Source organism: Acartia tonsa, chromosome 12 (genome assembly GCF_053477335.1).
Source record: "Acartia tonsa isolate MP-2025a chromosome 12, ASM5347733v1, whole genome shotgun sequence".
Lineage (NCBI taxonomy): Eukaryota > Metazoa > Arthropoda > Copepoda > Calanoida > Acartiidae > Acartia > Acartia tonsa.
Genome location: NC_137271.1, coordinates 25,513,548 through 25,762,852, shown reverse-complemented (window position 1 = coordinate 25,762,852; position 249,305 = coordinate 25,513,548). Strand labels below are relative to the sequence as shown.

Here is a 249,305-nt window from a genome sequence, read left to right as displayed (position 1 = left end):
ATAAAACTTAATCGAAATATGTAAAATCTAAATTTATTCAATCCCTGAAAATTCCAGCCATTTATCTTGAACAGGAATCGAGAAAATTACAAAAACGTAAAAATCTAGGAATCGATCTAGCACCCCAATTAACAGACAGACGGACAAAACAATGTATAGATTAGATGGGCATATGTCATATGAATCTTCACTAAAAATTTCAGCTGTCTATCTTGAATAGGAGCCGAGAAAATCACGTTTCCCCCATAGCGTTACGGACGGACTGACTGACTGACTGACTGACTGACGGACGGACGGACATAGTGAATTATAGAGTAGCTTCGCTACTAACATAGTGAATTATAGAGTAGCTTCGCTACTAAAAAACAAGATTTTTAATTAAACATATAGTATGACATACATTTTGGAGTGACGAAAAATATGTAGTAGATTTTTTAAAACAAGGACAATTAAATTTAATAGTGCCGCAATAAAAGCCCTTCAATACAGTTTTTCTTTATTCATGGTACGTCTTTCCACAAAAGACAATTCGGATAATTAGTTATAGCATGTTAGGATTGTTCTATCAAGTTCAAACATCACATTTGGGTCAATTTAAGAGCGGGCATGTTGATAATTACAACCACAATCTTTTTTATAATGATTTCCTTCCTTTTACATCGTCGCGTTGTTTAAGTTTAGAAAAAGTCAGATCTATTCTAAAATACTTAATTAATGATCTGCGTTATTCGTTTTAATTGAATTTACAAGTTAACCTACCCTTAAAAAAAATGCTTCGCTTTTGAAATATTTTAAAGATAATAATCACGAAATCTAGGAATTTTATATACTAAAAACAATCACAAAACTTAATCAATTTGATTTACCAAGCGGCTTCGTCCCAGAGGTCATTTCTTTTCATAAATAGACTAAAACCTACCCTGATTCAAAACTAACACCTTAACGACCTAAAGTTTCCGAGATCTTGCTTGGCACAAAAACACGCACAAAAAAGATTACAACCGAAGCTAGTAAAAGTGGCTGACTCAGATTATGACGTCAAAAAAAATAACCAATGAGAGGCCACTATAAATTTTACCATTGGTGAATTACAGTGTATACTTGGCCTCTCGTTGGTTAATTTTTTCTACGTCATAATCTGAGTCAGCCACTTTTATTAGCTTCTTACAACCTTATAATGTAGGTTGGTAAAATCTTAAGGGATAAGACAATGAATAATAATTTGATGTAAAGGGTGCGCCACATAAAACCGGACTTTTTTTAAACGGTCATAGCGTCAAAACCACTTGACCAATCAGGACGTTTGACCCCACTATAAAAAGCTTAGGTAATGAACTTTTAGCACAAAAAAATCTTTGGACTAAGATGGGCTCGTACTCCGAGCTGGCCGCGCTTATGTTCAACAAGGCAGATTCGAAATGCGCTGGTGACATAATCTGGATTCTCGACTAGGGCCCACTAAATCGGACCTCAGCCCATCTGTAGATGAGGTAGAGTTATGTAACTTGCTGGGGATACTGTTAGATACATAAGTAAGACAATAGAAAAGACTAGAGCTCTCTATCTAAAATGGCTTAGCTGTAATACTTCGGCAAAGTGAAACGTGGCAGATTTAGAGATGTCAAAAACGTCAAAAATCGTGTAAAATCGTGAAAATTTCTCGGTTCTTGACGTTAAAGACCCATATGGAACTTAAAAACTCATTTTAGACTATGGATTGCGCTGACAACCTTAGCTGAATCTTCATGTAATTTCCAGAAAGGTATAGAACGTCGTTTTAGCTCAACTGTGGTCCAAATAAAGGCCTCCGTGTCAAAGGGTAGCTTGAAAGTTGGGTGAATTTGGATCCTGCGGTTACTCACAATCCTAAGGAAATGTGGCCTCCCAGCAGCCCGATCTTAATTCAATAGACTTTTGGGCCTGGAGCTACTTTGAAGCATGCACCAATAGACGTGCTCATACCACAAAGACCTCCCTCATTGCCACTATCAAGGAGAACTTCGCCAGCTTGGACAGGTACATTTTGACCTGGCACTGCCGGCGGTTGAGGAGGCGGGTAGAGGCGGTGATTGATGATGGCGGCGATTTTATTCAATGATCTAATAGTCATATACCTAGTTTGCTTCCCAGTTTTTAAAATTTAATAAAATCTTTTAAATTGACTATTTTATGTTAATTTGTTTACAATTTAGAAAAAGTCCGGTTTTATGTGGCGCACCCTACCCTGTACATCCTCAATTACGAAAAACAAATCTTTCCTTATAGAGATTAAAGTTGTTGGTATAATAAATATGACAACAGAGGCGTGCAGAAGGGGGGTGTTGGCAGTTATATCCATCAAACAGCCAAGAGAGGCGCAAGTAAAAAAGTTAATTTAACTATAAGAGGGCGTTTGTTAGACTTTTGAGTTTCTTGATAAGTAGGGGAATGAACATCTTAGGAGGTGTGTCCCACATTAAAAATGACACCAGTCTTGTTGTCTGTTGCAGCCCACTTAAGCTCACACATCCTTCGATTTTGGTTTAAGGGACTGAAAACTATTAGTGGCAAACCCAGTGCACGCCACTGTATGATACTGAAGGTTTCTATAACCTAATCAAGATTTTTAGAAAGTACCCAAAGTCTTTAAAGCGAGCCAATGAGAGAGCGTGTTTATAAAACTTTGGTTACCAGTGTCATTTATTTGTTCCAAGTAAAGCAAAAAGAAAAAAATCTTATCTATAATATATTTATTTACTTTATTAATTCATTTATTTATAATACAAGCTTCTTATTAGTAAATATAATAATCTATAGCTATTCATTATAATTATATTTTAAGGTATTATCTTATATTTCTATGAATATATCATAAGTAGCGGAGCTTCTCTATACTTAGGTTATAGGCTATAGCTGTATATTAGTCTATTTAGGATTTGCTCTTGGCGAAAAAATCACAAAACCTTTTATCAATTTAAATAATCAAAATTCTATAAAAGTATCTATATACTATGGTAATTTGATTTTGCTGCGCTACTAATGGACAAAATTACTCTTTTATTTATTATGTAAATGGCTTTTTTTATCTTATTCTAAAGTATAAATATCACTTTACAGTATATTTCTAATGAGGGGGGGGGGAGGTTATTGCAGGGATATAAAGGGATAAGACAATGGACGATAAAATTATATACTCTTCCAATGATATCAAATGAAATAACCCATTCTGTAAATTAAAATTTTAGGTTATACTAGTTTGGAACCAACCAATCATAATTCAATAAAAGTACCCAAAGTTTTGTACCAAAAAAAGAAAATAAAGTTGTTAAAAAACCTTGGGTAGCTCTGCGATTAAAAGGCCAATGTCTTCTCCCTTCCTGACAATTTTACAGCTATTGGTATTTGCTATTAAACGCTATGATTATATCTAACTGCTGTATTTACATTTTTATCTTAATATATTTTTCTCTATTAGTATTTATATTTATTTTGTAAACTATTGAACTATTGCTTTTTGTCCATTTTTATCCATTTGTAAATTGTCACTTTGGGTAAACTTTTTTTTCACTTTTCTTGTTTTAAATCACTTTTTTGTCCTATTATTTTTGAAAATTCAAATTCAAATTTTACTATTTTTGTGTTTTCAATACTTTACAATTAAAAATCTATTTCATCTATTTGAGCAGTTTTTCTGAGCAGTATTTGAAGTTGGACTATTTTCTATACAATATTATTATTTACATGTGATATATGATTATAAAATATTATTTTTGTGGGTATTTATAGTTTCATTGGATTCTCTAAAACATCAAACTTCCTTCGATCCTTCTAAAAAAATAAAATTATTTATTAATATTCATTCATAATACTTGTTGTTAGTGAAAAAGATTAAGGCAGAATTGATTGTCTTTTTATTGCTGAAAATATGCTTTCATAATTAGAAAAAATATAAAAAAAAGGGGGAAGGGGTCAAATAACTGTATGTCCCCACCCCGTGAACCCTGTGCCGACAAAATGGGTTTGTATATAAGCCAATAGCATCGTAAATATTAACACAGACAAGTCGCTACAATAGAGAAGAACAATATTTGTTAGCAGACGAAAAAGATCCCCGAGACTGGGGCCAGGTAATTGTATGGATCATACATTTAATCTTTCATATATACTCTTGGAAACCTGGCTACTGGAGTACCTTGCAGTACAATTTATATAAAATTTTAATTATCAAGATTTGACATGCGTTTTTTATAATAATCATGGAGTTCTTACATATAAAATTAACTGGTGAAGGACGTATGGACGCACCATAGTTATAGAAAAGCTTTGCTTTGAAAATGATAACAATTTCTCTTAAAAATTTAGGAAATTATGCAACTAAATGATAATAAGACTTGCAATAAACACAAACCAAGGATTCTAATAATGGATATATTATTACTTGGATCTTACACCAGATTTTCATGTCTTATAATATAGTGAAACTTGCAGCTGACTAAAATAATGATATCTACCGCCTTTATTTCATCCCCTCCCCTCCTAATGTATGAACGAACAGCCCAATAAACGAGTTTCATGTTAGCCAGCTGAATTAACGACAATTTTTCCCCTGTCATAATATCCACATATATTCTAAATCAATTATTCTAATAGTGAATTTAATCATATAAATTTTATTAAGCTTCGCTTTATCGAACACAGTCCTTTTTTGTTTCATGGTTAAAAATCTTAGCAGACTTTTTTTGCAAAGTTATTTTGTTGCATTCTGCAATATATTCAATTAAAATCCACTCGAGGCAAACTTGGATTTTTTTTCTAAATAAGCAAAACTTTAATACAATTATGGTCAGTCTGCCCGTCAGTATTTGTCATAGTTTGGAATCCTATCGATTACAAATTTGCATGAATATTCCTGTGATAATTAGGTATAAAATAAAAAGCACGTAACAACTCTATGATCAATTCTAGTGTCAGTATGTCCATATTAATCATGTTGTTTATTGATATCCCTTAAAAGCGGAGGTATTTTACAAGAGTTCGTGTCCTACTGTATCTGGCATGGCCTCGAATCTGATTAATGTAATGTAATTAACTGGATAAGAACCGGTTCTTATGCAAACTGAAAAATCATGTATAATACCTTATTATAGACAATTTTTCACGAATATTAAAATAAAAATCATAAAATCAATACCAGTTTTGTTAGACCTCTCGGACCTACCAAAACTAATCTTAATCTTAAACCGAAGAAAGCTGTCTATAATATGCGATAAATATCTATTCTATAGAACGTAATCGTTCTTCTTATGCCTAAGGTTTTAAATGATATTGTAATGCAGTTTATTTTAGAAATTATACAATAATTACATTTGTAAAACTATTTTTGGTAACTTAATTTCATCATTACGAATTTCTAAAAATATTAGCTTGCCTGTTTAACACAATAACCTCCCCCCCCCCCCCTTATTTTCAAAATAAATTGAAAATAATCAGGGCTAGTTTAAGTTTGATTGTTTATAACTTTAGGTCACGTTTTATTGGTTACTTGGTAGCCCAGCAGGGTTAGAGAGCAACGTAGTTATAGGCCCCACAGTGGAAATACAAACTATTTGCTTGCCCCTTTATTTTCAATGTAATAATATGAAGGATACACTTTGGATAAGTGAATTTACACCAAATAAAAAGTCCCTCTTTTTCAAATAATTTATTACTTTGTAGTTTTAAAAAAGGATGACAACATCTTTAAGTAGTGAAGCACCAAAAATATGGACATACGGACAACTGATTTAACTTTTTAAGGAGTAGACGTTCAAGGGTCATAAATCAGGTATAAAGTTTGATCTAAAAAATCACCAAACCTTTCATAGTCCGGATGCTCTTTGGTATTTAACATTCACAAAATAATATCTCGTTTTACCCTGAACTCAGCTTCCTAACAGACTGGCGTATTGTCGGACATTTTTAATTAAAGAGCGTAAAAAAATCACCTTTAGAATAGATTTTAATTTTCTGCCCTCATGCCCGGAAACGCAATCTACTGACAAGGACCTGAAACAAAAAGATAGTTAGAAAAGTAACAGAATGTGTGTTTTTATGTGTGTTTGCATCAAAAGATCTCGGTGGTGTTATGTACCTCAATATCCCCTCTCCAGGGGAATTCGCCCCTTCCAATTTATGTCGACCCCCCCCCCCCAACTTAAAAATATTTTTTTGCTGTTTAAAATTTACGTGATTTGTGAAAATGAAGATTTAAGTATTGTCGGATCGAAATAACCAGTATTTAAGTCTAAATAAAATAGGTTATAAAATAGAATTTGATAACGATTATAGAGTTCCTATGCTTTCTTACTACTGAAGGAATAACCCTGTATTAAAGTAATATCTATAATAGAAAGTAGAACGATGTCTGTCAGTCTGTCCGTCCGTCCGTCCATCCGTCCGTCTATCCGTCTGTCTCTTAAGATCTCAGTAACCACTGAACCGATCGGATTCTACTCTTCAGGGAATATACCTACTGGTCCTGTGGTGGTGTTAGGCTAATTTCTTGGAGGGTGGGACACCCCCAACCCCCCCCAAAAAATAAAAAATCCAACCCCCCATTTTTTTTCTTGCGTAGGTACCTATTTTTTCCCATTTTTTTCTTATGGGGAAGTTAGTTCATATAAAACTACTGGCGGCAGCACCAATAGTACTTAATTTTTAATTACCTCTTGGGGCAAAGCCCCTAGAGGATAAGACGAAGCCGCTAGTATAAATATAAATCTATTGTACGGAGAGACCGAAACTAATTATAGAAAAGCCCCACTTTAAAAAAAATGTTCCTATATTTTGATGTAAGCATTCATGTTTAAGTTTAAATGACAGCTAGAAATTGAAAATAGCATTACTTTGCAAAAAAATAACATTCTGTACTGTCATAAAAGTGTGCATTAACTTCTGCACATGCATCAATAAGTAATAACTGTCAATAATTACAACAGCACAATCCGCTACTTCATACTAATCGTTTCAATTTAATAATTAATAATTATTCATCGCATCGTATTATAGACAGCTTTCCACGGATATTAAAAGGAATATTTTGATTTTATGATAATTAACTGTTATTTAATGCTATGCATGATTTTTCAGTAAGGCTGAAAACCGGTCCAAATCCAGCAAATATTAATCAGCTTAAAAGCCATACTAGAAAACTCCATCTAATTTATATGACAGTGTGTCCATTTGCGCGAATATGAAACTCTATGCTGATAATATGCGGAGGTGATTGTACACCATGCAAAAATGATATTTTTGTCATTTTTATGCACTATAATAGTGATACTAGTAATCTATAAACAATTGACAGATAAACAAACAAACAATTTTATAATTGCTACTTGGTTGCAGGGAGGAAGGGAACATTGGGCTGTTTATTGCACTTGTTCCCAAAGTTTTATAATAAACTTTCCTTATTCGTTGGCTTAACAACTTTGGGACTTTAATTGAATTTTAATTGATTGGTTCATTAAGTTGAGTGTCCAAACACTAATCTACAGAAGGGGTATCATCATTGAGGACTTATCCCTTAAGATCCCTGACTTGGTTGCTATTCTAGTTTAGTAGTTTAAAACACATAAAGAATGTTCAATAAAGATTCGTTTCCCTAACTTTGAATATATATATACTTGGAAAGTATATTTCCTTCATTTAAACGTTTCTATAAGTGCTAATGATTAATTCTTATATAAAAGTAACAGAATGTATGGCTGTCTGTATTTCTGTATGTGTACTCAAGGATATGGATAACCAATAAAACTTTGTTCTCCCATTCCCCACTTTCTTTTCGCAAATGCCACTAGTGGCATCTTTTTTAGGAGAAAATGATTAGTATATAATGAAAAAATCTAGTATTGGAAAGAAATGGAGACTAGTAAACAACGAGCAAACCTTTTTCTAAAAAAGTATTTGAAATGCTTATTTTAGTTCAGTTTTTACTCCTAGGCTCAAATCTATTTTAGGATTTAGCCTATTATTTGTAAGCTGCGTTTTTACAAATCTTTTCAGCCTTGTTAAACTTGCATTTCTATGACATTTGGAAAATTATATTGCTGCCCTAAATTGACATAAACCTTACTTCACAATCTAACATTTTAGTGTTTATATGAAAAAGCAAATTAAGTCATAAACTGTGTCAAGCTAATTTTGGGTTGCTTAAGTATCTATAATACAAAGTAGAACGATGTATGTCTGTCTGTCTCTTTGTACCGAAGGACCTCGCTAACCTCCATAACATGGTAGCTTCTCATAGGTCCCAGGAAGGTTTATAACTATTTTGAGGAAAAAGAAAAATCACAAAATAATCGGAGAAAAAAATTACGTAGAGACTTGAACACAGCATAGAAAATAATTACATATTTGAAATAAAAACTAACATTTAAAGTGCCAACTAGAGGCCTTCAGGGGCGTAGCCGCTAGTTTAGTAAATAATTGTAGATGATTGACAAACAAACTACTTTAAAACTACTGTAAAACTACTTTAGTTTCATCGCCCCTAGGCCCTAGAGAAGTTTTAGCAAAATCCGTTGGTACAGGCACCTACAAACATCCTACTAATTTTACATAAAGATTTCACAAGTGAGATCGAATAGTAACCCCAAAAAAAGCTTTCTCTTAAAGTGCCTTACAAGCACTGAACTCCTTCCACCATTTTTGAAAAAATAAAAAGAAGCGATGAGTGAGAATTTTTTCCTATAACAAATATCTGAGGGGCCTATGCCTATAATAGCTGAACACTGCGGGACTACCCAGTACCCAAAATTATCTAAAATAACCTAACATAATATAATAAACAAACAAACGAAAAATCCCCCCCCCCCCTATCCATAATAAATATCTTTTGCTAATATTGAATATTGCAGAATTTTACAAACAACCATTTTTCTAATTTTTTGAATTGCATGTTGAGTTGAATTATCTCTGAAAGCTTCAAATTGGTGGAATCCTGCATTTTATATCAGCATTATGGGGATAGGACAATGAACTAAAATCAATCTTCCCTCAATTATTTCTGCTTTGGGTAGCTAGGAATAATGGGAGAAAGATACATTGTAATATGAAGAAAAACATTTTGCTTCAGATGCAATATATCTGTCTATAATTCAAAGGGAGGAAGGGGACCATAATTTATACTGGTACCCAATGTAATCACATAACGTTGGCTTATAAACTTTGGATAATTTACAACTTTTGGTTGGTACAAACAAACATTTACCACCAGCACAATTTAATTTTGTAAAAAATCTCTATTGTCCTATCCCTTAAAACCACTGATAATTCATTTCAAATTATATCAACAAAATTGTTTGTGATTGAGTTCAGACTTAATAGTCAGGGATCTAAAGGATAAGACAATGGCCGATAATACCGATGATAATATACAAAATTACCCCATTATTTGTTTAAACATTTGAACATTCAACTTAATGAACCAACCAATCAAAATACAATAAAAGTTCCCAAAGTTGTTAAGCCAATTTATAATAAAACGTTATTGACCAGCCCAATGTCCCCTGCTTAATAGTACAACCAAGAAACACTTTTAAAAATTATCCTAATTGTTTGATAAACCTACTATCGAAGATTAAGGGCATAAAATAGCATAAAACCATATCAAGACTTTAAATGTGAGAACTCGATCAAATTAGAAGAGATCGAAATCTTAAGGCAAAGACTAAAGAAACAATACTACTTTATATATTAATTAAGAATGACAACATCCATAAGTAGCGAAGCACAAAATATTTTAATACTGTCATCGCAAAAAAAAGATTGAAAATCGGTCCAAAAATACCAAAGATATGGGGAAATATGTAAAACATATAAAAATGGCAAAAAAACCTGCTAAAAGACAGTCTGACCGCCATTATTTCTTTTCTTAAAACGCCAGGAAAATTAATTCTAATATCTATAACTGAATTTTTTTTTTGAAAATCAGACCATAAACACCAAAGATATGGGAAACAATGTGGAATATATAGAAATAGCCTAAAACCTGCTAAAAGGTAGTCCTACCGCCATTGATGTTTTATGGTTAATTGTGTTCCTTAATGATGGGAATGTTGTCTAAAATTTTCAGCCTCTTATCTTTTATAGGAGCCGAGAAAATCACGTTTCCCCCAAACTAAGACATACGGTCATTTCAAATTATAGAGTAGCTTCGCTACTAAAAACAATTTACTGACGACTGTCAATAAAAGAATTTTGACTATATCTTCATTGTTTATTGGAACTTACATCTCAAATCTTATGAAGAAAAATGTTTCTTGTTTTTTAACTTGGGATTTTTATGTTGAAATTTCCCTTTTTTTGTTTTCACTTAAATTTAAATCCTTTTATATAGAGCCCTGGGATGGTTTTTAGCTATTTTTTCTTTAAATTTAAGTCTTTACCCCATAATGCTAGGGGAGCTTCCAATAGTATAATATTATAAAAATTTCCCAATAACCTCTTTGTTAGCCGATTAATGAAGCATTTAAATTTATAGATAGTTCGATAGAAGGATAGAAAATAAGATATAACAATGATGACAACATCTAATAGTAGCGAAGCAAAATATAAAAATTAATAACTGACCTGGGTAGACCTGAGGTAACGCCTCTATGAGTAGCTGATCGGTGTCGGGTTTGAATTGGCCTAAATATTTGTTTTCTTTGATTAACAGGGGCCTTAAGGCCAGGGACAAGATAATAGACGATAATTGTTTTCAGGCATATTAAAATATCAAAAATATAACCAACCCATAAAATAATGTGATTAAAAACGTTGGGTACCAGTGTAATATATAGTCCTTTGTCCCTCTCCCCTAGAAATTCATCATTATTTTGGTTGTCTTATACTTTTGGGGGAGATATAGCGCAAATTTTATTACTTCAGCTAGTTCAAAAGATGGATTTTTATGGGGGCTAATTTAAAAATCTTTAGTATAACCCAGTCCTAAATTAGTTCAAAATGTAAGAAAATTTAAATCTCCTTTAATAATTTTTAATGAAAAAAATATAAAAATTTGAGATGAAAGTTTTACCTTTTAATATTTGATTCAATAACTTGACCTCTTTGGGAGTCCCACATATAAACCCTAAAAAAAGAACGATTAAAGGGTGAGCAAAAAAAATGCGTACCTTTTTAAAATTGAAATTGCGCGACTTGTGTTAATAGTAGAAAAATGTAACGCATATCGTTAGAACCGTTAGGAAGTCTATTTTTTGGAAATATAAAAACGATTCCTATGCTACGTATAGTTTAGGTGCTATGTGGTAAAATGTCCCAACTGGCTTAAAACTTGACTTGCGAGTAAATCATTAATGATTAAATTAAAGGGTATGCAAATAAAAATATGTACATTTTTAAAATTCTAATTGCTCAGCTTGTGTTAATAGTAGAAAAACGTTATGCATACCATTAGAACCGCTATGAAGTATATTTTTTGAAAATATAAAAACGATTCCTGTGCTATGTATAATTTATGAGCTATGTGGTAGAATGTGCCCACTGAATTAAAACTTGACTTGCGAGTAAATCATTAAAGATTAAATTTTTCCACTTTTCTCACATTTATCAATACAGCTCCTAAACTAAAAATAGCACAAAAATCGTACTTATATTTCCAAAAAATAGAGCTTATGACGGTTCTAACGATATACATAGCATTTTTCTACTATTCACACGAGCCGAGCAGTTTGAATTTTAAAAATGTCCGCATTTTTGCACACACTTTTTTTTCTCTTTAATGATTTACTCTCAAGTCAAGTTTTAATTCAGTTGGGACATTCTTCTACGTAGCTTCTAAACTATAAGATGCACAGTAATGGTTCTCATATTTCCAAAAAATAGACTTCATAGTGGTTCTAACGATATGCATAACGTTTTTCTACTATTAACACAAGCCGTGCAATCTCAACTTTAAAAAGGTGCATATTTTTTTGTATGCTTTAATCTTTAATGATTTACTCGCAAGTCAAGTTTTAAGCCAGTTGGGACATTTTACCACATAGCTCCTAAACTATACGTAGCACAGGAATCGTTTTTATATTTCCAAAAAATAGACTTCCTAACGGTTCTAACGATATGCGTTACATTTTTCTACTATTAACACAAGCCGCGCAATTTTAATTTTAAAAAGGTACGCATTTTTTTTTGCTCACCCTTTACATGCATTAGTAGCGCAGAAACATACAACTAAATATTATTTTTTATAGTAGTATTATGCAGGAATCTATTGGGATAAGCTACTTGACGATAAATTGATGTACATCCCCACACAAATTTACAGCTTTTGTAGATTACAATTAGTGGTTGAAACATTTGGACACTTGATGAACCAACAATCAAAATTCAATAAAAGTTACAAAAGTTGGTTAGCCAACGATTAAGAAAACGTTATTATAAAACTTTGAGGACTAGTGTAATTAACAGTCCAAGGTCCGTTCACTCCATGAATATAATGTAAGTGTAAACTAATCATATCATTTTTTCTATCCGCGGATAACTGTCTACAAAGCTATACGTTACAGCTTCAAATATTTGTTCGAGCCGGTTTTAATCCACGGTAAACGAATCGGAATAGAGACTTGATAACAAAAAGTTTACCTGTTATCAACAAAAAGTTTATCATACTGAATGAAACATGTTGCTGAAGGGTTATTCTTCTTTGCTTGCCGTAAATATCTAAAAAAAATGAAACATTTAATTGTAAATACACAAATTACCCCGACCCCGTGGTGACCTATTCTGGAAAGACCTCAACTTTACTTAACCTAACCCTATTCATAAACATATTAAATAAATTTATGGAAACTCATTTTAGTGAAGAGTTAAGAGTTTGTGTATATCTGTCCTTCTGTCTGTTTTTATCATCTATAATACAAAGTAGCTTGATGTCTGTCCGTCTGTCTGTCCCTTAAGATCTCGGTTATCACTGAATAGTTAATAAAGTATAATAGAATATAGATTATTATTATCAGTTGTTGTTTTTTTCTCAGTTATATCTAAAATTTTCGCTACCGATAGACATTATATTCCTTGTTTGAAAACAACTTACTTAGCTAGATGTTGTCGACTCTCTCTGACAGATTTACTTAGGTCCTCAGTTACTTGGATATTCATCTTTCCTATGGTGTCTGCTCTTCTCAGCACTGAGTCTTTATCTCTAGATAGATAGATAGATAGATAGATAGATAGATAGATAGATAGATAGATAGATAGATAGATAGATAGATAGATAGATAGATAGATAGATAGATAGATAGATAGATAGATAGATAGATAGATAGATAGATAGATAGATAGATAGATAGATAGATAGATAGATAGATAGATAGATAGATAGATAGATAGATAGATAGATAGATAGATAGATAGATAGATAGATAGATAGATAGATAGATAGATAGATAGATAGATAGATAGATAGATAGATAGATAGATAGATAGATAGGTAGATAGATAAATAGATAGATAACAAACTAACGTTTTGAAATAAAAGGAAAAATTTTAATAATTTCAAAAATGTACTTCTTCGTGTACTTTGTAAAATATCAATTGATTAGATAATTACTAAACAACAAAAAGATACTGAAATTGGCAATTCTGCAATTAACCACAGAAAGAGAGTGGATTTTGGGCTGTTTATCAAAATAGTCCCCAAAGTTCATAATAACGTTTTTTTAATCGTTGGCTTTACAACTTTTGGGACTTTAGATTGTTTGGTTCATTAAGTTCAGTGTTCAATAGTTTCAACCACTAATTGTAATCTACATCATGTAGATCAGTGTCCAAACGTTTCAACCACTAATTGTAATCTACAGAAGAGGTAATTTTGTTTATAATCTTTGGGGATTACATCAATTTATCGGCCATTGTCTTATCCCTTAGGATAAGTAGGTAGGTAGATGCCTGCATTTAAAGTAAAGAAGAACTATTCTTAAAAACAAATTATGGAGGAGGGAATACACGTCCAAGGGTGGAAGTAAGGGGGTATTTACACCCCTCATACCCCCTCATATTTCCCCCTCATTCTTTTAAAATTCATTAGATTACCCCCCTCAAACCTTAAAAGCCTATTATTTTACCAACCCTCAAAAAAAGCTTTGACGCCCTTGGAACCTGACATTAAGCTACTTCAGAACATTATCAATCGTTGCAATTATCGGTCCAGTCGTTTACGAGATCTTTAGGGACACACACGGGAGAACTTTTATAGAAAGTGAATTTTTATTTTAATGTTATGTCCCTAGTGGTAGAAACTAAATGAAACTTTGCGGAGTTTTCTTTCAAATAAAAAACTTAACTCCTTGCAATTTTAACTGAAGCAAAGCTTTTCCAAACTAATAGTTTCTATATTTGCTTTATAATTAATTTGATAGTCCTAATGATATAAATCTATAATTCGATGCAATACATTATATTTCAGCATAGCTTAGTATGGTTCTTATTTAGCGGATGTTAATCGATAAACCATACTGAAATAAAAACTATTAATATGGTCCTTAAGGTCGTAATTTTAAATTAATAGATCGTTTCCATCATGTAAAAATTGAAAATCACACAAAAAAATATTTGACGCTTACAATAATATACCATGTAGTTAAAGAAATCCCAATAAAGATATTTGATATGTTGATTACAATTACCCAATAAAAATAGAATTAGCTTGTAAATCAAATGTTTTGTTTAAATCTAAACAACATTAATAAACAAATTATGTAATTTTTATTCCTTAATCATTTAACTTCGCTATTTTGGCGGATTTTCTACTTGTTTTTGCAGCTTAGGATGGGGTCGGGTGTAGTTAAAAAGGTAAACAAAATGAGTCATGAAAAAAAGAGCTGGGAGGGGGGGGGGGGCGGGGGTGGTAAGGAATAAGCGGGGATGGGCCTGCAAATTTATTTCAAAATGCAGATACAACTCTTTTAAAAAGGTGTGTTTACGTTTTACAAATGTTTTACCATAGAAAATAGCTAACTGGTTGTATCACCCCACTCCCCCCCCCCCCCCCAAGAAAAATAGTTATAAAACTCCCCGGGACCTATGAGAAGCTACACTGTAAAGGAGAACCGAATTGGTACAGCAATTAGTGAGATCCTTCGGTACACACAGAGACAGACATAGACTCTGTAACTTTATTATAAGGATTTTTTAAAAAGCTTTTTGATAGTAAGCTGAAATATTTTCTTCATTGAAAAAACACTCGCGTTTTTTATTTATATAATTCACTTTGTATCGACCTTGTCAGATAAAAGCAGCCAGTGACAGGTTAACCATTATGCAAGGAAATTATTTTTACAAGCAAGGATTTTCTACAGTTGGGTATGTCAGTTAGTTCCCTTAATTCAAAACTAGCATTTGATTTCATGAAGGGAGGGAGATGAAATTGGACTAAAAATTCTACTGGTACCCCAAGGTTTTGGAACAACGTTATCTAATTCTTTGGCACAAAAAGTTTGGGTACTTTTATTGAATCTTGATAGTTAATTTTCTAATATCTTATTATCTTTGATTTTTATAATGGAAATTCCTAGGACTATAAAGCCTATATTTATGCTTCCTAACTTCACTGTTTAGTGTTATGGAGGTTGTCATCCTTGTTACTTATACAATATTATGCAAAAGCTAAAATATTTAAAGGCCAAAAGAAACACAACAAAGCCTTATGAAAACAAAGGAAGTATTATATTCATACTAGTTGCTACGCCTCTAGAGACCTTTAGGGGCAATTGAGGAAGGGGAGAAGTCATCCCTGTCTACTTTCAATTTATGTTTTTAAAAAGAAAGTTATAAACCTACCACAGATCTATGATAAGATTCATTGTAAAAGAGAACCATATCGGTTCAGCGATTAGCGAGATCATTCTGAACAGACAAACAGATACAAAACCTTTACTTTTATATAAGGTTTAACATCCATAAAGCAAATTGGAAAAGGTCCATTTTGATTATTATACTTTTAATATTTGATATACTTTTAAATATCATATTTATTTTTTTATCTCCATTTTAGGATTTTTAAATCCTGTTAATCTAACCAGTAACGAAAAAACGGATTGACGGACAGACGGATTAAACACAATTCATCTACTCAATTCTGAACAGCAAAATTAGGTTAGGTTTAGTTAGGATAGGAGAGCCCTACATACTGATGATGCATTTTTACACGAACAACTAGATTTTTTCATTCGATGATTTTTTTCTAAATGTTTTAGAGTTAACAGATTTTTTTTCTTTTAATATTTTTGAAACATTGAAAAAAACTAAGGAAACATTGAGAAAAAAAAATATTTTTAAAAAGAAAAGTATTGAAATACACTGAAAAGCATTGAAAAAGGCATTCTAAAAATCATTGAAAGAACTATTGAAAAAATTATTGAAACTATTATCTTCAATGAAATCGCTAAAACTCCCCCCAGCACGTGAAAACGGTAAAATCTCAAAACATTAAGCTGTCAATAATACGTAATCAAATAATTGGTATGATTCAATAACAAAAATAAATATTGCAAGTTATGCTGTTTATTTTTATAAAATATAAATTCAATTATCTAATGCTATATAGTATGGGGTGGGGCAGTTGAAAATACACAGGTCTCCTTAACAAAACCTTAGATTAAAAAAAATCTCGAAAGAAACGGACAATAGGGCCTTCAAATAGGGTACAGTGGTGGTCAGAATCCGTTGGAGATTAAATCTTAGCTGCTCCTTCTTGCCAGATATTGCAATTTGAAGTTTTGTGGTAAAAATGCCTACAATTACAAGAATTCCAAGGATATTTGCATAAGTAAACACCTTAATTCATCAAATAAAAAGGGTGAGTTTAACATTTGAGGAGTTTATATGTCTCTGCATATGTAAACTACACAGTCCCTCCCCATTTAGAAAATTTTGTTTCTTTAAAGAAATTATTTAATGAAAAAGGTACATTGTTCTGTTTACAACTTTAATCTAGAGGCTGTTACCCTGGAACCAGTAAAGAAAACCTCAGTTCTAGTTTACATATAGCTAAAGTTAATATTTAAAATACTCTCAACCTCCCCCCCCCCCCTTCAACCCCCTCTTGGAACCTATAAATTTTAGGGGGGAGGGCAAAGTAATAGTATTATGTTTTACTCAACCTACCTGAAGTATTGAAAGAAAACATTATATTTGTAAGATTCTTAGGCCCAAAGTTTCTGGAAATATTGTTGACTACACCTCCCCCCCCCCCCCCCCCACCCCTAATAAAATCTAATTGGAAGTGGGTAAAGAGGCAGAAGAGTTCTTTAGATAGCACTAAAGATATATATAAGCTTCAGTACTTAAACTTTAGTAGGCATCAAAATCTCTTGCAAATATTGCTGCAACCAACCCACTCCCTCCTTCTTAGACCACAAATTTTTAGGAGGGGGGCAGTGGATATGGAAAATATTCTTGTTTTACTTTGAAATCACTGAATTATATTAAGCAAACTTTGGATTTAAGCTTTTTTGGGATATTAGTTACTTTTACAAATATTGCTGAATTCCCCCCCCCCCTCACCATCTGTTGGAAGAAGTGGCTAGTGGCATAGGTAAATAATATTATTTAGAAACCTCTGGAGATATTCAGAGTTAATCTTTTAACTTATGTAGGCTATATTTAATTTTATAAATATCTATTTCAACTACAACCCTCCTAATCTAGTACAATTATTTTGCTATATAATCTCCTCCAGTCTATTGGACTACAAAAAAAATTATTGTCAACATTGAATAGGTAATATGTATATAAAGCAATTTGAAATAAAAGTTTTATTGCAATGTTTGCTCCTTATTGCTATAGTGGTTTCTGAGTAAAACACAGGTTGTGAGGTAGTAGCTGGAGAGGGAGGGCAAGCAATATTTTAATATTTTTTTTTATGGGGGTGGAGGAAATTGCGCAGCAATATAATTTTTCTGGATGGGGTTGGTTGAGGTTGGGGAAAGGTCAGCAATATTTGTTCAATTATGAAGTAATTATGGACCTACTAAAGTTTAAATCCAAAAGTACTCTATATCTTGAGTAATCTCAAAGTAAATCAGAAGAGTATTGCTATACTCCCTTCTATTACTTATTTGGAGGGAGGGGGGGGGGAGAGATTGTAAAGCAATAGGGAGGGAAAGTGGGCTTGGAAGGAGGTTTCAGCAAGATTTGTTAAAATTACTTTTGATCTACCAAAGCATATTTGCTTTGCTGCTACAATTCTAGTGGTTTTTTAGTAACACACCATAGTAGTAACCTTTCAACTGCAACCCAACCATTCTCTCTTTACAAAATTTTATTTTTGATTTATGAGGGGAGGGGAAGAGGTCAGCAATATATGTAAAAGTGCTTTGGGTCCCACAACAATACAAATCCAAAAGCTTTATGTGTATCTCAAAAATTTTTCTCAAAACACATTGGAATGATCTTCTGCCACCCCCCCCTAGATATACCACACTTTTCTGGGATCTTGCTGAGTCAAGTATCAACTGTTGGGAATATCAAAGGATGACTCCATGCAAAATTTGAGCCGGATCCGGCCAAAACCGGCCGTGAATTTTATGAAAAACCGGTTTTTTCCGGTTTTTAGGGGGTATCTGTAAATCGATTCAGCTGGAGCAAAACCGGTTAGAGGTACAAAAAATTTTACTTCACATGAAATTTAGCCAATGCAATTGCCTACAAAAATGTACTTCATCATCAACTTGATTGGACAACTCTTTCTCCTCCTAAATGTCCATTAAAACCTCGGAAACGGCAAAAATCGCCAAAAATCACGCCTTCGGCGGCAAATAACGGCTAAACGGTCAGCCGGAGGCGAATGAAACATAAATAAAGAAATGTCTGCCTCAAAAAGTTGTTCAACATCAAAGAGATGCTTGAAGTCTCTAAAACGACTCCTTCCCCCCCTTTAAGGGGAAAAACTGAAAAAACGTGATTTTCAAAAGTATGCCCACTTCGTGGGTGTGGGGGGCACTGAACCCGTCACCCAGGGTCACCAAATATAAAGCCTAGGCGGCCCACAATGCTGAATTTTCACCAAGTGAAAGTCTTGTGTCATTATCTCTTATGAGAAAAAAGTTATTAATTAATTAAAATTTCAAATTGTGATTTTTTGATGTATTTCTTTGATGAAATGACAGGCCGGTCAATTTTTAGGTCATTTTTTGCGGTTTTTGGGCCGTCACGCCCAAACGGTTTGAGATAATCTCACGGGACCTTTTGCCCAACCTAAGTCTGGTTATTTGTGAGGTCTAGGAAAAAAAACAGACTTACGCAAAAGATTATAATTATAATCTTTACACAGAAAAATGGCACGAGGTGAGGGTTTGAGGGGGCAAAATGAGCCGACCAGCGATTTTTGACGGCACGCAGCGACGTCGTGCTTCATCCAATCCGGGATTTTTTTTTTCTTATACCTTACAAATAACCAGGCTTAGGTCGGGCAAAAGGTCCCTTGAGATTATCTCAAACCGTTTAGGCGTGGCGGGCCGAAAACAGCAAAAAATGGCCTAAAAATTGACCGGCCTGTCATTTCATCAAAGAAATCCATCAAAAAATCACAATTTGAAATTTTAATTAATTAATAACTTTTTTCTCATAAGAGATAATGACACAAGACTTTCACTTGGTGAAAATTCAGCATTGTGGGCCGCCTAGACTTTATATTTGGTGACCCTGGGGTGACGGGTTCAGTGCCCCCCACACCCACAAAGTGGGCATACTTTTGAAAATCACGTTTTTTCCGTTTTTCCCCTTAAAGGGGGGGAAGGAGTCGTTTTAGAGACTTCAAGCATCTCTTTGATGTTGAACAACTTTTTGAGGCAGACATTTCTTTATTTATGTTTCATTCGCCTCCGGCTGACCGTTTAGCCGTTATTTGCCGCCGAAGGCGTGATTTTTGGCGATTTTTGCCGTTTCTGAGGTTTTAATGGACATTTAGGAGGGGAAAGAGTTGTCCAATCAAGTTGATGATGAAGTACATTTTTGTAGGCAATTGCATTGGCTAAATTTCATGTGAAGTAAAATTTTTTGTACCTCTAACCGGTTTTGCTCCAGCTGAATCGATTTACAGATACCCCCTAAAAACCGGAAAAAACCGGTTTTTCATAAAATTCACGGCCGGTTTTGGCCGGATCCGGCTCAAATTTTGCATGGAGTCATCCTTTGATATTCCCAACAGTTGATACTTGACTCAGCAAGATCCCAGAAAAGTGTGGTATATCTACCCCCCCCCCCCCAATTATGTCAGGACTAGGGGGAGGGGGAGAGAAGGTGGTCAACATAATTTCTACAAAATTTTGGCCTAAAAACCTTACATAATAATTTTTCCCACTATACTTCAATTAGTTTTTGAGAACCACATAATAGTATTACTATGCTCCTCCCCCCCCCCCTCCACCCTAAAGTTTGTAGGTTGTGAGAGTATGGGGGGGAGGGGAAGCAAAATAACTAAAAGTAAATTGGGCCATATGTAAACTTAAACTGAAGTTTTTTCCAGGGAAACAGCCTTTAGGATAAAGTTGTAAATTGGGCAAACCTCTTTAAAGTTAAAAACATCACTTATAGTAGTAAAAATTGTTCTAAATGGGGATGAAGTGTGTAGTTTACAAATGAAGAGATATCTAAACTCCTCAAATGTTAGACTCGCCCTTTTTATTTGATGAATTAAGGTGTTCATTTATGCACATATCCTTGGAATTCTTGTAATTTTAGGCATTTTTACCACAAAACTTCAAATTGCAATATCTGGCAAGAAGGAGCAGCTAAGATTTAATCTTCAATGGATTCTGACCACCACTGTACCCTATTTGAAGGCCCTGTTGTCCGTTTCTTTCGAGATTTTTTTTAATCTAAGGTTTTGCTAAGGAGACCTGTGTAATATGGAATTTCTTAAAACTTTTTAATTTCAATTGTTCTCCAAGACTGCAACTTTTATAACAAAGACCTGAAAAAGTAAGTGCGTCCTTAAACAGTGTCTTGTATTTCAGCAATTTTGCAGCAACTTTATAAAAAAAATTCAACTTGTAAGTAAATATCGTGCTCATTCAGTTGTGAAACTCTACAAGTATTAATGTTCATCTGTCCTACCTACTTTTATGGATGTTGTCACTCTTGTTGAAATATGTATTCCAGTTTTAAGAAAAGAAAACGTATGCAACCCACCCAACTATAACATGGTTGCAAAAATAAATCAAATTTTGTTGTGTAGTGTCTTTTTGCAACTTATTTTGCAAACTTTGAGAGAAGGGGAGGAAATGAGTTAAATTTTTGGCTACACCTTTCTATTAACTATCCACCAGATATCTATCTATCTATCTCACTGTTTATCTATCTATCTTTTTATTAATATATATTTATATGTACATGAAACAATTTGTAATGCAAAAAAACTATTTGTGAGTTGGTAATTAGGTATATATTATTATTAATCCATCTATCTATATATTTAGTTTTTAATCAGTATATCTATCTAGCCATCTATCCAGTCATGAATGTTTATCAAGCATTCTAATTAACTTTTTTATCCATCTATCCATAAATTTATCTACTTCTTGATTAATAATAGTATTAATCTATCTATTTATCTTGTTTTAACAGTCTTATTAACTCCAAATAAAAATACATTTCTGTCGATTAATCTCCCTGTTTATTTATCACCTATCGATCTATCTATTATCTATGGATTATGAAAATAAATGTTAATCTATCTATCTATTTATTTATCAATCTATCCATCAAATGACATATATATGTGTCTAAGTAAAAATCTATGAATCCATAATTTTTTGTGACAAATCTATTTTTATTTCTATTGTCAATCTATTAAAATATTTATCTTTCTATATATCCAAGAATCTATCTATATAATTATCAATTATGTCTGTGTAAATGTAATAATCTATTTGTCAATCTAATTTTCGGTACTTTGTCTATCTACCATATATCAATCTGTACATTTTTCTTCCTGCCTATCCAACTTAGAATTTATTTTTATTTCTTGATAATTTCAATGTAAAAATAACAATCTATGAAATAGTTTTATAAATCAAGTTGCAAATTCAATTTTAAAACTTCACCCACCCTCCCTCTTTTTTGTTTTTATTGCCCTTTCTTCATTTCTAGTGTTTGATGATGTAATTTTGTTTATTGTGCACAACTTTAAAGTTTGTTGGGACAGATATAACTTGCATTATGATGCCATGCTAAATTTTAAATAAAACTTGGATCTTATCCACAAATAAAAATTAAACAGTCGCCGCAAAGTATATCGTTTTCAGCCGCTCCTATCTAGGAAACTGCAAACAACTGACTAGCTCGCGAATAAGATTAAAATGGTTGTGCAATTAAAGAATTCGTTGTCTGTAATATATTTTGTATGCAAGTGCCTTGAAATTTAGTATAAAGCTCAGTCCCTACGTTGTTATCAACCGTCTCAAGAGGTAAGAAACGACTGGCAGCCGATTTACTAACCTACAGCTGCAGCCATTTATTTTTAAAAATTACAGCTACTAATGACCGATAAATTGCTATAAAGAATAGATATCTACCATAATGGTTATCCTATTTTACAAAGTACTAAGGGATTTTTGCCTGAAGTTTAAGATCTCATTGACCACAAAACTTATTTGGTTCTCCATTTTATTAAGTCTCCTATATTTTTATTAGACCCTCACTGTCCCTTTAAATACAGACCCTAGATGATAGGGGCTTAACCGCTAGTTTTAAAAAGTAATTTTGCTTTTAAACCCAATTTAAAACCTATAATATTAAAATTATTTATATGAGGCTAAGGAAATACTTGATAAGGCTTTGCCCAATACTTTGTTCACTTTGTAATTGTACTGTTCTTTTTACTAATTTTTGTGAATCAAGGCCCCCCTGTTGAAAAGAAAGTTATGTAGTATGGAAAAAATTGCATTTTTTTGTTGTGTTTCAAAATAAATATAACAGTCATGTAATTGGTTTGCCAGAAAAAAATGTACCACAATTTTTTTTAAATATAAAGGTTTTTTAAGCTTGATATTTATAAAACTGGTAGATCAAAGGAGTTATGCTTTTTCAGGGTAGCTTTATAGGGTTTTGTGCTAGGTTTTTGAAACAACCCTATGAATAAAAATATTCAAGAAAGTAAAACTTCGTAGCTATCGTCGATTTTAGGTCATACCTAGCTCATCTGAATTTGAATCTTAGAAAGGTAATGTCTGTTCTTTTTTGGAAAAACTTGTTTGACTACGCTTCTAGGATAATCAATGCTATTTTTCTTCTCCGCCTCCTAAAATATAGATCCTCTAGATGTTAGGGGATCAGCCGCTTGATGAATAATGATAAATATTATGTTTAGATTATCTTAGCTTCTTGGCACTTTTTCCTTTTTTCGTGTTTAAACACTTAATATCCGAGTACTGTACTGCTACAGATATAATTTTACTTACTTGAAGTTTTGGAAGGTTGCACAAATAGGCCTGTGTCCACTAACATTAGGTCCAGTATCAGCCCTGAAAATATCCATATATTAGATCCATTTTCTAAATCAGTTTGTCGGTGCTTTCCTTCAAAGTGCCTTGCGAGCACAGAAACTTCCCGCCCTGAAAATAAGATTTGTTTTTGGGGCCCCAACCCTACAGGACATATAACTGCAGTGTTCGAACCCTGCTTGCTACCCTATTCCCAATGTATTCTAGACTAACCTGACCTAATTACAAGAAAAATTACCCTATTTCTAACATATCAATTTATTTTAGTAAAAAGGTTTAAACAGCAGTTTCTTTAATTCATATAAAATTTAGTTTTTAAGGGAATATTAAAATTAGTGGTTGAAACGTTTGAACACTCAACTTAATGAGTCAACCAATTAAAATTCACTAAGTCCCCAAAGTTGTTAAGCCATCGAATAAGAAAACGCGGTTATGTAAATTGTCATTCTTGTATATTATCAAATGATTAGATATCATGTTTGTAAACATTTAGTAAATAATGGCCTTGGACATTCGGTATATAAACTTTACACGCGGACTAACTCAAATACAGTAGATAATTATAGAGTAGCGAATATAATAATGTCTAATATTTTAAACTGAATCATAACAACATTTAAAAGGACTATTTTCCTTATATAAAGTAACAGGATGTCTGTATTTTGTATACAAGGAGCTCGCTAATCTCACTAGTATTACATGCAGTAGAAATTTTTTGCTTGTCTTTTAAGATCTCGCCGAATTGAACTGATTGAGTTCTTCATTTTTGGGCGCAAAAGTTGTCCTTAAAGCTATACTTCTTTTTCTTTATCCCTATAGCTTTATTTGCTATTTTTTATTCTTATTCTGAGTGTAATTGTGTGTGGACACTTAACTTTGTTCACTGCACTGTAACCAGGAATAAGACAATGGCTAATAAATTGATGTACATCCCAATGATGATAAACAAAATAATCCTACTGTAGATTACATGTTTAACTTAATGATCTAACCAATCTAAATATACTTAAGTACCCAAAGTTTTTAACCAATGAAACCAAGGAATAGTTATTTCTTTCATCGTATTATAAACCGCTTTCCGCGGATATAGAATGTACAATTATTAGATAAACCAGTTTTTTTAGACCCGGGATGCCGAAAGCACGGGCTAAGAAAACTGGTTTTAATCTTATGATTGTACATTTTGATATTCGTATAAAATTGGATATAATACGATGCTAGACATAGTTTTTTCGTATGGATGAGAACCGGTTCCTATCCACCGGATTCGAATGAATACGAGAAAACGTTTTGTTAAAATTTTGGGACTAGGGTAACAGCTCAATGTCCCCTAACTTCCTGCACTGTAACACTGTCATTATCAAAAGGATCATGTCTAATTAGGTTAAAAGATCCGTTGGTCGGTTGATTGGTCGGTTTAGTATGCACTAATACTGTTCATTGTTGTGCTTTTTGGCAGATTTAACAAAGTGGAAGTGATGATACACACTTTTTAGGTGTCCTATTTTATTATAAAAAGTAGTAAGGTTTTTGTTTGTCCACTAACATATCGCTAACCACCTAACCGATTGCTCTTCTTTTTGGAGAAGCTTCACATAGGTGCCAGGTGGGATTAAGGCTATTTTCTTTTTAGATATTTTTTTATAGTTTTAGGCTATTTTTCTACTCCATTTAAATATATAGCCCTTTTATACTTGTGGCACAGCCGCTAGTAATTAAAATAACTAGCGAAACAAACAAACCCTTTAAATCAAGATCAAGTTTTTTTTAATCCTTGTTTTTAGGTAAGGTTTGGTGAAATTAGGTTTGAAGTTGTACTTCTACTGGGGGGGGGGGGGGGGGGGGGAGAGAGATTTGTCCGGTCCTTTACAAGAAACTTAATACAGTATTTTTTCCTAAAATGAACATGGCCCGAAAATAGAATAATTACACAATAAATAACACAAAAAGAAGTAAATGTAAGAATGATTTATACGCTTTGTGACAAATAAACTTTTATTCTTACTATCTATAAATCAAATATTAGAATGTCTATCTGTCTGTCTGTCTATAAATTGGTCATTGATCTTTGATAAAGCTTGTTTAAGCGCAAAAGTAGCTGTTCTTAACATCATATTGTACATATATTAACACATCTTATTACTTATGATTTAAAGTTTACCTTTGTACATTTGTGATAAGGATATCTCTCTTGAACCCCATATCTTCTTTTATTATCTGTTCAATTGTTAACATTTCAATATTGTAAACAAGGGTATAAGACAATGGACGATATCCTAGAAGTTTTCAATCTGAATAATTCTGAGCTTGTCAAGTTTTTGTCACTACTATTCAGATTTGGTCAGGTTTTAATCTGAAACTTAAATCCCGCACCTCATCAAAAAACTCTGACTTTTGATTACATTTCGTCAGAGTTTACCATTTTGGTAAGTAAAACTCTGCCGCCAAATCCTAATCTGACCAGGGGTATTTCCGATTATAATATGACGAATCTGACTCAATATCACTAAATGTCATATATGACTTTCAGATTAGGTAATTTCCCTAACTCTGACTCTATGTCACTACATGTCATATATGACTTTTGGTGATATTTTGTTAGATTTGATTGCATTGCCAAAAATGAGAAAATAACCTGACATAATGTCATTAATTTTTAGATTGAAATCTGAATTTTTGTGACTTTATGCCATATTCTGAATTTTGATAACAAAGAGTCATATTGTGACAGATTTAAATCTGAAAACTAGTGACAGTGAATTTTGAATCTGTTCGAAAAGTGGCAGAAACTACTAGGGTATATTTATAAACATCTTAAATTTTGTTAAGAATAACCCTTCATGTAGATTAAATTATTGGTTGGAATGTTTGGTTTTAAACCAACCTATTAAAATCACCCAATTTTTTAAACTCATTTTTGAAAGCACGGCGTACAAAACTTTTTAAAAATCATATGATTTTTCAGTTTGCTAACCGCTGAAAACTGTCTATAACACAATGCTATTCTTGTTTTTTATTGTGTGACTTATGTTAATTAAATTATTGCAAAGTGAAGGTAAAAATAATCAGAAATAACAAAGGATAAGTCAACAAAATAAATAATTTTCATTTGAACAAAATGTATTTTTAGCAAAGCTACGCTATGGGTGACTTTGTTTGTTGATAGTCTATAGTTTAGATGTTTATACAGATAACTACCTCCCTCCCTTTTCCAAGGACCTCTTTCGTCTTCAGTCAAATTATTTTCTGCTACTTTGCGGTGTTATTATTCCCATCACAATTGGTTGATTTTCGAAGACCAAATTGAGAGTCGGCTCCAGGTCATTAGGACGGGGAGTTATTTAACCCCTTCCCCCTCTAGTGTTTTACTTTAATGGTAGTCGACATGTAAGGCTATATTTTCTTGGGAAATACTTTTTTTCTAAAGTTTTCAAGTAAGTTTAGGATTTATCAAAGGTGGGTTTAGGGCTGTTTAAACCCGAGAAACATTATCCTCCCCCCCCCCCACCTACAAAAAAAACCTTTTTTAACCTGAGGTGAATATATTAAATCCATATAAATCCCTAAATCCTAGCTATAATTCCTAGAAATTATAATAATTATATTGGTGTATAATATGTACAACTACAGAAAGTCAATTCATTTTCTACATAAGTTGTAGCTTGCAAACATAGCCACCCTGTGATCATTTTATGTTTTATATCGACCATTAGAAATCTAGTAAAAGTGGTAATTGGTGACATCTTATTTACATTATGTCCTATACTAGCTAACTTGGTTGATGTTTATTGTCAACCATGGCCCATTTCTACATTGAAATTAAAGTTTTAAACTATTTAAGTTGTTTTCCACACGTTCAAAAATATCAAAGCAGTGATCAAAAGTGATAAGACAATGGACGACCAATTGATGTCACACATAAATAATAATAAATAAATATCTCTTTAATAATCAAAATTATTTTGGAGAAATTTTGGACACAATTAGTTTATACAATCCAATCAAATATAGTACAGTTCTATGTTTTATCCCCCCTTAATAAATTGGGGTTCAAATTAATAACATGGAAAATTGAAAACTATGTCTACGATTTGTTCCAATTATTGTAATTCTAAAGTCTGCAAAACTTTTACTTTTTTAGCGAAGCTACTCTATAACTGATGCTGTCTCTCCGTCTGTCCGTCACGCAAAGTTTTTTTTAGTTAAGCCAAGATTCTATAAGAATATATTTATAACCTAGACAACTATCTGGGATCTAATGTTACGGACCTTTTTCATCTGCTAACAAACTGCTTTCTGCTCTTTTGTAGCGACTTTGCTGTGTTATTATTTTCGACGATATTGGCTGATATTCAAAGAACAAATTGAAAGTCAACAGAGGGTGGAGACATACTGTTATTTAAAACTTTCCCCATCTATTGTTTTACTTACATTTTTAGCCATTAATTTGTTAACAATCCTGAGTAATTTTTAGAGCAAGTTCTTCATTTGTTTCTCCCTTGTTCTCTGCTATTCCATAGAATAATAAGTTGTTTCGCTGAAAATAGAATATACATAAGGTATCTCAAGTGATACCCTTAGTCTCTGCTATTTCATAGAAGTAGTTTGCTTTACTATATGAAACTATATGATGTGTTTTATGGGTGGTTAAAAGGTTTTAAAACAAGCAAAATATAAATAAATAAAATTTCTACCTTATTTTTCTCGTATTCATACATTTTCTCATTGATATCTGAAACTCTTTTAGACAAGGAGTCAACCTCGTCTCGCATCAGCTCTATAGACTCAACTATATGGTTCTGATCAGCTGAAATATAATTATAATCAGCTTTATCTGATCAACTAGATTTGTATGTAATGGCTTGATACTACTTGATGTGCTTGTTCTCAAGATCGTCCAAGCTTTTTCATTTTGGGGGGAGGGCGGCCGGGGTAATCCTCATATCATATTGGTAAGGACGTCCAAGCTTTTAAAGTCATTTGGGGGGGGGGGGATCACCCCTTTACACCCTTCCCATTGGACGTCCTTGCTTGACCTTGTCCTATTAAAGTAAAACTTACCACTTTTGTCTGTATCAATTTTTTCAATGATTTGTGTCTTCAAAGCCGCTGTTTTACTCTCTAAATCACATACTCAAGTTATTTACTTAGTAAAAAGTAGAGTAAAATAAAATACATTAACTTCCAAATTGAATTGTCAATAAATCACCATTTATGACATATAACTCATTTATCTAATATTAACCATTTTTAAGTTCTTTGTTTTAAAATGAAAGAACTATGTGCAATGCATCTCGTGCATTTGTACGGAATCCTTATATAAAAGTAACAGGATCTGTGTGTGTCTGTCTGTACTGAAGGATATCCCTAACCGCTGGACTGATATGGTTCTTCTTTACAATTTAGCTTCTAAAGGTCCTGGGAAAGTTTATAACTATTTTGGGGAAGAGAATCACCACCCTCCAAAAATAAACCGCCCCTAGGTTGAAATACCAGAGACTATTTTAAAGTATAAATGGAAAACTGGGGGGAAAAAGATTAATTTATCTTCCATTTCCCTCTCCCTGTAAAAAAAAATATCTCACCCATTCTTTGTTCGATATCGTCACCAAATCTATCAATAGATTTCTGCACATCTTGAAATTTACTTCTGTTGCTTTGTCTCTCTGTTAAAAAGTTTTTGTAGATTTCCTCAAACTTGTCATTAAACTCCTCCTGATAGTAAACAAAGAATAGTTATTTATCCCATCTTATTATAAACAAATTTCCCCTTTGTAGAAAATATAATTAGTGTTTTAAACGTTTGGACACTCAACTTAATGAACCAACAAATCAAAATTCATCAAAAGTCCCTAAAGTTATTATGCAAACGAAGTAGAAAACGTTATTATAAAACTTTGGGGAGTATTGCAATAAACACTAAGCAGCCCAATGTCCCCTCCCTCCCTGATTCTATGTCCATTCCCGTGTACCTGAAAAGCAAGAGAAATATTTTTTGTAACCAGCATCTCGGAGGTAAACTCGCTCCGAAGGTCTGAAATACTCCGAGAGTGTTCTTTGCTGATTTTAGAGCTGATTTCTGCATTCTCACCCATCACTTCGGTCAGCCTTTCTTCCAAAAGTCTAAATAGATAGATAGATAGATAGATAGATAGATAGATAGATAGATAGATAGATAGATAGATATATAGATAGATAGATAGATAGATAGATAGATAGATAGATAGATAGATAGATAGATAGATAGATAAATAGATAGATAGATAGATAGATAGATACATACATAGATAGATACATACATATATACATAGATAGATACATACATATATACATAGATAGATACATACATATATACATAGATAGATACATACATAGATACATAGATAGATAGTAGGACTGCACCTGATAGAGCTTTCATGTCCACGTAATTTAACCATCAAGTTTTCCAATTCTTCTTTATCCACCTAAAATTAACAGAAAAGTAAACACCTAAAGTAACAGAGTGTCAGTCTGTCTGTCTGTGTGTACCAAATGATATCACTTTATCGGCCTAGATGCCTGAAGGGAAGCTCTTCATAGTGGCTATAAAAAATTACCAATGGCCAATACATAGACAAAATTACCAATGACAGGCCAGTATATATATTATAATTGACCAATGGTAGGCCAGTCTGACGTAAGTTTTATAGGCACTGTAATAAGCTTCTCCTAAAGGGGCTAAAAAGTTTCTAGTATTTTTTTCTAACTTACTTTTTCAGGGGCAGTTTCAGCAATCTGTATAACCGGTTTCACCTCCTCCCTCTCAAACCTGGCGAATTCTTTCTCAATGGCAGCTTTCCAGTCAAACAGGGATCTGTCGATGTTCTTCCGCAGGTCGTACTGGTCAACTAAAAAACATCAAGAATAACACGGTGGTTTCCCATTAAATACCTAGTCGAGCAGAGAACCCCCTACCTGTGATTTTTAAATAAGACGCTCTATGTAGTGCCTAAAAAAGGGACTAAATTTTAAAACTTTTGGCCGAAAAATCCCGAATGATGTCATATCAGAATGAAGGACTATTCTAATATGACTTAATTAGGGATATTAGGCCAAAAGTTTTTAAATTTGTCCCATTTTTATAGGCACTATAAAGAGCTTCTTGAAATAAATCAAAATAAGGGGGAGGGGTATTTATTTTATGGTGTTGATTGTTATCTTAGACTAGGTTAGGTTAAATTCATTAAAAGTTAAGAAATGATGGTGTTTTCTGTGTTCGCTAAAAACTGAGAGGGAAAGCATCCAATGTAAATTATATATTCTAAAAATCAAGCATAATTTTTTTTCACAAATAAACACTTAAAGACTATAAGAGTTGCATAATTTATAATGCAATTAATTTTTAATAATTTCTGTGAAAAAAAAACAAGAAATAATATTCAAAATAAGATATTTTTTTTCTAATTTTATGATCTTGCTAACTACTTGGCAGATTGAATTTTACTTTTCAAGAAAATACTTATTGCTAATAGCATTGTTTTAATCAGTTTTCCTTGGTCACAGCCTTTCCATAAATGGTTTCCACCCTCTTTCATCTCAAAAATAACCAGTCGTAATCGCTAAGCTGCTGGCTATGATGACCTTAGCTTTGTTAAAATGTCTTAGTGCCTCAAATAAAATTTTTGATGTGAGTAATAGTTTTCTCAAATCATTATAGTAATTATATATGCAAGCGGCCAAGCTAAGAAGTATTACCTTCAAAATCTTCAATCTGTTTGAATACATCCTCAAGACACTGATGGTTCTCATTGGCAGTTTTTATAATACTCTGCACCAAGTTGTCAATATTCTCCAAGTGCTCGTCTATCTTGCTCTTACCATTTACGCGGGGAGATGTACGGTCCTTTCTAAAAATAAACAAAAAAAATTGTATGTCAATTTTTTTGCAAAACTGCTTAAATACAAGATAATATTTAGGGATATAGATATAGAAATGCTTCGCTTATAACATTTTATTTTGTTGTCTTAGGAATCAGCATTCTAAAAGTCAGACGAACATGATAATTATTTTACATTGGTAAAAAGCTTTGTAAAACAGTTTTTAAAATGGACGTACGGCATTCTGGTAGAGATTATAGAGTAGCTACGCTTGAGTAATCGTACCTAACTATTACAGGAATTTGTTTTAACATCCTTTTTTTACCTGATTTGTCTTGCATATTCTTGTGTTGTTTTCTTAATTAAAGTTGCTTCTGCTTCAGTTAAAGCTAAACCTATAGAAATATATATTTTTGATTCAGGACTTATAATTGTAATTCTATAACTTTTTTTTTTTAAATAGAGGTGGTCATGGTTGATATGTTTTAGACATTTAGTTATTGCAGTAATTAATGTAGTTAGACAGACAAACACCCCCTCCCCCTCCCAAATATCAAGGACCTTTTACCTAGCAGACCCATCCACCCCTTTTACCCTTCCCATCCTACTAGATTAACGAACTGACCAATAAATGGTGTCCATGTCCATATCCATTTATCGCCTGTCATAATATCTTCATTATTATCATTACCTTGGCAAATAGTTTTCAAACTATTTCTGGAATTCTTCTGATACTGATCAAACTGGCGGTCATATTTGTTTAAATAAGTCTCTACAGCACTCATCTTATCATCATTCAACTGTTTGATAGTATCTTCTAGCTCATTTATAATCCTTAACAGAGATAATTAGAGCCATCATCTTATCGTCATTCAACTGTTGGATAGTATCCTATAGCTCATTAATAATCCTTAACAGAGATAATTAGAGTCATCATCTTATCATCATTAAACTGTTTGATAGTATCTTCTAGCTCATTTATAATCCTTAACAGAGATAATTAGAGTCATCATCTTATCGTCATTCAACTGTTGGATAGTATCCTATAGCTCATTAATAATCCTTAACAGAGATAATTAGAGTCATCATCTTATCATCATTAAACTGTTTGATAGTATCTTCTAGCTCATTTATAATCCTTAACAGAGATAATTAGAGTCATCATCTTATCGTCATTCAACTGTTGGATAGTATCCTATAGCTCATTAATAATCCTTAACAGAGATAATTAGAGTCATCATCTTATCATCATTAAACTGTTTGATAGTATCTTCTAGCTCATTTATAATCCTTAACAGAGATAATTAGAGTCATCATCTTATCGTCATTCAACTGTTGGATAGTATCTTCTAGCTCATTAATAATTCTTAAAGGGATGATTATGACCATAAGTTGTGCAGCAATAACAATTGAGGCAAATTATGTAGCCTTTAAGTTAGTATTTTAGTTTAGTATCTTATACCTTATAAAATTTTACGAAGTTTTAAGCAAATGGACTATAAAACGTGTTTCTAAAACTTTGGTTACCAGTATAATTTACAGTACAATGTCTCCTTCCTTCTTGATTTTATTCTTTAAAAAAAAAACATACTTATTAATGGAAGCATCCAGTAAATCTTCATTTTTCTCCATGTCGAACATCATTTTAGCGCTCATGGGCGATTTAGGGGTTCCCATCTCGCTGACACTCTGAATTTTTTTTCATACAATACTTGATTTTGACTTTTACTTGCATTGTAATTTCCCAGCCATAACCCCCCCCCCCCCCCCAAGAAAAAATTATATCCCCGATGTTAACTGTTAACTACATAATAATATCGATATATTATTTTTAATTTTACATTATTTTGTCAAATATTAAAGTCCCCCCCACCCCAACAAACATATTTACAAAAAAATGGAGGTGCCAAATTTGTTTGGGGTGGGGTACAACCCTTTACCATCCTCCCTTAAACTTCCCTGGATTTGAAAGATTTTAATTTCCTTACTTTTATCAACGATGGTATTGTATATTATATCAGCGGATATAATATGCATGGATATTATAACAGGGGAAATTTGTCATCAATTTTGGTTGTTACTTTAGTACTCATTTATTTTTTCAGTATTTTCCTCTAGTAGTAGGGTAGGGGATGGTTGTAAAAGGTTGGGATGGGGGTGTAGTTACATTAGCCAGCAGAAAGAAACATTTTATTGAAAGAGGCGAAAATATGTTGCAACATCCAAGTAATTATATATATATATATCGATTATTATATTGTATGAAACCTTAAGGTTATCTTCGTCTATTCCACCAACAACACTTCCCTTGCCACTGCGTGGAGAACCAGACTCGCTCTTGGCTCTAAATCAATTCAGGTAATTTACCTCAAAGTGCCTTATTGAACACTGAATCCAACCACCCATAACCCACCCTCCAATTTTTCTATAAATTGAAAATACTAGTGTGGGGTATTTTTGTTTGAATGGGTAAGTATCTATCCATCTAACTTTCTATTCATCCATTAATAAATTCATCAGTTTATCCAGCCATCAATATATCCATTAATCTATAAATCTATCTAACTATCTATCTATCTATCCATCCATAATCTATATATCATTATCTATCTATCTATTTATACATTAATCTATCTATCTATCCATTCATCCATTATTCTATTCGTTAATCTATCTATGTAATCGTCCATCATTCTGTCTATATATCCATCCATCAATCTATTTATCTATACATCTATCCATTTATCCATCCATCATTCTACAAATCTATCTATACCTCTATCCATTTATCAATCTATTCATCCATCCATAAATCCAACTATTTATCCATTAATTTACCTGACCCTAGCGCTCTGATTTTTGTTGATCGAATTCTTGCCTACTTTAGGCTGACCGCCACGATAACTACCAGACTCATGCTGTTCACTTTATAAAATAAACGTATAATTATAGATGTATAATCCAGACAACTACCTGTCCCAATTGGTGGAGACCCTTTTCGTATTCAGAAATTGATTTCTGTTCTCTTGTAGGGACTCGGCTGTGTTTATATTTCTAACGCTGTTAGCTGATTTCGAAGACCCAATACAAATTATGACAGCCTTTCGTGGGCAGAGTTACATATAGCTCATGCCCCCTCTATTACTTCACTTTAATCTTTAACAAAACAAGGATGATAACATCATATTAAAGATAGTCAGACAGACAAACAATCCTTATATACAAGTAATAGGATCTCTATCTGTCTGTTTATCTGTCTTTTTGTACCGAAGGATCTCGCTAATTTCTGAACTGATAAGGTTTTTCTTTACATGGTAGCTTTAGAAGCCTCTAGGGGCATAGCGGCTAGTAAGAAAAAAGGGTTTAATTATATTATTTTTAGATTAAAAGGAAAAGAAAAGAAAGGGGGGTAGTTTTGTTTGTTTATTAATTACGTTCATGTTAGGTTAGGTTAGGTTGTATTGAGTACTAGGTACTCTGCAGGGTATTAGGACCAAATAACTAATATTAATAATTTTACCTAGCAAAACTATCTGCAGAGTTAGAACAAGTAGAATAGCCGGTACTTTCTAGAAACAAAATCATAATCATTTAACAATATTATAATGGATACTATGGCTATTGTGAACTAAAATCAAATGTATGAAGAAAGAGATTGTGGCTGCGGCTGAGCTAAGGGTGTTTACGGTTGAGTGTGGTTTCGTCAAAGGTGTTCAGCTTTCTCACAGTTGCATGGATGCAGCCTCTAAAAGCCGATTGGTTTAGAGTAACGGATAAAGGTTGGCTTTGGCTAAGGAGAGCTAAATTTTAATTTCTGAACAAGGTATGCTTAGGCCAAGGCTTTATATTAGATGGCTAATTCAAGCCGAGCGACTGAGACTTCTTTCTATAATAAACCTAGACTAATACATAGCTACCCTGAACATTAACCCTTAACGGTCGGAGGGGGGGGGGCGTTGAACGCCCCCCCATCCGGTTTTTTCTATCTCATTTTCTGTGTGTGAAAGATAAAGAGCCCAAACTGCTTGACTTTTTAAGTATGGGTATGACACACAACTGGGAGTTAGAATTTTTTGAATATCTCCATCCTGGCGGGCACAGGATGCAAGCAAACCTGGCAGGGTCATCCAGGTAAAGAGCAAAAATATTTTTTTGACTAAAACAAAGCATTTTATCATACCAAAATACTAAAAAATCCTCTAGTAGTACATCCTTATATGAAATACAGGTGTTCAAGTCACTTTCAGGTTCCAGGTATGATCCTGCAGGTCCTGATCCTCCAGGTCTCCAGAAATCTTTAAAAGGCTCCTGTGGCCGCAATTTTTGACTTAGAGACTTCAAATTTTAAACTTAAGCTTTTCTTACATGTCTACATAACGTATTAAAATTTCATGAAGATCCGTTGCCGTTTTCCCGCCGACCGCCGACTGCGGCGGCTGGCAGCTGCCAAGTACAGCTGCGGCCGCTGAAATTTATATTTTGATATTTCTAATGTAAAATTTACATAAAAATAAACATTTTCTGGGAAAAAATTTTTCTTCTAGCTTCAAAAATAAGAAAATTACAGCCGTTTGAAATTTTTAAATAAAAAAAGACCTAAAAACAAAGGTTGTTAAATAAAAGGGTGAAGGAAGCGAAAATTGACTTAGACTTATAAAAGGTCGGAAATTCATTATCAAACAGGGGACTTGCACAAAAAAATTTAGCCCTCTAGCTCTAATAGGAACTGAGATAATTAGGGGGGGCGTTGAACGCCCCCCCCCCCGACCGATTAAGGTGCGGCAAGGGGCCCGACTGTAAAGGGTTAAGCAGTTTACGCGATATCACTGGACCTACGTTAAAATGTAAAAGCTTACCAGTAGAGCAACGACGGATGTTGAGTTTAAAAGCAGGATTGTTGCCGTTTTCTGTGTCTAGGTTTTTTAATACAAAAATTGACATTTTTATATTAGAAAAAAAACAATAGAGGGGGAAGAGGTTAAATAACCTAGTATAGAACTTAATGCCGATTTTTAATTGTGTCTTAGAAAATCAAATAATAGCGTCGGGAATCTTAACACAGCCAAGTCGCTACAGGGGTGGGGTTAGTTCAACTTTAAGGAGCGCTGAAATATAAGAAGGAGGGGGGGGGAGGTGAGAAATACCCACCAAAAAATTAATATTTTAGGTCCCAGGGTTGTTTTAGGCTATTTTATTTTTAGATTGTTTTGGGGCTATTTTCCTGTTCTTTTCTACCATTTCAGCTAAAGAGTGCCTAAAGGCTAGGGATGCAACCGCTAGATAATATAGAAAGTAATTATCTCTGTTGTTTTTTAACTTAATGTCATTGTATTTAAAACCTAGAATTTTCTTGTGCACTGCCTCTGGGCTGGGATCAAATCCAGAATCATAACCTGGTCTCAGTTCAGCCTGAGGATATGCATGGTTTTAGCCCATTTTTAATCAGGCAAGGAGGGAGGAGACAATCAATTATAAATAATCCCTAAAATATATATATAGATCTCTCTAAAGTTAAATGACTATAACACGAGTGAATAAATACATCCTATGATATAAAGTAGTAAGTTTTTTGTCAGAAAGTTAAGATTTCAAAAACTACCGAGCTGATTATGTCATACTTGTTTTCTAGATTTAAGCCTTTGGTTGTTTTTACGCAATTTTTCTGCCTCTTCTTACCCCTTTGAAAACGAAACCCCTAGATTTATATATTGTTTTAATCAGATAGAGAGGGGACAATGAGCTGTTTACTTCATTAGTCACCAAAGTTTTGTAATAACGCTTTCTTATTCGTTGGCTTAAAACCTTTGGGGACTTTTCTTGAATTTTTATTGGTTGGTTTCTTAAGTTGAATATTTAAACGTTCAACCACTAATTTTTATCCACAGTGGGTGTAATTTTGTGCATCATCATTAGGGATATACTTCAATATGTTCATGATTAGTATATTAAAATGTAAAACCAAATATTTCCTTATTATTAGCAGCATTATCTGTCAGACTGTCCAAGTGAGATTTTCTTCTGGGGTTGTTGTCAAGGCTGATACTTCTGTTTAGTTTCCTAAACAAATGGATAGAGTATAAGTAAAGGAAAACAATGGATGGGGAAAAACTGTAAGTCCCCACCCCGTGGACACTGTGCCGACTTTCAATTTAAATATCAGCCAATAGCGTCAGAAATATTAACACAGCCAAGTCGCTACAAAAGAGCAGAAAGCAATTTGCTAGTAAAAGAAAATGGTCCCTAACACTTGTTCCATTGTGTAATACTCCAAGTAGTAATAATACATTCATTCTTAAACAAGGACAATTACGTCCATTAACTGCAGAGATTTTTTAGTAAATATGATTGTACACGGTCATAACACAAATTATGAAATGTAAAGTAAAAACGCAAAAAAAGTTACAACATCAAAAAGTAACAAAGTACAAAATAATCATGAATGGACAAACGGACAAAGTGAATAATAGGGCAGATGCTCACTGATAATAAGAATAAAATCTAAATTTATATCTTAAAAAGAATTGAAGAAAATCACATTTTCTCTATAGCATTACGAACGGACTGACGGATAGATATAGCAATTAAATTAAAGAACAGCTTCGCTACAATAAAGATTATGATAACAAGAACGTTACCTATCGTTTCTGGCGGAGATGGGGCGAGTTTTAGGAACTTTGGTCGAGTCGTCGTCTTTGTCAAATTTCATAATACAAATACAATTTTTCTGAAACAATGCAGTATGTAAGAATGTAAGATCTTTAAAAGGGGTAATTATATAAATGTAACTTTTCCTAGGATTTTGAATTAAAATTTAGGATTAACTGCAGTTCAGCTAGCAGCCTTTAATATTCATAGATTTTTGGAAATATTCCTTACTAGGAATATTTTACCGTGAACTGCAGTTGATCCAAAATTTATTTTAGTCTTCAAAGTCCCAATGAAATATTGTGATTATGAAACTGTTAGGGCCAGTATTGATTTGAAGACTTACTGCTTAATCCACCCCCACCCCCCCTCACCCCCAACTTCCCTCGGAAATTCATACGCCGCTGTGATAATTGAAACGCCAAATAGAAGGCTTTAATTGCAATTTTAATTAGATATTGAAATCCTGTAATAATTATGCACAAAAAAAACGTCGGCAGGAAATATGATTATTAATGCAATAATTATTCCAGTTTTCAGAAAAAGGTGAATTCTGATAATTTTCATTGACATTTAACCTTCCCACCCACTGACATTACAATTTTTTACGGATTGTGCATTTTTTGTAGCGAAGCTTTTCTATAATTAAGGTTGGTCTGTACTCCGTAATTAATAATCTGCAGATAAATCACTTTCCTGTATTCTTCTATCTATCTATTACTAGCAGCTACACCCCTAGAGGCCTCTAAGGGCACTTAATGAAAGGGAGGGGGAGTTGGACATTCCATATACAATTTTAGTTTTTTTTAAGTAATTGGAGGGTGATTTTTGTGGGGGGCTATTTCTCTCGGGAGAATTGGAGGTACCCTGTCCCATATCCAGTAAAAAGTTTTATTGTAAAGTAGAATCATATCTGTTTAGTGAGATTCTATGCTACACACAAACAGGCAAACATTCTCTTATTTTTAATAAATATAAAAAAAATTATTTGACTTTTTGTGCTTGTTTTGTTTTCATAGAATGTCAATTTTTGATGCAAAATTTGAATAATTTTTTAGTAGTGCACCTTTCTTATAATTCATATTTTCTTTTGCCATTAAGCTCGTTATAGCATTACCTTTATATTTGCCCATAGTCTTATAGACCAGAGCATGGCCCAAATAGTTGATTTAGGTCCCTCCCTCCCAACATAACACTCTTTGTTTACATAAATAATCAAAATACTTTAAGGGAGGTATCATGTTTTTTCTAGATAAAGGCTTTTTTGGAAGGGGGGATGGCCTCGATTTGGGAAAAAACTTGATTTGATAAAACAATTTTTGACATGGTTCAGTGGTTATTTATGAGATCTTACTAGAAATACACACTCATGTACACAACAAATAGAGAGGAGGGGCAGTCGACCATCAACTTTAAATTTTAGTTTATAAAAAAAATTAGCATTAGGGACGATTTATCTTTTGAGAGTGTAGGTACCCTCCCCCAAATAGTTATAAACCTTCCCTGGAACTATAAGAAGCCATGCTGTAAAGTAGAATCATATTTGTCCAGCAGTTAGTTAGATCTTAACAAAGACACCCTGTTACTTTTATATAATGACAATTGTACGTGTAAAGAAATTAATTAACAGAATATTATCAAGAAAAAAATCTGAGAAAACATTTAATGAGTTTTATTTTATGCATTTAAAAAAAAACATCCTAAAAAGATACAATTATACTTTTTTGTGAAACAAGGATGGTAATTTTAGTAGAGGAAACCTGTATTAGAAAAATGTTGGAAATATGTTATATATAATAATTATCCTAGCGGGGCTATTCTAACCCTTACTAGGACTTCCTGAACCTAAAATAGGATCTACTATTTTATTTATAACAGGACGCCTTTATAAAGAGGATGGGGTGAGAGCAGACTCTTCCCGCTTTCAATTTTAGCTTGAAAAAGAAGTTATACAAAATTTGGAGGGGCTCTTTTTTTAGGGTTGATTTCTCTTTGAAGGGTGTTTGTATCCTTCCCCTATGTAGTTATAAACCTTACAGGGACCTACATTGTAAAGAAGAATCATATTGGTTTATTGGTTAGCAAGATCATTTGTTACTAACCTGTTACTTTTATGTTATGATGATTGTAGAGTTTATTTGCTAATATTCCTTTTACTGAAGGCTTGTTGAAGGTTGCATCAATTATGTGGAATTAATATAACCAATCAAAATACAATTATCTCCCCAACAATTCATACAAAAAGCGTCAAAAATTTCAGGAATAACAGTATTCATTAATCATTTATGAAAGTAATAGAATTTCTATCTGTCTATTTGTAGTGAAGTATCTTGCTAATCCCAGGACCTATATAAAGCTACTAAGAGGTCCAGGGGAGCTATATATCTATTACCAATGTGAAATTGCTTTTGAAAAATATCACCCACTTCCAATTTTTTTTCTTTTTCTTAAAACTTATCCCCTAGAGGCCACTAGGGGTGTATCTGCTTATATTGCATACATATATTGCGAGTCAGATATTTAGTTTACATGAAAAGAGCCAATTTTTTGGAAGACCAAGGATTCCAATCATTGTTAAGGAAAAGTAAGTTGTATCTACATTATTTATAATAAATTACATAAAAGTGGCCATCATGACATAACAACTGCAGTTTTATGTTGACTTAACAAAAATTTAATATAATTAAGTGATACAAATCCATAATATCTTTATTTCTGATAACTCAGAGGTCTAATTATGAAAAAAAAACTTTTTTCTGTGTTTAATTGTTAATTGCAGCAACTTCTAGACGTCCGAAGGGCATTTCATTGCAGACTGTAAAAAATAACTATTAAAAAAACTTTAATGTGTAAGTGTTTTTCACAGAGAATTCTGAATTTTTAGCAGTGTAGCTACATTATAAATAGAAAACGTCTGCAAATACGACGGTCAGATTGTCATTTACAGCATCTCTTAGACCTGTTTCTCTGACAATAAATAATAAGTTGTGCAATTACAAATTTCATTTAATAAATATGTCATTAGTTTGTTTTGGAAATGAATACTATATAATATCATATTGATACCATATAGAGAAAAATATCCAATTATGAATAAATACTTTCCATATTTTTTTTTACAGTGTAGATGGATTTTTCTGTGGTTAGTTATAAGAAGCAAATGCTATTATTATTCACTTCAATTTTTATAAAAAATATTATTATTAAAGATAGAAATAATCATTAAGAGTACATTTTTATTATGTACTTTTAAGAAAAATTCAGTTTTGAATCGTAAACATTAAACAACATATATAAAACTAAAAGTCATGAAAAAAGACGATTGGACAAACTAACATTTTCTATCTATACTTACAGTGTCATCACTGTTGTACTAAAGAAATTTTTTTTAAAGTTTTTTAAGTTCGAAAAAAATTGGGAATGCTTTATGGACCTTTATAAAGACGTCTATGCTTAATTTGCCAATGAATCAAATTAATGGGAAAATTTATTATTTTTAAAAAATAGTGTAAAATAGCAAAAAATGGATTTTTTAAAAATAGATATATGTAATGACTTTGTGCTAAAAACTATAGGGCAGATACGCTTTCAAAAGTGTTCCTTATTGTTACAGGAATTACCAAAGGAAAGTTTGAAGTTATCTTTTCTAACTTTATCCCTTAGATATAATTATCATTAAAAAGACAAAACGAATTCTTTTAACAGCATTAATTAAAATCATTGGTTGAAAAGTTTTAACTTTACCTTTTTGATACCAACCTATAAAAATTTTATATAAGTACCCAAAGTTTTATAAAACTTCTAGTACCAGTGTAATTTACAGTCCAATGTCACATCCCTCCCTGACGTATACAAATCAAAGAATACGTGTTTTTATTGAGAAGCTTCACTGTTAACAACACTACTATAACTAACCCAAAAGAACAAAATAATGCAAAGCAAAGTTTAATAATGACGAAAAAGTAAACACCACCTAAACCCAAACCCCTAGGGGAGGGTGGAATGGGGAGGAAAGGGATGAAAAAAATGATTGATATAGACATGAACCGGACATATTATGATTGACCCACCCAGTATCAACCCCCCCCCCTCCCCCAACCCCTCATGGAATAGATAAACAAAATGGCACAGTCATAATATACTTTGCATTCAAGAATATAGGATACTCAATGAAAAATTAATAAAGATGGCAATGACTTGAAGTTACTAATGACATGTTTGATTTATTCTTAGTATATCAAAATAAAGAGAAGTGTTCATGGCTGATATAATAATCTACATATTGCCATTGTAATGACAAAATTACTACATTTATATGTTGCATAATTAATTGTTAATTGTCAATTTGAAATACTAAAGTGCTTCTAGCTGACATAATAACACAACGCTTTTTAAATTATAAATTGTCTAATATTTATGGATATATTTGACTTCTAAAAACATATAATTACAATGCTATGCTAACCTAACAATGAAATATTAAGTCAAATATCTCGTTTTGGCAAAGCTGCTGTCAATGACACTTTAAAGACCAACAACCAAGGATAACTAATTGGAACCAATCTCTACTTTTCTGTCCAAACACCCAGGGTATAATGTAACATAACAGAATCTAACTCTTTGATTGCACGTCCTTTGTCTGAAAGTCCTTCTTTGCAATGTAATGAGTTGCTTCTGTTTATTGACCTATTAGTATTACGTACCAGACATAGCAATTGGTATAATTTTTAAAGTATCTAGTATGATGCGGTGTTGACCCGAAATCGAACCCATCACCTCCCCGACGACGAGCGAACATGATACAATACTAGAACTTTCAGCATTTGTCCATTATTCGTGGCTATAGCTACAGAGTAAAATATGTTTAAAGTATTTAAATTGAAGGAAATTAAAGAATGATAATCAATGCCGTCACACTGCATGATAGACTCGAAATAAAGTATTACCAAACTTTACCAATAAACTGTAAACAAATATGATAAATATACAAGCAAAATAACAAGTTAATGTTGAGATTCAATTCCTTCTCGTTCCTTCTTAAGCATAAAATGAATTTGAAAATTTTTAACATAAACTTTAATATCCTTATCAGGATGTTGATTTTATATGTCGTCTTTATGACAGGTGAAGATGTTATGAATATATTTCTTAAATTATGTATATAAAAAAATATTGTACGGTAATATCAAATTAAATCAAAAATAATTTATTATTTTTTGTTTTTTTTGTACCAGAATCATCCCTGCAATGAAAGAAGAAAAAAATTTGTTTTGTTTTACATAGCAGACTAAATGTATTATGATAACATACAACGTCTCTTTGTGAGTTCATATTTATAATATTGATTTTTATAAATGAATTAATGAAAAAATATTTGTTTGAAATTTGACTAAATGTCATATTATATAATTTACTTAATTCTTAACAGTCGGGCCCCTTGCCGCATCTTTATCGGTCGGGGGTGAGGTGGTGGTGTTCAACGCCCCCTCCCCTATTATCTGAGCCACTATTAGAGCTAGAGGTCTTAAAATTTCTGTGCATGTCCCCTGTTTGATAATAAATTTCCGACTATAAGTGAGTCAAAGTAAATTTTCGCTTTCTTCATCCTTTTATTTAACAACCTTTGTTTTTAGGTCCTTTTTTACTTAAATATTACTAACGGCTGCCTTTATTTTATTTTTTATTAATATTTTATTTTCTAATGAGAGCTACAATTGAATTTTCATCAGAGCATATTTAAATAAATTTGTATCTACAAATAACTTTCTTCTTTAATTATAGTTAAGTAGTTAAGTGCTGCTACTCTATAATTACAATCTTCTTTAAAAGGACTGTTAATGTTTATGATAATTCATATTAGATTTCAGCAATGTGAAGCTGCTTTGTTTAGGAGTGAGGGGGTGTTTGAGCTAATACTATTCAGAATCTTTAGTGGTGAAGCTACTCTATAATTCACTTTTTCTGTGTGTTAGTTAGTCCGTAACACTAAGGGGAAAATGTAATTTTCTTAGGTCTTATTGGAGACAGCTGAAATATTCAGTGAAGATTCTTTTGACATTTATTCTTTACAATGCCTTTTTGTCTGTCTGTTGGTCATGCTTCAAAAGACATATTACATATTCTCTCCTCTCATTTGTATTTGTTAAGAAAACTTAACATCTGCTCTCACTTTGTGCATTTGACCATTACAAGATTTTTTGTGCTTTGCTACTAATGGTTGTTGTCATAAATGATTTATTTTGACAATGATCAAAGTATAACCCAATAAATTTTAGCATGTTAGTTTGTTTTGAAATTTTTGCAAGGGGGTACTTTCATGAATAAAAATATATCACAAATTCAGTTTGTCAAAAATATTAATAAGAAGAATGTTCATAAAAAAATAATACTAAAATTTTTGTTCTGATCCCACAATATAAGTTTCAAGTTAGTGTGAAACTGCATTTTGATACTCCGTGCATCATTTTACCCACAAACCTGTCGCATAACTCTTTTTTTAATTTGAATCCCAAAAAAGCTTGGGTGTCTTTGATTTTTATCCTTATATAACAGTAACATGATGTCTATTTATCTATTTGTCTCAAAGGATCTCGCTAACTGCTAGACAGATATGGTTTTTCTTTACATTAAAGCTTTTTATACATATGTCCTGGCCATGTTTATAACTATTTTGGGAAAGGGTACCTCCACAATATAAAAATTGCTCCTAACAAAAAATAACCCTCTAAAATGTTTGAAAAACTATGATCTTAAGTGTAGTTGCGACTCTCCAACCCCCCCCCCCCCCCTCCCTCCCCTTCCTATCCCCAAGTGATGGAAATAACGGGATGTATGTATATCTGTCTCTAGCAAAGGAACTCGTTATCCGCTGAACAGATCTGGTCCTTGTTTTTTTTTTGTAAAACTTAAATTAAAAAATAGAGGGGATTAAATTCTAGTGCCCATAATGATTGCTGGGGGCGTAGCGTTTTTAGCATGGCAAGCATCGTTTTAGAATTAAAAAGAAAATAAATGTTTCAGTTAATAACAACCCAACAAATAATGTCTATAGCAATTTGATCAGCTGATTGGTTTTAATACTAGATGTTTTTTTAAGTAGCGCAGCTACTCTAAATCTAGGAAATAAATCTAATTTTGCTTAGAATTTACTTTTAGGTGTTTTAAACGTTGTAAATTGAAGATTTTATTTTGATAATTAAAATTTTACAACAATACCCTCTATAAACTGTGAGGAAGTTTGATAAAATTACGTTTATTTTGCAAGCTTTTTTGAAAATACTTCATTATTTTTATAATTCTGACAAAATAGAATTTCTGTCTAAGTAAATAACATGGCCACAAAAAGGTTTAAGCAGTTATTGAAATATTTTATTACCATTCTTGCTAATTAAATAGTCGTTAACTATGTTTAATTTGCATTTTTTTAAAAGACAAGAAAAATATTCTACTTAAATGCTACTTTTATGAAGTTATCTTAAACCTTTTCCAAAAGTTTGTTTTATAAAAATATTTTATTTTCCATTGGTTTTATTGATTATATAGGTTAAAAATATCAAAAGTATTTTTTAAAGGCTATAGATTAATTTTGATTAATTCCGATTTTTTTTTTTTTTAATTTTTTTCAAATCTGAAAGAATATGCCTGTCTTTTTGAAGAATAGATTATATAAAAAAAACTAAATTAAACATATTCAGGCTATCAAAAAGTTAAAAATATTTTTTTTTACTATTAAATCGCTAATTTTTAAAATCATTAGATTTTAAGCTTATTTTGCATGGAAACACACTTTTTCAGTCATTTCTTCTCAACAATGGATCTTAAATGATTATTACTGAAAACTTTTTTGAAAATGTTATTAACCAAAACTCCAAATAAAGGAAATAATTGCCGTTTGCGAAAATGTGTGCAAAAAGTTGCCAATATCTCGTTAGAAGGGACTTAATGGATTTTAATTTTTACTGCTTACGACTTAGTGGACTATAAACTATTAGAAAAGTATCACTTCAAGGTGGAATTTTAAGGGTCAACTTTTTTTCTTTTAAAATTCGCAGTGGTCATTTCTCAGCGACGCAATCACCTGGCTAATCCTTATAAGCGAAGCTACTTTATACGTCTTAATTATTTGTCTGTCTGTCAGTTGCTTGGATGGTCTCTCTGTGGGTAGTGCAAACGTAACGTTATTTATTTTGTTTTCATTCCCCATTTTTTCCTTTAATAGTTTACAGACAGACTGACAGACCAAATCATGTAGATTAAGATGCTGTTGAGTCAGCGGAATTTTAAATCAACAATTCATATCTAATATAGGCTGAGAAATGACTGTTCCCCATAGGGAGGATTCTCTTGATAGACATACTCACATTTTAAGACATATACGCCTAATCATCCTAATAATCACTATTTCAAAATCAAGTTAATAGTGTACGTTTGATTAAGTGGTCATTTTTTGCATATTTTCTGTAGAGTGCGGTGTAACCTTTTCGTCAACTGCTCTTCTTAAGAACAGTTTGACTTAATAATAGCATTTGAGTAAAAGGTTACACCCGACATATGGGAAAAAAGAATATTCATGTTCCATTACTCTTGGACTTTATGGTCCCTGTTTTAATATCAATACTTAAAAATACTTAAGACATCTTTAATTAGATTTGAATAACAATTCATTAATTATTGCGTACCCTACTTAAAAGTATAAAATATTAAGTTATTGTATAGAGCAATTAATATGCTAAAATATCATAGACAATAACCCACGAATATTAAAATTATATATCATAAAATTAATATTAGTTTTGTTAGCCACAAGGGTCTGAAGGCCTGGGCTAAAAATTCTAAAAAGATTTGATTATATTATCCACAGAAAACTGTCTATAATTCGATACCATGAATATTCTTCTTTAAAATTAGACATAATTTAATGTAGTTTAGACTTTAGCAAAGGCTTTAACTTAAATTCTGTATTATGTAGATCATGGCAGATGGACAGGACACAATATAAATAGTTAATTTTAAAAAGGCGAAGAAGACGAAAATTTTAGTCTCGATGATTTAATACAAGGGCACGAGCAACGACAATTATTCAACAAGCACAGTTTAATCTTAGTAAACTTAACGAAAATAACTGCCTTTTCAAGCTTTTTATTTTGAAGGAGTAAATAAATGTGGATAGCCAAGGTCATTTTCGTTTGTGGGTGGGGGGGAGTGGCTGAAAGTTTTGTTCCGCCCAAAATACTGACGGACATATGTATTTAATTATAGAGTATCTTCGCTACGGTGTATAAAAATACTGACGGACATACATACTTAATTATAGAGTGCCTATGCTATAACAACTTGATGACATAATGCTAGAGACTTTGTAATTAATTTTCTGTGTATAAAAATGCAGCAAATATCAAAGCAACTACAATGAAAGTCTGGTAATAGATAAAGCTTATTAATTATTATTTGGGTGTCTAGTGGTCATAGAATCCTCACCCTATAACTTTTCAAAATAGAGGGAGGGTAGTAGTATTCGATGCCTAACGATAAGGGGCCTATAACTAACGTGCTCTAACCCTGCAGGAATTTCCTTTACACAATATAACCTGACCTAACGTATAAAATAATCACTTCGAATCCCCGTCCCTCTCTTTTTAAAATTTATTTCGTTTTTAGGGTAAGGGTTTACTTCGCTTGACTAGGCACTTTTAGGGAAACCGCTATAATGTTAGTCGCAAATGTAATTTCACTCTGTCTCTTTATATTATGGATATTATACAAAAAAAGCCCCCTGCAGTGGTTAGGCAATTTTGAAAAAACTATAAGATGGTCTAAAATAATTGAGGTTAGGTTTCCTCCGATGTTTGTCACTCCTGCATTTGTTCTAGGATCCTTCAAAAGAATTATCATTTTATTCATCCTTTTCCATATAAAATGCAGCGCTACTTATGGACATAATTGTCCTTGTTCAAATGTACTTTGACATATTTTTGTCATAACCACAGACAAGGACAAGCATTACAATAAATATTATCATAATAAATAATAAAGAAATGGATAGTTATTTATCGCCTCGTATTAAAGATAGCTTTCCGCGGATACTAAAAAAAAAAATTATAAGATTAAAACCAGTTTTGTAGGCCCCGAGGAACCGAAGGCCAAGGCTAACCAAACTAGTATTAACCTAATGATTTTTATGTCAACATTCATTAAAAATTGTCTGTTATACGATGATATACTTGATTTTTCATTATGGCTGAGAACCGGTTCAAATCCTGCGGATATTAATCGGACTCAACGCCATTCTATAAAATGTTGTCTTTGAGATTCAAAATGGTTACATAAAGGGTGCAATGAAAAAAGGATTAGCAACTTCTACAAAATCTGCAGGCAAGACAAATTGACGAAATATTCTTAAAATGACAGGAAGACTTTACATTTTGGAACGTAGATGTAGATATGTTACACTTTTACCATCGTCATAGGATTCAACATTTAAGAAAATTTCATTTCCAAGAAAATATATTTTTTTAAAGTATTCATCTTTTGTATTTTAGAAAACGTGCACTTTTTCCTAAGTTGAGTTGTTTGACATTATTGCTTCACTTTTACAATTATGACTGGAGGAGTTCTTAGCTGAAAATTACCTTAGAAAATCATATTTGGGGTTGGGGGAAGTTCCCATCCAGAGATACTTCATATGAGAAAAAAAATATTTTAGCTTTTATTTTTTTACACTGTTAAAAACTTTCAGATTGAAGCATCAGTAAACGAGATAAATTGGTACAAAATGGAATAAAAAACAAGCAAAGTATTTTAATTTAAAATTAATATGTCATATTTTTAGAAAAAATTTCTAGATTATAGGCAAAATCCTATATAGCCTCTCAGGCCATAAAGCCTTGGAGTTAAGGTTTCCTCATTTGTTTTAGATAATTTGATACTATGTTTCTAATTAAGATTAATAGCATCAACTTGTCTGATATTCACCTCGGTATTTTAACCAATATTCAGATTATTATTTACTTTAAAGCTCCAAAAATTGGGCTATTTTTTACACTGGTCCCCAAAGTCTTATAATAACATTTTCTTATTCGTTGGCTCAACAACTTTGGGGACTAAATTGAATTTTAATTGTGTTGAGTGATCAAACATTCCAACCACTAATTGTAATCTACATAAGGGATAATTTGTTGCATCATAATTGATGATGTACAGAACATCAATTTATCTTCCATTGTCTTATCCCTTAATTATCATTAATAACAGGCTAAAAACTATTTTATTTCAAGTTGTAATTCAAGTTAAAAATGTCAGAGCAGACAAATTTACTTTTTCTCAGAAATTGTTTATTTGTAATTAACCTTAAAAAATTAATGAATTAATAACAAGGATTGATTTCTCCATGATAAGAGAAACATGACATTGGACTGTGATAGGTACCCAAAGTTTTATATAAACTTTATCTCATTTGTTTGCCTGTTATTAAATCTTGATTGGATGTTTCAAACTAAGAGTATCCAAAATTTTGAACCAATAATTTTGTTCAAACTTATGGTTTGGTTTTAGGCTATTTTTAGTTTAAGTTAATAACATAAGTAGAACTGGTAAGGAATAGTTTATATATTGCATCGTATTATAAACAGATTTCCGCGGATATTAAAATAAAAATTTAAAGATAAATTAGTTTGTTAGCCCCGAGATGCCGAAGGCACAGGCTAAATAATTTTCAGGTTCTAATCCAGCGGATATTAATCGGTTTCAAAGCCATACTGGAAAAAAAGTACTAAAGACATTTTTGTTTACGAAGTTCCCAAAGGCTAGGGGTTGGCTTTAAATATTTTCTTTAATTAATCATTATAAAGTAACTTTGCCACTAAAACAAGAGTTTACGTTCGAATAAAAAAAAACTTGCTTTTAATTGGAAAAGTTTTGTTTTGTGTTAATGAGTAAGGAGGAAAATTAACATTGTATAAAAATATAATTAATCAGGGATCTAAAGGGATAAGACAATGGCTGATAAATTTATTTACATCCCAAATGATGATACAAAAAATTACCCCTTCTGTACATTAAACATTAGTGGTTGAAAACTTTAGGGACTAGCGTAATCTCTCTCTCTCTCGTACAGCAATTTTGTATTGCAATAAAAATACTAATTGTTTACAATTAGTTATTATACAATTATATAAGGTAAAAATTGATTAAGAAATATGAAATATAGAAAACTGTCTAGATTTTGTTGATATGTATAATACAAAGTAGAATGATGTCTCTCTGTCTGTCTGTCCGTCCGTCCGTCCGCATGTCCATCCGTCTGTCCCTTAAGATCTCGGTAACCACTGAACCGATCGGATTCTACTCTTCAGGGAATATACTGGTCCTTTGGCGGTTTCAGGCTATTTTCTGGGGGGGTGGGACACCCCCAATCCCCCCCCAAAATGAAAAAATCCTCCCCGATTTTTTTTTAATTATTGAAAATTAGTGGTGGAGTGGGGGCTTCTGCACGGGTACTGAATTTTTTTTCATTAATTAGTTCTTGGGGCAAAGCCCCTAGAGGCTAGGGGCGAAGCCGCTAGTAATGAATATAAAGCAGGGCCCCTAGCCTCGACTAAGCCTAAACTTTAGACCTGTTTGTATGTTTTAAAACATTTTTGTAAGATGATTACCATATTGACGTCATTCGGGATACTTGAGCCAAAAGATTTTTAATTTATCTCTTTTTTGTAGGCACTATAGAGAGCTTATGAGCTTTACTTTTATGGATAATGTCATTCTTGTTTTAATTTTAAAAATAATACTATTACTTTCTAAATGTTGTTTATATTGTCGAATTAAATATCAAACAAATTCTTTCTTATAACGGCATGCCGATTATATGTCAGTCAAGACCATCCTTTGCAATTTGTTTAATTAAAGTAGTAATATTCTGTGACTTACGATATTGATAACTACTAAACCGATTTAGTTCTCTTTTTAGAAAACCTTCACAGAGGTTCCCGGAGGGATCTATGATATTTTAAGTTTTGATTTAATTCTTTGGATGGTTTTAGGATATGTTTTGCCTTTCCCTACCTTCAAATCAGAGCCCCTAGACGCTCGGGACGCAGCCGCTAAAATTTAAAAATATATCACAACAAAATATAGACAAGGCTAGACCGTTATCGATATCTCTTGAGTAACAAACGGACAAACACACCGCCAATTACTTTAGTTGAATTAATAAATTATAGCAGATGACCCCCTAGTATCTGCGAAATTATTTGAAATGGCAGAAAAATAGCAAAAACCATACACAGACTTAAATTAAGAATGAATAGCCCAAAACCTTCTCGGGACCTATAAGAAGCTTCATTTCAAAAGATAATTATATTGGTTCAGCGGTTAGTGAGATCCTTCGCTACAGACAAAAAAGCTTACTACTTTATATATGTAATAATAGCTGCTGCACCTCTTGCATCTAGGGGCTCTGTATTTGATGGGGTAGAGAGGGGTCTAGAAAAAATATCTTAAAACCCTCCCAAAACTTAAATCTGAAAATAGAATAGCCTAAACCATCACAGGTTGTAGGTAAAGTTTACCTAAAATAAAGAACCCAATCAGTACTGTAGTTATTGAGATCTTAAGCTACAGACAAAACAGCTTACTACTTAATAGGAAGTTGAATTAATTAATAATGGTACGAGGTCACGATGTTACTGACTGAATACTTGGGTCTACACAAATAAATATAACTAATCTACCAAAAGAGTTGCTCCACTGTAGGCCTAAGGTTGAAGGGGGAATATCCAGCGATCTAAAGGGATTCCCAATGATGATATACAAAATTACCCTTTTTCTGTAGATTACAATTAGTTGTTGAAACTAAACTAAATGATCCAACCAATCAAAATTCAAGAAAAGTCCCCAAGGTTGTTAAGCCAACAAATAAGAAAACGTTATTATAAAATTTTGGGGACTAGTGTATTAAACAGCCCAATGTCTCCTCCCTCCCTGTTTTAATATCTCTGGGGATTGCCCGCGACTGTGGCGTAACACGTAGCGCATCCCCTCGTTGTCTTTAGAAGGGATAGGTTAGAATCTCGGTTTAACACAGTGTTATACCTTAAGACTTTAACAATAGTGTTGCTATGTCGAAAGCGCAAATCGATATATTATTACTTGGATGTTGCACCAGATTTTCATGACCTCTAATAATGTTATACTCACAGCTGGCTAAAAAAATGATAACCGACATCCACCCCCTTTACCTCATCCCCTCACCAACCAACTGAATTAACTGACCAATAAATAAGATCCATAGTAGCGGACTAATTTGACGACAAGTTTTCTGTTGTCAATATATCCTTGTATTATTCTATATCCATAGGTGCAAGAGCCAAACTGGGTGATACTCTACAATTGTGGGTGAATCAACACAATACTTTAAATTTAAAAAGTTTGGATACCTATTATGATGATTAGTATTCTTCACAGGGAGGAAGGGGACATTGGGCTGTTTATTACACTAATCCCCCAAAGTTTTATTTTCAAATTTCCTTATTCGTTGGTCTAAAGACTTTGATTTTGATTGGTTGGTTCATTAAGTTGAGCATCTGAACGTTTCAACCACTAATCTACAAAGGGGTAATTTTGTGTATCATCATTGAAGATTCATATCTGTTTAAAAGCCATTGTCTTATCCCTGTAGATTCCTGATTTTACAAGTACTCCTGCCAAAATTTCAAACTAGGGGAAAAAGTGATTTTTTCGGAGGACCTTTGCGGTTCTTAGCTGCATCGGAGCTCATTTTGCCGGTGTTATTACGTTGTTACAGATATATGTAATTTTTTCAGCCAGTCATAATAATATAGAATTCTAATATATATATAGAATTTACTACTTTATCTATTAAAATTACATAGTTCTAAAATGCAATATAATATAGAACCAAAAAAATACTAAAACTATATAATAAAGAACCAAAAAAAAACTAAAAATGTCTATCATAGCTATAAGAATGTCAATATTAAACATCATTAGAATTTAATAAATATTTGTTTTCTTCACTATAACTAGCACTGCTAATATTTTTGTTTGTTAAATTGTACAAATACATATCCCGCAACTACTTTACTCTGATTCATGACAACTTGCAGTGCATTGGGGGGAGGGAGTATCCCCCCATCCCCCCCAGGGCCTTGTATAATATTTCATAAACCATGTTTTTTTTCAGGGGGTCGAGATTTTCGGAAATGGTAAGGTGCAATGGAATTTTATCATAAGAGCATTACGTAAAACATTTATATATAATTCTCAGTAGTAAAGCTACTCTTACAATATTTTTTCCGTTAAGGGTTAGTTTGTTGTTCATTTAAATAACTTATATTGCACACAAAAATGATTAAGGAGGGATGTGAATAACTTATTGGGAACATCAAATTTAATAATAAAAGAAAAGATTAAACTATTCGTGTATTATAATCATTGGTATAGTGCTCTTTCTTTTTTAGAAACTTTATTTCGGTACTGAGCAACTTTTTATCTTCTTTAGTTAGGGATAGGTCAAAAGAAATAATTCCCAGAAAATGTTGCCAATCTAAATATATTCGATCTAAAATTTGACTTTGAGTCACCCACATGAAGATGAAGTCCCTCCACAGATTATGACGTCATACGATAGAATAACCAATGAGAGGCCAGCATAAATTTTACCATTGCATTGGTCAATTGCAGAGTATACTGGCCTCTCATTGGCTATTGATATGACGTCATGAATCATACCGACGATTGTCTGATGGAAAACTACTCTTGAGCCAATTTTTAAATAAAAAATATTTAAATAAAAGGTTATACAATACAAACATATTTATCTTGTATAGATAAATAATTTTATCTTTATTTTTTATAGTTAGTTTTTATTATGCAAGGAAGACAACATCAATAAGTAGCGAGAAAAAAAATTATGGTTAATTATACGGATCGACAAAGTGATTTAAAAAGCAGACGATAATAGTTATTTCTCGTATCGTATTATAAACGGCTTTCCGCGGAAATAGATTGTACATTTCTGTATTCGTAGAAAACTGGATATAATACGATGCTAGACATAGTTTTTTCGTATGGATGAGAACCGGTTCCTATCCACCGGATTCGAATGAATACGAGAAAAAAATTATGGTTAATTATACGGATCGACAAAGTGATTTAAAAAGCAGACGATAAAAATAAATAAAAAAAAATCACATTTTCTTTTGTTTTAATATTTTAATTTTTGAATATAAAAATTTTGATTAAAATATGGATGGACAGTACAACATTATAGAAAACATTGAAAAAGGGTGATTTCCTACAAAGTGCCTGTTGAGGAGGATTGAGCCCACCCTTTCACAATAAATTAAAATAATGCAAGGCATTTTTTTCTATGCCTGACCCCTACCTAAAGTAATTTTAAAAATATTTAATAAAATTAGGAGTTTCAAGGTTTTAGGAAGGATAACTAATATATTTCAAGAATTTGAGGGGGGTGACCCCTTTACCTTCGCCCTTGAACGTTCCTGCTATCCCCATACACCTTTATTTCTAAAAAAAATAAAGGAGGGAAATATTGGCACAACAAAGCATTTTTTAGGATAACGCCAATTTAAAGATAAAGTACTAATTGTTGATAAAAAACAGTATACGAGAACAGTTTATTAACAGAAGTGATATAAACAGACAAGAGTTCTTAAAAACAATTATTAAGGCGAAAAAAATTGATATTGTGCCTTTTATTTTTTCCCGTAACGCTATAGGGAAAATATGATTTATCTGATGTCATTCAAGACAGACGGCTTTAAATTTTTTAAAAGATTTTCTATAAAAATGGACACCCAATAGATGATCCGTCAGTCCGTCAGCCATTCCACTAAAATATAAAAAAATTAACATAAAAAGGGCATATGTAAAAGGTTTCGTGATTTTTTCCTATTCCAATTTTTATAACAAAACTGGTATTATTTTTCTCGTATTCATTCGAATCCGGTGGATAGGAACCGGTTCTCATCCATACGAAAAAATGTTTAGCATCGTATTATATCCAGCTTTCTACGAATATAAAAAATGTACAATCAAAAGATTAAAACCAGTTTTTTTCTTTTAATTGTACATTCTATATCCGCGGAAAGCCGTTTATAATACGATGCGAGAAATAACTATTATTTGTCTGTAATACTATATACTATACATGAGTGTTCAGTATGGCTGTGAACTGGTTTTAATCCAGCGGACATTAATCGGTTTCAAAGCTATACTGGAAATTTATTTACTAAAATTAACAAAATTAAATATCAATTTTAGTGATGCATGTGCTTTTAAAAACTTATATATATATATATATTTTCGGTATACTGTCATCTACCAATTAAAGTAAGAGAATAGAGGGAGATAAGATAAATGTAACTCGGCCCAAAGGGCGGGGACCCTAATCCTATCCCGATTTTGTGTTAGGTCTTGAAATCAGCTAATAGCGTCGGAAATATAAACTCAGTCAAGTCCTTACAAAAGGACAGAAAGCAATTTGCTAGCAAACCAAAAGGGTCTCCACCACCCCTTGGGCCAGGTAGTTTTTGGATTATACATCTAAACTCAAACATTTATTATCTATCATCTAAATGTTTTTAATTTTCAGAATACTTGTAAAGTGAAGTAAGATGATGTTCGTAATACTGTTATTGACATTGTTGAGTCACATATCACAAAATGCCGCCACATTTACAGAGGGGGTATGAGTCAATTTTTTTTATTGCACAATACCCATGAATATAGGAAGAAGTATATAATATTGGTAGGGGTGTAATTTAACTCCAAAATTTGATATTAAGGTGTTATTACCTTATTAGAAGTCATGAGAGGGAAAGTGTAATTTTTTTCTTCATTTTATTATTTCCAAATTAAGCCAAGTTGGTTTAAGCTAAGGTTGTTTTAGACATTTCTAACACCAAATGTTTACTTTTAAATCCCAAAACATACAAGAAAATCCTTATAATAAAGTGACAGGATGTTTGTCTGTGTGTACTGAAGGATCTAGCTGAACCGTTTAACTTGCTTTGCATGGTAAATAAAAAAGTGTTGATTTAAAAAAGATAGAAATGTTTACTTATTATTGTTTATTTGATGATGTGTAAACTTTAAAAAATCATTGGTATATTTTTTCTTGTGTCCCAACAGCCAAAAAATAACAAATTTACTTATCTCTTTCTCTCTGTGTGAATGCCACTCTTAATCATATTATTGAAGCTACTTAACTTGTCTTATGACGATTATTTTTATAAAATGGTACACAGTTCGTTCGAAGGTGCTTTGTCTTTTGTGTCAGAACCTAAATTGGAACATAGTGCATTTCATTACCCCAGGTTAGGTAACTTCTTTTCACTTTTCAATAAAATCTAAAATGCAGCCGTTTTTAAGAAAATTAGATTTGAAAATTTCAAGTTCAATTTTCATCCCCTAGGGTTACCGCATCATTATGATAAGAAAAGCAAAGATTATTGATTTAAAATTTTGAACAACTTTGCTTTCATAAAGTCCTTCATAAAACCTCTCTATATATGATTTATTTAAGGCTGAATTTCCGTGACCTTAGCAAAGCCATTGATAAAAATGGCCATGAATCAACTCACTTCAGGAGTGATTTTATGAACAACTTTATAAAAGCAAACTTGTTCAAATTTTTAAATAAATAATCTTTGCTTTTCTTGTCATGATTATGGGGTAACTTCTAGGGGATGAAAATTGAAATTGAAATTTTAAAATTTAATTTTCTCAAAAACGGCTGCATTTTAGATTTTATTGAAAAGTAAAATTAAGTTACCTAACCTAAGGTAATGAAATGCACTATGTCCTAATTTAGGTTCTGACACAAAAGTCAAAGCAGCTTTGAACGCACTGTGGGTAGGGTGGCCTCTTCTTTTAATTCTATCCTTATATTATTTAACATTTTCTTGCTACCAATCCACCTGTAATTTTTTTTCAAGTGAAAAGTTAATGAAAAAGCACTTTTTCAAAAACTTAGAAATGGTTTGGTTGCTATTAGCCAAACGTCTGGATTTCTTGCTTGTTCATTTTTTAAACATGCATTAAAGGGCCAACAAAATCTAAGATCCCCATTGATGATAAACAATATTATCCCTTATCTGTTTAAATTAATGGATGAAACATTTTGTCACTGCTTGTTTTGGTGTAATCAATCAAAAATGTACCGCAAGTTTATCGGCCAACGAATAAGAAAATTTTGTTGTAAAACTTTGAGCACCGGTGTAATTTACAGCCCAATTTCCCAATTATTCTTTAACCAGTTCCATCGGTGTGTGTTCTGCCGTTGGGCCGCTTGTAGCAATATTTTACCGTCAACAGCAGTAGAAGACCCAATAATTAATTTCGCCACAACCCTTAAGGTTACAAAAACCATATGCATTTTTCCGATCAAAATTGGCCACCCGATGCATTTTTATTTATTTATATAAAAATATTATTTTCCTTTTAACTGGAAACCTGTAAGTCAATGAAATCATATTTTCATTAAAGGATTTATTGTAATTGCATTATTTGATTTGCAAGTTTTTAATATGCACAACTTTTTCTATCCTTCTTAAAGTTCCTTACTCTATTACATTGGATTTATTTGACAGTCTTGGTTATATTAGACGCTTCTGCTGCTATGTCAGACGCGTTACATCAATAGTAAGAGTATTGAGTGCCTTGACCCATAAACAGGTCGTGTAAAAAAAAGGGTTAGTTGTCTCTCGGAAAAATGGACGCTTTACACAGCAATAATAAGACGCAGAGTATGTTTAAAGGTGCGTGGAGAGGTCTAGAACCCGAAGCGACACCATGCTCCTTAGATGTCATCATCGACAAAAGGGGCTATTAGCAGACAACACTGATTTCCAAAAGGAATAATGTCTACAAAAAAAAGCAAAAGTTACTCTTTCCTTTCAAGTATCTTGTTGAGAACCCCCCCCCCCCCCTCTAATAGTTTTTAAATCAATTAATATTGGAGGGATATTTTTCATTAATTTGTTGTTTACTTGGCTATATTGGGTAGTTCTGCATGGTTAGGAAACTACAGGTATAGTCCCCGCAGGGTTAGAGCCTTCCGTTAGGATTAAACATTGGGAAAAAACTCCCCCTCGTTACTTTTAATTAATTTCAAGAAATTATGAAAATGAGAAATTTAATACCACGCATTTTTTGAGTGCTATGAATAAATACATATTTGTTTTTTTAACCAATAATGCAAAAATATACATAATCTAATAAGACATTGCTAACCTCTTTCAAAGAATTTAAACACAAAAATAAGTAAGTTGTAATTCTTTTGCAATTAAAAGATATACTTCATTGATTTTATAACTAAAATAAAAATATTAGATTTTTACAAAGTTCATAATAAAATAAAAAAGCCTAAAAACTTCCGTGAAATCTACCATAAAATGGACCCTCAATCGGTTTATTTGTTTGGGATATCTCATTCTCAATAGACAAACGAAAAACCTTATTAACTCACAGGTGTCTAAAATAAAGACACCCCACATCCTACCCCTCAATCTCATTCCCTCCCTCCTACTGGATGAACAAACTGACCAATAAATAGTTAGCTAAATTGACAACAAATTTTCTTCTGTCAATATATATTTTATATCCATTATGATTAAGGACCTGCAATTCACGGCAGCTGTTTATGAATATGATGTTGTTCTAAACTGGGAGTGTATGTCGAGTAATGGCTGTTCCAGGTACAGATAGATAGATACCGATTAATATCCGCTGAATTGCAACTGGTTCTCAGCCATACTGAAAAATTATGATTCGCCTCGTATTATATCTAGTTTTCTACAAATATAAAAATCTACAATTAAAAGATTCAAACAAGTTTTGTCAGCCCTTGCCTGCGGCATCTCGGGTCAAACAAAACTGGTTTTAATTTTACAATGTTACATTTTTATATCCGCAGAAAGCTGTCTATAATACGATGCGATAATTAATAATAATTCATATTTTTATAAAAGAAACAGGATGTCTATATATAGCAAAGGATCTAGATTATCTTTGGTTCTCCATTACAATGAAGATTCTTTTGATTCCAGAGAAGATTTATAGCCATAATGGGGGAGGCTGTCACCACTATCCCCAAAGAAAAATTTCCAATGAGAAGAAATACCCCGTCCCTTCCCTAAAGTGCCCCTAGAATCCACTAGTGGCAAATCCAATGTTGATAATCATATATTAATATGTAAGGCTAAGGAAACCCTAGCCTCTATGCTAGGCTGATATTTTAACAAATATGTTGCCCAATGTTGAATAATATAATTTTCAGGGAAGATGCCTTGTTGACTGTAGAAGAGAATCTAGTGGCTTACAGAAGAACAGCTAGAGTAAGTGGTATGAATCAGGGAACTAAAAGGATAAGACAATGGCCGATAAATTGATGTACATTGTACATTTCCCAAAGATGATATACCAAATTGGCCCTTCTGTAAATTACAATGTGTGGTAGAAACTTTTGGACACTCAGCTTAATGAACCAACAAATCAAATTTCAATAAAAGTCTTTCTTCGAATCCGGTGGATAGGAACCGGTTCTCGTCCATACGAAAAAACTATGTCTAGCATCGTATTATATCCAGCTTTCTACGAAGATAAAAATGTACAATCATAAGATTAAAACCAGTTTTTTTAGTCCGTGCCATCGCCACCTCGGGGCTAAAAAAAATGAAAAAAATAACTATTAAAGTATTTAAGCCTAAGAAAAGAAAAACATTATTATAAAACTTTGGGGGCTATTGAAATAAACAGATCAATGTCCTCTTCCTTCCTGCTCAAATACATCTCTCCTGCGCGCCTTTTATTCGACATTAGATGTTTTTCTAAAAAATGTAATATTGAACTAAGAATTTGCGAGAAAATTTTTTTAAAAAAATTAAGTTTTCTGATAAAAAATCCATCAAAACAATAAAGTAGTAAAATGCCATTTGAACCTCTATATCATTTCTTTTATTTATTTCATTAATCTGCAATATAAAATATTGCAGAATTTTATTTTTATTAAATAAATGTATTTTTCCTACCAAAAAGTGGATAGTCATTGAGTAGATTATTCATAATTTTTCAAAACAAACAGATAAGTTTACTTCTTGGCTAATTTGGTCATTATTATTAGTTCAGTAAGACAATAAGTTAGGATTTTGAAAGATATTATTATTAGGTAAAGTTTATCCATATTTTTGGGTGGTTTAAGGCTATTTTCCTGACCACCAGAAAAATAGACTAAAACCCTCGCAAGGCTTAAATCTAAAAATAAAAGAGCCAAAAACTTTCACAGGACCTTTGTGAAGCTCCCCTGAAAATGAGAACTCAATCAGTTGAGTAGTTATTGTAATCTTTATCTACAGACAAAATTACTACTTTTTATGAAAGGATGAATGAATTAACAAAAAATTTCTTTTTGTACCAAAACATGTACACCTTCTTACCAATAATTTGGTTGGATTGTTCCTATTTTGTTTCCTCATTGTTTCAATTTACTTATCATGGATCTATATTTACTATATCTATTGCAAAGCAAATATTAAAAACAACCAAAATTTGGGTATAGTCCCTTTCGTGACAATTCCTCTTGAGGTTAAGGTTAAGTTAGATTAGGTGATTGCATCGAGGGTTAGGCAATTGGCCCTGCAGGGTTAGAGCCCCCGAAGGCGCTAGAAATAGGAGAAAAGCTACTTTGAAAATGCGACGAAATGCGCCTTAGGAGACGTTGTCACGAAAGGGATTATACCCCAACATTTAAATTTAAACAAGAGAAGAAATTAATTTTATGACTCACCTAAAGACAAACCTCATCAATTTTAAAACAAGGGGGAGGGGGTTCTATACTCGACTAGGCACTTTGAGAAAAACTGCACAACACTTAAAATATTGATCTTGTAAAGCATAACTGCAAGTCTTTCATAATCCTAGGTATAAAAATGATGCATTTAGCCATAAACTTTATTCCAAGAAAGAAAAATAACTTTTCAACAGGAAATCGAATTTGCCATGAAAACTTAAACTTGTGCTATGAGTCAGGAGTTTTACATGAATTAGAGGAAAATTAAATTTGAGATATTTTATGAAGTATTATTTTTTCTACTTTGTCTGCTATTAAAAATAGTCGGATGAAATTTCTGTTTCAATCGACGATAAATTGATATATACCCCCAATAACCCTTTTAGTATATTAAACTTATTGGTGGAAAACTTTATACACTACTAGTTTGGGCTACCCAATCAAGATTAAATGGTAGATCACAAAATTATTACGCCAACTAATGGAGAGATCGTGTTTATAAAACTTTGGGGACCAGTATTTTTTTCATTCTGATGTACGTTCCCTCCCTTCATTGTAGTAAACAGCCTTGTTAATTACCCCTTTCTTTCTCCATGATCTGTGGAACTCAAAACTAAAGTGCGTTTCCTCAAAGTCCCTTTTAGAGCAATGAACTCCCCCCCCCCTTATTTTAAAGACATTTTTTAAAAATGTCTGGGGGGTGTTTCCAGTACCCAGTATACCCTTACCTAACCTGACCTAGAGTATTAAACAACCAATGAAAAACCACCCCCCACCCCTTCCGACCCTATATTTCCATTTATTTTAAAACTAAGAGAGGGGGGGGGATCAGTGCTCAAAAAGTCACTTTGAGGGGAAAACACCAAAACTGAACATGTTGTATAAACCATAATTTTGTTTTCATAACTGAAATTTTGCAACTCTCATATTAATCATAAATTATTTTCAAGTATTTCTAATTTTGAAGATACTCTAAGAATCTTTGTTTGTCAGTCTGTAAATCTGCAAGGAAATTTTTTAAAACATTTAATTAAATATTTTGCATACCATACAATCAAACTTGTAAAACAAATATTGATTTCTTTTTTGACTTTATAAATCCTATAAAATTCCTTCCTAAGCCTTTCATAGATTCAAAGCAATATGTAAAGTTTTGGAAACCTTAATTTCTAAGCTAACCAAATATACGTGGATATTATGACATTGGAAAAATTGTCGTCAATTTAGGTTGCTGTTATGGACATTTTTTATTGGTAAGTACATGCTAATCTGGTTTAAGATCCAAGTTATAATAAATCCATTGCTAGCCTATAGGAAACTTTTAAATCGACATTATGACCAATATTTGAAGTTAATACTAAAAATCTACTGCGTGCTTTATACCAATTATAGCTAGAGAATAAAAAATCATGTATGTTGAAGCACTGGAGAGTGTCATGTGTGACGTCATAAAATAACATCCATCTTTTTTTAGGGGTTTCCTTTCCAACTTCTCCTCTCATACCTCCTTTTTAAACTATTTTAATGACGTCACACATGACATTTTACAGCGCTTCATTTATGTTCTTTTTGTAGGAGGCAAAAGAGCTAGAAGCAGATATCCTGTTATTTCCTGAAGATGGTTTGGGAGGCTTGGCTGGTGACAGGTATAATCTATAATACAAAGTAAGATTTCTGTTTATCTGTTCGTCCGTCTTAAGCTTAAGATCTTGGTAACCCCTGTACCGATTGGGCTATACTCTTTAGTGAATATATCCACTGATCCTGTGGTGGTATTAGCTATTTTTTTATGTGGATGAGACATCCCTAACCTACACTAAAAAGAAAAAATATCAACCCCCCCCCCAAAAAAAAAAAAAAATTGCTTTTCTCTTTTTTAAGCAAAAAGTAACCGCTCAACCGATTTGGCTCTACTCTTATTGGAATATACCTACAGGTCCTCTGTTGGTTAATCTTAACTTTATGATCGAAGCCTTTAAATATATGAATTATTATTGAGACCTCTTTTATATAAGAATGCATTTACAGTTAATTGCATTTTATTACAGTATGTTCAATTGTGAGTATTTTCAATAAATGATGGATGATTAATCATTAAATGCTATGCACAAGTTCAAATTGCATTTAATAGATTAACTTATTTCAAATGATGTTAAAGTAACAGATTGTCGTTATGTCTGTCTGTTGGAAAGGATCTTGCTAACTGCAAAACAGATATGGTTTTTCTGAAGCTTCTTACAGGTTTTAAAGCAGGTTTATAACTATTTCGGAGGAGTGTACTGTACACCTACCTTCTCAAGAGAAATCACACCTAGCGCTTGCAGGTGAACTAAACTTGCGACCGGCTAACCTATCCGATGGAATATAATATCACTAGCGGCTACACCTCTAGAGGCAAACCAATTTTTTGTATTTTGGATTTAAAAAGAAGAAGTAAAAAAATGTCGAAGGAGTTTTTTATAGGGGGGGGGGGGGCTTAGTCGACCATCCCCCTTTTTTATTTTTAGTTTAAAAAAGAAATATTTTTTGTGGGGTGGTTTTTCTCTTCTTTTGGGGGTTGAGGGTGTCCAACACCCAAAGAAAATAGCTTAAATCCATCACAGGACCCGTAGATACATTCCCTGAGGAGTAAAGCCCAATCTGTTTAGTGGTTACTGAGATCTTAAGTTTCTTACAGACAGACAGACATAGTTCTACTTTGTATTATAGGATAACTGAAAATAACCTTAACAAACCAAAACAATATAGAAAGGATTATAACAAGTTTTAGCAATATTAACCTTAAATAAATTTAATTCTGTTCCTATTTCAGTGAAAATGAAATTAAAATTGCCATAAATTTATTATATTTTAATTTTAGAAAAAGTTTGAAATCATTTGCAGAGCCAACATTGGAAAATGGCACAAATCCTTGTCTGTTAGCTCAAAATGGAGAGATTGATGTGTAAGAATTTTTGTAGCGAAGCTATTCTAATAGTCTGTTGGACGTTGGCCTATCAGCTTTCTAATATGAGAAACACATTGATGTGGGTTTTTTAGGTGGTGTACAATTAAATATAGTTTGTAAAAGCGAAGTTTTTCTATAATTAGGGTAGGTCCGTCCATCAGTACGTCCGTTTGTAATGGTTAGCTCTTTTCGTTGATTTAGACGTGTTAGAATTGTCCTATCGATTTCAAACTTTGCATGGTATAACAGTTAGGTACAAATTAGAGAGAAAAGCGGCCTTATATTTATTGTATTGATATTATCATCCTTGTTAAGGTATATATACACAGACAGAATAAGGAGAGCTAAGTATTAAAAAATATAAAATATATGCTGAAAAAAATATTTCTACAAATTATTTTGAAATTATATCATTTTTTGATTCAGTTCATCTTACTATGCAACGATTGAGCTGAGTTGTCTGGCAAGAGAGGTTGGGGTGTATATTTCTGCAAACTATCCAACCAGCTACGACTGTCAGGTGACTATAAATAAACTAATTAGGCTGTCTGCCTGTCTGTCTGTCTGTTTGTCTGTCTGTCCGTCTAAAGCTTTAGATCTCATTAACCACAGAACTGACAAGGTTTTGCCTCTCATGGAATATAGATTAACTTGAATATTGATAAAAATCAGAAGAACCAAAAAAATTAGGAAAAAAAACATTTTTAAAAATGTAAAAAGGTAGGAAATCCTCCCTGCTCCTGTAGTATTAAATTTTTTTCTAAAATACTTTTATTTATTAATATTTGTTTAAGTTATTGTTTAAATATCAATTTCAAAACAATCAAATAATGGATAATTTGTTCAGGAATGTAATTTTGAATATTGTTTGTACAACACACAGGTATTATCAAAATATTATTTAAAATCTGTTTGTCATTTATTGTAATGGTTATTATGACAAATAATTGTGAAGCTTAATTTAATGTTGCTTTGATTTGATTGGTTTAATATTGGTTGAATTTCCATATGTTGATTTAAGTGTCTCAATAATAAGATTTCCCTATTCATTAAAACAATAAATGTAGTAGATCTAGATTAGACTACAGTGAACAATCCGGCCATATTATTGGTTAGAATATGTACACATTTTGTTTTGAAGGGCAATTTATTTTCCAAATATATAGGTCAGGTATAGATAGTTGAATTCCTTAGAGAAGCTTGGAATAGTAAATTGTTAATTTTGTCTCTCATAATATTGGAATGAATCATTAGTTCGTCTGCTGTAAATTTTTTGAGTTTATCGAATTAGTTTTTAGTCCATCTAAGGTTATAAACCTGTTGTTCGAATGCTTATGATATAAAATTGAAGGTTGTATTTGACCCAACAGGATGCATAGTAACATCTTACAGAAAATATAATCTCTGGATTGGTGAAGATCTCACCTACAATGTTGATAAACAACCTCAACTCAAATATTTTGATACCCCTTTTGGCAGGTAAACTTGAATTTAAAATCGTAAAAAAATACTATTAGATATTAGAGTAAAAGAATAGAGGGAGCCTAAGCTATACCAACGGGCTGGGATCAATAAATGCAGAGACTTGGCTGTGTTAATATTTTCTATTGGCTGATATTCAAGGAAAATTGAAAGTCGACACAGGTTCCACAGGGGTGTGGGTAAACAGTTATTTAACCTCTTCCCACTCTATTAATTTACTTAATGTGGGGACCCTGTGCTAACTTTTAATTGGGTCTTTCAATATCAGCCAATAGCGTTGGAAATATTAACACAACCAAGTATCTACAAAAATCCAGAAACAAGTTTGCTATCAGATGAAAAAGGTCCCTACAACTTGTGCCAGTTACTTCTACATTTATCAATTACAAGACTATCATACCATCAGTGAAGAAATAGAATAATGAAACCAATTACATCCTTACTTTTATATTTGATGTAATCGATGGGTGACAAGAATAAAAAAACAGTTAAATAAGATATAATTATTAATCTAATCTTTAAAAGGTTTGGTTTGGCTACCAGTGCTGATTTGTTATGGAAAAGTCCAGTAGTTGAAGTTATTAAAGAGATGAATATAGATGCTAATCAGCCAGATATCTTGCTAGATACCAGATATCTGGTCATATGTATCCGGCCTACCCTAATTGAAATAAGATAACATTTATGGATCTAATAATTCAAAGGTTTGGTTTGGCTACCTGTGCTGATTTACTGTTGGTTGGCCAGAAGATGAAGTTGTAAGACAGATGAATATTGATACTCTTATTTACCGGATATTTATCAGATATCTGGTATGTATTAGGAATTAGATAAATACCGGTATCCAGCCCAATCCTAATTGAAATAAGATAACATTTAATTAATATAATTTGTAAAAGGTTTGGTTTGGCTACCTGTGCTGATTTACTATGGGAAAGTCCAGTAGTTAAAGTTGTTAGAGTGATGAATATTGATAATTATCAGCCAGATTTCCGACTTGATACCAGATATCTGGTATTCGGCCAAATGTGTGTCCGGCCCAACCCTAATTGAAATAAGATAACATTTTATTATTCTAATTTTTATAAAAGGTTTGGTTTGGCCACCTGTGCTGATTTGCTATGGGAAAGTCCAGTAGTTGAAGTTGTTAGAGAAATGAATATTGATACTCTTCTCCTGCCTTTGTATTGGGGTGATTTCTTTCCTCATCAACTTTCTCACAGGTAACTGTTTTCATTTTTCATCTCTAGTTTCTAATACCTCACAAACTTTTAACAATCATTTACAGGGCATTAGGGATAAGATAATGGCCGATAAAATAATGTACTCTCCTATGATACATCAAATTACTCTTTTTGTATATTATTATTAGTAGTTGAACTGTTTTGACACTCAACTTAATTAACCAATCAATCAAAAACTCCCCAATGTTCATAGGGCAACGAATAAGAAAACTTAATGAATAATCTTTGGGGACTAGTGTAATAAACAGCTCATTATCCCCTCCCTCCCTGATTTATTTCAAATTCTTCTTAATTTGTAAAAATGAAATTTTTTTCCCAAGTCAACTTTATTAATTGTAGCTAATTTAGATCCTAGTTAGTAATATTTATGCTTGTCAAATTTAGCTGTTTTAGTTACTATTTCTTTTATTTTCATTGTAATGGAAAGAATATTTTACCTCATCAACTTTCTTAGTAGAAGCTTTGTTGTCTTTATTGTAAAAATTAAATCATATACAGACAATCTAAGTTTCTTACGGAAAAAAGCTTATAATTTTGTTTCTAGGCAACGTAATTTAATATTGAAATTTCTATCATGAGCAATGAAAAACTTTCAAAATTTTCATATATCTAAAATGTCATTTTGATATGCCCATATATTTTTTGTTATTGAAGCTGAAGGCTTTAAATTTGTGGTATTGGGTCTACTTGTGATTGTCTTTCATCAGTTAAAGCGGTGTAGTTCTTGCAGGTTTCCTTTAATTGGATAGGTTCTACAAGTTTGATTTAAAACTAATATCTTTTTAGTTGTGAATCAGGATGGGCACAGGGTCTCCAGGTGAATCTAATGGCAGCCAACATTAGGAGCACTAGTGAATGGAGTTCAGGATCTGGTAAGCTACTATAAATGCTGTTCACTGATTTAGGTAATAGTACAACAGTGCAGTGATTATAATAATATCCTGATATGATTTTACCTTTATTTTATTATTTAATTATATTCTGGGGGTTGGGAGTGTTTTATGCCTCCACAGTTTTATGCTTCTCATTTTAATTGATTCATTAATCCTGGCTGCCACAGGAGTTCTTCAAAATCCAGATAAATCAAAATACAATTTAAGAAATTAACAACTTTGCTTTTTGGGGCATTTTATGCCTCTTCCCCTTGGCATAGGGTTAAGTTATTTAGCTTGCAATGTAATGTCTCTATTGTTTTTGCAGTATTTAAAATTTCATTAATTGCTCAATTATCAAATCTGCAAAATATTTTGATTTAAAAGCAAAATTTTAAGAATCATTTATCAATTTAGGATTGTATCATCCTGATGGAAAACAAAATTATATCCATAAACCTCTTGGTATGTTATTGATTTAGTTGATATGTTTGTTTAAATATAGAATCATAATCCCTAAATTATTGAATTTATTGGGTTTTATTTCATTTTGTAAAATCATTAAATAAAATAAAATAAAGAGGATGTTATAAACCTGAGTAAATGTAAAGCTAGAGTTGTTAAAAAAAATTTCCATACAAAAGACACAAATTTTTTAAAACTCCTTAATTACTAACAAATCTTGGAGCCATTATTATAAATATAATTATGATCTAGAATCTAGTAGTGTTCTGGTGGTTGAAGCCCTTGATGTTCATCCTGCCAAGATGAGTACCAACTGGAATCAATATGCCAACCAACACTCTCAGGATTATGCCAGCTGGTCTGATCAAGTAATTTAGAGTTGACTATATTTTTCTAGCATGGCTTCAAATATTCGCATGATTAGAACTGATTCTTAGCCATACTGAAAAATAATGTATCGTATAATAGCCAGTTTTTACAAATGTTAAATATAAACTATTTAATTAATACCACTTTTTATTGCAATACTGGTTTCAATCTTATAATTTTCCATTTTTATATCCTCGGAAAGTTGTCTATAATACAATCAATAAATAATTTTTACTTGAAGAAAAGAAAGATATTTTGAAAAAAATATGAAATTCATATTCTTTTAAAATTACCGAAGCAGATTAAAATGGCATATATGCATCTATACTGTTGGATTAGAATATTAATTCTTTTTTATAATAATTATAGTAGTTAGACATCATCAGTTGTGCAAAATTAAAATAATATGTAGTGCAACATTTTACTATTTTTAACTAGGACTTTTAGACAAAAGTTGAGCAATCAGTTGCCCTTGGGCTTTGTCATCATAAATATATTGAACCTGCAAAAGGATATAACATTCATAACAGTTATAATGGAAAAAATTGTTTCTGACTTAATTTAGATCTGGCATTTTAAACATTTTTTTTAGGAGTTCACTGAAATTGTTTATGGAGATGAATTCAAGTTTATTCCCATTACTGTGGGTCAAAATAAGGTGAAGGTAAGAACATAATTATATTGAATTTTTGATAGTCAACTTAATAATATAACATACAATGATGCTTATGATGTTAAGCATTATATAAAATAGGAATTGTGGGGATAAAAAATTATGACCTCTAGTGGGCTTGGTGTTGTCGCCTCAGGTTCTAGACCTCTTAAGGCACCCTGAAACATTCGTGTCCTATAATTTGCGGTGTAACACATCTTAACGCATAACGCAGCTTACCCAATAGACAATTCACCCTTTGATTGTACCACCTGATATAGCAGCAGTATGTAGCACTTTTAACTTCTCTAGTAAAGGGTGTGCAAAAAATGCGGACATTTTTAAAATTGAAATTGCGCGGCTTGTCTTAATAGTAGAAAAATCCTACGCATACCATTAGAACAGCTAGGAAGTCTATTTTTAGGAAATATAAAAACGATTCCTGTGCTACACATAGTTTATGAGCTACATGTTGAAATGTCCTAACTGACTTAAAACTTGACTTGCGAGTAAATTTTGGAAAAATTTACCATTTGGCTCCTAGATTATTTGTCGCACAGGAACCGTTCTATATATTTCCAAAAAAAATCAGTTCATAGCGGTTCTAACGGTAGCCGTAAAATTTTTCTACTATTAACACAAGCAGCGCAATTTGAAATTTAAAAATGTAGGCATCTCTTTTTGCAAAATATCTTCTATAATTTTTAGTTATATTTTAAAATTTACTCGCAAGTCAAGTTTTACATAAGTTGGGACATTTTAACACGTAGCTCCGTAACTATACGTAGCAGAGAAATCATTCTTATATTTCCAAAAAATAGACTTCTTAGCAGTTCTAACGGTATGCGTAAAATTTTTCTACTATTAGCACAAGCCGCGCAATTTTAATTTTTTTGCACATCCTTTATGATGTGGTTTGACCCAGACTCGACCTCAATGCCTCCCCAACAGCAAGCCGACACATTACTTATTACAATAATGCCATGGGTTAATCTAAAAATTAAGTTGCTTTAGAAAATTTTACTTTTTAAGGTGTGCACTGATGATAACTTTCTATGTTGTTTGGCAGATTATCAAGTTGATAATCTTGAGGATCAGTTCTCTCTTGGTGTATTTTCTGGATTGCATTCCAAAGGTTGATTAATTTAAGTATTTGTTTCCTAGCTTCTAGAGGCTTTCAGATAAGAAGGGGACAGAAAAAATAGCCTAAAACCATTCAAAGGCTGAGATCTAGATATAAATAGCAACCCAGGACCTATGTGAAGCTTCCCTAATAAGAGAACCCAATCATTTCAGCATTTGTTAAAATCTTAAGATCCAATAGATGGATAGCCATAAGTGTCTTAACATCAATAGCTAACAGTTAGTATACCTGACCTAATAATCACAGAAATGGAAATTCCTTAGTCTTAAAACTCAGGGAGTAAGAAAGGGGACAATGGATCGAATATTCAATTTTTAGGAGTCTCAGACTTTGAGTACTGGCTTAAAGGGAATGTGCAATAATTTAGCAGTTTCTGACTGAGTTTGGGTACAGGCGCAAGAAATGCCGCTACTCGCTGTGTTAGTTTTGAATATAGCAGACAGAGAGTAGTTTAAATGTAAATACACGGCCCCCCTCCCATACTCTATTTCACTCCCTTCTTCCCCACCTCTTTTTTTAAAGCAGACAAGAAAGGAAAATGAAGAAGGGAGGTGGGGGCAAGGAAAAAAACAGGATAAAAAGGGGCAGGAAGGTGTGCAGGTCATATTCTTGCCCAGCCAGCTAGCCGTTACCCTACTCGCCTGCATGTCATATCCCTTGCCCCTATCTCTCTTTTCCCTTTCCCTGTAATCTGGAGAGTTCCAGGGAGATTTTTCTAGTAATCAATTACAGAATGGTTATGTCAGTCTGTAATACTGGTAATCTAATTTTCAAATGATTGTTTTTTTTCTTGGAACTTTTTTGTTAGTTTATTTTTTCTAGATTTAATTAACAGACCCTTACAATTTCCTCCAAATTTTCTAGTATAATCTGGATTTCATAGCCTTTCTTTGAAAACTCTTAAATTAAATTAATTTCCCATTGTCCCCTCCCTTGAACTGCTTAAAACTTCTACCCTCAATCATGCAAAGTTTAATGTTACTATATCACTTAAATAAGTCATAAATTTTTGGTTCAGATACAGTAGTAAGAGATTCATGGTACATGGAAATGTGTTCAGTATTTAAATGTGATCCCAAGGTTTTAATTTTCATAAATTGTTATGGTATTTCAAAATATGATGGATTCATATAATGTTAAGTAGTAATTTTTATGTCTCTAGCATAAGATCTCAAAAATCGCTGGTCTAAATTGGTTCCACATTTTAGGTAAGCTTTATACATATCTTAGGATGGTTTAAGCTACTTTCTCACATCACATCCAGTACGAAACCAGTATAACAGACAAATGATTTATGGAGGGGATTCACAAATAAAACAACAATGCCCCTTTATAATAATTTACAACTCCCCCCCCCCCCTCTTCCATGAAAAAAAATATATTAAATGTTTCATGGGGTTCAAGAGCTTAACTGAATGATTGTAGATGGGTTTATATAAAACTAAACATACCACTCTTAGAGTCTTAGGAGTGTAATAAAAATTACATATCTTTTTTAGCACAGTAAGCATACATGTGCACAGGATTTAAGCTATGATTATGACTTTCTTTCAAGGTAAAATATTCATTTATATTATTTCATTTTTTGGCGGCATCAAAGGCCAGTATACATTTTACCATTGGTCAATATAAATGTATACTTCTTTGGAAACTGATTTTCTCTTGGCAGCTATTTAATATACAAAGCTGATTTTTTTGTACATATTTCCTAATATGATAGAACCCAGTGTAAGATTTACTTGGTCAGTCAGTCTGTCTATTTTTTGGACTAAATATCTGCTCTTGTACTCACTGGCATTTGGTCTATCCACAAATTTTGCTGCTTTGCTTCTAATGGTTGTTGTCATTCTTGTTTTACTTAAAATTTAAAATAATATTTAACCTATTTAACCACTGGACTGATATGGTTCTTCTTTACAGAGAAACTTCTTATAAATCTAGAGTAGTTTTATAGCTATTTTTGGAAGGAAAACTCCATCCTCCATTAATTAACCCACCAAAATTTTTTTTTAATTTATTTTTTAAAACTTAAATTGAAAATGGGGGGAAGGGCTCTTAGGGGCATAGCCACTAGTTATATATTTATATAATATTAAGGTCTGAAACTGTGTTTACATACCTCAACATTTCTGCAACTTTCAGTGATGATACCAATGTTTATCCACAGGTTAGATTTTTTTTTTGGGGGGGTGGGGGTGAGTGGTAATGGTTTGCCCTAAATTCAATTTAAAAAGATCTGGCTGTTTTAAGAGGAGATATATTTACATGGACTCTTCAAAACAGCTTTAGCTTCAATAACCAAAAAGTTACAGGCATTTTTAATGACATTTTAGGAGGATTAAAATTTTTGAAAGTTTTCCAGTTACAGAAATTTCAATATTAAATGACCTCAGCTAGAGGCAAAATTGTGAGCTTATTAAGTTAGGATGCCTTTAGCTAATTACATTTTTACATTAAAAACACCCATTTTCAAAGTCAAAATCTCTATAAAATTTAGATTTATTGTAAAAATATAATTAGTTACTGGCATTCTAACTTTGTGCCTAAAATAAGCTCATAATTATAGCAGTAAGAGTGGTATATTTCCTGCAGGATTCATTTAAAGCCTGTTCCGGATCCTTAAAAAATTTGGTCTAGCTGTTTGTAAGAAATCAATGTACCCTATTCTATAAATATTGATACTGAATATTTTAGAGACAATGTTCGATAAATTGATGTACATCCCTAATGATGATACACAAAATTATTCCTTCTGAAGATTACAATTAATGGTTGAAACGTTTTAACACTAAACTTAATGAACCAACCAATCAAAATTCCATAAAAGTCCCCAAAGTCAACGAATAAGAAAAATATAAAACTTTAGGGACTAGTATAATAAACAGCCCTGGTTTTTGTACATTTATATATTATTTTTAGGTTCTTTTTGATAATGTTGAATTGAAACCAGAGTTTGTTAATATTTCTCCAGATGGTGTTTTAGGTGTTTATTATTATTTAATTTATTTCTTCTTCCTTACATCCTTTTAAAAGATTCCTTTAACAATAAAGTTACTACAAATTTACAGTTTATTTAAACAGCTGAGAGTTCAACGTTACTGACTTACAGACAATATCACTTAATAAATAGAATTGTCACTAAAAGATTTAAACCCCTTTTGGATGCTTTGAAAGAAAAATTTAAAAGGGGAATTGTCATATTTGGGTCAGGATTAGGCATCCAGCTCACTTTTGAAATTGTAAAAGGTTTATATCCCTTACTAGAAAGCGGCTGTCGTGCAGCTGCCGAGCCCTGTTAAAATTAATATTATCATATATTTTTTAGGCATTAGTGGAACAGAAATGCCTGGTTTAATTTCAATGTCTCTGTTTGGAAGACGATATTCTATGGACTCCCCCATCCCAGAACAATTCTGCCCCTCTACTTAAAGTTTCCTTATGACTTAAATGGACTGTACAGCAAAAGCTGAAAAGTTCTCCCACTAATTTTCATATTAAAATGTTTAACCTAATGAATTGACTTATTTTTTATGTTTATTTAAAAGTAAAAGTATTAAAAAAGCAATTAAAATTATAGAGCGCATAAAAATCTTTTAGTTTATTGTCAATTTTGCTTCCTATCAAAAATATTTTCTTTGTTTTGTTTTTGTGGAACTTTGGTTGGTCATTTTGATATCTTGATATGTAATATAGATTTCAATTTTTAGCAAGTTTTAACAATCAACCTGTAAGTACTTAAAGAAAAAAAAATATTTTTTGATAAATCTTTATTAAAATATTTTTATATTACATTAAAATAAATATGGCTAGGTTCATAAAAATGTTATATATTATTACATAAATGTACAACTTAAAATATGATAATAGTTATTTATTGCATTGTATTATAGACAGCTTTCCGCAGATATTAAAATAAAAAATAAGATTAAAACCAGATTTGCTTGCCCTAAAGGAATAGAAGGCTCAGGCTAACAAAATTGATATTGATCTTATGATTATTTATTTTAAAATTCGTCAAAATTGTCTGTAATATGATGTTATACATGATTTTTCAGTATGGCCAAGAACCGGTTTTAATCCAGCGGTTATTAATCAGTTTTCATTTTTTCTTTCCCATAAAATACTTCTCTATTTCTTCCAACTTTTTGCCTAGATTTTTAATTCATTTTGGATTCTTATTTAAAGGTAATAGGATGTCTGTTTGTGTGTATGTATGTCCAAAAAGATCTCGCTAACGTAAATATAAAATCTTTTTGCTCTTTACCTGGATGACCCAGCCAGCCAGGTTTGCTGGCATCCCGCCAGGATGAAGATATTATGAGATAGAATAAATCGGTGGGAATTAATCCAAACCTCCCCCAGCCACTAAGGGATACACTAAAATCAAAACTCCCCCAAGAGGCCTTTAGGGGCAATATTTAATGGTCATCCAGCTGATTTTAAAAGTTATAATTCTTTGAAAATGAATTGAAAAATTCCTTTTGTCTCTGGAAGCAGGAAATAAACACCGATAGATCCCAACACATTCACACAAGCAAACCACCTTAAAAATGATGATATTATTTCAGTTTTTTAGTCTTCCATGTTATATGAAATATTACAAAGATATACAAAATAAATTAAAACTTATGAAATCATATATAATGATAGTTCCTATAAGAAAATGACGTCATAAAATACAAATGACCAATAATCGGCAAATACACAGACTAAAATACCAATGGCATGCCAGTATACCCTAGGTTAGGTAACTTCATTTCACTTTTCAATAAAATCTAAAATGCAGCCGTTTTTGAGAAAATTAGATTTAAAAATTTTAAGTTCAATTTTCATCTACTAGGAATTACCGCATAATCATTACAAGAAAAGCAAAGGTTATTTATTTAAATTTTTGAACAACTTTGCTTTTATAAAGTCTGTCATAAAACCTCTCTATATATGATTTATTTAAGGCTGAATTTCCGTGACCTTAGCAAAGCAACTGATTAAAAAGACATTAATTAACTCAATTCAGGAGTGGTTTTATGAAGAACTTTATAAAATCAAACTTGTTCAAAATTTTAAATAGATAATCTTTGCTTTTCTTGTCATGATTATGCGGTAACTCCTAATGGATGAAAATTGAACTTGAAATTTTCAAATCTAATTTTTTTCAAAAACGGCTGCATTTTAGATTTTATTGAAAAGTGAAATGAAGTTACCTTACCTAGGGTAAAAAAATGCACTATGTCCCAATTTAGGTTCTGACACAAAAGTCAAAGCACCTTCATACGCACTGTGCAATATGGTAGGCTAATATGACATAATTTTTATAGGCACTATAAAAAGCTTCTATAATGTGTAAAGTTACATTTGTTGTAATTCTTATATTAAAGTAAAAGGATGTTTTATTTGTTTGTCTGTTTGTTTGTTTGTCAATTTGTACAGAAGGATCTCTCAAACCGCTAAACCAATATGTTTCTTCTTTTTAGTGTACCTTCTCATATATAACTTTTTGAAGGAGTGCAACCCCCCCCCCCCTCTCCAAAAAAAATTAGGGGGGGATATTACTTTTTCGTTTTGACGCTAAAACTTGGGGGGTCAAATTTAATTAACCACCACCTAAAGTGCTCCTAGAGGCCTCTAGGGGCGTAGCCGCTAGTTTGTTATAAAGTAAGGTACTCACCTGATAAGAGGCGATAGTGGCCAATTGTGTGAAGAATTTGAGGGTAAGAAACAAGTTGAGAAGGTTGAACATGCCTCTAGGGGCATAGGCGTTAGTTTGTTATAAGGAAAGATACTCACCATATAACAGCCTGATAAGAGGTGACAGTGGCCAATTGTGTGAAGAATTTGAGGGTTAGAAACAGGTTGAGAAGATTGAACATGCCTCTAGGGGCATAGGCGCTAGTTTGTTATAAAGTAAGGTACTTACCATATGACAGCCTGATAAGAGGTGACAGTGGCCAATTGTGTGAAGAATTTGAGGGTAAGAAACAGGTTGAGAAGGTTGAACATGGAGCTGATAGAACCACACATGTTTCTATGACTACAACAAAGGATAATGTTAGATAAAAATTTATAAATATAGATGTATAACCGGACAACTACCTGGGTCCAGTGTTGGAGACCTTTTTCGTCTGCTAGCAAATTGTTTCTGCTCTGTTGAATTTATTTGGCTGTGTTAATATTTACAACGCTATTAGCTGATATTTTTTACTGTAGTAGGTTAAATAACCTATTTTATGTTAAAAATGAAAAAAATAAACAAAATTTTTGGTACTTGCTTACATGTGGTAGACTGGAGCACCGAAACCCCCCCCCCCCCGCTTAGTTTTGACAAAAATCAAAAATAAGGGGGGGGTAGTTTTTTAATGTCTGGAAAATGGCAAGGAGGAAAAGTGCAGGGAAAGGCAAAGACTTTTTGTTCAAAACCCCCCCCTTAATTTTGAAGAAAATCAAAAATAAGGGGGGGGTAGTTTTTTCACTGTACATTACGCCAGAAAGTTGAGTGAGGTAAATCAAGTAAATCTAGTATACCAGAGGGAACCTTATTACAGGGATATTAAGGTTTCCCCTCTGGTATACTGGATTTACTTGATTTACCTCACTCAACTTTCTGGCGTGTTGTACAGTGAAAAAACTACCCCCCCCTTATTTTTGATTTTCTTCAAAATTAAGGGGGGGGTTAAAAACTACCCCCCCACCCCTTATTTTTGATTTTTGTCAAAACTAAGCGGGGGGTTAAAAACTACCCCCCCCCCTTATTTTTGATTTTTGTCAAAACTAAGCGGGGGGGGGGGGTTTTCGGTGCTCCGGTCTTCACATGTAAGCAAGCACCAAATTTTTTTCAAATGATGGGATTAATAACTAAGATAATGTTTAATTTAGAAGGCGATGGGGAACCCTCCCAATAAAAGAGTTTGAGTAAATCATAGAAAATTTAGTTGTATATGAAAATATAGAAATGTGCGAAAACTTTCTAGATATCCAATTTTATATATATGCTGTAATAAATACCTTGCAGGGAAAAGTTCCCCAATGACCAGATAAGGTATCCCGGCATAGCCAAGTGAAAAACCTAAAATAAATTTTTAAGTTATATTTCTCTTTTTATGTTGAAGTTTTTAAAATTACTGGAACGATTCGGTCAAATGTTCTACAATAATTTAAGGGTGTCCCATAGTGTAGTGGTTAGCGCACTACGCTGTGGTTGGGAGAAACCGAGTTCAAGTCCCCACATAGACTTTGCACTTGGTTGACAAATGCTGTCGCAATTTGTCAGATTATGATCACGCAACCTTCCCTAAGATGCCCTAGGGTTGTAAGGGGGGGAGATTTGTAGGAAGTTAGGATTCTACAAATCTAGCAGCTCTAACCATGCTTTCCCTCATCCATGCTCCTCATGTGAGAGTGCCATTAATTAGGGTGGCTTAATATGGAACACCTGCCAAAACTTTAGGCCAGGGTGATGTAATAATTGAGTAGCTTCCACGAGAATCGCGGGTCAGCTTGTAATGTAACATAGAATACAATCAGCTAAGCGCGAAGCTTACCAATCTAAGATTGGCCAAAGGATTCTCACTTCCAGTCTCCGTGTGCATCTGAGTTCTAACTTCGGAGAATCATGGCTACAACAACAACAACAATAATTTATTTTCTGAGTGGTTAAAAAAAACTCTGTCAATAAGAATCACCAAGCTTAAAATATTAATCTATTAGTTTAAGTATTTCCATTACTAAATTACCTATAAAAGCAGTGATAACCGCAGCCAAAGGAAGCCATCCACAATTTTCACTCAACTTTTCTTTTCCTGAATTTTAAGACAAGATGAAATTTCACAAACACTGAGATTATATTTCCTCTACAGGTAGAAAAAAATATGATACTGATACGCTCATGGCTGCGATTTTTTTAGATTTTGTTTTTTCAATGTTTTTTAGTATTTTTCAATGTTTCCCTAGGTTTTCTTCTAAGCTTTCAAAAACATTGAGAAAAATATTCAATGAAAACATCCAATAATATTAAAGTGCAAGGCCCCAAACTCATCATAAGCTGGTTGAGCTCTCTGGTCGAAATTTCAGTCCTTACTCGTCATGGGGTAATAGAGCAATAGGTAGGGTGTTGGCCTGGTAATCTACGGGTTACTGATTCAAGCCCAGCCATGTGCAAAATTAATGAATTGAGCCATACTGATGAGCCCTAAAATTGTGAAACACTGTGTCTATGGATAAGATAATCTTTAAGTGATCCATGTTTAAATGTTTTTTTGTATTTAATGCCTAATGGAGAATTAATATAACATGCATAGAGACTCATATTATTCAACCATCTGTTCTTTACATTGTTTGAATAGACGTACATAATATAGATATAGAGAAACTATGCATTAATTATGTATGTGTATATCTAACCTATATAGAAGCAAGCTCCTAGTATAGCCATCGCAACCGCCATCAAAGAACTGAAAAATACATATTTTTAAACTTGGTACAAAGATGGAAGGTATTTGAAAAAAAAGAAAACTTTAAAGTGTGTGTTATAAGATCTCGTAAACTGATGGACTAATATTTTTTTAATTAGAATTATAAATTTCCATGTCTTTTGCTATTTGGTTGAACAAGGGAAGGGTGTAACTTACCCCTAGCTATTCTTACTATTTGTGTGACTCACCTATAGTTATCATAGAAAGATTTACCTGGAAATAATAAGAAGTGGTTTTCTACCAGCCATATCAACCAGGGGGATTGAAACTTTAAAAATAAAAATTGATAATTATAACAATGCCAAAACTGCTGTGGCAACAAATATAGATAGATACTTGTTGTTCCCACTAGCTGAACAACAAACATAGATACTTGCTGTTGCCGCAAGCTGAACAATAAAAACAACTGCTGTGGCAACAAAAATAGATAGATATATACCTGTTGTTGCCACTAGCTGAATAATACTAAAAACTGTTGGGGCAAAAAATAAAGATAAATAGATATTTGATGTTGCCACTAGTTGAACAATACCAACAACTGCTGTGGCAACAAATATAGATAGATAGATGGATATCTACTGTTGCCACTAGTTGAACAAAAACAACAACTGCTGTGGCAACAAATAGTACAAATAGATAGATACCTGCTGTTGAAACTAGCTGAATAATACCAACAACTGCTGTGGAAACAAATATAGATATATAGACACTTGCTGTTGCCACTAGTTGAACAAAAAAAAACTGCTGTGGCAACGAATATAGATAGATATCTGCTGTTGCCACTAGTTGAACAAAATTGACAACTGCTGTGGCAACAAATATAGATAGATACCTGCTGTTAAAACTAGCTGAATAATACCTACAACTTCTGTGGATACAAATATAGATAGATGTTCCCACTAGTTGAACAAAAACAACAACTGCTTTGGCAACAAATATAGCTAAATATATACTTGCTGTTGCTACTAGTTGAATGATACCAAAAACTGATGTGGCAACAAATATAAATAGATAGATTGCCACTATGCCACTAGTTAGTTAAACAATACCAGCAACTGATGTTTTAACAAATATAGATAGATAGATACTTGCTGTTGCCACTAGGTAAACTATACCAACATCTGCTGTGGCAACAAATATAGATAGATAGATACCTGCTGTAACCACAAGCTGAACAATACCAACAACTCCCGTGGCAAAAATTATAGATAGATAGATACCTGCTGTTGCTACTATATAAACATTAGCAACAGCTACTGTGGCAACAAATATAGATAGATAGATATCTGCTGTTGCCACTAGCTTAACAATACGAACACAGTAATAGTGTCTGACTAATTATGACGTAACAAAAAAAATTGGCCAATGAGAGGCCGTTATTGACCAATGGTAAAATTTATAGTGGCCTCTCATTGGCTAATTTTTTTTTGTTACGTCATAATCAGTCAGACACTATTACTGTGTTCTAACAATACCAACAACTGCTGTGGCAACAAATATAGATAGATAGATACCTGCTGTTGCAACTATTTGAACAATAACTACAACTGCTGTGGAAACAAATATAAATAGATAGATTGCCACTATGCCACTAGTTAGTTAAACAATACCAGCAAATGATGTTTTAACAAATATAGATAGATAGATACTTGCTGTTGCCACAAAAATAAACAATACCAACAATTACTGTGGCAACAAATATAAATAGTTAGATATTTCCTGTTGCCACTAGTTGAACAATACCAACAACTACTGTGGCAACAATTATAGTTATATAGATACCTGCTGTTGCCACAAGCTGAACAATGCCAACAACTGCTGTGGCAACAAATGGTTCAACAATACTCCCAGCAGCAGAAAATATTTCAACTGTCTAAAAGAAGGGAGAAAGATTATCAAAACCTATTATCATTAAGTATTAAATTTACCCTAAAGTTCAAGTTATTATTGTTTATTTGTCTGATTTATGGCTTGTTAGTCTTCGCTTAGAATATGTTCATAAATATTGTTATCCTTGTTAAAAAACAACACAATCTTTTTCCATTAAGGTTTTGAATCAGAATTATCTAAGGTAGATAAAATATTTCGATTGTATTATACACAGTTTTCCGCGGATAAAAAATGAAAAATTATTCAATTAATTCCTTCATGTCCTGAGGTGGTTATAGGCTATAGGCTGACATCCCCGCCTTCCCTGGCTAATGGTGAAGCAACTAGTTATAAGATATAATACATAGAGTTTCAGTTTAAATCCAGCAGAACTAAATCTGATTCGGTTCCATACTTTTTATCTTAAATATTTACCTTAAAAATGAGAACATTAACCCCTGACCAAATTTGAACAAATTGGAGCATAAGTGAGAGAAGAAGGGGCTGTAGCACATGTCGACTCAAAATACTTCAAAACAATTCTCATGTTCATAAATTTGTTAACAAAAAAAAACAGTTTTTTTTTAATTAAAAGTTATTTGTGAATTGTTTGATTACAATTGTTGTTATCAACCTTGTTGATTCTTCCCCCCCAAGTGTCTAGTAAGCACAGTGGTGGGGGGGACTACCACCTTTCAAAGAGAAATCGCCCCTAAAAGAATTATAAATTTCTAGACATTCCTTCACAAGGGTTCAAAATCTTTTTTCATTATAACAATACTATTTAAAGTGTGTGGTAGACTTCTTTCACCCCCACCTCAATCAAGTGCACCTAAAGGCCTCTAGGGGGCGTAGCTGCTATTAAATCTTGTAAAGAAACAATGGTTTTAAAAACATAAAATAAACATGATAAGCTCCTTGTTTTAGCAGCTTCTTCTTCATTTTCAGACTTTTCTTGGGTACCATTGCCAGCACAGATAGTATCTTTAGTTCCTAATAATTTTCCTAATGGTTAAAACAAAATTATTTATCAAGAATTCTGCATTGTCTTATCCTTGTTAGTAGATAGGTTCAATTGATGTTTTGTTGATAAATTGTCATTAATGATCACTTTTATTTGATTCTATATAGTCAATATGAATAATTGTAATTGAACGTCGATTTAATACTGTCATGTTCGACAGTAGAAAATCTGTCTCTCTGTCTCTTTTCCAGTTTGTATTTTTGTAGACTGAGAATTGTTTGCAAATACTAGGGCAAATAACCACTAGTATACTTCTTCTAAAAAGTTAAAATAAAATTTGATTTAAAAATCACTTGGTTTTTATCACATTCTGTTGACAGTGCTTTCCAAATAAATTTGTAAAACTAAAGAAAAACACACAACGTAATGAACAAAATTAGACCCTTAAATATTTAGGGGCTAGAATGTTTTAATTAAAATAAGGGGTGGGTTTTGTTCGTACAAAAATAGGTTTGGGAGAAAACACCATTAAACATGATGTAATCCTTTCCATTCCATCTTTGTTTCAAATTAGACAAAACAAGGTTGACAACATCCTTAAAAGGAATGACAAATAACCAATAACTCTTGTAGAGAGTCAGAATTAATAAGCAGAACATTAAATCGTAAGTCTAAACAAATTTATACACACATTTGTAGCAAAATTACATAAATAGAGGATACTGACATACTTCCATTTTTAGGATTTGGTTATAAAAGTACTTTACTTATAATATCGTACATTGTTGTCCTAGGAATCATTATTCCAAAAATCAGATGAATAGGATAGTTATATAATACAAAAAAATTTACATTTTTAAAATCAGCACGTTTTAAATGGACGTGCGGACTTTCTTGTAATGATTATAGAGTTGCTATGCTACCTAAATCTTACCTAATTATTACGGAAACGGACCGACTCTAAATATAGAAAAGCTTCACCTTTAAAAACTTCTCTACCTGATTCAAGTTTGTCCTTGTTATCAATGGTTAGGTGGAGCCAAGTTGAAGCCTGCAGGGAGGCCACATGTTTACCCTTACTATTCAACCACACGGGACTCTCAGGAATCAGGATACATCCTGCAATCAGGGATTTTAGGGTATTAGACATTGACAATGTACGACATCTTGACGTTTAACTTAAATATGACTATAAAAAAAAGTACAAATCAATGAACCTAGTAATAGTGTCTAACTTTTTATCTTTGTGACGTAACAAAAATCGAAGGATGAGAGGGGAGGTGGGAAAGGAAATCCTAAAAAGAGATGGATTTTTGTTACGTCACAAAGATAAAAAGTTAGACACTATTACTAGGTTCAAATCAATCAATTTTTAAAAATAAGGACAACTGTATAAACCTTCCCACAAAAATCAGCTGTTTACTTCAAAAAGCAGTAAATCATATCTTTTTCTCAAAACACTGCTTAGAGACGGACCAATGTACATTTTAAGTACAGAGTAGCTTTGCTGCTAAAATCCAGGGAGGGAGGGGACATTGGACTGTTCATTTTCACTAGTCCCAAAAATTTAATAATCACATTTTTAATTTGATGGATTAAAAACTTTAGGGACTGTATTGAATTTTGATTGGTTTGTCATAAAGTTAAGTGTCCCAAGGTTTTAACCACAAATTGTAATCTACAGCAAGAGTAATTTTGTGTATCATCGGTGCAGATATTAATCACTATATCAACCAATGTCTTATCCCTTTAGATCCCTGAAATTTAATACTAAATACACTACCTATTATAAGTATGACTGGTGGAATAAGACTGAAGCATGTGACCAACTTCCAGGATATGGCCGCTCCAATGATGTAACCAATCAGAATACCTATACAATAAGGTCAGTTAATATTTTCTTTTTTTGGGGTTATATTGGAGTAACTTTATTAAAGATAGTTATATGATAGTTCATAATTAAAAAATTATTTATTACATAAATTTTATAGGAATTGCACTTTTCTTTTCATCTTTTCTTCTCCAATTAAGAAAGTCTTATACAAGTTATGAAGGAAAACATTACAGTTTTTGTCTGCTAGTGTTTACAAACAATGAAATAAAATATAAAATCACCAGAAATAAATGTATGAAGAAAAAGGACTAAAATATATTTATGTAAAATTACAATATTTGAGGAAAGCTAATTCATACTGTCAAATCATTAAAGTAAAAAAATTTAAGATTTACCTTAGCCTTTATTATTGATTCATTTATAATTAATGAAATTATTTATTTATTTTTTTTTATTTAAATATTTTTTTTGTTTAAATATTTTTATCTTTATTGGTGACAATATCTGTTGAGACATGAACTTTTATTCAGAAACCTTTTTTCCTGTGTTATGTCTTTAAAATGTAGATTTTAAAAAGTTTTTTGACATTTGTATTCTAATAAGACTTATTACAAAATTTATTATTTGAATAGGATAGCGGTGCCACTAAACAAAATGACGTTATACAATAAAGTTGACCAATGAGAGGCCATTATACACTGTAATTGACAAATGATAAAATTGTTCCTGGCCTCTCATTGGTTATTTTATTGTATGACGTCATTTTTTTGGTGCCACTTTACGCTGTCTCGTACCTAGGGCCATCTGTAAGGTGACGCTATATACAACATATACCTAGGGCCATCTGTAGGGCAGGTACACATCCTAGTGTTCCTCTCAGGGACGGGCTAGTTGTCTCAGATATGTAGATCACAGTTGCAGGACATGAAAAACCTAAATTGAACACACGTGAAAATCATTAGAGTAAAAAACTAGAGGGGGTTAAATAACTGTATGTCCCCAACCCAAGGACCTAGTGACGACTCTCAATGGTTTCTTCTAAAATTAACCTATAGTGTCGGGAATATTAACACAACCATGAAGCAGAAAACAATTTGCTATCAGACAAAAAAGGTCATTGGAAAAGGGGGGCAGGTAGTTATCTGTATATAAATCTATACTGTAAATCTGTTTTAAAAACAATGATGACAACATTCATAAAAGCAGAGCCCCAAATCCAGATAGTAAGACAAATGAGCATATAAATTTGTAAGTCAAAACAAAATTGTATGTAAATTAGTTGCAAAAATGCTAGAATACAGATTAAATTTTAGGAACATATTTATATTTTCATCAATTAATAATAAGATCATAAAAAAGTTAAAAGATACCTTTTTTAACGATTATAGAGTTGCTCACAGGAGTCATCATGCCAAGTTTTAAATCAATACAACAACTTTAACATGTTTACATTTAATAGCTATCTGTTACTGACACAAGTGGATCAGTAAAGATGGACTACAAAATACTTTAACTTGACAAAACAATGCTAAAACCTCTCCCCATATTTTTTAAGGGGTTGGGAGAAATAAGAAGTTTCAAAGTTTTAAGGGGGTAAACACCCCCTTTATCCCCACCCTTTGTCATAAATTAGAAGGCGCACAACAGCTATATAAGAAGCTAAAAACTGACATACCTACAGAGAGACCTAGGATGACCCTGCCAGCTAGAAGCAGCCCAACACCTGTATCTTAATTCTAAAAACTGACATACCTACATAGAGACCCAGGATGACCCTGCCAGCTAGAAGCAGCCCAACAGTTGTTTCTTAATCTAATGTTAATGTTAATGTCGTGTGGGTGAGTTGCACCTGGACTCAAGGCCAGACTCTTGGTCCTTCACCTCATACCCGTGGTACAATACATTACAGACAACCAACCCTTTGATTGCACGATCCTTGTCTGGAGATCCTAACTGTGCATGGTAGTGAGTTGCGCCTGTTTGGGGCCAAGGCATTCCCCCTACTAAACTCTTTGATGTCCTGTGCCGAACAGAGCAGGTAGGTACCATTTTTAACGTCTTTGGTATGACGCGGATTCAAGTTTGCATCCTTTCCATCATTTCTCTTGACACTTTAATTAGGGCTTGTGGGTAATTTACACTTCAACCTTATGGATGGTGAGTTAAGGTTTCGTGATTTTTGTCATGATATTATTGCGACTTTTAATGCAACCAAGGCACAGGACGTAGCGCTGTTATGACAACGACACAATGAAGTCACATCAAATCCTAGGGACTTTTCAGTCAACCTAGTATTCAAGGATGACTCCCAGTAGATGAACTAACAAACGCCACTAACACACTAGCTAGCTACTGCAAAATGCTAGTCCACAGGGACTTTTCAGTCAACCTATGACTGAGCAAAGTTTTTCGATCACTAGTGTAACATGCCAAGGACCACCCATGCATACCTGATTTAGGACAAAGGCTTCCCCCCTACTCTTACTTCAAATCTCTAACGCCTGAAAGAGCAGCAGTAGGTACTAATTTTTACATCTTTAGTATTGATGCGGTCTGGGGACTCGAACCCGACATCTCCCCAACAGATAAGCGGACGCTAAACCACTGAGCCAAATCTGAGGGTTGTATCTTAATCTAAAAACTGACATACCTAGAGAGAGCCCAGAATGACCCTGCCAGCTAGAAGCAGCCCAACAGCTATATCAGAAGCTAAAAACTGACATACCTACAGAGAGACCCAGGATGACCCTGCCAGCTAGAAGCAGCCCAACAGCTGTATCGGCAGCTGCCCAGCCCCCACTAGCAATCAACCCATTTCCTGTCAGAAATGCTGTTCCTGTAAAAAAAAATAGTTCATCTATTATTCTATTTTTAGGAGAGAAATACAACTCTCCAAAATTAAAATTCAAAGGAAAAAGTTACACTCTAATCGATATATTATTACTCAGAAATTTCATCAAATTTTAATGTATTATGATAAAGTGATGCTTGCTGCTAGCTAAAATATTTATACAGCACCTTTACCCTAAAGCCTCCCCTCTTACTGAATGAAAGAACTAACCCATAAATGAGGTCCTTATTAGAAGCTAAATTACGATTTTTTCTATTCCCCCTGTCATAGTATCCATTTATATTCTACATCCATTACCTGCAATGATTAGTGTAGCCTTGCGTCCAAACAATCTCAAGGGAAATGAGACTAGGGTAGAACCGATGATAGCTCCAATTGGCGGCCCAGAAACTAAAATTGAATATAAAAAATGTTAGAGCAACATCAACGCAACCTTGCCATTTTCAAGAAAAAGAAAAGATAATTAGAAACTTTAGTAATTAGACGATAAACAAACTTTTATGGAGAACATAATATATTTTGTTCCTATTTTAGATCAGGCAATGTTTAGGAAAGATTATTGAACCAAGCAGGGATGGTTCCCCGTAGGAATACAGCCCAGCTGGGTTTCAGACTCTGTTAAAAAAGTTTTTCATAAAAAAAATAAGTTTCGTAAACCAGAAATTGGTTTGAGTGAAAAAACCGTAATTGACGGTTGGATGGTTATATGAGGCCGAAAAGTTGAACATTCCTTAGTTATATGTAGAATAGCTGTGCTTTTCATAATTTAAAATATTGTTTGTCCCTATCTTTTTCACATGATATGAAATTGAGTGTCTCTTATAGCTCAACCATAGACTGATGGAGACATTACTCATATGTTGCTGGTTCGAACCCACCCGAGAGGGGGGATGTTTTTAATTGTTGAAAATTGGAAGTTTCTGTGTAGTAAAAGTTGTCGTAAATATAGGTATTAAAAAGGTTTACCTATCCATGAAATAATATCAATGTCAAGGGGAGCATTCTCCAAAGCATCAGGGTTCACGGTTCCATTATTTATTTCTTAACAAAAATTAAACACATTGCTTAACATGCAATTCTATTCTGAAAATATTGGGTGTGTTCCCTTAAAGTGGATGTTGAGCACTGCAACCCATAAAAAAATTTAATTGAAATAAGCAAAGGGTAGTTTTTTAGTTTTTTGTTTGTTTGTTTATTATTTTAGCGCAGTTTAGGTTAGGTTACAATAGGTAGCCTCACAGTGGTTAGGGCATTCTATAGGTTAGTAGATAAACTAACACTCCATCCCCCTATCATTTTGATTTATCTTCTTTAAAAAGGGAAGGAGGGAATTTTCAGTACTCAACAGGCATTTTGTGGGAAAACCCTCAAAACTATTTTAATGTGAGAAATTAAATAATGTTATAGCAATAGTTTTATTATATGTAAAGACACAAATTTTTTCAAACTATTTTTTTGTACAGATGATTAAATTTGTAAATTTAGTTGTTTACCTTTTAAATTAAATGAAGGTACAGAAGTGGAAGCCCATGACCTAAATTAAATATTGTTTACTAGTTGCTTCGCCCCTAGTTTCTAGGGAGGGGGAAATCAGGAAAATAGACTAAAACCGTGGTATGGTTAGTACAGATATTCCTAAAAAAGAGGAGTCAAATTGGTCCATCGTCGGTTAGAGGGACAGATAGAACCCATTCCACTGTGTCTCAAGAAATCTTCCTAAACTCACGACGTTTGTAAGACAAGGGAATACTAGTCTTACTGACATAAAAATTTATAGAGTAGCTTAAATTCTAAAAATATTTGGTTTACTGACCTAACAAGACCAATGCACAGATATGACAATGAAACAATACAAGTTGATAAAATCTAAAACAAAATTTGTAATTTAGAAAATTTAAATAATGCACTTGAAAAAAGTATAAAAATAACAAACTAACTAAACTGTAAATAAACAAGGATGACATCATCCATGAAAGCTAAGCTCTGATACAATAGGACAAACGAACATTAGAAAGTCAGAACTGAAAAAGCCGAATATAAATGTATAAGTATGAACTAAATTGTAAGTAAATTTGTTGCAAAAGTGTTTAAAAACAGGATACTGTTGCATTTTAGGACTTTATTATAGAGACGCTTCGCTTATAACATTGTACCTTGTTGTAATAGGAATCAGTATTCCAAAAATCAGATAAATAGTATAATTCTATCACACACAAAAATTGTTGTTAATTAACATGTTTTAATGTACGTACGGATTTTCTGGTAACGATTATAGAGTTGCTACGGTTTCTAAATTGTACCTAACTGTTAAGGGAATCACCCTGCAAAGTTTGAAATCGATAGGACAATTCTAACATGTCTAAATCAACGAAAAGAGCTAACAGTTATGGACGTACGGAAAGATAGACCGACCCTAATTATATAAAAAGCTTTGCTTTTAAAATTGTGTTTTATGAACTACTAATAAAAAGCAAAAGGCAAAATGATTTGAAAATATATAATATTAAGATTTTTTCTCGTATTCCTTCGAATCCGGTGGATAGGAACCGGTTCTCATCCATACGAAAAAACTATGTCTAGCATCGTTTTATATCCAGCTTTCTACGAATATAAAAATGAACAATTATAAGATTAAAGCCATTTTATTAGCCCGTGCCTTCTGCACCTCGGGGCTAAAAAAAAAATTGGTTTTAATATTATAATTGTACATTCTATATCCGCGGAAACCTGTTTATAATACGATGCGAGAAATACCTATTCTAACATAATTATTTTCATTTGAAAGAAGTAATTTTTCCAAATTGAAAATAAGGGGGGAGTAGTTTTTATTCTTTGGCCTTAGCCCTGAAGGGCTTAAACCTGCAATATAAGACTCCTCCCCCTAACCTAATTTTCAATTTATACAAAATAATAGGTTTCTGTCAGGAATAAGGTATAACCAGCAAGCGAAAAAAAATCTAAAATAATATTTGGGGGGCAAATGGAGAGGTCGTCAATTTTACGATGTGTTGCCCCCCAACGACAGCTGAAAAACACGTTTAGGTTTCGTGATTTTTTTCCGAATTAATTTCGTTATTGGTAGGGGCTGGGTTTCTGTGCTCGATTAGGCACTTTGAATGATTTTTAGTAGCAAAACTATTTATAATTCACTTTCTCTGTCCGACAGTCCGTCCGTAATGCTATGAGAAAATAAGATTTTCTCGGCTGTTATTTAAGATAGAAGGCTTAGACTTCATGTCAATATTCATAATAAAATATAAAACATTCATTGCATTCGGACAGCTTTTTGCAGGTTTTAGGCTATTTTTATATTTTTCACATTTTCCCCCATGCTTCGCTACTTATGGATGTTGTCATTCTTGTTTAAATAATGAAATATATTTTACCTGGGGCCAAAAATGAATTATTTGTCTGAACTTACCAATCATTTTCTTAATTCAACCTAAACAGAAAAATAGCTCAAAACCTTGTACAAGGCTTTACTAAAAATGTTGACTAAAGTTGGTTTCCAAAATCTTAAAGGACATAAAACACAGAATAGATTTCTTTAGTAATTTTTTATTTAATTTCACTTTATGCCAACTCTATTAATATGTACATTCTGAGAGCTTGCAGGCTTTGTAAATCAAATTTTCTACATACATAGAAAATACAATAACCTTATCTCAGTATTGACTGACAGACAGAAGGACAGACAGACAAAGTAAATTACAGAATATTTGATCATGAGTGAGGGAAATTTCAGAAGATATAGAGAGATATATCAGCTAATTAAATTATATTTTAAAATAGAAATTCTATTTTACCACAGGTTCCTATTTTTTTTCTATAAAAAAAACATTTCGAATTTAAAAAATTAGCTTTGCTTGGAGTAATAAATTTTGAAAAGCGAAGCTTTTCTATAACTACGAACGTTCCGTCCGTCCGTAACGGTTAGGTAACTGTTAGCTCTTATCGTTAATTTAGACATTTTAGAATTGTCCTATCGATTTCAAACTTTTATGGATGTTGTCGTCCTTGTTTTTCTGTATTTATTATTTGTGTTGCTTTTAACTTTTGAACTTTAATATTTGAAAATGAATGATAAACTAAGTTTTTTTTAATGTATTCACGACAGTAGTAAAAAAATTACTGACAACCAAACGCAGAAATTAAAAAATGAAAAAAATTGGGCTGGGCGCTTTCAGCATATATGTATAATATATATTACGAATAGATATAGAATACGTGGATTTAATGACAAAGGAAAATTTGTCGGTTGCTAATATGACCTCATTATTGGTCAGTTCGACCATCCAGTAAGGGGAGGAATGGGGTAAAGGGGGTGGATGGGGTATTACGTTACTCGACTGGGAGTATAATGTTATAGAGTACATGAAAATCTGGTGCAGCATCCAAGGAATTATATATCGATTATAATACTATGCTGAGAGACATTTCAGCGCGCAATCACACAAAGTTCAAGTTGAGCACTCATAACCCACCCCCCCCCCCCCCCATCCACATTCTAACCCTACCTGACCTTAATTAATATACAAACAACAAATGGTACACCATGGTACAAAGGAATTTATTATTACTTGAATCTTGCTCCAGAAGTGAATTCTTTAAAAAAACTTTTGCCTCACTAAAAATTTTTGTGAGGCAAAATTATCCACTCTAAATTTTTAGAGAGCCTCACTGATTTTAGTGAGGCAGATTTTTTAAAGAATTCACCTCAGATTTTCATGTTCTCTAAAAAAGTGAAACTTGTGGTGGGCTGAAATAACGATTCTTCCCTTCCACCACATCCACTCCATTCCCTCCCCTCCTAATGAATGAACAAACTGACCAATAAAAGATTCTACATCAATTATAATTTGATGACCTAACTGTCCTAAGTTGAGAAAAAAAAGAATTTGTTATCTTAATCAAAAAAAAACTTTATTCATCGCAACACAGTTTTCCGCGGATATTAAAATGAATAATTATAAGGTTATAACAAGTTTTTTTTAACCCCATTGGGATCGAAGATCCAGGCTAACTAAACTAAACACTTGTATTAATTTTATCATTTTTATTCATTATTTGTGGAAAATTGGCTGTAACACAATATAATATGTTTATGATTTTTCAGTATGGCTTGGAACCAGTTATAATCTAACGGATATTAATCGGTTTCGAAGCCATATTCGAAAAACTTTTCGGTAAAGAAGAGCAATATTGATCCTGTTGTTTGTGAGATCTTTCGTTACAGACAAACATACATACTGTTACTTTTATTTTAAGTTAGTTCCTTTATAATTTAAAATATACCATTTTTTATATTAAAAATCCGTGAATCTTTGGCTACGATGGCATTTCATTTTGAGCTTTCTTCTTCAATTCATATTCAGCATAGGGGTATGGATATATATTCTGATAAATAAAGAGTAGTATTTTCATTGTTTGTACTCAAAGATCTTGGAAACCGATATGATTCTTAAACAAATTTTCTTAAACAAATTTTTTTATCTTGTAAAAAAATATGTATTCTAGAACGACTTACACAATAAAATGAATTGAGTAAATGTATATTACAGTGTCTATTGAGAACCCATACATCTTTAATTTTAAATATATACATGCGGTGCCCTAGCCCTATTGGGCTACAAAGTACTCAATATAACCTGACCTTAAGTAAAATAATCTACTCATCCCTCCCCCCTTCATATCTAATTTATTTCAAAATAAAGGGGAAGATTTCTGTGCTCGACTAGGCACTTTAAAGGAAACTGCCAAGGATTATTTTCCTAATGTTGGTCCCCAATCTTTGTCGTGAGGACTCCTTTGAGAGCCACCAGCAAAGGTTAAAAAAGATATCAGATTTATTATTAATTGGATGTTACACCAGATTTTCATGTTCTCTTATAAAGTGAAACCACCTTTACCCCAGCTACTCCCCTCCTACTGGATGAACGAACTAATCAACAAATGAGTTCCATGTTAGCAACTTAAATTGACGACAATTTTTCTCTGTCATAATATCCACGTATTTTCTATATGCTTTAAATTGATACAATTGATAATTTTTCAACCAAGAACGATTACATCCAAAAACCCTTTTTCCCATTTACTAGCGGCTGCTACACTAGCAGCTCTAGGGCTCTATATTCGAACTTGTAGAGAATTACAGAAAAATAGCCTAAAACCATCCTAAGACTTCATTTTAAAATTGAAATAGCCAATGCCCCCCCCCCCCCCGGGACCTAAGACTATGAAGCTTCCCTAAGACGGAGTACTCGAGTATTTTTTAAAATCTTAAGCTACAGACAAAAAAAAATACTTCGTTATGTAATAGGATGTTTGTAATACGCAGAGTAATAAAAGGCTTAAAATCACAATAACCAAAAACTATTGGTGCAGATATATCCTTATAATAAAGTAACAGGATGTGTGTTTGTCTGTATGTTTGTGTGTATTTTTGCACAGAAGGATCTCGCTAACACCTGAACCGATCGGGTTCTCCTTAACAAGGTAGCCCCTCATAGGTCCCAGGAAGGTTTATAACTATTTGGGGGAGGGTACCACCCTCCTCCCAAGAGAAATCACAAAAAAATCGAGAAAAAAATTTACGTACAGGCAAAATAGATAATAATTACATATTTGAAATAAAAAAAAAATTAAAGTGCCACTAGAGGACTCTATGGGCGTATAGCTACTTTGTATAAAAGTTACATGATGTCTCTCTGCCTGTGTGTCTCTATTCTACATCAAAAGATCTTGCTAACCGTTGGACCAATATGGCTATCCTTTGCAGTTAGGCTTCTTATAGGTGTAGAAAAGATTTTCATCTATATATTCTTGGAAAATTGTCTGCACGATTCTATACATGATTCTTTAGTATGGTTGAGAACCGGTTGTAATCCAGCGGATATTAATCGGTTTCGAAGGCATAGTGGAAAATAATTTCTCCTTTTTGTTAGACCAACTTATTCCCCCTCCTTGACTAAAAAGAAATGCCGTGCGCTCTATATAGATTTCTATTTATGCTCATTAACCCTTTATTGATGAGAAATAAAAAATAATATTGTATAAAAGTAACAGGATATCTGTTTGTACCGAAGGATCTCGTAAATCGAAAACTTATATCGCTCTCCTTTACAAATAGCTTTTCATAAGTCCTAGGCAGGTTTATAATTATTTTGTAAACAAAAACCAGTTATTGGAACATGGGGCGAAGCCACCATGAATCCCGCACCCCCCAAAAAAAATTTTTTGAAAATTTTAATTTTTATGTATGCGGACAACCTAGGTTTAATTTTTACGAATTGAAATTTTTGTGTATACGGCAAACAACCTGGGTTTAATTTTTACGAATTGAAATGTTTGTGCTTACAGCGCACAACCTGGGTTAGAGTAATTAAACAAAGAATAACTTTTTTTAATATTTCTATTTAGGAGGGTTGAATTCCCATTACTTCATAGGGCAAAGCCCCTAGAGGCTAGGGGCGAAACCGCTAGTAATTAATATTTCAGTATGTCTTTCAAATCGATTAATATCCGCTGAATTAGAAATGGTTCTCAGTCATAATGAAAAATCATGTATAGCATCGCATTACAGACAATTTTCTACGAATAATAAAATAAAAATCATAAAATAAATACCAGTTTTTTTAGCCCGGGACTTCGGCTCCTCGGAGCCAACAAAACTGGTTCTAACCTTATAATTTTTCATTTTAGCTATTAAAACCTTTTTCATGAGATTTAAACCCAATATTTCTAAAAGCAAATTTACCAGAAATATATTTGCCGTGCTCAAAGGGCTAAATCTCATCGCACGGTTTGACATTTAAAGCGCATAATATAGGCACAGCTAAAAAAAATATTGCTTGAAACATTTTGTCTGGTAATAAATAAAAAATTTTTAAAAAGTAGGTATAAGTTAAGTACTACTCAATAATTTGGGTTAGTCAGTAAGTCCCATCATCTCCTATCGAGTTCAAAAAAGTCGCAGTCTTAAGAATTACGGCGTATTACTTATAATATTCCACGAATATAAAAATAAAAATCATGAAATCTTTATAAGTTTAGTTAGCTAGGATCTAACTAAAACTGGTTGTAATCTTATAATTTTCATATCGATATCCATGGAAAGCTGTCTATAATACGATGTGCGATAAATAACAAAGAATTTATTCTTGGGTGGTAAACAGCCCCCCCGGCCCCCCCCCCCCTCCCTATTCTCGAAAAATAAAGTTTCTGTTTTATGTTCTTCTAACAGCTTTTGGTTTTAAAATTATTAACCTTTCCAAAACCTAAAAGAAGCTTTACTCTAAAGGAGAACTATAACGGTTTAGCAGTTATTAGCAGATACACATCCTGTTACTTTTCTAAAAGGATTATTTACTGATAATTTTTTTCTTGTTGCCCCTAAATGCATGAGACGAAGCCACTTGCATAACCATCACGAGATAATTTTTGGGTGATCTTTGAAAGTAATAAAAACGACAATTTAACACTTTTCAAGCATATTAAATTAGGATATTTATAAAATACAAAAAAAATTACCAAAAAAATAAGAGCTAATCGTATGATATAAAGTAAAAAGTTTTTTTGTCTGTAGCTTAAGATTTCGATAACTACTGAACATAGGTCCCCGGATAGTTTTTGGCTATTTATTTTTTAGATTAGAGTCTTTGGGTGGTTTTAGGCCAGACCATTTTCTACGAATATTTAAATTAAAATCATAAAATTAATACAAGTTTTTAACCCGGGACTTCGGCTCGATGGGCTACCAAAACTGATTGTATTCTTATACTTTAATATTTGTAGTAAGCTGTCTATATTACGATGCGATAAAGAACTATTATTTACAGTTGGTTTACTGCTCCATGCAAGTATTAACCATCCCCCCCCCATAAAAAAATGTGAATGGTGTTTACACCACTACCCCCCAGGTGCACGCCCTTGCACCCTTGTCAAGTATAGATAAGAATCCAGGTAGAATATTTGACCTACATAATACTGGCCTCAATAAAAACCGAGGGTAATGCTCTCATGGCTTTTAATAAAGTTACAAAATTGATGAAAATGTAATATGTACTGATAGATCATATATTCTTCTTTGATTTAAAGGCCTTGGTTGTAGGCAATCTATCATTTTGGGTTAATATAACCATATACATTTAACTCAGCTCATACCAATAACGAAATTAATTCGGAAGAAAATCACGAAACCTATACGTGTTTTTCAGCTGTCGTTGGGGGGCAACACATCGTTAAATTGACGACCTCTCCATTTGCCCCCCAAATATTTTTTTAGATTTATTTTGCTTGTTGGTTATACCTTATTCCTGCATTTAACTATTAAAGATATTATATCCGTTATACATAAAAAAAGTTCAAATTTTTATAAATCAATCGAAGTTTTAAGTTTTATCAAGAGAATTTTTTTTTTATAACTTTTAGTCATTTTTGAAAATGTTTTTTTTCTATCTGGTTTCTTAAGAAATAAGTTGATGTACAGTCCTAAATATGACAAATAAAAATACACCTGTTTTTTTTTAAATCATTAGGTGAAAATTATTAATTCTGCTGGTTTTAATACCGAATCAAGGTTAAATAAAAGTCCCAAAAGTCAAGTTAAAGAGTTAATTTTTGGGACCAGTATAACTTAGAGTCCAAAGTCACTATGTTAATGATGTTTTCATTTCTGATTCCTCTTTATTCTATGATTTTTACTTTACAACCATTACCGTTACTTCTCAGACAAGTCAGAAATTTGAACAATTTTTAATAGAAAAATTTACCATGAAAGAAAAAGTGTTTAACATTTCGAAGCTAATTAATATCCGCAGGATTATATAAGATTCTCAGCCTTATCGAAAAATCATGCATAGCAAAGTTTCATTTATTCTTATCATGATATTTGTCTGTCCTATTCTACTATTGGATATAGAATACGTGGATACATTGACAGGGCTAATTTTGTCGTCAATATTAGGTTGTTAATATGGTGCTTATTTATTGGTCAGTTCGTTCATTCGGTATGGGGATGGGGTAAAATGTGTTTATGGGACAGGTATCGTTATTTTATCCAGCTGCGAATTACATTATCAGAGTACATGAAAATCTGGTGCAACATCCATGTAATACTACATCGATTGTTCTACTATTTGTTTTTCTTAATTGATATCACATACTCTTGAAAAGTGAGTAATCCTTTTTTGTGTTGCTATCACTGTGCTATCACATGCACAATTCACATTTTGCCAATTTTGTTTGATGTATTATTTTTACAAAAGGGACCATTCTATTACATAAATTAGTAAGGTTTTTTGTTTATATTTTAAAATTTAGATAACTACTGAACCGATTAAGTTCTCCATTTTATGGAAGTTTTTCATATGTCACTCGATTGTGTGAGGCTTATTGCTAATTAATTTTTGTATCTAAGATTGGTTTTAGGCTATATTCATACATTTCTTATATACAGAGCTCTTAGATGCTAAGAGTGCAGCCTCTTGTAGCAAATAATTTATTATGAAAGGGAATCATGGGAGGTACTATTTAGATAAAAGGCAGCTGCGTCCATAGCAAGGTATTTCTATTCGAAAGAGTAAGAAAGACAGCAAAAAATAGCCTAAATCCATCCTAAAGACTTATACTTAAAAATAACATAGCCTAAAACCATTACGTGAACTCTGTAAATGTTCTAAAATATAACCAAGTAAATCAGCGGTTAGCAAGGACAAAAACCTGGTTCTGAATATTTGAAACAAATTTTATTTTGCGGAAAAGAATGCACACCGCTTGACTTTGAGTTTCTTGCAGAAATATCTGGTTAAATTTTATACACTACTTTACATTTAAGGGTGCAATCCAAGGATCTAAAGGGATAAGGCAATGGCCGATTAATTAATGTACATTTCCAATTAAACAAAATTACCATTTCTTTAGATTTCAATTAGTGGTTGAAACGTTTGGACACTCAACTTGATGAAGAAATTCATCAAATTCAATAAAAGTCCCCAAATTTGAAAAACCAACGAATAAGAAAATGTTATTTGAAAACTTTGAGGACAAGTGTTTAAACACTCCATTGTCGTCTCCCTCCCTTGTCGATGGGGTAAAGGGGGTGGATGGGACGGAGTATCGTTATTTTAGCCCGCTGTGAGTTTTACTTTATAAGGTCCAAGTAATAACATATCCATATATGTAAATTATTCTCCACTAGTTATAACCCTATTTTTAGAATTTCTAAAGGGATAAGACAATGGCCGAAAAATGAATATACATCCCAAATGATGAGACACAAAATTACCCCTTCTGTAGATTACAATTAGTGATTGAAACGTTTTAACACTCAACATAATGTCCAACCAATCAAAATTAAGAAAAATCCCCAAAGTTGTTAAGCCAACAAATAAAAAAACGTTAATTATAAAACTTTGTAATAATGTCCTCTCCCTCCCTGGAATACTGGCTTGAGTTGGCTTGGACCGTAATAATCCTTTTATTTAGTCCCTTCATACACTAAGCTAGTCTCTATTTCATACTTTCTTCTTATCAAAAATGAAGTCTATTCCTTTTCTATTGATTGACTTAAAAAATATATTCAATAATCTAAACAATCCCAGGACCTTTGTGAAGTTTTTAGAATAAAAAAATGAAAAGCTATATTTGTATATTTGTTGTAAGCGGAAAAACAAACTATCTTACAATTTATAAATAGTCTAGCGGATACGTCACCAGAGGCCTCTAGGGTCACATGAGAGAAGGGGGTGGGTGGAAGTAAAACCTCTATTTAATTTTTTTAAATTGTACAGCTTCACTGTAAAGGAGAACCATATTGGTTCAGCGTTTAGCAAGATCCTTCCCTACACACACACACACACACAAATAGACATCCTTTTACTTTTACATATCTATCTATTTGTCTATATTTTTTCTCCTTCCATCACTCTTCCTCTTTCTTTCTCTCTCGCTCTCTCACTCTCTCTCTCTTCATCTCTCTCTTTATCTTTTTCTCTGTCTTTCACTTTTTATATCTTTTAATTACTCTTATTACATCTATGTATATATATATTCAACCATCTTTTGACGTGTTTATTCTTGTTAGATGATATTTAGGTTTTAATTTCTTCTCATTCAAGGAGATAAAAGAGAAACAAAATAGATTACAATTTTTCGGTAATAAAAGTAATCTATATAAAAAAATTAGCTTAAAAATGGTAAGAAACGCGAACATTAACACTTGTAGAGTGTCAGAACTGAATAAGCAAAATATAAATGTGTAAGCATAAACAAATTGTAAGTAAATTTGTGGCCAAACTTCTTTTTACCGAGTACTATTAAAAGACATACTTGCCTTTTTAGGACTTGATTGAGAAGCTTCGCTTAAACATTGTGCTATGTTGTCCTTGGAATCAGTATTCCAAAAAGCAGATAAATAGGATAATTATATCACATTAAACATTTTTGTCAAAAAAGTAAAAAACAACATGTTTTAAATTGACGTAGGCATTCTGAAACTTTTAATGGAGTTGCTGCGCTTTCTAAATCACACTTAACTACTACAGGAATCACCATGCCAGTTTAAAATCGATAGGACAACTCTATTTTTATTTAAAACGTAGACATAAACATATAAGTAGAATCTTATTAAATCATGAGTTTTTTAGAATACAAGCCTGTAAAAAAAAACACAACCAACGCACGAATAAAACAACCAAAAGTTACAATATCAAAACTGAAACTTTCTACTTTAAAAAAGGTCTAAAGTCACTCCCTTCTCCCTAGCCACTAGGGGATCCAAGTAAAATTAAAAGAAGACCAAACAAGAAAGCGAGTTGTTTTGTTGCCTCGTTTTTTGTTTAGTATTAATTTTATGATTTTTATTTTCATATTCGTAGGAAATCAACTATAATACGTTACAAGATTTCCAATCCAGCCGATGTAATCGGTTTCAAATCCATAGAGGAAATTCTCTCAGAAGGTTGGACGTACCCCCTCTCAAAATAGTTATAACCTAATTTTAACCTGTAAGAAGCCTAGCTGTAAACAATCATATTGGTCAACAAAGTCCTTTGCTACACACACACAATATTGTACTAAAGAACATACCTGTATTTTAGCTATTATAATATTTGAGCTGTACTATAGGAACACTAAACCTGAACTAAATTCACTATAACCGCGCGACCCACAGTTTATTTCACCAAGTCACATGTAATACTAAATTCAACATTTTTTTTCTTGATTGACCAAATCTATAGATCCAAACACACACACACACACACTTAAGATCTCTGATGGCGAGTTGAAAGGTAGTCCCCACAGTTTTAGAAAAACGACGTTTTCTTATTTGTTGGTTCAACAACTTTGGGGACATTTATTGAAATTTGATTGGTTGGTTCATTAAGTTTGGTGTCCAAACGTTTCATCCACTAATTGTAATCTACAGAAGGGGTAATTGTGTGTATCATCATTGGGGATATAAATACATTTATCGGCCATTGTCTTATCCCTTCAGAACCCTGGATACTAATGTTTTAATGGTTTTTGTTTATTGGGGGGAAAGATTGTGTCAAATTTTTAGTGGTGAATCTTTTGGAAGGATATATTCTCTGAATAAAATAGTAATGTTCTATTGGGAAAAGACAATAAACGATAAACTGATATATATATTAATATGTACCGGTGTTATTAATAGTCCAGTGTCCCCTCCCTCCCTGATTTGTCTCAAACTTTTCCGCTTGCCAAAAATAACAACTTTTAAAGTATTTTTTTGTTACTTTGGAATGAACCAAAAATTTCGAGAAAAAAAAATTTTCTATATTAAATATTCCTTTCCCTTATCCAATCTTATTAAATACATTTTCGTTGACACACGAACAAGAGTAAAACTAAAGATTATTATTGGAACCTAAACAAAGCTTCCCATAAAAGACACACACACACACATATGCGCTTTGCTATCTTTGGATGTTGAATTCTGAAAGTAAAAGAATAGAGGTGACATGAGCCATTTGTGACTCTGCCCACAGGACCCCTTGCCGATTTTGTATTGGGTCTTTGGAAAGCTTTGGAAATATAAGCACAACCGAGTCCCTACAAAAGAACAGAAAGCAATTTTCTAGCAGACGAAAATGGTCTCCATCATTTTTTGCCGGGTAGTTGTCTAGATTATACATCTAAAGTTATACATTTATTGTATCCTCGACCAAATAATAAAAACATTGGATAATACTAAAATTAAAGCATACCATTTTTAAACACGTTACAATCATATGATTTCAAATCATTTCTTCCTATATTTATTTACTAACACATTTTTCTTGAATGTAGCTTCTCTATAGATCATTCTGTCCACAGTCAATACAAATTATTCCAATAATTAAGCTAGTATTTCTCAATTTAAACTTTTGGTTAATTGGTACAGTATCCGTAAAATAAAGTTTAGCAATCAGCAAAGGATCTCGCAAACCGCTGCACCGAAATGGTTCCTCTTTACAGGGAAGGTTTACAACTATTTTGGGGGAGAGTACCTCCACTTTTCTATGAAAAATCACCCCTAGAAAAAAAACTTCAATTTAATGTTTTCGTGTATGGCTTCGAAGCCGATTAATATCCGCGCTCATAAAATCATGTATAGTATTGTATATCAGACAGTTTTTCACGACTATATGAGTACAAATTACAATATTAATACAAGTTTTGTGATCCCGGACCTTAGATAATTAAGTATTCGTAACTTTTTGCTTATCAAAACTAAAACAAAAGTGGATGGTCGACCCTTCCCTCTCCCTTTCTCTCAAGAACCTCTAGATGCAAATAGGGGTTGTCAACCCAAACCCGCTAAAAACCTATGCACGCCACTAACTAACATATTCTTCCTTGTATTATTGTTATTTATGCGGTGTGCCATAATTTCCGTCAAAATGTAAAGTGTTCCATTTATTTAACTAAGAAGATAAAATAGCAACAAAAAATCCATAGAGAAAGCTTTACTAATGTTAGGTTTTGATATATGGAAGTAAATGGAAGAAACAGTTTATGCTGTAGTAATAATTATCAGAACTGACGGCTTCTGCAAAAAAAATGATTTTATGGGGTAGTGATTCTTAGCTCAATTTTTGCGGACAATTCTTGTAAAAACAAGGACGTAATTCTTAAAATAAATGAAGCTGTTTGAAATTACAAACCATACCTATATATGAATAAACATTTAGAGAAAGAAAGCGAAAATTGCGAATCTTCATCCTAAGATTTTTTTGTCTGACTGAAGCTTAGGATTTGATTTCAATAACTACTGGACTCATTAAGCTCTCCTTTGCAGGGAATCATCAATAGGGTCCCAAGCTGGTTTCGTTTATTTAATTTTTTGATTACAGAGCCCCTGGATGCTAGGGCGTAGCTGCTAGTTATTGTTAAATGACAGACAAATCTAGGCTGCAATTGTGTACAGTACATATTCTTTACATATAGATTTTGTCATGTTTAACAAATATTTTTTAATTTGATGTTTTAATATTATTTAAGTTTTAGGAACTAAACTAAGTATAACAGACAGACAGACATAAAGACTTGGCAAGTAGCTGCGTAACTTAGGCCAAGAATATCTTTTTTCTGCTGTACAAAGAAAAGGAGATTAAATATTTGATAAAATATTTTCATTTTAAAGCAGTCTTTGTGTTTAATTTACGAGTAGCTTAGTCCCTAGCCTCTCTGGTATTTTCAGTGGTGTCCACAGGGTTTTGCAAATCCCCTTAAGACAGTCGACACCCCCATTTAACCAAAATCTAGGGAAGTGCGGGGGAAATTAAGTTTTAGGGGAGTAAAGAATCAAGAGATGTGTTACTTTTTTTCGTAAGAGACGTGTTAGTTGGCATTAGAGTGTAAAAAGTTAATGGATATATTATTACTAAGTTCTCTAATAAAATGAAACTTGCAGCAGGGTAAAATAACGAGACCCTTCTTCACCCTCTACCCTCTTCTGGGTATATGAACTGGCCAAGCTACATTGAAGATAATTTTTCCCCTATAATAATATTCACGAATATTCTATATTCATTACAAAGTCGGACATCTAAAAAAATGTTAGCAAAATAAATTTTAATAATAAGCACATAATGCTAGGGGCATAACCTCTAGTATTCACAGAAAAAAATGTCTCTAAATATGTATATAGATAAAATATTAAAACGTAATAAGATTGAGACAAATTGTACTTTTTAATTTCTACAAGCCCCAAAAAAGATTAATTCTAAAGATATAACAAACTAGTTTATTTATGCCATATAGTCTCAGGAATGAAGGAATAGGTCAATGATAAAACAATGGCCGATATATGATACACAAAATTACCCAAACTGTAGATTACAGTTAGTGGTTGAACTATTTGAACACTCAACTTAATAAACCAACCAATCAAAATTTAATAAAAGTCCCCAAAGTTGTTAAGTCTACGGATAAGAAAACGGTATTATAAAACTTTGGCACCTAGTGTAATAAACATCCAATTGTCCCCTCTCTTGTTTTTTAAAAAAAATTACATATTTTTAAGCTTAAGCTTAAGCTTATCGATGGAAAACTAATCATAACAGACAGACAGATGGACATAAAAGGTTGTAGAGTGGGTGGTAAGGTCATATGAGTCTTCTTTGGTCATCTATCTTAAATAAAATAAGAGAAATTCACTTTCCCTATTACCGCAGCTGACAGACAGACGGTCATTTAGAATTATATATTAGCTTTGATTCTAAAGATGTACAATTAGACTGCAAACAGGCCATTGTTAAAGCTTGATTGACTGGTTTAATCTAGCAACTGTCAATATTTTTAATATGCAGTAGGGGTATAAATATAATAGAATGTTTACCATACATTTATTTATTGTCCATTGTCTTATCTCATAGTATCCCTGTTTGTAATTGTATTTCAACACAATGCTTACTAAAATTTGTGCAATTACCTATCCCTGTATACCTGAATTTCCCAGACATCTTACAAGTCTTACAAGTTTACTAAACTGTCCTCAGAATGGATATATTATTACTTGGTTCTTGCACCAGACTTTCATGTTCTCTAATAAAGTGAAACAGTTTTTTACTGATATCCACATATTTTTGGTGTTTAGTACAATTTTCAACAAAAAATTGAGTAATAGCAATTTAAACTTCCCGTCATTCTAAGGGATTTTTGTGCTCATATGTGAGAAGCTTTTTTTTATTTTTCATACATTTTCGATTTTCTCTACTGCTATGTAAGATACTAGCGGCTTCTCCCCTAGCCTTTAGGGGCTTTGCACCAAGAGGTAATTTTAAAAATGTAGTACATGTGGTGCAGCACCAAATAGTTGGTATCACCTGCATCATCAAAAAAAAATATGGGGAATTTTTTTATTTTGGAGGGGTTTGGGGTGTCCCCCCCCCCCTCCCCAAGAAAATAGCCTAAAACCACCAAAGGACCAGTAGGTATGTTCCCTGAAGAGTAGAATCCAATCGGTTCATTGGTTACCGAGATCTTAAGGGACGGACAGACATCAAGCTACTTTGTATTATAGATATTTTTTGAGGATACCTTATCCGGAAAAGCATCCAATATACAACTTCAGTCAAGCAAAAGAGATATATGAAAAATTATCTGAAGGTTTCGTGATTTTTATCATTCCTAATATCTATAATTATTAATTATCCTTCTTTCTCTCATTTTTTTTACTGAACATTTAATTGTTAACTACTTTGTGTCAATCCATGATTTTTTTGTGTTTCGCTTTATTTGTCATCCTTGTTCTACTGTCAAATCAGTATATAAAAAAAAAAAATTTAAACTACATGATAAAATATATATTTCATAAAAGTTCTTATAATGGCCCTGGGAGTGTTCACAATACAACTAATATAAAATACTTTAATTATAGTAATTATAAAGTGTTGCAGCTGTCTAAAGTGCCTTAGCAAAATTGGGATAGTTGTCACTACTTTTGGCCTACATATTCTATTGACGTCATTTATCTCTTTTTTAGGGGGTTTCTTTCCACCTTCCATTTCTCTTTTCCTCTACTATGACGTCAATAGATGGGTAGGCCAAAAGCTGTAACATCTATCCCCATTTTCCTAGGGCACTAAACACAGCTTCTTATAGCAACTATGAAGTGATCATAATACAACTAATAAACATACTTATATTAAAACAATATGAATTAATAGTTATTTGTCGCATCGTAGTATAGACAGTTTACCACGGATATTAAAATTAAAAAGATTAAATACAGATTTGTTAGCCCTAAGGGACTGAAGTCCCAGGCTAAGAAACTGGTTTTAATTTCATGATTTTTATTTATATATTCGTGGAAAATTTCTGCATTTCGATGTTATACATTATTTTTCAATATGGCTTAGAACCGGTTCTAATCCAACGGATACTTATTGGTTCGAAGCCATACTGGAACATAGGTTACATAGTGATTCGCAATAAATCATTTCTTCAAATTTTCATAATAATATCATTCTTTTTAAATTTTAGCTTAAAAAAGATTTAAAGTGAAAAATATTTTCAACGGCTATTTATACTTTGGAGAAATAAAAAATACTTTTTAAAATCACATTCTACACTAGATTATTTAAAAACGGTTTGAAGCTTTAAATGTTAAGCAGAAAAAATCTGTTATAAAATCAAAATTCGAACCATATATGTTTTATATATTCCGATTAATATTAAAGTTTTTTTTATTACAAAAATTCCAAATAAAAATTCACCAAACCTCATAATAATTCTAATTTTAGACTTTAAAGTAAAATTTAATTTCATAACCTAAGATTTGGCACTAAAAAAACAAATACAAACAAAGTTACAGTGACTAAATTATTATCATATTTTTAAAATGCTTAATAATAAGTAAAATTTCTTTAATACTGTACTTTACATTATTAATATGATATGTAAAAATAACTATAATATTTATTTATCGCATCGTATTATAGACAGCTTTCCACAGATATTAAAATGAAAAGTTACAAAATCAAAACCAGTTTTGTTTTTAATATTCGTGGGAAATTGTCTGTATTACTATGCTATACATGATTTTTCAGTATGGCTGAGTTTTAATTCGTGGGAAATTAATCGGTTTCCTTAGCCATACTGGAATATGGTATACATATATTTATTGGGTTTAAGATAGGTATTTTTTTAAGTTTTTATTTTGGTATAGATCTGTATTAGGGTGGGTCGATTTTAGAATTTCACATTAGTAGACATTGGCAAGGGTTACTGGGCCAATATAAAACCCTGTGAAACTTGAAAGAGGTTTTTTAATCCAAAAACAACGGGCGCGCGGGGGGTATAAAATGTGCCCTTCCCCTTATAAAACCAAAAATTGAAATTCATTCAAACACAGGCATGTTGCATATCAAAATGACCGCATTGAAATGCTGATTACAGATCTGAAAACCGTTTTGAAAAATATTGTTTCAGTCTGAAATGATTTTCAAATAATACCAAAATAAACAATTTTGACTAAATCAGCTGTTTTTAGGTACTTAATGAGATCTTATTCCAACTAGGAGCAATATTTTTCAAAACGGTTTTCAGATTTGTAATCAGCATTTCAAAGCGGTCATTTTGATTTGCAACATGCCTGTGTTTTAAGGCATTTAAATTTTTGTTTTTATAAGGGGGCGGGCACTTTTTATACCCCCCGCGCGCCCGTTGTTTTTGGAATAAAAAACCCCTTTCAAGTTTCACAGGGTTTTATTTTGGCCCAGTAACCCCTGCCAATGTCTACTAATGTGAAAATCCAAAAAAGATTGCAAATCGACCCGATCTAATCTGTATACTTTACTTTATAAAAAAAATAAAACTTATCTTAATCCTAAGTTGAACTTAAAACTAAGTAGGTATATATATTTTCCATTACGGATCAGTATCAGCTTGATTTCCGCTGGATACAAACCGGTTCTGACCCACAATGATATTTTATTTTATTTTTAATTGGTATGAAAATAGTTAACAAATTCCTTTCCAGAAGCAAAGCGCCGCTCTTTCCTGAAAAAAAAATAAGAATTTTGGGTGCTTTCCCAAAAACTGCCTATCGACCACTGATACCCCATTTTCAGATTAGGCCACTTTTAGTTTGTACAACCCAATAATAGTTTGTACAACCCATTGTAATGATAAGAAAAAATGAGAAATAAAAGAGACAAGTAAGAACGAGAGAGACAGACAGTCATGTTAAATCATAGAGAAGCTTTGCTACTAATAAGATTGATCTTTTACCCAGGAATTTTAACGACAAGACAATGGTCGATAAACAAGTATAAATCCCCAATCATAATAAACAAAATTACCCCTTCTCTAGATCAAAACAATTGGTTAAAAACCCTTATAGTTTAAAACGAACCAATAAATTAAAGTATCCAAAATTTTATAGTAATAAAACTTTGAGTACCAGTGTATTTACCTTTAGCTCTTTATAGCTCTCACTTTCTGTTGTCGTTGTCGTCCTTCTAAACATTATACATCTATATAGTTGCTACGCTATTTTTACAAAAAGAACAAGAACAATAAAATAAGAATTGCTTTCCCTTGGGTCCCTTCAGGCCTCTAGGGGCGTAGCCGCTAGTCCTTAAAATCAGGGGCTACTATTCAGCCAATTAATTCGATTTGAAATTGCCGAAAATCATATATTTTGTTGGAGCAATAAGGGACGTGGGTTGTGGGGATATTTTTACTCAGAATTGTTTGTCAGAATCACTTTTCCCTGCTTATAATAAAGTAACAGGATCTCTTTGTATCTGCGTGGGTGTTTGTCTGTCTGTCTGTGTGTACCGAAAGATCTCGCTAACTGCTGAACTAATACGGTTCTCCTTTACTATGTAGCTTCCAATAGGTTCTGGGCAGGTGTATAACTATTTTGCGAAGGATACCAACACTTCCTCCCCCCCCCCCCTCCCAAGAGAAATCGCCTAGAAATCATGTTCTACGAAACTAGCGCCGCTTATCAGCTTTTTTTTGTATTTCTTGTTAATAGCTGATCTTAAAATTAATTTAAAAGATAACTTTTTGCGTCCCGCTAGAGACCTCTAGGGGCGTATCCACTAATTTTAGGGGGGTAAACAAACATCCCTTTACCCCCTCAAACTTTGTCGTTTTTGGTAGCGTAGCTTCTCTTCTACATATATAGTTATACCTTGTAGTTGTAGTAGTTATCAAAATAGGTTCCTCATCTATCCGCGGCTGTCGAACCAAACTAAAAATATATTCATTTCCGCTGGATATAACCAGTTATAAACCTTGAATAATAATTATTGATCGCATCGTTTTATAGACAGCTTTTCGAGGACATACAAAATTAAAATTATAAGAATTAAACCAGTTTTGCTATTTTATATTTTTGCTATATTCGTGGGAAATTGTCTGTAATACGATGCTAACAGATTTTTCAGTTTGTCTAAGTGGAAAAACATTTTGATAAATAGAAATTCTTTCAAATTCAGTTATTTCGCTTTATTATAATAAACAAGATTACCCCTTCAGTCAAATAAATTTATTGGTTGAAATGTTTGGACACAACTAGTTTGAAACTAAAAATTCAAAATCTAATAAAAGTATCAAAAGTTTTTATGCCAGCGAAGAATATAACGTGGTTATAAAACTTTGGGTACCAGGGTGATTTTAAGTCTATTTATTATTTCATTTTTAAGATTAGGCCTTTTGTATAATTAGTACTTTGTAGGATCAGGTCTTTTATAGGATTAGGTCTTTTGTAGGATTAGGTATTTTGTAGGATAAGGTCTTTTGTAGCATCAGGTCTTTTATAGGATTAGGTCTTTTGTAGGATCAGGTCTTTTATAGGATTAGGTCTTTTGTAGGATCAGGTCTTTTTTAGGTTTAGGTGTATTGTTTAAGGTCCTTTATAATTGGGTCTTTTGTAGGATTGGGTCTTTTGATTTGGGTCTTGAATAGGATTGGGTATTTTGTAGGATTAGATCTTTTGTATTAAGTCTTTTGTTATTGTGTCTTTTAGGTCTTATGTAGCAACGCCATATTATTTTGTCCTTGATAAATATACCTTTCTCCTTGCTTTCTCTCTTCTAGCTCTGTAAATCATATTTAAAAATTATATGTAATGCTGATTTTTAACTTTTTTTGACAACATGTTTTTGAATGATATCTCTTTCCTATTAATCTGATTTTTGGAATATTGACATACAGAACAACAAGGTACAATATTAAAAGCATCTCCATAATCAAGTCCTAAAATGTAAGTATGTCCTAATGTATGATCATTTCATCACATTTACAAAGAATTTTGTTTGTACCTAAAAATAAATATTCAGCTTTTTAGGTATTGACACTAGATTAGACTGTATGTTCGTTTTCCATAACGTCTAATTTAAGAGCTTTGCTTTTATTGATGTTGTCATCCTTGTTTGTATCATAGCTCATAGGCATCCAAGGGGGGGGGGGGTAATGGGGCGATTACCTCCCCCAAACGAATTTGGGGGTGCCGTAGGCACCCCCAAAATTTTTTTCATTTTACCCCCCCCCCATTTAAAATTTACCCCTACCCTGGGGGTGCCGTAGGCACCCATAACCATTTAGGAGGGGGTATTTACCCCCCCCAAACAATTTTGGGGGGGTAAATACTCCCCCCATAATAGAAAATCTCTAACAAAAAAAAATTTTTAATACTAAATTTTTGATAAAATTTAAATTACCCCCCCCAAAAATTTTACCCCGGGGGTAAATTTTGGAGGGGGTAAACAAATTTTACCCCTGGCAACAGATTTCAGGGGGGGTAATTACCCCCCCCCCCAAGCAAATTTTACCCCCGGGGTAAAAATTTTGGGGGGGGTAAAAAAAATTTGCGGCGCGCTTCGCGCGCCATTTTACCCCCCCCAAAACCGAATTACCCCCCCCTTAAAAAAATTTTACCCCCCCCAAAAATAAAAAGCTTGGACGCCCCTGTCATAGCTTCTATAAGAAATTTGAAGGATTCAATCCATTTTTAGTAATGAAGAAAATTTTACATATTGGACTGAATTATTATGCTTGTTAACAGTAGACTGTTCTAAAATTAGGGTCAGTCCGTCCGTCGATCCGTCCGCTAGGCACCTATATGATCAACTCATAAATATGAAAGTATGTCCTTTTACTGTATCCTGTATTTACGCAATAATGAAACAAAATTATATACAATTTTGTTTAAAAATCAATGATTTTCTTGCTTTCTAAATTAAAAGAGTTTGTCCTTCCTTCCGATAATAGAGCGTCGTCGCGTTCATGGATGTTTTCAATTTTGTTTTATTTATATTTTATGATTTTCTCCTGCAAATTGTTCTTCATCACAAATAGAATATGTGAAACATAATCTCACTTTCTCCTCCGCACCTAAGAATAAAGTTTTTAAATCAAATAGATTTATTACTTTAGATGGGGTTTCGGACACAATAATTTGTACAGGGCGTTTCAAGAGAAATGTCTTTTTTAAATCTTATTTATGCATAGAAAAAAATACAATTACATGAAATATAACATTTATTTTTCAAATATTTAAATATTACTATTTCAACAAATTATGCCTTACAAACGGTTGTTTCAAAGTGTCTTATTGTTGAAGATTAATTTAAAGGATGTGCAAAAATGCAAATATTTTAAAAATTCAAACTGCGCGGCTTGTGCTAATAGTAGAAAAAAGGTTTTGCATACCGCTAAAAACAATATAATAGAGATAATAGAGACACACTCTTTAAATCAGCCAATAAGAACACTCGAGACATGTCATTGGTTAAATTGTGTACAGATTTTGGTAGGAAAGGACCTATTTTTTTCATTTAGTTCGCATAATGAGTCAGCTATATATAATTGCATTTTCAAACAAATCTTTTCTTGGGTATATTTTACTGTGTATTTACTAGTCTAGCTTGAGGCACATGAAAAAAAAAACCTATAATGAGTTAGCTATGAATAGTTGAATTCTTTGGGATAAAGTTTGCTTTCTAGAAATTATACCCTCGGCGTGTATAACTCTAATGCACAAAACTACCGCCACCCATTTCATATTTATTTAAAATAAAGTGGGGAGAGGGGTTCTGTGGTCGAGAAAACAATTTGACAAAATTGATTTAAAATCTTACTTAATCCAGAATTATCCGCGGCTTTGGTTGTTGTTCTTCTTGTTGTGGTTGTAGTTGTACTCAGTGTTGTAGGCCGTGCTTAACATGGAAACAAGGATTACAACATTCATAAAAGCAAAGCTCTAAAATTTTAGGACAAACGAACATACACACTTGTAGAGTGTCAGAACTGAATAAGCTGAATATGAATGTATAAGTCGAAACAAAATTGTAAGTAAATTTGTTGTAAACCTGCTAAATCGTGTTTAAGGACATACTTAAATTTTCAGACTTGATTATAGATATACTTTGCTTATAACATTGTAACTTGTCATAAATTGTTGTCAAAAAGGTTAAAAATTAAAATGTTTTGAATGGACGTACTGACATTCTGGTAACGATTATAGAGATACTTATTTTTCTAAATCGTAGCTAACTGTTATAGGAATCATCATGCAAGGTTTGAAATTGATAGGGCAATTCTAACATGTCTGAATAAACTAAAAGAGCTAACCGTATATAAACGCTACGCTTTATAAAAGAGTTATTCGCTAAAACCAAATTAGGCATAAATAAGTTTTTTACTGAAACTTAATTAAGCATAAAAGTGATATTTACTGTAGCTAAATTTAGAATAAATGAGTAATTTACTAAAACTAAATTATCATAAATAAGACAGGGACAATGTTTCGTCTATTTAGGTTGTCAATACGGACCTCATTTATTGGTCAGTTTGTTCATTTTTAGGAGGGAATATGATGGGATATAAGAGTGTATTGTGGGTTTTATCATTTTGGCCAGCTGCGAGTATGACCATATTAGATTACATGAAAATCAGGTGCAACAACCAAGTAATAATATATCGATTTGTGCATTGTTTAAGGATAAGGCCTGTTTCTAGGCCAAGGCATCTTCATTTACCTGTCATTGCTTCCTCATAATCAAAATCACATCCAATATTGTTCAAGAAACATAACTGAAATAAAATCATGGAATAGTTATTTTACGCATTGATTTCCGCGGATAGTAAAAAAAAAACGACTTAGCTATATAATCATGGAGAGAGAGGAGATAGTAGACTGTAAAATACAATGGTATACAAAGTTTTATAAACACGCTGGCTTGAAAACTTTGGGTACTTTTATTAAATTTTTTTTTCAACCACTAATTGCAATCTACAGAAGAGGTAATTTTTTGTACCATCATTGGGTATGTACAAAAATTTATCAATCATTGTCTTATCCCTTTAGATCCCGGAGAAGTATACCTTTAACAGATCGCCGGCAGTCAACTTCTTCCGCTCTGGCTTAGCTTCCGTTGATCTGTCAGTACTTGCTACTGTAGACGTACTTGTAGTAGTAGTAGTTGATGATATTGTAGTCAGTTCTATTGATAACAAATCCTCCAAAAACTCATCTAAATCATAATATTATTGGGTAGATGTATTTATTGCCCTATGAAAATGGGGATAGATGTCTCAGCTTTTGGCCTATCAATTTTATTGACGTCAACGCAAAGGCACAGAGAAAGAGAAGAGAAAAAAACTCCCTAGAAAAGAGATGGGGTATAGGGTTTTTCCTGACGTCAATAGAGTAGGTAAGCAGTGACATCTATCCCCAATTTGCTAGGGCACTATAGACAGCTACTATCATTGGGAAATTGAAAGCTAAACAAAGATAACAACACCCATAAGAAGCAAAGCACAAAAAATCATGGATAAGAATATGGACAAAGAGATTTAAAGAGCATATGATAAAATAAAGAATATATTTATTAGAAAAAAATCATGAAACCTCTCTCACGTATCTTTATAGTTTTTAATATTTATATTTTGTATGATACTGACAGAATGACCGTCAAAGTAAAATACATACTGGATGCTCAGACCAAAATATATTAGTTTTGATATTATTTACAAAAATTTAGCTTGACTGACTGACGGACAGATATAGCGAATTATAGAGTAGATTCGCTACTAAAAATATCATTTTGAGACGAAGTGAATTTTGTTCTTAATTTTATCAAAATAATTATAATAATGTCATATTTAAAAACGAAATGCTACGAAAGAAAACTAACACTAATTATAGATTGATATTCCAGTATGGCTTTCAAACCGATAACTATTCCCTGAATTAGAACCGGTTCTCAGCCATACTGAAAAATCATGTATAGCATAGTATTACAGACAATATTCAACGCATATTGGTATAAAAAAATACCAGTTATTTTAGCCAGCGCCTTCGGCGTCTCGGGGCTAACAAAAATAGTTTAAATCTTTAATTTTTAATTTTAATATCCGCAAAAAGCTGTCTATAATACGATGCGATAAATAACAATTATTCAGGACGCACGGAGTCCAGAAAAATCCGCCTTAAAGAAGGCTCTGTCGGGTATTGAACTTCTGCTGAAAAATTTCTTACTGTCACTGTCGCCAGAATCATTCAGGTTGTCCGGGTTGACCGACAGCGGACTGAGAGGTTGGGTGTCTTTTTAGAGTTTGTTGTATAATGTATTTTATGACTAATGAATGGTGTCATCCTTTTTAATTAACATATATTCCAGTATAGCTTTTGAGCCATACTGAAAAATCATCTATAGTATCGTATTATAGACAATTTACTAATGTTATATGTTTTCATTTTATTTTCCGCAGAAAGCTATAATACGATGCGATAAATAGGGGAATAGTCCCTTCCGTGGCAACGCCCCTCAAAGGGCGATTCGTCGTATTTTAAAACGGCTTTTGATATGTTATTTTAGGTTAGGTTAGGTTATATTGGGTTAGGTGATTGCCCCACAGGGTTAGGCAATTGGCCCCGCAGGATTAGAGCCCCCAGCAGGGGCTAGAAGTAGGTAAAAGCTACCGTGAAAAAAAAACGAAGAATCGCCCCTTAAGAAGCGTTGCCACGAAAGGGACTATACCCCATTTTTTTTATCCAGTCTTAACCTTTTGAAAATAAATTATATTACCCCTTAAAAGTCGGACCCCTTTTCGCACCTTAATAGATAAAAATTTTAAACGGCTATAATGTTCCTCTTTTTTTAGCTAGATGAACATTTTTTCAGAAATCCCAATAACTTTACATGATTGTCTTTGAAATTTTAGATAATTGTATTTTTCAATTTGATTTCTAAAATAAGACATCCCTTGCAGCAACCAAAGTTGTAAGTAAAATAGAATCTAAAACAAAATAAAATTCAAATTAGTTTTTTTGTAGACTAAAATTGTGGTTATAGCACTCTATACTTTATAGGCATTCCAAAAATTGGTGTGGGTTAATAACTTAATAATAATATTCTTATTTTTCACTCTGCAGTATGATTCTACAGAGTATAGTTTTAATAGTTATTTCTCGCATCGTATTATAAACGGCTTTCCGCGGATATAAAATGTACAATTAAAAGATTAAAACTAGTTTTTTTAGCCACGAGGTGCCGAAGGCACTGGCTAAAAAAACTGGTTTTAATCTTTTGATTGTATATTTTAATATTCGTAGAAAGTTGGATATAATACGATGCTAGACATAGTTTTTTCGTATGGATGAGAACCGGTTCCTGTCCACCGGATTCGAATGAATACGAGAAATACGATTATAAGATTAAAACCTAGTTTTGTTAGCCCCAAGATGCCAAAGGAACTGGCTAAAGAAACTGGTTTTAATATTTTGATTGTACATTTTTATACTCATAAAAAAATGGATATAATACGATCATGATTTTTTAGTATGGCTTAGAACCGGTTCTAATCCAGTGGATATTAATTGGTTTCGAAGCCAAACTGGAAAATAAATTCAAGCAGTACCTGTGCTTCCTATTTCTGTAGTTGTAGATCTTGCAGTTGTAGTAGTAGTTGTTGTAGTAGTAGTTGTAGTTGTAGTTGTAGGTGTAGTCATAGTTGGAAGTTGAGATGAGGTTTTCTATTTAAAATATACGCCTATAGTTGGTTTCTTAACACCGGACCGCCCCCTATCGCCCCTTAAAGGGGCGAAAACATTTCCTCATGTCATAAGGGGCATTCATCGCCCCTTGAGAGCCAGTGTTACTAAACCGACTATAGATAAAATAATGATAATTTAATTTTAATATTTTATGGAAGCTAAATGAATTTATTTTTAAACCAGATTATCATGTACTCTAATAAAGTGAAACTTTGTTTTCCTACATGTTTTTTCAGTATGGCTTCAAAACCGATTAACATTTGAAAGCATCGTATTACAGACAATTTGCCACGAATATTAAAATAAAATCATAAAAGTGACACCAGTTTTGTCCGCCCTTGCCTTGGGTCACTCGGAGCCAACAAAACTGGTTTTAAACTTATAAATTTTCATTTTTATATCCGCAGAAAACTGTCTATAAAACGATGCGATAAATAACTATGAAATACTTACAGAATTAAAAATGAATGTAGGCTGTTGGTATCTTTGTGTGGTAATGGCGGGAGATGATAACTCATTTCTATCTCGATCATTTAAAACCTTAAATAGAAAATTTGGTGCTTTCCATAAAATTACCTATAGAGCACATAAACCACCTATGCTATGTCCTCACCAACCCTGCGGGGCCACCTAGTACCCAATATATAGCCTAACCTAACATGATATAAAGCAAGAAAATTACAAATCCACCCACCTTTTATTTACAATCTGTTTTGAAGTAAAAGGGAGGGGGGGTGGGCTGTTGGTTCTGTGCTTAAAACTTAGAAATTCAAAATCAATTTGGGGAGAGGGGATAATCACCCCTATACCCTCCCCCCCCCTCTTGGACGTCCCTGCTCTAGATTATCTCTATTTACCTGGAATAATGGATCAAAATAAACATTATCACCCGACTGTTGTCTGTCAAGCATATCTTCAAGACTATTTCCACTGACAAATAAATTATTCAGAAAAAAACTGCGTTTCATAATTCCTCAGGGAAAGAGGGGATGACGTAAAAAATATTAGCCAATGAGAGGCCACTATAAATTTTACCATTGGTCAATTACAGTGTATACTGGCCTCTCATTGGCTATTTTTTTTTACGTCATAATCAGAGTCAGACACTTTTACTAGGTACAGAGGGGATATTGTTCTGTTTATTACACTTGTCTCCAAAGTTTTATAATAACATTTATTATTCATTGGCTTAGCCACTTTGGGGACTTTTATTGATTTATTATTGGTTCATAAAGTCGGGTGTCCAAACCTTTCAACCATTAATTAGAATCTAAAGAAGGTGTAATTTCATTGGGGTCATACATCAATTTAACGTTCATTGTCTTTTCCCTCAAGATCCCTGAGTTTTAATAAAAAAAGATGTTTTATGCAGTTTTTATTATTAATTTACCCTGTATTAGATGTATCAAAAGTTTCAATAGCTGCTGTATTATATTCAACTGCTTCTGTTAAAAAAATCTTATACTTAATAACAGGGCTCTGCAGCCGCGCGTCAGCAAATTTCAACCTGTTTAGAAGCTTTGAACATTTTTTTGAAAAGAGGTTTTGCCATATTTTGGTCAGGTATAGACTTCCAGTTAATTTTAAAAATTGTAATAGGTTAATTTCCTGCAAGGCTTACAAGCGGCTGAAGCTCGGCGGCCGAGCCCTAAATAGGATTGTTTCTATTTTGGGAGAGAGTACCAGCAACCTGCCAAGAGAAATTGTCATTATAAAAAATGACCCTCCACCCCCCCTCAAAGAAATGGCCTCTAGGGGCGTAGCCTCTAGTTTCTATAAAAATTGTAATTTCTTTATTGTTCCCCTACATTTAAGTATAATTTCCTTGGTTATTAAAATCATCAGAATTGTAGGGAAGGTCCAGAATTTTATACGTTTCTTGGTCGCTGGACAGTAATGGTTTCGTGCTTGGTCTGACCAATATTTATTTCAGGGATAAGACAATGGCAGATAAATTGATGTAAATCAATAGGGACGGACAGACAGACAGACAAAGTATATTATAAAGTAGCTTCGCAACCAGAGCAGTGCATATCTTCCTGAGCAAGTTTAAGGGAGTGTATTATCCACTAAAAAGACATATTTTTCAGATACTTACATTATATCTAATATTATCCTAAGTCTCACCCCTAACCCCCCCCTCCCTGGTCTTAAAATTACACCCTTCCTGTTATCTCTTTATTGTGATCTAAGGAGTATCAACAACATAGGGGGTGAAATCTTTTCAGGTGTGCCCCGCACACACCCCTTTGTATGCCACTGTTTGCAACTAAAAACTAAAAATAAATATTCCTAAATGTTGATGCTGCAGAAGGTTTATGCTCCAATGCTTTGGGTTGTTCTTGTTCTGTGAAATCATATTTGACACTCACGTTCACAGATATATGCTCTCCGTCATGAATCATCTCCTAAACAAGAACAGTTTTCATGAAAAATGATGCCTTTTTTAACTGCAATAATAAGGTTTTTGTCTTTTTAAGCATGACTAAATTTACCCCTGCCAACAGATTTCAGGGGGGGTAATTACCCCCCCCCCCCCAAGCAAATTTTACCCCCGGGGTAAAAATTTTGGGGGGGGTAAAAAAAATTTGCGGCGCGCTTCGCGTGCCATTTTACCCCCCCCCCCCCCCAAGACGAATTACCCCCCCTTAAAATATTTTTACCCCCCCCCAAAAAAAAGCTTGGACGCCCCTGGTCTATCTTCAACAGCAACTGATTTTTGGTTACGAACAAATTCTTCATAACAAATTAAGATACGTACACTAAGATATATAAGTTCTCCGGAATTTTAAAGTTAGGGGGAGATTTGAAATCTGCATCAAATTTTTGAGGATTTTTTATAAAATTCGTTTTTTCTATAATTCTTTATCTAAAAGCGGAAATGCAATTTAAGTTAATTAATTTTGGCATCTGTGATTGGTGGATTTAAAAAATCTGCGCTCTGATTGGATGGCGTACATCATTCAACCAATTAGAGAACAGGTAGTTTAAAATCCACCTATCTTATACAAAAAATGAATTTTATAAAAAATCCTTAAAATTTGATGCAGATTTCAAATCTCCCCCTAACATTAAAATTCCGGAAAACTTATATATCTTAACGTACACACACTCTGACAATCTTTTTGGGTCCCTATACATATATAAGTCCCCAAGGCCATAAAAATGACGAGAAGGCATTGCATTTTTTTTTGAATTAGCGGAATAAGTGAACACTAGATGCCTTTTTGAAAAAAACATAAAAAAACAAGGAAGACAGCATGAATAAGTAGCGAAGCACAAACTGTAAAAGAAATCAAAAATAGCATATAGAGTAGATGGTTATAAATCAGAGGAATCTTAGATAATTTCAAAGGTTTCAGAAAAGATACAATGTAAAGGAGAACCATATTGGTTTAGTGGTTAGCGAGATCCTCCAGTACACACAGACATCCTGTTACTTTCAAAAAAGGATATATAAAACCTGAACAATTTCGAACTCTTTCCCTTGGTGATTTTCAGTAAACGATCTAAATAAATAGGCACTATAAACAGTAAACAGCTTCCCAAAAGTGATGCTTTTTATAGTGTCTGTAAAAAATTACGTCATACTGGCCTACCATTGGTCAATAAAAATCTATACTGGACTACAATTGATAATTTAGTGACGAAGCCTAAAATACACAACTTTTGCACCACGTCTTCTTGTGACGTCATAAAATGAGGGAGATGAGAGAAGTGGGAACGAAAATCCCTAAAAAAGAGATGGAGAATATGACGTCACAGGAAGACGACGTGGTGCAAAAGTTATGTATTTTGGGTTTCGTCAATTTAGTTTGTGTATTAGCCTATCATTGGTCATTGGTATTGTATGGCGTAATTTTTTTACTGGCACTATAAACAGCTTTATAAAATTAATTTAGTTATATTAGATTTTAAAAATGAAATACTTTTCAGCAGCAAAGTTACTCTATAATTCACTTGGTATATCCGTCTGTAAAGTTTTTTTGGGGGGGAAATGTGATTGGCTGGTATCTAAGATAGACATCTGAAATTTTACGTGATGATTCTCTGTACTAATGAGCATCCATCATATAATTTACTTGGTCTGTCTGTCTGTCTGTATTGCTTCTATAGACACCTTTTTTTTAGAAATCATCGTGGTTTTTATATGAACATCTGATGATTATTTTTGTGTTTCCTTGTCGAAAAAGAAGATTAACTTACTTTGGTGTGGAAATGATGATGACCGTATCGTTTGTGACATCCCCCACTTCTATGTCTCTGAAAGTAATTTTATTTTATTATTTTCATTTCCACCATCATACTTTGAACTAAATCGAAATAAAGTGGTACCTTGTCAATTACCTCATAAGGGCGAGCCTGCTGTCCATAACACTTAAACTCTTTTCTGTCATAACACCAGGGGTATTAGGTTGAGTAAAACCTATCAGACAACCAACTCTTTGATTGTTCGACCTTCGTCAGGAAGTCCTAACTGTGCATCTGTTTTGAGCCAAGGCATTCCCCATACGCCTAACTTTTAAAGTCGCGAGTCTGACATAGTAGCAGAAGGAACTATTTTTAACCGACTTTAGTTATGACTAGATTTGAACTTATCACCTCCCAGACCAAGGGCGGCTGCGCTAAGTGTTTGTTTAAAATTTAAATAATACTTTAGGTCAGGTAACTTTAGGTCAAAATATATCCTTTCACATGCACAACCATATGTTATTGAATAGCCCTTTAGAACTGTAATTTATTTAAAACTTACTTTAAAGTGTTAAGAATGAGATTATTGACAGGACCTAAAGATTTGGAATACAGGGCAGCAAAATCAGCCTACAAAAAAATAATTTTCATTTTCTATGCATTTATCTGAAACTAGTGGCTACGCTCCTAGAGGCCTCTAGCAGCATGTTTTATTTTTAATCTATGTTAAGATCGGCTGTTTACCAAAAAATATCTAAAATGCCGCTTATATATCTTTTTGATTTAGAAGAGTGGTGCTACCCTCCACAAAAACAGTTAAAATGAGAAACTACACTGTAAAGGGGAACCATATCGGTTTAGTGGTTAACAAGAACCTTTGGTACAGACCGACACACACAGACATCCTGTTACTTTATTTTTAGGATAAAAAAAAGTTAAATTTCCCATATTTAATGCATTTTTTAGGTTAAGTACAGGTTAGAAGTGCCCCGCAGGGATAGTATCCCAATGGGATAATACATTTTTAATTTTGTTCTATGTATATCATTTGTATGATTTTAAACCTTAAACGTACAGGTACAACAAATGTTATGAATGAAAATTTTTTTATCATGTACTTATACTGTGTAAATTCAATCCTTTCGTAACAAACAAGGATTACAACATCCATAAGCAGCGAAGCACAAAAAATTATGGAATAGACAAACAGACAAAGTGAGTTATATATCAGATGTTCCATTCTCAAAAAAGAGAAAGAATATACAAAAATTCAACGAAAAGCATGAAACCTTTAAAACGTAATGTAGTATGTCTTATAATACGACACACAGAAAACTGTCCCGAATTTGTATTAATTTTGAGGAACAAGACTCCAGTAACGTCATATTTTTCTTTCCCGAAAAAGGGAAGGAGGGAAGAAAATCTCTTCAAAGAGATGGGGAAAACCCCCTTTTCTCCCATCTCTTTTTTCTTCCCCCCTTCCCTTTTTTTTCTTCCCCCCCTTCCCTTTTTTCTTTCCCCCTTCCCTTTTTCGGGAAAGAAAAATATGACGTAACTGGAGTCTTGTTCCTCAAAATTAATACAAATTCGGGACAGTTTTCTGTGTGTCTTATAATACATGACAGACAGACAGACAGACGAACAAAGCAATGCAAAGGTTAGATGCGCATATGTCACAGTAATCTTCACTTTAAATTTCAGCTGTCAATCTTGAATATCAGCCGATAAAAGCTCATTTCCCCCATTCAGAACGACGAACTGACAGCTAACGTTATTTAAAGAGTAGCTTCCTACTAAATGTTTTATGCATGCTTTACACACAGCTTATACCAACAAAGAAATTAATTTGGGAAAAAATCACGAAACATTAACGTGATTTTCAGCTGTAGTTGGAGGGCAACACATAGTAGAATTGACGACCTTTTCATCTGCCCCTCAAAATATTATTTTAGATATATTTCGCTTGTTGGCTATACCTTATTCCTGATTTACATTAAATTGTTGGAGACAGACATACATACTGACAAACAATGAGAGGGTTCCTATGATTTATAGAAAACACCTTGTGTTTTAAAAAAAAATTAAAAGAAGGTTTGTACAATGTACAGTGCCTATAAAAATGACGTCATACTAGCCTACCATTGGTCAATTAAAACTTATATTGGCCTGCAATTGGATATTTGGTCTGTGTTATTGGCCTATCATTAGTCATTTATATAGTATGAAGTCATATTTTATAGGCACTGTAAAAGGTTCGGATTAAAATTAAAATTACCATAATTTCTTGTTTATCTGGACTAGTTGGGATGGGGAGCATCAAGTCTAAATAGATCATAATGTTAGTTTTCCATGTAACTGGACAACATGTCTCAAAAATCATCCATGTGACGTCATAAAAATGAGGGATTATCCATCCACCCATGTGACGTCATAAAAATGAGGGATTATCCATCTCTTTTTTAGGGGTTTTCTTTTCCATTTATCCTCTCATCTTCCTCATTTTTATGACGTCACATGGCTGATTTTTAAAGACGCTTTGTCCAGTTAAGTTTTCCAATCTTTTACGTGCACAAATCGATATATTATTACTTGGATGTTGCACCAGATTTTCATGTACTCTAATAAAACGATACTCTCAGCTGGCTGAAAAAAAAGATACATCCCATCCACCTCCGTAACCCCTACATCTCCTCTCCTACTGGATGAACGAATTGACCTATAGGAACTTTGAAGCAATCTAAATTGACGACAAATTTTCTTCTGTCGATGTAATTTATAGAGTAGCTGCACTAATAACAAGCTTAGGACTTCTAGTCCTTACATAAAGAAAATGTTCAAGACATATTTAAAATTAGGGTTCTTAAATTTGGAGGGGGAAATTTTTCGCAGGTTTAAATGAAGGTTTTCAAACTTTGAGGGGATTAAACAATTACCCCCACCCTTGAACGTCTATGAGGCCTACCTTTAGAGTGTGTATCTTCGTAAGAACAAAGTTTGGTCCAAGCTAACGGAAATTCATTTCTAAACAATATTTAAAGATTGTTATTTTAATAATCACTTACGACTACACCCTTAGAGACCTCTAGGGGCCTTGAGGGAAGGGGGGAAGAGGGAAGTCGACCACCTCCTCAAAGCACGTAGATAAGGTTTCGTCACCCTTGTAAGGTAAGTCCAGTAAATTATACAGTGGCGCCGCATATTAGCAATTTCTTTTCACCAAATATTTATAAACCTTCCCTGGACCTATAAGGAGCTTCACCGTAAAGGAAAACCATATCGGTTTAGCGGTTAGCAAGATCCTTTGCTACTAGGGAAGTGAGGGCAGTAGAAATCTTAAAACCATCCTGAGCTGGATCTTTAAATCATTTCAATGGTGCGCCAAATCGGGGTGAGCCAACTTTTCACCAATGAGAGCACAGCATTTTACGAAATGCCGCGCTGTGATTGGCTTAAATTCGGCTCACCCTGATTTGGCGCACAATTGAATTGATTTAAAGATCCAGCTCTGGAACCTATATGAATCTTTAATAAAACTTTTTCCAATATGGCTTTAAAACCGGTTTATATCCATTAGTTTAGAACCAGTTATCCGCCATACTGGAAGATCACTAATAGCATCGTATTACAGACAATTTTCCACAACTATCAAAATAAATGATAAATTTTGTAAGCCCTTAGGGCTAACAAACTGATTTTAATCTAATATGCTTTTATTTTGATATCCACGGAAAGCTGTTTATAATACGATGTCATAAATAAATATTACCTACAGTCTTCTCGGAGAATCTCTTCACATGTTCCTCTATCCTGTTTTAAAAATATTAATGATTTTTTTTTAAATATTGGATTTTTAAATATCTGTCTATTTAACAAGGAAAAATGTAAAAAGCAGGTATTTATTCAATAATCTCCAAAAAAAAATAATGTTTTGTATGATATGTCACATTTTAATGCACAAGCCTTATGAGACCTTTCTTACAATACTTAACCTAACCTAAGCTAAATTAGTACAACAAAGAGAATTGTATGGAAGTATACAATCAATTATAGGCAGAATATTATGATTTTGCAGTGCAGTTTCATATTAGAGACATGAAATGGAATTTATTAAGAACTTCTGGGATTGGAATGTAATATAAATTATTGGGTCGTGATTTTCCCCCAATAATTGGTTGATTGAAGGTCGAAACATCGTGAATAAGAAGATCTGACCTGTTGAATGTGAGCAGTACACAGTGTACAAGTTCTGAAAACAATCAAAATCAAATATTTCACTCAACATATTAAAACATATTTTCGTATGGATGAGAACCGGTTCCTATCCACCGGATTCGAATGAATATGAGAAAACATATTCTTATTTTTATTTTAGGAGAAAATTGACTGTAATACGATGCTATACATGAATTTTCAGTATGGCTGAGCAGAGGTTCTAAATCAATGGAATATGTTTATTTAAACTTTACAATATCGGATCAACTGCAGTTCATGGTAAAATATTCCTGGTAACGAATATTTCCAAAAATCTATTAATTATAAAGGCTGCTAGCTGCAAAACGGCTTAACGTACAGATCATGCCCGCACACTGTTTTAAGTGGCATAAAAAGGCCTACAAATAATCTGGAATAGCCATAATTCAATAATGCATAATTATCTCGCAGTGCAGAGTAATGCGCGAAAAAGACCTATTTTACGCGTTTTTTCTTCAATGAAGCTTTCCCAGTACATCATTGGATCTTGGCTATTTCAGATTATTTGTAGGCCTTCTCATGCCGCTTAAAATGGTGTGCGGGTATGATCTGTACAGTCAGCCGTTTGGCAGCTAGCAGCCTTTAAAATTCATAGGTTTTTGGAAATATTCGTTACCAGGAATATTTTACCGTGAACTGCAGTTGATCCAAAATATCTAACCTTGTTTTAAGATCAACAATTTTCGTATCATTTTGTACAATGCAGTCTTCCGGAGATTCTATAAACCTTAAAATATAAAATAGGAAAATTGTTTACTTTAGCCTAACTACTCTATAAAAAGAGTCTGTCAGTACAGCTGTAATCGACATTAATGAATTCTACACACGTGTCGCAAATTTTATCTAACATAGCTATTTGAAATAATTAGGACAAAAAAATCAGGAAGTTATTCGAAAAGGGTCTCCACCACTTGGACCAGGTAGTTGACTGAATTATACATCTATCCTTATACATTCATTGTTTAAATTGTGTGTTAGTTTTATGCCTATTTATTGAATGACCCTCTAACATCTAGAGAATGGGAAGATAATAGCGTTATACATTATATTGCCCAAAACTAAAATTTGGTAAATAAAGGTTATTTATCATATTTTCGTTATATAGATAAATTCTGGAAGGCTTTTAACAACATTGTTTTAATTAGTTTAGATCACATGATTTTCTAACCTTTGTTCCTTTGTTCGGGTTGAAGACCTGTAGAACAGCCATGCTGATGAATAACAGTCCAACTTTTAATTAGATATGTGTATTTACAAGAAGTGCACAAATAACTTACTTTACAAATATACATAATTTAGATATAAAAACAGATAGTTACATATATAGGTCATAAAATAATCTACATACAAGCTTAAAGGAACTATGCAAGAAATATACCGCTTTAACTGCTGAAAGACTGCCACGAGTAGACCCAATACCCAAAATTTGAAGCCTTTAGCTATGATTTTACGCCTTCAAACGCAATTTAAACCGAATTTTTAAAAAGACATTTTGACTATAAAAAGGGGTGTTTTTATTGTAAAAATGTTATCAGTTACTGGCAGTCTAAGTTTCTGACATAAATAAACTTTTAATTTTGCTACAATGAAAATCTCTTTTTCAAAATTTTCATTGTACTAAAAGAATCATTTCGAAATGTCTGTAACTTTTTTGTTATTGAAGCTGGAGGCTTCAAATTTTGGGTATTAGGTCTACTCATGGCAGGCTTTAAGCAGTTAAAGCAGGGTATTTCTCGCAGGGTTCCTTTAAATGGTTGCTGGCCATGCACCTCCTTATTTTGGGGTAAGAAGGGTTCCTTACACCCCCAGACTGTGGTGGGGAAACCCTAATAAACACCCCTCCATATAATATATTTGGGTATGGAGAGAAAATGCACATTAACTTTAATGGTCAAACAATAAAAACTTTTATTACACGCAAAACAACATAAATTGGCAATAAGAGAGTGCGTCTATTCTACAAATACTTGCTACAATATAACCAAAAGTAACACTCTCTTTATTTGCCCCAAAAGGCCGAAGAAGGTAGAAAATTCTAGTTATATCATGCAAAATAACTTTTTTTTAATTTCTTGTATGTGCCTTATTATTTAAATATGATACTTAATTTTGTAGTATTTCTAATCTTTTTTTTTAATACAAAAAGTCTATCTAAATAATAAGGGTTTGATCATTATATTATTCTATACTTATATGAGCGACAACTTTTTATATGTTTTACTTTATGAAATATTTTCGACTGATTTTTATAAAACGGCTTGATTTATTGCTTCAGGATCCATGACAGATCTATATAGGAAATAAACGTCTATAAATGAGCTTGAGTGTTCCAATAGTAGAGAATTTAATACTCATAGTGCTCTAATAATCCTAATTTAACTCTCATTGACCAAAGCAATAGTTTATGGAATTAATTAAGTTTTTCAATTCATGTTGATATTTGAATTACATTGAAGTATTTAATCTTGATTTAATAAACAAAAATATGCGTTCATAATATAGTAAATTTAAGAAAACTCTGTTTTAATAGAATTCAATTGTGACGACACTTTCTTTGTGTGTTCAAATATTAAAACTAAAATTTTAATCATATTAACCCTTTGAAGATGGTAATGTAAAAAAAATATAATTGAAAAAATCTTTCTAAAATCATTTAAATTAACAAATATTTACTTCTTTCTTTTAGATAGTAATGGTGGGGGATGAAAATTGATTTATTGATAAATACATATGTACTTATAAAAAACTAGCCAATAGCGAGATAGTTATATTGAGCCAACTCTAGATTTGTAATATAGAGTAGTATTAATGTGTTTATTAAAACTGTGCTGCAAGCTGTTTGGGACCTATCTTCATTTAAAGATGTGTTGTCAAAACAATGACCTTATAATTTGATCACACTGTATTGAAAAATTTGAAAAATATTATCAACTTTATCAAATTTAATGTTCATAAAATCATAGTTCTGTCTAACTTAGGCCAAACCATTGGATTATTTTTCTGACACTGTATGTATAAATCTGTTTTGAATTATACACCCAATACACAACAATACTAGAGGTGATGAATTCTTTGATGTAGAAATTGATCCACCAATAGGATGCAGAAACAGTCGAAATAATGAGGACTATTATCATGAAAATTAGGATTACACAAATAAACCAATTAGTTTCAAGAATGTAAGGTTTTTGATACTTTGAGTTGGATATCAGCTCATCTTCATTCCTATTTCAAAATTAAACTCTACATTTCTCTATGATTTCAAGAGATAATTTACTCAGGACATCTATTGAAGTATAACATTTTAAAACTAATTTTCAATATGGCTCCAAACCTTATTTATTTCCACTGGATTATAATTGCTTTTAATCTAATTGATAAATCAAGTATTGTTTTATATTAAAAAGAATTTTCCATGCATAAAAAAAGAAAAAAAACATAAAATTAATCTCTGTTTTGTTGGGTTAGGCCTTCAGCAACTTGGTGTCAACAAAATTAGAAATAATTTTTTCATTACTATCTGATGAAATTGATCTATAATACAAAAACTATTAACCTAACAATTTACTTGTAAGCTAAAAGTTAAATTGATGTCTCTATAGGTCTGTAGAGTTTACCTTTGCTTATGGGGGGGTTGCCTTTGATAATCAAGAGATTCTAGAATACTGTGAATTTCTAGTGTTTCTTGAAAATTATTTGATACAACAGAGGTAACTGGTGTATTCCTAAATTCAAGAAGTGGAAGTTCACTTGTTACTTGTAAAGAGGAATTTATTCCAATACTTGAGGATTCCTCAGTTTCTCTGAAAGCAGGATTATCATGTTGGTGAACATCAGCTGTATCTACATTGTCTAGGTTATCAATACAAACATCATTCAAGATCACTCTATTAGACCTTGGCATAAAACGTCTTGTAAATGTTCTGGGCTTTAGTGATATTTTTGTATTATGTTGTGATACAGGCTTTTTTCTTTGTAAATTAATAAACAAATTGACTAGTTTAGGAACAGCAGCTAATGATATTGACAGAAATATTAGGGAGAAGAAAGTCATGACAGGTATATCAATCTTTGCACCAAGTTGGCCTTCTAAGATTGTCAGGTCACCTTTTGAACACAATGTCCCATGCTTATAGAAAAGAAAAGATAATTCTGTACATATAATCACAAAATTAATCAGTAGTGATAAGAGTCTTGCTTTCTCATGATTTAAACTCAGATAGGTACTTGGATGGAATTTAGAAAATACTTGGAACAAGTTGATGGTTGTTATAATGTTGAGACTGAATATTGGATAGGGGTTGTTACCAAGGGGAACACAGATCAGTGTAGGATAAGCCTTTTTTTATTAAGAGTCAACACTTTGATTACTGAATTCCATTACCCCTAAAGTGCTTCATTACAAAGAAGGTGTCCTAACTTTTGTGATATTTTTTAAAACAGATAGTCGGTGCTTTCAGTGCTTAGTAGATGTAAAATGATCCATAGAATTAAGATATGCAACCGTTTTTTTTGTAGACCTCTTATTTTTCAAGTAATTTAAGTTTTTTTTAATTAAGTTGGTTTTAAGGTACTAAAACGCAACAAAGAAAGAATCCAATTGCCATTATGAACAAAAATAGTAAGATCTTTATTATTTATCTTTGACACCTTACTTTTTAAATTCTGTTGGGTAATCATTGAAAAAATCGAATCCATTTTAAGCAAAATTGAAAAAAAAGTAATAAAACTATAATAAAAAAAAGTTTTTTTTAAAGAATTGTAACTAGCCAATCAATAATCACCAAAAATTGACAAATAGGGAAGCTTATCATTAAAATGAGCATTAATTTGAATACTAGTCTATATGTATAGTCCCCCAAATTCTTACTTGGTGATTTGCAATGGTAATTTCTTAATTAAGTGTATGGTTGACTCATTTCCTTTATTACAGTAGCAATTGATGATGCAAATACTGTAACAGCCATAGCTTTCACAAAGTGAATGAACCTCCCAAGAGCAATACAGATGAGGAAATCTTTCAACAGATATGTCATCACTGTCATGCGTGTTGTTGGTAGCGATGAGTAATATTTCCAAATCAAGAAAGTAAGCCCAAGTAAAATTAGACAGCTTATAGTGTCAGTAACTGCCATAATGGACCAATGAAAAACTGGTATTCTAAGAAAAACATAAATAATTGTTATTTACATTTTTCAATTCTATTGAAACATATTGAAAGCTACAGAAAATTAAGGTAATTATTTTATTTCATTTTTAATTAGCGGCTACGCTCCAAGAGGCCTTGGGGGGGGGGAGTCACCTTACTTAGTCTTTCAACTGTAGTATTAAAAAGAAAAAGTTTTGGCAGCCTTGTAGGAAAGGAAAAACCAGTCTGTCCTACCAGAACTTTAGAAATTATATTTTGGTATTTTTGACAGTTTCTCTGAGGAGGGTGGTGGTGCCCCCCCCTAAAAAAGCTGTAAACCTTCCCAGGACCTATGAAAAGCTAAACTATAAAGGAAAAATCAAATCGGTTTAATGATTATTTGGTACAGACAGACAAACACACAGACAGAGAAACTTTTACTTTATAATAAGGATAAATAAATAATACTTTCAACTATATACATTTGTCAGCAAAAATATGAGTAAAATTGTAAAATATTAACCTGAACAAGAAAATAACACAAAATTATATGGTAACTTATTGAATAACATCTGTAATTTCTCTTGAGTCATCTTTGGCAAAAATGTATTTTTCAGTGATTTCATTGTCTGAGTTATATTAGTTTTTTACTATCTTAAACTATGGTTTGTTTGTTTTTCTCAATGTTTATGCGAATGTTTGGTAATTAAAAGAAAATAATGTTTATTTTAACTATTCTTATATATATGTTTTCCAATTCAGTGATAATCTTATATAATTTAAATCTTTAACCTTTCAAAGAGCACTTATGTCAAAATTAAACTGGAATCGTTTCGAAAAGATGGAACTAAATTATTGATTATTTTTTCTGACAATTAAGAGAAATAATATAAATTTAGATACATCTTATTGTTTACGTAAGTTCCAAAAAAATATCATAAAATGGAATTAATAATATTAAAACAAGGATGACATCAATAAACAGCGAAGCACAAAACAATTATAGATAAGAATACGGAATAGAAGATTTAAATAGCTTTTATTGATATCAATAGTTGATTTTTGGAGATTTTTTTAGTTCTTATATTTATATTTTGCTTGATGAATCATAGACTGACGGTGAGAGTATAGTACGCACTGGATGCTCAAAACAGAGGTGGATTCTTAAAAATAATTATCTCTGAATCGGAAATGGAAGCCCAATCACAAAATTTAGTTTTGAACAAAGAGAGAAGTAACGTTTGTGCTTGTATTGCGTAAAATCCGCGAGTTATCTTATCAGTTAAAAGCAATTAAGAAGTCTAATTGTTATTAAATATGCGTTAAATTATACTATGCGTTTTGTCAATATTAAGAACAGTTAGACTTAATAATCTCTTTCGGGAATAGTCCCTTTCGTGGCAACGCCCCTTAAGGGGCGTTTCGTCGTATTTTTAAAATTGCTTTTAATAGGTTAGGTTATATTGGGTTAGGTGATTGCCCCAAAGGGTTAGGCAATTGGCCCCGCAGGGGCTAAAACTAGGAGAAAAGCTCCTGTGAAAAATTCGAAGAATCGCCCCTTAAGGTGCGTTGCCACGAAAGGGACTAAACCCCCCTATAGACTGAAGCTAACTCACGGATTTTACGCAATACAAGCACAAACTACTACTCCCTTTGTCTATAAAGAAGGTGTATCAACTTTTTTTTTATAGCTAGCCGGTTCTTTTAGTAAGTAGTAGATGTAAATTTTTTCATAGAATTCAGATATGCAATCGGTTTTTTTGTAGACCTCTTATTTTTTAAGTAATTTAAGTTTTTTAAAAAAATAATTAAGTCGGTTTTAAGGTACTAAAACGCAACAAAATAAAAGAAGAAAATGGCCAGTAAGAACAAAAAAAGTAAGATCTTTAATTTGACACCTTACTTTTAAAATTCTGTTGAGTAATTATTGAAAAAATCTATTTTTTTAACCTCGGTTTAATAAAAACTTTAGACCTAAATATTTTCTCAAACAGACATAAAAAACATGGGTTCATATATACCTTTAGAATCAGAAAAATATTACGAATCCATTGTAAGCAAAATTGAAAAAAAGTAAAAAAATAAAAAAATAAAAAAAATGGCCAATTGTATTTTTTGTTCTGGCAACACTATCGTCTTCCCTTTTTTACCCCCTCTTTACCCCCTCTATACCCCCTTCCCATTTTTATACTCAATTCAAAAGTTAAGACGTTGCCTGTACAATATAATATGATATTTTCATATAATTCCTTTTATTGTAGTTTATATACTATATTGTAAACTTTTTTTTTCAATTTTGCTTACAATGGATTCGTAATATTTTTCTGATTCTAAAGGTATATATGAACCCATATTTTTTTACTTGTGAAATGATAAAATTGAGTTCAAAGTTTTTATTCTCGTGGGTTTAAAAAAATCGATTTTTTCAATAATTACCTGACAGAATTGAAAAAATAAGGTGTCAAATTAAAGATCTTACTATTTTTGTTCATAATGGCCATTTTCTTTCTTTTTTTTGTTGCATTTTAGTACCTTAAAATCGACTTAATTTTTTTTTTTTTAAACTTAAATTACTTAAAAAATAAGAGGTCTACAAAAAAAACCGATTGCATATCTGAATTCTATGAAAAATTTTACATCTACTACTTACTAAAAGGACCGGCTAGCTATAAAAAAAAAAAGTTGATACAACTTCTTTAAAGAAAAGTGTTCTAAAATCATAGAAGGATTATTAACATAAAATTTGAATAATTAATAATAGCCGGATCAGCAGTATTTTTTTTAAGAATCCACCTCAGTTTAAAGAAAAAAATATATTGTTTTTATTAAACGTATTTGGAATAAACAATAGGAATCAATTCTATTAAAATCTATAGAACTGTTTTTTAATATTTTATTTTACTTGAAATGGGGTTTTTCCATGGAGGGAGGGAACATTGGACATTTATAGCTCTGGTACCCAAGTCTTATGAGCATGTTGTTATCTTATTTGGATGCCCAAAAATTTTGGGTACTTTTATTGAATTTGATTTATTGGTTACAAACTAGTAGTTTTCAAATTTTTCATACACTAGTCTTAACCTACAAGAAGGAAAATTTTGTTTATTGTCATTGGGAATGCATATAAATTTTTCCCTGTATTTTCTGTAGAAGTATTTTTTATCTATATATTAAACTAAAAGAAATTTTCTTCTATGTAAATTTTATATTAGATTTCTGAAAATATAGATTAAAGCAGCGGCAATTGCCGCCGCAGTTTATAATTGGAGGGAATTCGGCGGCGGATTTTCATCAAATTTAAATATGTCATGTATACAATATACATATTAGATAAGCATAAATATAAAATTTGAAGTCTCAAGCCCAAAAATGGCGGTCACAGGAGCAATTTAAAGATTGATACCCCAAATTACACCTTGTGTAAATTACAATTAGTGGTTGAAACGTTTGGACAACCAATTAAGTCTGCAAGGTTGTTAAGCCAACGAATAAGAAAACGTTATTATGAGACTTTTGGAAATAGAGTAATAACCAGACCCATGTCTCAGGGGGGGGGGGGGGGCAACGGGTTATTTATTATACTAGTCTCCAAAGTTTTATAATGATGTTTTCTTATTTGTTGGCTTAACAACTTTATGGACTTTTATTGAATTTCAACTACTAATTGTAAGGGTAATTTGGAGTATTATCATTAGTGATGTACATCAATTTATCAGTCATTGTGTTATCCCTTTAGATCTCTTCCATTGTCTCCTCCCTCCCCTTGGTTACCTGCAGTTATTAGGGGCACAGACATCAGCAATCTTGTTCTGAGAACAGGAGTACAAACTCTCAGCCTAGTGTCCCCTCCCTCCCCCTGGTTACCTGCAGTTATTAGGAGCACAGACATCAGCAACCTTGTTCTGAGAACAGGAGTACAAACTCTCAGCCTAGTGTCCCCTCACTCCCCCTGGTTACCTGCAGTTATTAGGAGCACAGACATCAGCAATCTTGTTCTGAGAACAGGAGTACAACTTTCAGCCTAGTGTCCCCTCCCTCCCCCTTGGTTACCTGCAGTTATTAGGATCACAGACATCAGCAATCTTGTTCTGAGAGCAGGAGTACAAACTCTCAGCCTAGTGTCTCCTCCCTCCCCATGGTTACCTGCAGTTATTAGGAGCACAGACATCAGCAATCTTGTTCTGAGAGCAGGAGTACAAACTCTAAGCCTAGTGTCCCCTCCCCCCCCCCTGGTTACCTGCAGTTATTAGGATCACAGACATCAGCAATCTTGTTCTGAGAGCAGGAGTACAAACTCTCAGCCTAGTGTCTCCTCCCTCCATCTGGTTACCTGCAGTTATTAGGAGCACAGACATCAGCAATCTTGTTCTGAGAACAGGAGTACAAACTCTCAGCCTAGTGTCCCCTCCCTCCCCCTGGTTACCTGCAGTTATTAGGAGCACAGACATCAGCAATCTTGTTCTGGGAACAGGAGTACAAACTCTTAGCCTAGTATCCCCTCCCTCCCCCTGGTTACCTGCAGTTATTAGGAGCACAGACATCAGCAATCTTGTTCTGGGAACAGGAGTACAAACTCTTAGCCTAGTATCCCCTCCCTCCCCCTGGTTACCTGCAGTTATTAGGAGCACAGACATCAGCAATCTTGTTCTGAGAGCAGGAGTACAAACTCTCAGCCTAGTGTCCCCTCCCTCCCCCTGGTTACCTGCAGTTATTAGGAGCACAGACATCAGCAATCTTGTTCTGGGAACAGGAGTACAAACTCTTAGCCTAGTATCCCCTCCCTCCCCCTGGTTACCTGCAGTTATTAGGAGCACAGACATCAGCAATCTTGTTCTGTGAGCAGGAGTACAAACTCTCCAAATATTCTTTCTCTGTGTAGAGGTCAACTCCATTTATACTAAATCAAAATTTTATAAAAGGATTAGGGACTGCGGAAAGTGTCATGTGTGACGTCATAAAAATACGTCTGAAAGGGAAGGAAAAGAGGAGAAGTGGGCAAGGAATCCCCGAGAAAAAGAGATGGATAACAGGCGTCCAAAGGTAAGAGTAAAGGTGTGTTTACACTTCCCTCAATTTTTGAAACCCCTCATTTTATCTTCCTAAATTTTTTTAAAATGTCGCTCTTCATTTTACCCCCCCCTTAAAACAAAAGGATTGCCCTTAACTATTTTGAAATATATTCAAAATAAGGGGGGGGGGGTGGTTTTTTTTTGCTTGTTGTTAATTAATATTAATCGTTTTCGATGCCATACTGGGGAGATTTTACCTGATAATGTTAACAGCATTTTTGACTTCTTGATTTCTCCAACAGGTTTTCTCAAATTGGGGCCTTAAATCGATAAAAACATAAAAATCTAGGAATCGATCTATCACCGCAATTAATAGACAAATCTGTGCTGGATCTTTAAATCATTTTAGTGGTGAGCCAGATCGGGGTGAGCCGAATTTCAGCCAATCACAGCGCGGCATTTCATAAAATGCTGTGCTCTCATTGGTGGAAAGTTGGCTCACCCCAATCTGGCTCACCACTAAAATGATTTAGAGATCCAGCTCTGAATGAAAATTTGTGAAAATTGTAAAAATAAGTGGTGTAAGTTGTGCTCGCTAGGCACTTTAATGGAAAGCACCGATATTCAATTTGTTAAGCTTTGCTTTCAAGAAATTTGTCAGCCTTGTTGATAAATTACTACCATGCACTTTAAAACTAAAAAGATGCACTTTAAAACTAAAAAGATGCACTTTAAAACTAAAAAGATGCACTTTAAAACTAAAAAGTCGTCTGCTTTTTAATCAATCAATTTAAAATCTCGTTTAATCATGTTATCGAGATTTTTGTTTCAAAAAAGGCAACTCTTTATAATTTTACAGAGAGTGAGGGGACAATGGGTTGTTAATTAAACCAGTCCCCAAAGTTTTTTTCGTTAGCTTAACAACTTTGGGGACTTTTAATAAATTTTGATTGGTATCTTTATTATTTTGAGTGTCCATACGTGCCAACCACTAATTGAAATCTACAGAAGGGGTAATTTAGCGTATTAATAATGGGGATGTACATCAATTTATCGGCAATTGTCTTATCCCTTTAGATCCCTGGTATAATTGTTATCTTACTTGCAACTTTCTGGGCAGTTATAACATGGGCCTTGGCATTCTCGCGTCCACCTTTAAAAATAAAAAAATAGTTATTTATCGCATCTTATTATAGACAGCTTTCCGCGTATATTAATTTTAAATTACTAGATTTTGTTTGAGGGGCCGAAGGCATAGTCTAACAAAACTGGTATTAATTTTATGATTTTCATTTTAACATACGTGAAAATGTATGGTTTTTCAGTATGGCTGAGAACAGGTTCTTATACAGAGGATACTAATCAGGTTCGAAGCCATAATGGAAAGATTTTTAATTTCAGTAGAGAAGGGAGTGTAAAAAAAACTATATGATATCAGGGAGGGATGGGACATTGGGTTATTTATTACACTAGTCCCCACAGTTTTATAATAACGTCTTCTTATTTGTTAGCTTAACAACTTTGGGGACTTTTATTGAATTCTTATTGGTAAGTTCTTTAAGTTTGAGTGCCAAACGTTTCAACCACTAATTGTAATCAACAGAAGAAGTAATTTCATGTATCATTGACTTAATTTAATGGCCATTGTCTTATCCCTATAGATCCCTGATGTGATATAGATCCTAAAATACTCACTTTAACCCACAGATGGAGACTGTATTTTCAGCAGAAGCAATATCATTCTGAACCTAATAAGATTAATGAATTTATTATTAATTAGATCTAACACCAGATTATCATATAGTATAATAAAGTGAAACTCGTAGCTGGCTGAAATAACGATACCCCCAATTAACCCACTTTACCCAATCCCATCCCCTCATACTGGATAAATGAAGTGACTATCAGTAATGTCCATATTAGCAACCTAAATTGACGAAAACTGTCATAATTTCCACGTATAATTTACATCCATGCATAGATATGTTCCTTTTTAACATCTTGAATCTTTCTCTAATTGTAGCTGAGAAATTCACGTTTCGCCCCACAAATTAAACAATTTTTACAGCAGGACGTACAATGTACATTTGGAAATATGAAGTATCTTCGCTACAAAAATTGATTACCTTGCAGTTTTTAACTTTTCGACCATTCAGAATGGAACATTCAGGATCATAGATCTCAACACTTCTTTGAGCTCTAGATAGAAACAAGAATTAAAACGGTTAATTTTAGCGAAGCTATTAGAAATAAATTGTATAATTTACAGCCTAGTTTCTCTTCCTTTTTTGATCTATTCATTTTTTTCCAGTATGGTTTCAAAAACGATTTATATCGGCTGGATTCAGCCAGCTCTCAGCCATTCTTAAAAATCATGTATAACATCGTATTACACACAATTTTCCACGAATATTAAAATAAAAATCATAAAATTTATACCAGTTTTGTTAGCCCTGGCCTTTTATAATACGATGCGACAAAATATTATTACAAGATATTTGTCTAAGAAGTTTTCAGGCTATTTTGCAGCCTATCAAAAATATAGCCTGATAGATACAAAAATCAATCCCCTTTTTTATTTTAACTTCTGACATTCTAAAATTGTTAATGTTCGTTTGTTCCCCCTTTTCAAAGCTTCGCTTTTATGGATGTTGTCATTTGTATCTGGTTATCATTTAAAAGAATAGCTCTAAACCTGCAATTCATTTGTTTCCATCTTGTACATCCAGTAGTACTAGCCACTATTAAACATCTAAAATAGAAACAGATATAATACAAAGTACAATAATGTCTGTCTGTCCGCCTGAAGCTTAATATCGTGGTAACCGCTGTACAGATTGGGCTCTACTCTTTAGGGTGGTGGTTTTAAGATATGTTCTAGGGGGTTGTGACACCTCTTCTCCCCCACAAAAAGAAAATTACCCTCCCAAGTTTTTATTTTTTTAATATTCCTGGGAAGTTGTCTACAAAACAATACGAGACATGCTTTTTCAGTATGACTCGGAACAGGTACTAATCCAGCGGATATTAATCGGTTTGGAAAATTACATCACATATTTTCTTATTCCTCAATACCTGGCTTTTTTTTATTTCCGGAAGAAAAAATACGTCATAAATTTCGCAGAAATATTTTTGCTGCTTCTTTGGTCTACTTGCGCAAAAAATAAACTTCTATAGATATGTATTTAGATTGATTATTAATGACCAAACAAATATTACAAAAATTGTAGGAATGGATTTTATGATAGGTAGATATAGGTCAAAATTGACTTTAACAAGGTTAGATCTGTGACTTTTGAAATTATTGAAATATGGTAAAATTATATTTTTCTTCAAATCATTTATTCATTATATGGTAACGCGGCTACTCTATAATTTTCTTCTTGTAGGTTTGTTCTTCAGATCCTCGATCAGCAATATGGCTCTAATTAGAATTGTGTCCTATTTGCCAGAATAAATAGGAATAAGATTTACTAAATATGCCTTAAGATTATCTATATTATTACTGGATGACAGTTTATTGTTTTAAATCACACAGTTTATTTGAAGCTAGTAGTAATTTATAAAGTAAGAATGTTGCTAAATAATTGAAATTCATTTCAATATATCTTTGCCAAAAAGTAGTAAAATTTTGCAAAAAAAAGTTAGTTTTGTAATTTCTATACGAGCTTCGTCTTTGAGTGGTCCATCATTACAGCCGGAATATTAATATCGCAAATTCACATAACCGACAAAATCAGGAGAAAAAATAAATAATGATATTTTTACAAAAAAAAATAATATATCCTAAAATGTTAAAAATCGTTATAGTATATGAGAGTACAAGCGGACGCGCCAGTTGCATATAAGGAGTTAAAAAGAAGGGGGTAAAATAATAGCCTAAAACCACCCCAAGGCCTAAAATAATAAAATTTAATGTCTAAAACCATCTCGGCACTTATGTAAATCTTTCTTAAAATGGAAAACTGTTGAATAGAGAGTTTCTAAATAACAGACAAAAACCTTTTTACTGTACATAAAAGGGTGGATGTCTGGCTTTTTATATTTTGGCTATATAATTGCGGAAGTGTATACACACCTCGAATTTTTATTACTCACGGTTTCTCCCTTTTTAAAAGCTAAGCTTTTCTATAATTGGGGTTGGTCTGTCCATACGTCCGTCCGTCAGTCCGTGCGTAACGAATGGTTCTTATCGTTAATTTAGGCATGTTAAAATTGACCAATCGATTTTTATACTTGGCATTTGGGTTTCTATACTAGCTAGGTACGATTTAGAAAGCGTAGCATCTCAAGGGACGATTTTGCTGCTTAGCTGCTTAGCTGATGAGTTCCTAGTATCTAGGAGCTCTGTGTTCGAAGGAAATAAGAAAAATAGCCTAAAAAAAAAAAAAAAATATATATATATAGCCTAAAAACAATCCAGGAAGCTTCTAGTTCTCTAGTTATCAAAATCTTAAGCTTTAGACAAAAAAAAACTCACTACTTTATATTATAGAATATGAAATATTTTGGCTGTATAACACAAGTATTTGTGACGCAACAAAACTTGAGAAGGGTTCTAAAAAAGCCTAATACAGTAAAAACAGATAAAATTACAGTCTGGGCAATTACTAATAGAGTTACTGTGCAATCAATCATAACCAATTTTATTAAAGGATCCAAAGAGATAAGACAATGGCCGATAAATTGATAAACATCTCCAATGATGATACACAAAATAAGCCCTTATGTAGATTACAATTCATGGTTAAAACGTTTGGACACTCAACATAATAAACCAAACAATCAAAATTGAATAAAAGTCCCCAAGGTTGATAAGCCAATAAAGAGAATCCTCTACCCAAATAATATTTTTTCATTCTAAAACTTGAACTAAAAATGGGTGCGGAATTCCAAAATTAAGACAGAGCATTGTGACACAACTGTATAAAAAGACTGTAAAACCGGTACTTCAAAAATGCACCCTTCAAGATATATTTACACAAACTAACAAAAAAATTCAAATCAGAAAATTACTTTTGAGCAAATAAATGTTTGAAAATTTTTTCAAATTTATTTCTTTTTTTGAATAATTAGCATGTTTTAAATGTACCTATGAACTTCCTAGTGACAATTATAGTGTGGCTGCGCTTTCAAAAACGTACCCAACTATTACAGGAATAACCATGCAAAGTTTGTAGTCGATAGGAAAATTCTAACATGCTTAAATAAAGACTAACCGATACGGACGTAAGGACGCACAAACCTTAGTTATAGAAAAAAGCTTAGCTTTTAATAATGCGATACAATGTTCGCACACCAGGACATCAAGTATACTGCGAATAAATGAAATAGTCAGCCACACCTTTAAAACCAGGGAGGGAGGGGACATTGGGCTGTTTATTACACTAGTCTCCAGAGTCTTTCAATAATGTTTTTTTAATTCACTAGCTTAACAACCTTGAGGACGTTGAATTTTGATTGGTTAGTTCATTTAGTTGAGTGTCCAAACGTTTCAACCACTAATTGTAATCTACAGAAAGGGTAATTTTGTGTATCATCATTGGGGATATATATTAATTTATCGGCCATTGTCTTGTCCCTTTAGAACCTTGCCTTTAAACTATTTGGTGTTCAATCATTACCTCATTTTATATAAAAAAAAGTAGGGTTGGGCACAGTGACGCCCAAGCTTTTTATTTTGAGGGGTTACAAAGGTTTGGAGGGGGGAAGGGTTGAAGGAAAAATGCAATGTAATTTTTAAAATTTTAAGGGGGGTAAAATGTAGGGTTTCAATGTTAGAGAGAGGTAAACACTCCTTTACACTAACCCATGGACATCTAAGTAAAGTAAATTTTTAAAAGCGAAGTTTTTCTATAATTAGGATCAGTTCGTTTTTACTTCTGGAACGGTAAGCTCTTTTCGTTAATTTGAATACATGTTAGAATTGTCATATCGATTTCAGACTTTACATGATGATTCCTAAGACAGTAAGGATGATTCAGGAAGCTTAGCAACTCTACAACAGTTTCCAGAAAGTCCGTTCTTCCATTAAAACATGCTGATTTAACTTTAAACACTTTATACTTTTTATGATATAATTATTTATGCTTTTTAATAATGATTCCTAGGACAACAAAGTACAATATTATAAGCGCGCATATCTATAATCAAATCCTAAAATTGAAAGTATTCCCTTTTACTCTATCCTGTTGTTTAAATATTTATACTCATTCATTTCTGACAATCTAAAGTGTTAATGTTCGTTTGTCCTACCGTTATAGATCTTTGTTTTTAAGGATGTTGTCATTCTTTTACAAATTTTTTTCAAAAATAAACAAACAGTAAAGGAAATAAGGCAATATCCTAAGTTTTGTTTAAAAAGATTAAAAACAAATCAATACAAAAAAACATTTTGTTATAGTAATGGATTTATTATAAGTTGGATATTACACAATTTATCATGTACTCTAATATAGTGATACTCCCAGCTGGCTAAAATAACGATATTCCCCATCCACCCTCTTTACCCCATCCATTCTTCCTACTGGTCCTACTGGATGAACTAACTAACCAATAAATGATATCCATGTTAGCTATCTAAATTAACGACAATTTTTCCCCGGTCAAAATATCCACGTATATTGTACATACATCCATTGTTGTTACAGTTTCAAAGATAGAAAATTAAGAAAAATAGAAATTCGTCCCCTATCACTTTAGAGGAGAGCTGCCAACCTCCAGTTTTCTGGATGTAGTTAAATAGCTTTAAGAGATAATGATTAGCCCAATAAGTTAAACAAAAAGGTTTTATATGATATATATGCTTTAAAAATTAATATTAAAATCTAATTTTGGGTCCATTTTTTATACTTGTAGCAGCCTCCAGTAAAAAGAAGTAACAAAGAATATAATCATCTTTTAAGAAATACAATATTAACTTATGAATTCAAGAATTTACTTATCATGATTGTATATTTAGGGATTTCTCTTGATTGGAGGCTGCTACAAATACAAAAAGTAGTTCTCTTTCTTTGAAATACCATTAATATCTACCTAAAATAGATATGAATAAAATCCATTTAATAAATATAAATAAATCCCTTTAAAATAAGTTTATTGAACAGAATCAAACTAGATAATCAGAAAAAAGTTTTAAAAAGTGATTTTTCTATTGATTTTATGGTTCTCATACATATAAAAACTTACACCCAATTTTGCTTATTTTTTAGTATATTCATTAGATTTCCATGACATAGAAAGATTATTCAAAACTGATTACCTACTTGGACTTACAAATTAACAGTTTCAGTATCTTGCGTCAAAAAAAAGATCTGTTTTTGACAGAGTTTTGGCCAAATACTTGTAATGTTATGATCGAACAAATAAAAAACTTACAGACTTAGTGCTCCGTGTAAAATGTTAAGTTAGTTGTCTATCACATATAACAGCCAATTCAATTATAATTCCGACTCAAGACGGACAGACATGTGAATTATAGAATAGCTTCGCCCCTAAAAAGGGAATTTTGCATTTTAATTGTTATATCATGGTTGAACAAACAAACAATGTTGCTTCATTGCCAAAATTAAAATATAAACACTTCAAAACAATGTTTTCATGCACAGCGAAGTTTTCTGCACTTTCTGTTTGTCTGTCTGTCTATCTAAATGTGCAAAACAACTAGATTAATCGAATATTTTGACTGACTCGTAAAAGGGTTAGATTTATATTAAAACTAATATTCATTTTATTATTCTTATTTGTTTTTCGTAGAAAAATGTCTATAATACGATATTAAACAAGATTTTTTAGTATGTCCGAAAACCGGTTCTAATCCAGCGGATGTTAATCGGTTTCTAAGCCATGCTATAATTTATATTAGTTGCAAACTTTACAAATATTATTAGTTTTGCTAAGCTTTGTTTTAATTAAGTTATCATCCTTGTTATTTTATTTCCAAATAAAGAATAGAATACAAATAAATGATTTGTTATTAGTTGATTGTGTCATTTAATCAGGGAGGGAGGGGACAGTGGATATTGAAGTAAAATACTACGGAGTGGGGACCCAGTGCCGACTTTCAATTGGGTCTTTGAATATCAGCAAATAGCGTCGGAAACACAACACAGACAAGTCGTGAAAGGGAGCAAAAAACAATTTGCTAGCAGACAAAAAAGGTCCCAGCAACTTTAACGAAATACATTATACATTTTTTCAATTGACTGTAAATTATACTGCTACCCAAAGTTTATTGATTGTTTGGTACAAACCTTCAGCAGTGTCCAAACTTTTCCACCAACAATTTTAATAGAAATAAAGGCTGATCTTGTTATCGTATTATGTGTGTTAATCGAATTATCGTCCATTGTCTTATTTATCTAAATCCCTGTATTTCTTCAAGTCCATTTCTTATTCATTCTTTTATATATGAAAGCATAGACGTCCAAAGGGGGGGGCGGGGGGTTATGGGGTGATTACCCCCCCCCCCAAATAAAAAAAATGCCTCTATGAAATAAAGATTACCCCCCCCCCAAAAAAAAAAAAATATATTTTATTTTCAAAATTTTACCCCCCCCCCCCCCCAAATAAAAAAGCTTGGACGCCCCTGTATGAAAGTAACAGGATCTGTGTCTGTCTGTATGTATCTCGCAAACCACTGAACCGATTTGGTACTCTGGTTGGAAAGGTGCACAACTAAACTAGGGGAGGGTTAACCACCCTTCCTAGAAAAAATAACCTCCAGAAAATTTAGCTTTTTAAAAATTTAAAGTCTGGGGGCAAAAGTTGCCTCCCCCTCCCCCAACTTAAGTCTGTTTGCTGTTCTTTAGGCGATTTCTCTTAGGAGGGTGGTGGTAACCTCTCCAAAATAATTATGATATGTTAGACTATAAAGGAGAATCATATCGGTTCAGCGGTTAGCTAAATCCTTTGCTACACACACACACAAACACATCCAATTACTTTTAAGTGTGTTCAAAAGGGACGTAAGGATATACATAAACTATAATGTAGCTACGTTACCTGAAAATAATTATTTGTCGCATCATTTTATAGACAGCTTCCCACGGACATTAAAAAGAAAAATTCTAAGATAAGAAGGCCTGGGCTAACAAAACTAGCATTAATTTTATGATTTTTTTAATAATCGTGAAAATTGTCTGTAAAACGATGCTATACATGATTTTTCAGTATGGCCTATAACCGGTTCTAATCCAGTGGATAATAATCGGTTTCGAAGCCATACTTGAATTACCTTTTATTAGACGGAGATGTGAATGAAATATTTCTTAAATTTCTGCTTCTCACTATTTCAATATCTTCTGAATTTAATAATTCTTCCCTGAATAACAAATTGATATATTATCACTTGGATCTTTACACCAGATTTTCATGTTCTCTATTAAAGTGAAACTTGCAGCAGGCTAAAATGATGATTCCCCCCTTACATCCTCTTTACCCCACCCCCTCCCCTAATGGATGAATGAACTGACCAATAAACGAGACCCATGTTAGCAAGCTAATTTGATGGCAGTTTTTCCCCTGTCGTATTTTATTTAAAGGTTTTAAATGAAATAGTAAAAAAAAAATATATAAAAAATGTTTCTGGGGCGTGATTTGTCTAGTGAGGGTGAAACTACCACCACCATACAATAGTAATAAACCTTCCCAGGACCTACAAGAAGCTACTTTGGAGAACCTTATCGGTTGGACAGTTAGCAAGATTCTTCGGTACACACAGACAGACAAACATCCTGCTACTTTATTATAATGATTACTTTATTATAAAGATTACCTTAAATTAGCCTCCAAAGCATGGATGAATGTAGCAGGCCCCATCCACAAAATAATACTCACAAAACTAATAGAAATTAAATTATTATTTTTTTAAAGCGAAGATTTCTATAATTTCTATAGTTCCGCCGGCCTTCTAGTCTGTAGTAACGCTATAAATGATTCTAAGACGAAGCATCTCTATAATAAAGTTCTAAAAAAGTGGAGAATGTTGTGTTTATTAACATAACCTACCAGAAATTTATTTTGGGCGCTAATCCTTTAGTTTTGTAGATAATTGGGTTAAATCTTTTTGGATGTGTCAATTACCCCAACTTTGGTATCTTTCATAAAATAGTGTATTTTGTAGGGTTGGGCCGGATACTTTTTTGGCCGGATACCAAATCCGGCTGATTTCTAATGCCGGATATACGGTTCCGGCCGGATATCTGGCCAACGTTAGATATCCGGCAAATTACCGGATAACCGGATATCCGGCGTCAAAAATCAGCCAGATATCCTGTAACCGGATAGTTTTAATATCCGGTATCCGGCCGGATATTGAAAATGGCTTGATAACCGGCCAAACCGGATATCCGGCCCAACCCTAGTATTTTGTTTGGGACACTAGACTGCATATAATCCTAATAACACTTTCTGTCATTCGTTGGCCAAAAGAACTTTTGTATTGATATCTGATTCATAGTACAAATTTGTCTACTTATGCGGAAAAAATACACCTTCCTTTCAATTAATTATCATTGATGATAATCATTTCTGTGCTCCTTATGGATATAATTGTCCCTGTTTTTTATGCACGTCCAAAACCGTGCTTAGTTTGATCGTTGAGTGCGCTTTATTACAAAGAAGAAATTAATATTTAAGCCTAAATACTATTTTTCAGGGATAAGACAAAGGATGATAAAGTGACATACATACATTCGTAGATTAGAATTATTGGTTTAAAAGTTTTGACACTGCTAGTTTGGAACTAATCAAAATTAAACTAAAGTATCCAAAGTTTTTTGAGCTACCAATTAAGATTAATTGGTTTAAAACTTTGGGTACCAATGTAATTTACAGTCCAGTGTTCCCCCACTCCCTGCATTTCTCAGAGCCAAGCTTTTATAGCAACTTGGGATCGGCTCATCCACAACATTGAGCTCTGTAAATAAATTTCGATATTTTCGAACCGTCCCATCGATTCCGAGATCAGTAAAATGAGTCTTGTTTTTTTTTAATGTCTTTACTTTTGACGTGGTTTGATCCGAGACTCAAACTCGATCTAGAAAAATAACAACTTACCAGAATTTTAACATGTTAACTATTTTCACAATAATATATTACTTTAAAAAAATATGTTTTTTCTCACAATTCAAAATTTTTTCACATACGTTCAAACACTTTTAAAATGATAAGTTTAATGATGTAGAATACTATTATAAAAAATTAGTAAAGTTATTGGGAATAGTCCCTTTCATGGCAACGCCCCTTAAGGGGCGATTCGTCGTATTTTTAAAATGGCTTTTTATATGTTATTTTAGGTTAGGTTATATTGGGTTAGGTGATTGCCCCACAGGGTTAGGCAATTGGTCCCGCAGGTCTTAAGCTTAAGGTCTCCATAATAATGAAAGGATTGAGATGTTCTTTTAGGAGAAGGTTCACATATGTAGGTCCCTTGATGGTTTTGTACTATTTTAATTCAGATTCAAGTCTTGGCATAGTTGAAGATATTTTTTCAACCCCTTGGAATACAGAGTCTCTAGAAGCAAGGGCCGCAACCACTAGTTAAGAAAAAGATTTTCAAGTAATAATCAATTAATTTATTGATTTATGTCAATTTTTCCCAATGCCCTAACCCTGCGGGACTTATAGCTAGGATATTCAAACTATGCCCTGTTACCCTGTATCCAATATGACCTAACCTAACCAGATCTAAAGAAATGAACAAACCCTCCCACTCCCCTTATCATCATTTCATTAAAAAACGAGTGTGGGGGAGGTTTCTGTTGTAGTTTATGCACTTTGTGGGAAACTGTGCTGTTTTGTTAAAAATTTAATCCGAATGGCATTTGGCAAGGAATCTAAAGTGAAAAGACAATGGCCGGCCGATAAATTGATGTACATCCCCAAAGATTACCCTATCTGTAGATTAAAATTATTGGTTGGAACGTTTGAACACCCAACTAAATTAAACAAACAATAATGTCCCCAAAGTTGTAAGGCCATCGAATAAGAAAACGTTACAATAAAATATTGAGAATAGTGTAAAAAAAGCCCATTTCCCCCATTCTCTATTGCCAATGGATGGATGGGGGTGTGGTATTCTGCAGAGCTCGGCAACTGCAAAACATCAAATTATTAAAATATTTCGCAAACTAGAAAGTCAATTCTTGTAAAATATCCATTTTTTATGAAAGCAGCTCTGTATAGTTACAAACTACTCTGCTCATTAACTAAATTTTAAGTATGACTTTGAAACCGATAATATCCACTTGATTAAAACAGTTTATCAGGCAAAATAAAAAATCATGTATAACATCGTTAACAGACAATATGCCACAAAAATAAAAATCTTAAATTATTACCAATTTTATAAGCCTGGGCCTGTGGACTCTATGGCTAACTTAAACTGGTTTTAATTCTATAATTTTTCATCTTATATCCGCGGAAAGTTGTCTATCATAACATGCGATTTTTAACTATTGCTGAACTTTTTAAGAGCCAACTTTTCTTTATATATTTGTATGTCCTCTGCTACTTTAAATTGATGGTGCAAACATTCAGTCCAATTTTCTTGGAAACAATTTTATCATTGCTTTTGGAATTTAGACATTTATTCATAAATGGATTAAATATAAGTGGATAAATGCAATGGAAAGTTGTTTACAATTTAAGTTGCTAACAGTTCGTTTATACTTTGAGGCAACAAAACTGGTTTCAATCTTTAAATTGTTTGTTTCATTAAACCTTGGAAAGCTGTCTATAATACGATGCGATAAATAACTATTCTACTCAATTTATAATTCAGAATACCTACTTGTTTCTGATGTATAAATGACGTCACACCTTTTTAAGGAGTGACAAAGTGAAAGAGTTATTATCTAACAATGGATATAGATCACGTGGATATATTGACAGGGGAAAATTTGACGTTAATAAAGGTTCCTACTTTGGACCTCATTTATTGGTAAATTTGTCCATCCAGTAGAACCCAAAGTTTTATAATATCGTTGTACTATTTGTTGGCTTAACATTTTTGCGGACTAATGGTTGGTTTGTTCGTATAGTTTCAACCACTAACTTTAATCTACGGAAGAGGTAATTTTGTATATCATTATTGAGGATGTATCGGATAAATTTATCAGCCATTGTCTTATCCCTTTAGATCCTTAAAGTTTTGACAGGTTTTTTTTCTAGGGGTGGGTTTCTACTTCATGTACTTCAATTTATCGGTCTTCGTTTCACAGATTTTAAGTAACAAACATCATATTGTTTTCTCAGGGATCTAAAGGGATAAGACAATGGCCGATAAATTGATTTACATCCCTATTGATGATACACAAAGTTCCCTCTTCTGTAGATTGCAACTATTGGTTGAAACGTTTGGACACTCAACTTGATGAATCAAAGTTCATGAAAAATCTTTAAAGTTACAAAGCCAATGAATAACAAAACGTTATTAAAAACTTTGGGGACTAGTGTAATAAACAGCCCATTGTCCCCTTTCTTCCTATTGTAATCTACATCATTAAACACCTATATCACTCATTCACCAAACAAAAGTGTTATTTTTATATAAATGTAGTTTATATAACTTTTTGAACCAAGAATTGGTATCCAAAGTTTGTCTAAAGGTGTGTCCACTCCCAGGGCCGGAGTTTGACTGAAGAATTCCTTGCATTAAATTGCAACAATAGTTCGATACTTAAATCGCAAATAAATAGGTAATTAAACATAAATTTTTATCTAAAAATAAGATGCATATTTAGATAATCATAAAATAGTTTTAGACTTGAACATTATTTTTACTTTATGCTTTAAAACTGATAAAATATTATTTATTTATTGACGAAGCTACTCTAAAAGCAACATACTTCCGTTATTCCAATTCCTTAAGCCATCTGTTGGATATTAAAGGACAAACTATCATTTCTAAATAATGTTTTCAATTAAGTTAATTTCTTAAATATAAATTGAAAAAAAACTTGTGTTAATACAAATTACCAAGATAAATATTTTAAGTATTGAACCCTATGCGCAAATTACATAGTTAGAAGTATTCTAACAAAACCGCAAAATAGTTATTTAATTTATCGCATTGTGTAATAGCAGATTTCCGCGGATATATATTATACTAGAGTTGGCTCGATATAATTATCTCCCTATTGGCTAGTTTTCTATATGCATATCTATTTCTCAATAAATCTATTTTCCTCACCCGGCATTACTATCTAAAAGAAAGTAAATATTTAATAATCTAAATGATTTTAAAAAGATTTTTTAAATTATATTTTTTCTTTACATTACCATCACCAAAGGGTTAATGATGATGATTACAATTTTAGTTTAATATTTGAACACGCAAAGTGTCGCCACAATCGAATTCTTTTAAAACAGAGTTTTCTTAAATTTATTATTTTATAAATTTAAATTTTCTTTTTTATGATTAGAAATTAAATACATTGATATAAGGTAAATAGCAACATGAAATTAAAAAAAGGAATTTATTTTTGATAAAGTAAAATAATGGGTCTTATCGTTCTGGGCAATGAGAGTTTATTATGGATTATTGGAGCACTATGAGTTTTAAACAAATATTCCTTGGAAAACTTGAGCTCGTTTATAGACATTTATTTCCTAAATAGATCTGACATGGATCTTGAAGCGATTAAGCAGGCCGTTTTGTACATGTTAAAAATTAGAAGATTTCATTAAATAAAAGTTATCGCAAATATACTTAGTAAATAAATGAAAAATTATAAAATGAACCAGTTTTTCTGAGGGGCCGAAGTCCCGGGCTAACAAAACTAGTTGGTATTAATTTCATTCCATATTCGTGGAAAATTGTCTGTAATACAATGCTATACATGATTTTTCAGTATGGATGAGAACTGTTGATTTGCTGCTGCAGAAATACATTGGATATATTACTTGGACATTGCACCAAATAACGTTTTCCCCCATGCCCTCCTCTTTCACTAAATAAACCAACTGACAAATAAATGGGTCTATAATAGTAACTTTACTATAAGAATAGCTTAAAACCAACCCGAGATTTAAAACTAAAATAACCTAAACCATGACAGGACCTATATCTGTCATACCTTAAATAGAATCGGTCGATCAAAAAGCCTACTACTTTATTTAACACTAGCGGCTTCGCCCCTAGCCTCTCTATGCCCCTAGAGATGTAATTACCTACCCTGCGGAAAAAAATGTGATGGATAGCAAATTTTCGCGAATTCACAAAATTCGTAAAAAAATGGGGATGTTTCATTTTTGGGGGGGTTGGGGGTGTCCCAACCCCCAAGAAATTAGCCTAAAAACACCACAGGACCAGTAAGTATATTCCCTGAAGAGTAGAATCCCGATCGGTTCAGTAGTTAGTAGTTACCGAGATCTTAAGGTACGGACGGACAGACAGACGAACAGACATCAAGCTACTTTGTATTACAGAGGATATGAAAAACCAAACATATTTTTTTTATCAATAGACACAAATAAATAGCATTAATAGAAATTAAATTTAAGAGATAGAACAAAACACAAATTTCTCAAATATTATCGTTTATTTAGTACAAAATAGCTGAATGTATATAAATTGTACATTAAGCAAGAAAAATTAATTTAGTAAGATGTCCAGTAAATAAGTTGGCTTCAAGATTGAAAAAATATATATTTCTATTAGAAGAAGTATGTTTTTTCAAATTATACAAAAAAAAACTATTTAGAGAGAAAAGACAAATAAATTTGCTGTTCAAAATTAACATTTTTTTGTGGAAAACTTTTAATTCTACATTTATTATTTTATTTTTAATTATATTATAAAAATTTTAAGCAAGGAATCTAAGGGATGAGACAATAGCCGAACAATTGATATAAAACCCCTATTTGAAATCTGCATCAAATTTTGAGGATTTTTTATAAAATTCGTTTTTTCTATAATTTTATATCTAAAAGCGGAAATGCAATTTAAGTTAATTAATTTTGGCATCTGTGATTGGTGGATTTAAAAAATCTGCGCTCTGATTAGATGGCGTACATCATTCAACCAATTAGAGCGCAGGTAGTTTAAAATCCACCTATCCTATTGGTCAAAATTAATTAACTTAAAATGCATTTCCGCTTTTAGATAAAGAATTATACAAAAAACGAATTTTATAAAAAAATCCTTAAAATTTTATGCAGATTTCAAATCTCCCCCTAACATTAAAATTCCGGAAAACTTATATATCTTACTGGACACTTTACAAAAAATAATGAAACAGGGCTCGTCAGCATAGGCCTAAAATTTATACACACTTGTGTACAAAAAAAATCCGAAAAGAAACAGTTTACACATCAAACTGAATTTTGATATCGATTTCTCTGAGGCTTACAAGCGGCTACCGAGCCCTGCCATACAATATAAAAATTAAAGTCTTGGTATTTGCTTCTGCCTGTGCTCCTCAATCCATCTACCCAACATAGCATCAGGGTCAAACTTCTCCTGAAATTATTTAAAACATTAAATATATATGTATAATCCAGACAACTACCTGGACAAGTTATGGAGACCCTTTTCGTCTGCTAGCGAATTGTTTTTAGCTTTTTGTAAGGACTCCCTTGTGTTTATATTTCTGAAGATTTCATTTGATTTCAAAGACCCAATAAATAATGGGGACAGAATTTCCACCCTTTGGGAAGAGTTACATAAAGCTGAGGAATCTCAGGTGATTAGACAATAACCGATAATAAATGTACATCCACACCACAATGACAATACAAAATTATTACAATGAAAGTTTAAAATGTTGGACACTCAATTTAATAAATCAGCCAATAAAAAGTCTCCAAAGTTATTAATTCAATGAATAAGAATTTTTTTAATTCAACGAATAAGAATTTTTTTTTAGAAAATTTTATGTACCAGTATAATAAACAGCCAAATGTCCACTCACTCTCTGGAGGAATCCCCCCTGGAGGCTGCAATGTTATAACTCAATATGACGATTTTAAATTGCTTAAATTAACGTCCTTCATCGCTAGAGACAGACCCTAAATATAGAAAAGCTTCGCGTCGCTTTAAATGCAGAGAGAGAGGGGACAATGGGCTATTAATTAAAAAGTTTTATAATAGCGTTTTCTCAATTGTTGGCTTTACAACTTTGGGGACTTCGGTAAATTATGATTGGTTGGATCATTAAGTTGAGTGTTCAAACGTTTCAACCATTAATTGTAATCTACAGAAGGGGTAATTGTATGTATAATCTTTGGGAATGTACATCAATTTATCAGTCATTGTTTTATCCCTTTAGATTCCCTGAATATAATAATGCTTTGCGTCGCTTTAAATGCATGCATACCTTGTCGTAAAACTGTTTGGGTGGGGCACCCTCCTCTAATTTGAGAAAGAAATGAATATATTTGTATTCTATGCGTCCAAATCTACCGCGGGCATGCCTTCGTAGGCCTTTCACCACTTGAGCCTAAACAATTAAAATCATATTCACAAAAAGAAAAAAAGTAGAAAAAAACGAAGTAGCGGGTTTCGTCGTATTTTCAAAAAAGCTTTTGAAATGTTTTTTGGGGTTAGGTTGGGTAAATGTTAATGACTGCCTCGCTGGGTTAGAACCCCCCAAAAGGGCTAGAAATAGGAGAAGAGCTACTGTGAAAATACGACGAAACCCGTTACTTCGTTTTCTTTCCATGATTCCCTTATTGTTTACAGTAATGGGTAAGATTTTTTAATTGTTAGTAGATATCATTAACCATTTTAGAGATGCCAAAATGTTCGGAGATGGTTTTAGACTAAACTAGATTTTAGAACAATTGTCGTAATATATTACAGCTTAATACCTATCTTAGAAATTAAACGCTTAAAACAGAATTACGGGTTTTTGGTTAAGTTTTTACAATTGCTGCGCTTTCTAAAGTGTAACTAGCCGTTCAAGAAATATCATGCGAAGTTTGCAATCGATAGAACATTTCTAACAGGGTGTCGGAGCCGTTTAATTTTGATGCGGCTCCGGCTCCGTGGAGTCGTATCTGGAAATACGGCTCCGGCTCCTACCTTAAAAGGGGGGGGGCGAAAGTGACACTTTTTGAAACCAAAACTAAGAGTCAACAAAGGAACTCAACTAAAAAAAGGGTTACAGGTCTGAGATTTTGCATGGCAGTTGCTTTATAGGGGTACAATATGGAACTGTGAAGAAACGGCGGCGCAACCGCCGAAAACCGCCGTTTCCCGCCGTAATTTTTGTTGCCTTTTCTCGGCGGTTTTCGGCGGTTGCGCCGCCGTTTCTTCACAGTTCCATATTGTTCCCCTATAAAGCAACTGCCATGCAAAATGTCAGACCTGTAACTCTTTTTTTAGTTGAGTTCCTTTGACTTTTAGTTTTGGTTTCAAAAAGTGTCACTTTCGCCCCCCCCCTTAATATATAAATTTTTGTTTATGATTGAATTTTATAAAATTAAAATAAATAATATAAAATATTTTGCTTTTATTTGATTAAAGCTATATAAAAGTAGAAGGATGTGTGTCTATTTGGTAAGTAACAATAGTTTTTCAGTTTATTATATGGAAATAGACCGTTGCCAAATTATACTATTACTTTTAAAAATCATTTTTAGCTAATCTGGAGCCGGAGCCGTTTTTAACGGAAAAATACAGCTTCAGATATGGCTCCGGCTCCACAAAAAATGTTGCTGTTCCCGGCTCCCGGCTCCGGCACACTGATTTCTAACATTCCTAAATTAACTATCAAAGCTATCCAGTACGGAATGACGAACGGCCCGATCATTACCTTTCTGGCAAAAGCTTCTGCGATCCAAAGATTTGATCTGAATTCTACACAATGGTCTTTCACTGCCAATTCAACAGCTTCTTCCAAAACCTAACAATATTTTTTTAATATCAAAGATACTATTCTCTAATTCATTTTGTCTGTCCTTCCATAAAAGTATGCAGTGCAGAATATTGAAGTATTTCAGCAGTCTATCTTGAATAATGAATAGGCGTTGAAAAATCATGAAAACTTAAAAATGTAGGAATCGATCTAGCACCTCAATTAATTGACGAATCTTAATGAAACTTGGTGAAAATATGAAGAATGTTGACATATATGATCCATGAAAATTTCAGAAGTCTATCTTAAAAAGGGGCCGAGAAACTTACGTTTCCCCCCACCTTGGACGAATATTTAGAATTATAGAGTAGCTTCGCTACTAATAAAATTCCAATTTTGTTTTATATTTACCTCTTTAGCAATGATTGCTCCTTTTCCTTTTATAAACGATAATTGTTTTAGAGCTTCATCAACAGATAAGCCCTGCATGAATTGAGCCACGTACCACATCTTTTTCTAAAAAAAGGCACAAGAATAAGGGATATGCTCTCGAGGCATCTCAGTCAATTAAGTCAACCCTTTAAATTTTAGTTTGAAGATAAATCTTAAAAAATTCTATGGGGGATTTTCTTTGGTGGGTGGAGGTAAAGGGTTATGAATGGAAACATTTGGACAATCCTGTAATAAAAAGTAGTAAGGTTTTTGATCTGTCGGTTAAAGATTTTCAAGAATAAGAGGGTTTCAAGTTCAATGCTTGATAATTTCTTTGAGAAAAAAAAGGATATAATTTCCAAACAAAGGATCAAATGACAAAAAAAGTTTTCCAGTATGGCTTCGAAACCGATTAATATCCGCTAGATAATGACAGGCTCTCAGCTACACTGAAAAATGTAGAGCCTTGTATTACAGACAATTTTCCGTTAAAAGGGGGACGTAACTGAAGCTTTTTTGATGCAGGGGGGGGGGGGTTCTCTGGAACCACTTGATGAACCGTGTAAATTTTTTGGACTTAAGCTTTTATGGGTATGAACATCTTATGGTTTCAAAGTCTACCCCCTACCCCCAACCCCTAGCCCCCCGGGACTCAAAAACCCCCTAAAAATGAACCTAACCTTAATTTTCTCAGAAACCATTTGACCAGTAGGGATGATTTCTTAAACTTAAGCTTTTATGGTTATAAACTAACTTCTAGTTTAAAAGTTACTCCCATGCCGACAACCCCTAGCCCTCCGGGGCTCAAAAAAACCCTATAAATGAACCTAACCTTAATTTTCTCAGAAACCATTTGACCAATAGAGATGATTTCTTAAACTTAAGCTTTCATGGTTATAAACTAAATTTTGGTTTAAAAGTCACCCCCCTGCCGCCAACCCTTAGCCCTCCGGGGCTCCAAAAAACCCTAAAAATGAACCTAACCTTAATTTTCTCAGAATCCATTCGACTAATAGAGATGATTTCCTAAGCTTAAACTTTTATGGTTATAAACTAAATTTTGGTTTAGAAATTACCCCCCTGCCGCCTACCCGTAGCCCTCTGGGGATCAAAAAAACCATAAAAATGAACCTAACCTTTATTTACTCAGAAACCATTTGACAAATAGAGATGATTTCTTAAACCTAAGCTTTTAGAAATTACCCCCCTGCCGCCTACCCCTAGCCCTCCGGGGCTCAAAAAAACCCTATAAATGAACCTAACCTTAATTTTCTCAGAAACCATTCGACCAATAGAGATGATTTCTTAAACCTAAGCTTTTATGATTATGAACTAAATTTTGGTTTAAAAGTCACCCCCCTGCCGCCAACCCTTAGCCCTCCGGGGCTCCAAAAAACCCTAAAAATGAACCTAACCTTAATTTTCTCAGAATCCATTCGACTAATAGAGATGATTTCCTAAGCTTAAACTTTTATGGTTATAAACTAAATTTTGGTTTAGAAATTACCCCCCTGCCGCCTACCCGTAGCCCTCTGGGGATCAAAAAAACCATAAAAATGAACCTAACCTTTATTTACTCAGAAACCATTTGACAAATAGAGATGATTTCTTAAACCTAAGCTTTTATGGTTATAAACTAACTTCTAGTTTAGAAGTCACCCCCCTGCTGCCAACCCCTAGCCCTCCGGGGCTCCAAAAAACCCTAAAAATGAACCTAACCTTTATTTTCTCAAAAACCATTCGACCAATAGAGATGATTTCTTAAACTAAAGCTTTTATGATTATAAACTAACTTCTAGTTTAGAAGATACTCCCCTGCCGCCAACCCCTAGCCCTCAGGGATAAAAAAAAACCATTAAAATGAACCTAACCTTTATTTTCTCAGAAACCATTTGACCAATAGAGATGATTTCTTAAACTTAAGCTTTCATGGTTATAAACTAACTTCTAGTTTAGAAGTTACTCCCCTGCCGCCAACCCCTAGCCCTCCGGGGCTCCAAAAATTCTAAAATGAACCTAACCTTTATTTTCTCAGAAACCATTCGACCAATAGAGCTGATTTCTTATACTTGAGCTTTTACGCTTATAAACTAACTTCAGTTTTGTAGTTACCCCCCTGCCGCCAACCACTAGGCCTCCCGGGCTCAAAAAAGTTAGTTTATAAGCATAAAAGCTTAAGTTTAAGAAATCATCTTACTTGATTAAACAATAGAGATGTTTTCTTAAACTTATGCTTTTATGATTATAAACTTACTTTTAGTTTAGAAGTCACCCCCCTGCCGCCAACCATCAACCCTCCGGGGCTCAAAAATCCTAAAAATGAACCTAACTTTAATTTTCTCAGAAACTGTTTAATCAAGGGAGATGATTTCTTAAACTTAAGCTTTTATGCTTATAAACTAACTTATAGTTAAGAAGTCACCCTCTGCCGCAAACCCCTAGCCCTCAGGGGCTTAAAAAAACTTCTAAACTAAAAGTTAATTTATAAGCATAAAAGCTTAAGTTTAGGAAATCATATCTATTGATAAAATGGTTTCTGAGAAAATTAAGGTTAGGTTCATTTTTAGGGTTTTTGAGCCCTGGAGGGCATTAAAGCTTAAGTTTAAGAAATCATCTCTATTGATCAAATAGTTTCTGAGAAAATAAAGGTTAGGTTCATTTTATGTTTTTTGGAGCCTCGGAGGGCTAGGGGTTGGCGGCAGGGGGGTGACTTCTAGACCAAAAGCTAGTTTATAACCATAAAAGCTTAAGTTAAAGAAATCATCTCTATTGGTCAAATAGTTTCTGAGAAAATTAAGGTTAGGTTCATTTGGAGGGTTATTTGAGCCCCGGAGTGCTAGGGGTTTGCGGCAGGGGAGTGACTTCTAAACTAGAAGTTAGTTAATAAGCATAAAAGCTTAAGTTTAAGAAATCATCTCTATTGGTCGAATGGTTTCTGAGAAAATTAGGGTTAGGTTCATTTTTAGGTTTTTTGGAGCCCCGGAGGGCTAGGGGTTGGCGGCAGGGGAGTATCTTCTAAACTAGAAGTTAGTTTATAACCATAAAAGCTTAAGTTTAAGAAATCATCCCCATTAGTCAAATGGTTTCTGAGAAAATTAAGGTTAGGTTCATTTTTAGAGGGTTTTAATCAAAAAAGCTTCAGTTACGTCCCCCTTAAACAAAAATCTTGAACTAAAACCAGTTTTGTTAGCTTGAGCCTTCGTCCCCTTAGGATTATAGAATTGATTTCAATCTTGTAATTTTTTATTTTAATTTTCGCGGAAAGCTGTCTATAATTCGATGCGATAAATAAGGCTTTGAGATAATGAAAAAATGCTACTTACTGGTGAATATTTAATATTATCTCTAACGTGGCAAATATAAGCTGGTCTGTATTCCCCTAAAAATAGCAAAAAATAATTCATCATCATCATCAGGCGCATCTCTCTTTTTGACTGTGAAGTCCAGAGAATACGGACACCTTGTTCCTCCATGAATTCCTTTTTTTGGCAAGTGCTTCAGCTTCTCCCCATGTCAATTCTAATTTAATTAGGTCTTTTTCAGTGCTCTGCCTCCAGGTCATTTTTGGTCGTCCCTGTTTGCGTTTACCAGTGGTGGGGTTCCATTTTAAGCACTTTTTTGGAAACCTATTTTGTTCCATTCTAAGCACATGTCCTTGCCACCTTAGTCTTTTAAATTTCACTTCTGCTTCAATACTATTGCACTTGGTCTTAGCGTACAGCTCAATGTTTGATATTTTGTTTGGCCAGGATATTTTGCAAATTCTTCTTAGGCAGCTATTGTGAAATGCATTAAGTTGGTTTGTTTCAGTTTTCACAGTTCTCCAGCATTCAGCTCCATAAAGAAGAACTGATTTCACATTACTGTTGTAAAGTCTGATTTTTGTTTTCAGAGCAAGTCTCTTTGAATTTCAAACGTTGTGTAGACTGTTGAAAGCAACCCTAGCCTTATCAATCCTGGTCTTAATATCAGCTTTTGAGCCATTTTCGCTGCTGATAACACTCCCCAGATAGGTGAATTTGTTGCTTTGTTTCAATTGTTCACCATTTATTGTTATATTTTGATCAGGGTTTGTAGGTATATTCATAATTTCGGTCTTTTTGACATTAACAAAGAGCCCGACTTGTCCTGCATATTTGACTAGTCTATCTGTTTTAGCTTGTAGATGTTTGATTGTTTCTGAAATCAGTGCTAGGTCATCAGCAAAGTCCAGATCCTCTAGGTGTCCTAGTATGCCCAGCTGGAGACCACGTTTTTTGTCCTCTGTGGTTTTCTTCATCACCCAGTCAATGACCAATATAAATAGAATAGGTGATAAAATGCAACCCTGTCTAACTCCAGTGCTTATTCTAAAGAAATCAGATGTCTTATTGTTTCCAACTGAAACACAGGCTTGGAAGTTGTCATAGAATTTAGTTATCATAATTATCATCTTTTCAGGTATACCATAACTTCTTAGTATTTTCCAGAGTGTTTGTCTGTGTATGGAGTCAAAGGCCTTAGAGAAATCAACAAAATTTACATGGAGTGGCTTTAACTGTTAAATTCAACACATTGTTCAATAACCGTCCTAAGGGTGAAAATTTGGTCAACAAAGCCCCTTCCAGCACGGAATCCAGCTTGTTCTTCTCTTAGTTTATTGTCAATTTTCTCATCAATTCTGTTTAAAATAACTTGGGATAGAAAGCAGCATAATTCCTCTCCAATTATCGCAATTGTTCAAATCTCCCTTCTTAGGAAGTTTTATGATTATACCTTTAGACCAGTCCGTTGGTATCTTTTCTTGCCTCCAAATTTTATCAAAGAGATCAGTTAGAGTCCTAGCAGAAAGATCTATGTCTGCCTTAAGCATTTCGGCAGTTATCAAGTCAGGTCCAGGTGCTTTGTCATTCTTTAGACTATGTATAGCAGCTTTAACTTCTTGAATAGTTGGTGGTCTTGTGTCTATGTCTATTTCATGTCCTGGTTCTGGTTCAGCAGTAATTTCTGGTTCAGGTCTGTTCAACACTTCTTCAAAATGGGATTTCCACCTTTCAGCAATTTCTTTTTCTGTAGTGAGTAATTTACCATCTTTAGCCTTGATAGTTTCACCAACCTTTTTGTTATATTTGCCACTTAGTTGCCTGGTTATGTTGTATACTGTTTTCATGTTACCGAAGTCAGCTGCTCTTTGGGCCTTTTCAGCCAGATTGTCAATGTAATCTCTCTTGTCTTTCCTTGTGCACTTTTTGACCTCTTTGTCTTTAGCAGTATATTCAGCTCTTAAATTGCTCATGTCAGCCAAATGTTGAGCATTATGAATTATAAATAATTATAAATTAAAAACATTGTCTGGAAAGTTTAGACACAGTGTATAAAATTACTACCTAGGTATATTAATGTAAGTTGAAAAATATCAGAAAAACGCAAAGTTTGTTAATCTGACATCAAGTATACACAATTTCTTATTGTGATTTGAAAAGAAAAGCTATTTTTTGGAGATAAAATGTTCATCTTAAGTTTTAAAATGAAGTTATTTCTACAATAATTTGACTAAAATGTTCTTAAAGTGTTTATCAAGGGGGGGGGGGGGGGGGGAAGTTTGTACAGTTATAGGAAATGAAAATTCAGTATCAAATTTTGCCCTGGCCGTTTGGGCTTTTTTTTATAGCTATCAACCTAACTCTTTTTGTAAACTCTCTTATATGATTGGATCTACCTGTAAAACTTTAAAAATTGAATTTTAGGACTTTCCCTCTAGGGGCTAGTGGGGCTAGTGTTTGGGGGGGTCTTTTGCACCACTAGCCCCTAGAGGGAAAGTCTCAAAATTCAATTTTCAAAGTTTTACAGGTAGATTCAATCATATAAGAGAGTTTACAAAAAGAATTAGGTTGATAACTATAAAAACAAGCCCAAATGGCCAAGCCAAAATTTGATCCTGAATTTTCATTTCCTATAACTGTACAAACTTCCCCCCCCCCCCTAATTTATACTGATCCCTAAAGAAAATTACTCAAATGAATTCAAAATTTAGTGGAAAATAATGGAAAAAAAGATTTATAAAAAAAAACTGTTTTTTAGAAGTTTCACCTTTACGCCCGGAATTACCCTCCCCCCCCCCCCCCCCTAAAAAAAATGTAAAACCCTACTACTAATATTTACCTGTGGGGGGATGAATTCTTTCATTATATGCTGGCCACGCCAACGGTTTAGTTCCTCCAGGCACCTAAAACAAAAAAAATTTCTTATAGTTGTACGGAAATAGCTTTTTAAAATAAAAAGTAGAGGGTTGATTTCCTCCACCCCCCCCCCCCCCCCCCTCCCTCAAATATCTTCTAGGGACGTAGCCGCTAGTATCGAGATAGATAAAAGTAATTTATTTATCGCATCGTATTATGGACAGCTTTCCGCAGATATTATAATGATAAGTTATACGATTGAAACCAATTTTGTTAGCCCCAAGGGTACGAAAGCCCTGGCTGACAAAAACTGGTGCCTAGTAGTTTTTTAATTTTTGTTCCAGGAAAATACGATGCTATACATACATGATGGCTAAAAACTGGTTCTAATCCATTGGATATTAATCGGTTTCGATGCCATGCTGGAAGTAAATTATCTTACCACTAATTTTTTATCCCAGTCTCCAAAGCCAGTCGGATGTTCAGCACACAATATGTTATTGTTACCATGGAAATTTCTCACTAAAGTTTTAAATTGCAATTACTTTAAATAAGCCTATGTGAATTTCTAACATAAATGGCCTAAGAGTTTGATTTTTCCACTTTTGAGTGAAGTTTCAGTTTCAATTAAGATAAACAGCTGAATTTTTCAAACTCCTATGTCTGCGCGTCTAGTCTTTTTTTGTCCGCCTGCAAAACGTTCATGCTTAATTGTTATCAAAATTTCGTGATTTGATTTTTGTTCTTTTTATATTATCTCTTATTTCCTTTGCCTTTTTTTGTGACAACTGAACACCTACCCTATAACTAACTCACTTTGTCAGTTACCTTACACATTTTTGTGTGCTTTGCTTCTTATGGATGTTGTCATCCTTGTTTCGTTATACAATTTTAAAGGTGTCAAACTATCAATCTTGTACCTACCAATCGATATATCATTACATGGATGTTGCATCAGATTTTCATGTACTCTGATAAAGTAATACTCGCGGCTGGCTGCAATAACTATACTCCCACCCACCAACTGAATCCCCCCCCCCCTCTTACTAAAAGAATAATCTGACCAATAAGTGACGTCCATATTAGCAAGGCAAATTGAAGACAAATTTTACCCTGTCAATATATCCACGTAGATCCTATGTCCATTGCCATACCTGGAAAATGATTGTTAACCGAGGAGTTATTGGCACCATTTATTGTTAGACATTTCAACCCATCCAATAAAAATTTAGATTCAGGCCGCAGTAACTTTAGCACGCTCATCTTAGTATTAATAATTAAATCTGAAAGAAATAATGTGAAATAATATTACAACTTTAAAATTACAAAAACTGCTAACATTAATAATAATAATAATAATATACAAAAATATACAAAACTAGATGTCTCTAAAATTTACACAATTATTTAGTAATATTAAGTTTGAAAAAAAATTAAATTTTATTGATGAAACTTTTAATTTGCTTTTACAGTTTACAATATAAAGATTTTTTTTTTGAAAGAACTTAATAAGGAATATCTTGTAAGAGCTTTAATTATCATAAAAATGTACAAAAAAATATCTATAACTTTTAAAGATATAGTGCATTTGTTAATATGTAATTGAAAATAAGATTCAAAATGTGCTAGATATATATACAAATTTACATAATTGTAAATTAATAATCACAAATAAGAAATAAGTACCTGGGGATAGAATGAGGATAAATAAATCTTACCCAAATAGATATTGTTACCTTTGACATATGGTAGATAATGGGGGGGGGGGGGAGGGGAGGTGAATCTTACTATAATTTCTCTATTTTCAAGCGATAACAAATTAAGCTGGTACCTACAAAGATTCTTCACTACTTTGCACATATTTGTACTGGTTTACAACATAAGACTTGATACAGTGTATTTTTAACAATTAAAACTTTTGGCTAATTTAGCCCACTTACCCCTGTCAGAAATTATTCATAAATATCTTATTTATTGACATTATGAAAATAATACTTTATGGATTTAAACAAATCTGGCTTAAATTTTTTTTTCAAGATGCTTTAATAATAATTTTTGACAGGGGTAAGTGGGTTAAATCAGCCGATACATTTAAGAGGAGGGGAAGTTTTGACACATTTGCGTAAACAGTGAGTATAGGCTTTATCTTTGGACTTAGAGAATAGGTTATTAGGGATAAAATCATTCTTATATGATAAATTTTTCCAAGTTTTAAGATTTTTTTGATATGCCTCCAGGTTCAGGAGCTGCAGGCCTCCATGTGGTCTCTGGACAGGCAAATATCCAAATAATTTTTTTTAAAAGTTACATAGAGGTCATTTTATATAACAAAATATGCATATTTTTAAATGTTATTTACATATATAAAGAAAAAAGATGCATATTTTGTTAATGAGTCGACCTCTATCTCTTCAGAAAAAATTTAATTTTTATTTTTATCTGTCCAGAGACCAACTGGAGGCCTGTAGCTCTTGACCTGGAGGCCTGCAGCTCCTGAACCTGGAGGCCTATCTGACAAATCTTAAAACTTGGGGAAATCATATTTGAATGAGTATTTCTTTTATGACCTATCCTCTCAGTCCAAAGATAAAGCCTATATTCACTTTTAACGCAATTGTGTCAAAACTTCCCCCCCTATTTAATAAAAACACACTATTATTGTAACAAAAAGCATACGAAAAATACTAATAATTTATTATTATCATTAAACATTGGCATACATACAATTAAGACTTTCTAAACGGTTTTAAAGTGAGCCTTTATATATTATATTTGAAATATTGTATTAAGAATTATTTTAAATTGGCCGCTTATACATATAAGGCTTTTTATTACCTATGCAACATATTAATTTCAATTTTTAGAAAATGCAAACTGCAGATTATTATTTCGTTCGTAGGTTTTCAATATACTCTAATTCAAGGGCCGTTCCAGAACCGGTTCTGATCCAGCGAATATCAACCGGATTTGAATGCTGAGAACCGGTTCTAATAATCCAGGGAATATTACCCGGAATTAATATTCCTCTTCGTCGTCTTCATCTGAGCTAGGTTCAGCGTAGGTTGCTTCCTGGGTAGCCCGGCGGGGCCTGAAATATCAACATAATCATTAATTCACAGAGAGGGATTAGGGACAATGGGCTGTTTATTACACTAGGTGACTAGTCCCTAAAGTTTTATAATAACGTTTTATTATTTGTTGACTTTACTTACAACTTTGGGGACTTTGGTGTATTTTGATTGATTGGATCATTAAGTTGAGTGGTCAACCGTTTCAACTTTAATATACATAAGTGGTATTTGTGTATATTTTCATTGGGGTTAAACATGATTTCATTTGTCATTGTCTTATCCCTTCAGATCCCTGATTAATTCATTATTAAAAGTAACAGGATCTCTATAGGTTTGTACAGAAGGATCTCATAAACCACTTAGCTTATATGGTTCTCCATTACAATGTAGATTCTTATAGTTCCTGGAAAAGTTTATAACTATTTTTAAGAGAGGATACTCGCCCTCCTCCAGCCACCCTCCCTCCTCCTTATTGAAAATGAAATGAAATATTAGAGCTCCATTCAGGAGTTAGGCATAGGAATAATAATCAACACCTCCCATAAATTCAATCTATTTCAAATATAATAGAGGGGCAAATATAGAAGAGGGAGGGGGGGTGTCATTGATCGATAGGCACTTTTGAGGGAAAGTATCAGCTTTGTTACTAATAAAAAAACATATCTTACCTTTTATCAGATCCTTTACCGGAAGCTGAGGCTTTTCCTTTTCCCTTCTTGGGCCGCCCTCTTTTTCCTTTGGTTGTTGTTGTACCTGACCCGGAAGCTACATCCTTGTCCTTACTCTTGGCTGGCGATTTTGTTGACTCTCCACCTCCTAGGATATATTTAAATTACGAAATGATTTACAGAGTAAGAGAGAGGGGGGGATGGCTGTTTATTACACTAGTCTCCAAAGTTTATAATGTTTTTATTATTCGCTGACTTAACAAATTTGGGGACTTTCAATAAAATTTGATTCGTTGGTTTATTAAGTGTCCAAACGTTTCAATCACTAATTGTAAGCTACAGAGAGGTAATTTTGTCGGAGATACACACGAAAATACCCACGAGCATAATACTTACTCTGTTCGTCCGTCCGTCCGTTATTCTGATAAAATGTGATATGGATTCGCTACTATAAATAATTTAAATTTACCTTTAGCAGGCGAGCTTTTCTTTCCCTTGCCACGTCTCTCCTTGTTATTTTCTTCGTAGATGAAAGTTTCTGTAACCTTTTTGATGGTCACCTTTGTACGGGGACGTTTTCTCTTATCTTTGCCTTTGGTAGACACTGGCTTTCTTCTATAATTAAATAGTTAAATGGTGAAAAAAAAAATTATTATCTTTTGCTTCCTATGTACTTGTGGTTACGCCCCTAGAGGCCTTTTTAGGGGATTTTTAAAAAGATTGGTGGTACTTTCCCCCAAAATTGCTATAAAATTTGCCAGGACCTATAAGAAGCTACACTGTAAAAAAGAGAACCGAATCTCATACCCCCTCTCTATTCGTTTACTTTAATTTTTCAACAACAAAAAAAACAGCTCAGCTCATAGAATCTGGAAGGTTCCCGGTGTTTTGCCTGTATTAAAGACAGTTTTCTGCGGATGTCAGAATGAAAAATTGCAAGATTAAACCAGTTTTGCTACCCCCGATTACTTGTGTCAAAAAAAACGATGCGATACATTATTATTTAGAACCGGTTCTGATCCAACGGATATTAATCGATTTCTAAGCCATACTGGAAAAGCTATTTACCTGACAACTGGTTCCTGTTCCTCATCACTGTCAGAATCTGAGGCGAAAAATTGGAGCTGATTCCTTTTTCTTTTTCTGCGTCCAGGCTGAAATTAATATTAGGCTATAAAATTTTCGGGAGGCAGGCAGGAATCGAAAGGAATAGGACAATGGACGATAAATTGATGTACATCATATTTCCAATGATGATACACAAAGACAATCGCCGCTAAGTTGTACACATCCGAAGATGGGGTTTATTTATTTTATCGTCACTGGGTGCGTACAAGTCAAAGGGAGATACTTTTTATTTATAGACAATTCTCATAGAAAGATGGAGTTACCTTCCAAAAAATAGATTAAATCCCCGCAAAGAATTAAAAGTGGTTTGCAAGATTATTTTATACAAAAAGACAAAGACAGGATGACATCCTAAATCTTTATATATGGATTATTTTTAGCTTGTTTTTAACATATTTATTTCTGCATTAAAGTCATAAAAGCAAAAATATAAGAAACACATACACATACAATTACTTTTACTATAACAATGAACAACCAAAATTCTAATAAGTTCTGCCTGGTTAACCATGAATAGATCACTACTTTGCCCAAAATAAATTAAACAAAGGTATTCTGGGTCTCTTTCAACTTATAGGCACATCTTTCTTGACAAAAAATGTCTGCCCTACAAGTAGAAAACAAAAGTTCTAGAAATTTATATCAAGATTAAATTCTGAAATTTTCAAAATATTTTAACGAGGGTTTTTTGAGAAAATTAGATTTGAAAATTTCAAGTTCTATTTTCACCCCCTGGGAGTTACCGCATAATCATGACAAGAAAAGCAAAGATTATTTATTTAAAATTTTGAAAAAGTTTGCTTTTACAAAGTTCTTCATAAAACCACTCCTGAATGGAGTTAATTAATGGCCATTTTTATCAGTTGCTTTGCTAAGGTCACGGAAATTCAGCCTTAAATAAATCATATATAGAGAGGTTTAATGAAAGACTTCATAAAAGCAAAAATTGTTCAAAATTTTAAATAAATAATCTTTGCTTTTCTTGTCATGATTATGCTGTAACTCCTAGTGGATAAAAATTAAACTTGAAATTTTCAAATCTAATATTCTCAAAAAATCCTCGTTAGAATATTTTGAAAATTTCAGGATTTAATCTTGATATAAATGTATAAACTTTTGTTTTCTTCTTGTAGAGCAGACATTTTTTGTTTTCCATTTACACTTTAAGAAAGATGTGTAGGACCAATCACATGGAAGAATATTCTGCACAAGATTCATTTTTTTCCGGCTGCAAAATATTTCATTACCCCCCCCCCCCCATAGTTTTTCCCCTCAAGGAAGGGGAAAAATGGAAAAATGTTTTCAGTACTCTTTATTTTTTCCCCTTTCCCTCCAATCCACATTCCCCGCCTCCCAACCTCTTTAACAGGGGATCCCACCCCTGACAGATCAATTGACGAAATCATCTTCACCTTGGATGTAGATGGTTGATTTTCTGTATCATCTAGTTCAACTTCTCCTATTTCCTCATCCACAATATCATCATCAGATTCCTTAACAATTCAATTAGTCAGCAGCGATAATGAAGTACTCAACAAATTTCAATTCTTATTACATAATTTACTATATAATTTAGACGCAATAAAAAGACGTCACCTTTCTATAGACACCTTAACCAGGTTATTAACACAATTTAGTTTAGCCAATCTGGCATAAAAAAAAAGAAACATGTCAAACATCAAGAACCAAAAATCTACAGAGATGTTATGATGTTTGATAGGTTTATCTTTTTTTAAATTGGCAAAATTGTTTAGAAACCTGTTAAGGTGTCTATAGAAAGGTCTTTACACGCCCCATCAAAAACTATAAACATCACTTAAATACTTATTGCAATTTAAATTGTAAGCGATTAGGCAAGGCCCAGGCCAGTAATACAAAAAGTGCTCTATAATACAATATGGTACAAGATTTTAATTTAGCGCAGAACCGGTTTTAAACTAAATCCAGCGGATGCGAATCGGATTCGGAGTCAAACTGGAAACTAACTTTATCAGCCAAAGGATCTATTACAGGATCATCATCTCCTTTCTCTTCTCCCTCTTTATCTTCTTGATTATCACTTTCTCCTTCTTCATTATCATCTTTCTCTTTTTCAGGACTTGTTGTTTCTTCATTCTCTGTCATTTCATATTTATCATTCTTATATAAAAGTAACAGGAGAATGTCTGTGTGTGTGTGTAGCGAAGGATCTCGCTAACCGCTTTAACAATATGGTCCTCCTTTGTGGTAAAGCGTCTCATAAGATTAGGAAAGGTTTCAACTATGTTGGGGAAAGGTATCACAACTCAGAAAAATTACCGCCCCTCTCCCCCCGGCCCCCCCCCCACCCCCCGGAAAAAAACTTTTTAGTTTTTCCTTTAAAACGAGACACTTACTAAATTAAAGCCCTACTCTTCTTAAGATAAATAAAAATAAATTCCTTGTGTGGATTCTTTGTCTTTTGGTGTATCTGTTTGTTCCTGCGGTTGCGAGTTCGAATCTTCTGCTATTGCTGTGTCCACGTCAATTGCCTGTAAAATAATACATAGGAGTATTGTATTTTCATTTTTTTACTTTATATTAAACCATTGAGGAAGGGGGGACAGACATTGTGCTCTTTATTACATTAGTCCCCAAAGTTTTCTTATTCGTCTAATTATAATTAAAAAGAAGGGATAATTTTGTGTATCAGTATGGGGATGTACACCAATTTATCAGCCATTTTAAAATTTATTTGGATCCTTGAATTAAACGAACTATTTTGAAAAATTAGACTTTCTAGTTGTTGTATCCTGGCATATAAAACAATAATAAAAATAGAAAAACAATAGACGAAAATACTATCTAATGCATTGGACTGGAACCCAATAATAGTTTTATATTAATGTTTTCTTATTAGTTGGTTTAAAAACGTAGGGCAAGGTTATTAATCAACGAATAAGAAAACAATATTATAAAACTTTGGGGACTAATGTGATAAACAGCTAAATGTCCCCTACCCCTCTGCTTTATATCCCTGTTAATGCCTTGTTCCAATTAAGTAGTGTCCACACTTATTAACCAATGATTTACCTGAGATGTGGGAGTAGGACCACTGTTTGTAGAGCCTGTACTAGAGCTGCTCTCCATAGAGGGTAGGCTGGTATCACTACTACTTGAACTTACAGAACTTAATTTTTAAAAAAATTATATATTAAGGCCATTAATAGTTATTTATCGCATCGATATTTTAGACGGCTTTCCACGGAAATTAAAGTGAAAAAGATAAAACCAGTTTTGTTATCCCTTAGCGGCCGATGGCCTAGGCTAATAAAACTGGTTCTTATTAACTTTATGATTTTTCATTTTAATATTCGTGGGAAAATGTGTGTAATACGATGCTACACATTATTTTTTAGTATGGCTGAGAAACAGTTCTTCTCCAGAGAAGATATTAATCGGTTTCGAAGCCATACTGGAAAGAATATTAAGCAGTTTGTTTCAGAGGCAAGTATGTCCGTTTGTACAGTACTTAGCTTTGGGTTCCAGTTTAGAAGCAACTCTAAAATTATTAACTAAATCCATTATAATCAAGACGGTTTTTAAACTTTTGTTGGTAGTTTTTTTCTAACAATATATCATATCTATTTGATGTTTTAATAAGTCCTTAGACGATTAGGAATACTTTTTAAAGTATATCTACATTACTTCTTAGAAATACGAAAATAAGTTAATATAAAATAATAAGAGCGATGTCAATCACTATCTACTGTTGTTAATCTTATCTTTTAAATAAGTTATTCACTCGATTTATAGTAACGTGGCAACAATTTTTTAATAATGAGAAAGATAACCTCACCTTTGATTCTCATTATTTGATTCCTGTTGATTTTGTTCCTCATGTTCTTTCTGCTTGTCAGATTCTTCCACATTTTCAGATGATTCTTTTCCCTAAGATATTCAAACAATAAGGACTAGTAGTGCCTGCACCCTTAACATCTACAGGCTCTGATTTCAAAGAGGGCAAGAAAACAGCAGCAAACCACCCCAAGACTTTAATTATAAACTGCAAAAAAACAATTGAGGTAACTTTATGTGGCCTCCCTAAAATTGAGAACTCAATCGGTTAAGTGATTAGCGAGATCTAATGGACAAATTACCAAGGATCTAAAGGGATAGGACAATGGCCGACAAATTTATATACATCCCCAAGGATTATACACCTATTTGTCGCATCTGTAGATTACAATTTGGAGTTGAAATGTAAGGATGCTTAAGTTTATATACCAAAATATAACCAAAATTAACTAAAAGTCCCCAAAATTATTATGCCAACGAATAGGGAAACGTTATTACAATACTTTGGGGACTAGTGCAATAACCAGCCCAATGTCTCCTCTCTCCCTATCTCTGACAAACAAAAAACACTAAAAATGTGCAATGAAAGTAACTTGTTGTTTACCTTATCTTTGTCATCTTTATCTTCCTCTATGAGTTCAATATCTTCAATAATACTGTCATTGCTATCACTATCTCCGCCTCCAGCTTTCTTCTTCTCGGCCTAAACAGTATTAATACAAAACATGCAAAGAGCTTAAACAAAATTAATGCAAAATATGCAAAGGGCCTATAACTTTAAGATACGAAGAGTACAACAAATTAAATAATACGATAAAGCTTCTAGCATCTTTCTCTCGGCCTAAAAAATATAAAACAAAACATACAAAGAGCTTATAACTTTAAATGCAAAGAGCGCAACATATTAGATTAAAGCTACTGTTATTACTATCACAATGTAAGCCCGTAATTCTAAAAAAAAATGATCTAGGACAACAATGAGATGAATAAAACAAACCTTTTTTTTTCTTTTTTCAACTTCTTTTTCTTTCTTAACTCTAGCCTCCTCTTCTCTCTCTTCTTGTAGCTTCTCTATGTGTTCTTTCACATCTCTATAAAGTTCAAACATTACTTTGTTATTCGATAAATTGTTTCTTCATTGATAAACTTCTAGCTACACCCCCTACAGGCATCTAGGGGCACTTGAGGTATTGGAGGAATTGAAATTTGAGCTCTCCCCGAAAAAATCCGACGAATAGGACAATTAAATCATACAAAAAACGGTTATAAAAACAAGTTTAAGAATTCAACATTTTTTATATGGACGTGAGGACTTTCTGGTAACGATTATAGAATTGCTTCGCTTTCCAAATAGGAATTAACAGTTACTTGAATCATCATCAACAGTTATAATCGATAGGACAACTTTAACATGCCTAAATTTACGAAGTGCTAACAGTGACATAAAGACGTACAAAACCTAATTATAAAAAAGCTTCGCTTGATAGTTTTGTACTTAAAAATTACGAATTAAGACTTTTACAAATTCCGTTAATTTCTATCTCTTTTAATAGCGTTCAAGAGCTTTTATCTTCTTCATCAAGAGGGCGTAATTGTTATTTATTGTTTAATATACACAAGGCTATCATCTTTCAAAAATTACACATTTTACCTGTCCTTTAGAAGATCCTTTTTGGTAAAGTCTTTCTGGTTACATCCCATGTACGGACATTTTACTGATTTGCTTTGAGACCTTAAATAGGTAAATAAATTAAAATCCATGACTAAAAACTAATAGATTGTTAATTGTATAATTGTGTGGGATACAAAATCTTTTAGTTGGTTAATACAACTAGCGGCTTGTGATGAGGGGTTACGCCCAGGGAACTAAAGGGATAAGACAATGGCCGATAAATTGTTGTACAACCCCAATTAAAATACACAAAATTACCAATTCTGTAGATTACACTGAGTGGTTGAAACGTTTGAACACTCAACTTAATGAACAAATCAATCAAAATTCCCTGAAATTCCCAACGTTATTAAGCCAACGAATAAGAAAACTTTATTATAAAACGTTGGGGACTAGTGTAATAAACAGCCCAATGTACCCTCCCATCCTGAATAAAACGATGTTACCTTGCCAGATCAATCATGGAGTAAATGGAGAACTTCTCATAAACATGGCCACATAGCTTGTTCTTCACTGGCTCAACTACAAATTTTAAAAAATATTAAAAATTAAAGATGTTTTTGATAACGGCTTTGCCCCTAGAGGCCTTAATGAGCACTTGGGGAATGGGCGGGGTTGATTTTTTTTTTTTTTGGGGTGGGGGAGGGTAATTTGTTCTAGGGACGATTTCTCTTGGAACAAAACCCCAAAATAGTATAAACCACACCAGGACCTATGAGAAGCTACGCTGTAAAGCAAAAACATATCTGTTCAGTGGTTAGCAATATCTTGAAGCTTACCTAACTTTTACCCAAAGTTAATAGAAATGACAAGCTGAACTGCTTGATTAACCTCCAAAAGAGGTGCGTTACATACCTATTTCCTTCTTAGTTATAGGATCGACAGTATTGTATTTAGTGGTACCCACAATTAGATCATCTTTAAGCTTACCTAACTCTTACTCAAAGATTATGATAATAGACATAACAAGCTGAAATGCTTGATTAACCTCCAAAAGAAGTGTATAACATAACTATTTCTTTCTTAGTTATAGTAATATTGACCGTATTATAAGCAGTTTTACTAAAATTAGATCATCTTTAAGTTTACTTAACTCTTACTCAAAGATTATGATATTATACATAACAAGCTGAAAAGGTGCGTTACATACCTATTTCCTTCTTAGTGATAGGATCGACAGTATTGTATTCAGTGTTACCCACAAGTAGATCATCTTTAAGCTTACCTAACTCTTACTCAAAGATATTACAGATAACAAGCTGAAATGCTTGACTAACCTCCAAAAGAGGTGTATAACATACCTATTTCCTTCTTAGTGATAGGATCGACAGTATTGTATTCAGTCTTGACCACAATTAAGTCATCTTCACTGGACTCAGGTTCTGGGGTAGCTGCCTTCTTTCTGTTCTTGCCCCGTCCCTTCTTCTTTGGACCCATGTTGTCGTAGTTTGTAGGCTCAAGTGTTGCACTAAAAAACATATCATTTTATTGAAAAAACTTTCTGTTTGTACTCTGATCAAGTCTAAGTACTGACTTAATATTGTTGTTTAACAATTTGTTTTATAGATAAATATGTTTTAAGTTGTGAACTTTATTCTATTAGGTATTATTTTATATTTCAAATTTATGCTTACTAGGGTCTAGGATTTACCTTAAATTTTAATTAGAGATAGGGTAAAATGAGCACTTGTCCTTAATGATTAAAGATTACAAATACCAAATAACGATCCTTTTCATAGATGCATTCGCCACTTTTTCAACCAGATTTGACGTATTTATCATGTACCTGTGATTTTGAAATAAAATATAATTTTAAAAATGTGGAGTAAGCACAAGTTTTTTTCTTCAATAGGCGGATGAAGTGAAAAGTAGATGCCTTTTTTCATAAAGGCATTGAAAATGATGTTTTGATAAATAAAACTGTACCTGGTATAAGCGTTCATTCCCCAGGAATTATCCCAATACGCGTTCTGTTCATAAGACTAAAAAGTATAAATATCATCAGGGATCCAAAGGGATAAGACAATGAACGATAAATTGATGTATATCCCCAATGATGCCACACCAAAATACCTCTTCTGTAAATTACGATTAATGGTTGAAACGTTAAGACACTCAACAAATCTAAATTCAATAAAGGTCCCCAAGGTAAGCCAACGAATATGAAATAGTTTTTAAAAATCTTTGGGGACTACTGTAATAAACAATCCAATGGCCACACCCCTAGCTGGGATGAATCAAATAATAAATGAGATCCATATTAGCAAGTCAAAATATCCACGTATATGCTATATTCATTATTTTACGTAAATGCACAAACAAAATACTTACAGAAAGAATATCTCTTGGTGGGCTGGTAATCTGATAATTTCCAATTCCAACTGATTCATTATCTGATCCTAAAGCAACAAAATATAAAGAAAACTATTTTGCTTCCAGATTTTCCGCCATTTTAACAGAATAGATACAGAGTAACTTTAACCCTGTATTTGATAAAAAATATATATTTAATTTTCAAGTTTTTCATTTTCATGTATGCAGTACACATTTCTAAAAAATTCACCTAAGTTAAGGAAACATACAAAAAACGGACTTACGGACACACCTTGGTTATAAATCATAAAAAGTAGAACGATGTCTGTTTGTCTGTCTGATATAGTTCACCTTTACGTAAGCTTCTCATAGGTCCAGGAAAGGTTTATAATTATTTTGTAGAAGCCCCTCATCTCAAAACATTTTGTTCTTTTTAAAACTAAAAATTAGAGGATGGGCTCTCTTCTTGACCAAGTGCCCCTTAAGGCCACTAGAAACGTATAAACGGTAATGAAAAGAAGATTTCCATACCTGAACTAATTTCAATGCATTCCCCACCACCAGGCTCGGCATAGCTGGACCGACCTCCACGGGACTGCCTTGGCCCACTACTAAAGCTTCCTGCAAAAAAAATTATGTTATTTTTTAATGTTATTGTTCATTTTAGAATGTAAAAAAATAACCACTTCTGTGGATTAAAATTGACCAACAGATCAAAATTCAATAAAAGTCCCAAAAGTTTTTAAACTAATGTTTAATGGAACGACAATGTTTTTATTTTGAGGTTTTACAGAGTAAATTTTGGTAGAAGGTAAGTTCTAGGCTATTTGAAATAAGGGTTTTGCACTCCCATTACAAAAGACCCCCATAAAATATTTATTTATTCTGAAATCAAAAATGAAGATACACAACGAAGTTTTGTGCAAATCCATAGATTTCTGCTGTGGAAAAAAAATGACTTCGAACCAACTAACAGAGGCGTCTTTCTTATATTTATTAGGGAGAAGATTATTCATCACCAATTATATAATATTCTGATTGATTGATTGATTAGCCATAGTTTCTTAGGGTTTGGACCTAAGTAGTCATGGAGTAGGCTGAGACACTTTTGTATAGCCACTAGGGCTATCAAGCTCCACGTTCAAGCACATTATGACTTGACCCGCTATCTCATGAGAGCTACTCATTATTACCTCACCCTGGCCGAGTATGGCAGGTGTCCCAAATTAAGTCACCGTAGTGAATGACGCTCTCCGCAGAGGAGCTTGGGATAAGGGTAGTACTGATATTATGTACTTGACTATTAAGTATCCAAACTTACTCAATAATCCCCTTCTTACACAACCAGGGGAAGTTGCGTGAATGTATTCAACTGAGAAATTCGAGTTGCCACATGGGGACTAGAACTCGAACTCTCATCACCGTAACTCAGTGCGTTACCACTGAGCTACGACGCCCCTTTATATAATATTCTCAATAAATGTATTAGATAAATAATCCAGATAAATGCCTTGATCCAATGCTGGGGACCTTTTTCGTCTGATAGCAAATTGCTTGGCTTATATCCAATGACCCAATTGAAAGTCGGCACAGGGTCCAAGGAGTGGGGACATACAGTTATTTAACCCCTTCCCCCTCTATTATTTAACTAAATTAATCTACAATCTTTTTTCTCTTAGCATATACCAACCATCAGAACAAGGCATTTTTTTACCAATAAAACTTTATTTCACATTATCCTATCCCTGTATCCCTGATTATTGTACCTTCTCTGATGACAGTGGCAGGTTCCTCTGGGGCGGGGACAACTGCTTCATCCTCAGAATCGGAGAGTTCCACAATTTCTGGTTCCTAAAAAAAAGGGGAGTGGTTATAACGCTGGCTTTTACTATTATGTGGCTAGAATATGCCCAAGAGGGTAAATCATTTTTTTTTATTCATACGTGCGAGGCTGCTGACAATGACACTTTAACGTCATGTCCAACAACCTAGGATTACTAAGGGAAACCAGATATCTCCTTTTCTTTCTAAACACCCGTGATAATAGGTTAAGTGACAACAAACAAAATCTAGGTTGCACGACATGTGTCTATTAGGGTCGCGCATCTGACATAGCAGCAGTAGGAATTATTTTTAACGTCATTAGTTATGACGCGTTGAGCGTTACTTGACTAAACTACAAACCTTGCTTTTCTTCTGTCTGTGTTGGACCTCATCCACAATTGCAAGTTCATCCTAAAACAATTATGATGGGTAGAAATATTCTTTTAAACAGAAATACCACTATACGATTGAACGCTCAATTTAATGAATTAACCAATCAAAATTCACTAAAGTCCCCAAAGTTGTTAAGTAATGAATAGAAAACGTTATTATTTTACCTAAAACTTTGGGGACTTGTGTAATAAAGATCCCAATGAATCCTCCCTTCCTGACTATTACCTCTGATGATTCTGAGAGTGTGGTGTTGGCTGGTTGGACCGGAGGTAGCGGCATCGGGGTAACATCTACAGTTCCTGCGGAGGACTCTGTAATTGGCTCCGGTAGTCCTGTTCTCTCTGACAGACTGTAGCCTATAATGATGAATCTCAACTTAATGAACCAACCAATCAAGAATTCAATGAAGGTCCTCAAAGTTCTTCAGCTAACGAATCAGAAAACGTTATAAAACTTTGGGAAATAGCGTAAAAAACAGCTAAATGTCCCCTCACTCACTTGGGGGGGGGGGGGGGGAGAGGGTGCTAGCTACCAATTTTGTGTGTTAGATTCTGTAGGGGTAGATGTCTAATAATTTAATCCAGAGCGTTCCAACTTTGCCTTAATGTCTTTTGTAGCATGACCGTCGGACAGACGGACCAAGTAACCTGTATGCTCTTTGGTGTGAATTAACACTAACAGTATAAATTATATAGCATTCGAGAAAATCTATCTATCTATGATAACCTGGGGGAATTGATCTAACAGGATTCTGGACAGGATTTTCCTCATCACTTGAGTCAAGAGTTGGTTGTCTCATGGGATATTCTGAAATTGACAAAATTTTAAATAGGTAAATTAAATTATAATTTACTTTATCTATAATACAAAGTAGCTTGGTGTCTGTCCGTTTGTCTGTCCGTCTGAAGCTTAAGATCTCCGTAACTGCTGAACCGATTAGGCTCTACTCTTCAGGGAATATACCTACTGGTCCTGTGATGGTTTTAAGCTATTTTCCTGGGGGGTGGGACACCCCCAATCCCCAAAAAACTAAAAAAAAACCACCCCCTAAAAAAATTTATTTACAATTTTTGTAAAATCTCAGTAACCGCTGAACCGATTGGGCTCTACTCTTCAGGGAATATACCTACTGGTCCTCTGGTGGTTTTAAGCTATTTTCTTGGGGGGTGGGACACCCCAACCCCCCATAATACAAAAAAAATTCCAACTTCAAAAATTTGAATTTTTTTATTTTTGTAAACGAAAACCAGTAATTGGGGTGGGAGAACCCCACTACACCATGGGGTGAAGCCCCCATGAATCCCCCACCCCCCAAAAAAAATTATAATTTTTTACAAATTTTAATTTTTGTGTATGCGAACAACCTGGGTTTAATTTTTACAAATTGAAATTTTTGTGTATATGGCAAACAACCTGGTAATTAAACGAAGAATAACTTTTTTTAATATTTCTATTTCAATTGACTTCCCATTACTTCATAGGGCGAAGCCCCTAGAGGCTAGGGGCGAAGCCGCTAGTACCTAATAAACTAAAAATCTAGTAAAGGAAGATCGAATTTTTTATAACAATTTGAAGTTTCAACCCTATTATAACATTTGGCGTTTTCCCTGAAATTGAATATGGAACGCAAACTTTTTAAAGAAAAAAAATAATATTTCTACCTGTATTCAAAGTAGTAGGAGACCAGAACTAGTACCTAACAGGGCTATATTTCTACCTGTATTCAAAGTTGTAGGAGGTCAGAACTAGTACCTGACAGGGCTATATTTCTACCTGTATTTGTAAGTTGTAGGAGGCCAGAACTAGTACCTGACAGGGCTATATTTCTACCTGTATTTGTAAGTTGTAGGAGGCCAGAACTGGTACCCGGCAGGCTTCTCAGGCTGAGGTCTATAGGGGTTCCAACATCTATAACCTCATCATCATTTCTCCGTTTATCCTTAAATAATTAAAATTCTATTTTTACAGTGATCTTAAGGGATAAGACAATGGACAATAAATCGATTTACATCCCATAATGAATTACCCCTTCTGTAGATAAGAATTATTCGTAGAAAATTTAGGACAGTCAAGGTTTGCACAAATCAATCAAGATTTTAAAAAGTACCCAAAGTTTTTATTAAACCTTATTGTCCGCTACATTCTTAACAGATAAATGTTTTGCTTGTGGCTTCTACTGTATCAAGGATTGTTCTTACCTTATTCTTATTATTAGGTGGACTACATAGCTCTATAGTTACATCTGGATCCTGACGGTTCCTGTTGGCTGCCTGCAGTCTGGCCGCTCCAGCAAGTAAACTCAATGCAGCACTTTAATATATTGATTAGGTTTACTTTTCACCCTCAGATGTAAAAACTTTATTTTAGTGTTTGGCCAAAATGACTTAGCAATTGTATCTGTAAGTACGTCTAATAACACCCTTTGCTATTTTTAAAATCCTAGAAAATTTTTTTTGCAAGAAAATTGCATAAATTCGCAACCTTTTTTAGCACCACTACTTAACTCGAGTTTTAAAACTTTTTATATAAAATCCTTTTTACAAAAAATATCAATAATTACTTAAAATTAAACCTGAAAGAAAAAAATTCTCATTACACGTGTTAATTTTCATGTTTTAGGTCTTTTTTTGAGGAAAACATAACTTCTCCTTTTTTTGACAATAATATATTTTTTTTAACAATTCAAAGTAAAATATAATAAAACTTTAACGATTTTTCTTGAATTATCAGTTGAAAATTTCATCAAACATGCAATTTAAGCGATGAAAATTTAATAAAATAATTTTTTTAATGTTTAGAATTACCAATTTTCTACATTTAAAACAAAATGTTAACAAAATTTAAAAACATTCTAACATATAACAAAAATCAATAACATTTTATAAAAAGATGTTTCAAAAAATAAATCATTAAAAGGTATTAAAATGCATTTGAAATTACTTAAAATTAAAACGAGAACATCTTTTTACACTGTATTCTGTGTAATAGAGTTTAAATGACATGATTAGTGAATGAAATATTTCCTAAACTCATTAAGCCTTTTTGTGACTATATTAAAAATAATTTATTTTATTTTATATTGTTTTTTTATTCAAATATTTGACACAATTTTCCCTACGTCAATAAAATAAAGTCAGTTTTTTACTGTTTCCAGGTTTTTCTTTATAATTATAACAATTAAATATAATATAAATCTTCATTATCTTTTATTTGAATTATCATACACATTAAAATGTGAAGTATAAGCTAGAATAGCACTTTTTTCAACGAATATTTTAATGACATTATATAAAAATAATTCCTCTTAAATATCACACAACATATGATTGGGAAGTATACCCATTTCTTGGAGGTATAATATTTACAAAAATACCAATAATTCTGTTTTCATCAGAAGTTAAAAAAATTGAACAATTCTAAAACAATGGTTGGCTGTCTAGATATTGAGTACACTAAGACTACGGCTCTGTTCTATTGAAATAACGTTGCAAAAAGAGGGGTTCTGAAAGTAATCTACCTAATTTTTTTTAAAGAACCAACAAGTACTGTCAGTATCTTTTTTCTTGTAATCTAGCAGACATCAAATCATAACACAATTTTTATGATAAAATATTCAGGTTTCTACTTCACATTTTAAAAAATATACTGATCAATAAAATGTTCAAAATTTTACTTTGTACTAATTGAAAAAATATGTTGTAATTTTTATTTTAAAGTTACATTTTTATCCCTGACAAAATCATAGACGACTTTTAAAGGCATCTTATCTAAACTTTTTGAAGAAAAACTTAAAAACGTTAATTAAGTATGAAAACTATTTTCTTCGATTTTTCTGAAGTTATTATCGCATTCTATGGTTTTTTTTATTATCATTTACTTATATCGAAAGTGCAAAACATTGTACCCCAACTTATTCATTTAATAAAAAACGAAGCGTTTTTTAGAAAGGTTATAGAAAGGAGATATAGAGTAGATGTCTTAGTATGATATGGAAACATTTATTTCTTGGTAAATCCACTTACCTAAGAGATAGAAAGATAGAAATTGAGTATACTTTAATGAATTAAAGTAGCAGCTAAGATCTATATTACTTTTTTTTAGATAGCAAGAAGATATCATAGTTTGTGAAAAGATAGAAAATATCTTTACCTTGGTGAATCCACGTAGCTGCTAAGATCAATGGTAGTTATGGGGGGTGGTGGGGAGAGGTTAACCAGCACAGATGTTGGCACTCCTGGTGCACAGGATTAAATGATATAAAAATTTTAAAAAAAGCAAAATTTAGTTACATAAAAAAGCTAAGAATGTCTCTGTGTCTGTATGATTTTGCTAAATGTAAGACTAATATGGTTTTCCTTAACAGTAAAGCTTATACAAGGCAAGGGAAATTTAATTTTGAGGATAATTATTTTTTTTTTATTTATAAATATAAAAGGGGGGGGGGGGCGAAAGTGACACTTTTTGAAACCAAAACTAAAAGTCAACAAAGGAACTCAACTAAAAAAAGAGTTACAGGTCTGAGATTTTGCATGGCAGTTGCTTTATAGGGGTACAATATAGTACTGTGAAGAAACGGTGGCGCAACCGCCGAAAACCGCCGTTTCCCGCCGAATTTTTTTTTGCCTTTTCTCGGCGGTTTTCGGCGGTTGCGCCGCCGTTTCTTCACAGTTCCATATTGTATCCCTGTAAAGCAACTGCCATGCAAAATGTCAGACCTGTAACTCTTTTTTTAGTTGAGTTCCTTTGACTTTTAGTTTTGGTTTCAAAAAGTGTCACTTTCGCCCCCCCCCCCCCCCCCTTTAAAGTTAAGGGGCGACATAACTATAACCCCCTTCCCTCAAGCACTCCTAGCGGCCTCTATGGGCAAAGCCTCTAGTTTGTACTAAAAGTGGTAAATTTAGAAGAAGAAAAAGAGACAACCATTCAAAAATAAAAGCAAATACACCAACGAGGTTATTTTATTTCTATAGCAGCAAATAATCGTTCCTCGTGCTGAACCATATCTTAATGAAATATATGCATTAAAATACATTAGAGGTGGAAGGGGTCAAATATCACGGCATTTCGTGCCAAGTATCACAAATTTAACATAAAAAACTTCGAGGCTTCAAACAAATTCATTTAATCCTCCTGCCTTGTCTCCCACTGGATGTAGCCACGTCACCGTCATCCAAAAGATGAGGAAAATTTCTTTCAAGATCCTGAATATACAAAATATATATTATTTACAAAACCCGCGACCGTGGCTCGTCGTCGGGGGGAGATTAGTTCGAATCTAGGCTTAACACCTCGTCATAAATAAAGACGTTGAAAATCAGGGTTCCGGAGCCGGAGCCGGGAGCAGCAACATTTTTGGTGGATCCGGAGCCGGATCCGGAGCCGGATCCGGAGCCGTATTTTTCGTTAAAAACGGCTCCGGCTCCGGATTAGCTAAAAATGATTTTTTAAAGTTATATTATAATTTGGCAACGGTCTATTTCCATGTAATAAACTGAAAAACTAATACTTAACAAATAGACACACATCCTTCTACTTTTATATAGCTTTAATCAAATAAAAGCAAAATATTTTATATTATTGTTTTATTTTATCAAATTCAATAATGAAAAAAAATTGATATATTAATTTTAAGGTAGGAGCCGGAGCCGGAGCTGGAGCCGGAGCCGTATTTCCAGATAAGGCTCCGCGGAGCCGGAGTTGGAGCCGCATCAAAATTAAACGGCTCCGACACCCTGTTGAAAATGGTTCCTACTGTTGGTATGTCAGGTGCGCGAAATTAATAGATAGAGTAGGGGTATGCCTTGTACAAAAACAGGCGCAACTCTTTATCATACACAATTAGGAATTCCAGAAAAAGGGGGTGCAATCAAAGAGTTGTTTGTTTGATAGGTGTTACTTAACTTAATATCCCGGGTGTTTGGAATAGTCAAAGAGATATTTGGATCTGACGTTAGAGTCTCTTGGACAGCAGGCTTGAGATAAATGATAATAATATTTCAATGAATAACATTAACAAGGGTGACACCATTCATAAGTAATGAAGCACAAATGTGTATGGAAAAACGGACAGAATAGATTATAGAGAAAATGTTCATTGTTGTTCAGTGGGACCACATAAACAGAGTGAGAAATAAAGAGAGATATCGGGATGATGATGTCTTATTAAACAAATAATCACAAAACCTAACAAAATCAGCCACTTATCTTAAACTGAGAAAATCACTTTGGCGCTAACCTGTTTCATATTGGCATTTGTAATTATAGGATAGATTCGCTACAACAATCAGTAACAACTTATATAGAACCATTAAGTATTATTGAGATATATGTATATGTCTTTATTAGCATGACCGACAGTACAACGGACCAAGTAAGCCTACTATAGTAGATGGACACTACCATGAGGAATTTTCACCAAAAAAAATAGACATCTAACTTTTAAAGAAATCATGTGTCAAGTGTTAATCAAAATGGTGGACAGAGTGGACAGACAGACGGATATTTGAAATTGTAGAGCAGCTTCGCTAACAAAAATAAGAAAGACATATCCACAATAAACAAGTCACAATAAAACCAAAAGGTAAAATGAATATATTACATTTTTTTGTAAATTATAAATCATACCACTTTCTATCATTCAACAGCATTAAAACTTTTGGTGCTTATAATAAATCTCAATTTTCATTTACCATTTGATAAGGTCTCAAGTATGACGCAACGCAGTTCGAATATTATTACCTGTTGGTATCTAAGATATCTCGAGGGTTTAGAACTTTTTCTTTTGCTCTTTTCTTTCTTTTTCTCTTCGGGTTTTTTACTTTCTTCAGATGGTGTAGATGGTATAGTTACCACTTCAGTACTAAATAATACAGAGTTTTCTATTTGAAATTCATATCAAATAGGGAAATGTGATATTCTACTTTAGTTAATAAATAGCGGCTACGCCCCTAGAGGCCTCTAGGGGCACTTGAGGAGAAGAGAGTCGAAATTAATAACCCAATTTCTTTTTTTAGATTTTAAAAGAAAAAATTAAAAAAAAATTTTTTTTGGGGGGGGGATTTTTCATTTTTGGGGGGGGTTGGGGGTGTCCCACCCCCCAAGAAAATAGTTATAAACTTTCCCGGGACCTATGAGAAGCTACCCTGTAAAGGAGAACCCGATCGGTTCAGCGGTTAGCGAGATCCTTCGCTACAAACAGACACACAAACATCGTTCTATTTTGTATTATAGATAGTAGTAGTTGGCTATAAAAAGATCATAGTTTTTATTCAGAGTTGAATAATAGATAGGCATAATATATCTGGAATGGATATTCCATCTGACACATTTTTCGTCAAATTGAACAAGAGATTTTTGCAGACAAAAACTGTTGTTTACATTTTGTTATACCTATACAAGATACGGTTGACGAAATTTGAGATGTATTTTATGGACGATATAATATTATCCTTATGGCTGATTTTGACAATATATAAAATTTATATTTATATATCATGACAGGACAATTCTAACATGTCTAAATTTATGAAGAGCTAACAATTACGGACGTACGTAAGGACTGACCCTAATTAAAAAAAATGCTTCGCTTATAAAAAAAAAAATTTTTGTTAGTCAACTGTGTTAAAAAGAAAATGGTATTTTACACATTGTGCCCGTTGAATACTTAAAACCCAACCATTATTTTGAAATAGATTGAAAATATGGGAGGGGATTGGGGGGATTTTTCTTCACCTTACCTGACGTAAGTTAAGAAACAAAAATCTAGGTACCACTTTCTTATTTTCAATTTATTTAAAAAAATAAGGGAGGGGGAAGATTATTAATGCTCAACATAGTATTTTGTGTGAAATCACCAAGAAAAGATTTACACACTTCACTGCAGACTGCAGGTAATGTATATAAATCCTACCTTTGGGTAGAAGAAGCACTAGAAGCAACTGTTTTAGTCCAAAGTTCCTTTAAATTTTTTAGCATTTGCGCCCCCTGGTTTAAAAATGCCTCCTCTCTATAAATTATATTTAATTTAATTGTGATATTTTTCTATTTTTTTAGGTAGTTTCCCTCATTTGATTTAACAAATGGACCACAACAAATGCATTTTACAGCTTAATGGTTACCATAGGGCTAGGGGATTCTCACAGGAAGATAACCACGTGAAGCCCAATTTAGGGTTAGAAACTTATTTTTTTTTGCTAAATTCTAAAAATGAGGTTTCCTTAATCCATTTATAAATATGAGTGAAAGCACAAACATTTATTTTTGGTAGCTAGGCTATTTCATTTTGAGTGTTGTCCGAACGTACGTCCATCAATCGGTAAGTGTATTTTCAATGTTTTACACATTTAACTGTGAATTCTGTTCACACACACTCGAGGCACCCAATTTCGCACACGCTAACTTTCTATCATATGCTTAACTACAACTCGATTGATAATAATTTTATTAAGGGTTTGTTCTTATCTAGTTTTCATAACTTGCAGTTTACATATACTATGAAAAAATGTGGATAAAGGAGGTTTCTAAAATGTTTTGAATTTATAATATTTTTTTTGGGCAAGGTTACTTGAAAGTTTAATAGTTTCATATTAGGAAGGGATATTACGCGAAAAGAAAAACTACATCGCCCAACAATTTTGGACAGTTCAAAAAAAGCCATAAAAGGGGGATGTGGAAAATAACCATTTGGGCAGGGGGGGGGGGGTTTACTCGAGAACCCTTAGAGCTAGAGGGAGCTAATTTTGGATATAAGCTTCTATGGGGCCAAAGTTACTTTTAAAATTATCGTCGACCCCCCACCCCCCCCAAATTTTTTTTTTTTTGGGGGGGGCGGGTGGATTATACTAAATGATGTTTCTCATAAACGACTTGAGATAAATGGAGCAAACCTTGGGATACAAGTTTTGTAGGCCTATATTTGATTTTAGAATTATCGTTGACCACCAACCCACCCCAAAACCCCTAATTTGGGGGGGGGAGGGCGGGTGAATTATACTATAGGGTGTTTCTCATAAACGACTTGAGATAAATGGAGCAAACCTTAGGATACAAGTTTTGTAGGCCTATATTTGATTTTAGATCTATCGTTGACCACCCACCCACCCCAAAACCCCTAATTTGGGGGGGGGGGGGCGGGTGAATTATACTATAGGGTGTTTCTCATAAACGACTTGAGATAAATGGAGCAAACCTTAGGATACAAGTTTTGTAGGCCTATATTTGATTTTATAATTATCGTTGACCACCCACTCACCCCAAAACCCCTAATTTTTTTTGGGGGGGGGGGGGGGGGGGGCGGGTGGATTATACTATAGGGTTTTTCTCATAAACGACTTGCAGCAATTTGGCGAGAAATGCAATAAAAAAAATTTTTTTTGGTGGCGGCTGTAAACGGCGGCGGGAGGCGGGAGCGGCGGTCCTGCCGCCGTTTTTTTAAAAAGATACCAATAGTTGGGGTAATTAGTGACCCTGTCATGTACGCTAATGTATGTACACTTTCAGGCCACCAAATTTGGAGAAGAACAGAGGCTGCCTGCGGCTCACTGCGGCAGACATCATAATTTCGCGGTTGCAAATAGCAAATTAAGGATTTTCATTTTTCAGACCGCTTAATTATAATGTCTGCCGGCTCTTTGGAAAACTAAGCTGTCCAGAATTAACATCCAGGTACAGCTTAGTTCTTCAAATTATTAACCTTTCCACCTTTCCCTATTAACAAATAATGTAATTGGGGGGAGGATAGGACAATAGCTTAGGCCGGGTGAAGTTTAGGTTTCCACCAAATTTCCCAAAATATAACTCTATTTGTTTAGGCCTAAACATCAACACTTCCACAAATTACAGACCATCCATAAATGCACCAAGGCCCATCTGGAGATCCCAACAGTCCCCCCCATCTGGCCCCGCGCATCCTCTGGATTCTTGTGGTAATTTGATCCTTCCCTGCATTGCAGTCACAGGTAGAACATTTTGCTAAAGCTGCTCTATAACTACCCTGTCTGTAAGTCTTAAGCCTCAAGGGGGATACAGCATCCTTCCCGCACATTGATGTTTACAGACTGTTAATTCTGTACAGCTGCTGAGGTGCTTTACAACTAAGTGCCACCCACCCATAGGACAACTCCTTGTCCTCTTATTTAACAATAACTGTTAAGTAATCCGAACCTGTTTTTCTCCCTACCCATAGGACAACTCCTTGTCCTCTTATTTAACAATATAGCTGTTAAATAATCTGAACCTGTTTTCCCCCCTACCCCTTTTCATCTCCCTGATAGCTTGCGGTCCCTGCCATACTGCGCCATATTAAAGACAACAGAAATTCGGTGAAGGTTCCCCCCTCATCATTTATTTGTTGTAAAAACACAAAAATATAAAAACACCAAATAAAAATATAAGCTAAAGAGAGGTTATAATTTAAATAAATAAATTAACAACAGCATTCAGTGGTCAATGAAGGAGATTTTCCTCACTAAACCGCCCGGAGCAATTACACGCTCAAGGCATAACACCCTCTATCATCCATCTAACTCACACCCCACCCCTTCTCACACCAAACGTTCACAATCCGACTCTGCGACTGTTGCGAGTCGTCGGCCTAAAACCGTCAGAGTTTTAGCCAAAAAACATAAACTCAACACCCCGTTTGAATTACGTGCCAAAAAACTCCTTAAAACAAAAAAAGCGCTACTTCAACGGCAAAAACCGGTTGACCGCAACTCTAGGCCCGTCGTTTCCTCACGCAGGCCCAGCGTTAGTCGCACCCCCCCAGGCCAAAACAGCCACCACCGTAGCCCATCCCCGTCACCTATCCGAGGATTCCCTACACCCCCTGCAGCTCCCCAACTACTTGCAGCCCCTCACTTACCCTCCTCACCTGTTGATCCACTGGTAACTTTTCCCGTTATACATCCGTATAACGGCCTTTCACCACAAACCCCCACAACCTCTACAGATACTGAAGAGTTTGAGCTAGCCCCACAGCAACTAGATTGGGATAATTATTCCCCCATACCATCCTTCCAAAAATCAGCTTCAATTCTTGAAGAAGCTTTGGAACAACTCTATTCTGAAGATTTACAGAAAGAGGTTCAGGACGAGGTTTTTTATAACCCTGAACAGTTCCCGTTACACGACCACCTCCCAGGCTCCGCTTCTAACGCTTCCACATCGACACACAATATTAGTGTCGATCTATCTGCGCTTGTTACAGCACAAACCCCAACCATGACTGATGAGGCAACCAAACTCATCATCGAATGCGATGAGTGCATGATGATAGACGAAGACTGTCAGAGCATCATAAATAACCCTGACAGGTTTAGCATTGAAAAGCTAGACAATAGTCTATCATTGTTGGAAGAAAAAGCCTCGTCAATTCGCCACATCATAGCTTTCTTTCGCAACAGCCCAGACCCAAGGGTCACCGAAGCTGACATGAACAAAGCGTTACAGCTACGTATAGCCATGCGCTCAAAAATCGAGTTCATTCATGAACATCGTACATCACGTTTGAAAGCTCAACCGATTACGACGACTGCTGCTCCAGCAGTACCTCTCTCTACTTGCTCTGACGACTCGACTACCACTTCAGCAGTCGGATCCGAGGCAGGTACCTTACCATGTGATGGCCAAGTAATTGTGCCTCCAGCAGTTACGACTCAGGCCACAGCTGTTCCTGCTGCAACTATGCTCCAGCAAACAGCTCCCATCCCCAACCGCATAAATCCTACGACATACGCGGTAAAACAAGCAAGGGTAAAACAAAAAAGGGACCCCTTGCTTGTTGAGCTCGACGATCTCTGCGAAAAGTTCGGCGACCTTAAAACGACCGAAGTTAAGCAGTTAGGTCAGTTCAATAAACTTAATGCTCAATTCAAAGACCTACTCGAAAAGGCACAGCGTTCCTTACATAAAGCCAAAACGCTTTGTGAGGACGCGATGCTTACGGACATGAAGGAAGATGCGACAGCATTGGATGCCCAGTCCACCACGCTCGAAACTGAAATATCCAGCGTGGAATCATACGTTGAACGCTTGAGGGACCGTTTCGGAGTGCCTATCTCAGGACACTCTTTCAATCAGCGTTCCTCCAACATTCCTATCCCTCACTTTTCTGGGGCCAAAACAGATAAACTTGACCTCTTTACATTCCAAAAGAAGTTCCAGATTTACATCGACTCAATGCCTTCCATAGCAGAAGTCGAAGCATTGGAGATACTGAAAGAGAAATGTCTCCAAGGCAATGCACAGATGTTATGCTCTGCCGAAAAATCCATTAAGGCCTGTATGAAGCAGCTGTCGTTCCACTACGGCAGCAAAACCAGCATCATAGCTAAACGCAAGGCCAAAATCATGGAACTTGGACCATGCCCTAAATACAACTGGGAACAGCAGATCACATGGATGGTAAAACTCCGTTCACTGCTTGCTGACACCCAAGAATTTGCAAAAGAAAATGACGCGGAGCAAACCTTGTATCACGGCAAAACAGATATTGCCAACTCCGTGTTGAATCTTCTTAAAGGCGACTACTTTAAGGAGATGTCTAGAAAATTCATGTTGAGTGCAGATGAGCACGGGGAAGAAGACGGCCAGTATTGCTATGAACAACTTCTCCTCTTTCTTGACTCTGAGCTCCGCCAGCTACAGTATCAGCTCAATCAACATGAAGGGGCATCCCTCCACACTGGCACCGCAACTTCTATCGGCAACAATGCCAACACAAACAGCGGCAGCTCCAGTAACAAACAGTCCAATCATGCTGGTAACAACCCGGGTCATAAAAACTCGAACCGGAGTAAACCAGCCTCCCAAACCTACACAGCCTCCACCTTTTCGGCCTCGGAGGACCCAAAACATCGCCAAAAAGGCAGGTTAGCCGACAAGTCGACTAAGACGCCCACTCCGCTCTTAGCATACACAGGTGCTGCTTCTAAGCCTGTATCGACTGATTGCGCGCTTTGTCAGAACAAACACACATATTTGTTCCAATGCCAGGTGTACATCAATACACCACACAAGGAGAAACGCCAACTCCACGGCAAGACAAAAGCCTGTCATAGGTGCCTCAGAATGGACGCCAACGTCAATTTCGACAATATTGACGAATGGTGGAACAATCACAAAAACGATTGTCGCACCACCTTTTACTGCCAAGCTGACAATTGCCAGTACGCATCCTCACACCGCGTGCAAAAACACATCCTCGCCTGCTCAATTCATGTGGAGCAGAATAAAAAGAGGTTAGGCGATTTCAGCAAATCACTGCCCAAGGATGTCCCTATAACATCTGGCAACCTTCTGTTCATGGATAACATAACCATGAACCTCCAAACCGCTGACACCACACCCGACGTTTCCGACCCCAACACTTTCCCCGATGTTGCTGCTCCCGGCATCTTCATGTGCCAAAACGTCCCTGATCTCTCCGGCAACCCGTTGTTTGTATTCTATGACAGCGGTTGTGGTACAGCCGCAGTTTCAGCTTCTGCAGCGGCTAGACTAAATGCCACAGAACACAGACCTGGACCCACCCTCATGAACGTAGCAGGTGGCAAAGTCGTCCATCTTCCCTATGGCAGTGACAAGTTCACACTGCCATTAGTCGACAGTGCCATGTCCGCAACTATAATTGCTGCAAAAATGGACACGCTGACGGCTCCATTTCCTCGTTGGGACCTCAAGGAGCCTCATGGTGACCTTGCAAATCATTACAAAGGCCACGAGCTCCTCCCTACCGTACCAGATGTCATTGGCGGAGGCCAAGTCGACATAATCCTGGGAATCAAGTACAATTACTTGTTCCCAATGCGCATCTGCTCATTGCCCTGTGGTTTATCTTTATACAGAAGCCCACTTAAGGGTATCGACGGCCACACAGGTGTACTTGGTGGCCCCCACAAGGCTTGGGCTAAAGCAGCCGAGACTGTAAACTTTGTTGGTGCTGCTCTCTTCTTCACCAACGAGCTGTCTGCCTACCGCTATACCACTGAAACACTTCTGAACAGTGGCAGGAATTGGTGCGCGGATGACTCCAAAACCGACACCTTTCCGTATCTCCGTCCAATCACTGTTGAGGAAACAACAGACGAGGACGCTTCGCTGGATGTTCATACATACAGCACCAATATTCAACACGTCAAACGACATGAACGCAAGTATCTTGAGAGTGAAGACATAGGCACTCAAGCACCTTACCGTTGCATAGCATGCCGTGGCTGCAATGACTGCAAAAACGGAGACATTCTGGAGGCAACTTCTCTGAAAGAAGAGGCCGAACAACTCCTAATAAAAAAGTCCGTCAAGTTCTTACCTGACGAACGCCGGATCGTAGCATCTCTTCCCTTCATTGCTGATCCGGTTAAGGAGTTACAACCAAACAAAAACAGGGCCCTCAAAGTTCTGGAGTCCCAGCTGCGAAAATTGCAGAAGGATCCAGAGGCCAAACTACAAGTTATGGCGTCACATGACAAACTAGCATTGAATGGCTATTCATGTGACATTGATGACCTATCCCCTGAGGAACGCGCCCTTGTAGACAATCTGCCAGGAGAATACTACCTCCCTTGGCGATTCGTCACTAAAGAAAACTCTCTTTCCACTCCAGTCAGGGTTGTATTTGATGCTTCTGCGACAACCTCGTCAGGTAAAAGTCTGAACGACGTCCTAGCAAAGGGCACAAACAGACTTGAAAAAATCTTAGCTCTGGACATCAATTTCAGAGCAGGCCCACATGCTTTCGCATGCGACATACGGATGGCATACAATCAGATTAAGTTGGATCCATCTGATTTCCGCTGGCACAAGTACTTGTGGGTTGATAGCCTTGCCCCTGGTGGCACCATCAGAACGCGCATCATGCGCACCATCATTTATGGGGTTAAACCTTCTGGCAACCAAACGGCAGAAGGTCTTGAACAGGTAGCTCAGTATGTCATGGACAACCATCCTGAACATACTGCAGGTGCCCAGGTTCTCAAAACCAAAACTTATGTTGATGATACTTCTGATTCAACAGACTCCGCAATTGAACTAGACAAAATCATTGCGGGAGTCAAATTCACTCTTGACTTAGCAGGCATGAGCGTCAAAAGCTTTGTCAAATCTTCAGCTGTACCTGAAGACACTGTGTCGAATGATGGCACACATGTTAGCTACCTCGGCTATCGATGGGCTCCACTTGCTGACACTCTCAGTCTGGACGTCAAACCTCTCTCGTTCGGTAAAACAAAACGAGGTAAAAGACCTCCACCAGTAGAAGGAAGTCTTGAAGAGGCTCTTCTACACAATTTCACAAAAAGAACAATCTTGTCGCAAGTTGCCTCTAACTTCGACCTCCTCGGACTCTGCACCCCCGTGACTGCTAAATTCAAAGCAGACTATCACGACCTCCTTTCTTACGCCACTGGTTGGGACGACGGTCTCCCAACCAAGTTGCTTCCCACATGGGTGACTAACATTGAAACGATGCAACAACTTGCGTCAGTTTCGTGCCCACGGTCCGTAATTCCGGCAAATTCTGAGCCCAAAGTTGATCTGTTAGTATCTGTTGATGCTAGTCAAAACATGGCAATCGTATGCGTGCATGTTAGGTCAAGGTCTCTCACAGGCGAGGTCACTGTCCGACTAGCTGCTGCCAAATCAAAGATTGTAACTGGTAGCACAATTCCTCGAGCAGAGCTCAGGGCAGCTGTTGTAGGCACCATTCTCGCAACAACCGTTGCCAAAAATCTCAAAAACAAGGTAGAAAAAGTCACCTACTTCACAGACTCTTCCGTTGTGCTATCTTGGCTTCATCAAGATGCACGCCCTCTTTCTCTTGGCGTACGCAGCTGCGTCATCGAAATTCGCCGATTCTCTTCCCCAGACCAATGGCGACATGTTGAATCTGAAAACAACATAGCCGACTTGGGTACTCGTTTCCTCGCCACTATCAAGGATATCGATGCTAATTCTGAATGGCAAAACGGCAAACCCTGGATGTATCTTGATTACCAGGACATGCCAGCCCAATCCTTCCAAGATCTTAAACTATCAATGGAAGCGAAGCAGGCCGCTGCCCAAGAGGTCAGAATCCTCCATGGTGATACGAAATCACCTCAGGAAAGAACGGCAGAGATAACCAAGTTCTCGAATTATCTCTACGACCCGTGCAAACGGTCATGGCCCAAGTCTCTCCGTGTCATGGCCATTGTTCGAAAATTCTGCTTTTTCGACTTCAAATCGTACCGTAATTTGAAGGCCCCCCCTCATCCAAATCCTCAGGTCGTCCAACTTTCGGACGAAGAAATCCACAAGGCGGAGAATTACTACTTTAGACTCGCTGCTAAAGAAGTGCTTAAGTTCTCCAACTCAAAGGCCCACGGCAACAATGTCGTCACTGACGATGGCATTATCAAATACAATGGTCGTATTGTCGAGGGCACTAACATAGAAGACGTTGACAATATCATGCCTGATTTGTCTCCCCTCCACTTCGTTAGACCGATAGTCGATCGGTATAGCTTAATAGCATACTCTGTTATGCTATACGCCCATCAAGAGCTTGCACTACACAGAAATGTAAACGCAACACTCTTAGAATCCAGGCACATTGCCTACATTCTTAATGGCAGAGATCTCTCCAAAGAGATCAGAGCGGCTTGCCCACATTGTCGTAGGTTCAAGGCCAAGCTTCTAGAAGCTGAAATGGGACCAATCCATCAAAACAGACTGACCATTGCTCCCCCGTTCTACTACTGCCAACTTGACCTAATGGGTCCGTTCTTAGCTCACTGTGAACATAACCACAGATCCACAGTCAAGGTTTGGGGTCTAGTATGTAGAGACCCAGCCTCATCCGCAACGGCTTGCTATGCTATGACGAAGTATAACACTGACGCTTTTCTTCAAGCTTTCCAACGATTCGTTCATCGTTATTGCTACCCTAAAAAGGTCTTCATCGACCCAGGTGCACAGCTCATCAAGGGCGTAGCAAAATCAGAGTTTTCCATGGCTGACATCACTAAAACGCTCAATGGAAAAAGCTGCAGCATAGAGTACGAGATCGGTCCCACTGCTGCCCACAATTATCAAGGTTGCGTGGAACGCTCAATCAAAGAGATCAAAACTTTGTTCCATGCAACATTCAACGGTCTCAAGCTGGACGTCATGTCTTTTGAGACCGCCTTTTCATACATTGCCAATGAAATAAACAACATGCCAATCTGTACGGTATCCAGAACGGAGGATATAGGTCACGCAGACCTTATCACGCCTAACCGTCTGATACACGGCAGGAATAACAGGCGTGCACCCACTGGACCAATGAGGGTAGAGCAACCATCCCGCCTATTGGAACAGATGGAACGCCTCTATCAATCATGGTGGCAGATCTGGCTGTATGAACGCCTTCCAGATTACATTCCAAGACCAAAGAAATTTGGCAAAACAGGTCCACAACCAAAAGAAATGGATATCGTTGTTTTCCTCCGGTCCCCAGATGAGTTGATTGGCGATCAACTCTGGCGCCTTGGCCAGGTCCTACACCTCATCACTTCTGATGATGGTATCGTCCGTCAGGTAATTATCCGTTGGCGGAAACACTGGAAGGAAGAGTTTCATGAAACCAGAAGAAGTGTCCGGCACTGCACAAGATAGACGTCACCGACAACCAGGGTGGAAACTTCCTACCTAGCGAAGAAGAATACGTTCAAATCCCGGCTTGGACTCTAAAAGGCACCCACTGTTCAAGTACCCGCCAGGTCAGGGAAGAGGCTCAGAAGCGAGCCCGCCTCGAGATATTATACAAACAAAAATTTCCCGAGGAGCCCAAACCCCCCCCGTGTAACATGGACAGTGAATTGACAAAGAGTATTGATAATCTCTATCAAACATTCCATGCTAGCCCAATGCCCACCTTTTTCGACAGATGGCACCAACTTGATCTGATACATGAGCTGCTTGGAAAGGATGATGTATCCGCCCCCAGATTCCAAAAAATGTACTCCCTTTACGTACAGGCGGAATACCTCAGAGGCAAGGAAGCAGCGATGGAAACCACACTCGCCCGTTTAGAGTTCCACCGTGAACAGAAGTTCTATGAATACAGAAAAAAGACTTCTGACAACATGCAAAATTCCATCAGCCAGATTCCAAAGCATAATAGTAAAATGCTCTACTGCAGAAATCAAGCTTGCCCTGACTGTAGGCATACCACCAAACCTTCTTTGAAAACCCACGGTCTCCAGAATTCTGGTTCAAGAAGGAAAAATCAAAAAGTTTCCCAGGTCAAACAGCAGGAACCCTCCACCTCAAGACAGCGCTCACGCTCCCGCTCGTCTCCAAAACGGCGCTCGCCATCTAGGCGCCGTTATTCTACACGACACTATTCCCCAAAACGCCGTTCTTATTCCAGAAGGCGTTCTCCCCCGAGACAACGTTCACCTACACGACAACGGTCACCATCACCTGCTGTACGTCAAGACTACCGCCGACCAGCAGACTATGATGATAGATATGCACACAATCATGTCAACACACCACAGGGTAGATACGTCCGTCACTTCCAAAGTGAGAGTCATCATGATAACACCTATGACCCCTCACGCCAGGACGGTTACGGCTATATACCTGTAACAGACCGTCTCTATTAAGTCTCTATTAAAATTTTTCTATTAAAGAAAAAATGTGTCGATAAAAAAAAAAAAAAAATTATTATTTCTTCTCATCCTGTTTGTGCCGCTACAAGTTTCATTTTATCCATTTTTATCTAATTTTAATGCTTTCAGATAAAATCCAAGATCCCAGAAAAAAAAAATGAGCACGCCATATCATCTCAGAGCCTGCCTCAACGAACCCTACAACCACGGTAGGTTTTTAATGGGGGAGATAAGGGATACACAGGGAATGCTGGAATCCATCCGTCGTGGGATCGAAAACCACGCCCGGCACTTCCCTAATGATACCACAAATGCACGCTACCTCAACAGTTACGCCCGCCGGATCTCCCGTTTAGAGGAAGAGGTTGACAGCTGGAGTCATTGGGCTTTCCAGCTGCCAGAGAAGGAAGCCAGGTCCAGGATGGAGACTCTCCGGAATAAGGTCTTCCGGATTGCAACGGAAATGGGCCCGGCCGCAGAGGCTCACTATTGGTCGATTGCTCCGGCCTGGAACCGCCCCAAGACCGTAACACCCTGGCGCATGATCTCAGAGTCCAGGCTGAAAAAGTTATTTGAAGAACTGAAGGAGGCCAAGGACCAACTGAGGGGCAGGTGCACAGAGGTAATGTACCTCAATATGATTCGCCACTCTAACCAACAGCTGGAGCTTTTGAACCTCAGGACTAGAGAGGTTCAGGTCCTAAAACACCAGCTCCAGCAGACCACAGAAAAAAAAGATGCGGCTGTGGTCCGTGCTCGCATAGCAGAGCACCAGGCCGCCCAGGATGAGGAATGGTATGAGGAGCAGTTGGCAGCTGCCAATTTGGCTCAAGAGCAGGCCGCTGCAGCTACCATGCGGGTCTGCCAGGAGAAGCTACAGCTCCAGCAGCGCCAGGCAGAATTGGAGTTGATAAAGGGGACTATACACGAACGAGAGCAAGTGATTCTAAGCACCTTCCAGCATTGATATATAGTATGTTTTCAGTGAATAATCTAGGGTTATGTTTAATATTTGGTTTATCTACTAAAAAGGTAGGTTTCACCATGGTTTTATGTGAAAAAACTTTGAAATGTTAAACATTATTTAGTGCAATATTATCAAATGTTTTGAAGAGTTCAAACTGTTGTTTAAAACCTTAATCTAAAAGTAAATTATTTTCTTTAAAAATGTATATTTAAATAAAGTGTTGGTATCTTGTAATATTGTAAACAGTTTAATTAATGTACTTTTGCAATTTACAGCAATTTTGATTTTTTTCTGCCGTGTTTTTTTATTTTGTCCTTTGAACTCAACAAAGCGTTTGTCGATATTGCATCAAAAAATGCTTTACATTTCAAAGTTTATTTCATATAAAACAATGATGAAACTTAACTTTTAGTGGAAAAGCCAAGTATTAAACATAAACCTATTATATTTACTAAAAAAATACTATGGATCAATGCTGGAAGGTGTTTAGAATCATTAGCTCTCGTTCGTGGATAGTTCCCTTTCTGTCTCCTCCTCCAAAACCTAACCATATAAACATTTTTTCCAGCTGTTTTCACAATTTTTTTCCTTTCATTTTTTGTTCAAATCTAAAACCAATGTCTTTCAGAAAAGACATAATAATTCCAAAAAAAAAATGTGATGACCAGCCACTCCGAATGCCACTTCCATTTTTTAAAGGTCCAGCGGTGACGGCTTCGGGGGTGTATTGTCATGTATTCTTTTTTTCTCCACTATATATTGTACATTGCAGTGATCAGCCCGCAGCCCTATGTTCTTCTTTTTCTTGCCGGGAGTGTCATGTACGCTAATGTATGTACACTTTCAGGCCACCAAATTTGGAGAAGAACAGAGGCTGCCTGCGGCTCACTGCGGCAGACATCATAATTTCGCGGTTGCAAATAGCAAATTAAGGATTTTCATTTTTCAGACCGCTTAATTATAATGTCTGCCGGCTCTTTGGAAAACTAAGCTGTCCAGAATTAACATCCAGGTACAGCTTAGTTCTTCAAATTATTAACCTTTCCACCTTTCCCTATTAACAAATAATGTAATTGGGGGGAGGATAGGACAATAGCTTAGGCCGGGTGAAGTTTAGGTTTCCACCAAATTTCCCAAAATATAACTCTATTTGTTTAGGCCTAAACATCAACACTTCCACAAATTACAGACCATCCATAAATGCACCAAGGCCCATCTGGAGATCCCAACAGTCCCCCCCGTCTGGCCCCGCGCATCCTCTGGATACCTCTGGATTCTTGTGGTAATTTGATCCTTCCCTGCATTGCAGTCACAGGTAGAACATTTTGCTAAAGCTGCTCTATAACTACCCTGTCTGTAAGTCTTAAGCCTCAAGGGGGATACAGCATCCTTCCCGCACAGACCCAGCCCAAAAGATTTCATCCAATTATCTCTAAAACTAAGGGAGTAGCACCCAAAATAAAAGTCTAAACAAAATTGTAAGTAAAGGGGGGGGGGGGGAAATGTGGTGACTCGTCACACGACATACCAGCAATTTTATTTTGGGTTGCTTGTAAGGCGAAAAATTTTTGAAAAAAATAACATGGTCTCAAATGATTCCAATTTGCCTAATTCGGCGAGAAATGCAATAAAAAAATTTTTTTTGGTGGCGGCGGTAAACGGCGGCGGGAGCGGCGGTCTCGCAGCCGTTTTTTTAAAGATACCAATAGTTGGGGTAATTAGTGACCCAGCCCAAAAAATTTCATCCAATTATCTCTAAAAATAAGGGAGTAGCACCCAAAATAAAATTGCTGGTATGTCGTGTGACGAGTCATCACATTTCCGCCCCCCCCCCTTTACTTAAAATTTTGTTTAGACTTTTATTTTGGGTGCTACTCCCTTAGTTTTAGAGATAATTGGATGAAAAATTTTGGGCTGGGTCACTAATTACCCCAACTTTTGGTATCTTTTAAAAGAAACGTCGGCGGGATTGCCGCTCCCGCCGCCCGCCGCCGTTTACCGCAGCCACCAAAATAATTTTTTTTATTGCATTTCTCGCCGAATTAGGCAATTTGGAATCATTTGAGACCATGTTATTTTTTTCAAAAGTTTTTCGCCTTACAAGCAACCCTGCGGGGGATTTAGTCATTTTTTTCAAAATCTCGAAAAAAATAACATAGTCTCAAATGATTCCAAATTGCCTAATTCGGCGAGAAATGCAATAAAAAAAATTTTTTTTGGTGGCGGCTGTAAACGGCGGCGGGAGGCGGGAGCGGCGGTCCTGCCGCCGTTTTTTTAAAAAGATACCAATAGTTGGGGTAATTAGTGACCCAGCCCAAAAGATTTCATCCAATTATCTCTAAAACTAAGGGAGTAGCACCCAAAATAAAAGTCGAAACAAAATTGTAAGTAAAGGGGGGGGGGGGGGGGGAAATGTGGTGACTCGTCACACGACATACCAGCAATTTTATTTTGGGTTGCTTGTAAGGCGAAAAATTTTTGAAAAAAATAACATGGTCTCAAATGATTCCAATTTGCCTAATTCGGCGAGAAATGCAATAAAAAAATTTTTTTTGGTGGCGGCGGTAAACGGCGGCGGGAGCGGCGGTCTCGCAGCCGTTTTTTTAAAGATACCAATAGTTGGGGTAATTAGTGACCCAGCCCAAAAAATTTCATCCAATTATCTCTAAAAATAAGGGAGTAGCACCCAAAATAAAATTGCTGGTATGTCGTGTGACGAGTCATCACATTTCCGCCCCCCCCCCTTTACTTAAAATTTTGTTTAGACTTTTATTTTGGGTGCTACTCCCTTAGTTTTAGAGATAATTGGATGAAAAATTTTGGGCTGGGTCACTAATTACCCCAACTTTTGGTATCTTTTAAAAGAAACGTCGGCGGGATTGCCGCTCCCGCCGCCTGCCGCCGTTTACCGCAGCCACCAAAATAATTTTTTTTATTGCATTTCTCGCCGAATTAGGCAATTTGGAATCATTTGAGACCATGTTATTTTTTTCAGGAATTTGAAAAAAATGACTAAATCCCCGCAGGGTTGCTTGTAAGGCGAAAAATTTTTGAAAAAAATAACATGGTCTCAAATGATTCCAAATTACCTTATTCGGCGAGAAATGCAATAAAAAATTTTTTTTGGTGGCGGCGGTATAAGGCGGCGGGCGGCGGGAGCGGCGGTCTCGCAGCCGTTTTTTTTAAAAGATACCAATAGTTGGGGTAATTAGTGACCCAGCCCAAAAGATTTCATCCAATTATCTCTTAAACTAAGGTCGTAGCACCCAAAATAAAATTGCTGGTATGTCGTGTGACAAGTCACCACATTTCCCCCCCCCCTCTTTACTTACAATTTTGTTTCGACTTTTATTTTGGGTGCTACTCTCTTAGTTTTAGAGATAATTGGATGAAATCTTTTGGGCTGGGTCACTAATTACCCCAACTATTGGTATCTTTTATAAAAAAAACGGCGGCGGGACCGCCGCTCCCGCCGCCCGCCGCCGTTTACAGCCGCCACGACAAGTCACCACATTTCCCCCCCCCCTTTACTTACAATTTTGTTTCGACTTTTATTTTGGGTGCTACTCCCTTAGTTTTAGAGACATGCGAGAAATGCAATAAAAAAAAAAATTTTGGTGGCGGCGGTAAATGGCGGCGGGAGCGGCGGTCTTGCAGCCGTTTTTTTTAAAGATACCAATAGTTGGGGTAATTAGTGACCCAGCCCAAAAGATTTCATCCAATTATCCCTAAAACTAAGGGAGTAGCACCCAAAATAAAATTGCTGCAAGTCGTTTAAAAAAAACGGCCTCCCGCCGCCGTTTAAAATTTTGGTGGCGGCGGTAAATGGTGGCGGGAGCGGCGGTCTCGCAGCCGTTTTTTTTAAAGATACCAATAGTTGGGGTAATTAGTGACCCAGCCCAAAAGATTTCATCCAATTATCTCTAAAACTAAGGGAGTTGCACCCAAAATAAAATTGCTGGTATGTCGTTTGACGAGTCACCACATTTCCCCCCCTTTACTTACAATTTTGTTTCGACTTTTATTTTGGGTGCTACTCCCTTAGTTTTAGAGACAATTGGATGAAATCTTTTGGGCTGGGTCACTAATTACCCCAACTATTGGTATCTTTTAAAAAAAACGGCGGCAGGACCGCCGCTCCCGCCGCTGTTTAAAATTTTGGTGGCGGCGGTAAATGGTGGCGGGAGCGGCGGTCTCACAGCCGTTTTTTTTAAAGATACCAATAGTTGGGGTAATTAGTGGCCCAGCCCAAAAGATTTCATCCAATTATCTCTTAAACTAAGGTCGTAGCACCCAAAATAAAATTGCTGGTATGTCGTGTGACGAGTCACCACATTTCCCCCCCCCCTTTACTTACAATTTTGTTTCGACTTTTATTTTGGGTGCTACTCTTTTAGTTTTAGAGATAATTGGATGAAATCTTTTGGGCTGGGTCACTAATTACCCCAACTATTGGTATCTTTAAAAAAAAAACGGCGGCAGGACCGCCGCTCCCGCCGCCGTTTACAGCCGCCACCAAAAAAAAAAATTTTTATTGCATTTCTCGCCGAATTAGGCAATTTGGAATCATTTGAGACCATGTTATTTTTTTTGAGAATTTAAAAAAAAAATGACAATCCCCCGAAGGGTTGCTTGTAAGGCGAAAAATTTTTGAAAAAAATAACATGGTCTCAAATGATTCCAAATTGCCTAATTCGGCGAGAAATGCAATAAAAAAAAAAATTTTGGTGGCGGCGGTAAATGGCGGCGGGAGCGGCGGTCTTGCAGCCGTTTTTTTTAAAGATACCAATAGTTGGGGTAATTAGTGACCCAGCCCAAAAGATTTCATCCAATTATCTCTAAAACTAAGGGAGTAGCACCCAAAATAAAATTGCTGCAAGTCGTTTATGAGAAAAACCCTATAGTATAATCCACCCGCCGCCCCCCTCAAAAAAAAATTAGGGGTTTTGGGGTGAGTGGGTGGTCAACGATAATTATAAAATCAAATATAGGCCTACAAAACTTGTATCCTAAGGTTTGCTCCATTTATCTCAAGTCGTTTATGAGAAACACCCTATAGTATAATTCACCCCCCCCCCCCAATTAGGGGTTTTGGGGTGGGTGGGTGGTCAACGTTAATTCTAAAATCAAATATAGGCCTACAAAACTTGTATCCTAAGGTTTGCTCCATTTATCTCAAGTCGTTTATGAGAAACACCCTATAGTATAATTCACCCGCCCCCTCCCCCCCAAATTAGGGGTTTTGGGGTGGGTGGGTGGTCAACGATAATTCTAAAATCAAATATAGGCCTACAAAACTTGTATCCCAAGGTTTGCTTCATTTATCTCAAGTCGTTTATGAGAAACATCATATAGTATAATCCACCCGCCCCCCCCCCAAAAAAAATAAAAATTGGGGGGGGGGGGGGGGGTCGACGATAATTTCAAAAGTAACTTTGGCCCCATAGAAGCTTATATCCAAAATTAGCTCCCTCTAGCTCTAAGGGTTCTCGAGTAAACCCCCCCCCCCCTGCCCAAATGGTTATTTTCCACATCCCCCTTAGCTATAAAAATCGACGCTTTTATTAAGGAAAAAATATTTTTTATATTCTAGACATATGTTACTGACTTTTTATAATACATCAAGTAATCGTGACTACAAAACCATTTAAATCGTTCTTTTGGGAACCATACTGTAATTCAAAGGAAATTATCTTCTTGTTTGGCAAAAATAATAGAGGTAAACTAATATTTCTTGGTGTTAAACATCCCTGCCCTGCTAAGGTTGTATGAATTAAATATATTCCTGTCTATTCTGGCGGCTTCGGCATTCAGTCTCATTCCTTCTTCCGCGCTGGCGCTTAATCGTGGAAACACCTGAAAACAATCAGAATGGATATAGAATATACGACATACGTGGATATTCTGACAGGAGCAAACTTGTCATCAATTGAGGTTGATAACATTGACATCACTTATTGATCAGTTCATCTAGAAGGAGGGAGGGGATGGGGTGGAGGGGGGTGGATCGGAGAGATCGTTTTTTTGGCCAGCTATAATTTTAACCTTATTAAAGTATTAAAGATTATTATCTAGTGTTGTGTAAGATCCAAGTAATAATAAATCCATTCAATTTCGATGAATAGGACAGTTAAGGACAAATATGTCTCTAAATAGCGCGCAGCAATAAAAATTTTACAAATTTTGGATAGCTACAATGAAAGATTAGTTATTTATCGCATCGTATCTTAGACAGCTTTCCGCGGATATTAAAATAAAATGAGTGGATACAAAACCGCGACAAACAAAACCGCGACAGGGACAAAACCGCGACATAACAAAACCGCGACAGTGACATTACAAAAAAATCTATAATAAAAAAAATCTTAATGCTAGAAGGTCATGGCCGCAGAGCTCGGCCCCCTGGCATGCCTAGCCGCGGGCGCTCGGCTCCTTGCCTATAACCTAACCTAACCTAACCTATATGTTTGAATGTTTAATGTACATTAACTTATTTATAATTTAGAATTTCGTGGATTTTACAAAAAGTGGTTGGTAGATTTTTTTCAATTTTTAATATTTTTTTACAATATTTAGGTTAGGTTAGGTTATGGGCAAGGGGGCCGAGCGCCCGCGGCTAGGCAGGCCAGGGGGCCGAGAGCTGCGGCCATGTATTTCTACAAAAAAATCCTACATAGTTATATTTCTGTTATTGTCGCGGTTTTGTCACTGTCGCGGTTTTGTCACTGTCGCAGTTTTGTTATGTCGCGGTTTTGTATCCACTCCAAATAAAATAATCAACTCTAAAACCAGTTTTGATATCATGATTTCTCGTTATACTATTCGTAAAAAATTAATACGATGCTGTACATAATTTTTCTGTATGGCTGAGAACCGATTCTAATCCACCGGATATTAATCGATTTCTAAGAGATACTGGAAAATAAATCATCCTACAGTTATATTGAGATCAAAAATATGTTTTTAAAGCTTTAAAAATTAGGGTAAAGATGTATCTTAAAGTAATTTTAAGAACAAGACTTACCAGTAAAGAATCCAGCCCACTGGTAGTTGACGCACTGCTGGAAGTGACTGGTAGCGGTAACAAGGACGGGACTGATGTGCTAGACGCCGAGCTCACTGCTGTAGAGGAACTGGCTGGAAATGGTCTCAAAGGATCTATCGTTGACATTCATTATATTAGCTTGTAAATTATCCATTAAAGATTTATTAATATGGCAATAAGTTTATTATGAATTTAAAGTTTTCTTAAATCAAAAAAAAACTAGGGGCAAAATAGCCTAATACCCTGGACTGTTTATTACACTAGTCCCCAAAGTCTTAAATAAACGTTTTATTATTCTTTGGCTTAACAACCGTACTTAATTTGTTGCATTTTGATTGGTTGGTTCATTAAGTTGAGTGTCCTAATGTTTTAACCACTAAATGTAATCTACAGAAGGGGTAATTTATTGTATCATCATTGGGGATGTACATCAATTCTTCGGCTATTGTTTTATTCCTTTAGATCCCTGGATGTTACAAAAGACTATGAACATTAATAGCATTTAGAATTAAAATATAGTTTATTGATTGATTGATTATCCATAGTTTCTTAGGGTTTGGACCTAAGTCGTAATGGAGTAGATTGAGACACTTTGTATAGCCACTCTAGGGCCAGCTCAAGCTGCATGTCAAAGCACATTATGGAAAATATAATGGTTAGTCCCTGCTGGAGTTGTTGAACTGCTACCAGGTTTACTGGTGGCTGAGTTTCCAGGTTTACTTGAACTTCCCCCACTACTCACACTAACACTACGCCTAAACATTAAAAACAATTTATTTTTTAGTGGCAAAGCTACTCTCTTTAAGTGTCTTTGTCTGTCATTACGTCTGTCCTTCTGTAATGTTGAATTAGGTGGTTGTTTATTTTTAGAAGTGTAGGTTGGTAATTCGATTTCACTGTTTTCTTCATTACTTAACTTTCCCTTTCCTTCCCCTCCCCATTTTATTTCTTACCTTTACAAAATGGCGCAACTTTTAAATTTTCTGAATTTTTAATACCTAATATTTATTTTTTTCAATTTCAGAGTTTAAATTTCTTCTTAAATATCTTTCGTCTGCTTCTAAATTATTTTCTGCTACTTGGCTGTGTTAATATAAGCGACACCATTGGTGGATTTTCAATGACACAATAGGAAGGTTGCAGAGGACGGTTGCGATGGGGAGGTACAGTTAATTAACCCTTTGGGCCTTTCTCCCTCTAGTGTTTTACTCTAATATTTAACTCTCAATGGTTGATCGTATATTTCAATAATATAATTTCAACCAACATCGCTACAGTTGAAACTAATCGTTCTTGTTCATCTTTATTTTTATTTTTTATCTAAGGAGGCAAATAATGCCCACAACTGTTTTGTTGCCCGAACCCTCAATAAAAAGAAATGATCCTATTTTTTTACGTAGATAAGTGTCTATTGCGATACGGTATGTGTTTTGAGGAGCCCAAAACGGTTTTTATCCGGCAGAAATAGAAATTAACTTGATAGATAACATCAAAAAAAATTATAATATTTTTGGAGGGTAATATCGCTCCCCCCCCCCCCCCCCTCCATAGACGTCCCTGAGGCAAGAAACATTTTTGATGACTCACCTATTAAATGGAAAACCAAATGCATCGCAGGACCTATCAACAACAGAAGCCGAGCTCCCAGAAGTTGCGGCCCTGACAAAGTAAGGCATTTCAGTATTTTGCTAGGTTTCAAACCTTTAACTTCCAGTTAATATATTTTGTAAATTTATTATGGAAAAAGTTGTATTCATAGCAATAAAAAGATAAAATTAATTTCAGATATTTTTATCTAACACCTACTTTAAAAATACCTTAAAATATGAATAAATGATCTGAAACAAGAAACGCACGTATAAACAAATCATATATAAAAATCTTACCTGGAATCTGAATCTTTACGGCTGCTATGAGAATTTGACCTTCTCTCCTCCCTGTCATCACCATTACGCCCGTCTTTATCTCTTTCCCTAGGAATTCAGATGGTCAAAGGTATAGTTGCATGAAGTGCATTTAAAAAGTTTGGGCACTTGGAGTAGTTCAACAATATAAACAACTTAAATTATGCGCCACTAAAAAAGTCGACTCGTCATGTTGTTGTTGTGAAAATAAGACAGTCATACCTATAGGTTGCATATATCACAAGAATATGAATTTCATGTCTTGATATTTTAAAAACTATGTGGTAGAAAATTAAAATTCTTTCCAATATACCTATGCCCCATAGATGTACTTAACCCATTAAACAGGAAAAAATATATGGTTCACTAAATAAACACCAAAAGAAAAAGTTTACGATTAATAACTTATGTGAAAGTTATTTCAAAAGCATTAATATTTTTTTTAAGTTAATAATATAGGTAAAAATATATTTAATTCAATTCTACAAACCTTTATTTCCCATAAATAAAGGGGGGGGGGGGGAGTTTTGACACATTTGCGTAAACAGGGAGCATAGGCTTTATCTTTGGACTGAGAGGATAGGTCCATCATCATCATCATCAGACGCATCTCTCTTTTTGACTGTGAAGGCCAGAGAATACGGACACCTTGCTCCTCCATGAATTCCTGCTGTCTTTGGCAAGTTTCTCAGCTTCTCCCCATGTTAATTCCAAATTAAAGAGGTCCTTTTCAGTGCTCCGCCTCCAGGTCATTTTTGGTTGTCCCCGATTACGTTTACCAGTAGTGGGGTTCCATTTTAAGCACTTTTTTGGAAACCTATTTTGTTCCATTCTGAGCACATGTCCTAGCCACCTTAGTCTTTTATATTTCACTTCTGCTTCAATACTATTGCACTTGGTCTTAGCATATTGTTGCACTTGTCCAGGTCCTCTCTGTACAGGTAAAAATTAAAAAAATAAATTTTTTTGAAGAGTTAGAAGTCAACTTATAAAACAAAATTTGCATTTTTTTCTTTAAATATGTGAATAACATTCAAAAATATGCATATTTTGTTTCATAGGTTAACTTCTAACTCTTAAAAAAAATTTATTTTTTTAATTTTTACCTGTACAGAGAGGACCTGGAGGCCTGGAGCTCCGGAACCTGGAGGCCTATCCAAAAAATCTTAAAACTTTGGAAAATTCATCATATAAGAATGATTTTATCCCTAATAACCTATCCTCTCAGTCTAAAGATAAAGCCTATGCTCCCTGTTTACGCAAATGTGTCAAAACTTCCCCCCCCCCCTTAGCTAGGAACAAGGTAGAATTTAAACAAAAAGGAAAATTAATCTATTGTCCTTTGTCCTAACTAACCATGATGATTTGGAAATCTTTAACCTTAACGGATTCTGAAGATTACAAAGTTCAAATATTTGTTTGATTCATGAAGTCCCTGTCCTCAGAAAAGGGAGGGGACATTGGACAATAAATAAGGACTAGAATATAGTTTTCCAAACATGATCCCACAATAGTTGGCCTAAAAGCTACAAGTATTTGGATTTGATTGGTTTGTACAAACCTTCAGTTTCTAAACTTTTTGAATAATCATTTTACTCTTTTATATAATGATCGTCCTTTGTCTTATCCCTTAGGATCCCTGGTATGCTCTGTTCCTACCTTTCTCTAGAAGACCGACGCTCTCGTCGATCTTTTGATGATTTTCGCCCATCTCGGGACGAATGACGGTCTTTGGAGGAACGCCTAAAAATAAGTATTTATATACAGGGATCTTAAGGGATAAGACAATTGATGATTAATATTTTAAAAAGTTCACAACGTTTATTAACAAAATAACCTGTCTTTGTGTGAAGATTTATGTCTGTCAGATGAACTATGACCAGAACCACTGCGTGGCCTCTCACTATCTCGATTACCTAAAAATAAATAGATTATTCAATGAAAAATAAGATTAGGTAAATCGATAGATAAGATAGCATTCTCTACTGTTTTTTTAGATCTATATCACATATATCCTAATTTTATACATTACTACATTAATTTAAACAAATCAAATTAGATTTACTAAATTTTCTATAAATGTACTTTGTGCAACTATCCCTTTAAACACAACGTTATAGAGCAGTGGTCATAAAAAATAAGAAATGAAATAACATATCGAGTTAGTTGTATGATGATTCGATAAGGGATGTCTTCAAAACAACCTAAAAATTACATTTCCATAGCTTAACAGACTGACAAAATAAACTAAAACTATCTACAAATAAAACACTTACGTCCTTCTAGCCTATCACGTTGTCTCTCCCGCCATCGGCGCCATTCATCTCGCTTCTTCCGATCTCTATCACTTCTGTACTGGCGGTCCAGCCGTTCTGCAGATCTGGCCCGCCGACGGTCTAGAGAACCGGATCTTCGTTCACGGTGGCGAGATCTTAATAAAAAAGTTTTTTTATCAAGAATAACTATCTTTATAGTGCAGTGCAATGATATAGGTAAAATATAAATGGGAACTGGCAGTTCCACCGCCGTTTCTTCGATGTTCATAACGCACAGGGGCTGCTATCCAGCCAATAATTCCATTTGAAATTGCCGGAAATTATAAATTTTGTTGGCGTAGAGTTGACGTTAAATTTGTTTTTTTGGTGTAGCTGAAGGGAAGTGGATAAGAAGGGGGGGGGGGGGTAATAATATTGTTTGTCTAAATCACATTGCCTAGTCCCTGGGTTTTACCCCCTCCTCCCCCCCCCCCAAAAAAAAAGCATAAACTCTTACCTATGTCTACTTGATGAGGATCCCCTCTCGTCAGAATTAAGAACTTGTAGAGAAGATTGGATAACATTAAATGCGCGAACATCATCAGAAAATCTGTGACGGTTACTGTTCTCAGCACGACTAAATTATAACAAGAATGACAACATCCATAAAAGTGAACATCATACAGACAAACAAATATTAACATAGAGGCAGAGCGATTAAAATTTGAAATCTGAGATAAAGGGGACTATGCAAGTGATGTTAAGCAACTTTAAGCAATGTTGTAGTGCATTTTTAGAAACGCCCCTTAAGAGGCGATGTCACGAAACCGAAAATACCCAACAAAAAACTTGGGAGTCTAACATAAATAGTAGTCGAGAAAATCACATTCTCCTATCGCAACACGAACAAGTTAATTATAGAGTAGCTTCGCTATAAAAAAGGAATTTACCTTAAATCATTCGATGATCCCTCAGGTTCAGAATCTGATCCACTTGATACAACCTGGCAAAATAAAATTTTCAATTATGAAAAATTGAGTACAGTCTTAGGTCTATACAATTACAGGGTCCTTGATTCAGCAAATTAATCCCGTTTGAAATTGCTGAAAATTTGGTTATTTTAGTGGAGTAATGTTGGCGTTAAACTCGATTTGTGCTGTCACTAAAGGAAAGTAGGTAATAAGGGCGGGGAGAAGTGTGCTGGCTAAGCCACAAACCTAAATGTTTCAATGTTAAGGAAAGAAAACGAGCACCCCTCCTGGTCAACTATTCATCTGTACCTGTAATCCTGCCTGTACCATGAAGATGTTATAGTAAAATTATTTAATATATTTTCTTTCTTTCTGTTTAAATTACAAAAAATATTAGCCAAATTTTAAAACTTATCAAACCATTTCAGAAAGATAATTCAATTTTTAACTCCGTGTAGCCACCTCATGTTCCATAGCTGGCTCAAGATCAAGGAGGAAAATGAAAAGTAAGCTTTCTTAAAAAAAAAATTGTAATACAAAATTTCCTTAATTTTTAATTCAATTGATCAATTATCAAATTTTGTTATTAATTTAGAATGTGACTGCCATATGAAAGATTGCGCAGCTGCATTAAATTAATCTATCTTATTGCAAGAAGTGCTTGGTTGCATAAGAATCAAGGTAACTACCTATAGTACCTACCTAAAAGAACATTTATAAACTTTTTAATAATTTGTTACTGTGTCCTTAAAAAGAAATCAATATTTAGACTACAAGCTGTGTACCTGAAAAGCTGGTCAAATAATTGTTAACTGTGTACCTATTAGGTAATAATCAAATAAAAATGTATTTTTTATCATTAATTTTATATCATTAAAATCTTAAGCCTAAACATATTATTCAATTTAGATGTTTGTTGTGCTGTACCTGATATTTTATGTTGGCATAGCAGCCTTCTTACCCTTCTCTGGTAAATATTTAATAAAGAAAAATTCAAATTCAAATACCCAGAGATAGTTAAATTTTAATAAAAAAGAAAAGAAAAAAATATTTAATTTTTTTAAAAAATTCTTTTTTTTAATAACTGCATGCTCTTTTCCTTTTTAGTCATTACGAGCGCAGTGTGTTTGAGTAAAATTACCAACCCAGGCAACTTAATATACCCCCAGAGGTAAAAATATTATTGTATATGTATTTTATGTTTTAAGCTCCAAGTTTATTCCATAGTGTAATACTTTACAAATTTATTTTATCATCTATTCTTTTAAATTTTTATATTTTAATTTTTATATTATCCTTTTACAAAACATAAATTCTTTTTTAGTTTTGTGAAAGCATAGCTGAGATGTTCTTCTATTTCAAAGTTAAAATGCTGTCCACAGACAATGTTAACCATGCCTGTTCCTTGTCCACCGGAGCTGCCTGCTGAAGCAGGGCGGATGCAACCCTCCTACAAATTCCCAGGTTGCACAAGAAGAAAATGGGAATATTTTAACATAGAATTATTTGTCAGAATCCTGGTCTTTGCCCCTGAGTCTATAGAATATGAAGTTTTTTTCAAATGGTCTTGTTCAAGCTCATGCTTTACTTATATATTATGAGATAAACTTGACAACAACTTAATACATTATAGAGTGAATAATGTCAAATTTTCAGGCTCTATATAATATAGTAGCTACACAACTCAAAATCTTACCTGGGCCGCTGGGAGTTGCCTTGGCTGATATTCAGCATTCTGATCATACCCCACCATATCATAAGTTGACCGGGCATAGTTGAAAAATTCATGCTAAAAACAATTCATTTCATTTATATTTCATGATTCAAAACATTAACAATAATACATAGCATCTTGTCGTCGGGGAGATCTACATCGCGTCATAACAAAAGACGTTAAAAATGGTTCCTACTGCTGCTATGTCAGGTGCGCGACATTAATAGTTTGAGTAAGGGGGAATGCCTTGGCCCAAAACAGGCGCAACTCATTACCATGTACAGTTTGGACTTCTCAGACAAAGGTCGTGCAATCAAATAGTTGGTTGTCTGGTGGGTGTTACTTAACCTAATACCCCGGGTGTTTGGACGGAAAATTAGAGGTTTGGCTCCCCTTAGCTATCCTGGGTTGCTGGACCTGACGTTAAAGTGTCTTGGACAGCAGCCCCGCCCGTATGAGGTAATCCATAGCATCTTGGTGCATAAAATGGAAATTATTTAAGAATTTAATTATAAAGAGATGTAATGTTCCTGGAAATGTTCAGTACGAATGCCAAGGTATGGCAGCAAGTTGTCTCGCATCTCTGGGCTCTGGATTTCATACCTAAATAAAAATAAGTACAAAATTTTGTTGATTTAGGGTTAATGCATATAATGATAAGCATTTTCCACATGAATCTAAAATGGTCGATAAATTGATGTACACCCCTTAATGATAATACACAAAGTAATCCCTTTTGTAGGTAACAATTAGTGGTTGGACGTTTGGACACTCAACTTAATAAACCAACCCCCAAAGTTGTTAAGCCAACGAATAAGAAAACGATATTATAAAACTTCTATTTTTAACATTTCTTGTTTTGTTTGTTTAATATTGAAAAAAAAACTTTTACAGCCTAAAAGCACAAAGTAAAATTCGCAATGAGAAAATTATAATAAACAAAATTATTCCTTCTGTACCTTAAATTATGGGTGAAAGTGAAGACACTGCTTTTTGTACAATCAATTGAAGATTTTATAAAAGGACCCACAGATTATAAACCAACCAGTGTTTAGTACCATAAATTAAGTCCAATGACCACTCCCTCCCTGCTTATTTGCTATCCTGTTCTCACCTCGTAACCCATTCTGAAATTTGTTGGACCAGATGGCTGAGCTGTGCCTCATGAGGCCCGCCTTGTAACAGTGCCAGCAACTCTCGATTCAAGAATGGTATCAATCTAAATATTCAGTTAACATTAGAGTAAAACAATAGAAGGGTAGGGGTTTAAACAACTGTGTGTCCCCACGCCAAGGACCCTGTGCCAACTTTCAATTTGATCTTTGAAAATCAACCAATAGCGTGAGGAATATCAATAAATCCAAGTCGCTATAAAACAGCATAAATCAAGATGTTAGCAGACGAAAAAGGTCCTCAAAAGGTGGATCCAGGTAGTTGCCTGGTTATACATCTATGTTCATAGATTTATTAAGATATAAACATTAAACAAATGTCTTCAAAAATACTCTATAATTCACTGTGTTTGTCTGTCCGTAACGCTATTGGGGAAATGGAATTTTCTCAGCTGCTATTCAATATACCTACACGGCTGAATATTTTTGTGAAGATCACATATCAATGTCAATAAGCATCCAGTTTAATTGGTCTGTCAGTCTCAGTCATGGTATCTATAGAAACACAAGTAAAATGTTTTCGAATAATCTATTAATCTATCCTGTTCATTTATGATCTGACCACTAGACATCTGCACTTAAATCACCATGCCCGTATTAACATTTTTTGTCCTTCACTACTTATGGATGTTGTCATCCTTGTTAAGTTCATAATTCGTGGCAAATTGTCTATAATAGATGCTTTACATGATTTTTCAGTATGGCTGAGAACCAGTTCTAATCAAGTGGTTTCGAGGCCATACTAGAAATTGAGTTAACCTGTGGATTTGAGCTTCATTTGTCCTGTACCACTCGGGAGAACAGTTTCTGTACCGTCCTGCAAACAAATGGATATTGGATATATGGACAGGGGAAAATTTTACATCACTTTAGCTTGCTAGTATGGACCTCATTTATTGGTAGGTTCGTTCATCCAGTAGGAGGGGAGGGTGATGGGGTAAAGGAAATAGATGGGGGGTATAGATATTTTAGCCAGCTACAAGTTTCACTTTACTAAAGTAGAGTACATGATAATCTGGTGTAAGATCCAAGTAATAATAAATCCATTCTTATGATATTAACTAAAAATATTAGTCACCTGTAATATCAGCCATAGGCTCCACCCAGAGGTCTTCCTGGTAGATTTGACGACGGAAATCTGAAGCTCCTGGTCCCCTTCTGAAATTAGTAGATGGTCCTTAAAGATTATATCATTTATATCTTTGTGAAAATGATTTCAAACCGAATGTGATAGAATAAAGAGAGAGAGGGAACTATTGGCTGTTTATTATACTAGTTCCCAAAGTTTTAAAATAACGTTTTTTTATTCGAAAGTTTAGCATCTTTGGGGACTTTAGTTAATTTTGGTTGGTTGATTCATTTAATAAGTGTTCAAACGTTTTAACTACTAATTTCACTATACAGGAGGGGTAATTTTATGTATCATCTTTGGAGATGTACATTGTATATCAATTTATCTCCCCTTGTCTTATCCCTTTAGGTCTCTGGATACAAAAGCACTATTTTTTTTCAAAAAGTGTAGCCCCCTGTTTAACAAGATTTGATGTTAAAGATTACTTGAGATTACTTGAATTGAAATACCCCCTAATACGTTTTCCAGCATGGCTTCGATACCGATTAATATCAGCTGGATTAGATACGGTTCTCAGCCATACTGAAAAATCATGTTGGCATCGTATTACAGACAGACAGTTTTCCATGAATATTAAAGTAAAAAACATAAAATTAATACCAGTTTAGTTAGCCTGGTCCTTCACCCAATCTGGGCTAACAAAAAATAGTAATTATGTGCGTACAGTGTCAAAAGACACTCGTTTTAATCTTAATATCCGCGGAAAGCCGTCTGTAATATGATGCGATAAATAACTATTAACTAACCCATGCCAGGAGTGTACCTGGAAGACCCATAAACAGTATACCTTCTCCTGAAATGTGACCGGCCCGATGAACCAAAGAATGGTGGTGACCGGGACCGGGGTAGTGGGGGGAAACTTGGCAGGAAGTGATTACTGATCTGATCTTCAATTATAGACCTGAAATAATAGTTATTAATTGCATCGTATGATTGACACCATTCCACGGATATTAAAATTAAAAAATATATAATTAAAACCAGTTAAGTTAGTTCCGAGGGTCCTAAGGTCTAACAAAATTACCCCTTCAGTTTATAACAACAACGGTAAAAGATTGTAACTGTTTAAACTAAGTATTGAGAGAACTCGGTGCATAGTCCCTTTCGTAACATCGCACCTTAAGGGGCGATTCTTCGTATTTTTCACAGTAGCTTTTCTCCTATTTCTAGCCCATGCGGGGGGCTTTAACCCTGCGGAGTCTATGATAAATATTAAAATATTTATTGCAAGGGGCAAATCATTTGGAACTTAGATTATTTTCTAAAATAGTTTATTCATAAGTGAGTTATAGATAATGATATGTCCCAAAATTATGCAACAAAGAGATTCAACAAGAATAATAGTTGAAATAATCGACGAAGAAAACATTTGAACCATTGAACATCCTATTATTTTAATCCCCACTAGCGGGTTCGCACCTTGAAGCCAAGAGGGGCACTTGAGGGTGGTGGTTTTGAATTCTTCAACCTATTTATTTTTTATTTTAGTACTTATGAGAGGCTACACTGTAAAGAACCATATCGGTTCAGCGGTACTCGAGATCCTTTGATACAGACAGACATGATCTTGATACTTTATTATAAAGATAAATTTTCATTACCTTCCCCTTCTCCTCCTGTTCAGCTGGTCAGCATGCCTGGTGGAATGATAACTGAAAGGGATAGTTGCATGAGGTGCATTTAACGAGTTTGATAGCAAGCATAAGTTACAAGAATACCATCTAACCTATATAATTTTGTATTACAATAAATTAATAACAATCAATTAGGCACCACCAAAATAGTAATCTTTCTGTTTTTTTGTGAAAACAGGACAGCCATGGAAGTTGCCAAAAACTAAAAAATATGATTTTCAGGTCTTTATATATTTTAAAACTACCTGGTAGAAAATTATAATTCATTGAAATATATGCCCTATAAATGTTGTTTAGACCATTGCGCAGGAAAAATAAGCAGTTCACTAAATTCAACTTGAAATGCACTTTGTGCAACTACCCCTTTCAAAGACTTTTCAAACATAAAATAAATCGGATCATGGAAAGAATACAAAGTAGCCGGTTTCGTCGTATTTTTACAGTAGTTTTCTCATAATTCTAACCCTGCGGGGCAGTAATAAGCATTTACATTAACTTACCTAACCTAAAATAACCTATCAAAAGCTATTGTGAAAAGACGACGAAACCCCTACTTCGTTTTCTTTCCAAGATTCAATGAATTTAATTTAAAATTAAGATATGATTTAACTTCAACATATTTAAAAAAAAAAAAAATCCTTTTCTTAATACATAGTTTTGCTTCTGATAAAACTCCACCATAAAATTTTGCGGGAGACGGCGGTTTTTTGCGGGAGCGGTGCTGCTGCCGCCGTTTTTTCACAGTCTCACATTGTACCTCGTTAAAGCAACTGCCATGCCAAACCCCTTGTGTTCTATGCAGTGATTTAAAGGGATAAGACAATGGCCGATATATTATTGTACATACTTCCCCAATGATATAGAAAATTACCCCTTAAGTAGATTAAAATTAGTGGTTGAAACTTTTAAACACTCAACTTAATGTTAATGTTAAAGTCCTAATAAGAAAACGTTATTATAAAACGTGTAATAAATAGCCAATAGTCCCCTCTCTTACTGGTTTTATGTCTGGTTACAAAATAACTGCACAAAAAACCGACGCGCCCACCCTTAAAAATTAAAAATCACCTGAAAAATCTTCTGTTGTGAAAGAAGAAGTTGTTAATGTTAACCGCACTGATGTCTATTTCTTCCCTGGTCGCTTCTGGAGGTAAATCATACCTGCAAATTACAAAAACAATTTAACATTAATTGTACTTTGTTCCATTTTTTTCAAAAGAAATAGTTATTTCTCGTATTCATTTAAATCCGGTGGATAGGAACCGGTTCTCATCCATACAAAAAAACTCTGTCTAGCATCGAATTATATCCAGCTTTCTACGAATATAGAAATGTACAATCATAAGATTAAAACCAGTTTTTTTAGCCCCGAGGTGCCGAAGGGGCTATAAAAACTGGTTTTAATTTTATAATTGTACATTCTATATCCGCGGAAAGCTGTTTATAATACGATGCAAGAAATAACTATTATCGCATCGTATTATAAACAGCTTTACGCTGGTATTAAATTGAAAAATTATAAGATTAAGAATAGTTTTTTAGCCCCGCTGGTATTTATTCTACAATTTTTATCTACGTAAATATTATTGGAAAATAGTATGTAATCTGATGCTACACATGATTTTTCAGTATGTGACTGGGAATCGGTACTATTCCAGCGGATATTAATCGGTTTTGAAGCTCTAATTGAAAAATTAATAGATTTTTATTTACTTGCCTAGAATATTCCGTGTCAGATATGATGTTGTGAATGACATGGCTAAATTTACTCTTGCATAATGGACAAACCGGTTTCACCTTAATAAAAAACTATCATATGTTATATGTTTATTAGGTACCTACTTTCCACTGGCTTATTTTCTTTACAATTTCATCTAACTTGATTTTCTACTTATCTATTCTCCTCACGTAATTTAAAGATTCAGTCCACAACTTTTTGGCCTCGCAGTAAGATGCGAAGATAATCGAAGAAGCGTTTTTAAATTTTATGTACTTCCATCTGTCTGTCATAATTCAAAGGGCATAAACCTTGTTTTTTAAGGTTTTGTGATTTGCTTTTAGTTTTGCATACCTAATCTAATTTTTTATCTTTATCGCAAATGAACATCTTCTCTAGGTATACATCACTTTATACTTTGGCATTAACATTATTTTTGTGCTGCGCTACTTATAAATGTTGTCATCCTTGTTTTAAAATATAAAAGTTTTACCTTTGACCACTCGACGAGACAAGTGAAACAGAACTCATGGAAACAAGAATCTGTTTTTGCCTTTAATAATCATATCATTTATGGAACATTCAGAAAGATTTTCAGTGAGGGAGGGGACAATGGAGTGTAAATAATACACTGCACTGGTAATCAAAGTTTTATAATCTTGTTATCTTATTCGTTAGCGCAAAACCTTTTTTTAGGTAAATTTTGGTTGATTTCTTCTTAATACGTAGTTTTCAAACTTTTCAACCAATAAATTTAATGTAAAAGGGTAATTTTGTTTACCATTATTAAAATTGGAGTAAGATTAACTTTTCTTTCATTTACATATTATTAATAAAATCTAAAATGAAAGACTGTTCCATAAAGATATCCATTCCTTATTTTGAATTTTCCCCAAGCAAATTGCGCAAATATCCCCCTCGGGGCCGGGTGACCCCCCCGGGGACTCACTGCTCCGGGAGGGGGAGGTGTTACGGTCCAGAGAACGGGCACGGCGTTTGTGGCGTTTGGAGGTGGATTTGCGCCGCTCCCCTTGTTTACTCGTACCTTAAATAAATACAAGAATGATACCTAGCTCTTGCAAATTTAATCACGGCCCTTGAATGTAATAAAAAAGTTTGATCATTGAATGGAAACGAAGTAGCGGGTTTCGTCGTATTTTCACAGTAGTTTTTTATAGGTTATTTTAGGTTATGTAATGGTAATGATTGTCCCACAGGATTAGTAAATGAACCCCACAAGGGCTAGAAATAGGGAGAAAAGCTACTGTGAAAATACGACGAAACCCGCTACTTCGTTATCTTTCCATGATCCAAAAAGGGTAACAGATTCATAAAACAATTTACCTGGAGGTGGGGTTGTGGAGCCTGGGGGCATCCTCTCAGGGGTTGCTGGGTAGTCTATGTCAACATCTAGAAGATGTACAAAATTATCAAAGCCAGGGATCTGAAGGGATATAAGACAATGTATGATAAAGGGATGTTATGTATTATACATCCCCAATGATGATAAACCAAGCTACCACTTCTGCAGATTCAATTTATTAGTTGAAAAGTTTGACCATTGACAATCATTCAAAATTGAATACCTAACGTGAAAAGTTTTGAATAGATTTTAAAACTGATTAATAGCATCAGGAATTGATTAGAAATTACTTCGGAGCCGTAAAGAAAAACAATCTAAAACGTATTGCTTTATAAAAACGGATCTCCATAAATATGCCCAGACGTAAGGCGATAGGGGCCAACATTTAAAATAAACCCTCGATTATTTTATTTTTGTATCCGCGGAGAACTATGTATGTGCATGACCCTAAAGTAAATATATAATGAAACTGGTACCTGATCCATTATCTACTTTTTTGGAGGATGATGGTTTGGAATCTGAAATATTAAAAGGTTTTCAAGATATCTAATCCTAATAAGTGACAATAACAAATTAAAAGGATCTCTGTCTGTTTGTCTCTACCGAAGGATCTCACTAACTCGCAGAACTGATTCTCCTGAATCGTTTACAGAGTAGCCTGCTTCTCTTAGGTTCTGGGAAGGTTTATAACTATTTTGGAGGAGGGTACCTCCACCCTCCCAAGAGAAATCGCCAAAGATAAAAAAAAATATAACTAGCGCCGCCTAAGAGCAGTTTAGCTATTTTTGGTATACAGCTGATCTTAACATTGAAAAGGAAACATTTACGTGCCCATACAGGTCTCTACGGGTGTAACCGCTAGTATAAATATTTTACGTTTAGAAATCAAAACATAAAAACCAGCAAAAATCATTCATGGAGATAATAACTCATAATGACAAATTATTATTGGTGGATAAGTTAAACGCATAAAATAAACTAAAATTACCTTTCTCTTTTTCTCCCCTTTCCTCCGTTTCAGCTTCTTCCATTTTTTATTTTATTTTCTGAAATCAGTTCAAAAAATGTTTAAACATAATTTTATTGAATTATACTTTCTTTTTAGTCAAGAATTCAAAGTTACTTTTATTAAAAAATGCTTTTTTTAACAATTAGCATAAATATTAACATCTAATTCTTAATTGATTTTCACTTTTTAAAAGTCCATATATGATCCGCAAAAGTATCACGTTACGTATTTGTTTTGTGAGCCCCAAAAAATGCTATCAATGAGTTTTGTCTTACAACTACATAACCAGTAATATAACATAGGTAGATATTTGTTTCTTTTAGTAAACTATAAAACTTGGTAACGGCCTTTGTTAATATGATGGATTGCGCTGGTCTGTAGTTTCAATAATTCCTCTTTCAATAACCGAGTTATCTCAACCTTGGCCTGTAAAAACATTTCCAACAATCATAAATAATCATTATATTAAAGTAACAGGATCTCTGAGTGTCAGTCTGTCTGTACCAATGGATCTCGCCAACCGCAGAACCCATACGTTTCCCCTGTACAATGGAGCTTCTCATAGGTTCAGGGCAGGTTTATAACTATTTCAGGGGAGGGTACCACCACCCTCCTCTCAAGAGAAATCGCAAAAAATAAAATAAAAAATATAACTAACCCCATGAAGCGGCCGACAACAATGATTCATCTCCAAAACACACTTATTATATACCAACGGAAAAATTTCTTACATAGGAATTTAGAACCTTATTATTACACACTGCATAGTACACAGCCTAATGTCCCCTCCCTTCCTGCATAAAAAAAAAGAGAATGAGTGTAGGTAAGATTGTTGAAAATCCTGCCTTTTGAACCGCCAGCTCTGACGTGCTTTCAATGGCCAGGAACAGTTTTCTTTCTCCTTCTGGCGGCGTCTTGCCAGGTCCATAGTACTGGCCTCTCACTGTTATACCAGCCTCAGAATATTCGGATATCTGGGACATGGCCTCTTTGGAGGTCACCTTCCATCTAAAATACAAAAAAAGTTAGCTGTACTTCATTCTCAATCTAAAAAATATAGAAACTACTGAAAAAAAGTTCTTTATTTTAGAGAAGCTTCAGCTATAAAACGTCCCAAGATTGTTTTATACTATTTCACAGCCTCATCTCCCCCAGATGCCAGGGGTGCAGTCGGCATTAAAATTATCTATAATACAAAGTAGAACGATGTCTGTCTGTCTGTTTGTCTGTATGAATTGAAGGATCTCGCTAACCGCTGAACCGATCGGGTTGTCCTTTACTACAGGGTAGCTTCTCATAGGTCCCGGGAAGGTGATTTTTCAGCATGTCTAAGAACCAGTTCTTATCCAGCGGATAATAATCGGTTTGGAAGCGCTGACGTACTGTAAAATGCGAGTACCTGGCTTGTTGTGGGAAATCGTTGATTTCTAGTTCCTCCTCGAATTTCTGGAAGATACCACCCTCCTCTGGTTTAATCTAAACAATTTCCAGTGTTATATGATATCGTACACGAGGATCAATCAGGGATCTTAAGGGAAAAGACAATGGATGACAGATTTATATACATTCTCAATGGTGATAAACAAATTTTACTTTCTGTAAATAAAATTATTAGCTGAAAAGTTCAGACCCAAAAGTATAAAGTTTTAAAATCATCCAATAAGAGATCGTGTTTATAAAATAGTAAGTTACAGTTAATTTACATTTCACGGTCCTCTCCCTCCCAATGCATCTTGTTTTCCTACTTACCGGTTCGTCCGACGGCGTGTAGTTGAGCTTGGCGTTGATTTTAGCCGCCAAATGGTCGGCAACTGACTTGGCTGAGATCTGGTTACCACCTTCACCTAAAACAATGGATATAGAATATCTATACGTGGATAATATGATATTATGACGGGGGGGAAATTGTCGTCAATTTGGGTTGCTAACGTGGACATCACTTTATGGTCAGTTCGTTTATCTAATAATAGGGGAAGGGATGGGGTAAAGGGGGAGGGTGGTCGGATCGTTATTTTAGCCAGATAATCTGGTGTAAGATTTGAGTAAAAATAAATCCATTCCTTTAACGAGTTTAGGACAAGAAAAAAGGTAGGATTTAATTTTCTAATACTTTTAGACGATAATCATTCGAATATCCGATGAAAATTGGTTATGATGTGGCAAAAAGGCAGGGTACATTTAAATAAGAGGACCAGGACACTGTAAAAGTGTTACATATACATACACACACACAGCAAGACTTTTAGAGACCCTGTTGTGGAGGCTCGTAAGGCCATACAAATGATAAAGCATTAAATAGGCGGAAAAAGTAAAAACGATGTGCCCTAAAAAGGACATAAAAACATCTGTCTAACCTTTGTTAAGGAAGTTTTCAGCCGCCTGTTGAGTTTCATCCTTCTGTTTCATTTGGATCTTCATGGCTAATTTCTTGGCCAGCTCAAGCTTGTCTGATACGGCTGCGTTGCCAGTTCCTTAATAATAATATATTTCATAGCAGGGAGGGAATGGACATTGAGCTGTAAACTTTGGGTACTTGAATTGATTGAATTGAGATTGGTTGGTTACTAACTCTTAGTGACCAGATTATTCAAAAAAATCATGTCGAAAAGATGCCGGAGACCCGGGCTAAAAAAACTGGTATTAATTTTATGATTATTTTAATATTCGTAAAAAATTGTCTGTTATACAACACGATACATGATTTTTTCAGTATAGCTGAGAACCGGTTCTAATCCAGCGGATATTAATCGGTTTCGAAGCCATACCGGAAAAAAAAAACTATTACCTGCAGGCGAGTCCGGCTTCTTATTGGCCGGATTCATCATGTTGGCGGCACTGGCAGCATCAATGTTCCTGACCGTTCGTTTGGCGGACAACAGCTGCTCAATCTGCGCGTCAATCTCCTCTTCAACATCCTCGTCATCGGAATCCTGCAAAAAATTATCTGGAGTCAGAAAGAGAGAGGGGACAATGGGATATTTATTACGCTAGTCCATAAAGTTTTCAATTAGTGTTTTCTTATTTTATGGCTTGCCAACTTTGAGGACTTTTAATGAATTTTGATTGGTTGGTTTATTAAGTTGAGTGTCCAAACGTTTCAACCACTAAGTGTAATCTACAGAAGGAGTTATTGTAAATTTGTAATTTGTAAATTGTGTGTTTTCAAAGTTTTGGGGATGCCTGCATCACCCTAAAACTGGGGGGGGGGGAAGGGGTAACATCCATCCCCACTTTTTGTGACTTTAAAACAAAGATTATGTTAAAATTACCTGTAGCCCAAGAGCTGCCTTCTGATATTTCTTCTTCTCAGTTGTGTACTGAGCCTCAGCCTCGTCAAACTTAAACCCTGGCCACATACAAAACTATAAATGCGGGAACAGGTAGCCATTTTTGCCTCATATTATTCAGGAATAAGGTAAAGCCGACAAACGAAAAAATGTGCCCCCCTTCCCCAACGACAGGCCTCTAGGATCAAATAGACAGTTAATAAATAGTTTTCTATTCCTGTGCCGCTGAAGCCACCACCCGTCCTCACTTTCTTGCCCTCTGCCTCCATACGAGTTTTGTACGCTGTGAACATGTCTCGCAATTCCTACAAATCATATTAGAATTTAAAATTAGGATTTTGTCCAATTATTGGGAACTCTTATAGAATTTAAAGACAATAAAGAAACATACTATGAAAACAATATTATTACTTATTGCTTTCTTAATGCGCGTTTTACTTTTGGTTTCAAAAAGTGGCACATCCGCCTCCCCCCTTTCAAGCGTTTGACTTTGAGGAACATTATTGGAAAATACAAATTAATAATTGTGCTTAAATATTAACTCTTATTTTATATAATCGTCTTTAATGTGCCTTAATATTGACAACCAAAAGCTTTTTATTTTGTCTGTAGCTAAGAATCTCACTAACCACTGAATCGATATATTTATCCTTTACAGTGAAGCTTCTTTTCGGTCATGCGATGGTTTTAGACTATTCTATTTTTATAGATAAGTATTGGGATGGTTTTAAGCTATTATTCTATATATATTTGTCCCTTCAAATAAAGAGCCTCTAGATGCTACGGGCGCTGCCGCTAGTGTTAATAAAAAGCAAACCTGTGTAACCAAAGAATCTGAAAGTTCTAGAGCCTTGATAATATCCGCAGAGTACCAGTCTTGCTCAGGAGTTATGAAAGTAAACGCAGTTCCTTTGTTTCCAGCGCGTCCTTTAAAATTTACAAATTTTAGCCAATTTTGAAATCAGAATCCGGAATCCGTTTTTAATAGCGGATTCGGATTCTTAATTGGTAGGCTTATTAGCGTCTAAAGTTTTTTCTTTCAACTCCGTTTTTTTTAAGGCAAAGATTATTATCATTATATATAATATCTTTTAAAATTTGGTTCGATTCTCGGAAGTGAATTATAGAGAACACCAAGAACATTAACTTTTAGGAAATATTAAGCACTTATTTTTTTTAATTTAAAAATAAGCCTTTTAAATAATATTGCTAGAATCCGGAATCCGCCAAAAATGAGAATACCGAATCCGCCTTTTTTGGACGGATTCTTGTAGGAATCCGAATCCGGTCCAAAAATTTGACGAATTGACATCCCTAGTTAAAATATATAGAATTCTCGGCTAAAAGGGAGAGGAAAAATAAGTTGATTGGGAAAAATTGAAAAATAAAGGTTACTGAATACATTTTTTCATATTCTCTCATAATATATGTAAGGGAGGGGGGGGGGGGATAGAGAAAAAGTGAGTAACATACTAGTATTTTGTGCAGAATATACACCCCTTTAATTTTAGAATATTCTAAAACGCGAAGCTCATAGGGTCAGTCCTTCAGTCTGTACGTCACACCGTAGGAGATTCAGATAGCTTTAATCGTTAATTTAGTCATGTAAGAAATGTCTCAATGATTTCAAAATTGTCATGATCATTCCTGAACAGTAAGGTATAGAAAGCATAGCAACTCAGCTGTATTCTATTAATCATTACCAGAAAGTCTGTTCAAAACATGTTTATTTTAAATTTTTTGATATCTAATTTAAAATGATATTATATACCTAATTATTCTCTTCGTCTGATTTTTAAAATAATGATTCCTAGGGCAAAATGGTAAAATTCTATGCGAGCTGCTACTCTACAAGTGTCAATATTCTCACCTGTACGGCCACAACGATGTACATAGTCTTCATAATGGTTGGGACAGTCATAGTTTACAACAAGAATAAGATTCTTCACATCTAACCCTCTGTGTTATAGTAACAACTTAAGAATTTTGCATGATAATATTCTAAATAAAACTGAAATTGAGTAACTTAATACACATGAAAATTAACAGGATGTCGATGTTTCAATGTGTGTTTCTGTCTATGTGTATTTGTATCGAAGGATCTCGCTAACCGCTTAGCTGATATTGTTCTCATTAAAAGTAAAGTTTTCTTGTCTAGGGAAGGTTTATAACTATTTTGGGTGAGAGTACCATCCACAACCCTCCCAAGAGAATTCGATCCAAGAAAAAAATCACCAAACCATAAAACTTGCCCTTTGAAAAAAAACTAAAATTGAAAATTGGTGGATATTGACATCCACTTTAAGAGCCCCTATAGACCTCTAGGAACGTATTCGCTGGTGCACATAAAAATTAAACAACGCTTTTTATTTATGTACAAAATAGCAATCTTTTAAGATTGACATTTTCAAAGAATGTCGTCTTTAAAGTTGTTGACCCTGCCTGGCACAAACACTGGTTGCCACAAGAATCTGGACTCTGCCCTGTTTAAAGTTTGTAATTGTACTGTCCCTGTAAATTTGACACGTTTATAATCTTACTAATAAATGTTTTAATATATTTACTAAAAGCTTTGTTATACTCCTTAAATTTTGTTTAAGCTTTCAAATTAATATACCTTCTTGTTAAGCTTAAAACGTTGAAAGATTATGTTTTCAAGACAATAAAGGAAAGATTTTCGTGTTTAAGATTTAAGAGAGAATATCTAATCTTAAAAACCATATTACCCAGTGTTCTTGCGGATAAGATAATGAACAACACATTGATAAGACAATCCCAATTCTGATAAACAAAATGACATACTCTATACCAATTAAAATTTAATATAAATGCGAAATTTTCTTTGTAAACAAATAAAACGTTGTTATTACTTCGGGTACCAGTGTAATTTACAGTCCAATGTCCTATTCCTATCTTTTTTAATTTGATTATAAAAACGTATTTTCCTGTCATATTGATCTATTCCTCCATGAAGGGAAGCACATGAGCTGTAGCTGGCATTCATCAAGTCTTTTAATAATCCATCTGCATGTTCCTAGATAGATAGATACATAGATAAATGGATGGATAGATGGATAGACAAACATTTATATAGACATATAAAAACTGCTGTATTTCTTGATCTATAGATTGTAATCATCAAGTTTTTAAATAATCCATCTGCATGTTTCAAAATAGATATTACCTATATATAGATGGATAGACAGACATTTAGATAGATGGACATATGAATACATAGATGAACAGCTGTTTTCGTTAATCTATAGCTTACATACATCAAGTCTCTGTAAAATCCATTCACATGTTCCAAGATAGATCAGACAGATAAAATTAATGAATGCATATTATATATAGATAAGACATACATTTGGATAGATAGACATATGATATATAAAGGTATTAAGATTCCTTTTCATGATATTAGCAATCAGGGTTAAAATTGTCTGAAACCCTTATAACCATTCTGAACGTCTTTATTATTATGACACAGTTTAAGCCGTACTTACAACAAAAGGCTGACGCGTGTTAATAAGAATAATAATAATTGTTATTACCTGTTTATCAACAAAAATAATGATAGATCCTTTGTCCGCATGTTCTCCCAATATTTCTAGAAGCTTCAAAAACTTACTGTCTTCCTCTGAGAACAAACATCTCATAAAATCAGATTTCCAGGGATTGAGTAATAAAACATAATTTTTTTTTAAAATCCACCAATTAAAGCTGTGAAAAATTTTGTTTTTTAAAGCGACGCTTTTCTATAGGGTAGTGCGGGGTTAATGCGGTAGGGGGGTCTAATTCCGGTCACTCGAGCAACTTTTTTAAAACCGTTTTTTAACGGTGTTCTAAACGTTTGCGAGAGATCTTCAGAAAAGCAAAGTTGTAGTATATTGCCTATACTTTCATTTCTTACTTTAGCAAATTTTTGTCAGATCACTCCTTCTATGATTTTTTAGCCCTCAAAAAGTTGCAAAAAATTTGCAAAAAAAAATTTCAAAATAGGCCATGTTCAATCTAAAATTGTGAAAAAATGGTAAGTCCTATTGACCCCCGGGTTTTTGTAAAATGAAAGATATGGCATTCATTTATCGTTTGCAATTGGAGGCGTTGTTCTAACTTGATTTTTTCATAATCTTTTTTTCGTCTCAAAAAAAGGATCTATTCCGGTCACTTTTTTTACTTTTTTTTATTACTGTATTTATAAATTTATAATACCCTAATTTTTTTTTCAGGTGATCTGGAAGCATGAACAACCCAAATGCATGACCTAAGCTTTAATCATTGCCTTGCCTGTTGTGTGATGTACATTACTAGTCATTTTACTGCTTGTATTATGTCATGTTTTGTTGCCTAAGATTTTCAATTTGTAAAGACATTAAAAATTTTTCAGACACATTTTTATAGTAATGGGAAGAGTATATCACCCAAAGGAATGCCTTAAATATTTGCCTGAAGATGTATCAGCTGCATTGGCTCATGTAAGAAGGGGTATGTCTATTAGAAAGACCGCTCGAAGATTTAAAATTCCATATGAAACCCTTGCATCTTTTTCGTATAAGAGGGTGTTCGCGATTTTTGCGCGGTTTGGATTTTTTATGTCAAATCGGCTAGGATTAAGCTAGAAAGGTGTTTAAGGTGTCTATAGAAAGCTCTTTGCATGTCCTAACAAAAACTCCCCGGGATATGGGTTCTATCTCCAAGATTTAGAGTACATATTCAAGATTTTGTAATTTCAAAATTCCTGTTGCATAAAATGTGTTGAAATATTAGAGTTAGACCCCATATCATTTGGAGTTAATTGTCAGGCATGTAATTATGCATCTTTAGACACCTTAACCACCCTTGTAGGTCAATCCTAGCCAATTTGAGACAAGAAAAAATGTATCAAAAACTGCTGTCAAAACTGGCAGGATTTTTAAAGTTAAAAATTTTTTGGGAAAAAATCACTTTTTTCAAGAAATTCCAAGACTTGCGAATCAGAAATTGCCTCTAATTTAAGTATAAAGCTTAAAAAAACCTAATCATATAATAAAAAGTATGATTTTTTTTTTAAAGTTTGCATGAAAAAAATCGATGTTTTTTTTGCGATTTTACCGACTTTTTTAAAATGGGCAAAATGTGGTCAAAAAATTTTCTGATCTGCATGCGACTAGTACCGTTAGAAAGCTAATGACCTCAGCTTTCTACTCATAGTTTAAATTGTTAAAAAAAAGTATTTTAAGGGGGTGTTCCACCCCCCCAAAGTCAACTGACCGAAATAGCCCCATCGGTGGGGTTATTCCGGTATAGGCCAACCGCCGCTCTTAAAACCGATTTTTGACCGACTTCTAGTTGCGAGATCTTAACGGGACAAAGACAGGCTTCTTCGTTATTGCCATATCTTTCATTTGCACTCTTAAAAACCGGTAAAAGTTTTTGGGAAGTATGTTTTTTTTTAAGTTAAAGCAAAAAATTGACCGGAAAAACCCCGCACTACCCTAATCAGGGTTGGTTGGTCCGTCCGTGCGTACGTCTATAATGGATAGCCCTTGTCGTTAATTTTAAAATGTGTTAGAATTATCCTATCGATTTCAAACTTTGCAAGTATGCCCTTAAACAGTATCCTGAATGTAAGCAGTTTTTCAACAAAATTACATACAATTCTTTTCGAATTATACATTCAAGTTCAAATTTTTTTTTCTGACACTCTACAAGTGCTAATGTTCGTTTGCCCTACCGTTTCAGAGCTTCGCTTTTATAGATGTTGTCATCCTTGTTGTTATGATTGATTGATTCCATTAATCTCTGCTATTTTACTTATTTTTGGCCACATCCAATTAGCAGCTTTTCCTAAACGTTGTTAACATTGACCATTTGATTTCAATATCCTATTTATAATACATTTAAAGTATGGCCTCGAAACCGCTAATTATCCGCAGGATTAGAACCGATTTAAACTGAAAAATCATGTATCGCATAGTATCTTTCGACAACTTTCTACGAACAATAAAATAAAAATAGGGGCCTTCGGCACCTCGGGGATAACAGATCTAGAATTAATCTTACAATTTTAAATATCCGTGGAAAGCTGTCTATAGTATAATGCGATATAATTATACTAGTGGCTTCGCCCCTAGCCTCTAGGGGCTTCGCCCCATAAGGTAATGGAAAGTCAACCCTCCAGAATAATTTTATAGTTATATTTTCAAAAAAGTTATTCTTTGCCGAATTACTGGTATAATTAAACCCAGGTTGTGCGCCGTATGCACAAAAATTTCAATTCGCAAAAATTAAACCCAGGTTGTTCACCGTATATCTCGTACGGGGTGAGCATAAGCGAGTACCCTGTATGCGGCGCAAGCTCTGATAGTCCCACTGATTGATATACACAAAAATTTTGAAAACTCTCCTCTGTAAATTTTATTTAATACCTATAATTGCAACAACTTTTTAAAGATGTCAATTTTTAAAAGTTACAAAAAGCCCAAAAAAAATTTTTGGTGAAATTTTTTTTTTTTTTTGGGGGGGGGGTTCATGGGGACTTCGCCCCATGGTGCAGTGGGGTTTCCCCAACCCAATTACTGGTTTTTGTTTACAAAAATAAAAAAAAATAAAAAAATTTGAATTAGAGATTTTTTTATTTTTAGAGGGGTTGGGGTGTCCCACCCTCCTAGAAAATAGCCTAAAACCACCAGAGGACCAGTAGGTATATTCCCAGAAGAGTAGAGCCTAATTTGTTCAGCAGTTACTGAGATTTTACAAAAAATGTAAAAAAAAATATTTTGGGGGGGTGGTTTTTTTTAGTTTTTTGGGGGGTTGGAGGTGTCCAACCCCCCAGGAAAATAGCTTAAAACCATCACAGGACCAGTAGGTATAATCCCTGAAGAGTAGAGCCCAATCGGTGCAGCGGTTACTGAGATCTTAAGCTTCAGACGGACAGACAGACGGACAGACGGACGGACGGACAGACATCAAGCTACTTTGTATTGTGGATAACCATTAAATATAAAATCATATCTATTTTCTTTTGTTAGTTAGATTATATTAGAAGTTAACCTATAACAAGAACATGCTGTGTTACTTCTTTGGCTACCACACTACGTCCTCCAACCTAAATTAAAAGATTATCTTTATAAGCGAAGCTACTTCCCAATTTAATTTGTTTGTCCGTCTTCTCGTCAGTCCTAAACACTATGGCTGTTTAAGATTAACGGTAGAGAGTGTATGTCAAGATTCTAGCATCCATCCATTTATAATTTATCAGTCTATTGTTAACAACATAAGATTCCAGAAATTTTATGGAAATGTAATTTACTTAGCTGCTGATAAAGCTAGAAAAATGAAATCTAAAGATTACTCTTTAAATTCAATACAAAACTTTTATGGTATGTATATCTGAGACATAAAATATGCCATAGATATACTTCGTTTGCATGTTAACTTGTTAAGTAATGTATTTCGTAAGGCCATTTTATATAGGAGTTGTCCTTAAAAGCTAAAAGAATGCTCTAAAGCATTATTTATCTTTTCCTAATATTGAAGATCCTACAAGCTTCTGAAGATGTTCAAATAAACACACAGACAAGCACACTAACATCCAACTACTAAGTTTAATGTTAAAAGGTATCCAATCCATGTTTTAAAATCACTCAACCTCACCTGAACTTCAATAGGTTTATCCAGAATCTTCCTGGCGAGTCCCTCCATCTGGCGGGGAAATGTTGCGCTGAACATGACGGTCTGGCGGTCGGGTCGGCAGTTGTCCACCACTCGCATCACCTGAGGTTCGAATCCCATGTCAAACATTCTATCTGCCTCGTCTAGCACGAGATAGGTCACACGACGCAGATTTGTTACTTTCCCTAAGATAGAATCAGAAATGAATACGTTGATATCACAAAATAAATCCTTCCAGTTACCTTAAAATCATCACCGCGTCATAACTAAAGACGTTAAAAATGGTTTCTACTACTGATATGTTAGGTGCGCGACATAAATAGTTAGAGTAGGATAAGTAGAATGCCTTGGTCCATATTCAAGAGCAACTCATTACCTACCATGCATAGTTAGGAATTCTCAAACAAATACCGTGCAATCAAAGGGTTTGTTGTCTGTTGGATGCTACTTAATCAAATATCCAATAGTGGGTTCTCTAGTTTATCATTTTGAATCGAAGGAGATTTTTGTCCCAAACCTCTCTAGAAAAAAAGGAACACGTCCAGGTTTTATTTATGTGCACAGGGACCAAACTTTACCTAATAAAGTATAGATCATGTGACTTCCAGAAAACAAAATTTTACAAATATCACTAATTTCAAGAATTTATTTTAAAACGTCGTTAGTAATAGCGACAGTAGTAATAGCATTGTATTATAGATAGCTTTTAGCAGACATGACTGAGAACCGGTTTTAATCCAGCGGATAAAAAAACGGTTTCGAAGCCATACTTGAAAGGGTATTATTCTCCCTATCATTTTGAATATCTAGGGCGCGCTTGGTCAGAGCAGAACTCGAACTCGACACTAACCTGATAACTTTCTTACCTCACTTGGACGAAATTCATCTTCGATTTTTAAGTGATCATATAGAGAATCCAGAGCATTATCCTTTTTAATATGATGAGATACTCTAATACCCGAGGATATTAGATTAAGTAACATCCAACAGACAACCAACCCTTTGATTGCAAGCCTGTGTATGTCATGGTAATGAGTTGCGCCTGTTTATGGGCTAAGGCATTCCTCCTACTCTAACTATCTATGACGCGCACCGGACATAGCAGCAGTAGGAACCATTTTTAACGTCTTTAGTCATGACGCGGTGTCGGACCGAGATTCGAACCAATCACCTCCCCAAAGACGAACAGATGCGCTACATGTTGAACCAGGATCGCGGGTTTACCTGATAACTAGCAAAACAAACCTGAGTTAGCCGCTAACATATCTATCATTCTGCCAGGCGTGCACACGATTATCTCCGCCCCTCTTTTCAACTCAGCAATCTGATTATTATGTCAGATAATATTAAGTATATTTTGTACAAGAATGGATTCATTATTACTTGGATCTTACAGCAGAATTCATTGTAGTGAATCTTATGGGTGGCTATAAAAACGATCACCCCCCTTTATCCCATCCCCTCTCCCCCTCCTGGACGAACGAACTATACAAGAAATGTTTTCCATGTTAGCTACATAAATTGAAGACAATTTTTCCCCTGTCATAATATCCACATATGTTCAACTACTTCCATTTGTACAAGATTCCATTTTATTAAAATACTTTTGAAAAAAGGACATACTTCTTGCTGGTTTGCCGTAAACGTATGTGTTCTAAGACTTTAAAACAGTAGTATAACGCTAAAGTTTGGCATGGCAGTTGGAAATTATCAGGGATCTTTAGATGGACAGACATACTAAAAGTCAAAGCAGCGCAGCTACACTACACTATACCTACTATACTATATTATCATTCCTGTTCTGAAATGCCAGTACCACCGTACACACAAACGGCTCGCGCATTTATGGCCTTTGCGAATTTTTTGCACTCCTTGCCAATTTGTAGGCAAAGTTCACGGGTAGGGGTCATGATTATAGCTATGGGTCCGTCTCCTTCCTCCAAGGGGTCCTTAAATAGTAAGGATTAATCAGCACGTTTAAGTGAAGCAAACAATCCAATATTTAATCTGTCGAAAAATATTTTTATTAGCGAGGATATTTAGTATTTAACTTTGACAATCCGTTCGTTGAGGGGAAATGTTATTTTCTCAGCTGCTATTTTAGATAGACTGCTGAAATTTAATGTACCAATGGGCATCCAGTGTTTAATTTACGTTGCCCGTCGGTCAATTGGTCAATGTTCTATCTGTCTATCAGTAAATAAGTCTATGTATTAGTTATTTATCGCATCATATTACAGACAGCTTTCCGCGGATATTAAATAAAAATTTTAAGATTGAAACCAGTTTTGTTAGCGCTGAGGGGCCGAAGGTACGGGGTAACAAAACCGGTATTAATTTTACGATTTTTATTTTAATATTCGTGGAAAATTGACTGTAGTACAATGATATACATGATTTTTTTGGTCAAAGAACCAGTTCTAATCCAGTGGATATCAAATGGTTTCGAAGCCATACTGGAAAAATCTATCTGTAATGAATCACCTGATCGGCAATGTGTCTAAACATAGGAAGGAGGAAAGCCAATGTCTTGCCACTGCCAGTTTTGGCAATACCCATCATATCTCTACCACTCATACACACCGGGATAGCTTGTGCCTGTCCTCACCAAGAAACATATTTAATAAAATACAGGAATCTTAATTATTGGTTGAAATATTTGGACACTTCTGGTTTTTTACCAACCAATCAAGATTCAAAAAAGCATATAAAGCTTTTGAGCCAATGTATAAGTTTACGCAAATATAAAACTTTGGGTACCAGTGTAATTTACATTCCAATGGGATAATCATATGGCAAATATTTTATCTAAATAACCTAATAAGCCAAATGTAAATCTTATGGTCAAAAAATAATCATTTTCCAAATTTGCCTGGATGGTTTTCGACTATTTCCCCCTTCTCTCCATTTATATACTTATCTCCTAGTTGATAGGGGTGCCCGGTGCAGCCGCTAGTATTTAAATATGTTTCCTGTATGGGAGTTGGTTTTTCATATTGAAATTTCTTGAGGAGTGTAAGAATTCTGGAACTGACCCCACACTGGGACCAATTCTTTACAGGACGCGGGGCATTCTTACCCTTTACCTAATAAATCAAAAACATATTAGTTAAATGGAATTATTATTACTTGGATCTTACACCCAATTATCATGTACTCTAATAAAGTGAAACTTATCAGTTAGCTAAAGTAACAATTCACCACCAACCTAAATTGAAGAAAATTTTTCCCTTGTCATAATGTCCACGGATATTATTATTCATTATCCATTATTAGTTCATATGATATTAGGTTATTATTTAAAAAGCCTTTCTGTTTAACAATTCTATTTTTAAAAACAATTAATCCGTATGTTTGTCCGACCCGGATTGCTCTTATTTTCAATGTTAAAATTGTCCAACCGATTTAAAACTTGGAATGATGATTACTATGTCATTAAGAAATTTAGAAGGCGTAGCAACTCATTAACGATTAACAGAAAGTCCGTATGTCCATTTTAAACATAATGATTTTTAGCTTGGAAATATTATTATTGTTTTTATCATATTCACTTGATTTTGTTATCTGGATTCCAAGGACCATTAGGCATCTTGATTTTGTTATCTGGATTCCAAGGACCATTAGGCATAATAAATTTCCAAATTTATGTCTTAAACTGGAGGTATGTAAATATTGAGCATCCTATCAGGTAGTTTTGAGATAATAGATTTGCAATTTTTTTCAAACTTCTAATTATGTTCAATGAGTTGTCACTTTTTATTATGTGCGTTTGTCTGTCCGTCTTATTTACTGAGCTTCGCTTCATGGATGTTGTCATCCTTGTTTAACTAGAAATTAGTGATGGAAATCCGTATCCGGAATCCGCCCAATTTTTGGCCAATTTTGGAATCCGAATCCGGAATCCGTTTTTTATAGCGGATTCCGGATTCTAAATTGGTAGGCTAAAATTACCGTCTTGAGTTTTTTCTTGCAACTCCCTCTTTTTGAAGGGAAAGATCACCCCCCCCCCCCCCCAACACCCCCCCCCCCAACACACCACCCCCATTTCTTCCCACATAAACCACGAAGTTGATATACCAGCTGGTAACACAGAGCTCTCATTGTCAGGCCAGCGATCACGTGATGAGCTATTCAATTCCAAGAGCTCAGATTGGACAGCCAACGATCACGCTATGAAGTGTAATCCACTCACCATCAACTAAGCCCTCTAATACCAAGCACTTTTTTAGGACATACGTAGCACTTAAATTTTTTTCTACATAACAAATTTTAATAAGGGGGGATTTTAATGCAACCATCTCGTAATCAGTGAGCAAATGACACTTAGAATTCGAATTTTGATCAGAACTTTTGCATAAGTGATCCTTGGTAGGTCTATTTTCCCTAAATCGAACAAAAAGTTGAAAAAGTAACGGCTAGCGGCTCAGCCGTTCAGCCGTTTTTTGCCTATTTTCAGGGTAAATCCATCATCAATTACGTAGGAATCGACTTTTTAAAACATACTTTTGGTTTAATTCATGTTAAATGATAGCAATAACCAATTTTAAAACTTCTAGTACCAACAGCTACCGTCTAGAACCGTTTGATAGCGTTTTGGAGTAGAAAAGAGTATTATGTTGAGGGAGGTTTCGTGACTAATTTGCAGTATAAATATAAAAAAAATGGCAAAATAGCTGAGCCGCCAGCCGTTAGCCGTTACTTTTCCAACTTTTTGTTCGATTTAGGGAAAATAGACCTACCAAGGATTACTCATGCAAAATTATAGATGGAAATTCGAATTCTAAGTGCCATTTGCTACTGATTACGAGATGGTTACATTAAACCCCCCCCCCCCCCCCCTTACTAATGTGATGTAAATGTTTTAGTTATGCTGGAAGTCAATACTTTAAACAAATCAAGGCTTCAACCAAGTAACATAGTAATAAATTAACGAAAAAAGCTATCCCTCTGTGACGGACGGCCTTTTAAAATACTGCTAGAATCCGGAATCCGAATCCGGAATCCGCCAAAAATAGGAATCTGGAATCCGCAAGAATCCGTCACTTTTTTTGACGGATTCCTTAAGAATCCGGAATCCGAATCCAGCCCAAAAATTCAACGGATTTCCATCCCTACTAGAAATGTATTTTAATGCACTCACCTTTATACCCTCCATTTCTGTTCTGTAATCTTCTACCTCCGCATCTGTCATTCTGGAAATTTCAGGAACCTTAAAAACAGATTAAAGAAGATTAAATTCACTTGTAAATATAATGAACAAAACTAGTTTTGATGAAAACTGATGCCTTTTTGAAAATGTTACTGTCCTTTCATGTAAAGACAAACCTTGAAAATCTAGAAAAAATTTCAGAAACTTACATTCTACTAAATTTAGCAACCTTGCACTCTAAGATGACCCTCGTCAGGGCTAACAAAACTGGTATTAATATTATGATTTTTTTTATTTTATTTTTCGAAGAAATTGTCTATTATACGATACTATACATGATTTTTCAGTATGGCTCAGAACCGGTTCTAATCCATCGGATATTAACCGGTTTCTAAGACATTATTGGAATAAAAATTACCTCAATATAAAACTCTTTTCTGAATGGCGCATACTTGATATCCGAGTGATCAATCTTGACAAGATCTTTCTTACCACGCTCCTTCAGCTTATTTAGATCGTCTGGAAACAACATTGGGATTTCATCTCATGTCATAAAGTCATAACAGACAAAAAGGTGCTTTCCCTCACAGTGTCAAGCAAGTACAGAAACTCATCACACTTCCCCTTAATTTTGAAAAAAGTTTAAATAAGGGAGATGGTTATACCTAACCCCGGAGGATTGAGAGCCAAAGTTCAAAGTTGTTTAAACCTGAAAATTTCTTTTCTACATATAATATTACGTTGATATAATGAACTAAGATTTGTCATATATACATAATAGAGATCTAAAGGGCTAATTCAATTAACGATAAATTCAAATACATTATATACCCAATCCAAAGTTTGGACTCGGATAGTTTAAAAGTTAGAACCCCGAAATTCGATAATACTTAACAGGGTTTTTGATTCAACATCTAAGATGATTGGCAACCTGATGTCCCCTCCCTTTCTGTATTTCAGACATTTCTCAAGTATTCAAGAGATCAGATGCGCTACTGATTGATAAATCCTATCAATGTTCCTTTGATATCTCCGCTATTTTTCCTGGATTCATCTTCACTGGAATACTCTAGGGCGTCCTGATTTTGTTCTATAACCTCTGGCTTGCGGATGTGCAGGTCTGGCTTCTTCTTGGCAACACCCATCATAATAACCATACCCTTCATTCACAGTTATTTTCATTTCATTCGATATATTAAAAGCAATAACTTAAATCTTTAAAAAAAAAAGTAGAGATAAGATTTGTTTAGGCAAGGTTATAGTTTGTTAAACTTAAAAGAGTCCCACAGGGTTGGGTTTACACAAAATTAAAGCAGGGGCTAGGTAAATACATTTTATAAAAAAAACAATAGAAATGTAGTTATATGTATAAATAATGAAGGACTGCATAATTTATTAATATGCCAAAGTCATTGAGGGGTCTGTAGTTCAGTAAGTGAGTAGTTTAAAAACTTGCATGGTTATTTAGAACACAAAATTACACTTTTAGCCCAAATAAACATAGAGAAAAAAACATGTTATCAATTTGCTAAAAAATTGGGAAATCTGAAAATAAAAGAATAAAATGAAAATACTGTTCCTTCTTCTTTTCAGGTTCTGCGGATCCATTACTAGTCCCGTTCTCTTTCTTTCCCTTGGTTATGATTCCTTTATTCTGAAAAGGGATTAATTTTAATAACGTATCAGGCAATACCTAAAGATTTATTTTTTGTAGGAGGGGGAATGTTATTAACCCGCCAAACAAATTTCTGAAATACAAAAAAATTTGCCGCTTCGCGCCTTGATTCAATGCCCTTTAATTTAAAACCAGATAAATGTTTTAATGTGGTTTTTTTCATTTAAATATTAACAGTTTTCATTACTAGACAAAAGTTTATGCTTTCTGGCTGTGCATACTTGAAACAATTTCAACAAGGAAAACAATTCGTAAAAGATAATGGTAAGAAAAATAGTGTAATTAACTACAGGTGCCATATCCCTGCCAATAAAAGTTTTATATACAAAAATAAATACCTACCCTAAACATATTTCCTTTTAGTTTCTTAACTTCTTTAGAAACTTCAGACATGAAAGCATCTAAAGGATCAGGTTCATCATCTGCCTCGTTACCTGGATTTTAAGTTTTTTTTACGTGAATTCAATGGCAGAAGATAAAAATTCTATACCTTTTATAAAGATATCAATTTTAGATATAAATGCAAATATACCTATACCTACCTACCAAGGTAGTATTTTCTTGATATTTCATTAGAAAATAAGAAAGAAAGCATTAGCTAAGCCATATTTTTTTAAGTAAAATTAAAATCAGCTTTCAAATGATGGCAGATATTAAAAAGTTTCGAAGCCATACTGGAAAAAAACTGTACAACTTTAGGATGAATTGTAGAAAAATCAATCAATCTAGAATTGTAAATAAAATTCCTTTGTCGGGAGCTGCAGAGTTAGCAGTTTCGGCGGCAGCCGACTCTTCTTCCTGAAAAAAGTATTTAAAAGTGAGGATTTGTTTAATATTAGGTTCCATATATAAGTATGGATTTAAGTAGGATGCCTGTCTTACTTTTACTCAGGCTAGTAATAATTAAGTAATGTATGAGCTTCAGAAAATAATTCAGGTTTAACACAAACTTTTTATTGCCGTTTTTTTTCTTTAAGTGCCTTATTGAAAACTAAACCCTTATTTTTGTGACAACTTTTTACAACACAACACAAGACTGACCTTTTTAGGTTCATCTTCCTCCTCTTCGCTAGTTTCATCCTCAAGGCTCCATTTCTTCTGTCCAGCCGGAGTCGGCTCTGGCTCCTTCACTTCAGGTACAACCTCACCAGCCTTAAAAGGGTGATAGATTGATAGTTACATACAAACAATAGATAGTGGATATAATGACAGGGTAAAAAATAAAAATTGTCGTCAATTTAGCTTGCTAATATGGAACTAATTTATTGGTCAGTTTGTTCATCCAGTAGAGGCAGTGTGTTTCACTTTATTCGAAGACATGAAAATCTGGTGTAAGATCCAAGTATAAAATATCCATTAATAAAGATGGTTTTTATTGATGTCAGACCAGTGATAAAATTATAGTTAAAGAGAGGGGGGAGAGGTGCCTTAACTATAAAACAAGTACATTGGGACCTAGTTTAGAGGCCAACTGTTAAAAGTAGGTGGGAATTTCTTACCATCTTTGTTCGTTATACACACGTGATTAAAGACACATCGAAACAAATCATTTACTGTAAAATACCTATTAGCAGAATAGCTACCTAGATTATCTTTAATCTTATTAATGGTTATAGTTTTGTACAAAAAAAACAATACACCTAATTGTCAATTAAAATAAAAAAAATTCTAGTTACCTTTACGGCCTTTTTCTTTTTCTCTTCTCTCCACCTCTCAATTCTTTCTCTCCTCCTTTGCATTTCCAGCTCTAGTTTTGCCTGCTCCTTCTCTTTATCCAGGCTTCCACCACCACTACCAAGAGTTGCCTCATGCTCTTGACTAAAACAATGAGTTATTTTCATGGAAAATTAGCAAGATGTCAGTCTGGTCTATATCGAAAAATCTTGCGAACTGATGGACCGAAATTGGTTAGACTTGCCAGTAAAGCTTCTGATAGGTTAAGGGAAGGTTTTTAACTATTTCTTCCATCCTCCCAAAAAATCTAATCACTAATCACTAGTCAAACTATTTTGGTTTATCCTTCAAGAATGATTTAAGAATGATCGATTTTAGGAAAGCTTATCTTTTTAAGTTAATAAGGATATTATTCAGCTTGTCATCCGATCTACTACGAATGCAGAGCGCTAAGATGTTAGACACTAGTACTACGCATAGTTGCTAAAAAGCAATATATTCTGTGACGCCAAAAACAGGATTTTTTAGAGTTCTTTTCATTCAACTTTAACCAAAATTATTTGAAAATTAAAACAAGCACAAAATTACCTCTTTTAGATTAGACAAATAAGTAAGGCTCGTATAAAAGATTCACTTATAAAATATAAAGAAGAAAATCTTTATAATAATCAGTTAAAAGAGTGAAATACCGCACGTTGTTATAATGTTGTATTTTCATATTACCTATAAGATTAAATTATGCAACCAAAATATTTAAAGTATTCTTACCTTGCACGACCAAGGGAAGAACGATCTTTTGACCTCGACTTTCTTGACTTTTTCCTATCACGGGATCGACTCCTCGACTTTTTCCGGTCCTTGGACCGGCTGCGTGACCGCTTGCTGCTTTTGCGGTCCTTGGATCTTGACCGCTTTCTGTCCCTGCTCCTACTTCTATGTTTTTTCTCCTTCTTCCTTTCTCTGGATCTTTTTCTCTCTCGTGATCTAAAATCGGGTATGTTATTAAGTTAATATCTAGCATATCACATTTAATAAAAGTTTGAAAAAAACTACACTATTAAAAAGGTTGTACCAGTGGCAACGACGATTTATCATGCCCTCCCTTTTCTATTTTGAAACAAAAAATTGTTGTGTGTGGGAGGGGGGGGGGGGACTTACTTTGGGAGGATAGCTTGTAATGGCTATTCCTGGAAGAAGAAAAAAACCTAACTACGTCTGTTCAGTTAGAGGTTACAACCTACTACTTTGTATTATTGTTCTGGACTAAAATGTAAAAGATCCTATGCAAAACAAATTGTGATTATTAGCAATGTTATGTAGTGAAATTTACCTATTTCAATACGAAAAATTTACCTATTATTCATTACGATATATCTATAATAATATAATTTAATTCACATGCAATAGAACTTAAGAAACAAAAATGAATCTAATACCTGTCTCTTTTTCTAACAGGGCTATCATCTGATTCTGAAGAATTGCGTCTTTTCTTGTCTTTACCCATATTTATTTATGTTTTAGATTATCTAGGTAATAACTTTTTATTAATCAAAACATCTGAAATAAAATTGTTAACATAAAAACAGGAAAAAACAAAGGTGACAACATATATCCATAAAAACGAAGCACTGAAATCAGAAGGAGGGACAAACGAACAATAACTCTTAATTGAAGAGTGTTAGCACTTAGTAAGTCGAATATTAATTTGCAAGTCTTACCAAATTGTACATAAATTTGTAGCAAAATTGCGTAAATACAGGTTACTCTGTAAAAAAGGACATGCTTTTATTTTTTTAATTCGATTATTGAGATACCTTGCTTATACTGTTTTACATGCATGTTGTTGTTAGGAATCATTATTCCAAAAATCGTAAATGTTAAATGTTATTAAACACAGCGCGTTTTATATGGCTGTACGGACGGACGTACTTTCTGGTCACGATTAAGAGCTCCTTTACCTAATAGGTAAATATTTTCTTATTATTAAAATGAATACATAATCATGCAAAATTTGAAATCTCTAGGACAATTCATACATGTATAAATTTATGAAAAGAGCTATCGTTACGGACGGACCTACCCAAAATACAGAAAACGCTTCGCTTCTAAAAATAATAGAAATTATACTTAATTCTTTTCGTAAGAAATACCCTTTTTGTAATTCTAATTGTAAAATGATGGTCTGATTTAAGAGTAACATATTAACGGCTGTCATTTGAGCTTAGAATTATGAAGAACAGTCAAAATACATGTAAAATGTTTGTGTAAAATCAAATTTTCTGAAAATATCGGCGACAAAATATTGTTGAGCTCAAAATGCCAATTAATGCCGCGGAAACAATTTTTTGCGATGATGTCGTCTTCTATATAATCGAATAAGGAAAAATGGCCATTTGCGAAATAAGAACATTAGTAATGGGGCTTCAATTCTTTAGAAGTGGATTGGGAGGGGGAATTAAACACAACATGTTTTCTTATTTTTCAAACTAGTTGCCTCGCCCCTAACCTATAAAGAAGGCCAGGAATGTCAACAAAATATCCCAAAGCCAGCTCAAGACATTCAAAAAGATTCCTTGAAAATTTTATCAAATTCGGACCAGAATTTTCCTATGCCGTTAGATAAAGACAAAAACACTCTTTTACATTATATTATAATTTCTTCTAAAGTGTAATTCTTAGAAGTTGCTTCGTTATTTCTTCTTTATCGGTCAGGCTGTTTACGATAACTAATTGTACACGCTATAATGTAAATCCAGCTATTATAAAATACTAGCATAACTGGTAATATCTAAAGTAAAGCAACTAAATAAGAAATTGTGTAGAATAAAGTATTGTAAATAAATTGAAAAGTCACGAAAACTTGAAAGCTAACGTACATGTACGTTATAGGCTATAGCATACAGACATGCGAACGGACAAGCCCTCAATATACAAGTAGCTGCGCTCTAAAAAATTATGTTTGTTACAGTTTTATTTTAAAATTGATTCATATGTACAATAAATATAAGTTTTAATAGTAACAATAAGATCTTTAATTATCTTCTTTGCAAGGTTTAGTTGTGTTTATACGGGTCAGATTGCCATTTACACTCGCTCTGAAATATCAAGATTAGGTTAGGTTAAATAATTATAAAATATCTAATACTACCGACTATAATACTAGAGGCCTTTAGGGACAAATGAGGGAGGAGGGAGGGAGTTAAGTCTAGCCTCAATTTTTCCATTTTTAGCTTTAAATAGAAATGCAAAAAGTAAACATTTTTTTAGGGGGGATTATTTTTTTGGATTGATTTACTTGGGAGGGTGGAGGAACCCTCCTTCCAAAATAGTTATGAACTTTCTTTGGAAACTTTATTGTAAAGAATATCCATCTCAGTTGAGTGGTTAGCGAGATCCTTTGCAACAGACGGACACATATACATCCCGTTACTTTTATCTATTAGGATACATATTACATTTAAGTACAAATCTATTTAATCATTTCACATGGTGGCCATACCCCAAATTAATTTACAAAACCTACTCTCAAAATATCAATATTGAAGGGTCTGTAGAAACCCTCGACCCCACTAATGAATTTTCTAGGGGGGGGGGGGGGTAGCATTACTTTTAAATGTCAATAACAAAAAATTCACCTGAGAACACTTTTCAAGTTCTGGTTCAGCAACACTTGGCTTGTACAAGACTGTAGTTTCTACTGGCATCAGAGCTGGTTCCTTAAATATAAATAATATATTATCACACATGTGTTGTACATAACTGTAGTTTCTACAATAGAACTGGTTCCTAAAATACAAATAACACATTTGGGTTAAACATGACTCTGGTTTCGACTTTCATTAAAGTAGGTTACTAACAACATTTATCTATGGTATATAATTGTCCCTTCAAGTTTTAAAGACATAAAATTAATAATTAAGTAATCAAATTGCAATCTATAAATATAATTTAGAAAATATTATATGGCACCTTAACATTAGTAAAGCATTTGACGGGGGAAAAGTGTCAAATTCTTTCATTATGATTTGCAAGGAATTGATAATTTGAGGTATATTATTGATTACTATTTAACTAGCGGGTACGACTCGAGAGCAATTTCTAAGTCATTCGAAGGAAAAGAGGGTTGGGGGGAGTGGGGATAAGTCTACCCTCTACTTTCCATTTAAGAAAAGAAAAATCTAAAAAAATATATATATTTATGATGGTATTTTTTTCCATAGACGATTTGTTTTAGAATGGTTTGACCCCTAAATAGTTATAAAACTTCACTGGACCTATAAGAAGCTTCCCTGGTAAAGGAGAATTATTCTGTTACTTTTAAATAATGAAAGTTATTGTACCTGTAAATATTTAAGAACAGAGCAATCCTCTTGGCCCATCACATACTTTATAAAGGTTGAAATCTCACCAGATAAATGTCTACAAATAAAAAGTTTGAACACAGTAATAGTGTCTGACTGATTATGACGTAACAAAAAAAAATTAGCCAATGAGAGGCCGTTATTGACCAATGGTAAAATTTATAGTGGCCTCTCATTGGCTAATTTTTTTTGTTACGTCATAATCAGTCAGACACTATTACTGTGTTCAAAAAGTTTGATTATCGTAGCTGTATTTAGTGCCCTAGAAAATGGGGATAGATTTCACAGCTTTTGGCCTACCTATTCTTTAGACGTCATATATTGTAGAGGAAAAGAGAAAAGGAAGGGGGAAAGAATCCCCCTAGAAAAGAGATGGGTTATAGGGTAATTTCAGACGTCTGATGGAAAGACATAAAATATTGTTGTAATCAGTAACTAACAAGGTTGACAACATCCATAACAGCAAAGCTCTGAAATGGAAGGACAACGAACATTAATACTTGTAGATTGTCAGAACTGAATTAGCAGAATATTTAAGCATCAGTACAAACAATATTGTAAGTAAATTTGTTGCAAAACTGCACAAATAGATGATACTGTTTAAGGACATACTTACAATTTTGGGACTTGTTTAAAGAGATGCTTCGCTTATAACATTGTACCTTGTTGTAATAGGAATCAGTTTTTAAAAAATCAGAAGAATCGGATTATTTTAACATACAAAAGTTTGCTGTCAAAAAGTTAAAAATCGACATATTTAAAATAGAATTACGGACATTCTGGTATTGATTACAGAGTTGCTACGCTTTCTAAATTGTACCTAACTACTACAAAGTTTCATGCAAAGTTTGGATTCGATAGGACAATTCTAACCTGTATAAATTAATGAAAAGAGCTAACTGTGAGGTACGGACGGACGGACGGACCGACCCTAATTATAGAAAAGCTTCGCTTTTAAAAAGCGAGAAACATTAAATTCAAATTAATTCAAAATTAAAGAAAGCTATACTGAACTAACCTTCTATATTCCTCTAAACTATGATCCTCACTGGCAGCTGCGCAAAAATGTACCCACTGAAAAAATGAACCTAGTAATAGTGTCTAACTTTATATCTTTGTGACGTAACAAAAATCGAAGGATGAGAGGGGAGGTGGGAAAGGAAACCCCTAAAAAGGAGATAGATTTTTGTTACGTCACAAAGATAAAAAGTTAGACACTATTACTAGGTTCTGAAAAAATTTGTAAAAATTTAAATTTCATATTTTAAACTAAAACTTAGATTAAGATACTTAGGAAAATACTTATAGTGAACAAGAAAAATTATTTTTTAAAAGTTGAAAGTTTTAAGTTTGATTTATTAATACATACATGGATATATAAACAATATTTATTAATGTGCTCTATTGTCATAAAATTAGCATTGCAAAAGGGTAAAATGAACGTCATAAAAAATATTAAAGACCGTGTCCTAACTATTGTGATATTTTTTTAAAACAGCTAGTCGGTCCTTTCAGTGATTAGTAGATGTAAAATAATACATAGAATTTAGATATGCAATCGGTTTTTTTTGTAGACCTCTTAATTTTGAAGTAATTTAAGTTTTTAAAAAAATAAGTTGGTTTTAAAGTACTAAAATGCAACAAAAAAAAAGAAAATTGCCATTAGGAACAAAAATAGTAAGATCTTTAATTATTGAAAAAAATTATTTTGTTCGACCACGGTGAATCAAAACTTTGAACTTAAATATAGAGATGTTAAGAAGATTAGCTTTTGAAAATACAAATAGGAATCTATTGTGGATATTCAACTACCATTGGGGAAAAGTATATATATTCAACTACTCTAGGGAAATATGCGTGGATATTCAATTACTATTGAGCCTTGATTTATTTACTAGTGACCTATTCCTAAACTATACCTGAACAGTATCTGCCCAGTAGTCATCCAGGGCATCACCATGTCCATAATAAGTGGCATTTACAAGCCAGGTTTGACCGGCCATTGCATCATAAAACCTAAACAAAGCAGGGATTTAAAGAGATAAGAAAATTTTCGATAAATTGATGCACATTCCTGATGTTGATACACAAAATTGCCACTTCTGTAGATTATAATTAGTGGTTAAAATGTTTGACATCTAACCTAATAAATCAACCAATCAAAATTCGACAAGGTATCCAAAATTGTTAAGGCAACAAATAGGTTTTTTTTTGTGGGAGGTGGGATCATTATTTTAGCCAACTACAAGTTTCACTTTATTAGAGTACATGATTATCTGGTGTAAGATCCAATTAATAATAAATACATTAGTGCAACATATAGAGATGCATTGCACACAAATATTACCTCTTATTGCTCATATCATTCGGAGCACAAGCAGGCATAATTGCTCCAGCTCCATCTATTCCTTTCACATTATCCAATCCAGCTACCAACACTGAAAAAAAGATTTTATGATTTAGCTTTGCAAGCTAAAGGAAATTTTGGGATTTGTTGAAAATATATATCCTATTTTATAAGTAGTAAGGTTTTTTTGTCCAAATGAGTTGTCCCTTATAGAGAAGTTTTACAAAAGTTTAGGCTAGATTTAAGTTTTGAGATAGTTCAAACCAATTATTTGATCCTTCTTCATCCATTTGAAAACAAATCCTCTAGATGCTAAAATATTTGACATGTAGAAATGTTTGTATTTTGAATGCCTACCTAATGATGGGATAGCATAATTCAAGTATTGGCCAGGAGTGATTGCTTCAATGTCAATAAGACCATAAGGATCAAATCCATCAACAGGAGAGATAAGGATGCTTCCTTTGGCTTTTCCACAATGATGCTAAAATATAAAAAAAACATTCTGTATATTAAAAAAGATAGGATATATAACTTTGAAACCAGAAACATTTTTTGAATTAATAAACCAATGGACCAACAAATTTAACTAACAATGCTGTACATTTTATTCTTTACAAAGAATCCTGTGTCTTCAACTTTGTTAGGTGCCAACTCAAGATACTCTACAGTAACATATCTTAATAGAGTATACCTTATTGAATACAGAATCATGATTAAGTATGTCATGGGTACCAAACTAAAGATACTCTACAACAAAATGTTCTCATATTAAAAGGGAATCATGATCAAGAATATCTTGTTCAATAACCTTAAGATACTCTACAGCAACATGTCCTCCTGCAGAGTGTCCCATATTGAATCATAATCTAGTATGTCATGGGTACTAACCTTAAGATACTCTACAGCAACATGTCCTCCAGCAGAGTGTCTCATATTGAAAAGGGAATTATGATCAAGTATGTCAAGAGTACTAACTTTATGATACTCTACAGCAACATGTCCTCCAGCAGAGTGTCCCATAATGAAAAGGGAATCATAATCTAGTATGTCATGGGTACTAACCTTAAAATACTCTACAGCAACATGTCCTCCAGCAGAGTGTCTCATATTGAAAAGGGAATCATGATCAAGTATGTCAAGAGTACTAACTTTATGATACTCTACAGCAACATGTCCTCCAGCAGAGTGTCCCATAATGAAAAGGGTATCATAATCTAGTATGTAATGGGTACTAACCTTAAAATACTCTACAGCAACATGTCCTCCAGCAGAGTGTCTAATATTGAAAAGGGAATCATGATCAAGTATGTCAAGAGTACTAACTTTATGATACTCTACAGCATCAGGTCCTCCAGCAGAGTGTCCCATAATGAAAAGGGAATCATAATCTAGTATGTCATGGGTACTAACCTTAAGATACTCTACAGCAACATGTCCCCCGGCTGAGTGTCCCATGATGAAAAGAGAATCATGATCTAGAACCAAACCTTCTTTTAAACCTAAATAGGCATTCTGTTGATAAACTAGAAAAAGTTAACACTAATTTACAATTGTTTAAATCTAATTTTGATATTTAAAATGTGTAAACTTAATTTTAGTAGGTTTATTTAATTTTTTAATATATAAAAGTTTAAAGTTATGATTATCTATGATAAAACAAAATTTAAAAAATAAATATTTAAGTTACAATTAAAATTATTGAAAAATGAAACCCTCTTAGCTTATTTTTACTTGGACCCAATAGAGAAATGCAATTTGTTTATTGCAGATTAAATTTTTCCTTAAAAACATGAGAAACATATGAATAAGTTTACAATTACTCATACCTGCATTTGATAATTCTTTTCTTAAATGAGTTTCAGCCCACTCCATAATATCATCCATCCAGATACCCTATATAAGATCATTGATAGTAAGGTTAAGAGGTATAAAAAAGATATTTGATTTAATTTCATAATTTATAGTAAAAACTGTTTACTTTGATTTTGAAACCTATTTTTTATCTTTTTCAATAAATAAATGTAATTGTAATATAATGATAGTTAGATAAATAATATTTTTAAAGCTACTCTATATATCCTAATGTTGGTCTGTTCTTTGACGAAGCGAAAATACATAACTTTTGCACCACTTTTGACGTCATATTCTCCATCTCTTTTTTAGGGGTTTTCTTTCTCACTTCTCCTCTCATCTTCCTCATTATATGACGTCACAGGAATCAAAAGTGACACAAAAGTTATGTATTTTGGTCTTCGTCTATTCTTTTATTATTTTCCATATAATTTGTAAATTAAGCCCTAAATTTGTACCTGATAATTACTGACAGGATCATTTCCTAACATTGAAGGCTCTACAATAGTTACTCCATGGCTGGCCACCCTTAAATTGGACGGTGATAAAAAAGCATAAAGTTAATTTTTATATTTGTAGTTTGTCTAAACAAAATCAAACTAAAACAAGTTAAGGAGATAACATAGAAACATAAAGTAATTTTTCTTTGGGTATTCTAACTATTTTTTTGTTATGGTGCATGTTTAATTCCTTTATATATATCATATAGGCTTAATATGATTGTTGAAATTAAAAAACTTCCATCAGCTACGCCCCAAGCATCTAGGATCTGATATCGAAGGGACTAGAAAAATAGCTTAAAAACCTTCCCAAGACTAAAATCTGAAAACAAAATAGCCTAAAACTATCACATGACCTATGGGACGCCTTCCTAAAATAGAGAACCTTATCGGTTCAGTAGTTATTGAGATCTTACAAGAAAAAACCTTACTACTTTATATAATCTGATTGTAAACTTACTTAGTGAAAAGATCCTTGTAGCACTCTCCTGGCATGATACCTCCAAATGCACTGATAAAGTAAACTATGGGTGTGTTGACTACTTCTGCTGAGTCAGGCGCCCACACATTCAGTATGTGGTCCAGTCCAGAGGTTAGGATAGGATAAAAGGTCCTGAATAACAAAAGAAACATATTCTAAGACAGTAACAGTTAATTATTGCATCGTTCTTTGTCTAGGGCAAGTCAAAGAGCAGCGGATATTGAAATAAAAAATTAAAAGTTTATTTATGATATTAGTGGAAGCTTTACATGATTTTTCAGTATGGCTAAAAAACGGTTTTAATCCAGCGGATATTAGTCGGTTTCAAAGCCATACTGGAAATATATTTAAACTCTATTCTGTATCCTATATATCACTAGCGGTTACTAAAGTGAAGTTTTGAAAAGAAAGAGTTCCTGGACCTATGAGCATAGACGTCCAAGGGGGGGAAGGTAATCGCCCCTTTACCCCAAAATGAATTTGGGAGTGCCGTAGGCACCCCCAAAATTTTGGATTTTCAATTCTTACCCCCCCCCCCCTAATAAAAAAAATGCCTCTATGAAATAAAGATTACCCCCCCCCCCCCCAAATAAAAAAGCTTGGACGCCCCTGCCTATGAGAAGCTACGGATAAAGAAGAAACCTATCGGATCAGCAGATCCTTCGTAGAAACAGACTCAGAGACATCATGTTACTGTTATATAAAGATTAGAGATAGAATATCAATGAGGCTTTCTGTCCGTCTGTCCCAGAATATTTTAGGAAAACTTGATTTACATGGCTCTCCTTTCCTAAAGAGATAAAGACCGTTGGTCCATATACATTTCTAACGGACTGACATACAGACATATGAAATTAAAGAGTAGCTTCGCTACTAAAAAAGTAAATAACTTACTTATGCATTGTTTCATATGGTCCATTTTGAAATGGATCAAAGTCTTGTGCGGTGGAGACAGCTAATAAACACAAAACTATTAATTTACAAGATTTTAAATAAAGTCATTTTATTTAAAAATTAATGACAATTTCAAGTATTATAATTAAAAATGCAAAATTAAATAATTTTTCAACAAATTTGAAAAAGTAATTGAAATTTGATGGGTCTGTAAACATTAAAAGTTAAATAAATTACTTTTGTACTGTAAAGATTAATAACACAAATATAAGTATTACAAATATCATAAAGTGCAAGATAAAAAATCTTAAAAACATTTATAACAAAAAAATGCAAATTGTTGATATAATCTTCAAGCTTAAAAAAAGAAATTTAGCAGTTTAGAATATTAAATGATTCTTTATAATTTACTGGTTGCTTCGCCACTAGCCTCTAGAGGGAGGCGAAAGAGGTCTAAAAATAGCATAAAACCATTCCATGACATTTGTAAAGCTTTCCTGATTAGTACTTATTCGGACCAGCAATTTTCAAGATCTTAAGCTTCAGACAAAAAACCTTACAGTTCTGTATATAATAGGAGGTTTATTACTAAAAATTTTCAGCATTTATATTATTTATAATCTTTTCCTTGAGTTATTAAAGCAAGTAGCTTCATATTTGAGTTTTCTTTGAAGATCTGTTTATCTGTAAGACCTGTCAATACAAAGACTGTATGTAGACTGCAGTTGTCTAAACAAAACTTTTTCCTTTTATACTAAAATTTAAGATAAGAAAATGTAAACACATGTTTTCATCAGGTGGGGATATGCGACAAAACAAGGATTACAACCAGGGATCTAAAGGGATAAGATAATGGCCGATAAGTTGATGTACACCCCCAATGATTATACACAAAATTTACTTCTTCTGTTGATTATAATTATATAGTGGTTGAAAACGTTTGGACACTCACTTAATGAACCAAGCAATGAAACTTCAATAAAAGACCCCAAAGTTGTCAAGTCAACGAGTAAGAAATTACAAGACTTTGGAGACTAGTGTAATAAACAGCCCAGTGTCCTCTCCCTCCCTGGATTACAAATATAGCAGATGTCCAGTGTCATTAAAAAGGAAATATTACATAGAAAGTAAAAAATCACGAAAGCTTTTCCTATAAAAAAGTGTATTTGTCTTTTATGTATAATGACCGACTGACCAATAAACATAAAAAAATATACGCTGGATGCTTATAAGTACCGGGAATCTACACAAAAATTTGAGAATCTATCTTCAACAGAAGGAGAGCAATTCACGTTTTTCCATTGCGTGTCTTAGACGGACATTAGAGATTTGCTGCTAATAAAAATTCTTGTTGGCCCAAAACTTTATTAATAATTTTTTGTTAACAAGGTTTTTCTTATTTAGGGTCTGTTTGTAGCAGTCAGGTACGATTTAGAAAGCGTAGCAACTCTATAATCGTTAACATAATGTCTGTAAGTCGATAGATTTTTAACCTTTTTAACAACAATTTTTATGTCATGTAATTATTCTTTTCATCTTATTTTTGGGATACTGATTGGAATTACAACAAGGTACAATGTTATAAGCGAAGCATCTCTATAATCAAATATTAAAAATATCAGTATGTCAACAGATCTATAGTATAGATGTATATACAGACAACTACCTCCTTTCCATTTTCAAAGACCTCTTTCGTTTGTTTCTACATTATTTTCTGCTACTTGGCTGTTTTAATATAAGCGACACCATTGGTTGATTTTCAATGATCCCCAATAGAAGAGTTGCACAAGGCGGTTGCGATGGGGCGATACAGTTATTTTACCCTTTCTCCCTCTAGTGTTTTACTCTAATAGTATGTCCTTAAGCAGTATTCTGTACTTACAATTTTGTTTAGACATATTCTCATTTATATTATGCTCATTCATTTTAGACAATCTACAAGTTTTAATGTTTGTTTGTCCTACCATTTCAGAGCTTCGCTTTTATGGATAATTATCATACTTATCAACAAATTCATAAATCCTTCTTTGTAGTTAGGTTGTACAGTAAATTCAAGTAGATATTCCCGCAGGTTTAAAGCCCTGTAATGAAAACTTATAGAGTCACTTCGCTACTAAAATAACAAAATTCAATAATAAAGGTAGACTCTAACTCTTTCATGTATTGTGCTCCATAATCTTTATTTATAAATTGTAAGATAAGGAAACACATGTATTGGCATGTTTCTAATATCAGGTGTTAAGGCACATGTAACAATTAAGGTATAAATTTAGAGGTTTTTATTACCCTGTATTAAGTCCGTAAAGATGTTTTTAGAAGACACCCAAATATGCTAATTTTTACCCCCACACGTCGTCGGGTAGGTGATAGGATCGAGTCGCGGCATTATCAAATTCGTAAAAAAATGATTCCTACTGCTGCTATGTCAGATGCACGACATCCATAGTTGAGAAGTCGGAATGCCTTGGTCCAAAACAGCCGCAACTCATTACCATGCACAGTTAAAACTTACAAAGGTCGTGCAATCAAAGTGTTAGTTGTCTGTTGGGCATTACCTTACTTAATACCCTGGGGAATTGATCGCGTTACACTGCAACCACTTAGTTTCCAAGGTCATCATAAGTTAAGAATAATACTTATATCGCTCTTTTTCAGTATTTTTTTTTCAGATTATCCTTTCAAAGGGCTTTACTTGTAATTTTCATATTTTGTATATATTTATTTACTGTCTTGTTTTGAAAATAAATTGAAAAAAAAATGTTGTATTTTTTAACGCCACATAAGCATGCAAACAAACAAATAAAAAGACATTCTCTGATTTATAATTAACAAGAAATTTCAATTTTTATTTTCAAAATACAGGTGCTTTCACTTTAAGTAACCTAGATATCACTGAAAATCCCCCTACCTTATTTTGACATAAAACAAAAATAAATGATGGGGTAGGGGGTACTTTTTCATTTGTTTGTCTATTACTTTAGGTCAGGCCAGGTTAGGTTATATTTGGGTACTGGGTAGCCCCACAGTGTTAAGGCAACACAGATATAGTGCCTGTTCTTCTGATTATCCATGCTCAACCAGTACTTTGTGTGATAGCATCCAAAAACATGTTCATTAAAACACACTTTCTTCAACAATACCATAACAAAAGCACTGGCATACTTAAAGAGTTTTAAGCTGTGTTCTTATTGTTTTTTAGGGAAAAATAGATCCTAAAATGTTTTAGAAATTTTTTTCTTAAAACGCTTTCTTCAGAGGCTAAAGGAGCAGCTGGTAGTCTAAGAGGCTTTTCCTTTTTGGTAAAGCTTCATATTAATCTATCGAGGATAGTTCTTGGTAAAGTATCTGAAGGTAAAGATCTCGGAAATTTTAAAAACTAAAATTGATAGTGGAGCGTCGACTTCCCCATCAGGGCTGGGGGTACTACCATTAATTTAATTAAAGACAAATTAGAAAACCATCTAGAACATACATCATAGTTGATAATGTATTTAATAATACTTATTATTTGCAAAGGATATAAAATTTTTTTACTAATAAAATATATATTTTATCCAAATTGCATTTGTGTTTGCGTCAACATCTTATGAATAATAATGTAGGCGTAATAACATTTTTGTAGCAAATCTAAGCAACAATTTAATTGGTCTGTTAGGCGATCATGTTCTTAAGAAGCCATTCCGTGTTTTCCATGGAACTAATTGGATAACAATAGACGATGAACTAATGTATCCATCTCCGAACTATCATGAACAAAAATTTCCTACCATGAAGTAGATTAGTTATTTCTTTCATCGTATTATAAACCGCTTTCCGCTGATATAGAATGTACAATTATAAGATTAAAACTAGTTTTAATCTTATGATTGTATATTTCTATATTCGTAGAAAACTGGATGCTAGACCAGAGGCTTCCAAGCTTTTTATTTTGGGGGGGGGGGGTAAAATTTTTTTAAGGGGGGGGTAATTCGTTTTTTGGGGGGGTAAAATGGCGCGCATAGCGCGCCGCAAATTTTTTTTACTCCCCCCCAAAATTTTTACCCCGGGGGTAAAATTTGCTTGGGGGGGGGTAATTACCCCCCCTGAAATCTGTTGGCAGGGGTAAATTTAGTTTACCCCCCCCAAAATTTACCCCCGGGGTAAAATTTTTGGGGGGGGTAATTTAAATTTTATTAAATATATAGTATTAAAAATGCGCGCGAAGCGCGCAAAATTTTTTTTTATTAGAGATTTTTTATTTTGGGGGGGGTATTTACCCCCCCAAAACCCTCCTAAATAGTTGGTGGTGCCTACGGCACCCCCAGGGTAGGGGTAAATTTTAAATGGGGGGGGGGGGGTGTAATCGCCCCATTACCCCCCCCCTTGGACGTCTATGTGCTAGACATATTTTTTTCGTATGGATTAGAACCGGTTCCTATCCACCGGATTCGAATGAATACGAGAAAAAAGTTTCTGGTTTAAAAGCTAATTTGATTAATGCAATCAAGATTAATTAAAAACAAGGATGACAACATCCACAAAAGCGAAGCCTTGAAACGTTAGGACAATCGGACATTAACACTTGTATAGTGTCAGAACTGAATAATCAAAATATAAATGTATAAGAGTCGAGGCAAAATTGTAATTAAATTTGTTAAATACTGCTTGATACAGGATAATGTTTATGGACATACTTACATTTTTATTTCTCTTTTAACATTATACTTTGTTGTCCCAGGAATCAATATACCAAAAATCAGGTCATTCATATAATTAGATCACATAAAAATTTGTTGTTAAAAAAGTAAAAAAATAACTTGTTTCTAATTGACGTACGGACATTCTGGTAATCAGGAATCACTATGCAAAGTTTGAAATCGATAGGACAATTCTAACATGCCTAAATTAACGAAAAAAGCTATCTGTCTCAGACGTACGGACGGACGGACCCTAATTATAGAAAAGCTTCGCTTTTAAAAATTATAAGCCTACAAATAAAAGAAACAGTTAAAACTTTAGCGGCCAGTATAACTTAATGTTTAATGCTGGAATTACTCATTCTGTAAGTTATAATTATTGGTGGTAAAGTTTGGATACTTTTAGTT

At 34.0% G+C, this 249,305-nt stretch overlaps 10 protein-coding genes and 3 long non-coding RNA genes across 31 annotated transcripts; 5 read left to right on the top strand and 8 right to left on the bottom strand.

Annotated features, from left to right (window-relative positions):
- Nucleotides 1–3,626: 3,626 nt before the first annotated feature.
- LOC145333854 (uncharacterized) lies at nt 3,627–25,687 on the bottom strand. Its single transcript, XM_080179113.1, has 8 exons — nt 25,624–25,687; nt 23,421–23,483; nt 13,055–13,162; nt 12,604–12,681; nt 11,039–11,092; nt 10,591–10,650; nt 5,964–6,024; nt 3,627–3,807 (listed from the first exon to the last, which is right to left on the bottom strand). Exons 1-8 carry the CDS (start codon nt 25,662–25,664, stop codon nt 3,760–3,762), a joined length of 513 nt encoding a protein of 170 aa, XP_080035239.1. The 5' UTR covers nt 25,665–25,687; the 3' UTR covers nt 3,627–3,759.
- Nucleotides 25,688–27,912: 2,225 nt separating this feature from the next.
- On the bottom strand, nt 27,913–36,260 carry LOC145333276 (uncharacterized). The gene is made up of 15 exons (XM_080178407.1): nt 36,176–36,260; nt 34,840–34,888; nt 34,158–34,244; nt 33,588–33,663; nt 32,911–33,008; nt 32,011–32,153; nt 31,645–31,714; nt 31,197–31,348; nt 30,213–30,349; nt 29,865–29,926; nt 29,435–29,585; nt 29,048–29,177; nt 28,524–28,583; nt 28,157–28,269; nt 27,913–27,999 (listed from the first exon to the last, which is right to left on the bottom strand). Exons 1-15 carry the CDS (start codon nt 36,258–36,260, stop codon nt 27,913–27,915), a joined length of 1,500 nt encoding a protein of 499 aa, XP_080034533.1.
- A 19,331-nt stretch (nt 36,261–55,591) lies between these two features.
- Nucleotides 55,592–74,098, top strand: LOC145334675 (pantetheinase-like). Its single transcript, XM_080180233.1, has 19 exons — nt 55,592–55,687; nt 58,620–58,699; nt 59,281–59,338; nt 62,365–62,435; nt 63,650–63,733; nt 64,163–64,256; nt 64,584–64,619; nt 65,088–65,215; nt 66,310–66,441; nt 67,249–67,334; nt 67,752–67,799; nt 68,052–68,167; nt 68,761–68,832; nt 69,853–69,955; nt 70,983–71,044; nt 71,464–71,519; nt 72,062–72,131; nt 72,884–72,947; nt 73,290–74,098. Exons 1-19 carry the CDS (start codon nt 55,616–55,618, stop codon nt 73,391–73,393), a joined length of 1,536 nt encoding a protein of 511 aa, XP_080036359.1. The 5' UTR covers nt 55,592–55,615; the 3' UTR covers nt 73,394–74,098.
- On the bottom strand, nt 73,920–99,154 carry LOC145334676 (trehalose transporter 1-like protein). 5 transcript variants are annotated; one of them, XM_080180234.1, is made up of 20 exons: nt 99,034–99,154; nt 89,334–89,389; nt 87,761–87,813; nt 87,441–87,481; nt 86,914–86,988; nt 86,245–86,337; nt 85,822–85,932; nt 83,931–84,029; nt 83,046–83,135; nt 82,262–82,381; nt 81,219–81,303; nt 80,734–80,830; nt 80,212–80,302; nt 78,643–78,697; nt 78,359–78,408; nt 77,692–77,757; nt 76,964–77,024; nt 75,879–75,992; nt 74,445–74,507; nt 73,920–74,115 (listed from the first exon to the last, which is right to left on the bottom strand). In XM_080180234.1, exons 2-20 carry the CDS (start codon nt 89,373–89,375, stop codon nt 74,064–74,066), a joined length of 1,458 nt encoding a protein of 485 aa, XP_080036360.1. In that variant the 5' UTR covers nt 89,376–89,389; nt 99,034–99,154; the 3' UTR covers nt 73,920–74,063. The 5 variants fall into 5 exon arrangements, with proteins under 5 accessions (XP_080036360.1, XP_080036364.1, XP_080036362.1 ...); XM_080180238.1 differs by having other exon boundaries at nt 81,219–81,291; XM_080180236.1 differs by having other exon boundaries at nt 99,084–99,104.
- Nucleotides 99,155–103,742: 4,588 nt separating this feature from the next.
- LOC145334786 (uncharacterized) lies at nt 103,743–146,188 on the bottom strand. 3 transcript variants are annotated; one of them, XM_080180390.1, is made up of 34 exons: nt 146,060–146,188; nt 143,606–143,703; nt 142,323–142,388; nt 141,783–141,869; nt 135,243–135,299; nt 134,674–134,746; nt 134,243–134,295; nt 133,650–133,700; nt 132,805–132,867; nt 132,334–132,435; nt 123,072–123,137; nt 122,372–122,405; nt 121,926–121,966; nt 121,122–121,180; nt 120,435–120,481; nt 118,722–118,789; nt 118,175–118,231; nt 117,432–117,477; nt 116,263–116,376; nt 115,795–115,883; nt 115,359–115,415; nt 114,826–114,898; nt 114,422–114,508; nt 113,833–113,947; nt 113,180–113,211; nt 112,382–112,502; nt 111,295–111,443; nt 110,949–111,003; nt 110,049–110,126; nt 109,243–109,302; nt 107,981–108,011; nt 107,099–107,158; nt 106,370–106,415; nt 103,743–105,954 (listed from the first exon to the last, which is right to left on the bottom strand). In XM_080180390.1, exons 2-34 carry the CDS (start codon nt 143,617–143,619, stop codon nt 105,916–105,918), a joined length of 2,190 nt encoding a protein of 729 aa, XP_080036516.1. In that variant the 5' UTR covers nt 143,620–143,703; nt 146,060–146,188; the 3' UTR covers nt 103,743–105,915. The 3 variants fall into 3 exon arrangements, with proteins under 3 accessions (XP_080036516.1, XP_080036517.1, XP_080036518.1); XM_080180391.1 differs by having other exon boundaries at nt 112,451–112,502; XM_080180392.1 differs by lacking the exons at nt 112,382–112,502; nt 113,180–113,211.
- Nucleotides 146,189–148,073: 1,885 nt separating this feature from the next.
- mRpL22 (mitochondrial ribosomal protein L22) lies at nt 148,074–159,224 on the bottom strand. 2 transcript variants are annotated; one of them, XR_013884911.1, is made up of 9 exons: nt 159,095–159,224; nt 158,383–158,462; nt 157,924–157,987; nt 155,106–155,161; nt 151,762–151,866; nt 151,309–151,398; nt 149,869–149,991; nt 148,763–149,012; nt 148,074–148,178 (listed from the first exon to the last, which is right to left on the bottom strand). XR_013884911.1 is itself a non-coding variant. In XM_080180231.1 (8 exons), the coding sequence occupies exons 1-8, from the start codon at nt 159,201–159,203 to the stop codon at nt 148,938–148,940; spliced, it is 702 nt and encodes a 233-aa protein (XP_080036357.1). In that variant the 5' UTR covers nt 159,204–159,224; the 3' UTR covers nt 148,699–148,937. The 2 variants fall into 2 exon arrangements, 1 of the variants encoding a protein (XP_080036357.1); XM_080180231.1 differs by lacking the exon at nt 148,074–148,178 and having other exon boundaries at nt 148,699–149,012.
- Nucleotides 159,223–214,437, bottom strand: Topors (Topoisomerase I-interacting protein). Of its 12 annotated transcripts, none has more exons than XR_013884906.1 (52): nt 214,323–214,437; nt 213,811–213,852; nt 213,316–213,381; nt 212,850–213,016; nt 212,465–212,527; nt 211,972–212,051; nt 211,323–211,415; nt 210,222–210,272; nt 209,384–209,521; nt 208,567–208,646; nt 208,248–208,305; nt 207,431–207,535; nt 206,849–206,919; nt 206,299–206,393; nt 204,582–204,634; nt 204,149–204,268; nt 203,653–203,807; nt 203,214–203,292; nt 203,036–203,119; nt 201,359–201,445; nt 201,060–201,131; nt 200,138–200,227; nt 199,452–199,587; nt 198,215–198,283; nt 180,735–180,832; nt 179,564–179,684; nt 177,960–178,026; nt 176,975–177,059; nt 175,024–175,135; nt 174,656–174,764; nt 173,552–173,632; nt 173,051–173,181; nt 172,793–172,843; nt 172,375–172,459; nt 171,140–171,229; nt 170,627–170,694; nt 170,222–170,277; nt 169,597–169,763; nt 168,742–168,817; nt 168,275–168,355; nt 167,621–167,714; nt 167,228–167,326; nt 166,625–166,716; nt 165,859–165,955; nt 165,229–165,317; nt 164,794–164,926; nt 164,220–164,300; nt 162,748–162,833; nt 162,149–162,294; nt 161,680–161,827; nt 160,001–161,028; nt 159,223–159,882 (listed from the first exon to the last, which is right to left on the bottom strand). XR_013884906.1 is itself a non-coding variant. In XM_080180220.1 (51 exons), the coding sequence occupies exons 1-51, from the start codon at nt 214,363–214,365 to the stop codon at nt 160,956–160,958; spliced, it is 4,713 nt and encodes a 1,570-aa protein (XP_080036346.1). In that variant the 5' UTR covers nt 214,366–214,437; the 3' UTR covers nt 159,223–160,955. The 12 variants fall into 12 exon arrangements, 7 of the variants coding, with proteins under 7 accessions (XP_080036346.1, XP_080036349.1, XP_080036348.1 ...); XR_013884907.1 differs by having other exon boundaries at nt 159,223–159,862; XR_013884910.1 differs by having other exon boundaries at nt 159,223–159,825; nt 160,594–161,028.
- LOC145334715 (uncharacterized) lies at nt 182,301–182,664 on the top strand. The gene is made up of 2 exons (XR_013884917.1): nt 182,301–182,488; nt 182,635–182,664. It is a non-coding gene; the product is annotated as an uncharacterized LOC145334715 (long non-coding RNA).
- Nucleotides 190,649–191,462, top strand: LOC145334094 (uncharacterized). Its single transcript, XM_080179377.1, has one exon. It carries the CDS (start codon nt 190,651–190,653, stop codon nt 191,452–191,454), a length of 804 nt encoding a protein of 267 aa, XP_080035503.1. The 5' UTR covers nt 190,649–190,650; the 3' UTR covers nt 191,455–191,462.
- Nucleotides 193,252–193,615, top strand: LOC145333740 (uncharacterized). The gene is made up of 2 exons (XR_013884591.1): nt 193,252–193,439; nt 193,586–193,615. It is a non-coding gene; the product is annotated as an uncharacterized LOC145333740 (long non-coding RNA).
- Nucleotides 205,226–206,074, top strand: LOC145333782 (uncharacterized). Its single transcript, XR_013884598.1, has 5 exons — nt 205,226–205,283; nt 205,372–205,429; nt 205,512–205,572; nt 205,710–205,773; nt 205,927–206,074. It is a non-coding gene; the product is annotated as an uncharacterized LOC145333782 (long non-coding RNA).
- Nucleotides 214,438–214,511: 74 nt separating the features above from the next.
- On the bottom strand, nt 214,512–235,343 carry Prp5 (pre-mRNA processing factor 5). Its single transcript, XM_080180228.1, has 29 exons — nt 235,221–235,343; nt 234,553–234,768; nt 233,787–233,928; nt 233,152–233,262; nt 232,859–232,908; nt 232,453–232,546; nt 232,019–232,089; nt 231,459–231,599; nt 230,854–230,956; nt 230,427–230,495; nt 228,263–228,372; nt 227,771–227,888; nt 227,086–227,235; nt 226,532–226,613; nt 225,269–225,471; nt 224,666–224,720; nt 221,185–221,270; nt 220,580–220,664; nt 220,073–220,145; nt 219,501–219,589; nt 218,448–218,557; nt 217,851–217,935; nt 217,613–217,692; nt 217,129–217,273; nt 216,698–216,814; nt 216,093–216,187; nt 215,743–215,819; nt 215,189–215,351; nt 214,512–214,769 (listed from the first exon to the last, which is right to left on the bottom strand). The coding sequence occupies exons 1-29, from the start codon at nt 235,286–235,288 to the stop codon at nt 214,671–214,673; spliced, it is 3,087 nt and encodes a 1,028-aa protein (XP_080036354.1). The 5' UTR covers nt 235,289–235,343; the 3' UTR covers nt 214,512–214,670.
- Nucleotides 235,344–236,740: 1,397 nt separating this feature from the next.
- LOC145333929 (uncharacterized) lies at nt 236,741–244,934 on the bottom strand. The gene is made up of 13 exons (XM_080179184.1): nt 244,851–244,934; nt 244,222–244,299; nt 243,307–243,459; nt 242,805–242,874; nt 242,322–242,388; nt 241,906–241,994; nt 240,850–240,976; nt 240,493–240,583; nt 240,065–240,161; nt 239,164–239,219; nt 238,125–238,203; nt 237,420–237,500; nt 236,741–236,879 (listed from the first exon to the last, which is right to left on the bottom strand). Exons 1-13 carry the CDS (start codon nt 244,874–244,876, stop codon nt 236,838–236,840), a joined length of 1,056 nt encoding a protein of 351 aa, XP_080035310.1. The 5' UTR covers nt 244,877–244,934; the 3' UTR covers nt 236,741–236,837.
- Nucleotides 244,935–249,305: the final 4,371 nt, after the last annotated feature.

Excerpts from the sequence above, each read along its gene's own strand:
- LOC145333929 (XM_080179184.1), bottom strand. The coding sequence starts at position 244,876 with ATGAAGCTACTTGCTTTAATAACTCA. Across the intron at positions 244,300-244,850 it reads CTACTTGCTTTAATAACTCA|AGTTTTGTGTTTATTAGCTG; the intron begins AGGAAAAGATTA and ends TTGTAAATTAAT. Across the intron at positions 242,875-243,306 it reads TACAAGGATCTTTTCACTAA|GGTGGCCAGCCATGGAGTAA; the intron begins GTAAGTTTACAA and ends GTCCAATTTAAG.
- LOC145333276 (XM_080178407.1), bottom strand. The coding sequence starts at position 36,260 with ATGTCAATTTTTGTATTAAAAAACCTAGACACAGAAAACGGCAACAAT. Across the intron at positions 30,350-31,196 it reads ACAGATTGAAGATTTTGAAG|TTGACCAGTACGACCTGCGG; the intron begins GTAATACTTCTT and ends GATGTTTTTTAG. Across the intron at positions 29,586-29,864 it reads GGACATGAAAGCTCTATCAG|ACTTTTGGAAGAAAGGCTGA; the intron begins GTGCAGTCCTAC and ends CTATCTATTTAG.
- LOC145333854 (XM_080179113.1), bottom strand. The coding sequence starts at position 25,664 with ATGGGGTTCAAGAGAGATATCCTTATCACAAATGTACAAAG. Across the intron at positions 10,651-11,038 it reads ATTGAATCAAATATTAAAAG|GCCAATTCAAACCCGACACC; the intron begins GTAAAACTTTCA and ends ACAAATATTTAG. Across the intron at positions 6,025-10,590 it reads GTTACCTCAGGTCTACCCAG|GTCCTTGTCAGTAGATTGCG; the intron begins GTCAGTTATTAA and ends TTTTTGTTTCAG.
- LOC145334676 (XM_080180234.1), bottom strand. The coding sequence starts at position 89,375 with ATGATTGGTAAGTTCAGACAAATAATTCATTTTTGGCCCCAG. Across the intron at positions 87,482-87,760 it reads CTGTGCATTGGTCTTGTTAG|GTCATGGGCTTCCACTTCTG; the intron begins GTCAGTAAACCA and ends TATTTAATTTAG. Across the intron at positions 81,304-82,261 it reads CAAGGACAAACTTGAATCAG|GAAAATTATTAGGAACTAAA; the intron begins GTAGAGAAGTTT and ends TTTAACCATTAG.
- mRpL22 (XM_080180231.1), bottom strand. The coding sequence starts at position 159,203 with ATGAGCGTGCTAAAGTTACTGCGGCCTGAATCTAAATTTTTATTGGAT. Across the intron at positions 151,399-151,761 it reads GAGCAATCATTGCTAAAGAG|GTTTTGGAAGAAGCTGTTGA; the intron begins GTAAATATAAAA and ends AAATATTGTTAG. Across the intron at positions 149,992-151,308 it reads CAGAAGCTTTTGCCAGAAAG|GCTCAAGTGGTGAAAGGCCT; the intron begins GTAATGATCGGG and ends TTAATTGTTTAG.
- Prp5 (XM_080180228.1), bottom strand. The coding sequence starts at position 235,288 with ATGGGTAAAGACAAGAAAAGACGCAATTCTTCAGAATCAGATGATAGC. Across the intron at positions 219,590-220,072 it reads GCAACCAGTGTTTGTGCCAG|AGGGTTAGATGTGAAGAATC; the intron begins GCAGGGTCAACA and ends ACTATAACACAG. Across the intron at positions 215,820-216,092 it reads ACACGCCGTCGGACGAACCG|ATTAAACCAGAGGAGGGTGG; the intron begins GTAAGTAGGAAA and ends GAAATTGTTTAG.
- LOC145334786 (XM_080180390.1), bottom strand. Across the intron at positions 117,478-118,174 it reads ATCATCATTTCCACACCAAA|ATCGTTTACTGAAAATCACC; the intron begins GTAAGTTAATCT and ends CTATTTATTTAG. Across the intron at positions 113,948-114,421 it reads CTACATTCATTTTTAATTCT|AAAACCTCATCTCAACTTCC; the intron begins GTAAGTATTTCA and ends TATTTTAAATAG.
- Topors (XM_080180220.1), bottom strand. The coding sequence starts at position 214,365 with ATGGAAGAAGCTGAAACGGAGGAAAGGGGAGAAAAAGAGAAAG. Across the intron at positions 209,522-210,221 it reads AACAGGAGGAGAAGGGGAAG|GTCTATAATTGAAGATCAGA; the intron begins GTAATGAAAATT and ends CTATTATTTCAG. Across the intron at positions 201,132-201,358 it reads CGTAAAGATTCAGATTCCAG|GGCCGCAACTTCTGGGAGCT; the intron begins GTAAGATTTTTA and ends TTACTTTGTCAG.
- LOC145334675 (XM_080180233.1), top strand. The coding sequence starts at position 55,616 with ATGATGTTCGTAATACTGTTATTGACATTGTTGAGTCACATATCACAA. Across the intron at positions 71,520-72,061 it reads GATTATGACTTTCTTTCAAG|GTCTGAAACTGTGTTTACAT; the intron begins GTAAAATATTCA and ends TATAATATTAAG. Across the intron at positions 72,132-72,883 it reads ATACCAATGTTTATCCACAG|GTTCTTTTTGATAATGTTGA; the intron begins GTTAGATTTTTT and ends TATTATTTTTAG.
- LOC145334094 (XM_080179377.1), top strand. The coding sequence starts at position 190,651 with ATGGACAGTGAATTGACAAAGAGTATTGATAATCTCTATCAAACATTC.